This window comes from Ornithodoros turicata, chromosome 2 (assembly GCF_037126465.1).
Source record: "Ornithodoros turicata isolate Travis chromosome 2, ASM3712646v1, whole genome shotgun sequence".
NCBI classification, from domain to species: Eukaryota; Metazoa; Arthropoda; class Arachnida; order Ixodida; family Argasidae; genus Ornithodoros; species Ornithodoros turicata.
Genome location: NC_088202.1, coordinates 119,730,498 through 119,996,518, shown reverse-complemented (window position 1 = coordinate 119,996,518; position 266,021 = coordinate 119,730,498). Strand labels below are relative to the sequence as shown.

Below are 266,021 nucleotides of genomic sequence, written 5' to 3'. Positions count from 1 at the left end.
CTCGTTACCAACATACAAAAGTAACGAGTTCTTGTTACTCACAGGTAACGAGTTACTTTTACGTTACCGCAGCATAGTTAAAGGAGCCAACGAACATGCCGTCACTTTCCTTCAACTCTTTATTAATGAGGAATTGCACTTCAGAAGAAGCTGATACTCGAAATTCGTCGTCCGTCCTTCGTGTTCCGTGTCTCTCGGCCCGTTACCATGAGTCTATATCAGCCCAAGCAGCGAAATGTACTGAAAGTCGGGTGCAATAGGGGTGGACGGGTAGGTGGAAGGCCTTGAACAGACTCGTGAAACTAAGGAACATCGATAAGACACATACCGTCCACCCCTATTGCACTCGACTTTCAGTACATTGTGCTGCTTGGGCTTGCATCGACCTTCTCCCTTGTTTCCAAAGTGGGGGTGATCGGAGATTACGAAAACACAAGAAAAAACACTTGTTTTCGTGCCACCGATCACCAACGGTTCCCAAAAACAGACGAGGGGCTGCGTCATAATTTAGAGCGCTCAGAAGCTTAGCAAAGACAAGAAAAGGCTAGAAGTCGAAACGCGTTTTTTGTAGCCATAGCACAATTGATGGCTATTCTTGAGTAGGAGTGATGGTCGGCGAGATTATAGAAACAAGAGAAATGACACCAACACATCCAGCGAGGGACCTGCAAGGCTGCAATAATACTTTGAGTCACACGTCACGCAGGTCAAATCTTCATGCATTGCGCCACACAGAGTGCCGAAATGTGCTTCCCCGCGCTGAAGAAAAGTAACGAGTAACGTCAGTAATAGTAATGGAATCAGTAACAAAAATTTGTAACTCGTTACTGACGTTACTCGTTCCCAATTTTTGTTACTGATTCCATTACTATTACCATTTTTTTAAAGTAACTGAATCGTTACTTCGTTACCAAAAAAAAGTAACCGTTACCAAGTAATGAGTTACTTGTAACGAGTTAGGCACAACTCTGCAGAAAAGTGTTCTTTATTCTTTTTGGTAAACTAGCGTTACGAAAATGAACTCGAGCTATATGAGACACGGACGAAGATAGACGTCGACACACAAACGCTCTACTGGTAGTAGTCAGACGTCTTTATCGCTGACTCAGACAGAGATCTCGTTCCTGGACCTCTATCATACAATGGACGGCTAACTGTTATCCACTACACGTTGTTGACAAAGCGCCTCTGTTATTCTCTCTTCTATAGGCCCCGTGCGTTAAAATCATGGGCGCGGCGAAAATTTGACACGCGCGCCACTTGTGCAGAAAATTGGTATGACTGGACTGAGCGCTGGCTGCTGTCGTGTGTGGCGCAATGGCGAACGCAGCAGCTAGCATCAAACTCGGTTGCGGCTTGCGACTTCCTAAAGAAGCAGGGTTCTTCTTTTTTTTGACGTACAACTGTAGACCAAGGAAGGCTTTGAGTCCGGACACGTTTTTGAAGTGCAAGATGTCTTCGAACACCCGCTGACAGTGCGGTGATAGCAACATGCCTTTTCTCAACTAGTCTTCCCGTTTCAGCTACATGCATATCTCAGACGTAGGTTTTGTGGTTTTCGACATTTTCCGAAAAATGTCGAAAAACAGCCCAGAATGATTTTTTTCAAGTTCGGCATATTCCGAAAAAGCGGACCGCTATGCGGATGTGAGTATGGTCATATACACTTGCATTTATTACAACAAAAGACAGACTTTCCTTGTTTGCCTGGTTTGTACGATAAACGGCATTGTTCATTTAGTATTTTACGGGTAGTAGTACAGTTAGTATTACAGTATTTTACGAGCGGCCGGCAAATGTAAACACGGTGCTGCACTGGCAATATTCTTCAATCGGCACGAATTTGCGGCTGTCACCGATTTGCCACAGTGGCGTGGATAAATCCCAATTTCGAAAGGAAGGGAAGACTAAGAGAAGCCTTATTGTTTTCAACGCCAGTTATTTTCTGCTACGATGAAACTAGTGTGCAAACATTATGCACAGCAGGTGACGTTTGTACAGATGTTTTACCTCGATGCTATTGATGCAACGGAGTAAAATAAATGATATGCAGATTGCAGAAATGAAGACGTTCACATTTACTGTAAAACAGGACGCATGTATCACGTGAGTAGAACTTGCAGGATAGATCATGCTTCGTTGTCGCGCCAAATAACTTGCATCCAGCGTTGCTTGCGGCCGCGCTTGTACAGCGGGGCAGGGAAACGATAAAACCTCATACTTCCCTCGGTTCTCGGAGCTGCCAAGAGCATGGCCAACCTCTCTTCTCCTCATAAACAAACAAACAAACAAGACGCAGCAATATGATGTCATGCGGATTTGGGTTACCCGAAACGTGCTGGTCATTGCAATATGAAGATCGTGCCGAATTCACTCAAATTCATGATAATTCACAGTGATATTCATGAGCTATCCCATCGGAAAAAATAGTCGAATATCATGCGTTTCGGAGCACCGGACCATAACGCGCGATGTCTTTTTGAGCGCAATCGCTCGCAGTCCGACGAAAGGAGGTTCCGAAGCCAGCCCACAGAGTGATAGTAGAAAAAGCAACAGTTCCTAAAATTGGGAGAGGGAAAGCATTATCCCAGCGAAAGTCGGACGTGATAAGCCATGCCTGCGTTATCTCTTTCTGCGATGCCGGGGTGGGCTGGGTTTCCAACCTCCTTGTGTCGGACTGACAAAGATTGCGGTGAAAAATTCATCGTGCGCTATTCTGTGCGACCTCCGTAGAGCATGATGTTCGGCTATTTTTTCCGATGGGATAGCTCCTGAATATCCCTCTCAATTATCATTAATTTGAGTGAATTAGACACGCTCTTCACATTGGTGGGGTAAAAAAGTGACCTTTACTAGGCAAATTTCCGACTTAAGCTCACAAAAATTTACATAATTAAACTTACGTTACACGACATTCACGTGAGGAGGTGGCAAAGACCCAGTAAGAACAAATGCCATTGGCCGCATGACTCTAGGAGGCGTAGTTTTTTTTTATTATAATTCAATGACATGTTTTCTGGGACACCCTGTATATGTGTACACTCTGTCAAGTAAAAACTGTTGTTAGTGGAGCGTTTATGTATCTACGTCTATCTTCGTCCGTGTCTCATAGCTGAACTTCATTTTGATAAAGTTAGGCAGTATTCCAACACACATCGGTTATACACGCGTTCGAAGCTTTACGACCAATGGGGTAATAGAGGCGTAACAAATCGGCACCGCGAATGCCGACACTCATCTGGCCCTGTCATCATAGTATAGGCAACTCCGCCAGGGATGCGGCACTGAGAGTTCACGCACTTAGGAAGACAAGAGAAATGGCTGAAACTATTCTTCTATCCATCACCCCCTGGCATAGAGTTCGATGTCACAGTTTGTTCCAGGGCATTTGTGTCGTCGACTACGGCACATACAACACCTTTCTTTCCTGTCGTGCAGTACCACGCGTGAAAGATGTAACGAACCACAAATATAGAACTGAGAATCCTGCGATCAGGTAATGGTCTTCCAGTCCCTGTTCGAAATCTCGGTAGCTCCCGACCTGAGGATTTTGCTTCAATCCACAAATGCAAAAGTGGAGAACCCAGCGACCAGGTATATCTAGACTGAAACGGATTCCTCAAATCAGGAGCTGCTGATATTTCGAATACAGACTGCTCTTTTATCGGTACCGGTTCGAAATGTCGGTGGCTCCTGACCTGAAGCTTCTGCTTCAATCCACAAAATGCAAAAGCCACGCAATCTTATAGTATATGCGGATTGAAACAAATTCCTCAAGTCGGGAACCGCCGATATTTCGAACCGAGACTGTTCTTTTATCGGTCCCTGTTCTATGGACTTGAGTCTTTTGCTTCAATCCACAAATGCAAAAGCCCAGCGGCTGGTGTATGCGGACTGAAGAAAACTTCACAAGTCGGGAGCTGCCGATATTTCGAACAGGGACCGATGAAAGAACAGTCCCTGTTCGAGACGTCGGCGGCTCCCGACCTCAAGCTTTTCAATCCACAAATATCCCACTTCAATATAAGTGTCGCACACCCTTAAAACAAGCATAGCTTCAACCTGCGAGTTAGGGTTTAAGAACTTTCTGAACTTTCGTCAGGTGACGAATTCAATATCTTCCGTTTTTTCTATAATCAAACTCAACTCAAACTCAAGACTCTCCGAAGATGAAAGGAGTTTTATGAGAAATTCTTCAAGTGGCAATCTATCACATTTCAGACAAAAGGGTAGGGATTTGTCTGCAATATGGTTCCTTTAGTGGGAAAACGTGTCAAAATGTGTCGCCCTTCAGCAAAAGCCCCAGTATGTAGAGATAGGGTTAGAAAGGTCATGTGCTAATAATAATAATAATAACAATAATAATAAACACAGATAGCCGCCTCTGCGCTAAGCTTTTACAAAGGCACACTAGGACAATTCTCTTTCTAGGACACTAATTCCCAATTCTAGGACACTTCCCGTTCAAGCCGAGACTACCCTTCTTGCTTTTGTCGGCTTCCGGCATAGTACCACTCAAAGTGTCATTTTCGAGTGTTCTTCACTTCCGAGGAATAGTTGTTTAAGGACAATTTATTTAGTACGTGAAAACTAAGTGAAACTATGGAGTACGGTAGTTTGCTCGTACATAGCACACCAAACAAGTAGTCGTGGATCACATTTTCCTTTCGCGAGTTGCGGTGCTGATATTCAGAACCCTACAGTGACATCTCAGTCGGAAATGAGCAAGTGGAGAAAAACAGATCAGTCCCCATTCTTGTAATTTAGTTTATCCAATGCCACTATGCTTTTGTCATTGGACAGTTCAATTGCTTCTTTTATGTGTGTTACGCTATAATGTCTAATGAAGATGCGATCAATTCAGTCACGATTAAACTCATATCATTCGCATTTGTAGCCAGTCCCGAGTAGTTTGTGACTAACATCTCCATTTTTTTTGTTTTACCGATCAATGAATCAATCAATCAATCAACCAATCGCATTTTTAATGCCTTAACACGCGCGACATGAACTGCATTGTGGACATTTGAGTATACCTCTCGCTACAGCAACAACGTTGCATAATTGGTGTGGCAAGCACATGTTTAGCGCAACTCATTGCTTTTCCATGTGCCAAGTTAAATTGAGGGAAGGCTGCCTTTGTCATACCGGACAAGTCAATATCACGTGTGACCCTACAGTGGGTCCCTGGCCACACTGGCGTTCAGGGACAGCAACAAGGAGGCAGATTTGGCGGCGGCTGCGGCCCACCGTATCTCCAGAGCCGTGCCGATTATCCTCTCCAGCGGAGATAGACGCTTCTACTTGTAGTATGCGTTGGTTTCACCCTTGGGCCGCCGGCAATGGCGCCATGACATCACTCAATGGTCACTCCTCCATGCAGTGGACCCGTCATTATCATTTAAGATGTCAAGTGGCTTTCCCCGCAGCTTTACATCACTTCTGCTGCGTCAACGTCTCAACGTCGCCTTCACCACTGTGTTCAGGGTTAAGCTGGCTTACAGTAACATGGCGCTGTGCCCAGCTTGCCACACCCCAGCTACGATCCTCCATATCATCGAGGACTGTGACCGGTACACGTGTGAACGCCGGGTGTTTCGACGCCAACTTGAGCTCCTTGACCATAGACTATTCAGCTTGTCCAAGTCCTTGGCATATGGAGCACCCCTGCGCTCAGTGCCGGGCTCTTCGCTGTCTTTTTGCTTTCATGGAAGCCGCTGGACTCCTCAAGAACTCGAACTCTGACCTGTCGTCGCTTCACGTTCACCATAATTCATCTTCTCATATATTAACCTCCGTGAAATGGCGTAGGGTCCTGTAGCTATAGCATCGGGAAACTAACCAATCCTATCTGCAGCTAGTTAGTTACGGATGTACTGGTGTTTTTCTACGCTTCGTAATTCTATTTTCAAGTTCTTGTTCAATACTTATCCTTCATAACGGGTCCAGCGTTAATACAAAAACTCACTTTTTCCCGATACGGGCGTCTAGACGTACGGCCATCCAAATACCTCTATCCATTGTTACGTTATTTCAAGAACTGTAGCACCCAATCAGACGCCAACGCGGAGGTACACATAACGTCGTCTGCTCCGTCGAAGAGCAGTGTAGAAGCAGCAAGAAAAAGTGACGAACTTATGCGAGTTGGTAATATGGCTGTTGGAAAGGAGCAGGAATCGAGCTTTAGGTAACCTTTAATGGCGGATGACTAAGACCGACTGTGCGGATGACGATGGCTAGAACAACTGCGGGTGAAACGCGCACACGTCACGAGCGCCAAGGGACTTATCTTCAGCTTCCTTTTTCTTACACTCCGGGCAGTGCATGGATAAGATGGAGCGCCTGTGGTTGGCCAGATGGTACAGTTTCTTCAGACAGTAGCAACAATACTGACGACGATCTGGTTTGTGGTCGCGAGATCCAAAGCCACCACCACCACTAATGCCACCACCAGTAATGCTGTGATAGCTGCAAGGAGCGGCGTACCGGTCTTTATCTTGCCGCGAAATATGTGGCGCTGCAATATCCGTCTCCGTGGGTGGTGGCGAAGATGTAGCAGCGGAGGTCAATGGTGGTCGTATGTCCTGTAGCCGCAAGCGAAGAGGTACGGGACAATCTAGTGGGGTTGTAGACTTGTCAGTCGAGAGGTTCATATACGGATCTGATTCAAGGGTCAACGGTGAAGGACAGACCGTGAGGTTCGGTGGTAGTTCCTGGAATCAAGATTGTTGAAGAGAGCCGAATCTGTCGGACTTGTCGAAAAGTTGTTCAAGTTCGGGTTCGGCATAATCATTTCCTTCGCGTTTGTTGAGGAAGTCGATGCATTTTGTTCTGTCATATCAGTCTTCATACCAGTACATTCAAGATGGTCTCTGTTATCATACATGGCGTCACGAACATACGATGTTAGTGGCTGTGAGTGCTTTGGCGTTGGTGCTTCGATGCACGATGGTGTCCAGAGGCTTGCATGCTGCGATGTTGTCAAGAGGTAGCGCTTGGCGTTCAGTTATTTGTGTGATAAGTTCCAGGTAGTAGTCGCATGTCTCTGCCTCACTTTCAATTTGGTCATCGTCTATGAGTGTTGCAATGTTATGATCCAGATCAGCGAGCAGGGATGACTTCTTCGTAAGTGAGGCGAGTTTCAACCGGACTTGGATCGTGGTGTTTCTCGAAGCGATGTCATGATGTCATCCACCAGTTTCTGAACACAGGAAAGAAGAGGGGCACGTAGCGTCTGGAGCTGTTCCATGTGTCGTCCTATTCCTGCAGTCCTTGCGTCGTAGATAAGGAAGGCGATGCCTCCGTCCCTGGTTTCGGCACCAAAATGTTGGAAAGGAGCAGGAATCAAGCCTTAGGTAACCTTTAATGGCGGATGTCTAAGACCGACTGTGCTGATGACGATGGCTAGAACAACTGCGGGTGAAGTGCGCACACGTCACGAGCGTCAAGGGACGAATCTTCAGCTTCCTTTTTCTGATAAAATGCTCGTCAAAAATGTGGGACCGTGCAATATACTTCTGCGCGTCATTCGTTTGACGCGCCTTGTTTTCTATGATGTGGTGCAATTCACTTTGTTTCTGCCTCTGACGACGACAGCACGCAGCGTAGGCATTTCGTCCACAAAGCACGGAGGCACCTTTCTTCCTTTCTGCACATGCTTTCTGCGATAAAGCCTAAAATATGGAGACTAAGAAATGCGCGCTCACGTAGAAAAACAGTGGCGGACCGACCGCAGAACTGAGCCGATCTAACCGTGATTGCATTGGTTGGATACGGACCTGTCGGATTCATCTATACAAAAGGTGTCACAGCCAACAAGTTGAAATGGCCGTTTGGTGCTCCTTTCAGTTATTGTTGTTGTTATTATTGAGGGTAGGCAATCATGTTATGAAGCTTTCGCTTGAACCCCATCATGTCGTATTGTTTTGTTTCTTTATTCCTCCGACTGGTATACATACCTGTTCTTCTCAAACAACCAGCACGGCGTGAAGATTTTTTACGTAACCATATTTGCGTGTTCCGAAAGGGAACTGAACTAGCAATAAAGAAACAACGAGTTAGAATTGGGCTAATCACCGCCGCTAAAATAGACTGCAGCGGCGCGGCCTTCAATTGGTCATCGTCGTTGCGAACAATGTCAATGCAACGTTGTCCGTATACCGTAGATACCTGGGGATGAAACTTCCCCATCCATTATATCGAAACAAAGTTGTTGTTGTTGTTGTCGTCGTCGTCGTCCCAAAGCGTACTCACAGGGTGCACCGTTGCATGAGAGCGAGGATCCGGCTGTGATTTCGCTCCTTCGCTTTGTCAAGGGCCGGCGAAAAATGGGCCACGGCGGTCTTGCTAAATGTTTAGAGCCTGAGGAACTACTTCATAATAGACATACTGCAAGTGGTTGTAAGGAAGCTGTATGCCTGGCATACAAACTGTTCAGCTCACTTCGCACAGAAGGAAAAGTCATTCTGCAGGAGCTCGTGGTTTCAGGGTCGACGCAGCGAAATGATTGTGCAACGGCAGAGATTGTTGCAGAGATTGTTGCAGAGGTTATTGATCTTCTTACCGTGGTGAGACACTTTACAGTGCGATGAAGAAAGCGTGGACCTGACCCAGCGTGGACATGATAGTGATTGTCCATGAAGTGTACCTTAACGACGTTTAGACGTTTTTCTGTGTATTTATATAATTTAATGTCATTCTCTGCAAAAATTACTACACACGAGATTTATTGCCGCAAGCACTGTAAATGCGTTTCTGAAAATATTTATGGAGAGTTATTAGGCTGGTTAAAGTGTTGAACAGCGATTTTTCATGTACATTATGCGCACCCTTCCAGGCATCGGTGGAGGGAAACGTTATTTATTTATTTATTTTATTTTATTTTTTTAATGTGCCAAGTGAATGCTTCTGAACACATGTACTGCGTTACGTGACAAAGCTGGCCTCCCATATAGGCCTATAACAGCGAAACAACGACAAGAAAAATATATTAATAAAATGCACGAAGACGAAGCCAAGCTTGTACCCTCAGGCTCTGGCCGTTGATACGCAAGAGCAATTGCCCAGGGCTTCACAACTCAGCTACAATGTGGGCACGTATGCAGCTGCCTTTTCATCACGAAAATGAAATTTTGTGAAACATAGTGAAGTACTGCGAAAGAGAGTGAAAGTGAAAAATGATAAAAATGTGTTGTATCTACACGCAAATAATCGCGGTTCAAGAGCACTTGGCTTTTCAAAAGATTTATAATGTCTTTTGCAAGGCTTTTCATTTACAGCGATTGCTCGAAGCGCCATTAATGAAAAGACGACCGGTACAGTATTTGTAAATTAGCGTACCCATCTTTCTGAGACTTGCGTATTATCCACAATAGAGTTGGCGTCAGTAGGATTCTTCGACAAAAGTCTTAAAGGGAGACTCCGCACCAAAAACGTGTTGAACTAGCTGTGCGACAGCCGTCCATACGTGTGATGTTTCAGTGGACACTATTTCTCGTGCCCACATGGCGCAGATAATTAGAAAACGAATTTCTCCTTTGAGTGATTCGGCGCTCCTCCACGGAAGACAGGTCATACAACACTGGGCTTTCACCTCACCAGTATTCTTCGCGTCCGTCTTTCTGTAGGTTCTCTTCTACCGGTGGCGAGTACCTTACAACCAAATCGAGGAAGGAGACGACTGGACATCCATGCCGCATGAAGAATTTAAAAGCGGATGCTCGAAACACAGCCGACGGCCCGCGCGAGACCATACCTGTGACGTCCCGCAGGGTACAGTGGACTGGAGAGAGCGCCTTCAGGAGTTTCGATTTCGATGTTGCTTCCCAGCGCTTTGTACAACGAAAGCGTGACCTTTGTTTTCATTTCTGAAGAATGTACGGCACTTATGTACACAGTCGCTATGAGGATTTCGAGTTTTCTACGAGTCTCCCTTTCAGGTCATGACGGAATTTCGTTGTCTACATAGCGAAAGGGCGTAACTTGTTTTTTCTTTTTTTGTTATCTCGCCTGACGTAATGTTGTGATACATAATGGCAAGATTGTCATCATGTACCACACAGTCTAAGGACTGGAACCCTGAAAGACCATGTTGGGTGACTATTTGATGCGCTTCAGTGTGTGGTCAACTTGGGGATACGCGGCTCCCTCGGTCCTGTCGTCTCTGACATCCAACAAGTTTACAAGATGGCGGCAGCTGCAGGTCACACTGTCTCATTGCAGTCGATCGTCGGACATATCGGCATCAGCGGTAACGAGGAAGCAGACAGAGCAGCCAGCTGCCTTGAGTGCCCATCAGAAGCCGCTCTTCTTCCGGTAATGTTTTGTTCGTGCGACCGTAGATACCGCGTTTCGACCCTCACCGGCCCCAAGATGCAGGCCCAATGGCAACACGACGTAGCCCACTCTCTTCTCCCTGTTGTAGACACTACGCTTTCTCCTCCGCGACTGCCGCGCCTTTAGCACGCTTCCACCGCATGAGGCTGAACCCCACCTGTGGAGTGCACGGCGACCTCCACCACATCATCCTGCCTTGTGGGCAGGACAATGAAGAGCGTACGCTAATGGTAATTGTCTGCAACATATCGACCAAGGACTGTTCGACCTCGCCAAGATTCTCGGATCGTGGTCGAATGCTATACCCACCAGATGCAAGGCTTTCGTGTTCTAGCACGAAGGGGCAGTGTACCGCCACAACGGCGGTGAATCGTCCCCCTCATCATCATCATCATCATCTGCATGTGTGCGTGTGTTTGTGTGTGTGCATGTGATGGAATTTAACCTGGCAGAGTAATTCGCTGCACCGCTGGCAGTATCCGTCGGCCCGTCGGCGAAAGTCTGTAGATTTATTGCAACAAAATTATGTCATAGGAAGACCAGAATACAGCCAGTCGCCCTCACCCATCGGGAAAGCGGTGTACCTGCCATTGTGTAAGACGTCTCGACGTAAGCCAATTTTACATCGACCAGCGGACCATTTTTCCTGTCAGCAGAAATGAGGAAAGACGTAGTTGTGGTATCTGATGGTCACTCATTCAGAACAGCAGTTCGTGTGCGGCCTGTATGTGACGGGACGGTGTTAAGGACGACGATGGGGGGAGGGAGGGCAACTTAGGACTCCCCGTGCTTAGGATCATTCTTTGTTAGGTTTTTGGAACAGTAAACACTGAGAACGACGCCTTTCTCTGGCTCCTTCCTCTACTCTAACAGACGGATTTATTCTTATTTTCCCTCTAATTCACTGCAGAGGTGAGGAAATCACTCTTGTTTTGTAATGCATTACTCATTACAGTTTTCGAAGGTAATGCATTACACTACACATTACTACCTGTCAGCGTCGTCAGCATCACCATCCTCTCATTTTTCCCCAATAGCAATGGGGTAGCATTCTGCTCAATGAGCGGAAGTCATCCCCATATCATCGTCATCATGTATTTCTCTCTCTCTCTCTCTCTCTCTACACACATTACTTTTTCATGCTTAGTGATGCCTTACTAATACCATTAGTTTCACCAAATAATTAGGCACTTTGGCATTACATTTTACGCCAGAAGTCTCTAACGCAGCTTTCCGCGGCGTTTGAGGAGACATGATTCGACCTTTACGTCGTTACACATTATCGGTGCAATGTGGTAGAGTATCGCCCCTGGCGATGAAACTCCCCGATCATCATCATCATAAAATAAAGTTGTTGTTGTTCTGCAGACTCGCTGTGTATGAATGGCTTTGTCGGGCGATGAGAGGAGTATGCGTAACCTGAACGAGCAATGATAGACAAAATTTCTTGCAGGATAGAAGGAGTTGGTGTTCAAATTCAAAGACTCCACATGTACTGTGTCTTCCTTCTGGATTGTCAGTGACAATGGTTGCTTGTGAAAAGCCAGGTTTGGAGTTTTCCTTGCTTCTATCGCAGGCGCTATGCGTACTTGGTGGCTTTAGACAATGCGTAAATTTTCAACTCTATTAATAAGTAATGCCACTACGCATCACTCGACCAAAATACAGTCTGTCTATAGTCTTTACTCTATCTCATCATTCTTTCACCTTTTGCTAGTGTACCCTTTGTTTCCTAGTTATTTCCTTTTCTTTTCTTTTTATTTCCTCGCGGAATAGCAAACCGACACATCGTTTGGCTGACCTTTCCTCCTTTCTCCCCCCCCTTTTTTTTTCTTATTTCTAATAAATATATCCCGCCCCGACCAAAATGTAAATGGCATTCCATTGCTCATTGCGAGGCAGCGGAGATGATGAGCGGCAAAGAGAAAATACCCTGTTATCTCGTGATGTTAGTAGCAAATTCAAATTTGTGTGTATGGTCTCGGGTTTTGTGCTCGTTTTTGCCGTGCTTCGGGAGGTCTCAAAAAGTAGAATCGCCGAAAACGAGGAACCTTACTCATTCCTCCTACACAAAATGTAATGTGTATCATAGTGTCGTTTGCTATAATCATCATGATCATCACCATCATCATCGTCATGATCACTGTCGTCACGATTCCACGAGTTTTTCACCAATATCTAACTGGTGCAAGTGATCTCCACTATGTGTTTTCTTTAAATCAATTAATCAAAATGTAATGTGATGCATTACTCATTACCGAGCTGTAATCCATTACTCCCCATCTCTGGTTCACATTCGTGCTTCTCCTATGGCATTCTCTCTCCTTACACGCCCAATACGACTATACCCGTGAGACATATATCCATAGCGCAATTAAATTTGCGCTTTTGTGTGCACGTCGCTCTGTTCAGCGGGTGAGTCAAATGCACATATCACATCGCTGATAACGAATTGAGGCTTAACTTTGCACAGTTACGCAAAAATATTGAAATGGTACGATGAATACATGTACTGCATACACTTACGAGGCGGGGCAAATAATAAACGAATTTTATTGTCTCCTATGCCGACATTGCATTTACTTGAGTATATCAAAATGTGTAAGCTGCTAGCAATATTCGTTTCGATGTCAGACCAGCATGTGCTCCAGGTGCGGTGTGCCAGCAACGTAATAGCACTGTAACTATACCGGCTCAGCTGCTTGAGAATCTTATGCGGTGTGCATTCCCTGCGCATGTTCCGTCTTTAAGACGCATTTGTAAACATACCTCTGGTATAAAGAAATTCGGGGAGTGGTTAAACGTGAAAAGAAGGGAATAAACGTGTGATCTAGCTGGTTTCTAATGCCGAGGAAGAATGTCCACGTGCTTGATGTTACGTGCACACCTTGGAAGCAGCGTAGTTGAGAACTGAAATTCGTCCCGGCATTAGCTGTGTACCCGGTAGCTGTGCTGTGTGCACGATCTTGGCAGGCAGCTCGACATCAACGACACGCCACAACAATTATGTGTCTCAGAACTTGAAGCGATATTGGTTTTGGGACAAAAACGGTTCAGTAATCGATATCAACATCAACGTCCATTGTTCACATATCCCATTAGCTCGTTGCTAGCTCATGACTCCCCGTTTTTAAATAACAACAGAGAAAACACCCGATCCTGGACTTTTAGGGCTCTCGACCAAACGGAATTTGATATTTCTCAGCAAAGGCTGTGGAGCTTACCTGTTGATCATCCGTTAATCCGTTAGTACCTATAATCCTACGCAACTGGGCAGGCACAGAGTGACACACCACCTCGTGCCTCATCCATTGACGGGGGGATCGGGTTGGCGGCGTTCGTCAGGAGGCGCTACAGGGGGGCAACTTCTCGCGCCATGCTTGTGGCTGTCTCGTTTTAGACGGCAGAGCGAACGAACTTTGCCGCCGTTACTGAACTCCCTCTCCTGACCGCCTTACCTGTAACGCTGACCTGGATTCGGCTCCTCTCCTATGATGCGAACAGCTTTGAAGAAATCGACTTTTCTCCATCCGAGCTGCCTCCTCTCTATCTGGCTTCTGCTCAGCCTATGTGGGCCAGGGACGTTCTCTTGGCTTCTAAGGAAAGTCGGCCTTCAACTTGAAGACGAAAGCGCCGGTGTCGCTGACCGTCCGAGACATTCACCGCGCTCCACTGTGTCTTCCCGACAAGGTCGATTGGCCTTTACTCCGAGCAGACTGAAAAACGAAGAGGAAAAACTTGAAGAGTAAAAGAAAGTGGCTCAAAGTACCGTTTTGTGCATAACGACTTTGGGTGAAATGACATAAAGGTTTTCGGTGTCTCACTGCAGTAACGTCTCTTCCAGGGGAAGCTCTTCCGATGGCGGCTTTTCTCTGAGCAGCGGAAGCATTGTCTGAACGTTATGTTGTGCCGATTTTGCTCGTTCATTCTCATTTACTGTCACCATACTCCACTTTTGCGCAAGTCGTCGCGTTGTCTAGCAAAACGAGGCTAGCTGATGGCAAGTGACAGCAGTGCCACCACCACCAGTATCATCACCGCGTGAAATAAAAATAACAGAAGAAAACATGGATGGAGGGTAGAAATCCAGCGAACCGGTAGAGATGTAGGAAGAGAGTTGTCTCAGGTCAGGCCGCCGATATTTCGAACAGAGACTGTTCTGCTTCAAGAAGAAAACAAGAAGAAAACATAGTTTTCCTAAAAGTGCGCTGCCCTGGCACCAAGTAAAATGACGAGTAAAAAAACCTCTCCATATTTTTCTTTCTTTCTTTTCCAATCCAATCCAAAATGACGAGCGCGCGCCGCGTCAACTGCAGTTAGTACAATGTGTTTCCTATGGTGACTTTACAAATGCACGGATAAAATCGCGACGTCGTACCAGGAAGGTTGGGGAAGGGGATACGTAGAAAAGGTTATGCAGAGCGGTTGGTCGCGAAAAATTAGGACTTGCTACTCTGCAAAGCAGCACAGTATGGTTCATATATGCTGTACTTGTATAAAACTACGGGGGGGGGGGTATTTATTAGACGAAAGAAAAAGAAAACGCGGGAAAGGACAGCCAAACGGGACGTCGGCTTGCTATTCCGCAAAGAACGAAAATAAATGAAAGAAGAATGAGATAAATAAAAATGAAAATATAAAAAGGAAATAAAGGGTAAACCAACAAATGGTGAAAGAAGGATGAGACAGATTAAAGACAAAGATGACAAAAAAAAAAAGGAGAAAAAGATTACTAACAAACGGTGAGAGAATGATGAGATGGATTACAGAAGATGACTTTAAAAGAAAGCATGAGGTTAATGCGTTTCACTTTTGTACACTCATTGTATCAATCTTACATTATCTAGATGTTTAATATATCTCGCCCTTATACGACTGTTATAGTATGTTGTGTTGTTATAGTACTTGTAAGACGGGCTCCGATAAAATCGCCCGTTCAAATACGCGTGCTCAATAAAAGCAAAAAGAAGAAAAATATATCGAGATGGAGACAAAAAAGTAAATCTTTGAACGCTCAGCAGCCATTAAAGGCGCGCTACTTGTTCCACTGCAAGGGATGCGTAATCGCAACATCCGGGATGACATATCAAAAATGTGTAAGAGATCGTCAATGCGATGTTGAAGATGGTATTATGGGCAGTTCACGGTTAAAAGGAATCAATGCGTAAATTGTTGTTTGTCGAGCCTGAACTTGGAACGTAATTCGAGCTTCTTGTTTCAAAATAATAGGAACATTCAAAACACCTTAATTGACTCGTGCAGATTTTATCACGCGAGGAGCACATCAGAAAACCTGGGTGGTTCTTTTCAACAGAAATTTGCATATACGGTCTGAGAAAGCATCTCAACCTATAGGCAAAGTTCACTACTACATTCCGGGGTCTTCGCTCCACTGATTTCCAAGTTTAACGCACCGCTGGCTCTCATGAGATGTTTTCTCCGAGCGAAGCATTGTACATGTCTGTCTAGGTCACAGCGCACACGATTCGAGGACAATTCAATGATGGTGGTATTCTTCACGTGCAGTTGATTTTAGTGAAATTATATTTCAACTTCAGATTATGGGGGAGGGGAGTGATAACGATTAATTATTAAATGATTCAATAATGATTAAAAAAATAGAAGTGAGGTCTGCCTGCTCAGCCAAGACGGCAAGTTGGTTTTGTACCTTCCGAAGAGTATTTGTCCAGAGAGCAATCAGGCACTGTACAGCCTCAATGGCGGTGAATCGCCCAGCTCATCATATGTGTGTGCGCGCGCGTGCGCAGGGCAATGCTAGATGCGGTTTTCGCAGATGGGTTATGCGGACAGGTGGACATCCTGTCGGAAAGCATATGGAACTACTGGATGACTAATTGCCTAAAATTCATTAATTAACTTATTAATTAATGTTTTCGGTCGGGGAAATGCGAGACAGCAGAATCGGAGCCAGTCATTATTTAAATTCCTCGCTCTTTTTTAAATGTCCTGAAATGAGCATGAACGGAATTGCCTCAAGACGAGGGCCGCCGATATTTCGAACAGAAACTGTTCTGTTTCTGGGAAGAAAAAGAACAGTCTGTGTTCGGAATATCGGCGGCTCTCGTCTTGCGGCAATTCTTTTCATACTTCCTCGCCGGATTTCTACCTGAAATGAGCATATACTTTGAGATGCAGATCGCTAAATTTTGCTATGCAATGAGCCGAAACTGAAACCACGCAGTTCTCGAGTGCTAGAAGAGTGACGGGTCTTCGCCTAGGAGGGCCACGGCCACGTGTTTTGTAACGATGGAGCGGGTAGAAGTAAAGGCTGACTTGTTGTTCAGATAGACCACTTCCCTCCCCCGGTAAGGCGAAAGTCATGGCATTTGTGCGCTCGTATTAGTGCGTAGTTCTGGTTTCGCCTCATTTGCATAGAAAAGTTTAGCGATGTATGAGAGAGAACTAGCAAAAAACAACTTTCCGTATTGTATGAAGTCACGTAGCATAGCCGAAAATCGACAGTTATCAAACAGTTGCCAGACAAATATCAGCGATAATGTGTTTACAATCGAATCGGGTAATAGGGAGTTTTAAAGAACCGTTTTCATTCAAAAACGTTTCGCGTACGGTTTCGCCGCTGCACATCCAGACGCTTCCATTCCGAGCCAGAACCTCTTCCCACTAATAATCGATTTGTACACGGTAAGCACGCTTCAAAAGTGCTTCTGTTTTCCTTCGTTACCCGCACGACGTCTCTATCTGCACCGAAGGCTGAGGAAAAGAACTAGAGAAAAAAAATGATAACGCAGCTGTTTTTAAATGCTGACATCGTTACACCTTCTGAGCTTTGAGTATCCTCTCGTGATCCGAGACGAGAACGATGCATTCGAAAGTCGTTCCTTTCCACGTTTTTGCTGTAGAACATGTACGTGCATGCTCCGCTTCTTCCCTTCCCGAAGATGCATCACAAGAGGTGGAGTAGCGCATGTTGAGGGCATCGGCCTTCCGAGCAATGTGGCACTCTCGCCTTCGTTATGGAAAGTGAGCTTCTTTAACGTATCCCTCTAGATACAGCCGTGGCAGGCTTGGTGCGGTCGGTTTGTTAAGGTAAGGCATCTAGGCGGTGAATCTCAGCTGTTGCTCGCGGCAATGGGCTGCGGACACGCACGTGTGCGATGTCTTCCTTCACTGTTGTCACGCGACGGCGTGTCTCTTTGCACTGCTGACTCAAGGGAGGTCGAAACTATGCTTAGCTGTCGAATAGCTCATTGGGCTATTACCGTTACTGTTCCACTGCTGTTACTGGGCTACAGTTCCACTTAATAATTCTATGACCAGCGCAATAATAAACATATGTTATGTTCTTCGTAGATGATAAACACATCCAGATTTCGCACGTAGTGGTCAATAGCGTGTTTTAGTAGCACTATGAAAAGCACTCTATGAAAACAAAACTGGAAACTGTAGCTGGCAAAACCAATTGACCAATATAATGTGAGCCACTTTCGAAGGAATAACGCGATTGGCTTGTCGTGTATTCTGAGCCGTTATCGTGGACGTAGTCAACGGCAAGCCGTCAGCACCTCCACCACTGTGGATCTACTAAATTATCCTCATACAACTTTCGCTGGCAATTGTCAACAGCACACGTAGGCGAAACGTTCAGTGGACCTCAAGAAACCTGAATTCAGTGTGGATTGAAGCCTATGCGCTCAGCAACGTCTGTTGCCGTTGTTTCCTGCGGACGGGAGTAAAGCCGCGTGGCCCACAGAGACTCCAGCGCCGCCACGCGTTGAAGCTGGGTTCGAGACATTGGGTCCCTGCACCTAGTGTCTCGCAGCCAGCGACAACACTTGGCGGCGCTGACGCCTCTACGGGCACGCGATCGCGCGTTACAGAACAGTTAAGTGTGACGACGGCTTTACGTATCAACGGCATATCCCGCAAACATGCGTTGATGCGATGGCTCTCGTTATTTGGCATAAGTGATGTCCAAGTACGGATGATGATGAATGAAAGATGATGATTTTGGAAGATGATGATTTTGGGATCGGGCAATGGTTGAGACCAAAGTCATTTTGGAATGGAACGACGACGACCCGGGGCAGGTTGTCTCTGAGGTAGGGCGCACCACAACTAGTATCTCATCCCATATCTCCCTCCGAGCGAATTCGCGTTAATACTAAAATGGAACTGTACCGGATCGCAAGTGCAAGGCTCTATTCTGTTGTAGTTGATACTCTCTATGCATTTATTGCTTATGTAAACAAGCAATTTAACCAAATGAATGCCTTTTTTGTTTCTTTCTCTCTCTCTCTCTCTCCCTGTCTAAATACATATGTGTAAGTCTGACTTCAGTAAAACGTTCGGTGTATAAGGAAACACAACGTATGGGTTTACTGAACCTAAGTTGCTTGAATAAAATAAAAGCAAGATTAAATTCTTTTTCTTCAGACATCAGAGCGAATAAACAGAACACCAGCGAAGAAATCAAGGCACAAAGCTGCTAGGGATCCCACGATAGTGAAACAGGCGTAACCCGCTCTTGAATGTTCCTGTATGTCACAGCCCCGCAAAAACCCACTTATAACGGGCCAACGCGCTGTGAATCCCGCATACAGAGAATGGCGACGTGCTCGCATTTCCGGATTTGTCTTAATTTGACGACCATTTGAGACTTGTTGCATTCCTCCATTCTCTGACGTCTTCGCCCATTGTGCGTGGATGAAAGGTAATTCTTTCGCAGAAGTGAAAGTAGGCTGATGAGGGCGCTTTCTCTCTGGTTTTTGGCGAAGGGGTGCAGATGTCGTTGCGCTTCACACTCGACTGGCACGGGAGCGTCTCCGCGCATATTCACTTCCCGAAAGGTGATGGGCGCTCCTTCAAAGTAGAGCATCACGAATGCGATACGCCACTCCCATTGCGATAGGGCGCACTGCCTCATTGTTTGAGAAGCGATGGTAATGCCGTTGGCTTCGCTGATCTTCGAGGCTGCGATAAGGTCACGAACTATACGAGACTGTCCTGGGTCTTGAAAATGCCCCCTTACCGCACACTGACCAATCATTTTCTTTCGTTTACTGATTTACAAAAAAGCGTCTCGGACTCTGCACTGACGGTGCACTGGTGGCGTAAAACAGTACTGCATGCACAAACACAATAGTTGTACGATACGAACGAACTGGTAGACACAGAGCAGAAAATATGAGATAAGATTCAATTTCATTAGAAAATATCCAATAAACTATGCTTGATTGTAATGAGTAAAGAATCAATGATACGCAACTATTACTTCGGGTGAAAGTGAAGTACTCTAGGGTACACGGTTGTCTAATATCAGCACTCCACGGTTTATCGCATTTCAAATCTCCAGGTGTTGCAATACTATTTCTTTGGAGTAATAAACACGTGTTGCACACAGCCCACCTTCAAATACAATATTGGAACACCACTTTCAACCGAGGTAATATAGGACGGCAAAGTACTGACAGGCGATTTTAGGTAACCGTGTCCCCAACAGTACGTAAATACTAGGAAAATAAATGAATATTAGTACCTATTAATTCCGCACGAGTGTGTATAAAAGCACTGTGGCAAACTATGGAGACCAGTGAAGGAGGATGACTGTTCTACTCGATAACTACAAAATTGTGTTCAACGACACAGGACGCGTTCTACTTCAAAAACGGTAACATAGTCGTGGAGAAACGGAGCAACAGATGCGAGAGAGTGAGGTGAAATACCTGGACTGCGCAAAAAGATAAAAATAGAGTAGAAGATGCGAGATATAGATAGAAGTACCCACGTATACGATTTGCACATTCAGTAATTGTGTTCTAACGTATTCTTACGGCCTTACTACTGACGTAAATAGGTTGCTCAAAATCTGTAGATGAAGCAGCAATCAGAAGCGTATGAACAAATTTGGAAGCTTTGAAAGCTCCCATGTGGGACATAACGAGCCGGCGAGGCCAAGGTTGTGTTGAAAGAAAGCTGCATATGATGTAGATTTGGACGGAAAGGTATCATACGCGAAAGTTATCGTATAAGTGGCATCGACTTCAAAAGTACGCTGTTTCACACACCTCGGAACGCGCAGTCGTATGATGCAGTCAGGATGCCTGATGAATAACTTACGTACTGAGAAATGAAAACCGGGTGGAAGAAGAAGAAGCTCGAAATGTTGACGTGTTTCTTTCGGCTCTGAATTTTTTGTATCAAATCTATACTTGGTTTCACGTTTCTTTGTTGGGACAGCGTGACCCATAACCTAGTTGGGTAACCTAGAACGCATCATGGACGAGCCGCTTGCGGGCTCCAAGGTCCGCGCTGCGACTGAAGTCCCGAAAGCGACCAGTGCCCTTGCAGGACGTGGTGAGGAATCAGCTGAGATAGAGGGGCATCCTGCTAAGCATCGTAGGGAGGAGGGCAGCTTCACTTATATCATGGAGGATTTTGAATTGGAGTTAGGCGGAGGTACTACGAAGGTTTGACAGAGTCGTTCTGGAGGTGATTGTGGTGATGAAGGCGGTCGCTTTCAAGCCGTGACGCGCAAAAAGAACAGAAGATCAGGAATTCCCATGTACTTTCGGACGGTGGATCCGCTACAGTCGCTTTGAACAGTTAACCCCTACTGTATTGCGAAAGGCATCGTCAAGAAGACGCAGCAGAAGATTTTACGTCATCGCATAACCAGATATAGCAATTTGGTAATCGTAGTTGCCTCTGAGGAATCTGCAAACAGTTTTCTTCTCATGAAATCCGTGGCAGGTGTGGAGGTAGGTGTGTGTGTATACCGGCTATCTTCAGACAAAGGAAAGAAGAACCGAGGTTCCGAAGTGGTACACAAAGATCAAGCTGCTAGAGTATCTCCTTCCTTGCGGAGTAATAGCGGTAAAGAGGGAGTTCGCTTTTTTTCGACAGGAGGATGGCTCCCCCACGCCTTACGCCAAAAAGAGTGTCATACTTACCTTTCGTGCGGGTCAACATCTACCTCGAGAAGTAAAGCTCGGTTTCGGCTGCCACCCAGCGACAGACGGCGTTCCCCCATCGGTACGCTGCTTTAAATGTCAAGGGTTTGGGCATATTGCGCAGGGCTGCAGGTGTGTGTGTGTGTGTTGGGGGGGGGGGGGGGACAAAAGGTGCAAAATTTGTTCGGGGCGCATGGCTTTAAGTCGTGCACAGCACGTCGAGAGCCGCCGTGTGCGCATTGTGGAGGTCAGTATGTGCCACCCTAACTGTGTATTCAAACGAGCGACATCCTTACGGAAGATTCTAGTGGAAGAAAAGGCGAAAACACTGCTAACAGGAACGAAGTCTCGTCCTGCGTTATGTTGAGCATTTACACGGTACGGAATATCGGGCGTGGCATACTGGGCACTTTGAAGACGACATCGTCAGCGTCTTTTCCTGTCGTCTGCTACAAAATATCTTGTGGCTGTGTCGCAGGATATTCCCCATTGTTAGCGGTGTACGTGAACACTGGACGTTGAGCGCTCGCACTCAGAAACCTATGACGGTATTCACGTCTTGCGCTTCTGCGGGGGACGTCGCTCGTGTGAGTACACCGTAAAGGGCATGTAAAACGCATCTACGCATCTACGCAGCCCATCTACGCATACTAAAAGCCATAGAAAAAAAAAAAACAGCGCAGAGGGTACGAGAAGGGACGACACAGATGAAGCACAGAACTGACAAACATCTTATTGACAGCAAAATAGCTTAAGTATATACTCAGGGTAAAACCCTGAGGTAACCCCCGGTACCCCCAGGTAAAACCCCGAGACTAGGGACACGAAGTGACAGACACAACACGAAGTCTCAAACACAGCTCATAATGTCAAACCCCGAAACTGGGGAACACGAAGGGACAGACACAACACGAAGTCTCAAACACAGCTCATAGTGTAAAACCCGGAAACTGGGGAACACGAAGGGACATACACAACACGAAGTCTCAAACACCAGCTCGCTTGCTTCTTAGCCAATTTTTTTTCATCGTTATATACTCAGGTCTGGCCATATGCCACACTCCGACTGGTGAACCTTTATCACTTTTAGTGGGCCTCACCAAAAGCCCTGTTTTTAACCTTATTCATCAACGCATGGTTGTTGAAGTTGGAGAACGCTCCCGACTAGAGCCCTGCGCGGATGACATTTTTGGCATCCGCATCCGACCCGCATCCGCGCAACCGTTACCGCATCCGCAGCACACACAACAGTTTACATCCGCATCCGATCCGCAAAATCCGCACGTTTCGAAGGACGCGTAAAGACCGCCGGAAGCATATGTTGGTATAATTTCGGATGCCTCCATGCTGTCACGGAACGACTCACGACGACCAGCAAAGGTAAACATTTCAACAAACGCGTTGCGGAGAGCCTTCTGTAACGCGTGCAACGCTACCTCGTCGGTGCTAGCGCGGTTCGAGACGCCAGAATGCCTTCTCTCCCGTCTTGGCCGTGCATGGTCAAAGGCGAACCCGAGCGTTCGCTCGCTGTCGCAGCGCAATACAAATAAATTGCTGGTGGAAAAATTACAGCACGCTGTATATCCGCATCCGATCCGCTACCGATCCGCTGCCTTCGTATCCGCATCCGATCCGCATCCGATCTCGCGCCACCGCATCCGATCCGCACACCGCAGAAAGTTCGGAATTTTCATCCGAATCCGCAAGTATCTTGCGGATATCCGCTTCCATCCGCGGATGGTGCAGGGCTCTACTCCCGACCCTCGATCTACGAGACCTAATCCAGATTTTTTCAACGAGCATCCGAGCTTCCCTGTTCACCGCAGAGGCACAACGACCAGCAGATGAGCATAGGGTATCGGATGCAGATACTGTCAAGGCAACGCCTAAGCTAGTCACACGGCGACGTGAAGACAAGCAGATTTCCCGTCCTGCGTCGCCGGAAAACCCGGACCAAATCAGTGGAAACATGCATTTGGGTGTCTCCCGTTGCCCTCAAAGGACCCTCCACTGCACTAGCTGGGTGAGGAAATTCGCCACTTAATTTGTGTCTTACTGTCCAAGAGGACAAATCAACATAGGCACTCGACCAGAGGAAAAAGCGACAAAGGTCGCGCACTGCATAGTTTCGCGGTTCTCAGCACACTTTTCCGTATAGCTTATTCCATACAATGAAGCAACATAGAAGAAAGTGAAAAATGTGTCGTCTATGCGGTAACAATGACAAGAGAGTTATCACGCCGTTTCCCTTGTTGTTCTGCCGTGAGGACTTCGTGACTGCATACAGACATTACACGGGGGGCCTTATGTCAAGACACGCTCTTCTTAATGATGAGAACAAGCCTCGAGTGACGCATGGCCCCGAAATAGCCCTCTGGGAATGCGGTACGTGCACAACAATTGTGTCATGCCAGAATCGGACGGTTTGACCTCTGCAGTAAAGGAGCAAGGCGTTCGCCGCTGTCCATGTCGTTTGCAATGAAGCGTGTGTGGCTGTGCCCGATACAAGACGGCTCTGCCAGAAAAACACCCCCATCACCGATTGGAAACGGCGCGCGCTTTTTTAGTCGTCTTGCAGGTATACGTTTCTTGAAGACGAGACGTGGCTGCGTCATTTCAACTATCAGACATGCATATGGTATATGTATAGACTATTTTGATGGGCAGCAGCGTTGACTTACAGTAATATTGGCGGTGAAAATCTCGCGTCGCATTTTCACCGATATACGATAGCCAAACGGCGGAGAGACGCTTTGAGAGAGCAGTACATTCCTTGAGGTGTTCTCGCAGTGTTACGCTGATTGAAAATATAGTCATGGTGGGGCTCCACGGAGAAATCGCTGCAAAACACCGTTCGAACACACTAGTGCACGTTGCTTCACTGGTGCAAAAGCACCTGTCCTCTTTTTGTCCGGTTAGCCTTACCAGTTGTGTTGGTGAGGTGATGGAGCGGATAGTTTTGCACAGGCTGGAATGGTGGCTCGAGATAACACGTAACACGTTTTCTTTGATGAAATGGCGGGCCGCCATTGTCACTGTAGCTCAGTAGACGCCCTTAAAGGTACTATAAAGCTGTCGCGGTGCAACCACATGTTTTGTGTGCCTTGAATTGTGTACGTCATCAGGAGTAAAATGCCGCAAAATGTTCTCACATAGACGTTATAGCTCCTGAAAAAAATGCTAATTTAAATCTACTGGCAACACTGTGGCGAAGCAGACCGACGAAACGCCAACTCCGCCAAGTACAGCGGCGAAAATGTCTCATGCGCACGACTCTGGGTCAAACAGAGCGACGTACGATAGCAGCGCCACGGTGCTGAAACAAGGCCCAGGTATAGGCGTTTCGCTACTGGGTGCAAGATTCGGCTTTTGTTTATTTTATTTCACACAAATTACATTTTCTCAAAAGGTAGTATTTGCAAATCCCAACAGGAAAGCCATCTGTTTATCGGTCTCCTTGTGTACAGGGTTGCTTGACAAATTGAAGACTTCTTCCCACCAGGCGTCGCCCCGACATTTTTGACTGCGTTTTTATTTACCAATTAAAAATACTTAGAGTAAACTCCTGCGCATATTACTTGTTGTGCTGAACCTTTGAGTCTAGCACTCTCACGTCATGTTGATTGCATAGGTTCGACCTCGACTGCTTTATAGTACCTTTAAGTACCTTGTGATTCCTCTTGAAGAGGCCAAGAGCTGCAAGAGGATTGTCGAGGCTGTTTTTCTCGATGTCAAACGTGCCTATGGTGCGGTCAGTCATATTTATGTATTGCACACCCTGCTCCGTGCCTGAGTTTCTCGCGGTCTTTTTGCCTGGTTGGTTAACTTTTTGTCCAACAAAAACTTTTTCGTCTGCACTCGGGACGGTGACACACAAAAATCGGTTTTGACTCAAGGTGTTCCTCAGGGAAGTGTATTAAGTCCCATCCTCTTTAATTTCATTAGGGCGGATCTCGAACGTTGTGTTCATCGCAAAAGTTCAACTCTCTATATATGCAGACGGTGTGTGCGTTTGGACCACTGGATAAGATCGGGGATTCAACGCCGCCTTCAAAACTCGTTGGATGCGATTCGGCGTTACTTGACGAAGGCCAGCATGCACATCTTGGCTGAGAAGACAGTTGTGCTACCATTCACGCGGAAACGCATGAGCGCCTTCCCCTTTCGCTTGGCAATAATACACTCAGTTAAGTGAAGTGTCATAAATCCCTTGGTGTTAGACACCAATCTTTCGTGGAACGCCCATATCAGGTACCTGGAATCGAAAGTTCAACGCTGGACCAACGTCATTTCCCACTTCGCTGGCGCTGCATGGGGCATTGAGCAGAAATCGCTCCCATCCATTCATGGAGCATTGGTTCGCGGAACCCTTCTCTACAGCCTACCGATTTTACACGGCATTTCAAGAACTTCTGAACAGAGACTTCGGCGTCTGTTGGGCAGAAACTTGAGGGCCTGCCTCAGAGTACCCTGCGCCGCTGAAACACGCGTGATGGTGGCAGAGACGCCAAGGGAGGTCCTACGTCTCAGGAAAACCGTTCGCCATTATCTGCGCCTCCTCGCTGAACAACGCCGGCACTTGTTGGTCTCGAAGCTGAAAAGGCTGAGGCTGTGAAACATTTCTCCCAGCATCTGTGCTGTAAAGTCGTTGCTACCGGTTGTTGTTGGCAGATCCATGGTCCCCAGGACCCCTCCGTGGATATTTTCGAATTCTTTGGCTCAAGAACAAGAAGGATCAAGTTACAGCACTCGTGTTGAGACAACTTGCGCTGGAGACGATGCAGTGCCAATACCATGCGCACACTGCAATATTCACTGATGGGTCCACTAACATTTAATGCTCCACTGCTGCCTTTACTATTCTGGCCGCGTCATCGTGCCACGCACACCGTCTCTCGCACGGCACATCCTCCACGGCTGCAGAGTTGCATGCCATTTTGTTCTCCCTCAAGCATATTCCATGCGCTGACATCGCGCTGACGGGTGCGGCATCCGCGACAATGAAGAGGCTGACGGGGCTGCGGCAGCTGCGTACCATTCCCGATCAAGCAAGCGGATTATTCTCCCCAAAAGCGACAGGCGAACCTTCCTCAATGTTGAGGCCTCTTGCGCATGCGCAATGGTCTCGTGACGTTCCCCCAAGAACTTTGATGCGAGAAGTGGATCCCGAAGTATATATTTCACTATGCCCTTCCCCCCGTGTGCCTCGCTATTTGTCATCGCTTATGCATAGGCTTCGTCTCGGGGTTGCGTACAGCCCCCATTTCAAGCATCCGCTCTGCCGCTCTGACTCAAAGCTCTGCTCCCGATGTGCAGTTTCGACAGATATCAAGCATGTGCTACTCGACTGCTATCCTTACAACACCCAAAGACGCGGCACTACAGTGTTTCCTGCAATGAATCGCTGCCGCACCACTCACATTACTAACCATCCTCAGCCCCTGGTTTAACATGATCAAACATCGTCGTGCTCTACGTATTTCCTGGTCTTTCTTCGTGACACCGGTCTACAGTGTATCCCATGATGTGCCTGCTTTTTTGTGTGTTGTTTTTGCCTAGCGTTTTGTTGATGCTTTTCGCCGCCCCTAATGCTGACCCACCGACTCTGCTGACCGTCAACCAGTCACTTCAGCGTCTTTCATCGTCTCATCATCATGTCACATCTCATTCCGTCCATTGTGCCTTGCGGTAGTAAGCTGCACCTCATGTGACGTTCCCTATTCACCATCATCAATTTATCCTGTGGTGGTGGTGGTGGTGGGCGAAAAAGCAAGATTTGACTTCCTCTAAATTAGTTATATGTAGGGAGTGACTTTTTCGGGTTAAATGCCTTTCTCAGATTCGGGGGGTAGAAATCGGGTGCTATTTTTAAGCCTGTAATTCCTTGAGAAATCGGGCGATAATTGTGCCTTCGAGTGTTATCGGGTGTTTTGTTTCTCATTAAGACCTTTCCTAATCTTTTTTCTTCTTTTTTTTTTGTATGTGTGTGTGTGTGTGGGGGGGGGGTACCCTACCGGCACTAATCCCCGAAGGCATAGACAGCACTTTGGCCCAATATTGCGCCGACATTGCCAATATCAGTCCAATATTGGGCCAAGATGTTGTTCTGCTTGGGAGTGCTAACACACATGGGTATATTGCTGGGAACGTAAGTGACCCATTCTTACATGTGTTACCTTTGTTTGTCTCCAGTGGAAACGTCACTTGAGGGTTTCATAGTGGCTGGAATTCGGGGAGAAATCGGGTTTAACCCGAATTGGTCGGAGGTCAGTTCGTGGGGGGGAGTGGGGGAATAACCGGGCGGAATCGGGTTTAACCCGAAATAGTCACTCCCTAGTTATATGCAATGCTTGAAATTCGTCGGTTGTATTATTCGAACCTTCGTTCCTTTTACCTTATTTTTCATTCCGTATTATCGCCGCGAAGCAACTGCGACTATGAGTGGCGTACAGATGTGGACAGATAAGAGAGGACAGCAGGAAGGAGTTAGTATGCGTCCTGGGCCGACTTCAGAGGAACCGTGCCGAGATTCGTTTGGAAAGTCTTCAGGAAACCCAGGGAAAACCTCAGACAGTAGAGCAGGTGGTAGGATTTGAAACCACAATCTCCCAGTCTTCAGAACGACCTTGGCTATAACCAACGAGCGGGACGCCTGAACCCGCTCGGCCATGCCGCTGGTCGCCTTCTGCATTAATAATAATAATAATTCAGTTCCAATAATTTCAAAATTTATTCACCACATTTAAGGGAACAGAACAGTACTGGCCCGCCTATGGCCCAGGGCTGGGCCCGCTAAAGAGCGTGACAAGATTGTGGAGCAAAGAAGAAATATTCTAAGAATGCGTATGATAAAATTAAAAACAGCATCAAAACTCAGTCATAGAAGATACAATGAAGTTTATATTTCAAACTAGCAGAATAGGATAGAATAGAAGTAGAAAGACAAAAAGGGAAGCTACGTCGCACTGGCGCAACCAGCTGTTCTATGACGCTTGATGTGTGAAAGCAGGGAGGCAATTGACAATAAGTAAAGGGAATTTGGCGGCAAAGAGTTAAAGACAGTGGAACAGATTCCGCGCCACTACATCCAACGTGCCATTACATCCAACGTGCCCTTCCTCCCCGAACATTTCTGTCTCCCGTTCAGCGAGGATTTCATTTCCATCCACCTCATCAAGTTCTACCTCTTCTGAGCGCTCTGCTGCAGCACTTCATATCCTGCTTCCGTAATTTTGGCTGACGTACGTTTCCGTCCGTGACATATAGGACCACTTTGGCGACTCCGGAGCACGCACCACGAATGTGGTTGAGGGTTGGCACAATGTACTCCATGACCAACTCCCGAACCAGCTCCCGAGCCTCGCGGAACTGCTTGCATTTTTTCCAGAAGGTGCAGCATGCCGCAAAGTACCAGCTGCGGCTTCTGCTGTGCCACCCTGCAGCGCTGCCCAAGCCACAAACGCCACGAGTCTGCGAGAGGATCGCCCGACATGCCGAAGAGATGGAACTAATTCGCCACTATTTTTTGTGTGCCCCCGTTCAATATGAAGACGTCGCAACGTACCTGAAATTTGTGATAGACGTTGGGATTTGCCATGTACATAATGTCCGCGAATAAAGCACTGTTTGTAACTGATGTACCGACTTAAATGCACTTTGCTGTTATCAATTATGGCCGCGCTGCTCAAGAAACTGTGATCTTTTGCTGTTAAGTCACTGCTATGCCTTTGGTAACTGCCACTGACCAGCAACCGCCCGCGGGTGGTACTCGTCTTGAACACAGGCAGGTCACCGGTTCACTCCTGCTAATCCTTAATCTGGGCTTCGTCTCCCGTCGAATTCTTACATCCCATCGTCCCCACGGCGACCCAGATTTTTTGGCCGTTACATCCATCGTGTCATTGCATCCATCATGCTGTTACGTCCAACACGTCGTTACATCCCTACCGTGCTATTACATCCAACGAGCTGTTACATCCATTGTGCCAGTACGTCCATCGATGAATGTAACGACACGATGGATGAAATGACCCCGTACCAGTGTGACATAGTAACTACGTTGTTCTTTACCATACTGTATACAGGTTCTAGGTAGCTCATGAACCAAAGAGTGTTATGAGTGTACAGGGAAGAACCTAATGATCGTAGTCCTTCCATGCATAAGGACTGTACAGTCTCAACAAAGAAAAATAAGAATGATCCGGTCTGTGACCAGGCGGACACCTGGTCTTGCCAGCAGCAACACGCCCTATACGAGAACCAATACTACCTCTGTACGTGCTGCACCCCATGTCTCTTCGACTCATTCGTGCACATTGCCGGCACAGTACATTGCGGGCTTTTGATGTCCTCTTCTCCCTTGCTGTACTCCTGTACCACACACTGAATGCACTCCTCCCCGGCATCAGTAAGATCGAGAGCACTTTCTTCGACTAAGATGGTGAACATGTTTTGATGTGCTTCTATTACACGGAAATTCACTGGTCTTACAGCATCACATGCATGGAAGATGAAAGCGAAGAAATAAGGCTAATCCTAAGAGCGGCGAGATCTACGTTTACATTTTCGTTAAAGTGCCACGTTGCTCCATTTCGAAGCTCGCTTGGTCGCGGGTGGTCGCTTTCGTTTTGTGGTAAGGTAATTATAGAGGATTTAAAAATGAGTACGACAATAAATAGACATTAGCACACTTTGAAGCTCATAAGGATGCAATTCAACGAGCTCAAATATAATCATATTGTCAGCACTACCGCGTATTACATTGTTTCAAAGGTTGAAAAGTTTGAAAGGTTGAAAAGTGAAGGCAGTTTTCTGCTTCGTCCGCTGTTGTTAACGTACATTCTATAGTATTACGTTGAGATGTTATAAATATACTGAATATATTTTGGCACGCTTACGCAAGTTGTAGGTCAGGGGCGCCGAAGTGGCAGCCCGCGTGGCCCCCGAGCAGAAATAAAAATAAAATAAATAAATGAAATCGTTCCAAGCTTCATGAACGGTCGTGGCGTTGTTCTGGGCGTTTTCTGGGCTCTGTACTCGAGCAGCTTGTCTTGCATTGGTTAGTGATGGAAAACTGTTGCCATTTATCTGTTACAGCCGATGACTCTCTAAATAAGAGCCTGCCGGGACCGTTTGGTACATAACAGCGAAGACGACGAAAGTAACACACAGACTGACAGGGAACGTCGAACGTTCAACTTTGAATCATAATCAAGCTTTAATCATATGATTAAAGCTTGAAAGTTCCCTGTCTGGGTTCCCTGTCTGAACGTTCCCTGTCTGGGTCTCTGTGTTACTTTCGTTGTCTTCGCTGATGACTCTCTAAACCTGCCCCTGCGTAATAAGTTGTTGTTTCTGCCTCTGCGTGGCTGGTTTTTACTTCATTGATATTACCAAACTTCCTACCAAAATTTCTGAGCAAATCTTATACATGGCTGATTTGTAATATTGGCCTTCAATGCTACCAGAAACGGACGGGTTCAGCAGGCTTGGCGATGTCTTGAGTGAATACGAGCAAAGATTCTTCGAGTTCGGGATACTTGAAACGGAGCTGTTTTGGTCGCCGTTTTCTATAGCTGTGGACAAAGTTCCCGATGACTTAGAAATAGAACTGATTGACCTGCAGTGCGACGTACCGATATAGAACAAATTCGGTGAAGTGCGACTTCGTTTTATTCTTACGTTAAACGAAAGTATCCGAAGGTACGTATGTTGTCGCAGAGAAACCTATCCATGTTCGGTACGACAGTCGTTTAATAATAATGATAATAATCCAGGGCTTTACGTCGCAAGACAGCTGTATCAACACAGGTCTGCGAGCAGGCGTTTTCTGTGAACCTCAATATGTGAAAGTTACGCTCACAACTCACAAACAACTGCGCAATCACTTTCACCTGATGTTGACGGAAAAGTTAAAAACAAGAGGTGCCAAGTTTCCTCAGCACACAACAAATAAAAAGGATTGCTGACCATGTGATTCAACAATGCAAATATATACGTTTTATGTCACCGTAAATTCTGTGTTGCGTCATCGATATCAGAAACAGGCTACCGCAAACCCGTGGTATGCGGCCCACGTAGCTCCTCCGTGGCTGAATGCGGCCCGCGGGCACGAATGGGTTCTGCACCCCTGTTATAGGTGATAAGACTGGGTACCAGGAAGGCTTTCCAGAAACAGAAATACGATCTTGAGTTGTCCTTATGCAGGCACACAAACGACTAACAGCAAGTTGCACAAGTATTAAATACAGAGGGGATTTGGGTGCATCCCCTTCAGGCATCCCATTTGCACCGGACTTTGTATATACCTCAGGGGGCGTCGTCAGGCCAGGCAAGGAAAGGGCTGTGGCCAGGCGTTCGCTCATGGTCTAAATGTCTGCAAATGTCTACACGATATGCCCCGATACTTGTGACAGCTACCGGATCTCCGGTAATTTCCACTTTTGTGCCCGTCTTCTTTGCCTGGCATTTAGGTACAAGAAACGTCCATTTTGGGGTGTTACTCGTGGATGTCTGCGCTGAAAAAGTGCACAGATGTCCTCTTAGAAACGTGCCCACAGACTAGAGACAACAGCCGTCACAACGTTTAGCGCCTGAAAGACCTCCGTTTATGAATATGTCGGTCTGGGAACACCCAATCACTCTACACGCCACTAACTAAGCAACCTTTCATGCTTCCCATGCTTCTAGTGAATGCTCGAATCACTCGAGATTTATAGGACTCTGGCCCGTAGGAAACCAAGCACGAAGAAGGGTGGAAACCTCATCTTCATATTTGTCTTTTTTTTTCTCCCATTTCCACAATGCAGCACTGTCGGCGAAAATGCAACTCCTGACTGGTCTATAATATAAGAATCCCAACACCTTCCTATACGCCACTTGACCAACGCTGCCAACTCTACACAGAACGATGGTCACGTTCCTCAGCTCCCGCCATGGGATGAAATAGTGCCCGATGTTTAGCTACACATTCCAGGGCTAAGGAACAGGGGTGAATCCATCCCGGCGGACGTCAAAACGACCCCAGGTGGTAGAAATTATCCGCAGTCCTACCCTGGCGGCATGTGCAGCACGTCGCCACACAAATAGGCTGACACACCTTACGTGGAAATCTACTTCAGTTACCTTACTAGTGGAAGCAAAAGCAGCTACAGGGAACTGATCTGCGACATTTTCCACGCGCACACGCTCGTTATTACAGATGGCCCCATCGGCGACCATACCAGGACTGCTACTGGCACCTTCTACGTACCGTAAACGTGGAGTGGCAATTCTACATACAGCAGCTGCGATGTAAGCCAAAAGGATAACTAATGCAGTCATCCTCACGGACCCGCGCAGGACGCTCCAAAGTTTGATGACCGTCATGTGTAATGATCTTCCAGCGCTCTCTACCAAAAGATCATGTGTCAATATAAGTTAATCGACGGAGACACCTGCAGTGGACGAATTCTCCTCGTGGACGAATCGTCAGCCTGAGACACTTACACACTTTCCATTTAGAAGGTCTAGGACGTACGCTGACTAGCGCTCCCGTGTCCACTAGGAGTCGGCGGTTCCCAATGCTGTCCAGGACCTGCAGAAGGTGGACAGGCCGAGGGCGCCCCAGCATAATGGAACCCTACTAATCAAGGCGCCGACCCATCCACTGTTCCGCTTTAAACCCGCCATGTGAATATGATTACAACAAAGGCTACTGCCTCTGTTCACATATTCAGACGTATCGCTGGTGCATCCTGGGGCGCGTCCTCTTCTGATCTTCATCGCGTCCACCAGGCCCTCGTGTTGGGGACACTACGTTACAGCCTCCCTGTCTTGCATTCCCTCAGCCATACCCAGGAGCGCGGCCTCCGCGTTTGTCTGCGAGTACCATCAACACTTATTGTACACTTGCTGAAGCACGCGAGACGCCTGTTCCCCTTCTGCGGAACGCTGATAGCCTTCGAGTATACACTCGCTATCTCACCTGTCACTCTCACCACTATCTCTGCCACATTGACGACGACTACCGAGGCTCCGCTTTCGGCAAGGCCATCGCCCGCGTGAAGGATAATCTTCCTTCATCCTCACCCGCTCCCTCTCACACTCACAAGTTGACACCTACCCAGGCAGCACAATGTACTGAAAGTCGAGTGCAATAGGGGTGGACGGTATGTGTCTTATCGATGTTCCTTAGTTTCACGAGTCTGTTCAAGGCCTTCCACCTACCCGTCCACCCCTATTGCACCCGACTTTCAGTACATTTTGCTGCTTGGGTAACTACGCCAAGTCCAACTATGTGGTTTTCCGCCCCATCCAAAGGCTCTTAAACCTCGAAAACCTAAACGTATGTTTATCACACCACGTACTGCTTGCGACATACTTGTTTGATATCTCCAGCCCCCGTAAAAGCGGGTTACTGAACCAAGTTGCTGTGCTACCGTCGCCTTCGCCTCACTTCCGTTCCCCTGGTGGCGGCGGTGCTGCGCGGCGCCACCAGACGGGAGAGATGGCGATCCGATAACGACGCATTTGGAGCTAGCAGACGATGCGCGGTTATCGGATCGCCATCTCTCCCGTCTGGTGGCGCTGCGCAGCCCCACCGCCACCAGGGGAACGGAAGTGGGGCGAAGGCGACGGTAGCACAGCAACTTGGTTCGGTAACCCGCTTTTACGGGGGCTGGAGATATCAAACAAGTATGTCGCAAGCAGTACTTACGCGACCCACGACGGCTAAATTTCTTGGGCTAACGCTTAATGAACATCTTAGTTGGTAGCCACATGTTCGCGACATTAGGCAAAAAATGTGTGTTGGTTTACAGGCACTGTCAAAAGCGAGTACCATTCTTTCTGTTCGTACTCTCGTAAAGATCTGCTACGCACTGGTCCACTCGCATCTTAATTATGCATTAGAGGTGTTTGGGCTAACTCACAGAAGCGTACGCCTTCCCCTCCTCATTATGCAAAAGCGTGCACTTAGAATAATTCCAAGAGTACGACCCGGGGAGACAATTTCGTATGCTTTTCCTTTGCTTTCGATAATGAATATCTTCGTTCTACTTAAATGAAAACTAATGCTCCTGATGCACCGTATGGTATACTCACCACCTGTAGCCAATGCCGGTAATATAGTTAGATTCAGATCTCCCTATACCCTACGACGAGATGAAATGTACTTTCGGCTTTACCAGCCGCAAACAGATTTTGGCACACACAAACTGAACTTCGTAGGCCCAGGCATTTGGAACACACTTCCCGTAGGACTCAGACATACAACCAGTTTCTTTTCATTCAAACGGCGACTATACGAGCTTTTCTCTGCTTAGATTTATGAACAAGTGTATTCATTCCCGTGATCTGTTGTTGAAAAAGGAAAAAAAGAAAAAGAAAGCGCATTTGTCCAACTTATTTTATGTGTACGTCATGTTTCGTATTAATAACGTGTAAATCTGGGACTGCATCACAGGCCTGACCTCGCAGTCCCACATCTAATTTGTGTATATGATGCAAAATAAAAAATTCTTGAATCTAATCTCTTATGCTTCAGAAATGTGGACCTTTGCCCGTCCTGATATCTGCCCTCCAACCCCGGTTTTCAGCGCAAGCGTGGCACTCCTGCACTTGTAGCCCTACAACTCGCTCTCTCCTTTCTGCAATCCACGTACCAGCACCATCGCCACGTCTACACGGACGGCTCAGTCACGGCAGACAGCTCGGGTGCTGCATTTTATATCTCCGACAGTCACCTTCAACAAGCCTTTGCCCTCGATTTATCCAAGCTATGGAGGCAGAACTCCTCGGCATCCTGTCGGCTTTAAAGCACTAGCTTGTTCGCCCTACCGGCTGCATAGTGGGTTTTTCTAACTGACAGCAATGCTTCTCTGGATCTGCTGCGCTCTTTTTGCCCCATGCACTGTCCACGCTCTCATGCTTCAAGCTCTAACCCACCTCGCGGCCACTGGCCACTCTGTGACGCTTCAGTGGATCTCTGGACACGTAGGCCTTCCTTGTAACACCTTCGCGGACACAATGGCGAGACGCGCAACATCTACGAGATCTCTCCCTGTTACCCCTAACGGCCTCTGCCTGTTCCCTGCACATTCGCCGTCGGCGCTCACATGACCATATCTAACGTCCCATTGACCCCTTGCAGGACTTTACTATTGCCTGTCGTTGCAATGGAGCTGAAGAGTCACTCCTCCATAGTCTTCGAATGAATGTTGCACGCATACCCTACCCCCCCCCCCCCCCAACAGTGGCAAGCTTCCCTCCGCCCCCACCACCACCGCCTACGTTACATTTGATGTGACCGAGGTAAACACGTTGTGAAGTCTATAGGTAAGCTATTACGCTGTGTGTTTATGTGTAATATGCTGTGTGTATGAGGTTGTGTGATTCGTTTCTATGTAGACTCGAATTCATGTCTAGATCTTGGCCATGTGCAGATTCGTGTCTATTTACACGAATCACACAGTACATCCTATGGACGCATTTGCGTAGACAAATGTGCGTTATGTGTGGGTTATGGTAGGAGCAGCAGAACAAGTCGGGAGACGAGGTCAATTTCTTCTCATTTTTTCCTTACAAACAAACAAACAAATGTGCACGCACGTGGCCATCAGTGTCGTTGTTTATTCTTGAGCTTAGCGATATGCTATCACCTTCATATTTTCCTTTTGTCAGTGGTACCTACCGAACGTCGCTACAAAGTTTCATGAAAACCGAACCGCTAGAAGGATTCAAACCCTGAAGAACTTCGCAAGTTTTGAGCTCCATCGCATTTCGGCAAACCATGCTTACATTACAGCATGCTGACAACTCTGATTTCTAGTGTATGTGACAACATATTTTCTTCTTTTTTATGTCTTCACGTCGACGTTTCGGTGCGTTGTGATAATTCTGCTATTCGAGATGTACTAGACGAATATCGGCCGTATTTCTCAAATCGGCCCATGGCGGAGGTACGAGCACTGATGCTCAAAATGCAGGTTACTATATTTTAAAGAAAAACCACGTAATATTATGAAATTTTATAGTTCCATCCGCGACATAGACGCGGATGGAAGATGCGGGAGACCAGATGGTGTTGCCTGTGAAATAGTGCAACGTTTGAACTTGAACAAACAAACAAGCGCACGAGCACACATAGAACGTTCAATGCTTTTTTTAGGTCATTTTTTTCTGGAGACTCCCCGTCACAACAGAGCCCCATTTTTTCAATAGCTAAAACCCCATTTTCTTGAGTTCAAACTCAAGAAAATGGGGGTTGAACTATACTTCAAGTTACGAAGGTTGTCATAATTGAAAATCAAAACATGAACACCAAGCACGAAAGGGGTCAGCGAGTGGATGATCACACCTCGCAGGACCATTGATCGATATCACGCGTAACAGACATCCAGCTTTATTGCCTAGATAATGCCATGAATCTGTTCAGAAAATTGAACGGTGCTTCGTAATATTCCGTTCCATTACCACCTCCTTGAAAGCTACGTGTTCTGGGATATTATTATGAACATTTTTGAAGCGTTCGACACGCCATTGTATTTTCAGCACAAGGGATTATTGGGTGGATCCGTGCAACCCGGAAAAGTCGCAGAAAATGTTCCTGCCCACAATTGCCGGCGCGTTCATCAAAATATGCACAGTGAGTGACCCGGAAGTAGCTGCGTGTGTGGGATAGGTATGTATATACAGTAACATACACATATACAACTAGTAAACATACTACGCGCATGAGTATACAGGATTGCTTCGGGCGCTCTGACTTGCATTGAAAGGAATTGGTTCTTTCTTCACCGTGCCTCTTTCATAATGGATACGATTTGGAACTTCGAATTCGTTGTAGAAAATACATTGTGGATTCCATAAAAACTGTTGGTTAGACTGCACGCTAAGCCCTCCAGACAACAGCTACGCGGCTCATTGGTAGGCAGAGGAGCCATGAAAAAAAACAAGATCGAGTTTGTCGTTAGAGGTATCGTAGTCTCTTTCTTAAAGTGTAAGTTAATAGTGGAATAGACGCGGATTTATAAGTTAGTATATACAGGGTGTTTGCTCTAACGTGTCCAGAAATTATATTTAAAGCGAACGATAAAAGAAAAGCAAGTGGTACTTTCTGCTACTTGAGTAACAAACAGGTACTGCTTCACTAGTAGCACCTGTTTCTTAGTCAAGTAGCTCAAAAGTAGCGCTCGTTTCTCTTTTTATCGCTCGCTTTAAACAAACTTTCTGCACACGTTAGAGCAAACACCCTGTATAGCTGCACGAACATCGCTTACGTGTTATGTGAACGCCAAGTCGCGACGGAAATAATTGTTTTATTTGTTCACGCTATTCCTTTTTGGTGCAGCCTAAACTAACAAAGCAGTGAGGCGTAGTGTGATAGAGGAGTTATGTCGCAAGGAACCATGGATTGCAACTTTAGACCGATGGGCGGCTTTATATAATACGGCTACGAACGATAAACGGATCGAAAAGACGGCGATATTTTTCGCGATGAAAGACAACCATCTGGAGAACCGAGTTAAGAAACGTTAAATTAGCACAAAACGCAACTTCTGGGATGACAATGCCTCGCTGCGCATACCGCTGCTGTCAAATGTGCGCTGCGGCCTCACAAGGCAGAGGGGTGTGCATGTTTGCACATCCACCACGAACTACGAACACGCGAAAAGGTAAATGCACTTGGAGCAAATATACTGGCTAATAATTCTGAGTTGACAGGCCGGCAGGGCAACATCAGGAAAATCAATAGAAGTTGGCCGAGTGTATTTTGAAACTGGGGCGGCTTGTATAAATTGTAACGTAGTGGGTAGTTTAGGTGACACAAAACAAAGTGTGCTGTTCATACAGAAGTCAGTAGTGCTCCATTTTTACCACGTGAGCGCGGTTTCTTCGGAATCAGTTTTAAATATTACCATCAATAATTCTCTAAAATGCGATGGGAAACCGCAACTCTTTTAGGAGGAAAACGTACCGTAATTTCACGCGTATATGCCGCACCGCAGACAAGCCGCAGGACGCGTTTTTAGAAACGTTTTGAAAATTTTCTGGCAGGTAAGCCGCACTGGCAGATAAGCCGCGGGCAATACCAGACGACTGATTTGTGCGACGAAGGAGACCATAGAGAAGGCCATAAACCCTGTGGTCCATACTCCGGGGTCGGCATATTGTACAACAAAGGATGTCGGCTAGAGTTCTACCAATATCGGACTGTGCCCGTGTTGGTCGTCTTTCATGGATTGATGGGTCAGTGGTCTTCCAGAAGACGTAAATCACTGTCACCACTTTCGTTAAATCTACATGGGGAAATGCACCGGGAAGATCAATCTACTGGAATGTGGAGCCGTCCATGTTACGCACTGTTCGTGCATCGGCAGGGCAGTGCTGTTCCAGAGACACTGCCGGCCCTTTCGTTAAAACCGGCGTATGGGGAAAATACCAGGAAAAAATAGTAATCAGATAAGCCGCAGAGCGCCCATGAGAAAAACAAATCGCGCATAAGTCGCGGCTAATACGCGTGAAATTACGGTACTTATTCCATCGTAACCTATGTGCGCGTGCTCTGAGATCAAAAAGTGTGTTGCTATTGTGCGTGTGCACACTACTACTGCAATACTTCAATTGTCATTGATTTAAATAAATTTTCAATGTCCTAACTGGAAGCAATATTGGGCCTTATTCGGCGACATTCCTAACCACTGCCCCAAGGTCTACTTTAGTGTCACGTGGACAGCACTTGTCCCAAGTGAATGTCGCTTTTACCACATTCTTTCTACACTGCTTAAGAAAGTGTCAATAGCCTGTGATGGCAATGACGATATAGATGAGAATGAACAGCGGCAACATTTTAGGTGTGCACCACAATCCCGCCGTAAGAATGTTTTTCTCTGATTTCGAAATTTGATTCTGCGCCTTTGGAATACGACATGCGTGACAGAAATGCGTATACTGCGTACCAACTTTGCTCCGTTTCTTGTACTCCGCGTTTTCAACAGCAAATATGGGCGCGGACAGATCGCCAGACTGCGAAGTTTTCACGGGCTGTTAACAAGAGTAATTATATGTTCTTTTGGTACAATGTTATACTGTATACTTAAATCATATAAGCACGCCGTTGAAAATACAGGTTTAAAAATATTGTGGTGGCCGGAACCGTTTTGCTTTTCTTCAATGTCTTACCTATACCTCGAAGCCTGCTGTCGAGGCTACGCACTAGGTAAGCCGAAGTGACGTGAGTTTGGGGAACTCACTAAATGGATAGTGCACTTTCTGCCGAGTGTCACTCAAAGATGCCGTGTGACAGCACACGAATGACACTAAGTGCAAGTGTCACTCGTTGAAGGTGCCACTACGTCTGACAGGGGTATTAGATATCCCTACAACTTGAGGTCGGCGAGCTGCAATAGAATGGACGTGACAGAGTTTGACTTTCACCTATCTTGAACTCTTGTTACTTGGCATAACACATTCGCAATGGAATTAGCAGGAACGCTTTGCTTAACAGTTATGCCCACACACTGCGCACACGGGCTGCCCACGGAGCACAGCGGACACATAACACCGATGATCGAACAGCAGCTGAGCCTACAATAAGGACGACCTCGGTGCAGTCGCTGGAGTTCAACGACATAGACACGTCAGAGGTGAAGAGCGTTCTAATGTTTACAGACTGACGCAACAAGTCCTTCCATAATTGCGCACAGCTTCCCGCCTACATGTGGTAACGAGAGAGAAATGTCATTTCGTTAGGTACAACGTCCTTTATCTGGAAGACCTAATTTTGATCACGTTTAGAACGAGGCCAAGTTGACAGTACTAGTCGTCTTCAGCGCTATTGTTCTACATTGTGAAAAACGTCTAGTGCGTGTACTTCGCATTGTTAGCAAAGGAAGACCCATAAACCCAATGATGGCAATGACTTTCGCGTGTTTAGCTCGCGTGCTCCAGTCGTGAACCGATAAATATGGCACGAAGCGTGCGATAGAATTGTAAGAAAGCGAGTGAATACAAGGTGCTTTGCAGACGCACGCGAGAAGATGTAAGGGCACTTTCTAAGCGCTTTCGTTGAAGGAAAGGTCGTCACCGATAACCCTTTGCTACTGTTTTCCTAGTTCCCTTTGATGTTCCCACCGTGCACTGTTGATTGTGTCCGCACGCACAAGAAGGAAAGCTGCATGTGTTTATCAATCAGGAATGCTTGCACAAAAGCTATATGTAGTACATCCAACCACCACATGTCTACAATAAAACATCACGCAAACTTAACTTACCGTTCCTTGTAGTTCTCGGCGAGCTATATGCCCAGAAAGCGCACGTCGCACAAGAGCGTTGATCTGATAACCGTCATTCCCTGTTGACCTTCCTCGAGTGACTTTCTGGGTTGATCACGAGCGGACATGGATGACAATACAAGAAAGTGTTTACTTCCTTAGCAATTTCGACCTCGCGTAGTTACCCAACGGATGTACTGCTGATGCCTTGAAAAGATAATTGACTGGTAGATTTGTTATTTGTGAACGGTTTTTGTGTCCCTGTTGGCCTTTAGCCCTTACGGGGGTATCCTCCCCCACCACTTTATTTTTAATTTTTTTTCCGGAGGCCTGAGTGCTCATGGAGCCGGGACGAGAGAGTAGAATGCTGCACTCGGACCGCCGAGACGTACCACACAGTTACGTACCACCTGGCACTAGGTGACAGTTGCCGCTCCCCATTGGGTAGAGGGCCTCCCAGTACCAGTGAAAGTAAACCAAGAAGCGTGGCCTCAGCTTTTCATCACGACATGACTGGTCCGCGCCATGTGATATTTGAAATTTGCGCTAGCGGCATAGCTGTTCATGAGATTATGAGAATGACATTGAACAGGATCAGACGTGCAGATATGCAGAGCGCATTGCAGCTTTCGCTGAATGCCCGAAATGCTCACCGGCCGTTGTTGCTATTCCAAAGGACTCAGCTTCCCGTGGATACCGTGTATAACAGAGTACGTCATCAATGTCGGCAGAGCACTACCTTGTTTCTGTGAATGCATCGCATCGGTGGTACACACGGACTCAAGGACCGCTCTGCTATATGTAACAATGCCTGGACTTTCGTGACTCGCTTTAGCCTCAATCGTAGGAGGTATTGCTCATGAAGTTCAGCGTCTGAGCGAGGGACGCCGCTTCATATCCCTGCAGTGGGTCTCGCGCCACTGTGGTTCAAGCGAAAATGAAGAGGTAGATGGAGTAGCTGCGATTGCACTTCAGCGCTGGACGGGCGTAACCATTCCATACACTAACTAAAGGTGACAGGAGCACACTTTTGTCTGGGTCGATCCAAACACTGGCTCCGCAGCAATGCTGCCTTTTGCAATGCTATATTCTTTTGATTTTAGTTGTTGTTTTTTTTTTCTATTCTAGACCATACTACACTATGGCAGCGACGGCGTCGTTGTGAAAGGCGTCTGTGAAAAAGCGTCCAAAGCCATGGCATGAGAGTGGGCTTGGTTCTTCTTTCATCATGAGCACCTGGAGAGGCCGTGACATCTGGGTCTATCGTGTGCTCCATGAGTGGAGAACGCTGGCAAGAGAGAGAGAGAGCATGCGTCACCGACAGCAAATATGAGGGAGGGGTAGCCGGTTTACGAAATTATAATCAAGGTTTCAGTACAGCACTGAATGCTGTGCAACAGTAGGTACGAGGGATGCAGAAACGTAAACTTGAAGACCGCGTCATAGCAGCAACTCGGAGAAACTTGTGAATATGGAAGTAAGTCCGTCGAGTGCCTCACACATGCAGAAGTGCATATCGTGTGCGCTTCGCAGCGAACATCTTTCCTAGCTTGCTGAACAACAATAACATACCTGTCATATGTTGGCATTTATCACAAAGAATGTATACGAATTACGCCTACGAAGCCTCGGCACAGATTGAAGAATTAAACGGAGCACTTTTTGAAGCGCAGAACGGTGCCGAAAGTGACGTTCACATTCATGGCGTTCGGAGCACAGTGTGTACGAAAGGGCCGCGAAAGTCGTATTGATTGACTCGCAGATTTCGCACGCTCGTTTCTTGTCAGGGCTGTGGGCATCTGGCCATGTAGGGTCATCTTGGGTCTGATAGGTCAGTCGGCAGGTCGGTGATGGGGTGTCGATGGCCACGGCAGCAGCAGTTCCGTCGAGGCGAGCCAGAACCTCCACTAAATGATACGAGCAGCACAGCGTCATGACGGCAATGATTTAATGACGTGATAATAATAATGGAACCATGATCTTACATGTGAGGTTTGTCTGACTATATAGAATGGCGACATGTTGCACGTGCCACAGGGTAGGACTGCGGATAATCTGGACCACCTGGGGTTCTTTTGACAAGCACCGGAAATCTCCGACACACGGTGCTGGAAGCAATGTTTACCTCCCCCACATTGCTACCGTCCTCGGCAGTGATCGAGGACGATAGAATGCCGTGACATGTCTGTGGTCGTCGTCGTCGTTACAGTATAACCCTTTAAAAAAAATCCCGGCTTTGTGTCGTAGTGTAAGTGTAGTATGGTGCAAGTATTACCCCACAATTCAGACCCAGGGTTATGCTGTAACTGCGGCGTGGTGGCGAAGACTGTGGACGTCCTTACAGACTACGACTAAGGCCAGATTCACGCAAACTTTTTTTCTTCTGTTTTCTTTTAACGGTCAGCATATGGGCCCATTAAAGTCTGCGAGATGTTCCCACATATTTTTTTTTTTTTTTACTGACTGTATGTTCGTCCAGAGAAACTCAGCGCATGACCCGTTTCCGAGGAAAAGACATGCTGATCGGGTACAAACGGTTCGCGCACGTTCGTTGACACGAATGTTACGGTTTTCACGTCCGATTTGCGCGGACGGAAAAAACATCACGTTCGTGTGAGTCCGGCCGTATTGAAATCGTAGAGGCAAATATTTTGGACTCAACTGGATAACATCAATGGGAAGTCATTCAGCCTTGCTGTATTCTAGGCCTTTCCGCCCTAGAATACGTTACTGACTTGCCACCTGGGAAATGGGTCATCCTCACCGACAGCAAGGCGTCCCTCCTCCGCTTGATGTCGGCCCGCCCCAACCCCATACAGGATATACCCAGCATGATCATTCAGATGTATAACAGACTCCGTGCCAATAGTCATGCTTTGTACCTTCAGTGGGTGCCCGCGCGGTCATGTAGGCCTGACAGGTAACACACGCGCAGACGCGGCTGCAAGACGAGCCGCCGCAGCTGCTACTCCTGCCACTGCACGTCCACCACTTACACTTTCGGCTTGCCATTTAGCTATTCGCCGCCGGTGTGCAGCCTGTGCCCAAGCATTTAGATCTCAGGCCGTCGCCTACAACAGTCACGTGCAGTCCATCGACCCCTCGGTTACCTTTTTCACTGCGTGTCGCTGCAGTCGTCAGGAGGAATCATTGCTGCACCACCTCCGTCTCAACGTTGCCCGCACCCCATTGCTTCTGTACAAAATGGGCCAATCCAGCTCCCCCTTGTGTTTCAGCTGTGGCGAGGTGGGCGACATTCCTCATTTACTTCTGTACTGCCAGCACCACATTCCCCAACTGCAAGCCCTCCATCGCCGTCTTATACAGCTGGGCTGCAACACATTGTCCATGACCACCCTCCTTGGTCCCGTCCCTCGGCCTACTCAGTGGGTCATCACCACAGCCCAGCTCCGCTTCTTAAATGACTCTGGACTTGCGTCTGCCCTCTGGCTGGACATTCTTGGAACTTTCCTTCGTGCCTGTACTGCACTGCACTGCGTGCCTGTTTACCTTTCATCTTTTCCTTTCCATTATTTCTCTTGTTCTCAGTTCCTTTCTTCATCTTTCTATTTGTTTATTTTTCAGTTCCTTTCCCTTTCTTTCCTTTTATTTATTTTCAGTTTCTTTTTCGGAATAGCAAGCTGGCAATAGCCTGGCTGGCATTTCCGGTTTCTTTTTTTTTCACTCTATTAAACATACCCCCCCCCCCTTGGCCTTTCTCATAACCATGTGCAACACCTTTAGGGTATTCAATTATTTATGGAGCTCTTGCCACCACTGGCTTGCTCCAGATGGTCTAGAGCCAGTGATATCGTGAAGTATAGCGGTATTTTGAGCCTTTCGCTAGGAAGTCAAGGGGAAGTTACCGTTCGTCGGCTGAAGGGAACAGCGGTTGTCGGCAGCCATTATGCATGTGTATAGCGCGTTTCCTGTCGGCTGGGCGGTGAGTGCTAGCAGTGTATGCCTCACCTGTCGTTTGTGCTTGCGTGTTTAATTCCCATTTCACTTGTGTAACCCACACTGTTAAGGGGAGGGCGAAATAGCTCGCCGTTGCTGGCCACACACGAGTGGGCATCGTCACGACAATAGCAAAAAAAAAAAAAAAAAAAAGGAGGGGGATATGCGAGTTGAAGGGTGTATAGGCAGGATGAACGGTACTGATGAGACGTAGGTGCACTGTGCATGAGAGGTGCACTAGAGGAGTCTTTGCAGAGAGGCCCGTTTCTTGGACAACAACAACAATAATAAATGAAGGAGAAGTGATGATGACATGGGATGTTTCCCCGTGGTGGCCACAGGACCCTACCCCACTTCACAGAGGTTAATATGAGAGGATGAATTATGGCGAACGCGAAGCGACGACAGGTCGGAGTTCTGTTCAGAGCTCCTCGAGGAGTCCAGTGGCTTGCGTGAAAGCAAAAAGTGAGCCCGGCACTGATGCGCAGGGGAGCTCCATGGACAAAGTACCTTGGACAAGCTGAATGGTCTACAGTCAAGGAGCTCAAGTTGGCGTCGAAACAACCGTCGTTCACACGTGTACCGGTCACAGTCCTTGATGATATGGAGGATCGTAGCTGGGATGTGGCAAGCTGGGCACATCAGCGCCGTGTTACTGTAAACCAGCTTAACCCGGAACACAGGGGTGAAGGCGACGTTGAGTCGTAGGCGCCGCAGAAGTGACGTAAAGGTGCGAGGTAAGCCACGTGGCGTTTTGAACGATAATGACGGGTCCACTGCATGGAGGAGCGACCATTGTGTAATGTCATGACGCCATTGCTGGCGGGTCAAGTGTGACACCAACGCAGACAAGCAGAAGCGTCTATCTCCGTTGGAGAGGATAATGCGCACGGCTCTGGAGATACCGTGGGCCGCAGCCGCCGCCAAGTCTGCCTCCTCGTTGGCCTGAATGCCAGTGTGGCCGGGGACCCATTATAAAGTCAACCGGTGTCCCTGTTCCCCAAGAACCTTGAGCACCGTCAGGATACTCACTACCACCGGGGCCAAAGCACCGCGGATGCCCATGCTTTCTACACACGGCAGGGCTGATTTTGAGTCGGTGTATATCACCCAGGAGCGAGGAGGGTAGTTCACGACAGACTTTAGAGATAGCAAGATGGCATGTAGCTCCGCAGAGGTCGACGAAGTGCGATGTGACAGGCGAAACCCACATGATATTGACTCGTCCGGTATGACAAAGTCAGCAGAGAAGCCATCCGACGTAGACGGAACCATCTGTGAACACAGCCGTGCGGCCTCTGTACTTTGTATCTATAATTTCCAAAGTAGATTGCTTGAGAACAGGAACGGGGATCTGGCACTTTGGAGTTGGACCCAAGAGCTCGGGGATGTGTGTCGAGAGGGATGGGCTCGGCAGTGTCCATGGTGCCACTGAAGGGGCGATCGGGGCAACAGTACGGCCAGGGATGTTGCCAGATGCTGCTGTAACGCATAGCGAGAGTTTATTGTTCTTCCGCCTACGTAGCTTTTGAACCGGAGGGTGGCGCCGATGTTGAGCGAGCAACCGTAAATAGTGTCGTATGGTTTCTCTTCGGCGGAGGACATCGATAGGTATTTCTCCGGCGTCGGCGATCACCATACACGTCTCAGCGGTGCGCGGGACACCAAGGCACGTCCGCAGGCTGCGTGCCAGTGTACACCGAAGCCTGTGTTCAGACGTGGCTGATATTCCGTGCAATACGGGCAAGCTGTATAGCAGGGAGCCGCGAACCAGAGGTTTGTGGAGCACAAGAAGATCCCGCTCAGTGCAGCCCCAGCGCACACCGACAAAGTGGCGAATCACATCCCCCCAGAGCTGAGCCTTTGAGGTGATGAAGTCAACTGCCTTCTCCACGAGAGGTTGCGGTCCAGGATAACGCACACGAACCTGTGAAACTTGACTTGTAGGTGGGGGCAGTCGCCAATCCGAAGTTGGAATCTCTGCATCTCTCTTCGAGTAAGTTTTTTTCTCTTTTTTTTTTTTTTGTGGAGATATTCATCCCGCCTTCAAGAAGTTGTTGGTGGCGTCCAGTGCTCTTTGCAACCGATGTTGAATTGCCGGCCAGGACTTTCCGACAGTCCGAATACACACATCGTCCGCATATATGGAGATATTTACTCTCCTCGGTAGACATTCCTTGAGGTCAACAATGAAATATTAAATAATAACGGGCTTAAGACACTTCCTGGGGGATACCCTGCGGTACAGGAGTCTTCTTTGTGTCACCCTCGCCTGTTCTGACAAAATTTTTCCTTTGTCTCAGGAAGTCGGGCAGTCATGCAAGCGCATTCACGGGCACTTGAGACCGGAGCAGCGCATGAAGAACACCGGGGTGACTTTCGGTGTCATGCGCCTGCTTGACGTCCAAGAAGACAGCCATCACAATTTGTCTCCGGGCTTTCGCTTCCTTAACAGAAGAGACCAAATCCATCACTGAATCCATGGAACTACGGAAGCCTGACATTTCCTGGCGAAAAACAGATCAGAACAGAAACAGAAACGCCAGTAATCATGTCTGCTGGTGTCAATAGCGTGGGCTCTGTGTGTTCGTTATAGACGTACGTGTTCGGCCTTTAGTTAATCATAGTCTCCACTTCAGTGAGCAATGTGTTCATCTCAGCGAATACAATTGTCCTTGATAGGGTCTTTCGAATGGCGGATTTTACCGAGCGTATTGACCGTTCATAGAAGCCACCCCACCACGGAGCCTGCTCTACTATAAAACGTCATTGGATTGCTCTGATGGAGCATAGCCTTGAGTTATGGGAGCTCTCATTACATTCCATAGCGCGCGAAGTTCTTTAGCTGCTCTCTTGAAAGCCTTTGCGTTATCGCTATAAACTGTATGGCAAGTTCCTCTACGAGCTGTGAATCTCCGTAACGCCTGTATAAACTTGTTCGCTGACATGTCCTCACACAGTTCTATATGCACGGCTCTGATGACGGCACATGTAAACAGGAAAATGTATCCCTTTTGGTACGACTAGGTCCCGTAGGTCCAGCGAAGTCGACGCCGACGACTTCAAAAGGGTGACACATTGTAATACGTTGAGCTGGTAGTGAGCAACTTCTCTCAAGCCACCACTCGAGCCTGTGCAGCACCATGCGCTCTAGTACTTTGCCTAGGCAGCTGGTAAGGCTGACAGGCCGAAAAGACGCCAGATCCAAGGGGTGTTTTCCCAGTTTCAGTATGGGGACCACTAGGGCCTCCTTCCACCGAGCAGGGACTTGGCCATCCCTCCATGATTGGTTGTAGATCTCTAAGAGGACCAAAAGGAAGGTGTCACCCATTCAGATTACGGAGCGCTGCGTAGGTGACCAAGTCACAGGGGCGGATTTAAGGGTCTGTCATGGGGAGGGGGGGGGGAGGGGTCGGTCTTAAGAAATTTCGTGCTTTGCGGCACAGCATCATCCAGGAGATAAGGATTTTACATAGGGAACACAACCGTGTAAAGGGCGGTCTCCCCCGCCCCCCCGCCCCATTAAATCCGCCCCTGCCAAGTCATAGGTTTTCTTAGTCATAGTTTAGCTTAGTCATAGTTAGTCATAGTTAGTCATAGTTTAGCTTAGTCACAGGTTTTCTGCCAAGTCATAGGCGTTTCTTGGAGGAAACGCGCGAGATTGCGAGTTTTGGTAGTTAGTTCTGCAGAAGAACCGTAGGGGAATAAGGGGGGGGGGTTAATGGCTCAGGATCGGCTCGCCGTTGTTGGCCACACAGAAGTGGTCGTCGTCACGCCTATAAAAAAAAGAAGAAAAAAAAGAAGCCGGTTGGATGATACAAGATGAAGGTTGGAGATGTGTAGAGGCTGCATGAGTTCGTCGGGAGAGCAAATAAGTGTTAGACGCGTCGTCGACCAAGACCCGCCTTCTGCAGAATAGGACTTCACCACGTAGCACGCTGAAGGCCGACCATTGCGCAGAATGATACCGTGATCACTCCTGATTTGTGGAGAGCGCGGGACGTACGCCTTTTTATGACAATTAACATAACTGCATAAGTGTCACAAAAAACGTCTGCCTCTCGTTTTCAACCAATCAGGGGGCAGAACGACGTCATTTGGGATGGCGGTTGGCTAAGAGCGTGCTATGCCTTGTAGTTCTGTCTGAACTCACAACCTCGTGCGTTCTTCAAGAAACGAGCCTCGCGGAAAGACTGCTCTAGTGCACCTCTCATCCACAATGCACCTCCGCCCCATCAGTATCGTTCATCCTGCCTCATCATGAAGTCATCAACTCTCTTGTCCCCCCGTTTTCTTTTTCTTTTTTTTTGCTATATAGTCGTGATGATGCCCACTCGTGTGCGGCCAACAACGGCAAGTTACTTCGACCCCCCCCCCCCCCCCAATTTGAAGAGGTGACGTGTCCCACAGAAGTGACGCCAACAATGGGAAGCCAATCTCGCCACCACGACCACCTCTCTTTTGAGAGTAGGCAGTAATTCGGTAGCGTACCACAACTCCTACGGTCGGTGAAACACCTCTTGTTTCATCATCATCATGGTCATCGTCCTTGCTAGTATGCACTCCCAAGCTCAACTGATGAGTGGCATGTACTGCACAGGTGGGAAACAGAGCAGGACCTCTCAGTTCAGTATCGAGTGTCATGAAAGATCAGCGCACGGGTCACCGTGAGAACGATGTCGCGACACCGGCATGAGGAAAATGCGAAGGTAATTGAGAAGCCTAATTACAGGGAATCATCTTTTCTGGCACTCCGCACGTGGACAAAAAGTTTGCTCGTCGACAGCTTTGCCTTTGAAGCACCAAGCAAGAAATCAACGTCAGCACAAGGGCCGCCGCGTTGGAATGTCCGCCAGGGGAGGGGGACAACACACTTGAACCTGCTCTGGGATTTTGGGTGATTTGAGTAATATTTTGTAAGCGCGATGTGGTCAAGCACTGCGCTTGTCTCATCCTTCAACAACAGATGAATCGTGACTATGACATGAGGTCCTTCAGTCTTGTCTAGAAGTCAAAATAAGATTACACATACATGTAGCTCTAAATTTGGCTAAATCAACCACCGTTAGCATTATTTAAGTTATGCTTCGTATCACGCTATCTTTAGAAACTATATTGATTTTTTGTGTTTCTGAGCAATAAAAAGAAAGTCATTTTTCGAATACGGTTGGATAACCGGAATGGAGCGCTCCAATCAGAAATTAAATACAGCTAGTTGACGCGAACCGAAAGAAGTGTGAGGTTTCGCCAGTGAGCTGACGTCTCCTGCTACTTGAATTATCATTACCATACTTTATTCCCTTTTGCTGATCCATCTTCGCGCCATCCATCCATCGCCTCAGCGGCGAAACGTCCCACTACATTGTATTCCATTCATTATTTATTTGTTGTTGTCGTTGTTGCTGATATATGTATATTCACAAGGAATGCGAAAACACTCTATTGCCCCATAGCATAAGGCTAGTTTCGTAATACAAGAGGCATTTCTGTGAAAAATATTGCACGTATACAGTTGAGAAAAGTACATCAAATTATCAAAACAATTGACGCAGCTACAAATACGCGAGTGACATATGCACAAAAAAGTCTAGGTTAAATTTTCATAAAAAGAAAATGTGTTGCTCTTAAATTGTACATTGCACTCTTACCAAACGAACAACAACAACAACAATAGATGATGACGATGAGATGGGGTGTTTCACCATGGTGGTGCGGTACCCTGCCCCACTGCACGTGGAACATTATACAAAGATGATGAAGGACGCTGAAAATACGAGAGCGAATCAAAGCGTCTGGAGCAATCCAGTGGACGACAGGAAGTCCATGACAACGACCAAAATATGTAGACGCAAATGCTGTATATATATATAAAACAGAAAGAAGGAAAAAGAAACGTCGAAGATGGTACAGTGTTGTCATTGCAATGTTATCGTATGGCAATGTTATCACTGGTGGCGAACAAAGGTTTGTTTTAGAACAAGGGAAAATCGCCATGATTGTTTCACCGAAGTAGATGTGTGCATTCCATTCTCTGACACCGTAATATTGCCGCAAACGCTCGCGTTATATATTACATATGGGTGGAAGAATTAAATTTCCGTGAAAAAGTGCCTATCTGTGCAGTACGAAGGGTAAAATAATGACAGGTTGAATGGATGATTTGAATTTATCCCATTGTACACACATAGTAATATTTTACAACTACATAAGGCATCAAAGGATGGGCCCTTTCCTTTTTCTGGTTTGCGTTAACGACCACCCTGACCATCTCTCTAGCACTTGTTTTTTGAATGCTGACGATACCCATATTTTTGTCGAGGCGGAAGACATGCATACTCTTTATCATAAAGCAACGTCAGTGTTACAAAAATTGTACACCTGGCTTCTTTCTAACAAACTTGTTGACGACAGACTAACAGACTTGTTGCTGACGTGAAAAAAGAAAGCATCTTACGTTTTGTTCCCAGAAATTTCTTGACTTCACTGATAAATTACTTTATCTTGGTAACAAAGCTATCACTCGCAACTCAGTTGTTCGATGAAAGATGGAAGTCACTGAAAAGGTTAGCCAGCGGTAACCCAGAAGATGTGGGTTCGAGTCCTACAGCTGGCTAACCTTTTCAGTGACTTCCATCTTTCATCGTTAATTTCTTAGGCAACTTGAGGCCTTGTATGTGATTGTCCCTTCTATGTTGTTCCAGCCTCAGAACATCAGTTCTCTCTTGTTCAGTTGTTCGGTTCTTGGGCATTATCTTACACGAAAACCTTTGCTGGCGGCCACATATCAATTATGTTAGAAGTAAAATTATACTTACGACCTCAACCGAATAAGACTCCTTTTTTTCCTGTTAACACGTTACGCACTGCATACTATGCCCTCATCCACTCACATGTTGCTTATGCTTTAGAGATGTATGGACTGTCATATCTCGGTAACCAGCATGCATCCTCTACTTGTGATTCAGAAGCGGGCACCGCGGTTAATTTTTTCCTTGAGTCCCCGTGAGTCTGTTTCATTTGCTTTCCCCCTGTTGCGTATTCTTGATATTCACGACCTTTCGAGGTGCAAAATCGCCTGTATCAAGCACACTTTCTTGCACCCATATCATCGTCGTCATGTATCTCTCTCTCTGTCTTCTATACACCATCGCACAGGCTTTAGATTCCTCTACAGACTTTTATCACCCCTTCTTCGTTAAGGCATTCGGCGAACACTTTCCACTATCTGACTTTTTCGCACTAACTTTGCTTTCCGCTGTCTTTTTTTCTTCCGGTGGTCAAATATGAAACCTCCTACCTTTACAGCTACGCTCAAATCCCAATCCTTTTTAATTTCAAAAAGCCGATGAGGCACATTTCCTCACTGGTGCATAGATATCCTCTGTTTGTGTTTAATTCTTCCCTGCTAGATCCTCCAGGTATTTCTTTTCCGTATGTGTATTTTGCTATCCTTCACGAGGCGTATGTATAGTGTCAAGTGTATAAGTGTGTGTCTCTGGACTGTTCGACAGGGCTTGCCCTTTCAGTCCTGTTTCCTTGTATGAATTTTTTATTGTATTGAAATAAAAAGAAAGAAAAAGAAAAGGATAAAATCCGTAAATCTCGAAGCAGCTTGCGGTTTACTGGGATGGGTACAGCTTGAGTGAGTCATGGTGCTTCAGTGCTTGTTTTTGTGGTTCCCTCACAGGATCGAGATAATTTTTTTAAGTGCCAGCCCACGACTCCATCCAATACGAAAGATGGTTATGGAAAAGAGCAAAATGTAACATACGGAATGCTGACACATCAAAGTATGTTGCGAGCTCGCAGTAAGGCGTACAGTACGCAGGAATTATGTTTCACTAATAAGTGATTGTTCCTTTCCTACATCCTGCTTTTCTGCACTCGTACTGGGGTGCACACTCTTCCGGCGTCTATACTCTCTTATTGCTGGAGCGTATTGGCCTGCATATTTTCGACAGGCGTTTTCATGGGTCGGCGTACACTGTGACAAGGGGGAGAACTGTTCTAGTGAGAGCCGATCGCACGACGCAATTACCGATCGTGCGTGTCAGTCGCAGGAAGTACCGCCTTACTCTGTCAACTCTGGCTTCTCATTGAAAGTCGTTGACGTGGATTCGCTTCCGGGGAATCGCTACAGACGTCCTTCAAACGAATGAGGTTACAATCGGTCTTGTAATCGGTTCAGGCTCAACATATCGTTATTCCACCAGCTCCCATGGCATACTGATTTAGATGATTGCTATCCACGCCGAGACTGGGAGGTGACACGGGTTCGAATTCCTGTCACCGGCTGTGCTGTCTGAGGTTTTCCCTGGGTTTTCCGTAGACTTTCCAGACGAATGTCACCTCCGGGACAACTCGCACTGGCTCAATATTTCGCACTGGCACAAAGCACGATATCAAGCTTCGACTTAAAAGGGAAGTGGATGCCCTCGGATGCTTAACGTTGAAGAAAGGCTGTCTATCCAAAACTCATCACGCTAGTTGAATCGCCTGAGATCTCTGGGATGTCACTTGGTTTGTCTGGTCATCGTAGAAATTATATCGACCCATCCGATCACCAGCCTTTCTTTTTGTTTCTCTCTCTGCTGTTGTCCACACACACCACAGTAGATCTGGAGCACATCCTTCTTCATTGTCCCCACTACCTACCTTCCCCGAACCGCACTCTCCGAGTTTCTTAGTCAGCTGGAGTCTCGCCACTTCTCCCTATCGAAATTGCTTGGTCCCTGGCCCAATCCAGCCCAGCAACGATCTGCGCTCAAAGCTCTTTTGACATTTCTGGACACGATCGGTCTTCGATCCTTATTGTGAAGGGGCTCATTATTTTGTTCCCCACGTCCCCACCAGCAATGGGGGTAGAGTATCGCCTCCGGCGATGAACCTCCCCACTCTTCCTCTCTCAAATAAAGCTGTTGTTGTCACCACAGTTCACTCTGAAGTCGGCCCAAGACGCATACTAGCCCCCCTGTCCCCCACTCCTTCCTGCTGTCCTCTCTCCATCTGTCCACGTCTGTACGCCGTTCATAGCCACAGTTGCCTCGCGACGCTAACACGGAATTAAAAAATTAAAACAATAATAATAATAATAGTTATTCCGTAACACCAGAATGCATCACATCCGGGGCCCGCGTCTACTTTTCACCTTCGGGGAGACAAGTTGGAAATTTGCGCCCCCCCCCCCCCCTTCTGTATTCTTGATTTTCTTTCTCTCTTCTGTCTTCCTAAAGCAGATTCTTCCTTCAGCAGATTCTTCAGTTCCGGGATGTCAGGATTTTCCCCAACGAATCCCAGGATCCCGGAATTGAGATCAAACCGGGACAACTCGCATCAACGGCTTTTGAGCAATAACTCTGACGTTTCCTGCCTTTGTTATGTCATCTTGTTCACAGTCGTCACGTTTGGCGCCCATCGAGCTATATTTCGCACTGGCACAAAGCTCGATATCAAGCTCCGACTTAAAAGGGAAGTGGACGCCCTCGGATGCTTAATGTTGAGGAAGGCTGTCTATTGAATCTCCTCACGCTAGTTGAATCGTCTGAGATCTCTGGGATCTCACTTGGTTTGTCTGCTCATCGTAGAAATTATATCGACCCATCCGATCACCAGCCTTTCTTTTTGTTTCTCTCTCTGCTGTTGTTCACGCACACGACATCATGCAGTCAGTTCAACACCGTCGATAACCCTCGAAAGCGCGTGTAGCAATTCGGAGATCAAACGCCACATCGTGTAAAATTAGCTATATATAACAATCTACGACAGTGCTGTCAGCTGCTGTATTTGTGAATCACAGTGAACGTCTCTCTCCTGTGGCCTCCCGAGCCTTCGACATCGCGAAACTGTTGTCTGACAGGGCGCTGAGGGCACTTGAAGATTTTCTACATAGAATCGGGCCTATGGATATTCTATGACTCGCTGAATGTGTACTGTATGTGCTCTCAGCGATTCCGACATTTTACACTCACTTCGTCGAAACGTTTGAACTACATGTTGAACACCATCATCTCTCTTCAGCTCTGTTCATCATCTATCATCTGTGTGTATACTTTCTGTGTGTAACCGTACTGGGGTAGCGAGTTCGACTTCGTCGAAACTCACATCCCCATTTTTTCTTTCTTTATCACGTCACCATCACCATCACAGTGAACGTGCTACCGTGTAAACACAGAATAAAGCGAAACAGTGAAATTTTATTGAGCGGGCCAGCATGAGAATTATCATAATCATAATCTTATATTGCTGAAAATCAGTCAGGTTGAAGGCAACTTGGGGCATGTTCACACAACTAGAGTATGGTACGGTAACCATTATACTGGGCCATATACTGGGTGTTGACCAGTGGCGGAACCAGAAAAATATTTCGGGAGGGGTTCTATGCGGACTTTACATGGGTGAGGAGGATTTCGCCTATGTTTCCCTCTCCCAAATACACTACCAAAGGTACGATTTCCGGGAAGTCTGAACCCCCCCCCCCCCCCCCCCCCCCCTCTCTCTAGCTACGCCACTGGTGTTGACTTGACTGTGCTTGCTGACAGTATTTTGTTCACCTGCAAAAAGCAGCATTCCCAATAACATGATGCGAGACATTTTGCTTCAGACGCCCTTTTCGTAGGGATCTTAATGAATGTTTTTCCTTCCTCCCGTAGACTTTTCCCACGAAGTTCAGCAGGTACAAAGGCCGCTCTACAGGCCATTTTTCAAATTACAGGCTTTCGTTCAAGTAGATTCAGATTCGATGCACAGCTTATCTGTAGCACGCCTTCTTGTTAGGCATTCATATCTATCCTTCCAATACTTGCTTGGTTTCCTTAGCTGGACTCGGAGCTTTGGAATACTGCCATCAGCTGCTTCCTAACTTTGTAACGACATCCTGGGATGCATTTGTCGACGTGGTATTTTTTATCCATGGTACGTAAGTGCTGATTTTGGTAAAAACACCAGGCAGTCCTCGTCTTCCACAGCCAATTCCCCAGGACACTATTCCTACTAGACGCCACCTGCCGTCGTTGCCTTGTGCCACCAAAGGGCCACCAGAATCGCCCTGCCAAGACGACGAAAACAACTTTATTTTGATGATGACAGTTAGCGTGTTTTATATTCACTCTACATCATTTCGCGCGGCAATTTGATGAAAATATAATAACGATGACCAACAGTGAGGACCACACACACACACGCACACACACACACACACACACACACACACACACACACACACACACACACACACGCACGCACGCACACACACACACAGCAAGTAATTTTCCAAGTAATCTGATTGCAATTTTTGAGATTTGCGCCGAAGAAAGCACAGAAACATTTTGCAGAAGGGGACTGGATATATTTTCAATCCGAGTTCGTTTACCAGCAGCCTGCAACCGCTGCCAATAGAAAGCCCTTTTAGCGAACCATTTGGCTGAGCTTGAGTGTGTCATTGGACGGCCAGTGTTGCCAACGAAGCTCTCAGCTTTTAAAGAGTGCTTTGCCGCGTAAGCGATTTTGTGGGACTTTGTGACGTCACTCCGAAATTTGCGATTAGATGTGCACACATGACTTTGAGCAGAATGCATTGAACCCCAATCACAACTTGAGGACGTCGAGAAAGAATATTGAAGGACCATTCTTTCTTTGGGTGAGGGTATATCGGGAGCCGTTTTATGCATCCACGCCGGGCTTAATTTTTAGAAGAGAAGTAATAGTAATGCAGGACTTTTTTTTTTCTCTAGAAAGCGAAGTCGTTGAGCAACTGCCCTCTAGCCCTATTATATAACATCACTGTCCCACTTGTGATTCATGAATTAACAAGTTCCGTTCGATTTTTCTGCATCTTTTCTTTTTCTTTATTTTTTCTGTATTTGCTTTCCGGAATGAGTGTGGAACAGAGCTGTACGTAACGCGTTACTGTTTTTGGTAACTATAAGTAACGACTTAGTTACGTCCTAAAAATGTAACTAATAACGTACTTAGTTACAAAAATTGGTAACGCGTTAGTGCAAGTTACTTGTTCCATTTTTCTTTTTGCTCACTGTCACCAACCACGACCGCCATTTCTGGTTGTCCTCGCGCACATGGCGGTATTCCACGAGGCTGAAGCACGCGGAAAAATCCTCAGCGAAGAGAAAAGCCTTTCGAAGCAGCGAAGAGAAAAGCAGAGAGCAACGCCTTTCTCATTGCTCTGGTGTCCAAAGTGTTTCAGCACACTCAAGGTGTTCCTCCTTTCAAGTATTCACTGCGCGGGCGTTTAGTGCTTTGTTTCTCTTCTCGGGAACTCATGTCAATGATCATGTGAAGGCCTCCTTGTTAATGAATTCCGTTTTTTCCTGAAAATCCCTATTGTGGATCACCGCCTTCAACCCTGTTCTTTGGTGTACATTTAGTCTAGGGCTTAATGGAAACGCGAGTTGACAGTGTACATGAGACAGTTATATATGTAAGTGATATAGATTGGTCATGCTTTCGTATTTCTGCTGTCTGGTATGCAAATGTAACGTATAGGAGTAGCTCGTTACTTCCGAGTAACGAGAACGCGTTCCTTTTATTTGTAAGTAACGGTCACGTGCTTAGTTACTATTTTTCCGAAGAAACAAGTAACGGATTTAGTTCCTTTTTTGGGGTAACGTGTACAGCTCTGGTGTGGAGAAATCCACCGGGACCGCATCGACAAGCGTTTGACAGCGGCGCTGCTGCAAGCTACAATAATTTCGAAGATACCAAGTTCCTTATGACCTAGTTTAAACGACGCTCATCTCTGTGTTGCTTGATTAAGCACTTTGAATGTCGCAGGGGAACGGCGTATTAGCGAACATGCACCGCTCTGATAGAACGAGTTCGTGGTATTCGCGTACGGTTTAGAGAATTTCTCTTGTTTCAAAGGCGAGCGAGCTGTGAAAATTTGCAGCCTTCGAAGGAGATATCTTTTATGTGAATGCTGTGCTGCAGTTTAACGCACACCTGAAGTTGTTCCAGCTTCGGGCAGTTTTTGACCAAGACTCCTTTGAAACATAACAATGCACTGGTGGCTTGTATTGTTACATCAATGGCGTTCAATGGGTAAATGACCTATACACTCTTATGAACTGCAACACTCTTGGACGCCTAAGCCTGCGTTTTACGAAGCGTATCGTTCGCAATAGGCCACACTGCCTACGTCAATGGTACAGGTTGGGAAAATGGCACCGCCGTTCTTCTATAAAAGGAGGTATTGCAGAGCGGTCATATTTATCCGTGCATCTGAACATATTGTAGACTCTGTGAAGGTCACCTGTGCGTAGCGAATAACGAATAGAGTAATTTTTTACGAGTTTGATTTGCCTAAGAAGACCACATATTATTGTGTGTGTGTGTGTGTTTTTCACTCACGCCCCTGTGCAGGGCGCAGCAGGGGCGGCGGAAGGGTCTTTACAGGGGTCACTGTAGACCCCCGGAATTTGTGAAGGGGGCGTAAAATTCCCATGGAGGTGAGGCGCCAAACGGTTATCTCAGGTGCCGCAAGCGAATAAAATGCCATAAACCATCTTCCTGAACCGATACCTGAATTTTTGGGATCCGGGCATGAATTGGTGGCGGCAGTGGGGCATGAAAGTGGGGCATGAACTTCTGAATGAAAGGGCTGCGATTAGGGGGTCCAACTCGGCTTGTATCTGCGGCCTTGCCGAATTGCCCTGTCCCCCGTCATTCTTGTCATCGCATCAAGCAGGTGCGATTGACACTCGATAGTGATGCGGCAACTTCTACAAAGGCCTATCCGCGTAGCGGAGTGCATACACAGTTGATGGACGATCCAGGCTTACAAGGAACTGGAATCACGGCACGCCTGCATTCGCGCGGGATTCGTACGTGGACGCTGGACTACTGTCTCCAGTTGCAGCGGCGAACTGAACACTTTGCGAGGCAATGCAGTCAAATAGCGTAAGCAACCCCGTGTACATAAGTTGCCTAAGCGTCCTGGCTAAAATTTCTTACATATTTCGTTCTCGTATTTTTCTGTCATTGTTTCGAATATTTCGCGGGACTTTAAATTCGCGAAAAAAAGGGCGTTCGCGAATTTCGCGTAAAATAGGTCCTCGCGGAAATTACTACCTATACAGTACACGCGTTTATTACAGATTTATAGACGCATTTAAAGCAACATCGGAACATCCTATTGGTTTTGTTACTATTGTTATGTTCAGCCCGCACAATTTATCAATAGCGTCACTTATTTTACTGTTGCGTTGCACCTATTTTACCAGTTGGTCACGGTTGCAAGAGATTATCATGGGACACGTGTGGACCAGAGACGGTCGTCGCAGTGGCCTCTGCGTCATTGCTTCAGTCGATCTCGTGGTGGAACAGAAGAACAGATTGGCTTGCTGAAAACGGTTGCCATTGTTGACAGAAGGTTAAAAATGTAATCGATTACTCAGTAATTGATTGCCGAAATTTGTAATCAGATTACCTGGAAAATTCCTTGCTCACAAAATTAATTGATTACGTTAAAAAATTACTAAATAAAGTAATTGATTACTAGTAACGCGTTAAGTACAACTCTGAGCGACACACATACAGCGGATAAAATAACCAATAGCCGGTTGTTGGTTTCTTAGTCGATCTCCTGCTAATAGCTAGTAGGGGCCACTCACGTGAAGAAATACGCCACTGCTTCGCGAGGTTTTGTTTATTGAACGTAATTGCACGATGAGTAATAGAATATCCGCCGTGCACGACAGATGCGCATCGTGGAGGACATTGCCATGTTCTCCTATTCGTTTATGGCATACCATTCTAATTACCGTGTGCTTCTTTTGCAGCATGCTGAGACCACCTAGGGTGTGGTCTCTTATATTCCTGCAGAATTTTACCTGGCAGGCATCTTTGCCTCCCCTGAGGTATCCCGCGCAGAAGACCCGCTCTGTGAGCGACTCCTTGTGTCCGGCGTTGTGGAACCGGCGACTGCACTCTCGATGACCTATGAGGGGCACGGACACTTCCTGCAGTACGGAGGCGCTGCTGCCATCTGTCAACGAAATGAGCAAATTCATCGTTCTCATTCTTCATACAACCTGACGCCAGAAAGCGGGAGGATCGTTCGCAATACACGGAGGAGCTATTCTTGAGCAAGTACACGCCGTGTTTTATAGCTTGCTTCGAAAACACCTTGGATTTCCATAAAGTTATTCTCAATGACGATGCTCTAGCACCCACCGTTACACACTGGCCGCTCCGCTAATTATCGAAATTGATTTTAAAAAAATTCTTAAAGAAGCTATAAAAAAAGAAAAAGCACATTTGTTTTTAGATATTCCTGCGTAATGAAATATGACTCTGCAATCTTGAGTAGATCTTCATTCATACCAACCATAAGAACTGCGATGGGGTGGTCAAATTATTAACAACAACAACAGCAACAACATTATTTTGTGATTATGATTGAGGAGTATCATCATCGGAGAGATGTGGTGCTAAGGTATTCAAATTAATAAAGTCAAAATATTAATGCTGCTTTCGTTATTTATAATTCATTTCGCTTCACCACGAAACCGTGATGCGGACGTCGATTTCTAGTTGGAATTGATAAAATAGCATAAATGCAGACAAGCTGGTGGATGAAATGCATTGTAGAAAAAGCCTGTGAGGTGCAAACACTAAAGGGGCATTCAACCGATGGAAGAACAACGATGTATCTCTTTCTGAATGTTCATTTAACTTTGAAAAATGTTCTCTGAGATAAGAAGGTCGACAACGACACAGAAGCACGGCAACGTATATGTAAACATTGTAGCGATTGAAGCGCCACCGTGGTGGGTGCCGGTCACTCTTGGAACTATTCGCGTGTCCTGGCGTCTCTCAGTCGGGAAATACCGGATTCTGATACGTCGGTCCCGATTGACGTAGCTCAGTGACGTTTACTGTCGCGTTAAAGGAAGGGGAGAGGTGCCCTGATTTCGCTCTTTGATCTGCTTTGTAAATAATTAAAGCGCTTGGGTTGCACAAAGCCTTACACATGTTTTGGTGTACAGTGAAACCCCTCTTTCACTGTGTGATGGTCTTTAGATAACGTCTTGACAGGAGTTTAGTGATCTTTATAGTACTTATATTGAACTTACTTTCCTTTGTCTGTCCCCACCCAGTGAGAATCCCCTTTCCAGGAAGGGGTTGGTACTCGTAAAGACAGACTGCTTGTACGTTTAGAGCCATCTTGAAAGGCGTCTTCGTCTTCAGCAGCGCAATATCATTATCGTAGGTCTGTCGCTGGTAATCTGGGTGGAGCACGAGTTTTTCCACGTGTCTGTCTTGGTGATTCAATGGCTCTGAGGTAGAGTTCTGGTCGTGGTCACCTGCTCGTACAATCAGGCGCTCCCGTGGATAGCTAAAAAAAGTTCACTCGTTGTAGGCTGGGCGCATGTGAGATTTCTACATGACCTAACCACCTAGTAGCATTTCTAGCACCTAATAACGCCAGTGACTTACGGGGTGATCGAGTGTGCCGTCGTTACAACCCAACTCTCAGTGAGCAGAACGCCTCCACATTTGTGTTCGCCATCGTCACTTCCTTTGCCCCTTGTCGTTCTGATGGATATCTAAGTGGAGACAAAGTTGTACATGTACAGTCCTTTCAATGCAAAGACATTTCTCGACGTGCAGCTCAAAGGAGCAGTGCATTAAGGAAAGGGAAAGTGCGAGTCCAACTTGATCTGAACGCCAATAGCGTCGCCTCCTTCTATACAATGAATCGATGGACTACCAAGGGCTGTATTACGAATGCATCCAATATGTAGTGCAATTTGCAGTAACTGTATTTACCTGCCATGGCCAGTGTCCGAAGTTTGAGTCGTCTCCACCTACGACTCTTCCTTGGACAGCTAACGGTGCTTCACCACAAACTGTCTTGGAGTGCGTACCGTCTACTCTTAGGTTTTTATGGGAGCCCCCAGTGTCTACTGTCCACAGACTTTCGTCCTCTCTGAAGGTCGGACTCGGCGTTGTCGCCCTCACAGCTGATTTGGTGGTCGTCGGCAATTCCTGCTTCGTCACAAGAACTTCGGTAACGACCTCTGTAATGCTAACTGGAACTTTCGTTGTTTTTAACTTGGGTCTGCTCGTACTCCTCATGGGAAGTAAAGCGATAGGTGACTGTCTTCTTGGTGCCGATGGTACTGTTGGGTACCTTTGCTGCGCAACATGACGGACGCAGCACTGAACCTCAGGTGTTCCCCATGCGTAGGGACAGTCGCTGCCGTAAAACAAGGAGCCACCCATTCGTGTGCAAGTCCACACGTCCATGCATCTTCCTCTCGCGTACGATCTGTACGGCGATGAGAAACATCCCTGGTGAGAATAAGGGTTTTCTGGAAAGGATGATAGCATGCAAATATACTTACGAGACCTGAAGAATAAATTTTATTCCTGCAGGGCAACTTATCAGTGAAACTACAGAATGTTACAAAAAATAAACAAGCTATATCAGCTCTGATAGCTTTTTTAGTTGAGAGTATAGTCTGACTGAACTTAACCCCCAAAAAGTATGCATTTTCTCTTCACCATCACAACCTCTCTGGTGAGGCCATGTAGCGATAAAATTTTACACGTCTCATGAGTCATGATGATTTACTCCCTATAGTTGGCACATTATGATCAATATTTCCATGAATTTGTGACTTTGCGTGTTGGAAGGTATACTTACGATAATGTTGGTAAAACTGGGGAGAACCAGGTGTGGAGCTGACCATGATGACAATGGAGCTGATGATGATGGTCGGATTACACATCTGCTGCAGGTAAAGCCAGACACACAACATTCGACTCATTGTCCTCCGTTTGTTAATTTGAACAGCTCACTTTTATAAATATATGCCCATTTATTTTGTAATAGTTTGAGTCTTTTAAACTTTTTACAGATCACTATTTTCCTGAGACAAGCTGAGAATATTACCCTTGTAATAACAATTAACGCTATCATAACATGTATTGATGCCTAGAAAGCATTGGAATATGACATGGACCACGAGTGAAGCCGCTCACACTGCTGTAAAATGACAGCACACTAAACTATCTCAAATACAAAGCTGTTCTTCGCAAACACCTCATCCTGTAGTTGCGTATCTGAGTCACAGTGACCTAATTCTTGACGCTTTACTCGGAATATTTGGGAGGCCGGCGCAGGCTGCCGTAGGTTGCTCCGCCGCGAGACGTTCATACTCTACCTACACGATGACACGCGAAAGAAAGCTTACAGAACCGGATGAGCCCAGTCGAATCCCGGCTGTCCGGGCTTAGTTATTTCCCCTTTACCTGTACAAAATTCCAGTCGGGCCACCGGGAAGTGAACAACTTGAGCCGGGCACTTGAATCGCGTTTTCGACTTCCTCACTTTGCTCGCTCACTCACCTCGCCTTCTCTCTCAAAGATCTGGTATTGGAGAGCACGTGATGACCTCTCGATGCCGTGGGGGGAATCCCGTTAGAAGAAACCTGCCGCTGTGGGACCGACTTTTGTTAAGGGGCCATGATGTGGCTTGACGTCAACGAATGGAGAATCTGTAACTTCGATCATCGCACTCTCAGTGCATGTGCACCGGATCTTTGTGTGCTCCACAACTTCACCGGTTCACTCGATACTGTTGAGGCGCTCATTACAGGGTCGTTCATCACAGGCGATATTCCCATGCCTTTTCTCTCAGTCAATCAATCAATCAATAATGTCCGAATTATTCATCAATTCTTGCGTTTATTGCTTCGAATAAGCTAGGAAGAACATCCGCGCCAACGTAGAAATCGTGCTCGAATTTGCACTCCGGATACAGTACATTCGACTGCATCCTACCTGCATTAAAATATTCGGACACAAGCTCAGCCCTACCGCATGATAGATCTGAGGCATCAGTTTGGAATTACAGCTACAGCTTTAACAAATGTTGAATACCAGTAATATCGAACTCTATGGGAAATGAGGGATACGCGCCAGCTCCTTGATGAATATTTATTGTGGACATCGAATCACACGGTGAAGATAGGAATAAATAAAAATAGATGTGTGTCTATGTACAACACCCGTCAAAATTCGCTTTAGGAAGCACCGAGAAGGTCCAGCTTGTGCCCCCACAACACGTCACTGTCTTTGCACCGTAGCATTGATCCTGTAGTCTTCGGAGGGAATATGAGTGGTTCGTCTTCGGATGACATACTCATTTAGGGTTGATCACACTGTCTATCCAAGGTCTGTACGCAGATGTTCGCATGTACACTCCGGGCATATTCGGTTCCGCACACCGGATGCCATGTGATACCGTGCCAACCAATACCCATCGTCCATCATCACGTAGTAGCGTCAAGGGTCCTCCGGAATCACCCTAATCGGAAGGGTAAAACAAGAATATGTGATCCAAGTATAAACAACTTTTGTTTGCATCTTTCCGGCGATATTTGCAACATACCTCGCAAGAATCTCTGTTCCCGTGATCATACCCTGCACAAACAAAGTTTTCCCGAATGGACTTGACGTGTCCAGCAATCTTGAACATCTTTTGGCATTTGTTGTTGCTTAAAATAGGAACCTGGACGTATTGTAGAACGTTGGGTACTGAGCCACCTAAAGCGAAACAAACAACGAGAATGTCAGTCTCCCCTCAAGCAATGGGATACGGTGCCGCATCAGCGGCGAAACATCCCACTACATCATCATTACATATTTGTTGTTGCTGCTGGCAAGTATCGAACAAAGAGTTAGCTAGAAAAGCCACCTTGGTTTAGTAAGATTACCGCACGCCTAGGGAATCAACTCTGCGTCTGAAGATAGTGTTGGGAAATGTGTTATAGAAAGTCGACCTTACACAATTAGAATAAAGCGTAAAAAGGTGGTGGTGGTGGTGGTGGTGATGGTGAAAGGGCTTGCCGTTGTCGGCCTCACGTATGTGGGCAACGTCACGACTGACGCCCTGGGGAAATGTGCGTCCTGGGCCGACTTCTAGGGGAACTGTGCCGACATATGTCTGAAAGCGTCTGAGGAAAACCCAGGAAAAACCCCAGACAGCACAGCCGGCACCGGGATTCGAACCCAGGTACCGTAAAAATAAGTCACTCGTGATAAGTACTCGACCTATAGTGCGCAGCAGTTTGGTGATATTGCACGAGCTAGAGTCTCACTAAATAAGCTTCGCTTCAGAGTATCGACACTGAGTTCCAAGAGCGAGCATGCGCCATCTTGTTTCCGCGCCACGGTAGCCACGCACAGGCGCACTTTAGCGCACGATGCCATCTATCGTGTGCGAGTGAAATGTTCCTTTCTCTTGCAAGTTCACGTTGACACCTTCGGGACAGTCTGGTGGACAATAGATGGATTATCGCACAACAATTATACACGCTTCTCTATCCCACAGCGAGCGTTATGTTAGCCGTCTTTGATCCTCAACTGAGGATGGTACCGGTGTGGTGCGGAAACAAGATGGCGCTCATGCTCTCCCCTGGACCTCAGCGTCGATACTCTGAAGCGAAACTTATATAGTGGCTCTAGCACGAGTTAATCACACACAAACCGTCTGTTAGGGCCGGCTGCAGATCTCAGGAGGCATTAATGGCGTTCAGGAGGGGTACATCCGCCCTTGAACCACTTGCCGTAGAATATATCGTGAAAATAACAAATTTTGGGACGAAGGACCCGAATTAGAAGTCGGTAAGTGTCACTGTAACTTAAGTGAGTGTCACAAAAGCACTGGAAGAAGAACACAGAGCATGAAAAATCGTACATCATGATCTTTCAGATCATTGGCCAGGCGTTGGTGAGGCTTAAATTGTGTTTGTCCTAATTGTTCGTCCAGCCTCTTCGATTTACGGTTGTACATGATGCTACAGCATCAACACGGAGATGACCTGGCTGGGTGCTGTGCAACCATATCACTAGTCATTTTGATTTGATTTGATTTTAAGGAAAAATAAAATGGAGATTTTGGCTTCACTAATGTGAGGCCAACACCTCCTCATCAATTGCACCAGTTACATTGGTGAAAATCTCTTGGAACGATGATGATGATGATCACTAGACATGTTTCGTGCATAAAACATAATTTCATGTATCTGTTGCATAAGGGGTCCTTCAGGCGTCACGTGAAAAATAGTGCGCAGTGAGGAAAATCATCTCCTCGCTCTGGTGTCTTTCTTAGACGTTTATGATAATGCAGTAAACAGATGCTCTTCTCTGTAACTCGTGTTTTCGAAATCTGTAACGCGCATTCGGGGGCTGTTACTGAAACGGTAAGCACTTGGCCTGAGTGACGCTTCCAGTTAAGTGCGTCACAAAGGAACAGTTCAACCATACAGGGCTACATTTGCTGTATACAGGTCACTGCGGTCATGAAGTTTGGTGACACTCGAAATTTACCACGCATACTGGCTGAAGTGTGCATCCCTGTTGTCTGCAAATGAGCACTGCCGTCGAGACGAGAAACGACATGTGAAAGGAGAAACGAGGATAAAAGAAAATTGGCTGCATCTTAGTGCACTCTGTCAAACACATTTAAATGACGTAGCTTCGTAGGACTATTTTCCGATCCCGATCCTCGGAAGCCTGACTGCTCTGGGACACACATCACTGTAAACTTTTTCACATCTTTAAAGGTGTGCGCTATGAACATTCAACCTGGTTGCGTAACATTGCATCTCCAGGGTGATATTTTACAAAATTTGGAAAGCATTACTAAAGATCAAGTGTCAGTGCAAATCTTGCTTTCATTATGTCTTGGATATCGTAGGTACGAGCTAATGCATATATGCATCGCTATCGATAATCGAGCACGTGCAAGTGTCTACAATACTGTTGAACAATGTTGAGATGTTGCAAGACTGAATTTTTGGAGGACAGACAACACTCGAGTAAAGAAAATTTGTGCGAAACCGTGCTCCATTATGGTGTTAAGAAAATTACACATAAAAAGGCGTGCGCCATGCACGCTATTACACCTTTAAAGGTGTGAAAAGATTTAGAGTGCACATAGACCTTCCTGTATTACTTGGCCGTGTGCGACGCTCCCGTCAGTGGTGCGTCACTCGAGCGTTCCTCGACTTCCTCCACACGACAGACCTCATGAACAAATTATGAGTTGACCTTTCATGTCATCTACACATCACGCCACCCTCATCATCTTATATTTGGCTTTACTTTTTTCGTGTGTGATATATTTTGATTGAGGAATAGCAAGCCGACCTTCGGTCAGGCTGGCCTTTCCGAAATAAACGTATATCCCCCCCCCTCCCCGATCCTTGGGCACCCACACTTGTTTCGATGCCTATTATAATTTCTTCCCCCTCCGTTTTCTCTCTCCATAACCGTTACGGACGGACCTATGTAACTGTCGATGTTGGTGGGAACTGGGTAATCAACGCTTGACAAAATATTCATACGTCGAAAACAACGGGAGTTTAATTTCATTGATGTTTACGTAGAAAACGTTTATTTTTTATTTTTTGCCTGAAATATTGTCGGTGCGTTTTTAATTTGCAATATGATGGCGCCAGCAATTATTGTAGAGGCTCGCTCGCAGCGGTTAGAGCCACTAAATAAGCGTGGATTCAGAGTAGCGACACGGAATGTCGGCATTGGGGGACCCTACAAAGCGATTTCTTTAAGACCTATTCTAGGTTAGTAACTCAATACGCGTATACTGTCATTCGGAGTGGGAATGGGATTGGGGAGGCGATCGGAAGGGGAAGAGAAATCGAAGGAACAGAACATTTACACTATGCTAAAATTGATATTAATATTAAGACAACTACGCCACAGTGGTCGGTCTTTGGACTAATTTTACCCACTTGACGGTCGCCGAAAACTCAGCACACGGCACAGCGTATTTAAAGGGACTGCCGCATCCGTTCCAGTCGATTTCGAATCTATAGTGTTATTTATTCCTTCTGGACTACTGACCACGGTATCGAAAATCCCACGTGAAATAATGGCGTATTTTAACTGTTATTCGATGCGATACATGACAAGAGCAGACGTCGGATGTTGTGAGTATGCCGGAATTCCCTCTCTGGAAAAAAGAGAAAACGTCACTCCCTAATAACTAATGAGGATGCGACTTCGAGAAAAGGAATGCCTTGGCCGTGCGGGCGTCTCATAGAGTTACGGGGCGTCTGGACGGCACCATTCCTCCTGTGAGCGCCGCGCTCTCACTCCTCCTCTTAGAGAGTGACGTCACGCCGCCGAAGCTTCTGCAGCCCCGGAAGCAGCGCCGATCTTTAAAATTCGTCTATGTAATATCTAAGCATTTTTCAGACGAAAACATTAACCGGGTAGATTGTCGGCCGATGCTGAACATAGTGGTATCGGTTTCATAGATGGGTTTCCGGGTGCGACCGTCCCTTTAACGCCCCTCGCGAAAGACGGCGTGCCTAAGTGACTTGTACCCTGCCACCAAGTAGCTGGCGTCCTCGACCGGGATCGAACCTGCAACCTTGGGATTCACACAATGCAAGGTGATGCCTCCAACATTTGGAAGCAATAAGTATTACCGACCTTTGGGACTTCCAGTGTACACGTATCACGCGTGATCATGTCAACCACGCCGCGGCAACAGAAGCGCATAATGTGCCCTCATGATAGTACGACCAGCGGGTTACCCGTTCGTGGTATTCAAGGTCGTGCTGAAGACTGCAAGGTAATGGGTTCGAATCCTACCACTGGCTATGCTGTATGTGGTCTTCCCTCCGTTTTTTCGGCACACTTTATAGACTAATATCAGCGCAATTCCCCTTGAAGTCGGCCCAGTACGCAGACTGACCCCACCTGTCTCCCGCTCATTTTTGCTGTCCTCTCTCCATCTTTCCACGTCTTTACGCCGCTCATAGCCTCAATTGCTTCGCGGCGCTAACACGGAATAAAAAAATGATAGCACGTCCTTTGCAGACATTCCTGTGCGACATTGGTGGCACCGCCCACGATCTCGAGTAATTGTAGGATGGATTCGTCACGAATGAGCGGAAGATTACATGTTGACACATGAGTAAGCACAAACAAACAAAACAATTAAAAGATCACATGTACCATGCGAGAGTTTGCCCCATCCAGTGACATAAGATGTGCGGCCAGTGAAATCTTCGTTCCTCTCCGGCAAACATATGGGTACAATGTGAGGCTTAAATTCGACGGGTCTCTCAAGTTCTAGAAGAGCCAGGTCATTCTCGAACGTCGCAGGGTTGTAGTTTCGGTGAACGACCATCCGTTTCACCGGGATGGACACTGGCTTCAAGGACTCGTAGTCTCCAGACAGGTCGTGCTCCCCAAGAACAACCAGGAGCGAGGACAGGAACCTGAGAGGATAATTCGGCATACGTCTTGAAAACCTGCGCCTGTTTGGTTTCTTCCGTTATGCTAGCCTATTTCACGTCCATAATATTGACTTCTTACCCTGGTTGACAATGAGCTGCCGTGAGGGCATATTTTCTGTTGATAAGAACGCCTCCACATTTGTTCTTGATGAACAGGCCCAACCAGGTTGCTTCTTTCACCAGCACCTGCAACAGCAGATTTAGGTCTTCAATGCCGTTGATCAATACTGTAGCCGTTATAATTCTACTTTCGTCTACTTGGTGCTTTGCTGCACTGCTACAGAAAGGACAGCTCGTATACAGGAAAAGAGCCAAGTGCCCATGCACTACCCTCAATATGCTTCAACAACAACGTTGTGACTTGACCGGAGATGCCTATGACTTTCTGGGAAAAGATATCACCATATGTCACCATGTAACAAGCTTTTTAGGCGCATAATGCTAGACTACATGCACTCAATGAAAACTGTTTTTCAATGCTCAGACCCGATTTAAATGAAATATCACTGTTTAATGTGTTTATATGCACCATTTACTCATTGTGGCATATTTAATGTGTCATCTATGTGTATATTTTACTGAATATAAGTGCGAAACTAAACATGCTGTGCAGTTTGCTTGGTAGTTTAGGCAGAGCACGAAAGCCTTTCCTGTCAAAGAACAGAATCTGCCACAGGATGAATGCATGCTGTTAGCATTCATGGACTGGACAAGCTTCTGTTCCCTCCTTATCCTCTTAGAGTTTCCTCTTATATGTACTTATCTAAGAACCCGTGCATTCACGGACCCGCAGTATAATTGTGTCACGTTTTAACGCCGCGAAACATTAGTGCCCTCTTCTATATCACGAACCTTTCAATGGCCGTCACTACGTGCAACACTTACCTGCCAGGGCCATTCACCGAAAAATGAGTTCCGCCCTCCAACAATTCTCCCTTGAGGTCGCAGAGGACGCACGCCGCAGTCTAAGAAAAGATACGGCCCCATTAGTTGTCATAAAGGCTCCAGAGTGCCTTATTCAACATCTTTTCAACGAATAAGGAGAAGCGTTAAAAGGATTGTGACAGTTCGTTGACAGTTATGCGGGATAAACGAAGAAGACGAACATGACGAAAAGAGCGCTGTTTACGAAACACAAGAGACGTTAGAGACACACCGATGGGTCTGGCAGCGCTATTTTCATCATGTTCGTGTACCAACAAGCCCAGATTTATTCACTGTCATTGCAGAAGACGAGTGTTTGCATAGATTTGAACCTGCATTTTATGTTTCATAGCAAGAGGAGTAATGGACACGTTGTAATCCCCTGGTTGTGGTGGTGGCGCGCTATTTTGCGAACGATTTGTCTGTCGGTGTGGCGGCATTGAAATCTGGCACCGTGGATGCCAAAACTCGTCCACATGTAGTACAACGGCAGGCACTCTCTGCTCGTGAGGTAGCTGGGCGCGGATAATGCTTACTCTTTCCCCCTTGCTACGGGACAGTCGAGACCCAGCCAATTGCGGCTGACGATTTCACATACAGGATTTCTCTGGCTACAAGTGGCTGCCCATGCCGCCTTAGCACGGCCGTAATTGGCGTACTCTAAGTTGCTATCAGGTCGTTTAAATGGGTTTCGACACGACACTCCAGGTTATCCCAGATGAACCTAAAAAACGGTTCTTTGCACTGATGTGAGCCTGCATTCCAAATTACACATCGAAGAGGGTAACTAAAGCGCAGAAAATTGGAACCGCAAATACGGCGTCGCCGCCAGGGGGACGGCGCTAGGTAGGCCACGTGCTTATGGCTAACAATGGGCACTCTGAGATCTGTGTCATCTGTGCTTTACTCGGGCGGGTGTTCGAGGTTTTGCATCTCACTAAGTACGACACGTAGAAGGACAATTCTTTTTTCTCAGTACTCTGGGGTGTAGTACAATGCGTGTATGATGTAGTGAAGCACGTCTATCAAAGTGTCACAACCCCTTTAAGCGATCAGACATTGTTTCTAGATGGTGGTGGATGGACGCGGTAGAAGTCACGTGCTTACGAGAACCAACAGGAATAAACAGAGGTCCTCGCTCTCTGACGTCGGAACTAGACGCCGAAGTTCCTTAAGGGTTTGTATATCGCTAACTACGATACGTAAAAAAAAGAAAAAACTGAGTGAGTAGTAAATATTCAATCTTGAAAACTTTTAAGATAGAGTATTAGATACTCTTAAAAGTAACTGGTTACTTTGTTGGAATCTGGTGTGTTGCTGGCCAAAGGGCCGATAGAGGGCGATGGGCTCAGGAAGCGGGTTGAGATAAACCCTTGGGGGCGTGGCAGCAAGGCATTTAAAACAATTGGCCTTGTGGGGAGAGTTGTTCTGTTTGGGAGATTGCAGGCTGTTGGATCCTAAGGTGAATAAACACTCTTCCGATGTTTCATTGATTTAACCACGTGCTGCTTGTTCCTTTGCTCGCGGAACGGACGGGCTGACGCCACGGGTTGTGGAGACTCACGTTTCCACAACTGGCGCCCAACGTGGGGCCAGACAGTGGCCTATCACAAGGCCGTCAGACTTGGCAGTTGTCACGGTTGCTTTGTAGGGAGGGCTGTCGTGGTATAGCGAATCTGACTGGAAAACAGAACAGCCATCCCCACAAGGCCCCTTGCCTTAAATGCCGTACTGCCACGCCCCCCCCCCCATTTCTTAACTCGCTTTATGAGCTCATCGCCCTCTATCGGCTCTTTGGCCAACGACACACCAGTTCCCAATATCTTTCAAGATACTTTGACGTCGCAGTTAGAATTCGCTATCGAGAAAAATAAAAAGCACACAGACACACACACTCTGGCTGGCGGGATAAAGAACGAATACTCTGCAGAAATAACAAATTACTGTCGTTCTCCTCCTTATCGTTGCTTTAACCTCATATAGAGTTTAAAAATATTTTACGTACCCTCTCTCACTGCAGCTTTCGGCACGGGTCTTCTATCCCGCCTGATAGGGGTCTCAATGGTTTACCCGCGTACCCTCCATGACCACATCGCCTCATGCATGTTCCCAAACATAAAGCGCTTTCCGCCAAGAGGGACGTGGATGCACCGAATATCTCAGACGCTAAAACGTGTACAGCGCAAAGCGCATTGCCAAGCCACAAGACAAGCTTTCGCTTGATCTCCGTGTCACGTACAGAGGAGTATATTCAAAGTACCGCGACTTGGAAAATGAGTAGAAGTTATTGAAAAAAGTATTGAAGTTATATTTCAATATACTGCCATTTGAAAGTATTTGCACCATACCAAGTTACTCGCAAAAGTATATAAGGTACGAAATACCCTACTCAAGTTCCTGTACAAGCCTGGTCTACGCATGCGCAGCCACATGCAGGCGGCCGCCACGTTAGCTGGGAGGGGGGAATCATAGGCTTTGAAGTCGTTTGAGGGGGAGATTTGACGACACTTCGTTCACTCTTTCCCCATGTCTTCCCTGTTATTCACACGACACGCCAGTCCGTATGAGCGTCGCCATTATTACAGGGGGCACCGCGTTCAACATTTCGCCACTAGGGGCGACTCGAATGTGGACATGGTCCATTGTAGACTTAACTAGTTTAATTTATTTTCTTCTCTCCTTTTTTTAAGAACAATTACTGATCCGAATCGCCTACCAGACGGTGTTGTATTGGCAAGGACTGCCGACGAGTTCATATCAACAGTTCCGAGTCAATCTGAGATGTTTGTGAATCGTGATAGTTCATGTCGTGCAACTCCAGATTCATACTCACGTTTCCTGTAGTCCCAACGCGGTGTATTTGGTGCAGTTGTCGTGTTCACGCTGCTTGTTGACGATGGCTGCGTAGAAGAAAGTTTCGGACTCTGAAGGTCACTAGTTGTCACCTTGGTCACGATCGGCTTCGAAGTAGATTTCTTCGTGGGAGACTTTGATGTCATGACTGCTTTCGTTGGCTTGACTGCGTGGGAAAGCCCAGAAATCGTTGGCTTCGCAGGCTTGGATGAGGCCTTGAGCTTTGATGAGGACGTCCCTGTGAAGGACGTCGAGGTGGTGGTGCTTGCCGCCTTTGTTGGCTTTGCTGTGGTTAGTCCTAGTATTATAGGTGTCGTAGGTCGATATGCTAAGGATGACGTTAGTGATGGTGGATGATGTGAATTATGCAGTGTCATCGTTGGCCACCCTGATGGAGACGTTGTCATGAGAGGGAATTTGAAGAGCGTTGACGGTCTAAAAGTTATTCTTGCTGGGTATGTGTAAGTCAGAGGTCTGGTTTCATGCGTAGTTAGCTTCGGTTTCTTTGTTGTTGTTAAGACTTCCGTCGGCATTGGTGTTGTCGTTGACGGTTTCCGGGTTGTTGCAGTGTCACTCGAAGATTCATCTACAGCTTTTGTCGTCAACGCATTGTGCATGTCTATCGTTTTCGTCGTCGTCGTTGTCGTGTGGAACACATTAATTGGTTTCATGCCCGAAGAAAGCAAAGGTGTTCCCTTTGTAGGCTCCTTCTCTATTTTTGAATCAAGATGTGTAACGGACACGTCGTTAACTTCACCAAACGGCGGTCGCCCAGTCGATTCGGCTACAATGGAATGTGTTACGGTTTGCTGATTTTCCTGGTCAAAGTCGAGCGTATATTCCATTGGCCTCGTAGATGGTTTCTGCGTGGTCCGCACTTCGGTCAGGTCTACGAATTCGGGAGGTGACGACCAATCAGTGGAGCCGTCGGTGAACCCTCCTGCTGTGGTTAGCCGGACCTGAGAAGGTTTTGCTCCATAGGTAAGGTCCTCGATTGTGTTCAGCGTTAAAGACGGCAGCCTGCTTACAGAATGTGAGCTGAGCTGGCTAACTATAGAAGACAGTGCCGTTGATACGGTTGGTTCGTGAATGTCAGGAAGGTTGGTAGTGACCCTCGGGGCGTCCGACTGCATCTGTGTCATCAGGACATCTTTTTCTGGCCAAGGCTGTTTTCCTGTGGCGGAAGCCTGAGCCGCTGAAGGTGTTGTCGGACGGAGGAACGGCCTGGAAAGCATGGTTCCTAGGACGCCTAGTGGAGTGGAGGCGAATAAGTTTTGAAGCGGAGGTCGTCGCACGTAAGTTGTTGGTATTAGTGGACCAGTCTGAGTTGATGGGACAACAGTCGGTCTCATAAAATAGCGTGTGGGAGTAAATAATATGCCTGGTCTCGTCGTCGCCCATGAGGTCATGTACGTCGGAGCCATTGGTAATTGTGATCCCGGTTGAATTTTTTCAGTCGTCAACCCTGTATTGGTGGCATGGGCACTTGTCGGCAGACGAAGAAACGGCCACATTGAAGACTGCGACGAAGGCACAGTGAGATGTCCTGGTGCATCAGTCGTAGACGTTGCTGGAGGTAATGTAGGTCTTCTCGTGGTTGTGGGTTGGTGTTCATCGGACTCTTCTGTCGGTGTCGCTTCGTAGGCTGTGGTGTTTTCAATGTGTGCCACTGGTCGCTGCGTGTTATCGTAGGTCGCTTCCGACCAGGAAGAGGGGCTGGTCAGTGTGTCTTCTTCCGGTAGTTTGCAACAAGCACCCAAGAGGAAGCCGTCCATGCATGTAGAGAGTACAATGCCATCTTTCCGAATGCAGTCCCAATTGAACATGCAGATGCCCGTCTCGCCCTGCACTCCCTCGCATCGGCTCTTTGAAATGGTCCACCTGCGCCCTGAACAAAGGAAGACATACTTGTATAAGCAACCGACCGCTACGTTCATATGCACGCGTTGAGTGATTGCATTAGTAAGTACAGTCGTAGAATGTGAAAAGGGCATCCCGTGAACTGTCCGAATGCAACAAACACTACGAGATACGTATCAATCGCCGTCTTTGTACAGTTCCAGTCCTGACCATGAAGTCTCTTGCCTTAGAAGTCGGCGCAGGCAAGACCTACATGCTTTACGCTGCATTCTCACAAAATATTGCTTCTCTATCTCCCTCCTACCTAGTTGCTCCACGATGGCCATCGCCCCTACTAACTTCAAATCAGAACTGATGACCACTCCGTAACGCGGACAGGAAAGACACGAACCGGAAGGATAGCGGCGCCGTTGCTATAGGAACGGCGCCCTTCACCAAAGAAAGATATCATAAAGAAAGGTTGGCGTATATTTTGCAGCTCACTGAGTTAAGTGTTACAATCAAGGTTGTGCCAAAAATATTTCTAATCGATATTTAATATATTTTATTTCGTTTCTTTTTATTGCCTCAGTGAATGGATGTCTTGATAAACAAAACAGGTCCTCTTGGTCCCTTCATATTCCGTTTAAAGATATAATAGCAAGTGCCAAACATAATACCAAATAACATCAGTTTACAAAAAAGGTGTGTGAGAAATTATTATACACACATGATGCTGTTGAAGGAGGCGTGTAATAGTTGCTTGTCGGTGGCCAGGTGCACACACTCAACCTACACGTCCAGGTAGCTATAGCAATTAGAGATGTCCATCTGATTCCCATTACGTTTCTGGAAGAAAATGAGACTGCGTTAAAACCAACATATCAATAAGGAATATCCATTGAAAGTGGGAATATGTTTAATGCAAAGTAAGAAAAAAGAAAGAACGAAGGGAAAGGTTAGCCACGGTGTGGGTTTGATATGGGTTCGTTGGTGGCTCCCGTCTAAAGTTGTATCCACACAATGTATATCATTTTCGCACTGCCAATGGGGCAAAGGTGTGGTGGAGGACTGCACTCTTAGAATATGTCATTTGAGTGCAAGGGTCACAGCCCTTTCAAATATCATGTTTCAGAGTGATCTCCCGGGTCCCTGCTGTCCAACGGTATGGCTGAACACCGACGACGTCACAACCGCTTTTCGATTACTGATTCGATCGCAATTGCGATCCCTGCTCGCTTTTGAAACATTCGTAGCACGACAGCCACCTGCCAGACCTTGGGGGCAATCCCTAAATCCCTCTTCTTGGGAATGAAAATTAAATCTTTAAGATGAGAGCTGCACCCACCTGTACACACGATACGATACACGATATTAATAGAGGGTTTTAGTATGTTCGTAGCACGGCAGCGCCACCTACCAAACTTTGGGGACAGTTCCTAAATCCCCAAATCCCTTTTATTGGGAATGAAAATTAAATCTTTTACGATGAGAGCTGCACCCACCTATACACACACGATACGGTACACGATGTTAATAGGGAGTTTTAGGGGACGTTAGAGATAGCGCTGGTGGTTCTGCGCACGCGCAAAACATAAAGCAAACTTCGCGCATTGCGCAGAACCACCAGGCTGTCGCTTACGTACGCAAAGGCGATAACGAACGGTGCACTAAAGCTCTGTAATATGTAGCGATGCGCTGTATTTGGACCGTGTATGCCCATTAATATTCTACAATTATGCAAGTTCCAAAGGCGCGCTAGACATTATATACTGCTAGTTAGCTTCCAGCTCTTTATTGGTAAAATCAATAAATTAGTCAATATCCTTAATTTACTACTATGCAGCCACCCAGCAAAAAAGTATGAGAAGAGAAACCAATTTCAGGCTCGCACACTACTCGACAAAGTCTCCAACGCCTAAGGACATTGATAGGTTGAAATTGTACATGAAAAAGAAATTACAGGAAGCAACCCAAGGAAAAACACCTTTTCGTTTGAAAGGTTCGAATGAAGTTAGTCATCGAAAAAGCCAGGCAGCGGCCGTTCTCGATCCACTCAGGGCTCGTGACTGCCGGTCAAGTGCTCTGGCTCTACTCCTGGCTTTTCTTTTTTTCTTTTTGTTTTGTTTGTTTTTGCAGCACTTGAGTTTGTTTAATAAACAGAATGTTTGCCTGCTTCTTGTCGTTCGTAAGGAAGGAAGTTGCTGTTTCACCAGCTGCTTCTTATTTATTTCTAATTTTTTATGTGTCCATGCGTGGTCACATAAGGTACCCAGTGAACCCCCGTTCACCGTCATGCTCATGTGATCTTCATCGGTCCTCTTAGTCAAACCGTGCACTTACATAACTTTACCCAAGGCAGGGCAAGACGAGGAATGTGACGGTCGCCCGAAGAGGCTGCCGTAAGTAGAGCTTGAACTTGAGTACGAGAGGCATGTCAACGACACGCGCCTCGCAAAATGTGGCGTGCTTTTGTCAATGGATCGCCGGCTCGCTCGGCTGCTTTCCAAGGCGTCGCCGTACTATTCCACACACGTAATATCCTCGTGCATGGCAGCTTCTGCGTTACCGCCCACTTACACGGTGACAGCTTTATTCCTTAAAGACTTTGACAGCGTACTTTTCAATCCTTACACGTGTCACTGTCGTCCTTGTCTAGGGTAGCAAACTCCGTCATGGCAATTGGCGGTGTCGGTGTTGTACACTTTTTACACGCTAAGCTGCCCAGTGTCCTTTCTGCCGTTCAGCAGCCCTGCTCCACACTGTTTTCACTGTAGCCATCACCCTCCAGGTGGAGACAATCACTATACCAGTCACGCCACCGATACTTTCCTGTACAAGTATCCAATTATGAAAATACTACGTTTTGCCACATTTACAGCTCGTTTGGTCGCAGTCGTGACATTATCATTTAATTGTTGTTGGTCACTATCTGGCTCCCGTTACCATAAACATCCTTCCTCTATGGGAGACCCAATGGATCCAGTGCCAGTTTTTCGCGTAGTCAAACGATCTCGTCACGATAAAAGCGTGATCCCGCAGAACTGTCACTCTTGACCTGCTACTAACAAGTAAACGCGAGAAACTTTGTGCACTGAATGGAAGTGACCCCCGTAATATTGTGTAGTTACTTTGAAGGCCATGTCGCGTTATGTAACTCTCGCACAATCACTATAGTGCACCCAGAGACGTAGCCACGGAACTCTGAAACAATAGCTAATTCCCTTCTTTATCAACCATTATACCGCAAATCTCTGTGCAGCATGTGGCACGCGTTTTCCACCTAAGCGGAACATATCGCACACATCGTTCCCACGTCGATGAAGTCTTACACCAGAGTAATAAAAAAATTTGATACTTCTATAATGAAGACTTATTAATATTTAATTACTTATACTATACTTACTAATACTAATTACTAATACTACTAATTACTAATAATTACTAAATTACTAAATAATACTAATTACTAATACTTATTAGTACGCGTACAAATGCCCATGAACGAAAGCACCGTAAAACCAGCTCCCGTGGCATAGTGACTAAGACGACCACTTTCCACGCAGAGACTGGGAGGTGACACGGGTGCGAATCCTGTCACCGGCTGTGCTGTCTGAGGATTTCCCTGGGTTTTCCGAAGGCTTTCCAGACGAATGTCGGCACAGTTCCCCCTGAAGTCGGCCCAGGACGCAGACTGACCCCACCTGTCTCCCGCTCATTTTTGCTGTACTCTCTCCATCTTTCCACGTCTTCACGCCGCTCATAGCCTTAATTGCTTCGCGGCGCTAACACGGAACTTAGAAAAAAAAATAAAAGAATGAAAGCACTGTAACTGACCTATCATACGAACGCCACTGCCAGTGTAAGCAAACCGTATCGAGAACACAAGCTAAATCAGATATTGCAGTGAACCAATCATAAGTATCACGGAGTCCCAGGTCGAACCAATCACATCGTCGGATTGTCATTTACTTACCCAATAGAGTTTTAGTACACCGGAAGGTATCTACCCAAGCAGCACAATGTACTGAAAGTAGAGTGCAACACGGGTGGACGGGTCGGTGAAAGGCCTTGAACAGACACGTAAATCTACAGAACATTGATAAGGCACATACCGCCAACCCCTATTGCACTCGGCTTTCAGTACATTGTGCTGCTTGGGAACAATAAAGGCTCGAAAGCTTGATAAGCCAATCACGCTTATCCCTTCAAGCGACTGACATCACGTTGCTGAACTTGGATTTGGCAGCTTCCTTGATCGTATCGTTTTTGTAGACTGCGCTCGACCTGAAATTTCTGTGATAGCAGAACGTCTGTCTCTCCCACGTCATTTTTTTCTGTTTTCTTTTTGTAAAGAAAAATGTAGTATAAATAATTGAGTGGGTCCTTTATTCACATCAGCGATGATGTGGGAAGCTCAGAGCAAAAAGCTGTGAATTGCAGCTTGACACAGAATTGTGCGATGAATCACGATCCAAATTTGATGATAACATTGCCTTGAGTTTGAGGGAAAACACAGGACGATCACAGGACGAGACGAACACAAAGACTGGCGTGAAACATAGACTTACTTTCGTGAGTCCGTGTTCGTCCTGCGTTCTCCCTAAAAATCAAGGCAATGTTAACGTCATGTTAACACCAGCTAGCTGGCCTGCTCCTCCTGTGTTAGGTCCAAATCTCTTCGCCGCTTATCAGGACTATGATGATGCGCTTTTTCACTCAAGAAAACAAGCCCGAGGGTACTCCAGATGACCTCCAGTTGTGACAATGGATGATATGAAAGTAAGCACAGCAAGTGACTCCACTTACGCTAAAGAAGGGCGTTGAAAACTTTTGCACTCTTCGCTTTATGATGTGCACAAAACGCCACATCTGATTCCCGATGGTACAACCACTCCACATCGTGCACACATCCCTGCAGCACTCCTTTGACGACGCCTGAGCAAACACGACCTCTGCTCGTGCAGTGGATTCCACGAAACGACGCTGGTAGCAACATGAAAACGGCGCACCTGCGAGCCTCCTTCTGCGCGGGACAGGACACTAATCCTTTGCAGCGGTGCCGGGCACGCTTATGTGGAGATGATTGGCGTTGTTATCATACACGGAAGGACGACTGCATGGTGTGCAGACACCGGCACATTTAAGATTTTTCTTCTGGCGCTGGCATCGCTAGCTTTGAATAGTGGGACCACTGGAGCGTCTCTGGCGCCTCTCTACGGCCCTTCTGGGTTAACCAGGAAGACAAACGACCGCAGCGAAGGCTGACCCGTCTCGCTGATAAAGGTGTTGTGAAGCTTCAGGGTTTGGAGAGAGGAGGGCACTCCGTTCGGGGAGAGGCGTCGACTTGTCCCATTGTAAGGGTATGTGGGTCCCCATTCTTCGACTATTGACTGTCAATTCCATGCGTCAAGGTTATGGAAGCCAAAAGATTCCGCTTACCTTCAGGTGCTGTTTACGGGGTCTCATGCAGCACACTGCACGTTAGGCGCTGATGGTAGCAATTTGGGGTAGTTGGTACGTGCTTGAAACACATAAGCCAAAGACGGACAATACGCAGAACCATCGCTGATTTTATCAGTGCCCAGTGGTCCTGTGTATTATCTGTATTTTTCTCTGTTTCCCTGATGTATTTGAGTCTAGGTGCATGAGTCATAATGGCTCATACCAGCACTGCCTCGAGTTTTCACAATGATTGAAAGCTCCTGAAATTATTTTGCCTATAACGTACTTCGCAGGTTGCTGACATGTTTCATACCATTCAGTAAGTAATGGTCGTCTTGATAGACCTTCGTAAAACAAACACTCGATGCACAGTGACACTGCTAATAATTCCTCCACGTGCAGTATAGTCCAAAGAGAGCGATAAAAAATAAAATAAGATAAGAAATGCGAGAAACGAAGCTAGTATGGACACTGGTCCGTGAACCTGGCTTGTGGCCTGAACGCTGTAGCTCTACTTTATGTGAAGGTCGAGAATCGAGACATCAGAACACTGAAAGCATTATGTTTCAAGTACGGCAACCACACTTTATGCGCAATTTGTATCAAGTCATATCATTATAGATCTATGCCATCCCATCTCCATATTTTTTTATATCTTAGTTAATGAAACCTACGCCATCATCATCTTTACATCTGTGTAGGTAGGTATAGGTAGGTAGCAAAAAAAAAAAAAAAAGAAAGAACAATATGGAGACGTTGGCCCAGCTCTACGTTAGGCCGGCTACACCATCTGTGCGTGCGTATCAGCCAGTCTTGTTACTTCTAAATGATGCATGCGCGTGATACTCTGCACACGCATCTCCCTCATTTTCACCACTCATTCATACCTCTTGAGGACTCACCGCTGTAGTCTTAAACTCAACGTTATCATGGTACCCAGGCAACTGTTCCCCATAGTAACAGTAAGAGCGCGAAACGATATGCGCCATGCGCGATAAACTGCACTTTGACCCGTTTACGTAGGTCAATGTGGATTTTCTTAGTCCAGCAAAATTTTGCTCAATGCTTCCTTCTAAAACAGAAACTTATTTAAAAGTAACGAGGGAAAGAGGTCCCGGACAAATAAGCGGCATCGAATCACGTATCAAAATGTTATTCCGTTATGCTTTTATGCACAGTTCCATCTCAATTCGCATCTATGTGTTCTGCATGTATATTTCTTCTTATTGTCTTTCTTTCACAGTTGGCGCACACTACCCATGCATTGATCATGAACACTTTCTAGTAGAGGCTTACGGGAGTTCCCATTAGGTTACATTCGGTTGTTCTCCCGCTGGTCGAACGACATATAGATATGATAGCTAAATGGAAAGAAAGACGAGTCGAACATCACGCGCAGATTTTATGGAACGACTCAATCACCACTGATTTCGCGGCAAGTTATAATTTCTGATTCACTTCACTACTTTTTCCGGCTCATCTTTTTGTTTGCTCTGTGGTGACAGGCATTGTCCATACTGCCAGAAATACTACAAACATGTTGAGTACATCACTGGTTTATAGCTATCACCGCTCTTTCTTTCTTCTTTTTTTTTGGGGGGGGGAATATGTTTATTGAAAAAAAAAAAAAAAGGAAAGGTTAGTCAGGCAAAGGCCGACTTGCTATTCCTTTTTTGGGGGGAAGGTGAGCTAGCCAAGCACGATCCAGGACACGCATATCTTTCCTGCGACACCACTTCGAAATGCGCGTATGCCTCCTCCCCCTTTTTCGTCGTTGTCCGTGCTTCTTTGTACAAGGGACTGCTATCAGGTGAGCCTACCACATCAAAACAAGATTACTCACCCGATAAAGTCATCAAATTCTGAATCATATCCACAGAAGACTCGATAGTTGACCACGTAACCACAGTGCTGACATGATGATGACGGTGGTGACACTCGAAAGGGTTGGACCCGGGTTACGACAGCATGGTCGTGGGTAAAGAGTGGGTTGCCTGGTGAGGTGGTAGCGGTGGTACCTGGAACAGGTCGACCCGGTAGCGACAGAGCCTGGGCTCCCTGGAGCTGTCTCGTCGGGGGACCGGTTTCGTCGCCGGCAATGTGCGTTCTCTCGGTTACCAAGGCACGCTGGGTGTAGACGGGCGAGGGGGACCGAGACCTGACCCAGCATGTAGTGCGTGAAAGAGACGCACGACGCCCATGCGCGATCAAGGGACGGACTCATCGTGTTGTCATTGTCGAGACATAGGAGACTTTTTTTTAACACTAGAAAGTGTCCTTTTGATCTAGTTTTGCTTCAGCGGGTGTGTCGCCCCTGAAGGTTGACGTCTTCTGTGTCTGCTTAATGTATCGTGTACGTTCGGGTGCGACTGAGCCAGTTGAAATGGATAGTAGAAGATCGGGAAGCTCTGTGAATGTCGTGCATGTCTGCTTTGTATAAAAGTTATACCCGCTGTTTTTATAGAAAGGTCATCTGTGAATGTTACTAAAAGTCAGTGGAAAGTAACATACAGTCAAACTCCTTTACAACGAAACTCAGGGGACAGCAAAAAAAAATTCGCAGTAAAAGTATTTTCGTTAAAAAGGATTCCATTATTGGACCTATAGGGCTCCAGCGGGACCGCAAAAAAAGTTGCTGTAGTGGTATTTTCGTTAAAAAGGTGTTCGCTATAAAGGAGTTTGACTGTATATATAAAAAAGAAAATACAGAAATAGCACTTACGCTTACATTTGTCTTCTGTTACCCAGCTCTGTTTCCGAACGGCTTATTTTATTGCAGCCGAAGTTTCTTTCGCGGTTTCGTCACTGTAAATTCGATTTTCACGTTTGGATTCAATAATTATTTGTGAATTTCATGACAACCAGCAATTCCAGTTCTTATTTGTCTTTAACGGATAAATCAATAATATAGGGGGATATGTTCAATGCCAAGTAACAAAAAAGATAGGGTTTAGCCACGGTGTAGGCTCAATAATATAGGTTACCTGGTGTGCCTTTGAATGTGGCGCCTTAACTATGTTTCACTGTGTTGCTACGTTAGGTATTTTGGCGGAAATGCTGTTGTAACAATCAGGTTGGACATTTCACCATTTTATCTAATGGTAACCACCCAGGCAGCACAAAGTGCTGAAAGTCGAGTGCAATAGGGGTGGACGGTATGTGTCTTATCAATGTTCTTGTGTTACGAGTCTGTTCAAGGCCTTCCACCTACCCGTCCACCCCTATTGCACCCGACTTTCAGTACGTTGTGCTGCTTGGGCAGAGTAGAGTGTTCTCACGAGGGCAGATAAAGGTGAAGACGTCGTCGCCCTCACCTCGCCTCACGGACGCTGGAGGTGAGGTGCCTAATTTCCAGAAGAAAGATAGTGAGGTGAGGGGAATTTGCTGCAAAAAGACCTTGTAAAATACGGTGGCTCACTGCTGATTTGCATTATTTTGTCGAAGCTTTTCCTCTCCTACGCATTGATACGTAGTCATGTGGTTCCCTGCAATGAAAAGTAAAAAATAAAAAAATGAAAATAAACAAACAGGAAAAAGAGTGAGGGAAAATGAGGTGAGGAACGACAAGCCTGTGTTCGAAAATATTGAGGTGAAGGTATTTGCCGCCCCTGATGGTAGCTACGCGTCCAAAATACGTTGCGTTTGTCTGCCGTAACCACGGCATCTAGGGCTCCACATGGGCTCGGTAGAAAAACAACAACAACAAGTTCATGTTTTTTTATGTTATTGATGGTCATTGTGGAGTTTCATCGTGCTCTACTCCATTGCTTGCGGTAATGTGATGCAATATAATAATGAATCGCCTGCGATCACGATCAAGACCGAAGTGCTTCGCTCCCCAGATTCAATCCTCGTAAGTCCTTGTTGATGATAACGTGAAACGTCTTCATGATGAAAACATTTTAGATATAAAATATTCTTATATATTCTTATATAAGAGTATAAAATACTCTTTAAAGTAATTCGTTACTTTCAGGATACCTTGACGTCACAGTTGGAATCGGCAATCAAAGAAATACCAAGCTTTATTAGCTCGCAAGAATAACTGTTTTTCAAAATTACAATCCAATAGACTACCCCGTTTTTTCAAAACAGATTGCACCCATTATTGAACAGACGCTGTACCGATGCGAATGTATGCTTCGTTTTTTGTGTTTTTTTTTTTTTTTTTTTGTTGTTGTTGTTGTTGTTGACGAGTAGCAAGCCAGATATTGGCTGACCTCTCTCAACACTTAAAAAGAAGAAGAATGCTCTACAGAAGCATAATTTACTGCCGTTTTTCTCATCATCGTTGCTTTAGCCTCATAAAGTGTTATTAATAATTTATGTGCCCTCTTTCGCTACGGGTTTCGGCACGGGCTTCTATCCTGCCCGATAGGGGTCTCAATGGTTTACCCGCATACCCTTCAGGACAAAAGATCGCCTCATGCGTGCTCCCAAATCATAAGGCGCTGCACGCTACCCCTTTTCAAGAGAGACGTGGATATCCCCAATATCTCAGACGCTAAAGCACATGTACAGCACAAGCAGGCAATGCCGAAACAAAAGAGAATCTTTCGCTCGATCTCCGTGTCACGCACAGAGAAGTATCTAAGTAACTTGGAAACTGAGTAGAAGTTATCGAAAAAGTATTTAAGTTAGATTACTAAATGCTACTAAATCGTAGTAAGCGAAGCGAAGAAATGAATTCGTGAAGAAGTGAAATGAAGCCACGACCTTTGAAGGTGCTTGAAATACATCGAGTTACTTCCAAAAGTAATCTACTGAAGTTACTGCACAAGTCGGCTGGGAGCTGACGGGGGTTCGAATCCCGGCACTCGCTGTCGTGCTGTCTGAGGTTTTCCCTTGTATTTCCCGGTAGACTTTCCAGATGAATGTCGGCCACATTTGCTTCGCAGCGCTAACACGGAATTTAAAAAGAATTGCGCCAGTGATACTCATTATGCAGTCTTACCAACGAGCCCAATGTCACAGTTTCATTGTCCACACATTTCGCATAATATATTGGGGCAGTTCAGTGCTGTAACTGTTGCGCGTGTGCCTATAGGTTAGGATGCCTATGGTTAGGTGCCTATATAGTTAGGATGTTTGCCTCATTGCTCTCCCACACGTAGCAGAAGACAAAAATGTAGAAGAAACCGCACCTTTCGCCTGTCAATGACACCAGCAGCAACTAGAAGGTGAACTGGGTTCGAGTCCCCAACATCACAAACAGGCTGTGCGCATTTTCCTGATTTTATTTGTCCCGGCGTCGGTTTGACGTTGGTGCAGTTTCCTACGACGTCGGCACGGGAAGCTAGCCATCTCGCGAGTTGACTCGTTCTGACGGGGAGAGGAGAAGTGCGCCGCTAGCCACACCAATCCAAACCACTTCGCGAGCACATTCAAGCGATACCGAAAGTACCGCGATACCGACGGTACGCCCACACCTCTGAACGAGTGCACGAGCCCGCTCCCGCCCGCCGCTAGTAGAGGAGGATTTCCCCCTTATTACCCTCTGCTGAATGCACTACCAAAGGTACCATTTTTTTTTGGGGGGGGGGGGGGATTACCCGCCCGGGCACTGCACGACGGCACGTGCCAAGCCCAAGCCTAACGAATTTCAAGGTTTTCCAGCCTAGGCACGGCCCGAGAGCTTTATACCCGCACAATTGTGTTAAAATGGGGTAGTTGGTATCGGGTAGTCATAATGAAGTTCAAGCAGCCGAACACACGACGACAGATACCCCGCCCAGCAATAAACCTCTACCCGACAAACGATATCATGACGTTGGTAGACAGACCGAAACCAGAACAGATCGGAAGGGGAAAGCAGGGTTCCACGAATGAGCAAGTGTTCGCTGAAACAAAGTGGGACCGAAGGTCGCGTCCCATTCAGAGACCATCGTAATCCCCTCAAGAGCGTGGCTTTCAGGCGCGACCTTGTTGGCCACTAGCTTTGAACGTAGTTCAACTCTACCAAACTCGTGGCGCTGTCGAACATTATGACGTCATTTGTTTACAAACAGGTAGAGGTCTATACTACCCGGCAGGGCACAGTGTAGAGGGCTGTAAAAGTTGACCGTGGCTAACAGCGGGGTAACACAGGCTCGAGCCCGACCTAGGCCCAGCAATGTACGGACCGTGCCCCGGTCGGGCCCATAATGGCCAGACCCGAGCCAGCCCAGGTCGACAAAAAAGAAGGCTATACCCCGCCCACGGGACAGATCGGACTCGGGTAAGTCCGAGCCCCGTGCAGTGTTTTAGTGTGCAATTATATTAGGTCTGTTTCTTTTATTCGTTACATAATTTTTATAAAAGAAACTAACAGAGCAAAATAGATGCCGTTTTTGCAGTTGAGTTATATGCCAGGCGAACATTCTCTCGAAGAAGGTACGTAACTACAAGGTGACTGGTTACCTAAAATTCATCAAGTCTTTAATTAAGGGATTTCGCGCAAAAGCGATATAGCAGAACGGGAGATATTCCTCGTTCAAAGCCATTCCATGTTCAAAAAACGCTCATACGCGCATGTGTGTTAAAATATCCATGGCTGAATTTCGCTATGCAAATGAGCCGAAACAAGAACTACGCACTTTTCGAGTGCAGAAATGACGCGACCTTCTTCGTATCTGGGTCGGAGAGCGGTCTATCTGAACAACAGATTAGCTCCTACAGGAATCAGCTCCATCGCTCCAAAGCACGTGGCCCTCTAACATGGATTGCCTGTCGCCCATCTTCTTCATCTTCGCTCGAAAAGTATGTAGTTCTTCTTTCGGCCCATTTCCAGAGCGAAATTCAGCGATGGATAAGAATTGTGCCATAAGAATTGTGTCGCACATACTCTGGAAGTTCCGATGTCGTGCTATAACTCAGAATCGCCGTATTCGAGCAATGCATCCGGTTATGCGTTTGCTCCGTGACTACCTTGAGAACAGCCTCTTTTCGCTAGGGGAGCAGGAATTCCTGCGTCAGTGGTCTAATCGGTACATACGCGTGAAGTATGGGCGCGTTACTCCGAGGAACCTCGTTTTCTTACAATGGATTCAGACTACGTAAATAGTGTAAATAATCACAACTAATTTTTCAGTCGAATTTTGCGTAATATGTGTACATACGAATGGTAGATTGTACATATTTTTAGCAGTTTGACATACTTGTAACGATAGTTTGCACGTGGAACATCCCACCACATCATCATGACTTATTTGCTCCTGCTGTTGTTGTTGCACGTAGAACACTTACGTGTTAGTTAAAAGCGAAGTGTAATCTGGGCAGTTTCTTGTATAACTAGACAGTAATAGATAGTTATGTTAATAAAATATTTTGAACAGGAAAGTAATAATTGGGTGTTTACGTCGCGAGACAACTGAAAGACAACCGCGGCATGAGGCGCCGTCACAAAGTACAGCCAGGGAAAACAGCCCGAGGTTATTGTTGCGGCTCTTCTTCTGAGCTCGTTCAACGAACATTGTATGCTGGAACAACAACAACATAGATGAATGGATGGTGATGATGTGGGATGTTTCCCTGCATTGAGTGCAGGACCCAACCCCATTCCAAAACGGTTCCCATGAAAGGATCACGAGGGAAGGAAATCCCTACAGTTCGTGAAGGAGGCCGGTGGCCCTCAGAAAGGAAAGAAAAGTGCCAAGTGCACGGCACTGATGTCCAGGGTTACTCCATGGGCCGAGAACTTTGCAGATGTTGAATGGCCTCAGATCCAGCATTTCAAGTTGACATTTAAAGGCCCGTCGCTCGCATACGTACTGGCTACAGTCTTCTATAATGTGCCGGATTGTTGCCGGGAAACCACAAGTTGTACACAGCGCCGTGTTGCTGTGGCCCAGCCTATACCGGAGTGCAGGGGTGAATGCGACGTTAAGTCGTAAACGACGCACGAGAGACGTAAAGAGGCGAGGGAAACCGCATGGCATTTCAAATAATAGAGTTGGGTCAACAGCATACAGAAGCGACCACCGGGTGATGTCATGACACCATTCCTGATGGGCCCAAGGAGACGTCAACGCGGACAAGAGGGAGCGTCTATCCCCGTTCGAAAGTATGATGGGGACTGCTGAGCGGCGATGGTGAGCCGCAGCAGCTGCCCGATCCGCTACTTCATTGCTTCGTATTCCAATTTGGCTAGGGACCCATTGGAGGGTGAGCCGGTGGCCCCTGTCTTCTAAAACCTTGAGCATCGTCAAGATGTTCACTACCACCGGAGCCAAGGAGCCACGGATGGCCATGTTGTCTATGCACTGCAGCGCTGCCCGCGAATCTGTGTAAATCACCCAGAGGCGGGGGTGGTGATCCAAAGTAGACTTGAGGAATAACAGGATGGCATACAACTCCGCAGAGGTGGCCGAGGTGCGGTGTGATAGGCGAAACCCACGTGAAATTGACTTCTTTGGAATTACAAATGCCGCAGATGAGCCGCCAGTAGTGGAGGAACCGTCCGTATATACGGCGATTTGGTTTCCGTATGCAATGTTCGTATGCCGTGTGTATGCAGAGTAGCCTGCTTGAGGACTGGAGCAGGGGTTTGGCTCTTCGGCCCCTTGACCACCGGGATGTAAGACGAGATGGATGGTTTCGGCAGTGTCCATGGTGCTACTGATGAAACGGTTGGGGCAACAGTGAAGGCAGGTATATGGCCCGTTAGTTCTTGCGCACACTGCGCGTTTTTGCTGTGGTTCCGCTTACGAAGCTTCTGTACCAGTGGGTGACAGCGTTGGTGAGCGCGCAATCCCAAATAGTGGCGGAAAGTTTCTCTATGAGGGAGGACGCCAATTGGGAGTTCCCTGGCTTTGGCCACCACCATCCTCGTCTCAGCGCAACGCGGAACGCCAGGACAGGTCCGCAAGCTGCGCGCCAAGACGCAACGGAGCTTGTGTTCGTGTTGTGATAGTCCGTGCAACGCAGGAAGGCTGTAGACTACTGAGCCACGAACAAGCGCTTTGTGGAGTGCAAGAAGGTCCCGCTCAGTACATCCCCAGCGCAAGCCGGCGAAGTGACGTATCACATTTCCCCAACGTTGCGCCTTTGAAATGAGATAGTCAATGTGTCCTGCGCACGACAGGTTGCAGTCCAACACAACACCGAGGAACCTGTGGTGCCTGACCTGCCTTAAGGGGGATCCTCCAATGTGTAATTGGAACCGGCGCATCTCTTTCCGGGTAAACGGAAGGGTAGCGCTTTCCTCAGTGCAGATGTCCATCCCTGCTTTCAGGAAGTAGGCATGTATGGCATCAAGTGAGCTCTGGAGCCGACGCTGAATTGCAGGGCGGGACTTGCCAACCGTCCAGACGCAGATATCATCAGCATAGATGGACAGATGCACCCCCCGAGGAAGGCAACCCTTGAGGCCCATCAAGACAATGTTAAATAACAGGGGGCTAAGGACACTTCCCTGAGGAACTCCCTGTGGCACAGTGATCTTTTCCGTGTCCCCCTCGCCTGTAGTGACGAAAATATTCCGTTGACGGAGGAAGTCGGAAGTATGCTGGAAGAAGACATAAAAACCTTTTTTTTTAACACTAGTGACATAGCAGCTGCCATGGGTCGAGAGTCCGAACATACCAGCTGTATCTAGCTTTGTCTGTGCAACACGCCTTTCTTTACAGTCATCGCTAAGGAATCACTCCACAACAAGCTTTCTCTTGTAGTTCATTATAAAGAATACTTTAATAAATATCTACTTACAGCATAAAACAGTGAAAATAATGTACAATGTCTGATGACGTTGATGTGCGCAACGTGCCGCATATTACGATGCGACAGTCACTGCATACTAGAAGATGCGAACTTGCTCCCGACCATTTTGTTGTTTCTTCTTGAGATCACACGCGATATAAATATAATAAAATGTAGGTTTGGCTTCAGAACATCCTTGCCCGCACTCCGAGACTGAAGAATTCCAGGAATATCAGGGCATAGCTCACGTGACGTATAAAACGTAAAAGTCGCGAAGAAAATGTCAGAGCACAGACTGCACAGCTCATCATATCACAAAAAGTTGAAGGCGCAGCTCAAGCACCTAACACTATGCAGAACGACGCCTTGTCAATGGCGTGACATTAGAGAGTTTTAGCGCATCGTACCTTTCGTCTGTGCGTGCGTGAGGAATAGCTCTCTGCATGTCTTGCGTGTGTGCAGAAGCACCAACGCCGTCCTATACGTACCCAAAGGCGATAACGTACGTAACAGATATCGTTGCTGGTTCTGCGCACTGCTGCCAAGCTCTCCTTCTGTTATGGGCATGCGCAGAACCATCAACCCTATCCTTTACGTACGCAAAGGCGATAGCGTACGATGGACTAAAAGTCTGTATTGTCTCTCCCGTGTCGCCTTTCGTCTTGGTCGGTATGACAACGGAACGGTCACGTGGCGCGTTTCGTCACCCGTGCTCAGAGTTGAGTTATTAGCGATTTTATACCACGGTCATGTCGTTGCAAGGGAAAGACGCAAGAATTCCCAGGACGCGTATTAAACTCCCTGTCCCCCCCCCCACTATTTCCTGATGTCCTCTCTCCATCTGTCCACGTCTGTACACCGGTCATAGCACAATTGCTTCGCGGCGCTAACACGGGACAAAAAAAATCCTGTCTTTCGGCTCCGACTTGGTCACTGCGAGCAAACATATAGCAGATACCCATGCTTTCTTTGCTGTCGTAGGAATAAGTGATCGCCCAGTATCCAGTGAATTTCGTGAAATTCGCGATGCGATGCGTTCAGTAGTGCAGTGAAGAAAGATATTTTAGAAAAACGTGTCACAAGGTTCTGAACGTGATTAAAGTGATATGTGTTCGTTGAGTTCGAGCAACAGTTATGTGAGAAGAAAGGCACAGTGATCAAATACTGAATTTCAGTACCCAGTATGTACGACAAACTTTGTTCCTCCCCACTGAAAATAAAGACGGATGAGAACATGGGTGAGTGATCAATTATAGTTATCTATATAGAAGGGGCGTTGTAACCGCATCATTATATCGTAGTCTCCAATACGTGAAGTTGTAGACCTGAGTCTGTGCCTCGGGATAATTTTGTCATGTTTGCAATGTGTTAAATTTATTAAGTGATCAGGTGCATAAGAATGTTTTCGCGTTGTATTCCAAAATTTGCGTGGCATATGTGCATGCTTAGTTTGCTTCTGCAAGCATGAAGAAGCAAATGCAGAAATGTATACAACATATATGTGCCTGCGACTATGTATCTGCGTCTATGTATCTGCGTCAAGCTCGAAGAAGTAAATAGGGCGAGCATACTGGGCGTAAAAGGCCAACTTAGCGTTTGAGAGACGTGTTTTCAGTTGACTGTTGTACTCTGACTTACAATCTGATTTACAATCTGAGTTACAATTGACTCTGTTTGTAGTGAATGGCAAAAAAACACGCGGGTCTTCAAAGATTATGGCGTTCTCCTCAATGACAAGGCAGGCTTTCCCCAAGGCTCTGGAAAGCACGCTAACTTCTACAGGCGAGCAGACGACTAGAAGGGACAAGGCGTGAACAATACTTTCGAAACGCACAACAGTCTCTGTGCCTGATAATATTTACTGTATTGTGTCATTCAACACTAAGCATAAACTAATATACCCGATAACAGGCGTTTTATTGCATTACTATATAAAAGAAATATGCGTGTGCGTCTGCTGTAGAGAGCAGCGTCTCTGAGTCACTAACGTGGGAAAAAGAAAAAAAATGCGCCAAAAACCCGTTGTTTGTCATCCCTCGTCTTTTTTCGCACGGGAGAGGCGGTGACGACCACGACTCAAGACGACACGGAGCACCATGCGACCACTTCGCGGACAACGCGCCCCATATTGTCTCTGGCATCCGACAGGTAGTCATTCCCGAAGTGCCATCGTGCCACCACCGAATGTTTCGACGTACCAGGACATTCGTAGTCTCAAGAGTATCAGCAGACCGCAATTTGATAACGCTACCGGATGAGTGTTCATCAAAAGATGATTATCTGCCTGACCCATTCCGCGAAATGCGTGATCCTAGTATAAACTCCGGGCTGGTTTGGAAGGGCACAACCGATGCCCCAAGAGATGATGCCGATCAGTGACCACTGACCAGTGCTGTTATCCTTCATGACAAGCGGTCCTCCAGAGTCACCCTGCAAAAGAGCACGAGATGCACTATGACGTGGGGGTCAAAGAAAGCGCACACTTGACGTAATGCTACAGGAGTAGTTATTGGGAACGACAAGTTACAATAGTGCAATCCCAAAACAGCCATCCCACAAAATATGTTTGAAGAGAAGAGAGATCATTCCCTCGTTTCCTTTCCTCTGCCTGTTCACGGCGGTGTTTTTGGCTTGCTTTCACACGCACATATTTTCTCGTAACTAACTAAGTCGACTCAAATTGTTTCGAATTGGCCACGAAGCGTAAACCCAGTAAAGTTGGTCAAATGTGGTTGTGCCCCCAGCCGATACGTGATAATAATAACAAAAATCGCAATAGCGCCGTTCATGTCAAAGTTTATCCGCACCTTGAACATATGTATATTTCTGCAATGTGCTGGAAAAGTAAAATTTTATAATATGTATTTGCACGCTGCTCTTGAGCAAATTCAAGCACAGCTTGACAGTTGATCGTCTTTATACCGACGGAGCAGACTCAAAGAGATGACGCAGCAAGGCGTGGAATCGCTTTCTCCATGTGACGTCTACTTGAACTCGAATGTATGGTCGCCCTTCTAGGTGCTATTTTCAGTTGAGGGAACGGATAGTAGACGAATAAAATATTGTGACAGAAAACTTGCTCGCGTTTACAAAGTCGTATAACTCTGTTGAACATAACGACTTTGACCTTGCCCGCGAAGAGCAAGTTTCATTTACTATAAGTGTTCCCCATCCGTGCTACCTTTAGCACAGTGCGGAAAGGCGGGCACATCGTGAACCAATTGCACGGACTGCATACAGTCATATAGGTCATGTTACGCACATTTTGTAAACAAGTGAAATAAATACTCTATTCAGCATGTAAAAAGATAACCTGTTTTGTCGCACTTTTCGGCATGTAAAAAATGTTTCCTTATCCTCTGTACATGGCAATTTATTTAGATCTACTGGGCGCATTAGATGCAAAGGTTGTAAGCATAAAGGGGCTGCTCTAGTAAAATAATCAAAACATCCAAAGGAAGGCAAATCAACAGGTCCTGTTACGGCGTCCACCCTTAATTGCCTTGTCGCGAATGGTCGCTTTTCTCAGTTGCCGTCACAAATGTGCGTTCGACTTGGTCACGTTGATCACGTGGTGTGGAATGAGTCAAAAAACAATATTGTACCTCGCATGAGTCTTTTCCGCCCTTCGCTATTCCTGCACATATGAATATGTTTGGGATGTCCTCGATGAATCCAGCTTTTCGGTACATCGTCTCACATTCCTTGTTGGTGATTATTGGCACGGAGACCTTCTGCAACAAACTCGGCAGTGGACCATCTGTAAAACGCACAACTCTTCTTAACGACTTGAATAACAGTGACATAGCTACATGAACCCAAACAAGCGAAGAATCACATCAATTGCAAGCCATAAAAACCAATGCCATTTGCGAAGCGTTGGGCACAAATTTCATGCATACCGCTTTTTTTTAACGTCACGTCACGTCAAAACCAGTAACAGACAGTTTATCGCACAATAATCACCACCATCATTCTGCACCTCGCTGAATATCAAATGGAGGGGGTTGCGGTCTTGAGAGTTATTATTCATGACAGTTCTGGCCTACCAGTACTCCTCAACGGATCGAGCTCTCTTCGTGGTGTCATGGTGGTGGAAGTATTTTCTGCTCAACTCAGGCTCTCATTCATCACGGTGGAGTTTATCCTCGTTTTCTCGAGAGCCATATGAACAGGATCTCGCCTGCGTTTTCATGCAGCGTTTCTCGCATGCTGTTTCATCTGACATGTTCTAAACACTGGCATACCTTCATACAGTCGTCCCCAGCCCGTGACAACCGCAGTGCGGCCCACGAAAGTGTCATTCGTTTCTGGGATGCAGATGGGGACAATGTTGTCGGTGAATGTCACTGGTTCGTAGAAGCGCAACAGGGCCAAGTCATATTCGAAAGTGCTGGCATCGAAGCGTGGATGCGTGGCCACGATTTGGATGCGTCTCTCCAAGTGGGGATGTCTTTCTTTGTCGTTCTTCAGGTCGTACTCGCCAAGTCGAAGCAGAATATCGTTCGGCGAAACGCTGCATCGAGAAGAACACTAGTTTATCTTCTTGGGCTATCATCGAGGAATAGCAAATGTTGCTGTCCGCCTAGGTTGTCATGGGTTATGTCGAACTCCCAGGACAACGTACTGCTTGGGACACGGTTGTCTAAAATCTTCAGCCCATGGCGGAGAGACCCCCTATCGGTGATGTCGCGCACAAAGGAACTATACCAATACAGTCTCCGAGGGAAGGTCACGCACCGCCACCTGTATAGGGAGAGAACCGCCCGATACTCGGCGTCCTCTGCTAAGAAGAGCAGAGTTAGTGGTGTGTTACAGCAATTTCACTGTGGAGGGAAAGGGTTGTCGTTCACGTCCGAGCTACAGGCGAATGGGCGTATACAGTTCCTGGACCTTAATATCCGTGCTGGGGAGAAGCGCTTGTGTTGGGCCTTCCACCCGAGGGCAAAGAAGGACCTGATGCCTTTTGACTCAGCCCAATCTAAGACTGTGAAGCGCGCTATTGCTTTGCTCTGCTTGGAATCCGCTCTAAAGAAGTCTTGTGAGCACGTTTTGTTGGAGAGTTTCACGGCCCAGGTTGACAGGTTGGGTGCTGCTGGATTCCCCACAAGGCTGTTGGCGAGTGTAGCCGAAGGCCTTCTCCAAAAGGTTAAAGGAAAGGTGCGGAAACCTAGGGGGGAAGTGGCGAGGGGTTCTACTAGATGTATGGTTGTTCCGTACGTGCACAGAGTATCGCACAATTTGAAAAGAGTGGCTAATAGGTACGGTGTACCTATGGTATTTTCGGCACCTTGCAAGCTCTCGGGCCTTTGTTCGAAAGTTGATCGTAGTAAGCCTAAAGTCTCTTGTGGCAAGAGCCATCAGCACCAGTACGTTAGCTGTGCGGTGGGGGTAGTTTATGAGATCCCACTCACATGCGATAGGGTGTACATTGGCCAGACTGGCCGGTGTGTTAACGACAGGGCCCGAGAGCATGAAAGGTCTTTGTCTAGTGCGGACACGCGTCATTTGCCTATGCATGTTACCAAATGTAAGTGTACTCCGCTATTTAGTCAGATTGTCGTGCTATCTAGGAGCAGAGATAAGGGTGCGCGGGAGTTATCTGAAGCGTTTTTTATCGGGGATAGAGGCGGTAGGTGTGTGAGCCAAACTTCTGTGTCTTTGTTATCGGGGGAGAGGAGGATGTTGTCGAGGCGGTAGTGATTGTGTCTGTCTGAGCGTCTGCGCTTTTGGACCAAGGTGGGGTTACTGGGTTGGCGGCTGTGCGCCTGCGTACTGGTTTTTGTGTTATTAAACTGTTCGTTGGAGTCAGCGCCTGTCCTGTCCTCTCTTCTTCCGTCGTGTCTTCTCGCGCTGTGTTTTTGGATCTTCATGTAAGAAGAGCAGTTGAGTGCGGCCTCCCCTCGGGGAGGGTATTGGTATAGTTCCTTTGTGAGCGACATCACCGATAGGGGGATCGCTCCGTCATGGGCTGGAGATATTAGACAACAGTGTCCCAAACGGTACTCTGATATACCGTATCGCCGTCGCGTCCAGAAGCATACACAGACGGAACAATCAAGAAATCTAGGGAAAATTCCCCCAATCCCTCACAAACGCGTTTTTGCACTCTCCGTCATCTCCTTTTGTAGACAGAAAGACGACGTCCACGATCTATGACAGTCGACTACGTTTCTGCATGGAACATGTACCGCTACTCGAATGTAACTTACATGTGCCTTTGTGGCGGAAGCATATTTATTCGTACAGTTACTTTGTGAACTCCGTGGTTCCTCTACGTCTTGGTGAATTACGTTCCACCGAAAATCGAAAATATGTGTGCGGCCACTCCCGTTCAGCTTGGACACACAGGGAGTCTGAAAAAGATGGAGAGCCAAGGCGCGCGGTGCGTCTGAGACGTTGTTAGCCTGACCTATTTAAATTTCCCAGTTTGTTTGCCTGGCTCTGTTCAAAATCATCTGCATAAAGCACATCACAATCTACCGACATGGCAGACGACGCCACGTGATGTCGGTACACGCACCCCGTAAAGTCACTCCTGGACGCGTATGACCCACACCAAGTGTCTCGCACTCTTCTTGCTATCCACATCTCAATACCGCTCAGAACTAGAGCTGCTCGGTTAAGAGTTCGATAGTGAACGATCTTCATGCAAGCGCTGCCTGGCAGGAGCCACGTGACTCACTTGTGAACGCAATGCGCGGCGCTGATTGCCCAGTACTCGTTCAGGAGCGCCGCTCCACATTTATGAAGGAATGTGTTCCTCTTGAACTGCCGCAGCGATATCTGCAAAGAATATTTGAGAAAAGCGTGTTAAGAATGGCATGTTGCTAGCATCTCCCGAATGGTGTGCTCACCATCCATGGCCACTGTCCATACTTGGTCTGCTCACCGCCCACGATTCGCGCTCTTGGAACAATCCTAGGTCGACCACACACTGTTAGAATGAAAAAGAAAACAACAAGCTGTCAGTGATCTATGCTATACACAGCATAAGTACAGAAATACATTACTCATTCCGATGTTTATTGCTTCAGTGGTGGTAGTTGTAGGCACTGTTGTGGTCGGTTCTGTCGTAGTAGTAGTAGCAGTAGTAGTTGTTGTTGTTGGAGGTGGCGTTGTGAAAGTGGTTGTAGGCGTTGACTCTGTCGTTGTATTTCTTGGAGGTTTTGTCATTTTAGCCGTGGTTGTCGTTGTAGAAGATGGCACAAGCTTTTCTGTTGGCACTGGCTTTGCAGAGGTGGCTTTTCTACTAGCCACTGTGGTCGATGCTGTTGGAGCATCAGCTGACGTTGTTTGAATTGGCACGTTCGTTGTTTCTTCATTCGTAGAAGTCAATACCTCTGTTGGCACCGAGCCTGATGCTAATGTCGGTTTAGCTGTTACCCGCAATGTGGAATCGGTGGTAAGGACACTGGGCAAAAACGTAGGCTTCTGTGGCGATCGCTGTGTCGTTGTTTGTACCTTTGCAGTTGTCGGGTCATAATGAGGGACAGTCGTTAATTCCATCGTGGTCAGTTCAACAGTTGGCACACTTTCAGTAGACAGCGTCGTTGATTCGACGTTTGGTTCGGGCTGTGCGGTTTCGTTCACTTCATCTGTAGAGGAGCCGTTACCCGGTGAGTCCGTGGTTGTGGGCATCAGTGTCATATCAACCCAACTGATAGAAGTCACCATTTCTGTCATAGTTGGCCACGCTGGTATCGAAGGCGTCGTGCCCTCTTTGGTTGATTGCGACGCCTTCGTTGACGTTGTCGGGTTTCCATTTGGGTCGGCCTCGTCGATAACCATCCACGTGTGGTCGGTGGCAACAGACGTTGGTATTGCCATGGTAGTGTCCTCTTCCCTGACTATCCAGGTGTGACTGGACCCGGAGGAAGTGCTCGGTGGTTTCCTCGTCGTGGTCTGCGGAAACGGTGTAAACCGGACGGGAGTAGTCGTCTTTCTCGTCGTCGAATCCGATACGCCCGATGTCACCCCTAACTTTGGTGGTGTCGGTTTACGTGTCGGTGCTACAGTCGTAGTGGTCAAAAGAGTTGTCAGAACTCTATCGGCTTGGGTTGCGTGTTCCTCCTCTGTACCCACCGATGGCTCAGTTGTTGTGTACGCCACAGTTGAGGGCGACGGTGTCTTAGAAGGGAGGAATGTGCTAGCCATAATAGGCACCCTCGATGTTGTTGCTACAGGAGGCTTGGTGCTGGCAGGAGGTGGCTGGTCATGGTGGAGTGGTTTACTCGATTCCGTTGTAATGCCGGAAACGTCATCCGTGCTTTGTGTCGTCGTCGTCTCGTGTGGTCTCCACGTGATCAGTCCTGGCGTGAAGGTGGAGAGCCCAACAAAACCGGGCGTGACATGTTCCGCACTCTGAGAAGATATAGTTTGTACAGTGCTTTGATAAGATGGCGGCGTCCTTGTAAGAGGTGTTGGCTTTAACGTTGGCGGCACTTTTGGCACGGTGGGTTTTAACGTTACTGGCACGGGTCTCGTTGTCTTTTTCGTGTAATCTTGGTCCTTCTCATGCGGAGAAGAATCGATGCTATTACTTTGTTCAGATGGAACTTCGTGCTTCTGCACTTGAACCCCGGGAGGCAGCTTGCAACAGCTGCCAGTATAGAAAGAATCCGTGCAATACGTTAAGTGAGTGCCTCCTGCAGAGAAACAATCCCAGGCAAACATGCAGGTGCCCTCTTGTCCGGAGGCTCTGTTGTAGCAGGGCTTCTGCTGTATTGTTCGCATGGCACCTGGAAGCAGAAAGGAATATCGTTGTATAGGTATGCATCGTTGTGCGTGTTTTCACCCGTCGCACATGGGCTGCACCCCTGACATTGCTCTGGAAGGAAATAATTCAGTGCACGATCGGATTATATTGTGGTCTGCCTCACAGCACGCGCGAACAGAGGAATACTGTTTTTAAATAAAGTATCTAATGAAAACAGCGTTCAATTGTTCTATCATTTTCGGGTCACCTCGTCAAACGTTGAAACGGAACAAAAGTTAGGAAAATTCTTGTGCTGAAAGGAGGCTGTTGAGAGGAAACGAGTGAACTGGGAAGGTCATTATTTCGAAATTCGAAGACATCCATCTTCTCCAAATGACGCTCAGTAGGGGGAAAAACAAGAGCTTTAACCCTGTGATTTATAGAAAGATTCTCCAGTCAGTTTATCCATATTACTAACGGCACATGCCGGACACGTGTCATTCAGACAATACTCTCTTACTCGCATGGCAACGATGTGGGGGCATACTTTTTATACCTTATCCTGAAAGGGTCATTAAAGGTACTGTAAAGCAGCACCGATCAAATGTCATTTAGTGTGGCTATTCGATAGTCCAAGCCACCAGGACAAAAACTGTGCAAGTTTCATTCCAATCAACGGTGCAGTTAATTAGAAAATTACAATTAAAGATTACGGGCAACACTGTACTAGGTATTCGAAATGAATCCGTACTTCTGACACATACGGCGGCAACCACATTGCATGCGTATAACACTGGGCCCGACATAACAATCCACCACAATCCACCATAAAATCCGCCCCTGCAATCCACACAACGATCCACATCTGAGGATAAACGGATAAGCGAACTGAAATGAAATGCTGAGCCGTTGAAAAAAATGTGTCAGACGTTCAAGAAGCCAGACAGCGTCGAGACTTGTTTGTTCACAGAGGTTCACAGAGAGAGTTTGTTCGTTCGAAAGAGGCCGCGAACAAAAGGAGCGCGCAGGCGCAGCAGAGAAGTAGGGAGAGCCCCCATCGAACAGCGGCCAGCACTGGGTTCTTTCTTTCTTTCTTTCTTTCTTTCTTTCTTTATTTATTTATTATAGACACATGTTACATCAGTTGATTAGAGGCGGCCAAAAAGCGGCAATACTGCAGCTTGACGAGGGCACGCCCCTTTAATAACGTACAGCAGCATCACAACAATTGTGCAACTATATAAAGCAAACTATAATAAAGCAAATCGCAAAACAAATCACTAGCACTGCATCAATGTGAATTCACAATAACAGACATAACAAAACAAAAACTAGATAAATGTAACGAAAGTAATCAGAAATAGAAGTTACAGAGATGACTCTGATGCAAGGCGTAGTAACAAAATATTAGTCGCAAGAGAAATTGCAAGTTGTCAGAATTCAAACATGGCTCTTAGAGTTGTAAATGATGTATTCGCAAGATCGGTACCGTTCTTGATGTACTTATTAAGAATTGTTGCAATATTATACTGTATCAATTGAGTACCGAAATTAGTACGCAAGCGGGGTACATTCCAGTAGACTGCCTGGCGTGTCCTTTGGGTGAATTGTGACTGCAGGTTGAAAAGTGACAGTATTACTAAGTTGTTATTTTTTACGGCCGATATGTAGAACTTCAAAAGGAGGTATTCATAGTATTGATGAACTTTCATGATACGAAGTTGTGTAAATAATTCCGCAGTGTGATAGCCAGGTGGCACACCGGCAATCACCCTCACTGTGCGCTTTTGTTGAAGATACAGGTCTTTGATATTATTTTGAGAGGTGGTGCCCCACACAAGATGGCAATAGGATAGGTGCGACCTTATCAATGAATTGTAAATAGAAATCATAACATCTTTTGGTAAATTATGGCGATGTCTACAGAGTATACCCGCTGCCTTTCCTATTTTAGATTTGATATAACCGATATGAGCATCACATGTGAGGTTGTCCGAAAAATGCACACCAAGTATTTTGACAGTCTTTACGATCTCAATGAGTTGATGGTCTAAGACAATGTTTAGTGACAGAGGTGCGGGTTTATTTTTGGGCCTATATAATATGCCTTTAGTTTTGACAACATTTATGGCAAGGCGGTTTCTCTTGCAAAAACTTGCTTTCTCTCTGGGTTACTTCGCAAAAACAGGGGTTAACCGGTTAAACTGTTAACAGTTGTTTCAGAATGCATAGGTAAACAGGAAAACTAATAATATGGTTACTAAAATAACGAAGTTCCGATGTCATAGTGTGTAATACCAATTTTCAGTGTTGCTCGCTGTACAGGGGGTTGTTTGACACCAGGCGTCGCACCGCTCCGCTACGCCGCATCTTTCATGGCAAATTAAAAATATTTATAGCGCGTTGTCGGTCGTATGGCTCCGCATATGGTATTTAGAAGCAACAAAGTCTCTAGTCACATCACCGGCATATCATGCTTGTCTACTGCTTTACAGTACCTTTAATGTACCGCCACGGACAAAATCTCGTGTTCTCAGAACCTTACACAACGTATGTCATTGCAATATACTACTATGCGTCTCCCATTGTATTCTGCCAAAATATTTTGTATAAATAGTATGACGTCACAATGTGCTTGTGCGCTACCTTCTATCCGTCTGGCAACATTGCTTCTGCAATGTCTTTTTCCGTCTCCTAACCAGAGCGGCTGGGGGTCTTCCAACGTGGAGCGCAGGCAACACGAAGGTTTACGCTCATGTTAAAGGAGGTGACATTTAACGTGGCTTGAAACCCTGCCTCATCTGACAAGCTGTCCATCAGGAGCCGCCATGCAAAATATTTTTGCTCTGCGGTGTATCATAGCAGCGCAATCAAATTTCCAAAAACACTCGGAGAAAGCAGTCGCTGACGACCGACACGATACTCGCGTGACGTGGAAAAGTCCCCATGCTTTTTTTTTTGCTTTGTTTCTTTTTTTTCAGCTCATGCGGTGCTTCTACCGGCTTGAGCTGTGCCGCTCTACGTCACGAGCCATGTGCGAGGGATTACGTCATGTCACGACGCTCCCTCGTTCTCTGAAGAGCTTTTTTCACGAGTGGCGGGTTGTTTAAAGGTGTGCGGAAGCGAGACCTCGCGCGCGCCCTGTAGGTCACCTGCACTTGTCGTTCTTTCGCAGAAACCCATTTTATTCGTTGCAGAACACGTCGCAGCGAAAAAAATTGGGGAGGGGGGGGGGGGGTCACCTCAGTGATCCCTTAAACCAATGAGAAACGGGTCTCACCAAGAGAAGTAAAGTGCTGAGAAAACTACAACAACATAAACCTGGCCACAACGTCCTTAGATCAACTCCATTCATCACGAAATAAAATAGTGTGCACGTTATCTACGTGTTACATACGTATGTACTACGCACACCCACAAGTTCCGTAAATATATTCCATAAACGGCAGAGTAACAGCGGACTGGTCTAGCTGTGTTTCCGGCATACATTAAAAAACAGAATGTGGTGAAAATTATCCGCAGTCCTACCCTGCAGCACGTGCAGCATGTAGCCACATAACTATAAATCTACTCCCAATCATTATTATTATTATTATTATTGGGCTAGGTTGCTCTTTTCGCTGCAGTTGCTTTCTTCAACTGTTAGCGTGTTGCCTCTGCACCACTCGGCTGTGATTGCGTGAAGTGCATGCAAAACGAAGGTACCACGTGTTGGTGTCCCTCTGACCGGGCTCGACCTTGTTTCCTTAACCGGTTTCCTCTTTGTGTTAGTAACTACACGCCACATCGCTACCTGATGTCGTTGCAGATCCCTCGGGAATGAAGGAAAAATAATATTGCCACAACTTCTACCGGCACGCACTCCATCATTCAGAGTGATCCCAGTGCGAGATACAAGAGGACATCGTGTGCAGGACGATGCTTACGGAACTTCCTGTCCGTCCATAAAACGTGTGTAACGCTACGTCCGTGCTCATGGAGGTGACTGACATCTTGTGTGCCGTTACTTGGTGGTGGAAAGAAATCACGTGGCGCTGCACTGTTGACATTTAGTGAGGTGGTGTCTGTCTACAGCTTAGAAAGATGCTCTACAAGATGGATCTCGCGATTTCCATCACATCTACCACTGTATGTACGTAGGATGCATATTCTGTGCTAGAGAGCTCAGCATGCTCCCTGTCAACTTTTCATGCCTGGCGAACGACATTGCCTTCTCTGCACACAAACTGAAATAATAACGACCGGTTATTAAATATGTTATGAACATAATAATAATTAAATGGGAGCGTACAATACACGGAGATAATGTGAGGACGAGAGATGCCTTTCTAGCTGGCTGCTAGACTTTGTTGCATTGAAGCTAGGCCTCCGTGTATGACACTAGGGCCGGGTTTCACCAACGCTGGTTAACTTTAAACCGAGATCAAGCGTTGCTAAAACTTGAAGTTACCATGCTCAATTCTTTCTTGCAAACGCTAGTTGGTGACGTGATAAATGTTTCAGTAATAATAACTGCCTTCTGTGAAGCACAGTTAAGTGTTAAATTCAAGTTGAGGGACTGTTGATCTCGGTTCAAGTGTTAATCGGCGTTGGTGAAACCGGGCCTAGGTCGGACGCTTCACGATGCTCCAATAGAAATCTTGTGCGGAACTTGGTGTGGTACTTACCGCAATGGCGCTCGCTACTGGCCCCCGGAATGGCGGCGATGTCATGCCGTTTGGTAATAAGTGTGAAATGGGATACTAAAATACCGATTTATAGCACATTAATTTCCATAGTGGTAGGTAAACTCTCAACCACAGTCGATGTCAGTTACATGGAGCTCAGTTGAAGTGACCTCAGTTGAAGACAGCGTCACTTGACGCCTCAGACAGCAAACCGTTAACGCTCAAAAATATAGACGACGCTAAAATCAATCGAGATTGTACATGAACTTCGCAATGAACACGCAATGAATGAGCGGCGCTTCGAAGGATGCGGCCATCTTGACTGTCAGTCCGCTCGACTCCGGTTGGGGATCTCGGTCGAAAGTCAACCGCGGTTGAAGAGTCAACCACAGTTGGCGCTGCCATGTAATTAACACTCCCAATCACAGTTGGGAATTTGCAAACCACATATACGAAGCTTAGCAGGCAGTGTATAGAACATTGAAGATGTTAAGAGGGGGCGGTTTTTGTTTCCATTTTCACGACATATCCGTAATGAACTCTACGAAGTGGCAAACTGCATGTAAAATTTTACCTCATAGTACGTCCTTTAACGTCTAGTCAGCTACAGTATAGTTCAAACACTCTTTTTATTCATTTTCGTTACAAGCTCCGTACTCTATTCTGATTATATCTGTGTATTCCTCATGGAATTAAATACAAAGATTATCTTAGTATTAGACTCATTTTCGCGATTGCTAACTTTCGCAACACTGAAATCTCGTACAGAAAAGCACGTGCACTGGAATTTGCAACGAATGAGTCTCAAAGTCGAAGTGATATACGATTGCAATTTACTGTAGCGCTCTTACTATTTTAGCGTACATTCCACACACTTCTCAACATTTTCATACACTGGAGATCGTACAGTGATTTCACGCTCATTACAATAATGTCGGTGGCAATCAGAAGGCAACCTCTCCGTATTATTTTTAGTCCGTCCAACTCCAACTCCAGAGGGCTGAAACACCAGAACGACGAAGAGTCAGAAGGTTGAAAAGTCAGGTGACCGATCTATCGAACGACCGAACAATCAGAAGTCCCAAGAAAGGAAACGTATTAAAATTTACAGACTGTGATATAAAATAGCCCCACAATGTTGAGTTTAAAACACTTGGTGTGAATTAATGTAACAAATAAATTTAAAAAGAATTATCGGGTCCTGTGCTATTGGTTATACAGGGTGTCCCACGTGTATACACGTGTCATTGAATTATAATTAAAAAAAAAAAACTACGCCACCTAGAATCATGCGGTCAAGAGCATTTGTTCTTATTAGGTTTTTGCCACCTCCTAATGTGAATGTCATGTACTTCAAGTTTACTTATGTAAATATTTGCGAACTCAACTCGGAAATTTGCCAAGTAAAGGTCACTTTTTTGCCCTACCAATATGAAGAGCGTGCCGAGTTCACTCAAATTCATGATAATTCACAGTGATATTCACGAGCTATCCCATCGGAAAAAAATAGCCGAATATCATGCTTTTCGGAGCACCGGACCATAGCGCGCGATGGCTTTTTGAGCGCAATCGCTCTCAGTGCGACGAAAGGAGGTTCCGAAGCCAGCCCACAGAGTGATAGTAGAAAAAGTAACAGTTCCTAAAATTAGGAGAGGGAAAGCATTATCCCAGCGAAAGTCGGACGTCATAAGCCGTGCATGTTTTATCTCTTTCTGCGATGTCGGGGAGGGCTGGGTTTCCAACCTCCCTTCGTCGGACTGACAAAGATTGCGCTGAAAAATTCATCGTGCACTATTCTGTGCGACCTCCGTAGAGCATGATGTTCGGCTATTTTTTCCGATGGGATAGCTACTGAATATCCCTGTCAATTATCATTAATTTGACTAAATTAGACACGCTCTTCACATTGGTGGAGTAAAAAAGTGACCTTTACTTGGCAAATTTCCGACTTAAGCTCGCAAAAATTTACATAATTAAGCTTACGTTACACGACATTCACATGAGGAGGTGGCAAAAACCCATTAAGAACAAATGCCATTGACCGCGTGACTCTAGGTGGTGTAGTTTTTTTATTATAATTCAATGACACGTTTTCTGGGACACCCTGTATAGGTCTATTGAACACGTTGGCACTCCAATCAATTCCAAAGAAAAATTATAAGCAGCCAAGGCAAATGTGTTACACTCCATTTTCTTTTTCCTTTCATAAATTTTCTTTTCTTTATCAATCACTCAATCCACTTTGTACAGGTAATTTCTATCTAGTTGGACTAATGTTCTTGGAGCTTCTGATTGGTCGGCCTCCTATTTTATTCTGCCTCTCGCTAGTTCGGCCTTCTGACTTTTAGGTATTTTGGCCCTTGTCCTTCCGATTTTTCGTCCTTTTGAGTATCGGCCTTCCGATAATCCGGCCTTACAATTTTCAGCCTTCGGACAGTATTTATTCCAATATCATTTCGATATTATACATGCATTATCAAACTCTTATGAGAACGTCGATGATAAGTTCACCTGGAAAAAGTTTTGCTCCACGTGTGTGTGTGTGTGTGTGGGGGGATATATTTATTAGAACAAAGGGAAAAATGGAGGAAAGGTCAGCCAAACGCGACGTCGGCTTGCTATTCCGCAAAAAAAAGGAAAGTAAATAAAATTAAAATAAAATAAATAAAAACAACATAATTAGTAAATAAAGGAGGAACTAACGAATGGTGAAAGAAGGATGGGATAGGTGAAAGACAAACATGACTTTAAAAAAAGAAAGATCAGGTTAATGTGTTGAGGGTGAGAGGTAAGGGTGAGGCACTGAAGAATGAAATGGCACGACTTGAGTTCACAATGAAAGATGAAAGTCACTGAAAAGGTTACCAAGCTGTAGGATCCGAACCCACATCTTCTGGATTACCGGTCCAGGGCTCTACCGATTGAGCCAAGCTAACATGCCTTCTCAGCGATTTCCAGGGTGCGTCAACTGAAGGGAGAAACCAGTCACTCTCTCTCACTCATCCTCCTTTCACTCTTACATTTTTGCCCACTCATACACACATTCACACGACAGGGATCGACGCAAGCGGCAAATGTTGAACATGAGAGCAGGGTGTCGGAGCGAACCGAAAACCGGAACCGAAAAGAACCGCTATTTTGGTGCGAACCGGAACGGAATCGAAACCGTATACGTTTTTTTTCGCTCAGGAGGGAAACCGAAAAATATATTTAACGGTTTTCGGTCCAACAAAAAACTTCGACGGTTTGGACTACGGATAGGCGAATGAAACATACGTCGTGTGCTCTGAAGTCATGTCATGGATACTGTACGAGGGTTACGGATGTCGGTATACAATGACCCTTAGGATGCCTTTGTAATGGTTTATCGTTCGCGCACGCACACAGACTTAGAGGTACATGTGACTCTCTAGCAATGTGCCGTAGTGTTCGTTTTAATTTGACCCCCCAAACTCTCCTCAACTAAACAGCGACCCAAGGGGGCTGCATAACGGCTTCTCTATCGGTAATGTCGTGCAACGCGTCCCTTGTTTGAGAGCAGCTAAGTTGAATACATTTACGTATACGCGAGGGCAAGCTCGTGCGAAGTGGCAACTCTTTTGTGGACAGGACACGAAGAAAATAAAACTGAGTCGTCGAGCGCGTTTGTGAGTGAAGGTGTTCCTCGATTTGTGTCGTACTCGTGCGGTGGTGCTTGCTGGCTAGACAGTAGCAACAGACATTCGGGTGGGACGTGATCGCTCCAACCCAACAAGAAAGTACTTTACGTATGACATCACGACAAACAAGTCCGTTTGTAGCATGTGCTTCAAGAAAGGAAAAAGCCTATTTGAACAGACAGTGACCTACAGGAACCAGGAGCTACGAATTTCACAGCTGTCTATTAATATTAAATACCATGTATGCGGAATAAACGGGTCTACATTTTGTAACATTGATTTTTTTTCTGGGGATGAATATTCCCGTCAGAAGCGGAACCGGTTAAAACCGGTATGAACCGTTATTTTTTTGCTCCGGAGCAGAACCGGTACCGGATCGTTTATGATGTAACCGGAACGAAAACCGGAACGAAAAACGTTTCGCTTCGACACCCTGCATGAGAGAACTGGTGTTCTGAGGCTGGAACAACATAGAAGGGACAATTCACAGGCTGTCTATGAGACCTGCTCCACGGATGTGTCGCAGGAGCACCGATAATGCACGCTATCCTGGCAAAGCTTGGGATTTTTAGCACTGTGACCCGCGTGGGCTCCGTGGTGCAACGGCAAAGTAAACGCAACGTGATATGTTCCTCAAGCGTGCCGCCATAAGAATTCGCCAATTATTAAGACACACACAGTACTCCCCGTTGTGGTCGCATAAACTTTACACACAATGATATTCAACAGTCTGGTTTCGGTACAGTGAACCCTCGTTAATATGACCCCCGATAATCTGACATACGCGTTTTACGACAATACTGCTGGGGAATAATGCAGTCAAACCTCTGCAAATTCCCCCCGTTAATATGACAATTCCGCATTATGACCAAAATTTTCGGGAACGACCATGGTCATAATAACGAGGGTTCACTGTATACGCACTCACTTTTCACAAATAATTAATCCGCTGAACGAAACCAAAGCAAACGATTTTCCACGCTGTCTCCCGTATCAGTTTGTGTGCGTGTACTACCATTGTCTACAGTTTGGTTCAGTCCAACAAGAACGTCGTCCGACAGTTCCATGACGAAAACCCGAGACTGGGAAAAAGACGAAAAACAGACGACACAACACAAAGTCTCAATTGATTGAGACTTTGTGTTGTGTCGTCTGTTTTTCGTCTTTTTCCCAGTCTCGGGTTTTCGTCATGGATCTTAGCCACCAGCTCGCTTGCTTTTTAACCATTTTATCTGTCCGACAGTTGGCATTTCTATTTTAAAAAGCTCCCCCGTGTCCGCGTCCCCCCTGTTCCCTTGAGAGAGGGATGTGATGTGATAGAAAAAGAAGAAAAAAAAAGGAGGGGTAGGTTAAGTCACGACAGAGACGGGGTCAGTACCGCAACCTATCATGTTTCGTGTATTTCCGCGTTCTCGCTTTTTTAGTGCGGATTTTGCTAATCGCTTGGGACTCCACGGTAAGCCACCGAATAATAAATCACTCACAATGCGGCCAGCCATGAGGTCAAGTTACTAGGGGGCAGAACAAAGACGTAGCGACCCGTGTCAATCGGCTTCATGCTTCCTAGAAGCTTGTCCTTGGAGTTTCCCGGGATAACGAGTATACTGTACGTGTAGGAGGTTCACGGCCACGTCCCCAGACACCAGAAACCGAAAAGAGGGCATTGGAGAAAAAAAAAATCGTAAAAGGAAAGAAAGGTGAGGTAGCCAAAGAAAAATGAAGGAAAATATACGGGCACCGCAAACACATTGACCTTCAACCTGGTATTTAAGTGCCATTTGAGTGCCCCACCCGCACCGTGACCTTGCTGGACGAAATGTCGGTTACAAGAGGAAACGGGTTGTGGGAGGCAACTGACGAGAAAATCCCACCAATGGCGGAACCGGAATAAACGCGGAAGCCCGACCGACGAGTCGTCCAAACTGCGAGGGGAACGAGAAGAAAAATAAAATAAAGATAAGTAAACAAATAAAGGAACTACGTAAAAAAGAAAAAAGAAAACGGCGACACTGATTCCTTAGCTGTGTATATATTTGTTTCCGTTTTTTTCTATTTCTTCGTCGGCGTATGTACACAGGTTGCTGCGAGATCAGGACGGCCGGTCATTCACCTCGCCTTATTTCAGAATTGCCAAGGTCAGTTTCTTTCTTTGGCGCCCGTACATGTGATGTGCCTTGTTTTTATGGAAGGGACAGCCAGGGATCATCCATCCTGTTAGCATGGGCAATGAGGGTGCTGATGAAGTACTGTAGTTTAAATTGGGTCAATGGGAGCGATTCGCGTTTCTTTTTCTTTTAGCTTTGTGCCGGGTTGTTCCGGTTTTTGTGGGAGTGACTGATTAGCTAGCTAGTCGGCCTCAGGCACCAACGCCATACCTGTTTGCTGGGTAGTTGTAAGGAGAACGCGAGTTATTGCACGTTGTGCCGTAACATGCTGTGACCCGATGACGGAGTGGACTGCTGCTCCCTTTCGTGGGTGTACCCCAACGTGACTATTTGTGTGTCGTGAGTTCGTAGATTTTTCCCCGAAACCCGCTTATTGTTGCCTTTTAACATCACCATGCTGCATTGTATCCAATGCGGGTCACTGAAGAACGTAAATGGTTCCTAGCTGTCAAGCGGGGATGTACAGTACGAATTTGTTCGACGAGCCTCTTTCTTTTCTCTTTTTTTTTTTTTTTTCTGTTCTGCAGTTGACCGTCACGTAAGTCATATTAGAGAGGCCACTCGTTTTATATTTGTAAGCTGGAGTAGTCAATCTAATATACGTGCTACTCGCTTCGTTCTCTTTTTTCTTTTGCCTATCACCCAGTAAGCGTATTGCGGTAGAAATGAATTCTGAGAACATCGCGTGCGATTTGTGTAGCGATGGACGTTCTCGCTGCAAATTGCCTCAAAATGTAATGTGAGAGTTCATATGTTGAGGAAACGTTGCAAACGCGTGTAACGTGCACTGTTCAAATATAGGGACTCGTTTCAGCCGCAAACAGAAAAGAGAGGGAGAAGAAAAAAGAGGAACGGCTGCGTATTGGAACAATCGTGCGTAGGTGCATTCATAATGACTCCGTAAATATAAGGAATCTAGCTGAATAAACTGTAGAAGCAGAGTCGTAAACTACAAAACAATGGTGAGATGGCCAGGCAACTCGCTCACCGGCTCTTTTTGAAGCTGAGATGCAATGCAACAGATCTCACAAAATCGATACCTGTCTAGATAAAACCTAGAAGTCATGCCGGGTAGATGCACGTGTGTAATTCACCGGTATCCTTATCAGGGATCCAGGATCCCGAACTAAGGAATGATAACGGCGTTATCGTTATGGGGCGCCACATTTCCCACCAGTCCGCATTGAATTCGTGCTCCTTCCCGGCACCGGACCTCAATTGTGCTTTTGTGACAGAAGATCGACAAACAACTGCTGGGTACTTTTACAGGTACGAAAAAATGAAATCTTAAGCATGTTACGATAGTTCCCTTTCCATGGTGCTCGTAGTGGGAAAATCACACATTGCAACTATCACAAACCTCTGTTCACCATGGCAACTGTAATAACTTCAAACATCTGAGTGCTCACCCACGTAAGCAGGTAGCGAGACGACACTACTCATTTAAAAAACGTCAGTCCCTTCTATTAGCACAATGATCGCTTTTAATGATAAACGTGACTTTACCTGTAACAAAAAGGGTATCCAGAGCTAAAACGATCACAAGGGTTTGCACCCAATAGTGCAGCAACCACCGCAGAAAAGGCATGACGGGACAGGCCGTGAACAGTGTCAAGGACGCGGGAACAAAAGGACAGGTGCAACGGTGCACGACAGACATAAAGGGGATAGGCTCACCAAATATTCTGTGGTCAAGTGTCTTGAGCGCATGGGCAGTCCACGTGTGTAGCACTGTGAGGACGAGCAGCGTCGAGACGCTGCTGCACTTCATGGCCGCTGCTTAGGAGCAACTCCGCCGTTGAGGCATCCTACAGGTCGCGCATCTCTCCTCACCGGTCTGGTTGACCGCTAGGGGCGAGGGGGGGGATCTGCATTTCGTCGCTACAACCCTCGTCAAGAAACCTACATTTTCTGCACGCTCCTTAGAAGTCCAGCCACCCCGGCGGCCTCTTAGGTGACATTGGATGCACTGTTTTTTCGGAGGCGTGAAGCGCGTGACGTAGTGACTGATGGATTTGAAGGTAGTGTTTAGTTAGACGTGATGGAGCGCATTATAGCATTCCGGGTGCTTTTTCGTGCAGATCTGGTGAAGACGGCTGTGTTTTGGTGTCTAGGGGGGTGTCTAGGGGACCGTGCTGTGCGTGGCACGCGAATTGAAGGATCAATGTAACGTGGATTAGATGACTGCACGATAAGATATCTACTACAAACAGTTATCAGTGTGCTGCACAATGCATCGAGGAAGTAGTACCAGCTTGTTGATATGTGATATTTCTGGAAACGTGACTTATTGTTCCCATGGTTGAAATTTATGTATTAGTAGCGAGTCTCGTGCAACAAGTTGCGTTCGGAAGATTTGCCGGGAGGCGCATCATTTGATGAGGTTTAATAACCCGCTGTGGATTAATTTTGCCCACGTGAAGGTTCTTTAATGTGCATCAAAATCTCGGCGCACGGGACACCGTGTCTAACGTGCGTGCCTCGTGAACGTCCACCTGTCTTAGCAACTTGTACAGTTGTACCACGTTGCGGGCGTCCTCCGCTGAGGTTGAGCAGATTGGAATCGGAAAATAGCTCTAAGAAATGGTAAACATGTAGCTGTGGCACCAAACTTGGATTATTTCTGTTTGGTTCTTTTTTCTTATGTGTGTGAAGCTATACTTTGCTACCCAGTCGCAACCAACTCATTCTGTTATTCAGAATGTTATATTGACTGTGAAGTGGCTACAGTACAGAGCAGGTGGGAAGCTGCACGTGCACTCGGCTTCCGGACTCATCGTCATATCATCACGATGTGTATTTGTTCTTCATAAATATGCCTCATTCTTCTTTGTGACAGTACTTCACATGAACACTGACCGGAATATACCGAAGTTTCTCATTCCTGTCTTTTTGCGTAGCTGGGGTATCTACCATAGACAATCCATCTGCGGAAGGGGAAGTGCATTCTTGCTGTATTCAGCTGTGGCCATCGCCGTTACGTCCCACGAACTCTCTCCACACGAAAGAATGGCCCTCTTTGTACCGCTATTCTTTCCATTGCCCATGGTGACATAATAGCTAATAGGAGTACTGCATGTGGGAAGTTGACCCCTTCTGGTTCTGGGAACGCAAACTCTCCGTGACGGAGAAACCGTAATGCTTGAAAAGTAAATTTGTTACGTGTTTCGACGTGCGGAAGTCCCGATTGTGATCGGCGGCATCTTCTGTTGAATGACGATGGCTGGTGCTTTGCTCCAGCCGTGACGGTTTATAGTGAAAGCACAATGTTGGAGCGCGCATTTTATACAGTGATTACCTGAGAACCCGGTCTCCAGTATTTGTGTGGTCCAGTTGGCGTTTTAGAGGGGGGGGGGGGGGATTCGAATGGTCTGCCTGCCTAGATTGGCGTTCTAGGCGTATGAGACTTTCCTGCCAAGGCGTCATTGGAGTTTGCTTAGTGTGTTCAAATATAGAAATATAGCAGAGGTACAAGTGCATGTCATAGAACTGCATATACAGGTTGTTCATTTTTATCCGTTACAAATTCTTAATAACAACAACAACAAAAAAAAATCTATGAGACCAGCATGGATGTCGTTTTTGCAGCTGAGTTATACGAGTAGGCGGACATCCTCTCGAAGAAAGTATGTAATACAATATGACTATAAATGCCTAAAAATCATTAGCTTTTCCATTAGGGGACTCTCTGATGTTATTGCGCCAAAAAAAAAAAAAAATATCATTAGGGGATTCCGAGCAAAAAGGGGATTTTTTAAGTCCTGAAACGCGCACGTGCGCTGAAATACTCGTCTACCGTCGTGTGGGTTCGAAGCCTACCACCGACTGAGCTGTCTGAGGTTTTCCGAAGACTTTCCAGACGAATGTCGGCACAGTTACCCTTGAAGTCGGCCCAGGACGCATACTAGTCCCCCGTCCCCCACTCCTTCCTACTGTCCTCTCTCCATTTGTCCCCATCTGTACGCCGCCCATCGTCGCCCCCTCATAGCCACAGTTGCTTCACGGCTAATACGGAATAAAAAAAAGAAATACTCATCGCTGGATTTTGATATGCAAGTGAGCCGAAACCGTGCCGATCGGATGCGTATGGAGGACAGAGCTCTTCGATTTCTACTGCGACGCTCAGCTTCACCTCCGTCCAGAAGGCCCTGCTTACAAGAGCCACTTTCGCTAAAGAAATACTGCGTCGCTCCAAACAATTATACTAAATCAACAACTAAAACATTCAACGAAATGTGAAAGCCGTAAGCATCAACCGGCTCCCGTTGTCTTTATTGGCTAAGATGATTACAACACGTCGGAACTGGGAGGTGACTCGTATGGAATCCCAACACCGGTTGCGCTCTCTGGGTTAAGTTCGCAATGGACTTATGATTGCCTCCGAAGTAACGCCGGCAACTGCTTCGGAAGAAAACGCCACCTATTAGAGCCCTCCATGGGCCCGGCCCGTGGGCCGGGACAACAAAATACACAAAAACACCGGGCCCGGGTCCGGGCCGACAAACATGTTTCCGAGAGTCAGGCTCGACCGGGTCACACAGGTAATTCCAGGCAATGAAGGGCTATTAGTTCATATCATCACGTGCTTGCGTCATTCCTGCGCATAGTATTTGCAAAAACAAGCAAGGCACGCTGCATCATGCGTATGATTCGACCCTCTATAACATTCTCAAAGCCACTTTACATTGCTCCTGATTCCTCAAGTATTTCACAAACACGTTCGCAAAGCTTAGTGAAAGGGCTAAGGATTGGGAGGAGTTTGTCGACAGCATCCTTTACATCCACAAAAGCTTGGTAGCGTAACAATAACGCGCTTGCCCAATTGCTTGCGTCCTTGATTTAATTTGATCTCGTGCTGTTGTGGTGTTAAAGTTCTTGTATGTGTGTAGCCGCGTTTTCTTATAAATTTACATAAAAATTTGTGTGATAAGCGCTAGAAACGCGTACGTCACGGCTGGAAATACTAGGCCGGGATCTACGCGCTGAGTCACCGCGCCGGGCTCTATTCACCGGGTCATCGGGCCGGGCCCGGAAAAGTCGGCCCGTGCGGGGCTCTACCACCTATCAACCATGGATGTTTGTGTTACTGGCGGGGTGTGGTGTGATTGGTTAGGTTAGGCCGACACTGCGCTTACAAACGACCGTATCTTCATAGTGACAAAATCCATCTTCGTACGATGTCAAATAGCGTTTTTTTTTCTTTCTTGTGAACAACAGCAACAATAGACGGTGACGATGAGATGGGGTGTTTCATCGCGGCGGTGCGGTACCCTACCCCATTGGACGTGGAACATTATATGAAGATGATGAAGGAAGGATGAAAACACGAGAACAAACTAAAACGTCCGGAGCAACCTAGTGGACAGCAGGAAGTTCATGAACAGGTGAAGAACCCGACGATGGGGGGGGGGGGGGGGGGGAGGGGGGGTAATGGCAGGATCGGCTCGTCGTTGTTGGCCACACAGAAGTGGGCGACGTCACGACTATAGCAAAAAAAAAAAAAAAAAAGAAAGGCGGAAGAAAGAAGGACGGACGGGGGCCCTACGATGGAGCACAGGAAGGATCTTCGTAGGCGCCAATGAGTGTAGCTAAGTTGAGTGGTCTCTTGCTGATACGAGCACCTCGTCACACAGTACATGAGAGAACTGATGTTCTGAGGCTGGAACAACATATAGAAGGGACAATACATACAAGGCCTCAAGTTGCCTAAGGACCGGTAATCCAGAAGACGTGGGCTCGAGTCCTACAGCTGGCTAACGTTTTCAGTGACTTTCATCTTTCATCGTTTACTGTGTATCCACCTTTGAGGGCCGTAGAGTGCATATTCCATAAGAATGTGCTGGGTGTTCTCCACCACACCACAGGTGGAACAGACGCTTCTGTCACAGCATCTGATCATGCACTTGAATTGTAAGGTGAAAGCCACATTGAGGCGGAGTCTACGCAGGAGAAAGGTAAAATGGCGTAATTAACGGGCAGGGAATTCATATGAAGAAATGTACGCAGCATTATGTTTACTGATATCTAAACCTGTACAGCGCGCAGAGAATACATATGCAAATGTGACAGCAACGACAGGTCAAGAGGACGAAATGAACCACAAATGGAGAGCGCGTTTTCTAGCTTACCAGCATGTTCAATATGGCCCTAATATTCAAGTTTCGTTGTTTATGCGGCGCTCATTTACTCACATTCTGTTGTACAAGATAGAAAAGTAATAGCCAGGAAAAAAATAATTACGCGTCCCTTTAGCAGCATGACCAGTTTCTGAACCTGGTTTATCGCTGCAGTGATCACGATAAAACACACAACTATCATACGTCTTTTCTTCTTTTTCCTTTTTTTTTTTCTTCTTCTCCTCGATACTCCTTATCTGTAATGGATGTGTTGGAACAGTTTGGAAAAGGTTTGGGTGTAGAATTTAGTTTGGCAACTTTTAGTTTAATATAACTAATTTCTGTCATCTTGCTCTATAATTGAAATTAAATAAGTTGCATTCATGTAATTGAATCCTACACCAAACCGCAACGCCCAGAGGCTGCATGGAATGTACGACGGAAAGGCATAAATTCTGCGCCTAAAAGGAAAATAAGAGTAAAACGTGGCAATTATGTTTCAGAAAAAGAAAAAGAAAAGAAACCTACAGTTGAATTATATGTTTGAAAAAGAAAAAGAAGAGATGCAGACTCTCTTTTCATGGTAGTTTTAGCGAATGACCTCTGTGACGTGTTTTCCTAGGTAGTTTGTTCTCTCACATACCTTGGTGGTGGTGGTAGAGGAACTGCTTGCTGTAGTCGGCCCTCAGGCAGGCATCGTCACGACTACCGCAGTGGGGGATCGTTCGTCGTGGGCAGACTTCACTGGGAACTGTGCCGACATTGCCGGCTGTGCGGACACTGTGCCTGAGGAAAACCCAGGGAAAACACCTGGATAGCACTGCCGGCGCCCGGATTCGCACCCGGGTCACCTCCCAGTCTCGGGGTGCAATGCCATCATTGTAGCCACTAGGCCACGGGAGTTCCCCCCCCCCCCCACTCCGCCAAACTTGTATTGTATTTTATTGCACGGGGGCTGGTAAAATACAGCTTGGACTTGGCTCATATCGTGTGTCGGTCATATTTTGCACGAAACCACCAATCTCTGTCGGCTACATCCCTATTCTCATGAGAGTAAAAAATCGTATTTATTTTATTTAAAAAAAATAAAAACCTCGCTGAAAGACCCAATGCACAAAATATAAATACCGTCGGTGAACATTCCGCGCTTCCACAAATTTTTGAGAGAAATGGCAAAACTCCATAGTTTCAGGTTCCCCAATAAGAGATGACGTCATCGAGAGTAAGCGTTTATCTCCTGGCAACCCCCCCCCCCCCCAGCGCGAGCGTCTCTGCTCTCCCTTCATGGCAATGAGACCGTTGTGACGTAATGCGGAGAGGAGTGGGAAATTCTTCCGTCGCCATTTCTTACATGCAGGCAAGCTCTTCTACGAAGCCTCACCCGCATAACATTGCTGCTGCAAGTATTTGCGCAATGTTGTGTAAACTTCGCTGCCGGACCCCCTCGTTTTCCGGTAACAAATGGCGGTGCCCAGCGTCTGTGAGTTTACATTGCTTTAGCGAGCAGAATGACATGTAACGTCTCACGTCACTTCTCCCACGTTTCTCTGCAGTAGGGAAGCGCGGTGCGCGATCTCCTTAGCGGAGGCAGGTGTCCCAAGCTGAAGCCGCCATATTGCGTACCATAGTTGCCCTGCAGAGTTTGTCCAGTGTTTATCTTGAAATGTGCGCGGGTGCGGTTATCCGCGCTACATAGTGATTTGCAGATATAGAAGTATAAAATTGAGACATCCGCGCGTATAAAGTGCAGACAAAACGGCGCACTTCTGCAGTTGGAGCAGATATCCGCATTTTATCCGCAAATATCCCTGACTGGGAATCAGGAGAGTCTAGGTTCGAGTCCAAGCGTCAGCACCTTTTTCCTGAGTTATTTCAATTCATTCGGGTCAGTCTTGGGCGTTGGAGGCTTACGTGTTTGTGACGTTCATGTTTATATAACTGCCTCGGTTAATTCTCGAAGCAAGCAGTAGTGCCCCTGTCGACGTCCCCCCAGTGGAGCCACAATTGGCATGTATACAGTCTCGACCCTCGTTAACATGACGCTCGTTAATTTGACATCCTCGCTTTATGACCATTTTGCTCTGCAACCGTTCCTTCTCTATGTAAATCCTCCTCGTTAATATGATAATTCGCTTATACGACAATAACAGTTTTTTCTTCTTTTTTTTTTTTTTTTTTCACGAATGGGGAGGCGAACACGTGTATTCTTCCCTCGATGTTATGAACGTCGTCGGTTCAACGAGTGATCCTCTTTGGTCGAACGAGCAATATCATTGGAAAAACTACAGATAGAAACTCTAACTAAGCAGGCACTTTTATTGGATTTCATCCGCACATGAACTCTAAGATCTTCTTCACAATGTCTCTTGTTTGGCACACAAAATCACCACAAAGGCTGTGGTGTATCTGTAGCCTTTCAGCCGCTGGAACATGTGTATGAAATAACTCCCTCCGGAACTGCGCAAATTTTATTCCAAGGAATTTATTATGAAGCCGGCGCGCCGCCTCGTGAATCGAGAGGTCACTGAAAACCACCCTGACATTACTCGGCGCATTTTCCCAGCACTGCTTCTTTAGTCTTTCTTGTGTTTTGGAAGACGCCGGTGACGTCACGGTATCCTCCTCCGGACGAACCGCAATTCGGTTTCGGTTTGCTACTGTCACCATTTACGAATTAATTACTCGCGCAAAATGAACGCGAAGACTGTATTCTGTATCGAGGGGATGGTTCGGTGTGAGGTTCACCTGTTTTTTTTTTTTTTTTAATTTTTGCGAAGTTTCCCTTTATTATTGACGTTACTACTATTTGAAGTCGTGATTTTGTGTCATTACAACTTGAACTCTTCCCCTCGTGTCTGCTCTATAAGGAGTGTACGAGCCAGTGGCGGATTTAGGAGAGGGCAGACGGGGCCCCCACCACAAAGGGGCCCCCACCAGTAAAGGTCTTGTCCAAGGGAAATCTGTTTTGCATGCCTGAAACGCATCCCTGAAACGGAAACTTGGTAAAAATCTGTCCTCCGTCCACGCATATCGACCCCAAATAACACATTGGATAGACATAGGATACACGAGGGAGCCCCCACAGCACAGTGCCCCGGGGCCCCCACCACTGTAAATCCGGCCCTGGTACGAGCAAACGTGCGTCATCGTGGTGCATTACTAAACGCCATGTGGCTTGGTGACATTGCCTAGGTATCTTCCCGGGGATGGCTTTATTCATTCACTTTGTGTGTGCGCATTCGGAATATACCCGGAAGGAAAGAGCAGAATGCATGTCTACAAAACAATTCGTACATTGCACGAAGTGTCCATCATTGTTGGGGTGGGACCGGTTATTTGTCTTTCTTTGGACAAGCACCAGGTCACCCGTGGCAGAATATTTTTCCTGGCCGCCTCTATGATGCGAATGAGTTGATGTATTCAACAATCTGCAGTGATCTTTTTTATCAACAGCCTTTTTCTCTTGGAAAAGCAGCGTCATAAGTTCTCCTATTGCCGTTGTCCTGACCGTACCGCTCCACGTACAAGGCTCAGAAACAGGGAGCGCAAAGCGCCGTAGCTGAGAACGTTAGGTGACCGGCCGGGGGTCCGGCACTGCAATATATCCGCTTCATTTCAGAGTGTTATAGCATGTTCGACAAAATATGGGACTGTAGCAGCTGCGCCGCAGCCACATCGTCATTGCCGCGACATCCAGCCATGTCTTCACCATCGTGTTCCGAGGCACGCTCTCCCGTCCGTGCACCGAGGTTTCATTATTCGTGCACGTACTTTCATCTGGCATTAAACATCGTTCCATTGTAGAGTACGGTTGTCGTGGTCCCTTGCTCTACAAGACTAATCAGGCTGGTTGATTAAGAAAGAAATGGAAACGTTGACATTACTGGGTAATCTGGACCTGTTGGAGTAGGCGACAACGATGACACCTGAAGTGCATGCGCACCCGTGCATGTACAACTCGTTCATTAAACCTGTTCCACCGTACGGTAGCCTTTACTACATCACAACAGGTTATGGGTCAAATAGCTCCTCAAAGCTGCGCACCTGAACTAGCTGGCTCGTTCGACATTGCCTATAGGACAGCGGATGGGAGACGCAGGGAAGTTTACGGTGGCCAAGTTGACTGATGGGGATTATAAAACCTGGGAGTTTAGGATGACGACGCTCCTGATTCAGGAGGAAAGAAACACTGTCGTTCATTGCGGTATTACGCCGGGAAGCACTTCCGTGTCTCGAACTCGATCGCAAAGCACAGAGCGCCATCTATCTGAGTATAGACGACAGTCAAATATAGTTCATGTCTACAATTGTGCAACGCCAAGGTAGATGTAAGAAGAGCTCCGAATGCACAAAGGAGCCAATCTCGGCAACAAACTCTACCTGATAAGGAAACTACCAGTCAGTTGAATGTGGCCCAGGATATGCAGGGCTACATCAGACGCACTATTGGAATTGGTCGAGCGCGTAGGCGGAAAGCAAGAAATAACAGCCTTTTACGTCGGTGCTCTTCTCCTCAGTTGGCTTTCAGAAAGTTATGACGCACTGGCCACAGGCCTTGATGCACGCTCAGATGATGCCCTCACTTTGGAGCACGTGAAAGGAAATCTTGTGGACGGGTATAGCAGGAAGCAGGAGATGACAACAGGTGCAATGAGCGACCTAGAGTCAGCGCTTCGTACTAAGGCCACGATGATGCAAAGTGTGTGACCGACACCTCGGACACCGAAAGCTGGTCACCTGAAGAAAGACTGTCCTCCTCGAAGCGGGTAAAGGAGGTACTCTCCAAAGGGCACCCTAGGCAGCGGGAAAGAGCGGCTTCGCCCCATGGCTCAACTGCCTCAGATTTTGCGTTTCTTCTGGCTGTCGCATCTTCGACAGACCATTGTTACACAGACTCTGGCACTACGAGATATATGTGCGATGACCGGAACTTCTTTACCGGGAACACTAGGCCCAATGATGAAGTTGTTACCGCGGCGAATGGGTAAAGCACCGCTGCTGAAGGAATAGGAGACGACATTCTTAGCAAGGACATAGCGGCTACTGCGAGAATTCAGAATGATCTCTACCGTATCATAAAAAGCAAGACGGTTCTGAAGCCGTTAACATCGCTTGAGTCTCGAACCACAGGAATGGCATTCATGTATGGCATCATAGCGTAGGGCATGGTGACCCGGATGCAGTAAAAAGGTTGCAGACGAAAGGTTTAGCGGGTGAGATATTCAGGTAGACAAGTGCAATCATCTTCTAGGATGCACCGGCTCTATAAATCGGAAAGATGAGAAAGGCGTCGTTTCCTGAAGACGCAGATCATTACGTGCTGAACGCATCCTTGACCTTGTGCTCACCACACGTTTTTTTTTTTTTTTTGTGGGCCTCCAACAGTTCTGACACCAAGGAAGGATAGGTACTTGCCACTTGCTGACGTTTATCTGATTCTCCAGATAATATGTCAGAAGGTGACAGAAAAAAACGCATTCCAACACAACGACTATATTCCAGCCCACTGAGAATACTCAACGTTATGACACACGACTGAACTTCTGTCCCGTGGGCAGATTTTGGGGTTTTCTTCCGTGGAGATGTCGCTCGTGCTGACAAGGTGATTGACTGAGAAGCGCGCACTGTATTGCTATTTGCAGTGTCGTGAACGCCCAGGTGCTTACACCCCAATTCGACCTTTTGTTTGTCTTTGCTTTTGGGAATAACAAACCTCCATCGTGGCTAACCTTTCCCTTCCTTCTTTTATCATCATTAAACATATTTCCCCTCCCTCCGATCCCGTCTCGGGATAGCGGGATTCACAGTTAGAAGTACCGGAATTGTAAAAATAGCTCTGGATTCCAAACCTTACTACAGACGTCCGTCCCGTACAGCCTGGGACAAAATGGTGTAGCGGAAAGGTAGAAGTAGAACCATACACTTCGCGAGAGCACTAGAAGGGTACTGTTCGGTGCAGGCTTCACAGACTCAGCCCATTGTGGGACGAGGCAATTGTGACTGTTTGCTATATTCAGAATCGGTTGCCGAGCAAAAGCAGTGGACAGGACGCCCTATGAACTGTGGCACAACAAGAAACCTAACTTGGACAGCATTATAGGATGTTCGGTAACTACGCTCACAAGCACGTTCCAAAAGAAAATCCATAAATGCAATCATGCAATCGAAGACATGCTGGCTGGTTTTAGTGTCAAAAGTCTCTCAAGTCAAAAGGGCACGGAGTTCTTGGCAAAGGAAACTCTAAGGTGATGGTAACCCAAAGCGTAGTGATAGAAGAACCTCCTATCATGGAAGTTTTGTGGTGAAGCCAGAGAAGTAGCGTTGTCAGAATAGACCTCTCCCTGTTTGTAAACAAATGACGTCATAGTGTTCGATAGCGCCACCAATTTGGTAGAGTAAGGTCGCGCCCGAAAGCCACGGTCTTGAGGGGATTACGATGGTCCCTGAAAGGGACGCGACATTCGGTCCTACTTTTCTTTCAATATAGGAGGCAGCGAACACGTGCGCACCCGTCGAACCCAGCCCTGTATACCCTTCTGATTTGTTTCGGTTTCAGTCTGTTTACCAACGTCATGATGACGTTTCTCGGGTAGAGGTCCATTGGAAGAACAGCTACATCACACAGGAGCAGAAGATCCTTGTTTCCACCACGTAACTAGTTCAGGTTCAGCTGACTTTGAAGTGAATATACTGTGGCTTACACACACACAACTGGCAGTAGGTTCGCCGATCAGCGAGGACTAAAAATGAGTACCACCAGATCGTCCGGCATATGTGTCACGAGCAGCATGGGCCCCTGACGGCGTGAGTTGATGTTGATGGAGGCAAAATAAAAAAATTAAAAATACTATGGAGAGATTGAATTCGCGTGAGTTGGAAAGAGATGCAGCAGTTACCTCCTTCAGAAAAGGCTAAGTGGATAGATGCTGCGCCAAGGTATAGAAATATATTCGCTGCATCAGCTGCACATCTGGGATCTTATGGAGTTCCCGTAATGAAAGCGTTCGTTTGGATGTAAGTGAACATTTAAGACCAAAAGAGACAAGGGTGGGATGGTTGAATGGTACAAAGCCAGGTTTGTTGTTCAAGGACATTCGCAAAAGTATGGAGGGGACTATGACGCTACGTTTGCTCCTGTGGCAAAACCGTGAACAATGCGATTATTTCTAACTATACCAGCCACACAGATATTCAGCGTTTTTGTCATTATGATGTCGAAACACCATGTCTAAATGGTGACATTAACGAAGGTATACATATCAATTAGGGACCGGGTTGCAGGAGACTATATCTTGTTTGCAAGTTGGAGAAATCGCTCTACGGACTGAAACAGGCAGCCAGAGCTTGGAATGTTAAAACAAACAAATCCTCCGGCGTAGTCAGGCGGATCCCTGTCTGCATTTCAGGTATGAAGGTACGAAGTGTTTTCACATTCCGCTGTATAATGTGAACGACATGCTAAGCGACTCTGCCAGTACCAAAGTTTAGAGGGAATTAAACCGACACTGTGTGGTTAAGGATCTTGGTTCCGTCAGCCGGTACCTTGGGATTGAAATGAAGAAGTCGCAAGACGGTTGTTTCCTTCTTCACCAGAGAAATAAGATCAATGCGCTGCTGGAGAAGTATGTACAATCTCGCAGACGCTAAAGGGAGTTTCATGCCCATGGACGTCGATTACCTGAAACTCATTGGGGCCATGACGCCTGCCTAGCAAGGAACAGCTGCGGCCATGAGGCAGTTGGGGTTACCCTATTGGGGTAGTTACTCTATTTAAGTACGACAACACGTCCAGAAATTGCTTGTGATATGGGGATGCTCTATCGGCGTGTCAGCAAGCCGCGTCAGCGTGATTGGAGCGCTGTCAAGAAGCTGATTCATTGCCTGAAATTTACCCGGGATCTGAAGCTGAAACTTTCATCAGACTCAAGCTTGAAGTTGGTTTGCTACGTGGTCTCGGACTGGGCGAGAGACTTTACGAATCGCAGGTCAGCCAGTGCCTACTTCATCCAGCTTGGAGGCAGTCCCGTCTCCTGGTCTACTAGGAAGCAGTTGTCTGTAAGCCGAGTTCGTCTCAGCGCCACACGTATCACAGGAAGTTCTCGATTGCGACAACTGTTGACAGATTGCAAGAGCCGACGTGTGTCTTCGAGGATAATCAGGGGTGCGTCAAGATCGCACTTGGTGAGGTCATCAACGCTATAGGACGAAGCATACCGGCGTACGCCATCATCATCTGAGAGACTTGATTGTTCGCAGTGTCGTCGATCTACAGTATTGCCGAACTGCTGACATGATGACAGACGCCTTAACCAAGCCTCTCCCACGAACCAGGACTCAAAGCATTGAGATACAGATGGCTATCTTGACGGGTAGTTGTCGAGGAGGTTGGAGTAGGCGACAACGACACCTAGAGCGCGCTCGTACCGCTCGTTCATTAAACATGTTCTTGTTCCCCCGTACGGTGGGCTTTCTTACAGGTACACCACAACAGGGCCACTGGCCCAATAGACCTCTACCCGAGAAACGTTATCATGACGTTGGTAGACAGACTGAAACCGAAACAAATCGGAAGGGGAGGGCTGGTTGGACGAATGGGCAGTTGTTCGCTGCCTCCTACTGAAAGAAAAGTAGGACCGAAGGTCACGTCCCTTTCAGAGACCATCATAATCCCCTCAAGACCGTGAGTTTCGGGCGCGACCTTGTTCGCCCCTAGCTTCGAGCGTAGTTCAACTCTACCAAATTGGTGGCGCTGTCGAACACTATGACGTCATTTGTTTACAAACAGGGAGAGGTCTATTGTGCTGTCTTAGGTCTATTGGAGGTCTGTTGAGTACGCTTAGGGTGGGTGACGAGGTGTACCAGATTTCTAAAAAGCTGTGCGTGCCGCGAGAGTCCTGGGGAAGGAAATGACAGAGTGGAACACAACTTGCCCATAGACAGCTGGCCATAGTGTCACCGAGTACTTTCCTGACGGACTTTTCAAGAGGTCGATTGACGTCTCTGCCCAGAAACGTATCAGGCGTGAACCTCAGTGGCGTAGCCAGAGGGGGTTTTGGGGGTTCAATCCCGCCAAAATCGTACCTCTGGCAGTGCATTTGGGAGAGGGAAAACGAGGGCAAGTTCTCTACCCAATGTAAAGTTTCCGTGGATTGATGATGATTGATTGATTGAAAGAAAGAAAAAAAATGGGGATTGGAACCTGGAACCTGGAACCTCTCCGTAACAGAATATTTTTCTTGCTACGCTACAGGAACCTACGTCTCATGATCTGGTCTCTGTGAACATACCTCCAGCAGAACGACCACAAGCATGGTGGTATCAACGCAAAACCACAGAAAATACTTTTACGATTTAATGACGCCGAACGAGAGCTCCTGAAAGACGTAGCTTTTGTCTGCAGCTGGTCAACGCTCAGCGTTACTTGACCGAAGATATAGGGTGTTCAAAGTATGTGCCAAGCGCAATTAGAAGAATTTGGAAACTGCAGGCTTAAGTCACCTTCAGAAATGCGTGTATGAAACAAGTACCACAATGTTTGACATCGTTCGGCAGCGTAAGTGGCCAATTTTCTTAACGAAAAAATGTTCTTCAATCTTAATTAACCGTTCATAAAACAGCACTACCTCTGCAGCGGAGGAAGCTCTAGCGGTCAAACGGTGGTGGTGGTGGTGATGGCGAGGGGGCTCGCCGTTGCCTGCCTCACAGAGGTGAGCAACGTCACGACTGACGCCCTGGGGATTGGGGAATGTGCGGCCTGGTCCGCGGCAAAACATTATGGCAACGTACATTTAAAGGGCGAATCAGAGTGCAGCGCGCAGACGATTGGCATTGTTTCCAAGTTCGGCTGCTTCGCTTACTGGGCGCCATGCAGACGCTCACCGCTCAGGCGGTTTTGGGTCGTCAAGGACGTTCTCTCGTTGCTCGGTCCTATTCTGGCGTTTTCTCATATTTGTGGAGAGGGGCTTCCGTCATACTCTCAACATCCGGCGTCTGCTCTTGCGGTGCATTGCATCAAGTTGCGGAAAACAAACAAACACAGTCATTAGCGTGACATTTTCGGTATCGTATTGATCAACGAGAAATAAACTGCCTCTAGAGTTTCGGAATGGATGGGCGTGAAGGCAACCGTCACTACGATAAATCTATCATAAAGCCCCGGGGCGGACATGTTCCACCGCTCGCAGAACAGAATGTAATCGAGCACAGCACGTAAGTTTAGGCGGTTTTGGGCCACATCCATGACGAAAACCCGAGACTGGGAAAAAGACGAAAACAGACGACACAACACAAAGTCTTTTTCCCAGTCTCGGGTTTTCGTCATGGATCTTAGCCACCAGCTCGCTTGCTTTTTAACCATTTTATCTGTATCATTGGGCCACATGTTTCTTGTGATTTACCCCAAGCAGCCAAGTACATGCAAGGTGGCACGAGTATATGCCTGCGTTGTACGTACTAACCCGCTGCTGCACACGTAGAGCATCTGCTAACATATTTTCATCCCAGTACCTCTGCCAGGGCACAGTACCCAGTGAGAAAACAGTGTAAATTATGATTACGCATCAGACTATTTTTTTTAAGGGAATAACAAGCCGACTTATGTAATGGCGCAGTTTGTTCCTTTACAATAAACATATTGCCCTTCCCCCACTCTGCAACCATCTTCCTCAATTGCTATACTTACGGTTCTCAGGGCTCTCCTGGACCCAGATCAGCGCCGCCAGGACTATACACACTTTCCCTCGTGCTGCACTTGAGAGAGCCACAACGTAAACAATACGGAGGCCCTTACTTACTCCACACCACTTGCACATTGATGCTGCTCAGGTAACTAATATTTTCTTATGCGAATATGACATCGATAATCTCTTCACTGGTTTTGGGACCAGCTGTACTAGAAAGTGTCGTTTGTAAACTGCAATGCCACTGTCTTTCAAAACATCACCATAGTCAATCACCTTCAGTCTTCTGCACACTTGGTCTTGAAGCCACGGAAAGAGAGGAAGAAATGTATTGCTTCAAAGTCCTTTATATATTATTGTAACACAGGGCTTCATGAATGGTACCTATAGGTTGCACTGGTTCGAGCCTTTGAAAACGCTGCCATGCAGACTGTCCACGGCTTGCTGTGTATCACAAAATGTCCATGGTGATTGCGCCGTCGTGAACTCGACACGAATCTTTCATGTGAGTCGATGCAAGGCCGGTAATAAATATGCGACATGAATCCTCCTGGGATGCCCTTAGGGGGAGCTATCATTCAGAGCACAGATGTGGGCGGTAACTTCTACGTCGTGCTCTTGATGATCCATTCTTTAAATCTGGATATCCGCGTGCAGACTCCAGGAAGATTGGGTTCGGCACAGCCGATTCCCCAGGAGATAATACCTGCCAAGAACCAGCGGCCGTCTTTGCCTTGCAACTGAAGTGGTCCGCCTGAGTCACCCTACAAGAAGTAAAATCATAGGTTGCAGGCATTGCGTGCAATGTAGATAGTTGCAAGTGTTCATCTCTTGTGCAATGTTACGCGAAACACGCTTTTGTATGCTCCGTGTACCGGAGCTGTTCTCTCCCTCTCCCCCTCCCTCTCTCTCTTTTACTAATAGGGACCGTACACAACAAAAACGCTCCGTAGTTATCTCCGCACGCCATAAGGAAGAACAAAGAATATGTTCTTTGGTCGTGTCATCAGCTGACACCGTGCCGTTGTCTTTTATGCTGAATTGATCTCTGTACTAAACAGCTGAATGCCGGACCTTTTCGGTCAACAGTTGTCATCTTGCAGAGTTCAAAACACGCCCGGTGAAAGCTCTGTGTGACAAGTGAATACGCGTTTGCTTATGCATTTTCCAGGATGTCGCCACCCGGCACTGACTAAGGCTGCACACTGTTGCGTGGCGCGTCGTGCGATGCGCAGTGCATTTCAAAATTTTGTTCCAAGGAAAATTAAGAGTAATTCAGTACCAAATAACTTATCTCTACCGCGGGGCTGTCTTCTCAATATTCCAACTTCTTACAAGTGCATAATCATACTGTTTCTGTGAATTTAATAATATTTTTCATGTTTCTTTTTATCATGAAGATGAAAGTTATGGGGGAACTCGCTAAACTGTACACTGGTGGCCGATCTCGTGCTTCGATTATCACAGGGATGGATAATTACGCTTTAATAGATAATAATATCTGTATACGAACTACATATATATACAGACTAGGAATCGCTATTCGTTATCAGGAGACCGTTGGCGTAACCGCGAACATTTCTGCAGAGTGAGGTCTCGGACACGGCGGGGGCAATAAGTTCCTCAGGAAACGTGACGAAGGCCAACATTAATTGGCCGTGACCACAATGGGGTCGTCCACACTGTTAGAAGAAAAAAAAAAGGTATAAATAAGGTATAATAATGGGCTATCATACCTCTTTTATACCTTCTGCATCAGTTGTATACCTTTGGAGGGTATAGAAGAGATACAAATTTCCGACTTGTACTTCCATCCCTTCTCAAGAGTATAAAAGACGTATAAAGGAGGGCAAACGTAAGATATTTATACCTCATCATCACGCGTTTATACCCGGTACCAGGCATGCACACATTTGCCTCGGGACGTTAAATATTGCCGTTATCGTAGGCTAGCAACACTTTGTTCTTCGGTGTATAGTGCTATACATGATCAGCATTATATGCACATGTGACGACAAGGACTAAGGTGCTAACCAGAGTTGTGCCTAACTCGTTACTTGGTAACGGTTACTTTTTTTGGTAACGAAGTAACGATTCAGTTACTTTTTAAAAAATTGTAATAGTAACGGAATCAGTTACAAAAATTGGTAACTCGTTACTGACGTTACTCGTTCCTTTTCTTGAGCACGGGGAGCACATTTCGGCATTCCGTGTGGCGCAATGCCTGCAGATTTGACCTGCGTGACGTGTGACTCAAAGTATTATTGCAGTCCCTCACTGGATGTGTTGTTGTCCTTTCTCTTGTTTCCGTAATCTCTGACCATCACTCCTTCCCAAGAATGGCCACCAATTGTGCTATGGCTACAAAAAACGCGTTTCGACTTTTCTTATCTTTGCTAAGCTTCTGAGCGCTCTAAATTATGACGCAGCCCCTCGTCTGTTTTGGGGAACCGTTGGTGATCTGTGGCACGAAAACCAGTGTTTTTTTCTTGTTTTTTCGTAATCTCCGATCACCCCCACTTCGGAAACAAGGGAGAAGGTCCAGGCAAACTGATATAGATTCATGGTAACGGGCCGAGAGACACGGAACACGAAGGACGGACGACCAATTTCGAGTATCAGCTCCTCCTGAAGTGCAATTCCTCATTAATAAAGAGTTGAAGGCAAGTGACGGCGTGTTTGTTGGCTCCTTTAAATATGCTGCGGTAACGTAAAAGTAACTCGTTACCTGTGAGTAACGAGAACTCGTTACTTTTGTATGTTGGTAACGAGTAACGTATTTAGTTACTTTTTTCTGAAGTAACGGGTAACGGTATTTAGTTCCTTTTTTTCGGTAACGGGCACAAGTCTGGTGCTAACCTTATTAGCGGATTCCGCATGATGAAGAGTAATGCGCCCCATAAAGCTACCAAACTAATCATAATCATCGGAACATTTACCATTCCTCATCTACTTTACGTTTCCCTTCATGTGGGTACTTAGCTACCACAGGGTTCTGAGCCGGGGATCTGTGCAGGACTTGAGGGTGGGACGTTGGAATTCCGTAAGGGGGGATGTGACACCCACCGGCTGACCTGGTCGTAATGTGACGTAATATCTCTAGGGAGAATGTGCGGGGATTTATGCAACCCCTGGTTATAGTCGAGACGAGAAAGGTGACCGGGAGTACGTAAAACTCCCGATACCCGCACGTTGAGGAACAAGTTCCATACGCACCTGACAGGAATCTCGTCCACCTTCTTCGAATCCCGCACACATGAAGATATTCGGTATATATTCGTGCCTTCCTGCGGCGAGGAACATGTTCTTGCACTTCTCGTTGCTTACGATAGGAACTTTCACCTGCTGCAGCACCGACGGCAACACCCCACCTACGATATAAATGGAAAGGAGAACAGTAATTTGTACGGTCAATAAACGCTAAACATTCGGAGCCGTCCATTGGACATGAAATAGGGGCTGCTTACGACGTTAGGTTTTTGTAGATCATATGCGTTCCAAATTATGAGCAACCGAAGCCCTGAAGATCATGAGAAGAGACGTGTGAACGCATGTGGTTACAGTTGGTCGGTAAATGTTAAAATGAAGCGGCTGCCACGGGGCGACTGAGCGCAGGCTGAGTATTTTGTGAATTGCTAAAACGTAATAATTTCTTGTATCCGATTTGTACACCATGCACATGGTTCCTAGAACTGTCCCGAGCTAAGCGATAAGAATCATAATAATCATGCGGCACTATGCCTTACTGCACTGTTAGTTTAGATTGAAGCCTGACCCTAGAAAGAATGGATTTCCCCCCCTTTTGTAGACATCGCCTCCCACAGCTAAAGAATGTATTCAACAATTAAACCCATTTGTTGCCCTTTGGCAGGTCTCGAAACCCGAACGCAAATAATTTCGTACCTCTGCGCAAACACTTACTATAATATTTAACTTCCTTCTGAGACAAAACCTTTCTCTGGTCTGCTCATTAACTCAGTTTTGATAATCTCTCTTGTTCACAACTAGTTTCGCTTTGGGGTATGAAATAGGCCCAGTTTATACATGAAACCCTTTATCCCTTTTCAATAAACACATCCCGCCTCCCCTTATTTGGTTTATCGACAGCCCTTCGGAAGGTGGTGCTGTGGTCAGCCTTTGTTGTGAAAACAAAATAAATAAATAAATCCAGTGCGTTTTGTTGAGTGCAGCATATTTCACCTATTTCATACAATCATTTCACTGTGTGCCGACGTGTCATTCAGTCACCACATGTACGCTCACTGCACAATACAATACACAATAAATACACAACGTCATATGTCGCAAAACAGTTTCGGCAACAAATCAACCTTATCGTATGGGATGGATTCTTGTATGTTGGCGATGTTGCTTCTGGTAAGGTCAGTGATCGAGCTTTCAGGTGCCCGAGAGTGTGACATTGTTATTTCCACGTCCCCCCCCCCTCCTTTCCACTCCCGAACTACATTAAGATTTACATTTACCACTAACCCCCACCAGCGCCACCTGTCACTCAAGCAGAGTAAGTGATAGTCGGCTGACAGGGTTTCGCACACCGTTCGACAGATGGCATCAACTGCGGTAGATCATGAGCATCATGATAACTGAGAAGGCGGAGAAGGCCAATCCGGTGCATTGCACCTGCAACTATGGGCACCGTGCGCTAGAGTTTTCTATCGACGGCAGCGGCACCTCGAGGGGAAACGCGACGTAATGCCCTGGTACCAGCCAGCAGCGTCTAGCAGTGCTGTGCTCGTTTCGCCGTTCGAAAAGAGCGATTTGAAGCTGCCTGCATAGAAAGTCAAAGGAGAAGACAAAATGGAAACTAAGTCTATGTGGTAATCTGCCACGACAACCAAGTTACTGTGAAAGAGAGGCAACTTGCCGTAAAGTTTTCGTCCTTCTCGCTGTATCGTCCCGCCGATCACGTATTTGAGAGAGCGCTTTTACGGCAATCCACCCAACGTGCCGCTCAAATCCGTTGTTTCAAACTTAGAACTGATTCCTTGCATTTAGTATATTTGTCAATGACCAGTTCAGCATCACGATGCGGACTTATAGCACAGCAACTGACGTGAAAAAGTTGCGAAATACACCAATGAATGACCAATGAACATCGTGGAGCTTGGCTAAAATTAGTGTCTGCCATATGTCGTACAGTATTTATCTCTTTTACTCGGACCCTAATTTTGCGACGTGTCGGGGAAGACTGGATTTGGACCTCGTCTTCCTTCAATATAAAGCTTGCATGCGAACACAGGGAGTTCTTTGTCCTCCCCGAGCTGCGTTTCGCAAGACGTCATCATTTTATGTAGGTGCATTCTGTCCCTATGATCTTATTATCGTTGCCAAATCGATCTCTGTTTACAAGTGGTTCTTTGCTCCTTCGTATTCGTCCGCGCGCACACACGCAAACACACACAAAAGTAATCATGCGTTTGTCGAACAGCAACCTCACTGTTTCTTCTTAATTATTGTCATTTTTTTTATTTTTTAGCATAGTTTATGTTTTATGTTTCTTTTGCGTGATATTTCTGGCTACTTCTATGTTGCAATTTGCGACAATGTGTCTGCAGCACTAATAAAACATTATTATCATTACGTATCCAGTTTCAAACAAAAACACGCCTTATTTATATCCTGAAACAATCTTGATTGACTGATCGATTTTTATTACTATGACTGTGCATCAAGTGCAGGCACAAAGGGCTAAAAGGGAATCCCCCGACTTGAGCGATGCAAGATTGGGAATAATTTGACTAAGGAACTTATCCTTACGGTGCATCATCACGTTAAGGGATTATGCATAAGAATGAAACGAGAACGTTTTTTTCCGCTATCTTCGTAATGTATATTCCAATTTGTTGTTGACTGTATTATTGTGAATTCTTCAGTGCGAGATTTCCGTCCTCATAGCACAGGTACTGGACGTAGCTAGTTTCTGATGTGTAGTCTAAAATTGGTAGTTCCTTGCGGAAAAATATGCACTTAACTTCACGTAAATACGGGCCACGAATACTACACGCTTGTCTGCGCTACACACTGTGTCACACATTGTGCATAGACACATAATGTTCCACGTGCAAAAGGCTTCCCCATCGCATACCCCCCCCCCCCCCATTTTACGTGACAAACCACTTCCACACAAGTAGTCTCACTGGTTAATGAGTCCAAAGCCCCAAAGCCGATATATAAAATTCGGGAAAACACCCGTACGCACCAAAGCTACATACGCGAAGGCGCCGATACGGCGTCAGTACCAGACCGTTACGCGCGAAATCGCCACGGGTGGCGCTGTCGATCAAGCGACCGCAGCGTCCTCTCGCTAGTGCAACACCCTCACTTCTTTTCCTAGGGACGGACGCAGCGGACTGCGCGGGTATCCAGAGGTTCATATTGGTACGACATCTCAGGAAAATCATGACGACCTATGTATCAACAGTGTACAATTTTCACAAGTGCCCTTGAAGCTCCAAGGTGGGGCACGCCACCCGCCCCCAACCCCCAACTCGGTACGCCCATGGATGTCGTATGTGTTGGAGGAACTTACCTAGGTCGCTTCTCGTGGAGTGTGCCCGATTGCTAAGCCTAAATCGAGGAAATATTGCTGTTCGTCTGTCATGCCTTACGTTTTACGCCAGAACTGTCACGGGTGCATCCTGTTTTACCTTAGAAAGGAATGCTTCAAAAGGGGAACTTTGGAATGAGGAAGACGGGGAGCCAGAGGCGGAGAGCTTTCATTTTCCCGGGGGGGGGGGGGGGGGGCAAGGGCGCACCGCGAAGTAAGTACTCTGGCGGGGGGGGGGATATGTTTATTAAGAAAAAAAAAAGAAAGGAAAGGTAAGCCAGATGGATGTTGCTTGTTATTCAAAAAAAAAGTGAAAGGGGAAGACAAAAAAGGCAAAGAAAAGAAGAACGCAAAAGAAAACAAAAAGAAGGAAAGAAAAGGAAAAGAAAAATGAAGAACACAAAACTAAAGCTGAAGAATCACACACTCTGGCGAGATCCTATGATGTATGCAGAACTGGTATAGAAATAAGAGGAAGGAAGAACAGAAAAAAAAAACAAAAAAAAAACAGAGAGAACGTTAACAGTGAGCATGTGCACAACTGAAGGCATTACGCCTTTGAAAACTGAGTGCAAAAGGAACAAAATGCATTGAATCCTCGGTGTTTGACCCGAAATGCGCGCAATATATGAATATGGTCAATGAAAATGGAGCAGCGGGAGTTGAACCCGCTCCCAACGGATATACGTTCCGAAGATCCTACCGTTACACCTCACTGGCAGCTGCTGGTACCTTTTCGACTGCTTCGTTTCAGTGATCTGATTGCTTTGTGCGAAATTCAGGCTATGTGTTGTGCCATCCTCTGTGTTTCTTCGCTTCACCTTCTACTGTGATAATGAGTATGGTGGGCGGATACATATTTTACAAATTGCAAGGTGCATTTTTGGGGTTGGTGCCTCTTCGCTCTTTTGACCAGGGCGCGCCGTGCCCCAAAGGTTGGTGTCAGTCTCTTAGCGGGACTTCCCGGGGGAGGCGCCCCCCCCCCCCCCCGCAGTCGGCGCCTATGCGGGGAGCTGTTTAAAAGTACGAAAGGGGATTTCATGGCGCAAAATTTGCAGCACCGTGCTGTTAGTAGTGTCTACCAAAACCCGATAAAAGCGAACTGATAATAAATTTACGAGCGGGTGTTTCCTGGGTAAACCCGGAAAGAACGAAACGCTGCACGCAAGGTAGTTGGTTGTGTGTCACGGTGAGGAGACGAAAGTACGCGGTCCTGTGTGAATGAGTGCGTGGCTTCGGGCGCTAAGTTTCCATCACAGTGCGGGAGCCATCTTTCAAGGAGAGTATATTTGTTTGTACCCACCTTCACTGAGCCGACCCCATCCTGTGACGGTTGCGTTCTGTCCAATGAGGTCGTCCGTCTCGTTGTCTGGCGGAAGGCAAATTGGAGCGATGTGCGGTTTGAACTCCAAGGGCTCGCTCATCTTGACGAGGGCCAGGTCGTTCTCGTAGGTGAAGAAATTATACTTTGGGTGTACCAACTTCTTCTTGGCTCCCCGCTCCACGAACGGGAGGGGCTCCAGTTCGCTGGAGAAGTCGTATTCCCCGACCCGTATTCGAATTTGCGACAGCAACAGGCTGCAAAGGAATCGCAAACTTATGTAAGTCCTCCGAATCCTCGTGAGACGTATTATGAAGAAAATAATAATTGGTCTGCGTCTCAAAGCCCTCGAAATAAATTTGAGGTGTGTAAGTTTCCTTCTGTTGTTTCAAGACCCTCAGCCTTTTAACGACACTATGGACCAGTTGTAGAACGTGCCTACAGTGGATCGGCACGCCACATGTCGTGTGTAGCCTACTACTGCAGCAAAATATGACAGTAAAAATATACAGTCAGCCCTCAGTTTGTGAACGGCTGACGTTCCTGGAAAAATCGTTAAGAAATTGGGGCATTCATAAATCGAGGTTCGGAGTGAGGAAGGGAAAGTGTCTTAGCAATGTCTGCAGCACCTCAAACGGAACATGTCGTCCCGATAACACCATGCATATCAACAACAATTCAACAGCATAGAAAAATAAATAAATAAAGTGCAAGAATGGCGACCGCCAAGACACACCAGGAAATGGTTGTCACGTCTAAAGCGAATCCATAACGCTATAGCTTATTGCGACTTCCCGGGTAAGACAAGTAGCCCGTCTTGCACGCATGGTAGCGTCTGTTCAGGAATAGAGAAGTCTTGATGACGTTTGTAGACAAGCCCCGCCGTCTGGAGCGTAGCAGGAGCACGAACAGGTCGTGAAGTTGAGAATGTGTTTTTCGTGTACGTCGCCAGGTCGCGCGAAAGCAAAGGGTGAGAGCATAGGTAAGAGGGTAAGAGTAACAGGGCTAGTCTCCTTATTACTTCATAGATTGCGCTACGATCGACGAAGCTTTTTGTCCCGCCTCCTCCACTTTGTGGAAATAAGTAAATAAATAAATACCAACTCGAATCATGTGTATGTGGATAAGTGGATGCACCGGCAATGCGAACGTTACATTTGATATTTGTTGAAGCGACAGTCGATCCAGACCAGTGTCGGATTTAAGGGGGTGAGGGGCGTACGTCCAGGGACCTCACCTTTGAAAAGTCTCCTCAGAAGTCACCCATACGCGGTATCCAACCACGGAAATTACCTTTGTCAAACGTATGCATGTCAAACGAAGAAATTACATGCATAACCTTTCACACACTATGTTGTGATTCGAGTGATGTATATGTGTATGTTATACCGTAAAACGGCTAGGTCAAACTGTAGCTAAAATACTGTAGAAACTTGACACACATGCATGGGCATGTACATGTGAATCATGCATGGTACTGGCAATGCAGATGGGTTCCCGCAATGCAGTGCCTCGGGGTTGTAAATCCGAAACTGGTGCAGATCCAGGGGAGAGCTACAGAAACATCTGCCGTATGATCCCTTATGGTATTACAAAATACGAAACGAAATGAAAAAGACAGAACACAAAAATACAAAATATTCTTGTAAAATTCGCAGCCAATTGCGTATCACTGAATCTTATTCCTCGAGGTCCCCTTCCCGCGACGTCACCGTCAGCTGCTTCCGGTTTTTGTCTAGCCTAGGAGCCACAACATTTCAGACAAATTTCATCCAGTACTACGATGCCCACAAAAGATTGCCTGCTAATGCTTACGCCACTCCAAAAACGAAACAGGTTGTGGATAAGCGGTTCACTTCTGTTTTTTATGTGGTACTCTATCCAGTCACTGGTGAATGAAATTTTTGTGTGTGCAGTGCCTGCACAAGCCTCTCAGTCGGGTAGGAATGTAGTAGCACAAGTGAGGGGGCTCAGCTATAGTCGTGTTCAAATTAAAAAAGAAAAAAAATCTAGTCCGTCAACTACACACGCCGTTGGAGATAAGAAGAAGCAATAGCGCGATAGGACAAATTCTGCAGCGCAACCATGAGCCATCAGTAGGGGAACGCACTTTCTGCTGCAGTCAAGTGCCAGTTTTAACAGCCAATACGGAAGCAGAGAGAGTATGGTGAATTACATTCTCTGGAGCAAAGAGGGAGGGCGACCTCACTGTGTCCAGCCATCATATCCCCGGCGCAGTAATATTTTGAGAGTTGACTGACCAGATTTCTTTTCCTTCTTAAGTTGAACACGACTATACCGCGCAAAATAGAAATGCCGCCAGTGATCACTACACGCTTCCACGAATCTTTCGAAAGATCCCGCCAAAATTTCATAGTTTCGAATCCTCGGAGAGTAGGTGACATCACCAGGAGCTCTCGCCACACACATCTGTTAGCAACTGCACGCCCCTTCGCTGTCCGCTTCACTTTCGGGACGGATATCGACCTTCGAGGATCAATGTTGCCAAGTGTTGTTGGTAGATTGGGAACCTCATGACGTTATACTACTCAAAACTAGAAATTTTATCATACTTCCACGACACATAAAGAAGCAGTATTTTGCGAGAATTATATGTTGGGAGAATGCAGTGATGGCGAATTCCATTAGAGAACAATTTTTGCCCCGCGCTGGGTGGGGTTTCGTGCACGATTCCGGCGGGGCCGCACGGGTTTGCTTTGTCAATGGAATGCTAGCATTCAAGGTACGATGCGCGCTCTGTGCATAGCGGGTGACCCGCGTGCTTTCTCGGGGTTGCTTTGGCCACGTGGGGTTCAGCAAGCTGCTTCAGAATCGTATAATTACACACAGCGGGACGCGCAGTGTTTACACTGTGCAAGGGACGCAAGACTACCTGCGCGACACACGAGAAAAAAAAAAAAAAGAAAGCTTGAACATCAAGGGCCCCACTTGGGCCCGTGCGTGCCTCCTCTTGTCTGTCATGTTCCGCTGAGGTAACCGCTTGATCAAAAAGTATTGCTCCTTGGAGAAACTTTTGTTGCCCTGCTCCTCCAATGGAACATTCAACCCATGCACCGCTCTGCCAATGGAACAGATTTTGTATGATGCGATGACTTAAAGGGACCATGAAAGGATATTTGACAAGCCTACGATCATTTTCAATTTGTTCCTCTGCACTAAAGCATTCACCCTGTGAAATATGAAGTTGATAATCGTTCAAATAGCGAAAATATGCGATATTACCCGTGAACGGCGGCTGCTACGACCCGCCTGCGAGGCTAACTGGCCGTGACATCATACACAGGGGATGTTGCCGATTCAAAGACGGTCTTTTGCGAGCAAATTGCAGAATTTCCAAGCAAGGTTGCAAACTTCGCCACGAAATACTGGTTTAATTTGACCTGGAGCTAAGATCGTGTCTAATCGTTGACACAGAATCCTACCAGAAGTGTAATGTAGCCGTTGATTGTCAGCATGGTTACCGATGCACGTTTTCCGCTTAGAGCTGCTGCTGCTTCAGAAAATGTCTCTGTCGGTGGCGTTTTGGGAGCTGCTGCGTACGGAACGATTCCTAGACGCTGTGGGCGTCGCATAATATCTTCCTCAATCGCTGACAATTTGCGTTTCGCTATATTTCTACTGATTTCGACGGCAGATATACGACGTCGTTATTGTCCAAACCGACACCATGCACCCACGTGGTCCCGCGGGGTGTGTGCTTCAAGTCGTCCGCAATTGGCTGAGAGGACTGGACGCTGATGACGTAAGCCCGCTTCGTAGGGATGTGTCCGGCGGTCACGCCCCGCTATTTTTGCTGGTAACTGCGCCCCCGGTGCACTGAATACGGTTAAAAGTTGATGTATGTATGATAGTGAGGGATCATGAGAACCGTTTCCGGTAGAGTACCCGGAATTCGCGAAAATCATTTCATGGTCCCAGTGGGCCCCTGTGGACCAGTAGAGCTGCCATCTCAGAGAATGTATCTATTCGATAGTCTGAGCCCTCAGTACTCTTACGTCACATTTTTTGTCCCAAATGCGTTCAGTTTTTTTTAGAAAATTAAAATTGAAAATTACGGGCAACACTGTGTCTAATTTCCCAAACTGCGCATAGCCCGTCAAGTACGGCGATAAAACTGCATTGCACGCGCATAACACTGTGTCAAAAACAAAAAGTCGGCTGCGTGATGCCTACATAGCCGTCAGGAGGAGCAAGCCTGTCGTGAACATAGATCACCGTTGCTTGACAAATTGGGGACTATTTCCCACCAGCCGTTGTCCCGAGCCGTTTTGCTGCATTTTAGTAGCAAATAAAAAATATTTACACACAAAAACAAGAAATACACAGTATTTCGCGTTCTTTGTGACGTGTATAACTTGTTGTGCTGGGTTTGCTGGGGTTCAACTACGCTGCCAACATAACCTGTCTGTGTGCTGTTTTACGGCACCTGTAAATCCTGTAAACTTAGTGCGTAGTGGCAGTTTAATGTTTCGAAAATGATCGCGCGTACTCCTGTACACTGTCAGAATATATGCAGTCATGAATTCTTGTGCAGTTGAATTATTGAATTTATGGCCACGCCATTGTTTTGATGTATGAAGCGCCGTCAGAGGGCACATCACACGGTACTTCCGGTGTAAGATAACCGAGGGGTGGGGCACTTATCAGATATTTAAGCGAGGTGCTTGGGAAGTGCGGGCTCTCTTTTCTTGAGTTGGTTCGCTGGATGCAGCGCAAGGTACCAAAGTGCAAAGTTGGGGTAGTTGGTTAGCAGCCTAAACTAGTAATGCAGCGCAAGCTCTGTTGCTCTCGTTTGTGAATAAACCTGGTATGTTGGTTTGAATCTCTGTTGTGCTGCTTGTTCCTTCGCGCGCGGAACGGACGGGCTGACGCCCCGAGGTCGTGGGAACGTAGGTTTCCACAAATTTCAACCACACGTCACTAAATGGGTCAAAACTTATGTCACATTCCAAACTTTGTTATTGCCATAATATTCAGTCGCTGGAGGAACGGCTTCTGTCACCAAGTGTGATAGATCTGCTGCGGCATACGGGACATCCACCGGCGACCTTAACCAATGTGACTCGTAACTGCGTGCTTCTGCTCTCAGATAAAGTTCGGGTGTGCCCTGGAGCGGTGAGACATAGCACTGCAGCGACGAAGAAATTTTATTTTAAATTAATTCTCGGCCAGTGACTGGTTAACAAATAATCGCGCGCGGTGAAGGTATGAAAGAGGCATTCGACGGTGTATTCATGAAGGTATCCGACGCCGCACGTGAGGAAAATGCATGCTATATTGTATGTGACGTTAGTCATCGTGTAAATTGCAGCAGTAAAAGTGTCTGTACTCATCCACACAATGCCCAGCCGTGGCTATCCAGTAGCGATTCAGGATGGCGCCTCCGCACCGGTGTGTGCTTGACAGTCCAAAGAACGATGTTCGTCGCACGGATACCTGAAAATTGATCAATTTTAACGCATTGTTGCGAAATGTCCTCGGCTAAACCAAAGCTCAGCATAAGAGAAGTCATCGGGAACGAGGTTAGCAGGAAGTGACACCATACCGTTGCAAGCTTACACGAACCTAACCTGGACTAACCTCACTTGATATAGCTAGGCAAACCAAGGAGTTACATTCATAGCTGACGCGTATAGATACCCGCCTGGAACTAGCGGCTTCCGCTTGTCTCACCGCTAATCTCGTTCCCGATGGCTATTCTTATGTTGAACTTGTGTAATTTTCTTTATCTTCTGCCGGCAAGACGTTGCCTGACATTTAGACATTTAATCAATTATGAATCAACATTTATATGCGCCGAAGCGAGACTTACTTGCCATGGCCATGCTCCAAATGCTGCACTCTTTCCTCCCACGACTTTGGTCTGAGGCAGCAATGTTGGCATGCCACAGTCAGCTGCAAGTGAAATGAACGAAAGAAGAAGGGTTACAGGAAAAGTCACGTTCAGGTGGCGAGAAATGAATGCAGATGAACAAAGTACGAGGATGCTATATACCTTCGTCAATACAGATTCGTTTCAAAAGCAATAACACACTATCCATTGTAGGATGCATGCAAGAGCAACCTTACTGTTCCCGATGTATGTAGTTGCAGCCGTCGTGGGCTGATCAAACTCGAGGGGATTTCAAACACGGTGGGCACTTCTTTTTCGTCTCTTTCCCGTTTGGAAAATAAGTGCGAATGAAAGAATTCAGAGCAACTAAAATTCAATCAATAGGTGTGTCGTTATCAATTAGAAGAACTACTTATGGGGGGTTTTCCCGTTTACACCGACGGAAACTCGGATGCCACACCTCTGAAGGAGAGATTGATTTGTGTACATGCCACACCATGCAAGGAAAGCCTATCAATATATAGGGCGCTTCTTTGGAGAGGGGTCGCTTCGTCGTTGAGCTGTTGGGAGACCAGGACCTGCTGGTATGCACCCTCAATAGTTGCTGATATCTAATGGGGTGTGTCCCGTCTTTTCCTAAGGCACGTATAAATGTCTTCCTTTGTATAATGGTGGTACTGATTCAACCGAATGAAAATTGAACTGTGAAATTGCTTTGTGCTCTTTTATAAATAGGCTGACCTGTATTTGTCCCTTCTTCTTGCACCGCCAAGATTATTTGAAGGCGTAGAAGGTGGCTCCTTGTTTGCATCGACAGTAAGCTCACTAAATATCGTACGTTGCAGACGTAACAGAGAGCCTTTGAGAAAGGAATCGCGAACACTAGGTGGACATTAATAGAACATTTCTTGAAGTTGTTTCTTTTTTTGTTCTTATCATCAGCATGAAATTCTTGCAGAGCCTCTAGTTACCCAACACCTTTGATTCGTCTGATCTATGTTATGTGAGACGTTGCTACAAGTTCTCAAGTTCCAGATCTGCCAGCTGTACGTGACATACCCTTCGGATTCTTGACTGCCTGTGAGGATTCTGCTTGCAAAGGCGGAGGAGGTGGCTTCACCGTAGTCGCCACCGGCGTTGCAGATGTTGCCACCGAGGTCGATGGCTTATACTGGACCGTCTGGGCCGTCAGCTGAGACGTAGATTGCAACGCAGGTTTAACTGTCGACGTCACAGTCGGCTTGCGCGTTGGCAGGAATGTAATGAGGGGCATCAACGTAGGCCTAGGTCTAAACAGCGACCAGAAACTTGTGATGCCTGGAGGACGAAGTGTAGGTGGCCACCGGGTGTTGGACGTCGTTGTCTGCGAAGAAGCAACGCTCGATGGCTTTTTGGTTGTTGTGGTTGCTTTCGTTGTCTGGATACTCGTTGACATCACCTGCGTCGTAGGCCTAACTCCAACAATGGACGTCGGTCGGGAAACTGTTTGGGAAGACGTCGGCGTTAAGTATATGAGGGTAAAGTTACGGGGAGGGTACGTGTTGGAATTAGAAGTCGCGGAGTTGAAGCCCGTCGTTGGCGGCTTCGTTAATGGGTGCGGAGGCTTGTGTGGCTTATGGTAAGATGCCGGTGACGCAGTGGAAGACGAGTCTGTGACGTGTGGGGCGTCCACGACGCTGTTGATACTGTCGTCGTAGCGGCAGCACGAACCATACAGGAAACCGTCCCTGCATGTCCCGAGATGTTGTCCTTCTAGCTTGATACATTCCCAAACAAACATGCACGTTCCTTTTTCGTTCATTGCATTTTCGCATGATGTTGGATTGATTTTGAGACCTGCAACAGAAAGCACGCAGTCAAAGACGAACGAAGGCGGCTCAGGAGAATTGCAGTGGTGTCTACTCTGACCGCCACATGACGTGCCGAACTCATGGTTCATGTGCCATCTTGGCTTAATATGTACGATACGCTTCAAGGAAATTTCAGTTTTTGAAAATAATTTTCTTACCCAGAGTTCAGATCATTATGTTATTGTGTCAAATTGCAAGGCCAAAAAAATATTTCGATGAACAAAGCTCGAAAGTTCCGGAATGCGATAGCTCCAGGGATTTCATAAGAAGATAGAGTATAATATCACAGTGTTTTCCCATGTTCTTTAAAGGGACTGTCACACCCGTCCCGGTCGATTCCGAATTCATAAGGCCGTTTCACTCGTTATCATCAGCGACAACAACACTGAAAATCTGACACGAATTAGTTGAGTAGTTTCTGTGCAATTTGATGCAGTGCACGACTAGAGCAGACGCTAGTTGTTGAGAGTGTGGCGGAATTCTCTCTCTGGATATAGGAGAAGACGTCACACGGACAAGTCTAGTCAGGGAGCCTGCTTTGACCACCGGCGTGGCGGGCGGGCGTCTATTCGTCGCGGAGATATGTGATCGGTTTTTGGAATGCTGGAATGTCGTTTGTGAGTGATTGCAGGACGTGTTTACACAGCCAAGAATGTAACACTGTGTTCCACGCGACATCGTCGCGTCAGAACTCACACTCATCGAAAATGGGCGTATCTACAGGGAACTTTTCACTCAGTGTATTGCGATGCGAACGGGAAACAGTCGAGATCGGATCATCGTCTGCGCTGGTGGTGGTGGCGGTGCGCTCCCATTGTTGTGCCTGCTGGCTTACGTCATCACGATGTTACTATCGCTGGGGCTTCCTTAGGTGCCGAGGCAGTGCAAACCTTTAAGACTCTGTTATTTAATATGGAAGTTGTTTTCAGTAGAAAAAAATGACTAAATGGGCTGTGAAGCGGTGTCAGTCATTTTAACACATCGGTTACAATTCAAAGAGTTGAGCATGAAATGCCTGGGTCTAGCTGCTGGGTCATTCCATGCCAAACGTCCCAGACATTGCGCTCGACCATCCCCGATTTCTTGCGGTCTTCTTTCCCGGTTGATTGTTACCATGTAGCCAATGCTCTCCCGGCCTATTTTTGACGGAAATTTTTTTTTCGCGCCGTGGCCGCTTCTTGAAGATTACCTTTTGACATGTAACCTACCTGGCGAAAAAAAAAAAAAAAATCGAACAAAATACCGTTTGCGCCAATTCCAACCAAATCTCTTCTGAGTGAAGGCAACACATAATACTTTCGTGCCAAGACAGGTGAAGGTGGATCGACACATTTTATCGTGAGTTTATGCCCCGAGAAAACTGTAAAATTTCGGGAACTTTTGGACTTTTTTACTCCACATTGCAATTCCTTCGTAGCTATTGAAACTGTTTAGCACTGTTGCGTAGGAGGCATAGAACGTCTTAAAAATATCTTGAGGCGAGCAGACTTGGAAGAGCACGCAGAAAAAAATCATGAATTTCGGAAAAATTGCTTTTTACCACATATTCAGTCATTAATTGCACACTGAGGTGGTCCTGATAAAAATATGAGACAAATTGCATTTGATAGTATGCCCCTTGAACATTTATGTTACAAAGTTTCATCGAAACACTTTGTTTTAGCAGCGAAAAAAAATTTTGAGCTTGACCACCCCCGCACTCATCTGGCATTGCCCCGCAAGGCTGCTTCACCCCAAGACGCATTGCCGTCGCTGCCGGCAGACACACATATGAGCTGTCCACACATCTGTCCATGCGTCTTGGGGTGAAGCAGCATTGCGGGGCAATGCCGGATGAGCACGGCGGTGGTAAAGTTCAATTTTTTTTTCACGGTTAAAACAAAGTGTTTCGACGAAACTTTGTAAAATAAATGTTCAAGGGGCCTACTATCAAATGCAATTTGTCTCATATTTTTATCAGGACCGCCTCAGTGTGCAATTGATGGCTGAGTATGTGGTAAAAAGCAATATTTCCGAAGTTCATGATATTTTTCTGTGAATTCTTCCAAGTTTGCGCGCCTCAAAATATTTTTAACACGTTCTATGCCTCCTGCGCAACAGCGCTAAACAGTTTAAACAGATATGAAGAAATTGCGGAGTTCCGTGAAAAATTCTAAAAGTTCCCGAAATTTTACAGTTTTCTCGGGGCATAAACTCTCAATAAAATGTGTCGATCAAGTTTCAACGTGCTTGGCACGAAAGTATTATGCGTTGCCTTCACCCAGAAGAGATTTGGTTAGAGCTGGCGCAAACGGTATTTTGTTAGAATTTTTTTTTCGCCAGGTAGGATACATGTCAAATCGCAATCTTCGAGAAACGGCCACGGCGCGAAAAAATGCTTTGCGGCAAAAATAAGCCGGGGAGAGCATTGGCTGCATGGGAACAATCAACCACAATTTATTTGAAAGAAATCGGGGATGGTCGAGTACAATGTCAGGTATGTTTGTCATTGAATGACCCCTCTCCTGTACTGTGTGTTTAACAACAGCAAACAGGTAATTGACCTGTACAATGAATGAAAGTAACCCAAAAACGCTACGCAGGGAAACATTGTTACGGCACATCGTTACCGGCATAGTTTCCCGAAATTCCAGAAATTCGCGATGCTAAATCCCAGGGGTTCGGGATAATAAATTTAGGCTTTCATGACAACGAATGGTTGGTGCTACATGTCAAAAGCAGAGAACCGAATTTTACTGACCTTCGTTTTCAGGCGTCCGTTCCGCGAGAAATATGCATTACAATCCTAAATAATGGAATCAACTGCATCGTCCATGACAAACTCGTTACCGACTCACTCCACATAGCACATAGTCGGAAACAGCCATCAGGCACTCCAACAAAATCACAAGGATACTTCCGCTGTGTGAGGCTACACAAAATATTGCAGAAGTGCGTGTCTCTCTTTCTCTTTTTTGATCGTCATTGATATATATATATACAGGTAGATTTGAAAGTGAGAAAAAAAAATGAGACTGCCTTTCCAATAAACTAGACCAGGCCACCAGCACACAATTCAATTTACTATGATGAAACAAAACCAGAGAAGAGCAAAACGCATCAATTGGCAGGAAACGCGTGCGCCATTGGTATTTGTAATATCCTGGATTGGCAAATGGTTACAGTCGTATTCGACTTCGTGGGGAGAGTTGCACAAAGATCCCAATCCCGTCTCAGGATCCCGAGATTCCCAGTTAGAGATCCCGAAATCTCGGGATTGTAAAAACAGCTCGGGATTCCGAACCCTATATGAGTTCCAACATGAAACTGACCTACCTTTGGCTATGGATATGACTGGTAATGCAAAAACTAGCGCTATCAGTGTCGACGGTACTCGTGCCATGGGTCGCCGCCGTTGTCGATGCCTCTGGGAAAGAAAAGAAAAACAGTCTCAAGCTGCGCGATCTCCAAACATCAGTTCGAATATGAGGTCAATTTATAAAACAGTTATCGCTCGAGTTACCAAGTAGAAATAGCCTAGTTCACCTGACGTCTCCTATTGGCTTTAGAGAGAAAAAAAAAAACACAGAAAAAAGTGTGTTGTTCTTGTATACAGTTTCAGCGACAGTGCTAGTACAGCTGGGGACAAAAGTTCACGGAACACCGGGGTGTCACATTTCTCTATTGGGGCGACACCTTAGCAGCAAACAGGAGCGGACACACAAACTGACAGAATATCCAGTCACCCGTTTCTTATTCGATCTCTTCCTAATATCTAGGAGGGGGCTGCTCCGATGAAGAAATATGCCAGTGCCGTGCTCCGTGAACTTTTGTCGTAAGCTGTACGTACTGATATGACTCAAAAACACTAAGTTTTGATATAAAAATGTTCGTCATGGTACGAATACGATGGTAATACGGTGAAATACGAAGTAGCTTGGAGTGGGCGGAATTTGTTGGCAGAAAGAAAGAAGAAAAGGGAAAGAAAAAGGGGAAAGGTCAGCCAGGCAGCACACAGACTTGCTATTCCCCGCCCTCCCCCCCCCCCCCAAAAAAACTGCATTCAGACGGCTCACAGGGCTGCCCAGGAGGCCGAATCACGCAGAAAGCGTGAGGGGTCGTGTGAGGGGTCGATGGACGAGGGTTTGCTTCAGTGATGGGGAGTACTTGAAGTAACCAGTACTCACGTAGTATTTTAAGTACATTTCGTACTGCGTACTTTGTACTGTACTTAAAGGGGCTATCGCATCCGTCAGGGGCGATTCCGAAGCTATAGTGGCGTTTTACTCCCCGTTTGTCACCGACAATAGCGCGAATTAGTGGAATAGTTTCTGTGCAATTTGATGTAATGCATGGCTAGAGCAGACGACGTACGTTGAGGTATTCCGCGATTCCCTCTCTGGAAATCTGACAAAACGTCACTTGGACAAGGCTCACAGGGCCAATCAGGGAGCGCCCTTTGGCGCGGACAAGTCCAATGAGGAGCGATCGGAGAGCCTTTGGCGACCAACCGGCGGGCGGTTGAGACGGCGTCTGCAGGTCGCGGAGTCGCGTACTTTCTGTGGTCGGTTGTGGAAATGTGTCATTTCTGGGTTAGCGTCGGACGTGTCCGTGCAGCCAGGAGCGTAAAATCGTGCTGCGGGCAACATTCGTGGTCGCGTCAGAGCTCCCGTGTAAAGCCCGAATCCCATAACAAGCGACACGCGGCAGATACACGCGAGAAGCGACAAAATCGACGTCACTGCCGCCACACGAGCGTCAAAAAAGCTTTGTCGCGGCTCAATATTTCTGCATCTACTCCCAGTAGATATTTGTAGCATGTCGCTGAGTTCGTTGCCTGTTGTTTGACAAAACCAGCTAGATTTGGCGGCGTGAAACAAGAACTGAACGCGTGGGCAAGGGAGAGGGTGGAGAGGGCAACCAACAAAACTAGCAGACGAAGAAGTGGGCAGGGCGTTGGGTACTTCAACCGCAGCGCCACTGCGTTATGCGTGGTTCACACTACAACTTCTTTCCGTTGCGGTTACGGTGCGGATCCAGTGCGGAGGCGGCTGTCGTACGACACGCTGTTCAGACATATGCGTTCTTGATACGTCAAACGCTTGTGGTTGACCAATCACGTCTCCACTCCACCACGCCTCCATTCCACAGGCAGCCATGAACGGGCAACGTGATGTGGTCGGCGAAACTTTGAGGTGTATTGAAGCGTATCTGCGTCATACAGAGCGCGTAAACTGGCCACTTGTTGTTCAAATGGCAGCAGCAGCGCTTCTGCTGAAAAGAAGGAAAAAAACGACGACGACAGTGGGTTTGCCAAATACTACAGGAACGTGCCGTGCACGGGGAGCTTGTGCGGAGCGCGTTCGCTCATTGGTCAGCTGCATCTCCGCAGGTAGCCCGTACCGCATGGAGTTCGGTCGAGCTCAACTCTTGCGGTGCGTGTGCTTTTCGGAGTGTCGTGCTTCGTTGTCATGACAACCGTGTCGCGCCGCATCCGTAACGCGTGAAAATGCAACAGTGTGAACCAAGCATTACGGCGAATATTACATAGCAACTTCATTACAATTTCTCCTCGTTTTGACGAATGAAATACTATTTTTGGTATATTTATGTCAATTTACAACTTAGCTCGAATAAAATAAGCATTGCTTCTCCAAAAACATCATTTCTCGGTGACGAAATGTCGCTGCTCAAATGGACCAGGAAGTCGCGCCATGACCAGACGCGACAGCGACAAATTCTGCAGCGCGTCGCGTGTCGCTTGTTATGGGGTCCGCGCTTAAGCGAAAGTCGGCGTATTTAATTACTGAGGGCTTTTCACTTACTATATTGCGGTGCGAACGCAAAGCAGACGAGCCCGGAGACAAACGCCTGCGCTACGCTCCCATTCGTGTGCCTTGCTTATGTCATCACGATGTTACTGTTGATGGGACATCCATAACTACAGAGGGTGGGCGAATCATGGAGGAAAGAAGAAAAGGAGGCGCCCCAACGGCTCTTCGACAGAAGAGAGAAGCGTGGAGCAAGTGACGTGAGGATAGGAGGTGAGCTGTAGCTTCTTTGGAGCCATGCGAGGGTCACGTTACCTGAATAGCCCAATGTGGTCGCTTTGCACACGCCACTTTGGAGGCCACTTGGGCGCGCTACCACCGCACCTCTCCAAGTGTTCCGAAACTATGCGTTGGGGGCTCCCATAGAGATGTATGTAACCGAAACCGGGGGAAGGCGAGCGGTGATGTCACTGGAGTGGCCCCTAATCTCGGCTTCACTTCTTAGAGCAATAAGACTCCTCCTGTCTTTCCATCCTCCATGGTGCGAATCTTCGAAACTCGTTTATTTTTTATGTAAGCTGTTTTCGGGGGGAAAAAAAACTTTGTCAAGAAAAATGTGAAGTGGTGCCGAACGTTACCGTACGGTCCTGTCAAGTGCTCAAGTACCTAACTGGGACTATTCTTGACTGTGGCTTGGGCTTCGTGATTGGTTCTTTTTTTTTCTGAAATTATGCCTTCTTGCATATTATACCCAGAGATTATCATCGGCGTGCACTCTGGACTGGTCACCAGTCTGTGGTCCAGTCAGTATATAATAATATATTGCATTAACGCAGCACAGCTGATCACCTGTGGCATGTAAATGCAAATTATGGTATTTGGTTCAGTTCACATTGACGAGTAAGCAATTAACTAGCAGGGCTTCATAGCTAGCACTTGCAAGAAATACTTACGGCTAAACCCTACTGCTAAGGTCTACTTTAAGTATAATTATGAAGTACTTTGCACGTAATTGACTTGAACCGAGGTAAATGTTGCGTTGATGTAGTAAAAGTGTCCGAGCACGTGATTTGGATCCTCTTTAAAAGTATAAATGACCGTACACGTGGTAGGCTAAGGTGGGACAAAATGGGACAACAATTTGCAATTCAGCGCCATTTTTATGTGTACTTCCATTTCGAAACAAATAACCATAGGAGAGTTCTTAGGGGTCAAGAGCTTCCGGCCAATAAATATGAAATCAGTAGACTAAGCCTGACACAAAAATGTTCTGCGGAATTCAAAACTCACAATCTTCTCATATTGCCGACTGTCGGGGCAAAATGAGACAGCCTACCAAAAGGAACCGTATTATTTCTTGAAATGGAAACAAAGCAAAGTGAACGACTTGATCCCCAGCGCAATCTTGGTGAGCCCACACTTCGCATGCGGTAAACTGCCAATCTGTCGTGGCGCTTTTCACCACTCATCATCATCAGGGCATTTGTTGTTGTTGTTGCCGTCGTTGTTTGCTTATCTGCGCGCTCTTGTTTTGCTTGATCGTCAGAATTCGCGTTATAAAAGCGGTTTGTTTCACGTAAGTTCGAAACATCCCAGGCATGCAATTATAGCGAAAAAGAACTTCTATGGTGCAAAAGCCGGAGTCTGGGCACAAATAGAAGGACGACACCAACACAAGACTCATTGAGACACTGATCCTTGTGTTGATGTCGTCCTTCTGTTTGCGCCCAGGCTCAGGCTTTTACACCGCGGAATTTGTATGCCCACTGACCTGCATCTACGCCATACTGTCAGTAGTGAAAAAGAAATACACCAGGAACAATAACGCTCTCTAATTGTTGGCCTATGCCTTTCTGAATGAAACACGGTCTAGCTATGCCCGGCGGCATGCCCTTACCTAAATATTTTTTTTTATCGTCAAATCCAGCAACCCTATATAGAGAGCTCATATTTATTACAAACCTAGCTAGGTAAATAACGAAATAGAATGCGACCTTACTTTGACACAGTAGGCCTGTAGACAGACTTGTGCGTTTGCGTTACTAGTAATTGCGTCACTTGTAATCAATTAGTCTTTTGAGTAATTGTTCGAGTAGTCAGTTACTTTACTGTCAAAGTAATTTTTGGAGTAATCAATTACTTTTCTGAGTACTGGATTACTCAGTAGTTCTTTCCCAGCAGAGATTAAATTTTCTCTCAGATGTTCTGCCCCAAGTCAGGCCCCTCGTGCGGTCAGCCTTTGTTGGACTGTTCTACTATAGCAAGCGGAGGTCATTGTAATAACGTTATGGAATTTCAGGGTCTCTCGCCCTAATCTCTTCCTCAACACCAGTATTCTGGTACCTGAAGCTTTGGAGGTTTTAGTGAGTCATGTGGAAGTTCCACGCAATGTTCTTCCACAATCGGACCAACGTCTTCCCGGGCGATACAGTCGACGTACAGATCTACTTGTCCTACGTGTGTTGGTTCTTCGTGTTATTTCAGCTGTTCCGCTGTTGAACCTTTTTTTTTTTTCTTCTTCTTCTTTTCTGAGGCACACAAAGACGGGTAAAATTTGCGTGAAGCAGAGTAACGACCGGAGTAACGCATTACTTTTCTACTCGTTACTCAATTACATTTGGAGTAGAGTAATTAGTAACGGTAGTCAATTACTTTTTCCATAGAAGTAACGGTAATCAATTAGTACTTTTTTCGAGTAACGGGTACAAATCTGCTTGTAGAGAACTGCTAGACAGATGGAAAAAATAAGAACTCCCGCCACAGGATGCCCCAATTGGATTTCGCAGCATTCTGAATACATGATACATGCCGTGTACATACTCTTCTTAAGCCTATTCTTTTGTTTTACAATTTTCGCTAGCTAGAAATTTGTTTTGCGCAGCTCAAGTTTTCAGCTCTGCGTTGTGAGCCATGTTGTGGGCACTTCCTCGCAAACTGAAATGCTAAAGAGTGAGCAAGTACAGTCTCAAAACGTTATGCTCAGTATGCTACGGTTTGTCTCATAGCATAAGTTACGTAGAACCAGGGAAGGATAACGGACGGACGTATTTTCGTTACCGTTTCCATTTTCGCTACTGCTATATTTTCGTTTCCGTCATCCGTTTCTGATACCAGCTTTTAATTTCGCTTCCGTTACGTTTCCGTTACTGTTTCCGGTAATGGAACAGCTGTTACAGTGCTGCGGGAGGACATCCCGTCCGGCTCTGTCAGCACCCTGTTTTGCCCAAGTGCTACTTCGGTGTCCCGCGCACACACTACACAAGTAATTTTAGGTCGTTGGGTTGCGCACATCTTGCAAGATTTTTAAAGAAGTGTAGGAGTGTAGTGTGCGCTTTGTTTTCATGCTGTCGTGTAGTATTTAGATCATTACAGGGAATGGAGTCATCAAAATACAAAAATAAAATGAAAAGACACTGAAATGTCATCGCACAACAGTAATAGCCATTACCCGAATTCAATGCCGGACGATAATTTTCGTTTCCGTTTCTGTTTCCGGTAATGGAGGACAGCGGTATGCGTTTCCGTTATCGTTACCATCTCCAATTTCGGTAATATATCGTTCCTGTTTCCGTTACCCTTCCCTGCATAGAACAGAACTCCTAACCCTTTCCGGAATTCGTTCGGGCTGCTGAGAAATCCCCTAACGAGCGGCGGCGACAATTCCTGGCCCCATTACGAGACTGAGCAAGAGCCCATCCTCCACCCTTTCAACGTGGGGAGTTCATACCTGGAAATATGGGGAAGCCGAGACGAAGGTGTTTACCTACACCATGCAAGACACTTTCCCGTTGGAGGTGTTCCGGCAGTGAGATTTTCTTATTTTTTCTTCCCGATTTTGCATATTTCCGAACTTGGTAATGCAGGCAGGCGTGGGGATTGAAATGGCCCGGACCGTGGTCCGATGTCACGGCCAGGGACGGGATTGGACCTCTCACATGTCTTGACACCGAACCAGGGGCAAGCCTGGACTCTGCTTCACGAGCGTCCCTTTGCTACACCCAAGAAAAGAGAAGAAATGGAGATTAAAAAAATGTCCTCCATAGCTCGCTAAGTCCCGTAAGCTCGGCCAGCTCCGTATACACCGCGAAAACGGCAGACGTCTTTTTTCTCTTCTATCTGTCAACACCACCACCACCACCACAATCATCGCCATCACCACCATCGAGAGAGAGAGCGAGAGACGGTAGAGACGGTCCGTGCATGCTCCTTTGTAACGAGCACTCATTAACCAGTACGGTTGATGACAATGATATTTTGGAACTAGAGAAAAGCAACTTCGTAGTGTAGGAAGGGAGTTGCCTCAGGACAGAAGCCGCCGATATTTCGAAGAGAGACTGTTCTTCTTCTGGGCCCAGAAGAAGAACAGCATCTCTTCGAAATATCGGCGGCTTCTGTCCTGAGGCAGCTCCCTTCCTACATCTCTACCGGTTCGCTGGATTTCTACCCATCTACTTCGTAGTGTGTATGTCGTGGGAATAGCAAAAGCAGCGAAAGGAGCTCCAGCGCTTATGTATACATGCAGAACGATGAATCACGTTCCATGTAGCATACTGTCCTTCCACAGTATCTTTTGCAGAGTATAGAGAGCGCTGAGTGTCACGGCCGGCGATAGGGGGTAGGGCGAGCAAGCCAACGGCCTTAGGTCCCACGCACAAAGCCGTCCACTATAAGAACGACTAATTTTTATTTTTTTTGTTTGTTTATCAGGCGTACACTCAATCGCATGCAAAAGAGAAGTAAAAAGAGTATGGTCCCATCGTGTGACGAGGAAAGAATCATCCCTGATCGCTTCCAAGGCCTTCATGTTCACACATAGGTATTGCGCATCACTTCTTTATGTATCAGCTCGTGAAGCCAAATTCGGGAACTCAAGATGTGGGGAGGTTTGTGAGCTCCTTCTAGTACTTTCATCAATGATAATTCCTTAGCTTATTTATTATTTTCCCATTAGTTAGTTGCGGCGCGTTTACTTTCTCACCTGTCTTTGTTGTCATTGCGCCATTAAACTCCCAATCATCATAATCATCATCTCTAACCTGTGCAATCTGAAGTTGAGAGAATCTCAATAAGGAAACCAAGTAGCGAGCTAATTAATGTATGATTAGCGGCTTTTTCATGCAGCTATATTTTTGTGCGGTGCTTCGCTGCAAGATTCGTTTCTGCTTCGAACGAAAAACCTGTCAGCGTTATTAGTTACATGTTGACAGCAAAAAAGGCGCGAAGCAGTAATAGTTCTGTCACATATGTCCCCAGAGGGGGATGGTGACGCAAAGCGCATCTAGATAAAATAGGCTTCCAATAAAGGTTTCACTCTCGCTCCCTTTGCGTTCTACTGCCGAAACTTTAGATCTCTTCGATATGGCTGCACTCCCTGAACTGGTTCAGGCGGTGCAGCACCTTCGTATTCGATTTGTGACTGCTTTGCGAGTGTCGTGCTCCTCTGCGCTCTCGTTTTCTTTTTGTAATGGTGCAGCACTAGTTCTGCACGAGTTCATGGCCGGCCTACACTTGCTGGATAGCAAGTGCAGTACGAGCTCACGCGGAGCAGACGCCACCGGTCCGCGTCGGCGGCATGGATGATGGTATGCTGACGGACTGACGGTTCCTTCTTACAGCGAGTCAGTGCACATGTGTGCGATGCAGCACTGAGTGAAGTTGCATGATCGCGATAAACACATGGGATAATGCGGTTATATTTTGAGACCTAATCGAATGGATTACTCCAGTTCTTGGCCGCACGGGGAGCATTATTTATTACACTTGTCTTCACTGCGCCGGCAAATGACGTAAGGCTTGGAGCGGCCGAGAATGGTTTTTTAATAAAATATACAGAGATGAAGGACCAAGTATAGTATCTGCCACAATGTTCTCGTGATAGCCAGAAACACGATTACGATCTTCCCTTTCTTTCGTGCTTGCAAGTGTAATGCATACGTCGTTCACTCGCTGCTTACAGGTACAGAGCCATAACAAACACTTATTCGAATGACTAGTAAAGCGAATGAAGCACAACACACACAAACAGTATACATGAACGGAAAGGAAAGCATAAAGAATATGAGAGTGGCCGCGGTGCGGAAAGCAGACGACCAGCCTGCACCTGCACTCGCTTGTTCGTTTTGGGCGCTATAGCGTTGAACATACAATACGGCGGCGCACACTCTTGACACCACAGCGGAACTCCCCTGAACTAGTGCCGGAAGTGCAGGTCGAATCGAGGAGACCTTTTATTCTGCAGTCTCCAACACGACCGTTCCGAAAAGGTGGTTAGGCGAGATAAGAATGAGCATGTTGGCCCCATGACGAGCGGTGTCGTGCGGAAAAGTTGCCACCAAAATAAAAGCTTCTACTTGTTTTTGTCTAGAAATTCGAAATGTGACATTAGGTAGGGACACACGCACACAGGGCCGGCGAAATGGGGGGTGGGGGGTCAGGCAAGGCCTCTTCGGGGGTCCGCCCGAGCTATGTTCTCGTGACGTGAGGAGAGTGGCCCGGGCAGGGTTCATCCCCGGGGTCCGTAATTTCCTCGCCTCCTGTTACGAGCCCTCAGTGGACTCACAAGTTGTGCCGTAGCACCCCTGACTGCTGTCTGCAATGGGTTTTGTGGTGGTAGTGAGGTGGGCCGAATTGATGCCTAATGGTGGTGTCGCTGTCGAAATTTCGGATGGTAAGAGGCCGAATTACTACGAACATGTTGTTCTTCGTCCGGGTCACCAAATGTGGAGGACGATGGTCTTCTTCTGCACGAGTCCTGACCGGCGATGATGCAATGTCCCAGCGAGCAGATGTGCGTGGCCTCACGCAAGGACAGCGCCGGTAGAACTGACCAGCCAGCGCAGTAGCGCGTGCCAGTCCCATTGTCGTCATCACCGGTGGCCACCACAGCTCTTAGAAGTGGGTGGTGGTGGTGGTGTTTAGTTTTCGCGACATCTCGCACCGAAAGCTTTCACGGGGCACATCCTTTTGGTTTCCTCAACTGTGCTGTAATTTTATACATCAAATACTGTGTTCCCGCCTCGTGGTTTATCCAGAATCGCGGGCGCACGGGGGTGCTGAAAAATATTTGGGGTGGGGCGAATGGGGGAACCATGGGAAGACACAGGGGATCCTTGTGGGGAGGGGAGAGGACTGGGAGACAAGAGTATGTCACCAAAAATTCGATGGGAGGGTGTGTGCAGGAGGGCAGGATAAATTTGTGTTCCCGCCTCTCTTTATTCCACGCACTCATACATTCGTTGCATCAGATTACGCGGTTTTGGATAGGTAAATCTTCGCTATTTCACGTATCTCATCTGACTGTATATTTTTAACGTGATTTTTTAACCTGGCCCACCGTAGCATCATTCCCAAGCACAAACCTCTGCCGTGGCACCCTGTCCCACTCTGGGTCCTGCCCACACACCCTGTGCCTGTCGACGTTCATGGAGTGTGCTCGAAGAAATCTGCATCAACGGTTGCTCTACGGCAGCTCACTTTGGCCGTACTTGACAGCGATAGAGGGAGGATTCAGGTTTTCACCGACGCATCAACGACGCGTTCCGGCTCTGCATGTGCCTATGTGATCCCGCAGCTGTCAGCTGAAGAGAGTGCAAGACTGTCACACCGCACGTCGGCGGCGGCGGAACTGCACGCGATTTGTATGGCGCTTGTCTTCATTGCGTCCTCTCCATCCCCAGCTCACTGGTCCATCTACACCGACTCCAAAGCCGCCCGCCCTACGGCGGACCATTCTCTACTCAGCAGGATCGAGCTGTCTGTCTCCAATGGTGCATGACTTCCTTGAAGTGTACTTCTCTGCCGTATCACGGGGACATGGCATCCAGTTGCAGTGGGTCCCTGGCCATTGCGGTGTTCCCCGAAATTAGGTTGCGGATGCAGCTGCCAGGTGAGCCCATCTAGCGCATGGCGTTCGCACGCACCCCGTCTATTTCACAAGAGGGGACACAAAGAGCACGATAAACGCAGTAGTGAAGCGTCTGAGCAGGGAACACTGGTGTCGATGCGTCCCATTTTCCTCACTACTGCACAAAGTGGATCCGGACCTGCAGTTTTTAATGCACCCAGCGCTCCCCCGGGCAGTTACCTCCATCATTTACCGGCTCCGTCTCAATGTGCCATATACCGGCTGCCTCCTCTTCAAACTTGGGAAGGCTTCCTCACCGAATTGTTCTGAGTGTGGGGTATTGGAGGACACAGAGCATGTCATCGAGGCCTGCCCTCGATACAGAGCTCCTCGTCGTTCCCTTGCGGCGGCACTAGCCCACCTCGACAATCGCCCTTTCTCCGTTGGGAAGGATCTCGGCTGCTGGCGTGCCCATCAATAGGTGACGGCATTGCGCGCTCTTGTCGACTTCTTCACCGCTTCGAAGCTGCTTGACACTCTGTGACTACTTCTGTGACACTGTGTTCGCGCGGTATCTGACATTATGAACCAGTGAGTGTTTCTCTGTGCCTAACGTCTCTCCCTTTCCTTTCCCACGGTTTTTCCTTTATGCTTTCTCCTGCTTGACCAACTCTACCTCTTTCCCGTTTGTTCGTTTTTCCATTTTTTCTGGCTCTATTTTTCCACTAACAAACGCGTTTTGGAGTAGCCAGTCCTGACTGGGTCGGGACTAACATCTCCATATTTTTCTTGCACTTCCAATTCCAACATGATCTGTGTCTTCTACTATTCTGATCTCGTTAAAGTTATAGGTAGCTGCACCGCCTGCGCGTGGATAAGCTAAATAGGTGGCGTTGCAGAAACCGCAGGAATGCATGGTGTTGTGGCAGGACCGTCTACTTCACAGCAGTCAGGATCTATAACATACCACGAGCCGCAAACTGCAATGGAACACCTGACAGACCTGTGCAAGGAACTACCGAATAAGAGTGCAATGCAACGCACTTTTCGGCTGCGGTCTGTTGTGCTCACTTGTGTTTGCATATCATGGTCCATTACATTTACTGAAATCCGAGTTCTGTACGCATAGCACCTGTGTTGCGCTTCGAGAAAAATGCTATGTCGTGTCAGCCACCCAGGTGGAAAACGAATGGAGGAATTTAGAGAAAAAAAAATGCCAAGGAATTGTTGATCAGGACAAAAAGAGTAGCAATCACTGGTAAGTATACTTGCCTGGACCACATCAAGAGGCAAGAATCGCTAGAATGATTATCAGATTTGTTACTGTTGGGGTAGTGTACGAAGTTGGGGTAGTTGGTATCTAGACATATTGTTGAATGCAGCAATAAACAACACAAGGAAGACACGAAGTTGACGCCACGGCTGCTTACTCACAACTGACAGAATATTTATTTCAGGACGGACAAGGAAAACAATGGCATCTACAATGAACAGCGTCAACTTCGTGTCTTCCTTGTGTTGTTTATTGCTGCATTCAACAATATGTTGTTACTGTTAGTCTAACACGGCTGCCGTGATGCAGATCCGCCTTGGCGCACCCTGATGGCATATATGAGATTTTCTCCGAAAAGCCCCAGAGCTGCTGGTTGACGTAGTCTCGCTGCAGACAAACAAACAAAACATCAGCAGCCGTAGCCGCCTCGCCACAAGCTGGAACATAAGTGGTAGCTGGATTGGCCCATTTTGTATAGCAGCAACGAAGTGCATGCAACGTTGAGACGGGGGCAGTGCTGAAGTGATTCCACGTGACAACTGCAGTGACACACCATGAAGAAGTCAACCGGGGGGTCGATGAACTGCATGCGACTGTTGTACTGGGAGCCTCAGATCTGAACGCTCGGGCACGGGCAGCACACCGGCGACGAATAGATAGACGGCAAATCGAAACTGTAAGGCAGACGTGCAGTGGCAGGAGTCGCAGCGCGTCTTGCAGCTGCTTCGGCGCGTGTGTTGCCGGTTGGGCCCACGCGATCGGACACTCATTGGAGGGACATAGCATGACCATTGCCGCTGAGCCTGTTGTACGTCTGTATGATCAGGCTGGGTATGTTCTGTATGAAGGTTGAGTCAGGCAGCGGGAGTCACGCAGAATGGGGATATGCTGTTCCTGGGATATTCCTGGTTCCAGGTATTCCTGGTATTCCATGTATATTCCAGGTTGCTGGCTTTTTTTTGGGGGGGGGGATTGTGTATTGTGGCCTTAAGCTGAATTATCGGATTCATTCAATTCGATTTGAATTAATTTTTTTTAATTTTAAATTAAAATTTTCATGAAAAAAACTCTACCTTGACATGGCTAATTTTCGAATTCAATTAGCAAAATGAACTTAATTAATGCGTGGCGTGTGTCCTAACTACCACAACGTGTGGCAGAAACCTAGCAGGACTAAATGCTGTTGACTCCATATGCACACGCTGCATACTTTTTCAACCATTTTTTTTAACATGGTTCGTGAAACACCCTGTATATTTTGTTAACGCGAATATTTTACGTCTTTGCTTTAAAACCACGTGCTCTAGTACGCAGTGTCCCATGGGTGTTTTCGCAACACGATCTGTGTATGCAAACTACTGTTTGAACCATACGGAAGCACAACGTCGTGCGCGCGCCTGATCTGATCACAGACGTCTTTAGAGGACACAGGTGACCTGTAGAACCTGTAACTTGTGTCGAAGACTTAGGACTCGTATGATAAGCCTCGTCGAGAACATCACCGTCGGGGAGGGGGGATGTATTTATTAGACGAAAGAGGGGTAAAACGGGGGAAAGGTGGCTTCTTCACCGTCTGGGTTGCTCTCCTTTTGGCATTACATGGGAGCTTCTGTCACGTGAATAACGCCGTGTAGCAGCAAAACCGGTATTGACACCCTCATACGGGTCTTGATTACCGAACCAACCGCCATCACTGCTCCGACAACCGATAGCTGCTTTCCCTACATCCTCCGAGCCAGACCCTCTCACGTATAGCATACTGCTTACATTCTTATTTACCGGTCACACATTTCTAATTCTTTGTCAAAATACGAAGGTATGTGCGTAACTGAAAAAGCGAAAAATGACAGGTCAACAGAGAGCAATCGTTCATCGCTTTTCTTTTCCGACTGGCAGCAGACTACACTGTAGGATTGACTGATGGCTGTGAAAGGAAAAAAAATCTGGAGAATAATTACTTTCAGTCGTGTTGCATAGTTCTCTCTGAAACAGGAGTTATGACTCCCAGGAAACGTTGTCTGTACTATTACTACTATATACCAGAAGCTATATCCTGACAGGAGCTGTACATGGCGTTATCCAAGAGATGATTTTTACTTTTGAGGACCAGATTACTGCAGTTGTTTTATGGAGTTCCTGTGTTTTCCCCCCGTGGTTCCTTCCTGTATTTTGTAGTGATACACACATACGTATGCACTTCGTCCTGGAGACGCAGCATCACAGGGCTCGCTGCTTTGCTCCTACTCTCCCGATCAAAATTTAACAACTCTGGGCTACAAATTTTCTCTTGACAATAACGCGAAACTGCATATTACTGTAACTGAAATATGCGAAACTGAAATACTATTGCTCTAGGTTCGTTCTAGGTTATATTCGGATGCCACAAACGTCTCCGCATGCTTCCATTAACATCCCCCCCTCCCCCGGGTGGTTAGACCGTTGGCTAATGGAGAAATGTATTATTATTACATTAAATAATAACCACAATACATTTCTCCGTTAGCCAACGGTCGAAGAACCTGCTGGATTGGGGTAGAGGCTTAAGGAAGCATGCAGAGATGTTGGTGGCACCTACGAGAACCTCGCGATTGCTACGATATAAGCGAGCTATCGTATTGTAGAAAAAGCTGGCTTCGTCCCACTACCCTACAGCTAACCTGAACAATAATATTTCGGCGTACAAGCCCCTTGGAAGTCACAGGCGTCGATTTCGCAGGGCCCTTAAATTACCACGACGGCTCCAGCGCGGATCGTAAGTTCGAGGTATGTGGGCCTTATTATTGTGCAAGTAAACAAAACGATATAGGACTTGCGATCCGCGCTAGAGCTATCGTGGTAATCCCGCAAAGTCAACGCCTTTGACTTCGAAGGGGTCCGTACGCAATAAGCAGTCATGTGGAAGAGGCGCAGTTTTCTGTTTGCATGGACTACTGCTGTACATCCTGTTAAGGGAATTGCCTCAGGACGAGAGCCGCCGATATTTTGAACAGAGACTGTTCTTCTTCTGGGCGCCGTCCTCATCATTGGTGCGGCATTTATCTCATGCACGATACACAGGAATATATCACTGTTTTGACGGCTTGTATCCCCTCTGATGACCCAGTAATGTTCTCGCAGCTGTGCTAGCATGTCTCTAACCCTTGCATGAAGCTGTGAAGAATGTGCATAACGATATTTGCCCGGAAGAATTGCTGGATGCTTGGTCCCCTCTCGCATGCTGCCGAACTGAAGACGCGTTTGCAGCCGAAGTATGCCTTCTTCGTCGCGCTGTACTACCAAATTACGCATATCTGGACGGCGATCGACAAACAAGCCAAAACTCTTTCGCGGCACGACTTCAACCCAATAGTTTTCCGCTTGCGGAAGTTCTTGTTTCGACATGTTCGAGAACTTGGTTATTGAACGTTGTGTAAAAATCGAAGTATCCAATCGGTAATCGCTAAAACACGACCAAGACTGCTGCAATCGTCCAAGTCTAATATAGCGGTGAGTGGCATCCGGTTCTTTCTCACGGGAGCTGTACTGCGTGTCGCTTCTCCTCCTGTACCGCTGACGTGCCGCTTAAATTCAGACCCAGTTTTTTTATTTTTTCGTGTTGAAGCCACGCAGAACTCGACCGCCAGAACGTATTCTTCAAAAGCTATGTGTTGATTGTGCCGCGTGTGAGTAGATAAGTCGGGTTTTCGTCCCCCCCCCCCCCCCACACACATTCATAGGCATTTATAATTCTATGAATTCCGCTCACTCTTTGCGAAACGAACAGTGCATCTGCTGGGGGACGACTTTATCCAGTCAAGTGTGATCATGGGATCCGGCTAAGCACGGCAGGGAGCAGCTTTTAAAGAGAGAACTCTCTTGACATACTTTACAAAGACGCGATGCCACAAATGCTGCTAACAACTCGAGTCTAGGCAGCGTTTATCTCTTCTAGGGGGCTATGCGAGCCTTTGGCAGTACAAATTTTAGGGCCGTAGTGCATCCTGTGTTTATTCCACGGTAGACGATGGCCCCGACGCTTGCTAGCACTAAAGATGATTTCGGCTTGTAAACTTGCGTCACAAAAAACGTACAATGATAACCTGCCGAGATCGGGACGGGTACCTACATGCAGTACACCAGGCAGTGCAATGCTGACGAAGGCTGGTACACCATCGCACCGGCCATTTAGAAGCACGTGCAGGCTGAAGTGCCTTATCCCATGCAAAGCGACCTGCCCACAGTCGTTGAAGCAACACAGGGAGATATGAGTGCAAATGGATCGTATACGCGTGCGACTCCTTGCAGGACGCCGCGTTTGGTGTTCTTGTGATCCTTGAAAGCCCAGTAGTGCAGGAAGCGAGCAAGCCATTGTGTCGTTTTCTCTTGGCCAATTAACTCGCACCAAGAACCTTCTTTATAAGTACACAGTAAACTTTTTTACACTTTTTTGGTGTAAATGGCTTGTCCCATGGCGCACACCTTTTTGGTGTTGCCTTTACACTCAAATGATGGGTGTTTTCGAATACACCCTTTAGTTAAGTGTATTCATAATAAAACACTGTTATAATAGGTGTCTAAAAACAAAAACACCCTTAAAATGGGAGTATTCTATTGAAAACACCTTTTATGATGGAGTTATTTGCTAGCAAATATTCCCTCGCAAATAGTGTAATAGAAGCTTCCGCGGCAGCATACCGAGACCACAGGCCGAGACATACAGTTCGACGTTCTTGCTTCTATGGCAAGCAGCCCCGCGAACACGGTAGACTTCCAGCCGTGGTTCCATCGTACAACCTAAACCGGAGTGCAATGCGTCGCAGGCACGCCTCGTTAGCTGGGTAACACTCTGGGACCAACGTGAGTGCAGAGGCATAAAGAGACCTCGGGCACCCTCAGTAGCCTATATTGGCGTGTCGGATGGATCATATACTGAAATAAAATTTGTTGGGGCACGTTCGTTACATGTTGTGGGGCGGGAAACGTTTGTAACGGTGGCGGGAATGTGTTTTTGCAATTAACACCCACGCTTGCAACGAGTCAAAGATATAAGCTAAACTTCCAACATCCCTCTCTGTCAAATACTGCGTTTTTAACTCAGGCTATCGTCTATAATGTGATTACTTGCTGAGCGGAGCTATGAAACCAGCATAATTTTTCTCTCACGAAATAAAACACCATTTTTAACACCATATTCCCAATTCAAATGGGGTGTAAAAAAGGTGTATTCGACGGTAAACACCTGTTTCAACACCCCACTTTACACCCTTAATGATCGACATTGGATAAAACGTGGTGTATGTCGATATTACACCTTTAGTAATGCTCTTTTTGCACCCTTGGCGGAATAGAAAAGGGTGTTTTTATAAGAATACACCTTTTTTGAGCAAATAAAGGTGTAAAATGATTTACTGTGTAGCGTGATAGATTCAGCGCAGAAAACACAACCGAGAAGAAATATTTGTTTCATCTCGTTCAGATTGGATGACCACTTCCATACCTTAATGCTATGCGTTAAAAATGAGCAGCGTCTCCTGATAGCGAGTCATACCATCGTCAGTGTTGTTTGCACCTGTCTTGAGATCATCGATATAAAATTGATTTGGTAGTGGACGAGCAGTTTCCGGATAAAGCATTTGTTGATCGTGCAGGTGATACCGTATAGTGGCCGCAAACAAGAATGGGCTCGATGTGAACCCGAAAGGTACCCGCATCATGCGCCACGTCTGTATGGGAGGCAGGTCACCGATGCTAGTGGTTGTGGGCATATACCACAAAAAACGGAGACTGAATCTCTGTGCTGAAGGTCTATGAGTTCTGCCAAAATGCCTTTTCAATATCGGTTGTCAATGCGAGCAATTCGGAATCTTCCATGTCCGAAAACTCAACAAAAGTTTCAGAACGTCGTGGGTACTGCTCTCAAGCGGTGAATCACCCCAGGCCATAGTCATGATTTAGTTGTTGTTGTTGTCGTGGGTTGAGGTTGAGGTTGGATCCAGATTATAAGGTCATTCAATGATTTCCGAGTTCCTTGGAAGACATGTCAAAAACGATGCGGAACTTTGTAGTTTCCCTGTCTTGGACATATTACAGTCGAGTGGCTGGTGATTCGTCTTCGTGCACTATCTCAGCATGATCATTCCGGAGATATTGCCCAAATGTTTAGTCATATTCTTTTAGGAGAATGTTGTCCTTGCGAAGAGTGCGAGTCAGTTTGTCGATCCGCTGCATTGCAGGATTCCGATTGTCCCCGAGATTAAATGGGGCGGACAATTTTCAAGGAAGCCGTGAACTATCTTTGTCCCTTCATCAAGATGGTTTGATGAAATTGTTCTAGATGAAAAACGTGAAATTGTTCTAGCACTCGGTTTTCACTTTTCAGTGAACTCGTCATTATTTGGCCGTCTGGGCATCAACTATCCCCACGGGTTCAAAATCCCAGAATTCTTGCAACTTCCTTGTAAGACTAGGGTTGTCTGTATGTATACGTGCATGACCCCGACACTTGAACAACGTTGATCGCTTGTGCAGGATCTCTGGAACGCCGACCCGAGCACCGTTTCTACGGCTGCAAAGTTGTTATCGACCTTCTTTACTCTTCCAGTTGCGATCTCCCAGTAGTGATCTACTCCCACAAGTATTGATTGATATTCCAGAGACGTCTAAGTGTTTGCTCGGATCATCGGCGATGGGCATTTGGTGACAGCAATTTCGTACAACAGCAGTTGTACAAAAGAGTCAGCTGGCATGGGAAGGTTCCCTGAGCATCATTGGTCGAATTCAGGCGCTTCAATTTCCACTCCGTTAACGGAACAATGCGAAGAAAGACGCACCCTAACCCGCCTTCTGGGAACCTGCGTGTTCGCTTTGTTGCCGAAAGTGGAAATGGCATGCTCTGCTCGTTGGCTCCTGCCATCCAGATGGGATATGTAACGCTTTCTAGGAAGCTCCTGGAAGGCCTCTCGCTGTTTGAAACATCACTACGGCGTTGCTCGTAACTATTGAGTGGTATGGACTGTAACAAAATGCTTCCAGTGCTTCAGATGCTTCAATCTCCAGGCGCTTCGCTTGTCGATACGTTTCTTGATGTAGGAGCCTTGCACCATAACGTTGTAACGTTGTCCAGATACTTCGCAAGCTAGTCTGGACGCCAACCGGCGCGTTTTCGCGCGCTGCATGATATTTCTCTCCGCAATAGAAACAGCAACCCAACAACCATAGAATCTTCTTCGAAGGCCTGATAAACCTGTAGTGGATACAGTCACTGAATGTTAACTAGAACAGCACAGGACACAGCTGAATGTTCTCATTTCATTGTCGGCAGACAGAATGACCGCGAAGGGCGTTCGTACCGAATATTCTTGTAGTTGTGAAGAGTTCTTCCCAAATCGTTTGGGCGAGCGCTCTCTGAACTCAATGTCTCTCTGTAGGAGGGTGAGTAACAAGCTAAGTTCCTGAAAATCAGTTTCCGATGCTGGAACCGCATGCCCCTCTATGGACGCTCTGCGCTGGCTTGCGATTACAATGTCGACAAAACTCAACTTCAAGAATGTGGGGATATGCTTCTGCAACAGTGCAGTCTTGAGTACAATGGCGTGAGAACCCTCCGGTACCGCAAAGCTCTTCACATTCCGCATGCTCACTGTCAGGGGGGGATTTATTGGCAGGAAAAAAGAAAAAGAAACATAAATAAGAAAGAAAAAGAAATAACAAAAAGACAAATAAATAAATAAAAACAATAAAAAATGGAAGGAAACTCGGCTCACAGGGAGCCCAAGAGGCCCGTATCACTGTCAGGGTTTAATACAACAGCCTCAAGTTGCCAATCGTCTGCTGTCAGGACCGTTGGGAACTCTAACAAATGGCAGATGTCTTCCGAAACTAATCGTTTCCGATTTCCAAACTGCTTCTTCAGGACCTTTTTCTGCCGGATAGTTTTCGTCGGTGAGATCGAGATCTTTAATAGCCAATTCGGTCTTGCCCTTGACTGGAGAACATATATATCGGAGTCTCACGACCTTGGACAATGGTGGATTCTTGTAGACAGCAGCCGCGAATTGGTCCCAGAAGGACATCAAATAGACAATTCGCCATTGAAGGCTCCTGTACGTAGTTTTGGTAAACTGACTGGATGTAGTGTAACTCGTCCAGCAGCATCAGGAATAGCCAACAAAATCATCATCAGCAACAGCACTAGCAGCAGAAGCATTCCAGGAGCTTTCTACCAATGTACAACAACAACAACAACAACAAATAAGTGATGATGACGTAGTGGGATGTTTGGCCGCTGAGGCGGCACCCTATCCCATTGCTTGAGGGAGAGCAGATGGTGAATGATGATGAATGTTCAGAGGCACGCAGGAGCCCTGTTGATGCTAAAAAGATTATGGGGGCTTGGAGAGCGCGTAGCTGATGCGCTGGGTGGGTTGGGATGCAGGAGTGGTTGGGTCAGATGCTGTAACCGCTAAGACGGAAGTCAGGTTGCATATATGTTTCACTGATAGCGAAAAGGAGAGTTGGGTGCTTGAGTAGACACAATTCCACCAACGCATCTGATGCAAGTGATGTGGAGCTGCCGGCCTGTCACTAGTGAAGCCAAACCATCCATTCCATTATTATTCATCAATCAATCAATCAATGGTCCAGCAGATCCATGAGTTGTCGCTGCAGTCGTTTCATCTTATGTCCCGGAAAGGTAACGTTTGGCTGCCAGCTTAGCCGTATAACTTCGAAGTACCTGTCGCAGTGTTCCACCTCGGCCTCTATCTCAGCTTCGTCGATGATGGCTGCTACTTCCCGGTTACGTCTTCAAGAACCGAAGCTTAGGCAGTGATTCCATGATAGGCATGCCTGAGCGATGGGCAAGACACAAGCTAGCTAGCCTGCATTTACGCCATTCTGTCAATCAGGCAGTAATGATCTCGAGTTTAACTTCTAGTTCTCCTCTTGATGGAGAATATCGTTGGAGAAGTAGTCCTTTGTGCTCTGTAAGCTTCGTGATCCTTGCACAAACCGGTGCTCGTTGTTTCCGAAGCCGCTTCCCTCAGTCAGCTTCGGGCCTCTCGATAATCGAGATCTGGAATCGTTCAGAGTCCGCCTTCGCGGGTTTCGGCACCGAAAACTGTAACAAGAGGAACTCAGAGTCCAGTCAAAGATACCGTTTATTGCGGTGATGATGAATGAAATGGGACCGAAGTATATCACATGCAGATAATGTCACACAGATAATCCTTGCGCCCGCTTCACCCTCGTTTTACCCAGTTTTTCAGCAATTATTATTATTATTATTATTGCTGTGGTTGTTGTTATTTCTGTATCCGCGATTCCTAACAAGTACTTGTTCGGAAAGCAGTTATTTCCCCAATAACCCTGCTCCTTTTGCGCATATCAACAAGCAAAGAGACAGCCGGTTACATCAGGGTTGCCATATCGCTAATGCGAAACATAGCCACCTGTCTGCCGAAAAGTAGCCAAAAGCAGTCATAGGTAAGAGATAGTAGCCGACAATGCCACGGGCGTGATGCTTTTTTTTAGAAATAACTAATAATAACAATTGGGAGTAGGTTTACACGTGACGTAAGTCCGCTACACTTGTGTGATTACATGCTGCACGTGCCGCAGGGTAGGACTGCGGATAGTTTCGGTCACCTGGGATACTTTAAAGTGCGGAAGCAACTGCATAGCACGGGAACAAGCACGAGTGAAAGGTGCAAACAAATAACACAGCAAAATGCGCACACAGTAATCAAGAATTCTTGCTGACTGGATAATGGGAAAACATCTAAGTGGCATTGAGTACGGAGGAAATAATTTGTAGCAGACCCTAATTATCGTTCCTGAATATTTCATCATCGACCTAAGAGCTCGAATTTTTATGTTATGTTTTTATGTCGGTCTTGTACATGTCCGTGTGTTAGGCTTCCTGCAAGTCTGAACCGAAGATCGAACTTTACGAAGACCGGACGTGAATAAAGAAAGAAAGACTTAGATAAGTTTATTGTTGTGAGAACACCCTCTCTACACCGAATTTTTATAGACACCCGACTTTGAGAGCCAGGAACTTGGTTTTCGGGCAGACTTAGCCAAATAGTAGCCAAGTAGCCAAACAAAACATTTAGTAGCCAGAAGGACGATAAAGTGGCCATTTTGGCGGCAAGTGGCAACATGTGCAATACGGCCACATGCGCTCTCACGACACGTGAAAGTAAGGACAATTTTAAGATGGCTCACGCACCTTCCAAACACCAGGGCCCGTTTGCATAAAAGTTGAGTACGAGTCTCATTCTCATTCTCAATAACCTCATGCTCATCATCATCCTCTTCATTGGCATTATCGTTGCAGGAGCTTTCCACCAAAGTAACTGGTGCAAGTGATGTGGAGTTGCGGGTCTAACACTAGTGAAGCCAAAATCTTCATTTTATTTTTTCTTAAAATCAGTCTATAAATCAATAGCCTTGGCAGTGCTTCCTGCACGCACACCTAGCGTGGGTTCTCCGCGCTGCGAAGCCTATTGAGAATGAGTCTCAGACTCATACTCAACTTTTATGCGAACGGGACAGCTTTCTGCTTGAGCGGAAAACCCGTAATTTTGAACAGTTAGAACTCTGCCATTCCTTGGAACCCCGAGACGGGCGGGACTTCCCCATGAGAGTATTGTACTTATACTAGATAGACCCCCCCTCCTCTCCTCTAAGAATTGCGGATTCAGCTATCTTTATATCGTTCAGGATAAAATGGTTCAGCAGTGCGTCATCGTCTGAGGCATCTTTCTCGGTAATACAAAGGTTCATGAATGAAAAACCATAGCGAGTAAGGCAAGGGTGACCCCGTTTCTTCTCCTAGCGAAGGTCCGTCTGCTGTGGACGATGCTGGAGGCTCGTGACAACGACCTACATTTGGTAGAAAACGCACTGCCCCGAGGAAGACGACCCGCACAAAACAGGAAGCTACGTTTTCTTGTAATATGGATCGGTAAATGATGATCTCCGCCTGGACCGTGATGACTCTGCAGCCGTTATGCAGCTGCATAGCTGCCGGAGGCAAGACGTCAGCCATATATGGCGTCTGATGTAACCTCATTTTGTCGTGAAAGGGGTGACTGGTATTTCTGCCTCGCGGGTGAACACTACATGCAGAGAGCGAGTGTCAGAATTAATTGTGAGAACCAGCATTCTTGATTGGGATGCGCGGTGATACACGCGACAAAGAGATCTCCCGTTCAGCAGGAAGTTATAGAGATAGGATGGGATGTTGGAGTTCGATGTGCCCTCGGTATACTTTGAGGTTGTTCATGACGTATCATACTGCGGCGCAAGGAAGCCGGCACGGTCTGTGCAGCTTGTCCATATAGCGAGGGCTGAGAATGACGTGTCAAAAATTTCACAGATGAGTAACGGACCGGCAGTCCAGAAGATGTGGGTTCGAGTCCTACAGCTGGCTAACCTTTTCAGTGACTTTCGTCTTTCATCGTTAATTTCTTAGGCAAATTGAGGCTTTGTATGTATTTGTCCCTTTTATGTTGTTCCAGCCTCAGAACATCAGTTCTTTCATGAGTAACGCTAGTTGTCCGTTCTACGAAATCTTTTTCGGGAGCTACCTGTAGTAGCCGCGAAGAAGAAGAGGTGCGTGCGTGCACGTAGTTCTGTATTTGCTTTTGGTTTTCCTCGGAAGCGGCTGCTTCTGTTCATCTCTGTTTGCTGCTATTTGTCATTAAATCTTTTATCACTCTTGCTACTGGCAAGTCTTGGGTCATCTCAACTGGCGACGAGGATGGCGATTCTACCGGCGCAAACCCAACAAACAGTGGCTGTTGAAGACAGCACTCGGAGGTTTCGCTGCCCAGGAATGTTCGTTCCTTCGAAAGAAGAGTGGAATATGTACCAAGTAAGGTTTGAAGCAGCTCTTCGGATGGCTAGGGTCACCGAAGGCGCGGACAAATGCAGCCTGCTAATAACGTGTCTGACGAGGTTTTCAAACATTTGTACAACCACCTTCAACCTCACGACGTTTTGACCGTTGCGTATTCAGAGCTGACCAGAAGACTTGCCGTTCACTATACTCCCAAAAGGTATAAGGAGTTTGAACGCCTCAAGCTTTTCTCGACAAAGCAAGGCGATACGGAGTCGGTAAAGGATTTCGTGCAACGCCTTTCGACCATCATAGCACACTGTGCATATGAAACTGAAACGGATGTTCGTACTTGTTCATTGCTGACAGCATGCATTGTGGGTTTGCGAGACCAACGCGTTCGTGCAAGATTGGTGCTGGAAAAGGAGCTGACGCTGGACAAAGCTGTCACCTTTGCCGAGAATGTCTTGACGCAACAAATGCTGAACATCTCGACAATCTCCGCAGTGTTTTGGCTCGGCTTGGAGATTTTGGCTTCACGCTGAAACGAGAAAAGTGCGCTTTTGTCCAACCCGAAGTGGAGTACCTAGGGCACGTGGTCAGTGCAAGTGGTTTTCGTCCGTCTCCAGAGAACCTCCACCTCTCCACCACCGACGAATGTCTCTCAGCTACGTTCCTTTCTGGGTATGGTGCAACATTATGGCAAGTATTTGAAGTCACTCTCCGACGTCATTTCACCACTGAACGATTTGTTGAAGAAAGAAGCATCTTGGGAGTGGACCGGTTCATGTGTAGAAGCGTTTGAGAAGGTCAAGGAAATGCTGGTTTCCACGGACACATTGACACATTTTGACCCTGCAAAGGCCATTTTCTTAGCCGCCGACGCATCATCTACAGGACTCGGAGCAGTCATATGCCACAAAATCGACGGCAAAGAAAGGCCAATAGCACGAGCATCGAAAACTCTCACGGATGCTGAACGAAATTATGCCCAGATCGAGAGGGAGGCCCTCGCTATAATTTTTGGAGTTAGAAAGTTCCATCAGTACTTATGGGGCCGGAAATTTACGTTATACACTGATCACAAGCCGCTTACTATGATTTTTGGCTCGAAGAAGGGAGTTCCTGTGACATCGGCAAGCCGAATGCAACGTTGGGCGTTGATTTTCATGAATTACACGTTTGATATAGAGTACGTACCGACCGCCAAGTTTGGAAACGCAGACGGTCTCTCCAGACTTCCGGAAGGCCCAGACAAGTTTTTCGACACAGATATGGAGAAGGGCGTGTTTGACGTCTTTCTCACAGAAGTGAATGCTGTCCTGGATCATACTGTTTCCACCTTGCCCATCACGGTAGAAGATATTGCTGAGGCTACACGTCAAAACTCCTTGCTGGCCAGGGTGGCCGAAGCCGTTAGCGAGGGCTGGTCAACAAACGTCGACGCATACGTCAAGCCATACCACGTACGCCGCACGGAGTTGACATTGCACAAAGGGTGCCTGCTTTTGGGACTGCGAACAGTGATTCCGCCGAAGTTCCAGAATTCTCTTTTGAGCATCCTGCATGAGGGCCATGTAGGTCAGACGAAAATGAAGATGCTAGCCAGGTCTTATCTATGGTGGCCCGGCCTAGATCGGGACATTGAAGAGCAAGTGAAGTCCTGTGGACCATGTGCTGCTCTTGCGGCACAGGAAGTCCCGGTTCCGCTTCATCTATGGGAACCTGCCGAAAAGCCTTGGACGCGTCTGCTTGCTGATTTTGCAGATCTGAACGGGAAGCTTTACCTGATCGTGATCGACGCTTTTAGCAAGTGGCCGGAGATATCGCATCTAACGAGCACCACGGCTGCGCACACCTCCACTGCCTTCAGTGAAATGTTTCTCCGAAATGGCTTGCCGGAAGTGTTGGTCACCGATAATGGCCCGCCTTCCAGCAGCAAAGATTTCAGCCGGTTTCTTCAAGCGAATGGAATCAATCATATACTTACTCCGCCTTACCACCCCTAGTCCAACGGGTTAGCAGAGAACTTTGTTCGCACTTTCACAACAGCTCTTCGCTGCTCCACAGAGGAGGGGAGGAAGGACACTGTTCGCGACTTCTTGTTCTAGTATCGAGTAACACCGCACGTCACAACAGGACGTCCGCCGTGCGAAACGTTGAACGGTCGACATTACCGCCACACGTTAGATCTGTCCGGGTGAGCCGTTCGTGTCTGCGAAAGTTCGCGCGTCACGGGACCGCAGGAGGACGAACCTTAATAGGAAAACGCGGGACAGGAGTTTTCAGATAAATCAAAAGGTTTGGATGTTGGACCCTTGCAAGAAGGCGCATTGGAGAATCGGTATCATTGTGGCTAAGCAGGGATCGGTCATTTATGTAGTCGAAGATGAGCACTAGCTTCGGCAACGGGTGCACAAGGACCACATCAGGGGCGAAACTCGGTGGAGTCTTGGGAGGACCAGGCAATTCCCATTGGCGTTCCTCGACTGCGTGAACGGTTCCCTCCGCCGTTACCTTCTCCGGAGGCACACGCATCGTTGGCGCCCGAGAACGAGAACCACCCGAGGGATGATGGTGCCATCGGTATCGGCATCGATCACCACCGCATGTAACTGGATCCGGAGACAATGCTGTCCGGCGTATCCCACCCGCATACGGAAGAGCCCGGAACGCTATGGCTACAACTGAAGAGGGAGGGATGTAGTAGCTGCGAAGAAGAGGTGCGTGCGTGCACGTAGTTCTGTATTTGCTTTTGGTTTTCCTCAGAAGCGGCTGCTTCTGTTCATCTCTGTTTGCTGCTATGTTGCATTAAATCTTTTATCACTCTTGCTACTGGCAAGTCTTGGGTCATCTCACTACCGAGCGACATAACGAGTGGAGCGATGCGTTTGGTTGTGACATGGGACACATGGTAGCATGGTGCTCGTGCACGCATTAGAGAGTATTATATTAGACAATGGATAACGTGGCCTTCGAACTACTGCGTCTACCGTACCCAATCAACGAATAGGTTCTCAGGCACGCAAGCTATCATTAGGTCGCGTGGGCAAGATAACCTCACGGTAACGTTATCGACTATCAAAACTGGCAATGATCTCTGCTATCACAACACACAGGCAAAGTAGGCTCGATTGCTTGTGCGATCCCGTACTTTTCTTTCTTTCTTTCTTTCTTTTTTTAAATGTCGTCCTTACTCTCAAGCGCGGAGGGGTCTTGCAAGAAGTGGATGGAGGAGGTATCATTGTGATGGTGGGTAAAAGCTTTATGTAGCATTGCTCCCATATGTCTAAATCTATATATTTAGCCCTTTTTGGCCTATTCACTCTCGTATTGTTATTGTTGCTGAACGGGTATTCACGACGATTTTGGAATCGTCGACGTTGTTCTGTGTACTATGGGATAAGCATTTGAGCCTCGAAATTACCGCATATCGAGCTAGACAGAACTTGTATCAAAAGCTATTTCCTGCAAGTTACGATTAGCGATATGGCCGAGCGGGTAAAGGCCCAACCGAATGAGACGTTACCACCAGCGGTGGGCCGTCGCGATTGTCGAGCGGCGAGCCACAACTGTGGAGGACAATAGAGACTCGCCGCCGTCCTTGAAGTCCGAGACGAGCTGATCTCGACGGCAAGCGACGGAAGCGGCTCCCACAAGTGAAGTGGGGGGGGGGGGGGGGGCGGTTATGGCAGGATCGGCTCGCCGTTGTTGGCCACAAAGAGTAGTGGGCGTCGTCACGACTATAGCAAAAAAAAAAAAAGGACGGACGGATAGAGGATGAAGGGCGGAGATGCGTAGAGGGTGCATGGGTTCGTCGGGAGAGCAGAGTATTAGATGGGCTGTTGAGCAAGACCTGCCTTCTGCAGAAAGAGAATAAGGTTTCTTGCTTTAGCGGAACGTTCGGCTGAAGAACCAGCGGGGTAGAGGATGTCCGCTAGCGTGCCTGAGGTGGAGCGAGGGAGATGGGCTTCGCGCGCAGAATGGTACGCTCGGCAGTCTCGCAGGATGTGTGGCCACAACTGGCCAATCACAGATCAGTCTCAGGTTAGGCCCATACAGACGCGCCAGTTTTCGGGAGACCCCATAGATGGCGACACGTGGAATTGCCCAGATTGCTGCGGTGGACCGCGTTCGGCAGAAGATCAGAAGATTGTTGCGGATGTAAAAAACGTAATTTAGTGTAGGCGTCCAACATGCAAAACGAAAAAGAGAAGTATGCAACAGATTGATGAAGACGACAACAACTAGAATATAGCGTTCGCTTCTTGCATTCACCATCACGATCAGGATCGCCATCGCCACTCCGATCATCATCGTCATCACTCATATTAGCCCCCCTACCTATGGGGTAGCATACCACCCCTAGAGTGGAAAACCTACCCACTTCATCGTCAAAATATAATTGTTGTTGTTGCATTCGGCTGCTTTGTGAATAGCGGGACCAGCATTGACAACAAATGCGTGCGTGCGTGCGCACTGCTGCAGTATCTTGTTCGTTATAATATGTTATCGCTCAAAAGCATCTGTGTTTGAGACTTCTTCACTTGTAATAAAAGTGCTTATGAAGTCATGTGGCGTTTCTTTCCTTGAGAAAGTACGGAAACGCTGCACGCGGTTACCTCAGGGCGTTTCCCGACAGCGTCGCTGGCCGCTGAGAAAAGCTCGGCGTTCCGCCGCTCGAATAACGCCTCATGCGGTGGTCCGCTCGTTGATGGTGACCAAGGTCGTGCTGAAGACTGGGAGGTGGTGGATTCGAATCCTACCACTGCTGTCTGCTGTCTAAGGTGTTTCTTTCTCTAACTGTCGGCACAGCCGGTTCCCCGTGAAGTCAGCCCAAGACGCATGCTAACCCCCCTCTCCTCCACTCCTTCCCGCTATCCTCTCTCCATGTGTCCACGTCTGTACGCTGCTCATAGCCATAGTTGCTTTGCGTCCCTCTAACACGGAATTAAAAAAAAACAAAAAACTATTAATTGCCAGCTAGATATGTACTGTAGGGGACACGGTTGTCTAAATTCAGCACTGTGCATATTTCATCTCAAATTTCCTGGTGTTGCAAGACTATTTCTTTGGAGTAATAAACACGTGCAGCACACGGTCCACCTTCAAACACAATATTGGCGCAACACTTTCAAGCGCAACAGAGGTAATATGAGACGGCGAAGTACTGACAGGCGATATTAGCCCCTACCGTGTCCCCAACAGTACGTCTCTTGAAAACTTGTACCAAAAATAAAAAAGAAGACAAATAAGAACAAAATGATTGAAGGATACGGAATGTAACCTACCAGGCTTATCCGGCTTATCGCAAGTTCAGCTTCTCATTTCTCACAGATTCAGGTACAATTATCTCAAAGAGACCGACAACAACAAATCGTGCTCCAAATGTTTAAACTTGCGTAACAGCTGGCTTCCAAGTACTACAAACTTCCGCACCAGAACACTAGACGCGTATTTTTATTTACCGCGGCAGAAATAAAGCATATTGGGAATTAGAACAGGCAAGCGGCGCGTTATCTTGCTTGCGTTATCTGCGTCTCTTCTTGCGTTATCTTGCTCTTCTTGCTTCTGTACATATTAGTGTGGGCTATGATGCAACTTAATTGTGCATTGAGGGTCCGACTGGTTCTTACTTCGTCTTCAAGAACTGTATAGGGAGCAAGTTCAGCGTCCGAGTTGATTATCATGCGCTGCTTTTATTTCCTCCGCGACATGCATGCGACAGGGCAGGTGAATGGGGTTATTATGCTAATGAGCTCCAATAGGGGTAAAAGTAGTCTAAGTGCAGTGTACGTGTTATGTTATGGCAGTTATAGAGCTTGGGGCGGGGTATATCATATTGCTTATTTGCAATATGCAGTAATGTCATGCTGATGAGTTTGCGCACCTGCATAACATCTTGGAGTGCGAGACACAGTTGCGTGTGGAGTCGGTACTCTTCACTGAGATTACGTATATACGGATGTAATGTGTCGTATCATTGCGTTGTCTTGCCCTGAGGAGGCTTCTCTAGAAAGTATTTTGACTCAGCTATTGAATATTCGGATAAGCACGTAAATTATATTTAGGACACTTGGGTATCTTTCGTAAATGCGTCTATTTTCTATTGTACGAGGTGGGAACTGACCAGTACGCAATGTCCGGTGTATGTTTTAACTTCATGTATGGGCATTAGAGTGCAAATTTAGTTTCTGCGAGTCGTGTGTGACAGGTGACGCATTTTCATATTTGTGAATGATAGCTTTCCATTCCCACTGTGAGATCCACGTGCGATAAGAAAATGTCATTTCTGTCACAACATGACTTTCATCTAGCGCGCGTCACAAGTGTCTTATGTCCTGCAGGTAATGTATTGAGCCTTAATTGCAGTAAATACATTTCTCTAAAGACATCATCACAAGCTCAAATTTACGGGGCACAACGTGACAGATTTCGTTCAGATGATGCTAGGATTCTTGAAGGCCTCAAAGCATGGTTTGTTGTTCCCCTTAAACAGAGCGAGCTGTTACTCAATTGTTTTAACTTTCCGCAGAAGTGGAAGAATATTCGTTTTCGTTACTTGAATACTTGACTTCCTAGTGGTATCGTAATTTCCGCAGTGAAACGCCTCATCCCATCGTCATGCACAGAGTTTTGTTGTTTCCTGGCCATTCTGAACGTGGGCTTTTTCTCGTATAACATTTTCATTCCTGGACTTCCAAGAATAAAATAGGACAACGATGCGCGGCTGCTGGGAAAATACTGATCGTGGGTGGCATTATTTTCCACTTTTCCGAGCGGCCCGAAACGAGTTTAGCGAATGTGTGTATTTCACAAGCTTGAGAAACGAAAATCGGCAGTTGTGCTGTGTCACGCCGATGATGTCATCGCGGGGAAAAAAAAGTAGCCGAAGCCAAAACGGTTTGTAATGAACGTGTAACAAAATTAAATTAAACGCTTAATTTTAATTAATTAATTAATTTTAATTAATTAATTTAATTAATTTAATTAATGCTCCAGGTCTTGAAGATAGCAGCGTGCGAGAAATACATGTCGTTCTCAAACCAAATTCACAACTGCAGAAACAATATCGCCAATATGCAAACTATCACGCTGATATAACAGTCATCCACCATAGTCCATTCGCTACATTCATGCGCGAGCGATTTAGAGCACCCATCTCTTCGGTTGTACGAGACAACATATCCATATTCTTCTTCCTTCGCCTAATAACCCGTAGTACATAAGTATAGGGATACTTCTGCGGGAGTTTGTAGTCTCCAGGATTTCGACGTACTCCATGTATTTCTGTTTTCAAGTCAAAAGCCTGTTATGGGTGATGAGACGAGTAGTGGTCTACGCATACTTTCACCCTCTGCTTGCCCCGTGCCATTGACTGTCGAGCCCTGTTCAGCGTCGTTCATCGTCTCATCATCAGGACACATCTGATTCCATCCATTGTGCCTTGGGGTAGTGGGCCGCCCCTCATGTGGCGAATTTTCCCCATTCATCATCGTTAAGTTATCTGTTGTTGTTGCCCAGTGCTTTCAAGTGAACATAGTGAACTGATGGCATTGTTCATATCCTTTTCCCATTCAACCAATAATACCTTTGTGTCTTGTAGTTTTCACATCTGAAAGAGATACTCAGAAAAAAAAAAGAAGAACAATAGCGTGTTCTTTGGAAGTTCTGGTGCCGACTTAGGACCAAATTTCCTGTAAATACCGTGAAGTCACTGAAATGTCACTGAACATCACAATACTGGGCAAATCGATAGACACGTACGTGTGTTCCCGAAAACTACTGTCTCGAAAGTTTCCGAAATGCTGTTGTTTGACTGGTCATTAAGGTGTATCCCAGTCATACATGACTGTCATCTTGACTATACTTCAAAACTCATGCTGTAGCATCGCATTATTTGTGACATACAAAATTATCTAGATAAATAAGAAAACAAAACGTTGAATTGTGGGTCTGCACTAATACTTCCTGTACTCCAGCAGGCCTATCCAAATGCTACTCACGATCTGGCTACCTCATCAGTTTTCGAAAATGGTCGCAGCGGCCCTCCACAAGAAAGTGCACCGGTATGCAGAACGCGGGTATACCCTCTAAAGTTTTCGCCAGTCGCGCAACAACTTCCTCGTGAGCCTCAGAGGTCGGCATATGGAACTGTGGCGTCTATACACCTACACCAGTAGGTGGTCAGCGTCCCCCACCACACAACGCGTGTGATAAATGTACCTATTTTTTTTTTTCCGTCTGCAAGGAACCTGCAACATTATCGTGTGCACAAGAACGAGTATCATCTACCGCAGTGCTATAGCCGGAACCGTCCGTGCGAGGAGGAAGCACTTGATTGCAGAGTAACAGTAATTTGTTTATGTACCACGCCATCCCGTTGCCGTATCACTATACTGGATCGTCTCGTGTTGGGTCACAAAAAAGAAAACATAATGGTAACGAGTTTTCGCAACGAAGGATTCTGATTCCACGTGCAAGTCACGTTGCTCCGCAGCATGAGGTCTTTACGCGTCATCCCTTGGGTTTGTATAGCGCTCTCAGAGCCTTGCATACTTTGCCGTGTCGACGGAGAATGCGTCACTTAGTTACCTGCTAGTGTATTAGCAACATAAAAAATAAAAAAAAACTCCACCAGTAGTAAGTTGAGGCTACAGAGTGATGTTGATCACAGAAAGGCCGAGAAGAATAGTCAAATTTAGTTTTTGTGTTGATGCCAGTCATTTTCGAGAGGGTGATAAAGAGCAGCGAAAATCCCAATTGTTCCAACCAACCAATCAATTAATTCCCCTCTCTCTAGAATAGAAGTAGAAAACAATATGGAAACGTAGGTCATACTGGTGCGACCAGCTGTTCCATGATGCTTGATGTGTGAAAGCTCTGAATGATTTAAAAGATTATTTCAGCACGTATGCCCTTGCCAGGGCACGCTAGTTCGCCAGGGCACGCAGCGCAGGTTGTTGGTGCTGCTTTGGCCAGCTACCCAGTACCTTCTCAATACTAAAAGGTCATTTGTCAAGTTTAGCAAGGGCTTTCATCAAGTGTTCGCAGACTAGAGTCGAAGCGTCGGCAGGTGACCAGCACGTGCTCCGTGTTCCCCACGGTTGTGCAAGTTGAACATCCCCTCTCTCTAATCTTCAACTTCTCTGTATTCTGATTTGCCATTCTTATATTCTCTGTATTCTTGAACCATCTGACAAATGCTTTGTTACCAGTAGCATGGCCGAGCGGGATTAAGGCGCTCTGCTCGTTGGTGGTAACCAAGGTCGTGCTGAAGACTGGGAGGTGGTGGGTTCGAATCCTACCACAGTGTGTGCTGTCTGAGGTTTTCCCTGGGTTCTCCGAAGACATTCCAGACAAATGCCGGCACTGTTCACCTCTGAAGTCGGCCCAGGACGCATACTAACCTCCTGTCCCCCACTTCTCCTGCTCTCCTCCTCCATCTGTCTACATCTGTACGCCGCCGTTGCTTCGCGGCGCTAACACGGACTTTTTTTAAATCTGTTGTATTTCTTTTTTTCTTTGTGTTTTTCGCTACATCATCAGCCAATTCTTTTTCCAAAATGAATGCAAAATACCTGGAAGGAGTCCCTTAACAAAAGTACTCCGTGAAAGTATACTACGATTTCCGTCCATTTCACAAAACACTTTCAAAATGATCATTTCCCATCCTCAAAATACAGATTCTTCACACATTCAAATTATCCATATCCATAGTCCCTTGTGAAGCTGAAGCAAGGCGATTCACACAACGGGTGTGGTCAGCCTCAAGGTTTAGGCCATCCACGCGAAGGGCCTGATTCTACGTAATACCCTCATTCTTAGGATCACGCAGGACTTCTAACCGTTGAACAAGAGAGAACTGATGTTCTGAGGCTGGAACAACATAGAAAGGACAAACACATACAAAGCCTCAAATTACCTAAGAAATGAACGATGAAAGATGAAAGTCACTGAAAAGGTTAGCCAGCTGTAGAACCTTTTCAGTGACTTTCATCTTTCACTTCTATAACCGTGTTCATAATCATCATTCATAATTTAATTGTTGTTGTTGTTTTTAAGTATTGAGAGAGGTCAGCCAATATTTGGCTTGCTACTGTTCAAAAAAAAAGAAAAGAAAAAATTACACACAAAAAAATTGTTGTTGTTTGTAAAGTAGTCGTAAGCTTCCTTCTTTAGTACTCTAGTTCATAATAGTTTCTCTTTAAACAACATCATATGTGCACGACACGTTGTTTTGCGTTGGGAGCTAAAGTTAACGGAGGGTGAGATACGTGACCGAAGTAGGAGGACGTCGTGTTCCTCTGTCCGCTCGCGTGTTTCGCATCGGTCGTGCATCGGATGCGATCACGCGATTTTCTCGGTCACTTGGACAGAGGCCACCGCATATTTGGCCGACCCTGTGTAATGCTCTATTGAAGTTGAGGAAATAACATACGGAGGATTCGCTTCGTGATTGTGCGCGTCGACGTGTTCCTTCGAAGGTTGCTCGAAAATAGCCCAGTGTATTATGCAACGAAAATATTTGAATACATCTTGTACACGCAGCTCTTGATACTTTCTCATTCTCTCTGATGTTCTGTTCATGCGTCGGTATTCTATTTCCACTACTATAGTAACCTGAAGCCGGAGTTGATTTATTTGATTTGATTTCGGGGGGGGGGGGGGGGGAAGATCGCAGAGTGGAACACAACATGCCGGTACGCGGCTTGATGTCAGAGGCCCTTTGACGTATCTGGCGTAGTTAGGCCATTTGAAAAAGTTCCAGGGATCAGCGCTCGCCCTGGCAGGGCGTGCTGGGAAATGCTGTGCAAAACGACAATGATTTGCTATCGTCTCCGGTCGTCGTCGTCGTCGTACCGGTGTATGCACTGTCGCTGTCGTTTTGCACAGCATTTCCCGGCATGTCTTCTCAGGGCGCGCGCTGGTCCCTGGAACTTTTGCAAATGGCTGCGTGGCTGCGAATTTTTGTAAAACTGTCAAAAACAATAATTGCTGAAGGTGAGATAACTCTATTACAGTTCGATAATTCCGCGAATGTTGCCGTACGGGCACTGGACAGTTGTTTCGGACTTATATGTTTTTGAGAAAATATACTGAACGGTCTGTCAACACTACTTACAACTCATAGCGGACACTAGGCGGCTTTATTAAGACCCCATCAGCGGCACATAAGTGAACACGTTTGGACAAGTTATCGGATATGTGGATACGTCTAGTGTGTGTGGAGGGGGGGGGGGGGGGTGACGTCTGGGTTTCAATTGGTGGCCTTACGTTGCGAGACAAATGTCAATGTTAGGTAATTAGATTTTAGGTAATTAGTGAATTTTATGTAATTACTCGTCTTGTCCGCCTAGCCGCATAACTCAAGTGAGAAAACGGCATCCATGCTGCTCTTATATAGCTTTTTTAAAACGTAAAGGCTGTTGCGCACAAAAAAAAAAAAAACAAAAAAAAAACGGTATGTATATTGTCTGTCAGGATCGTCCTCATCCTGCCATGGTTGCCTTCGTCTTCTTGATGACAGCCTGTAGTTCCTCTATGGCTTCTTATTTGACTAAAAATCACTCTCTTAATCATTCTGCTGCGGGTATATTTCCTTTATCCTTCGAAATTCCACTTTCGAGCGCAGACTACAAAATAAATTGTGAAGTAGAAGTGTTTGTCACAACAACAACAATAAATGAAGAAGTGATGATGACATGGGATGTTTCCCCGATATTTGTCACAATACTGATGTTTTCCTCCAGTTTTATGGTAATTTAGATACTGACATTCGAATGGCTTTTCTGTAGTCGCGTGGCACCCGCATGTCCTTGTTTGCTTGTAGATGCATATTCTAAGCGATATTCGCAATTGTATTCCCATCTGAATGCATTTGCCCTGTTAGCATTTGCATGTCAAGTACCACACTAGTCGTCAGGTATTCTGTCTTAACCTGGACACTCAATAACAAAAGGCATATAGTACTGATTCCGTAGAAACGACCTGTCAGCGAAACCACAGATTCGCGACATGGACGTAACGTTCAACTCAGCGGGATTCATTCTTAAAAAGCACCACTCCTGTAAGACGCAAGCGTGCAGATGAAAACAAACGAAAATGACCACGACAACCGGTGACGGCTCCTGCTGTGTTGGATAAAGTACTTAGGAGTGTATCGGTGGACATGTTGTTTCCGTAATGCCCGCTTTCATAGAGGAAGCGGCCTTCGATGTGTTCGCTTGTCGACACTTCTTAAATGCAGAAGAGCGTTATCCAGTACTCGAAATTTGATTCCTAGGCATAAGTTCGCAGCAAAACTATTTTTCCTTTTCTTCCTTTCTTCTTCTTCTTCTTTTTTTCTTTTTTTTTTTTACGGGTTCGGTCCAGGTTCAGGTCCATGGATTTTGGTTCGGTACTACACAGAAACACGACTCACAAAGACACAAAACGGTTGACTGAAATGATTATGAGCATCGTGTACCACATTCGAGTGAATGAAGTTTCCAATGACATTTGCAGATAGGAGTCACTTGTACTCCTCGACTACGCTTTCCTTCGAACCTTTCATGACATCGCTGTCGAAGCGATGTCATGAATATATATAAATAAATTCTATTTATAAATAAATAAAAAGTAACGCCGAACCGTTTGTCGAACCGGTTCCGAACAGTACTTTCCATTAGTAGTTTTGGTTCAGGTTCAGTTCCAAAGTGGCAAAAAGAAAACAAAAAAAAACAGTGGTTCGGTTCGGTTCCGGTTCGGGAAAAAATAGCGGTCTAGTTTCGGTTCGGTTCGGTCTAAACAGCTGCATCTGTCGTATTTTACTTGTCTGCAGTCCCCGAAATTAAACATAAGTAGCAAAGTGCAGAACGCTAAAGTGCCTGCAGAAGTAGTCTTCTCTTTTTGCTTTTGTGGTAACAATAAGGCAACGTAAATATAAATGTGACAATAACTTCACTGCCAATGCACTTTATTAGACCTTAGGGTACGAGTGCGGTTGAAAGTGATCCCAGAAGGAATGAAACCGAACGAAGCAAAAGTGAACCCGCAATGAATGAAAGGGGGGGGGGGGGGGTAACGTCGGGTAGACGAGCGGTCTGCTTGCCTAGCTGGCGGCATGTTGCTCGGGGAATGAATGAAACTAAACCAGAATCTGGCTGTCGAATGTTTGGTTTTGGTATATAGCTATTGCATCGTATGGTATAGTATTATCGAAAGTACTGTTTGAAGGGTATGGTACTTGCCTGCCAACCCTACCGTCGGGCTAATTCACTTTTAATTATTTTTTTTAATTATAATCTATACATCCGCGAGTTCGACACATACAGATGATTATATCCGTATCCAGCGAAGAATCTCGCTCAGAAAACCAAATCGTGGTGACGAGAGGGGACAGCGTAGTTCTCATAGTTCGCAACGGTACTTACATTTAGGATTCTCTCAGCTGTTTCAACGCAAATTTGCTTCCCGAAGTCCAGGAGAATAGGATTGCCACGAATGCGTTGACAAATAGGGCACCGTCAGGTACACGTGAACAGCCAAGCGTGCTGCAGGCGGACGCCAAGGAGGATGCTGGTGACGCTCCTGTCGACATCCGCGAGGCACGTCTCGCGGGACCATCAGTCGGTCGCATTGCTATAATTTGTTTTGTTCACTTTCAGTGTTGACAGGAGCACACGCTTTGTTCGAGCGAAAAGTATGTCGACATTTCAGTGACATGTCGGTGCCGGCCGCTTTCTCGTAGAGTTTGACAAGAAATTAATTAAATTGTAATTAAATGGCTCGTTCCTATAAGCGACCGTAAGTCACAGAATAATCATTGTTATTGATCATTGACATCCTCTGTGATGAGGCTTTCCCTCTTCATTTTTCGTCCCAAAGTTTCAGAGGAAAAGGAGCATGAAAATGACTCGCACGTCAATACAATGTGCACTAACTATAACTACGCTTCACTTGTTGCATGATATGGGGCTTTGTAGCACAATGCGTCTCGTAAGTCGTTACTACAGATAGTTTCGAAGTCCAACTATAACGACGGAGGAATTCAAGGTCCACTTGGTGGGAACAATTTGGTGTCTGTTCTCATGAGTTGGTGCACGGTGAGTCTATACATCGGTGAGTCCGACACATACAGATGATTATATGTTGAATGTCGGCACAGTTCCCCCTGAAGTCGGCACAGGACACATACTATTCCCCCCTGTCGCCCATTCCTTCCTGCTATCCTCTCTCCATTTGTCCAGCTCATAGCCACAGTTGCTTCGCGCAGAATTGAAAAAGAAAACATTCGTACAGACACATTGTCAATATGTTCTTATGCACGAAGCAAGAAAGAAAACATTCTCCGAGAAAGACAAGTTCATTGCTTGTCTATAGCGACAACCAGCATTCAGTCAATCACCGCAATGTTGCATGACTGGTTGTGACTGAAAGAAACGAGTCTGAAAACGAAACGAAAGATGCCATTCTGGACGATCTTTCATCGCCATCCTGAAGGGGGTTCAACTACGTTCACGTTGGATCGCTTCTTTATGCTATAAGCCATCCAGTATGAAGAGGTAGTTTATAGGCGACGTGGAAGAGAAGGAACAGTGTAGAAATCAGTAACATAGTCAGCAGGTCTCGCGCCTTCTTTATTTAAAAAAAAAAAAAGAAGCATAGTGAGGAAACTCCCTAAGACTCTGATTATGTTTTAATTTTGTTTAATTAGACAACTACTGCGCGAAGGGTAACAGGACAGCACGGTTATCAGATTTCTAATAAATATGTATTAAGTGATTAACAAGTTGACGCTAGCGAATTGTTCGTGATAGTACTAACGACGACAGTTCCCCCCTTTTTCAGAATAGACATTTGAAGTTCATGTGCGCTCACTTCTGTGGATACGTATTTTAAGTTAAGTATCGGGGGCCGTACGCTCTCCCGGATACATGCGACCTCATACGATCAATGCACGTCATGTCAACGGGAATGATATTCTCAATATCATCCTTAAGAGGATGTGCTCTTCTTCGTCGATTGCAGTTGTATCAAGTCCGTGAGATAAAAATATATTTGCCTGCGTTTTTCCTTCTGTGAAAACAAGTGGGATCGTTCTTTCAGGTGCGTCTGCTTATGCACATATTCCGTGCATGAATTCTAACGAGCGAAAAACGTCGCGAGTGCACAGTCGCTCCGCAGTGAACTTTGAGTTTATCGACCCGAAACCAACCTAGACGACGATTTCTGTTACGAAGGGAGAGGAAACGTTATCAACATGGCCGGTTCGTCTTCATGGCATCGGAAGTGCACGCCAAGGATGGGCCGATTTTCCTCATTTCTGTCTCGATCAGGAAGAGTGGATGAAGCATTTGTTTTTCTTTTTTGTTTTGTAGTGAAGTGCGCGCTGTACAATGTGCACATCACGATTTTTTTTTCTTTTTTCATGTATTGACTCGAAATTTACTGTGGTACAAGCAGGAAATCCCATACAAATCAATTTCCTATCTGTTTGGCATCAATACGCGACATACTTATCGGTTGCTCTGAACTGTCAAGTGCGCCTGTTAGTTTCCAGGAAGTTCTTGAACTCTCCAAACTTGAGCAATGCTGCCACTGCTTCCAGCTTCTATTTGTGTGGCACGCTAGCGGTGCTGTGCTTGTGCTGTGACGAATTCCAGTTTCAGGGGGCATAGATTGGCTCTGTGTCTTTTATGGGGTTTCGTGGTCGCTATTGGTGCACCTCTATTGGCTTATATAAATGCACTTGTTATTTTTCTCTCCCGTTTTCTTTGTTTACTCATACGGAGAGAAAAATACGTGGATGGCTCTCAGGCGTTCAGATTCAGAGCTCCCCTATCTCAAATGAAAAGAGAATACTATTTCTGCATTGTACTGGGAAAGTGACAAAAAAAATTCGCGATTTTCAGCGCCAGCTGTGTGTGAATCAATGTTTGATGGTTGTTATCATGCAATGGCGATTACAGGATGCGATCAGTCACACACTGAGTATAACTGTAGAGGAGATGGTCTTCCTCTCATCAGGAGACCTGACCGGCGGTGATGGAATGTCCCAGCGGGCAGATGTTCGTGGATGGATGGATGGTACTGTGACGTTACACGTAAGGGGTTTGTCTGCCCAGTGTGGTGACATGTTGCGCGTGCCGCAGGGTAGGACTGCGGATAATTTGGACCACCTGGGGTTCTTCTTGACGTGCGCCGGAAATCTCCGACACACGGTGCTGGAAGCAGTGTTTACCTCCCTCACGTTGCTACCGCCCTCGGCTGGGATCGAACCTGCGATCTTGAGCTCAGCAAGCCAGCACGTTACAGACTGAGCTACCGAGGACGGCAGATGCTCGTGACCTCACGCTAAGACTACGGTGAGCTCACCAGACTAGGACTACTACGATGATGTCGGTAGAACTACAGAACGGACTGGCTGGCACGTCGTCGTCGTCGTCGTCTGTGGCGGCCTATCTGCTACTGGCGCAGACGACGACGACGATATCTTCGCATGTCATCTTTTCGCATGACGGGTCATGTACACCCGTGTGTTTTCTGCGAACGACCACGAGATCTCGGGTGGTCTGCCCTTAATAGTTGACGCTCTAAAGAGAAAAAAAATTAGACGACGGTCATCTGAAAAAGCAAGAGGCGAAATTTCAATGTAGAGCTTATATTCAGGTCGCTGAAAATTGTACGGACATAATTTATGGTTGTGACGAACCGGTTTCGTGCATCAAATGCCATTTCCACTTAGCGAATAAGCTGTTCTATTTTGTTTTTCTGTGGGCACCTGTCAGCGGTCTTCCTCGAAATAAATAAATCGCTACCGATGTAACCTATATAAAATATGATACATTTTAACACAGTGTGTTGTACGTCTCCAGCAGTACTAACCCACACCCTTCCTTTTCCATTGGTTCGTTGCAGCGAACCAATACTTAGACGCAACACTTTTCGAGTACATGCACCTTGAAGTTTGGAGCTGATTGTCCGACTCGAAATTGTAACAGATTACCTAGTCTCTGTGGCGCAAACATGCTCGAATAGAATCACGCACGTAAGCGAATGCGCGCAGTCAGGTCATCGTGCAAAGTTTATGTTACAGCTGGTTCCGGATCTAAAAGGCGGCCCTTTGAATCGTGCAATCGTTAACCACCTTTGAAAAACTGTTTCGTATCTAGGAGGACGGTGGACAACAGTTTATCTCTCAGAAGGGTTCCAAAAAGAAACACGGGAAGGAACGAAACGGGTCGTGACGAGATGGACCGTGCTTTGAATACTTTGAGGTACTTCCTTTTAGTTTTGTTTCTGAGTTTTGACTACGCTTTCCTAGGCTAGATTGGAAGATAAAATAAAAGTCTGATGTGGACCAGCGTGCAATTCAAGAGCATCAGCCACTCAGGGCGCGCGGCATTGCCCTTCCAACGGTGTCTGACCTTGCGATCGTCGAGCTAGACGTTATTGGCACGTGCACAGCACTTGTCTGATGAAGCATCCCGAAGATATGTCTCGTACTACGCCTATACTTCACAAGCCGAAGCTATCAATGTCAAGTTCAATGTTGTCTCCGAAGCCATTCTTTGCTTCGAAATACGACTGGCAACGAGTTATTATCATTACGTGTGGCTCTCTTTTTTTGGCCCTGGCTTCTGGAAATGGCAGTAATAGATGCAGTCGTCTATTGTTAGCGAACCATGTCTCTTATGTATGCCAAGTACAAAAAAAAAAAAAACGGTTGGCAGGAATTTCGTTTGGCAGGTTCGTCCTTCATGCTGGCCCCTCAAGAAGATGTCCCGACGAAGGTGATGCGTTAGATATATTGGAATGTTTTCCAGCGAGTGTGATGACACGAGCGCGTTTCGTCATCGCTATCTGGAAGACCAAAACGAAACAGTTCATTTCAGCGTTGACGTCGATGGCGATTTTTCCCCAGAAGGAGTCATTTATTTCCGACGGCATCGTGCGAGCCTTCCGCTTTGACGCGTGCGCCAACAAGATAGGCGTGGCTCACATATATATACTCGGTTCCAAACTTGTCGAGCGCTTACATATCACTTCACGAAAAGAAACGCCGACCAGCATAAAAAATCTCCTTCCGCGAATCTTTGATCATTCCCAGCGGCTCCTCCGTACATGATGGAGCTCCTGCGGGCGGACTTCGCAGAATCGTTGATAGTTATCATTAGAGAGGCAGGAAAGGTCGATGGCATTTCGATAGGTTCACTTATGTTTATTTATCTTATTGTTTTTATGATATTCGGCACGAGGCGTCGATATTAGGCAAGGTCGAATTGAGGGCAATGGGTTGACGCGGGGATAAAAGAGGTGATGCTGCATTGGAAGAAGACGATGTTCCACCGTCTGACCTCTGAAAACCCGGTTTCGTTTGCTTTACGGTGCCGCTATCGTGTCTCATTGGAAGTTGCTCGCCGTGTTCGTATTACTCTATCAGGTTGCTGCCTTCTTTAGATAGGATTGGTCCAGCATTGGCGATGGTTGAACTATTGCGAACACGGAGATGCTACGTTTATTTGCGCCTATGTCTGGCTGATTTACGCTTTTTTCTTCGACATTGAACGCAATTCGTACGATGTCATTTAATTACGAAAATTCAAGACAACTCTCGGTTTCTACACTCCTGCCATTATCCAGGGGTGGTGCAAAATGATCAGGAAATGCAAGGTGATTTCCTGGTTGGTCGGACTAGAAGGCTCACTCTGTTTAGTTTTCGTCCCGTGTAAGAAGGGTGGGTACGCGTGTTGGGCGATGAAAGAAAACGTAATTATGGAAAAGGGTTGTCTCGCTTTTTTTTCCGAGTGGGCGAGTGAACTGTTTGGCTAATGCGTTCTTCGTTTGGGTCATGGTATCCTCCCCCAAGTCGTATGCAAAGGAATCCGCTTCTGACAGAGCTGGTCCCAAGGTCTGTACTGCCTCCCTTATTATAATGTCTTTCGTTTTGTTTTTCCTCTCTGGAAATGTGCGGGTCTTATTTGTATACAAATGTTTTTCTTACTTTCATGATACGCCCACAATCTGAAAGCTCTGTTTGCCTTTACTTTTTTCTTCTTCTTCTAACTGTCGGACCTGTCAAGGTCCACGAAGAAAAAAATAAAATAAAGAACGTACTCGTCACATTCTTTCTCTTTGTGATGCACTTCCAGTTCAATGTTTTTCCTGGCACTTTGTACCATCGTACTACACGCGTGTGGGCAAATATGCTTTACCGCTGCAGCGGAAAGTGGTCAACGTACTGCAAATGCATAATGCAACCTTCACAGAGCTAAGAGTGCTCGGCACAAGAATTTCATGGTACTCGCAACAACAATGGGAATATCTAAAACTTTAGTGAAGACGTATCGATGAATACAGTTGCTAACGACATCCTGTTGGACGAACGAGTTGCGATGACTGACGAACGAACGAACGGACGTCGAGTTGCTTTCGCTAACTACTTTCGCGTTTCTCCATTAGAACATCATTGATCCGTGTTGTCTTAGGGGCTTACAGATCGTTCGAAATTCTGCAGCAGAAAAGTGCTCCTATTGTTTAGTGCAAAACATATGAATTCAGTGGAGTTTTGAAACTGAGCAGTTATACTGGGGCCTCTGTCTAGAAATAAGAGAACACCCTCGACGTTAGCTTCGCACGATGCATCTTTTACGTTAGTCAACAAATAGAAAAGAGGACGCGACACATTGCACGAAGAAAGAAAGCACCAACTTCTAAGTGCGCACAATTCCGCGAACCAAGGTACAACCAGTACAATGTTGCGACCACGCGCGCGCGCGCGCGCGCGTGCGTGCGTGCTCTTCACATCCCATTTATTCCAAGAGCGCGCATCTCCGGAACTCACCTTCTCAACCGCAGTACGGTCCCCCGACGTGTATCCAAATCGTCTGCCATCCCACATGTTCCAACACTGTTCCGTACCCTTCACTGGAACGCTCCTGCACTTGTCTGGTTCCACTCACAATTTTCACGGCGAGCGGAGAAACTGAAGCACAAGACAGATGCAGATGCTGAAGGACCTCCCTATACTCCAAGACCAGCACTGCATCGCATTCAGAGAGGCAACACCAGACTATCGGTTGCCGTCGCACAACATAAAACAGTAAAATGTAGGTCACTTAAAACTAGCAAAGTGAGGATGGATTGTGTCTGAAGTGTGCTGTCCCGTTAGACTGGAACGGGACTGCCGCGAAGACAGCCGTCGAGCATTTTGAGTCGCCCTGAGGATGTGGTTCAGTTACTTAGTTCGCCCTTTGCGGCGGCGCTACTATCGTTACACCGTCTCTCTCTGTGCACCCTCTCCCTTGGCTTCACGGTTTCTCACTCCTGACACAGAGCATTGCGTTGAGTGAGGCGGCTCGTGTGTCAGTTGTGCAGAATGGGAGACGTCAGGTCTATTCCGGTTTTCGCCTTTGGTGGTTAAGTGTGCTCTGATGTTTGCCTTTTCGAAGTCTGATGGGAAGCTGTCACTGCTTCGAAGGTTAAAGACATGTCTTTCTGGGATGGTTATCTTCGAAAAATGGAAATGTACGTCAATGCGAGAATTTTTTGTAGACGATTTGGTTCAGTGTGAGACGGCACTCACGTGGTTGGTCGAAGAATTCGGCGCTGTAAGTGTATGTGTATATTTTAACGAAGAATCTGGTTTTCCTGTAGCATTCCGGGTAAGGAAGGTCCCATAGAGGGAATCCTGTCCGGGAATTTTGCATTCCTTCCATCTCCATTTCGTCTTCTCTAATCAATATGAGGATGGGATACTATGTTTCAATATTACAATATTTGGCGCCAAGGAAACCCCCGATCCAATAAAAAGATGGCTAAGAAGCAAGACAGTTGGTGAAGTTGATGCATAATGTAAAACCCAGAGACTAGGGAACACGAAGGTGTCTGCCCCCTTCGTGTTCCTAGTCTCGGGAGGTTTTACATTATGCTTCGAACCAAGTTACATACCCCTGAATAAAAAGAAAAGAAACCCTTCATTCAAATACATCAAATTCACTCGTTTTGCATGGTCATCGTTTCTACGAAAAGAAAAAAAAAGAGAAGAGGAAAGTTTCGTTGTGAAAAAAGAATTTCACGGAAGTCTACCTTCGGCAGTGTGATATAAAGTAACTGCTCAAACAGCACACATGGAGCACGAGTCCAGAAATCCTGGAGGTCCAGAAGGGTTTAAAGGGCAGCGTTCTTACAGAGTAAAACTGTGGAGTTTAACTGTCTTGGTCGCTGTGGGTCACTGTTATGGGTCGCTTTCACTTCACTGTTATTGGCGCGAGTCACTTCACTGTTATAATCTTCAATGGTTTATAGAACCCTAGCGATAGAACTACCGTTCACCGTAGGCCTACAGTAATATAATAAGCAACCTGAACCTTGCAAAAACTCATCTAGCGCACAATTTCGTCCAAACCATGGCACTGTCGGCAACTGAACGAGACATAATTGCTATAGGAATAACTGAGAAAACAGCGTGCAAGGCCTTTGCCGCAGTATTTTATTGCAGTGCTTCTACGTTGTCGCACCAAACGCCGCGATATTTCCAACAGAGACTGTTATTCTTCTGGGCACCGAAGAAGAACAGTCTCGGTTCGAAATGCTTGTCGGCTCTCGTCTTTACCGCTTCGCTTCCTATATACATTCTCACAGAATGATGTCCTTCCACTAACGTGGATGCTGAGCTTTATATTTAATGCCGCACTCGCAGCGGTAAGCTATTTCAGCGAGCACCACAGAAAAGACTTGTTTTTTTGCAGCAATCAAAACTGATCGACCATACAAGAAAAAAAAAGGGCATTTCCAGACGATTTTTTCCTACACTATAGCAGATATCGTGTCATTCAGGTTCCCGGAGAAAATTAAACAAGCGTCAATGTTTTACGCGGCTCTTTATTCAACGAGCGACAGCAATGAGAAGGAACTGGGTCAAAGCGTCTGTCGACAGGTAAAGGCAGAGAAAGAAAACCGGACCCCGAAACAGCGCAAGATGGAGCAAAAAATCGGTAGAGTGGCAGCAGCGCCTTCTTTTATCTCTTTTCTGATGACTGTATACTACGCCTATATAGAAGGTCTAGGAATATAGGCTAAAGGCCCTTGAAAAAATAAGTAGAACCTCGAAAGATCGATGGATGCGCTGTGTGAACCAGCACACATACGCACAAACAAAAACTTCAGAAAGAATAATAATAAAAAGATACACTTTAACATCTCCTTGAAACGTTTGACGTAGGAGGATGGATGCGTACAGCCGCAAACCGCATCAACTGCGTAAGCGAGCACACGACTGGGTGCGGATGCGGTCTATATACTTTGTGCCTGTGTAGAAACGTTAAGAAAGCGAGAACGCGATATCTAATGTAGCACGTTGAAAGTACATGTCTTGCCTGGTTGCGTGACTGCGTGTGGTGCAGTGACTTCTCTAGAGATACCCTATTTGTCGATCTAGGTTCGTCTACACCCAATTTCTCTTTTGTTTTTCGGGTTGGAGTAGCGGCGCTTTGGATTAAGAAAGAAAAAAAGTAATGGTTTGGGACGGAAGCAAATAAAGAAAAATATAGAGATGGTAGCTAAATATAGCCGTCGACTGGTCCATAGAACCTATATAGCCCCTCTGCATGCTAATGAAAAGTAATAAGGTTAAAAAAAAATAAGTGTAGAAAGATGTAACGTGACTCGATCTTAACACAGACTGGTCGACTGGCAGAAGACCGAGAAAAAGTCACTTAGGGCCCGTTTCACACTACCGTGTTTCTCGTCCTCGTGCTTCAGAAATAGAACCGGGAGGCAATCGAGCTCGGCATTCCAATGCGTTCGATTTGCATCCGTGGAAAACACGGACGACAAAAACGGTAGAGTGAAATGGGCCTTGAGGAAGAGAAAACCCAAAGAGTCACTGAAATACATTGATCCGCCTCGATATCTTGAAGAAAGGATATCGGAGCATTCGGAACACGCCGCCTGCCTACAGGGTGAGGAGATAATGCTAAAGAAGTTGCTAGGAGGGAGGGAGGGCATCATTTCTCTCTTACAGCTTCTTATTGATATTTTTTTTCATTTTCTTGTTTTCTTTCCTCAGAGATTTGACAACAACAACAGTTACATGCATGACGATGGGACGAAGTGCTTCACCTCAGGAATTAGTAAGTTAACTTGCGAATTTACGTAGGAATATGTCTGCTGTTGACGTTTGCTGATGAACTCTCAACATTCATTATAATTCACCATCTTCTCCCCCTCAAGCAATGGGATAGGGTGCCGCCTCAGCGGCGAAACATCCCACTACATCATCATTACTTATTTGTTTAGTCCGTCCAACTCCAACTCCAACTTATTTGTTGTTGACGATTTGACGGTTGGAGCTGACAGTAAAGAAATGGTGAGTGTGAATAAGCCGTCTTAACGAAGTCCCACACTACGATTAATGCTGCGAAATGTCATTTTATACGTGCCTTGTCGTCATTTTCGCTGACATTTTCCTCAGTGCTTCTATTTCGATTTCTTTGTCGCTTTTTCTTCTAAGCTGGAATGAACCCCAACATCATACGTAATTATCCGCTTCAGCTGCTTATACATACTACGCGTTTCAGTTTCATCAGTGACCTAGATATCGACAGGTCTACCAATTAGGCGAACATATATGCCCCTCGTAGAAAGGTTGCTACGCTCCCACGACTGAACCACCTTACTGTTTCATATCTGACGAGTTAGGCGAGACGACACGATTCCGCCCACCGAAGACAGTCTCGTTGTGAAGGCCCATGGCCTTTGGCGCGCGTGAGACCAGGAGCTTGTTAGCGGGTGCCTGCGAATCTTTGCCCGAGGCCTCGAGGACCGGTCCGACATGATCAAAATCTCAGTGGACCACTCTGGCTTCTCGGTTCAAGCGACGCCTGTGCCAGTGGAATCGCATCGTCACCGTCGATGCGCGTTTTCCGAACGACGGGGTTTGATGGAGTTGTTCGCTGTATCTCACACACGTTTCGTGTCAGCGACCTGTGAGTGTTGTCTCGGCGCGTTCCGCGAATCGATACCTGCACACAAACGCGTTTCGGTGAATGCCTGTGTTTTTGTTTTCTGTTTGATCGAGTGTACTTCGACACGTACACAGAAGTCGTTAAGATGGATGACGCTACGCAACTTGAACTTGTGGATTCATGATATGTGACACTCGGATAACAAGCGGCGCAGTGACGTTTGAGCGGAATACTTCTTGATGTCTCTTCCACGTTTTTTTTTTCTTTTTTTTTTTTTTTGCCCTTGGAAGCGCAACACGCTCATTCTTGGTCCCTATTCTATCTTTATGTTGATGATGGTCATGTTCGGTTGCCACGAAGTATGTCTGCATTAATTCATCACATGCACTTAGCTCGGTGGCACTGCTGCTTGCGAAACTCGTGGCTTGGACAAGTGCGCCTCTCCAGAATGAGCTCCAGGATGCTGTCACTGTGGTTACTTGGAAAATCTGGAACGCATCCTTCTCCTTTGCGCGAACTAGCAACCTTTCAGGAGCACGCTTAGTACTTTTGAATCGGCTATACTCTCGCCTTCTCACTGTGGTGAAATTACTTGATCCATGGTCGAAATCCAGCCCACCAACGCTGTTCTCCACTGCTAACTTCTCTCGACAATGTAGGACATCGGTGCTCACTTTGAGGCTCATCATTATATCTTTACTATCAGGACTACTGTCACGTGGAATGCCATTACGAGCAAACTTATGATAACATATCGGGAAATCTGCCCCATCTTAACGTTACCGTGTCATGGGACATCGTGCGTCAATTCGATGTACTTCTGAGTCTTGGACTCGCATTGGAGGCGTCGATGAGACACACCTGTGAGGCGTCTTTTGTTTGCGCCCAACTTTGATCCTTTTTTGCCGGAGCTATTCATCCTTCTGTATGTGACCTTGGAAATGAGTTCAATCGATGTACCGACGCAACCGGTCCCTCCGACAGGCAACGACCCACTTCCGCTGTCTTTGCGGCTGTTCTCAGCCATCTCCCGCCATGCCCATGGAGGCGCACTTTCTGGACTCTATGGATATAACGTGCAGCCACAACTGCACCACTCTGTATAATGTCCACCGGGAAATGAGCTTTAGAATGCGCGTTCTTCCATTCATATTTCAATTTGACTAAGCACAAAGGGGTGATCATACGGCGCTGAATGCGATGCGAGAAGTGACGAACACCCAGCGACACCTGATGACAAACAGCTTTTGTTGTCGTCGTATTTTGGTGCCAGTGGTGTTCTTGACTCAGAATTTCCTTGCTCCCATGTATGACCCCTGGTTCCTCTTTCCTTTCACTGTAACTGTTATACTGTGGCCCGAAGAACGCCGTTTCGAACTGGCGCTGTGCGTAATCTCACGTTGCTCCGCTATTCTGGAGTGACCGCAGGAGAGTGCTGGGACGGAATCGCGCGGTCTGCTGTGCTGACCGCAGTTTTCCCCAGGGTTTTTATGAGACACTTTCAGGCAGATGTCAACAGGGTATACCCTAAAAAGTCGACCCACTTTGTATCGGCCTCCCGAGCTACAAGAGTATAGACAGAGTTTCGTATTTCCATGACATACCCCGCCAGCACGTCAACCTACCGGGCTATACCAACTACGGCAAGTCAGTAGACGAACCACCACCACCACCACCACCACTACTGCCGTCAACCAAAGTCAAGTTCCGGCTCAAGCACATTTGCTACATCATATGCAAAATATTCTTGAGAAACAAACGATTCGCACTGTTCATTGCTCACATTTGGGAAACCTACGAATATATACCGATGTGGATCTTCCACGTTGCTCCTGTTCGCGAGCCGCACTTCCTCAAAAGACTACAAAAATTTCAGACGTTCTGCACTGTTATTAGCTCACCGAGTCATTAAACGTATATCTTTACTATAAATGAACTACATAATGCTTACTATATAATTTATTTATGCTCCCCTCGAACTCGATGTGCGCGAGGGAGCATGAATATATGGGAAATTGCGGTAGATTATACCACAGGGTACATTACATAACCCACCATTGTGTTCGCGACATACCTAAACACCTTACAAAAGCTGCTTCGTACCCAACAACTATACTTATCGCACGATCGCGCGCGAGTGGCTGTTGTACTGTGAAATAGTTATAAAGCGAGCACGACGTCGTAAAAACTTAACTGGGGGAAAAAAATATGAAACTGTTTTGCCAGGCGCTGTTCGAAGACGATAGGAACGATCTTGTATGTTCCTGGACTAAAAGGGGCTGCTAAAAATGTACATATACATCGCTCCAGGTCAAACGGTTAGCGGCAATTGATGCGCGAATATATGAGGAAAGAAGATATATGGTCACTTATGCTCATTATCTTTGGAACAGTTTTATTCGAAGTCCAGTCATGTTCCTGAGTGGTGAACACGAGCGAAGCTAAAATGTCTCACGGGGAGCTTCATAATACATCCGATTATTTTGAGCGCACCATTAATCGTGGCTTCGGGACTGGATCATGATGCTTTGGTTACGCCCCTTGTGGTGATAGGAACATGAGAATCGTGGGGGGAAACGTTGGAAATCGGCGAGTCCTTTCAGTAAAATACTTGTGTGTCCTCAACGATTGACGCTGCTTTGGTTTGAAGTTCGTAGCACAGGTGATGGTGATGATGATGTGATAAAGAAAAAAATGGGGACTGCGACGTGAATACTGTGAAAGTTAAGCGTAACGGTTGCCTAAATTTGAAGCTCCAGTGGAAAGAAAGAGGCAAAGTACAAGTGTTCGTCTCTCCCAGGAATCTATCTAGAGCGATACGATCGACCATCACGTGGGTTAACAATGGGTGGCGTGATGTGTCGTTTTCGACTGCAACAAACGAAATCTGTACCTTTCAACAGGCGTGGTGTCTAACGACTGGCGAAAAGACATCCTGAACGGGAGCTGAGCATTCTGCTTCACATCATTCAAGCAATGCTGCTTAAGCACCGTGAAAACTTACCTTAGTGTTGTGAAGTTTACGTTCTTTAGGTAACTGGGTAAGATTCGATAGCTGCACCAGCACACTTTTGCACACAATAGTGGTGAAACGTATATACGCGGTCGAGTGGGTTTCTCACGGAGAACGTTATACTCACTTGGGCTTGCATTTGTTTGCTTCGAGAAAAGTGAGCAATGGGGACATTCCTGAGCAGGGAATGTCTGCCATATACAGACCGTGATTTTTGCATTACCCTTGATTGTTGCGGCCACAAGTTCGGCATTCTGGAATATATCGCCTGGAGCTAAGAGAGATCGCATGCGTGTAAAATGGCTCTGCTTTCTCGTTCGACTTCTCGTAGCAGTCAGAGTCCACATTTAATGCTTGCACTGTTTTGATGGCAGCGGAAAGAGAAACGGACAGAAATGTACTAGTTCGAATGTACAACGAATGTTATCGTCGTTGCGATACCGAAGAAGAAGCACAACAACTACGTGGATGATGAAAAATCGTGGTGGTTGTGGTGCAGGTGAAAGGGCTTGCCGTTGTCGGCCTCACAGAGGTGGGCAGCGTCACGACTGACGCCCTAGGGGAATGTGCGTCCTGGGCCGACTTCTAAGGGAACCGTGCCGACATATGTCTGAAAGCGTCTGAGGAAAACCCAGGAAAACGCCAGACAGCACAGCCGGCACCGGGATTCGAACCCGGGTACCTCCCAGTCTCGACGTGACACGGCCAGCACGCTAACAACTGAGTCACGCGTGCAGTTCGTGTCGTACAGCAACTGTAATCACGCGATGCAACCTATAGCATCTTCTATCTTAGCATTAACCTAATTACAAAGCTAGCATCTCGTATCGTTTGGAAGGGTCACGTAGCATCTGCGAACTGAGGGTGCACAGCATATTTTGCAGACTATTCTGCCTCGCAGCATAGCTGTTCTAGGAGGATGAAAGGGGATGTGTTTAACGAGATGGACACTGGAACGTTATAACTTCTTTTTTTACGATCCAAGATAGACTGTGATCACCAGTCTCGGCGCTGAATGATTAGAATCGATCTCTCAAATAAACCTCGTCAAAGTCCGTGCGCGTGACTGTCTTCACGATGTTCCCGTCTTCCACGTCGAGGCTGGAAGGTGAGGTGACCCAGCCCAGAAGTTCGACACCGGCTGCGCTGTCTCGATGTTTCCCCTGTTTCAGTTCCTTTCTTTTTTTCTCTCTTGGACGACTGACTCTTCTGAAGTTGGCCCAGGGCGTGTAATGGCCCCCCACCCCCCACCCCCCACCGGCAAGCACTCCTCTCGGTAATAACACGCCTCGGCCAACCAAATTCCTAGTGCCTTTGTCGGGACTGAACATTTTGCCGGAACACGCCTAGACAACGGGACAGTTGCTTGGCAATTCCCATAAAAGCTCTCTTGTGGCTGTTCATATAGGAACCAGTAAACTATAATATCGTATCATTTCTTTCTCATAGGGTGCATGTTATGCCCCAAGCAGCACAACATCTTGGCCCAATATTGGACCAATACTGGGCCAGTACTGCCAATATTAGTCCAATATTCGACCAAGATTGGATCAATACTGGGCCAGTATTGCCAATATCGCCAATATCAGTCCAATATTGGACCAAGATTGGACCAATACTGGGCCAGTGTTGCCATTATTAGTCCAATATTGGGCCAACATGTTGTGCGGCTTGGGGCAGCCCAATGCTGTGTACAGCTAATGGGCTAACTCCGGCAGGTACAAAACCGTACTCGGTGAAACGCATTGGCCATTGACCCGCACTAACTTGCACGCTCTCATGCTCACTATACTCCTCACGTTGCGTAACGGCACGCGCCATCCATAGCGCGGCGAAACCCACGCAACACTCCCGCTATTCATTCAAGCGATCCTCAAGGCGTCACCGGAGAACGTAACACAAAACCGCAACAATCGATCAACTGATCAATCTCATCGTAGCACGTAACGAACGCGAGACCCGACGTCAATGATAAGCAAACTGATCAGCATTGCTACTGTTCCTCTCGGCGTCTTCAAGCGATGGACATTGTCGATGTTCCCTGGCCTCATTCGTATTGTTTCCCGGCGCATTTGGAGCATAAAGACATATCTGGCCGTTTACGATCGCGTGGCGCACTGTTCCATTTCGTGCATTGTTTACCACGAACAATGATACTCGTGGCAGACACGCGATCTATGCTTTCACGGTCAGGACTCCTTCTGTAGAACGGTCTGACGGTCATGGTCGGCTTGCGGGGAGGCCTTTACCACAGAAAGGGACAACTTCTCCCTCTCTTCTTACATAGGCGGGTTCCTTTACCTTACGCATCCGCGTTTTTTGTAGTCATATACAATGTCTATAGGCGCGATTCTTAGTGCTGCATGGTGTACATATGTGATACATCAGTGACATTTTCTTTCGCTTCCTCGTAAGACGAGCTTTCTTCGACACGGAAATCCCGCATTTGACTTGCATGTGACGAAAGGGAAGTCCTGCTACTCGTTTAGCAATCCCGTGGCTAAGGGTGAGGCTATGACCTCTGGAGGTACATGAGGGAGGCGCTTATTGTGGATCTGAATATAGAAGCACGCTTTTTGTAAGTAGTGTACTGTCAATGTACTGTACTGCGCTGTTTCCTGCATGAACCTTCGTCCATCGTTCGTTCCTTTTATTTATTTATTTTCATCTTTTTTAAGCATCCGCAAAGTAGGAAGAAACTTTAGCGTTAGAATCCAAATCAAGAATTTCAGTCCTGTAAGAATGACTGTAAAAACGGCCGGTAAAACGACTTGGGAAACACTCCTCAAAGTGGGTAGTCGTTATTTTCTGCTGTCAGCACTGACGGCGTTTAATTGAGCTTCGTGTTTGATGCCACGTTGCTAAAGCAGCTTGACTAAACCTACCATTACGTCATGATATCTGACGCTCGATCTCTTTTGTCTCTTTCGAAGAAGTCTTTTTAGTATCGTGAATGGATACGATGATCTTTGTGTTGACGACAAGGGCGTACGTCGTACATCATTGGGCGTACGTGCAGCTGTGGGCTGCCACTGCGTTGCGGCGCAAGTCAACCATCTTGTGGGGGACGGTTATGTGCACCCGCCAAAAAGTTCCTGGCCGTCGGGCCAGGCATGCAGGGCTTGCGCGCTCACTCCGGAGTCATATGCAGCTCTGCGTCAGTGTCATGCCTTTGGCATGAATCTGATGCAAAACATGCTGTTCTGCTTCGGTGAAAAACCGTAAGTTGCGTTCAATCCCTTTCACGGCTAAAAACGAGCAGGTGGAGATGACAGAGAACATTGTGGTCAGTAATTCAACAGTTAATATGATCGATAATATCAGAACCTGGGGTGTGATTTTCACTCTCCACTCTTCACTCTTACTTGGATGCTGCAGGTAACCCCATGTTAGAAAGTTGCACTGAAAACATGACCCGCGCGCACATTCCACTATACACGATCCTCAATGTATTCTTAACTTTATCGTAATTTTGTATGATTGATCGAATAACAAATGTTGCAGTTTCTGCACGAAGAAGACATCACAATCCAGATGGCGTCTGGTACACAAGCCATGGCACACCCTATATTTAGTGAACCGTCACGGAGCAGTCGGAATTTCCAACGCATCATTCTATGTCATTACATGCGTTATGCGTTTGTAGTGTCGAAACCATTCATTTTGATCAATCATCTTGGGTGAATCATTACCAAATATCGTGATATAATAGCGCGGCCATTGGCCCAGTTTGGAACGTGGTCCCTCGTCACAACCTCTTTAAAGTATAATCTGTCTGGACGAGTGTGGTTTTCCAGGGAGGTCATTTCGTCTCTGCAGCCTGTTGTTGTTGATAACGTGTACTACGCACTTCAGCGTGCGAGTCAGTCATTTTATCATATCATGGTAACACGTTTGGATGAGGCATGCGTTTCAGCAAACCAGGGACGGGCAGTATTTAAATACATTGTAAGTAAAATACTATTTAAAATATAAATACATGTATTTATATTTTCTATTTAAATACAAACTTGAAAAATGCGTTTATAATTATATTTAATAACCAATTTTCGGGCATTTATTCTTGTAAATACTTTATAAATAGTCCTAAATGCAGTATATACTGACCTGTATCTTAAAGTTGTCTTGCATTTGACCTTTCGGGAAGAAGGGAGAGTTTGGGGCGCAGTTATGCCGTGTTTGCGCTAGCATGCGCATGCGACAAACTATTTTAGAGGCAAGTTTCTCACTGTTGTTGCGGACAACGGTCGCGACTACCCAATTACCTTGTTGTACAAAGCATCCTCGTCAAATTTAATATAAGCGTTTGTTCATCGGCACCTGTGGAGAAGCTGTTCTCCTTTGTAAATCTGATTGTATGGCCGAACAGAAGACGCCTAAAACTTGCAGACTTCGAGAAACTTCTAATATTAAAAGCGCCATGATAATCTAACAAATAAATGCTATTGTTCGTTGCTGATTTGTTGTTATGATCATCGTTATTTCTGTAATTCCAGATGACATTTTCCTCACCGTATTTATGGTAGTAGTTACGGTATTTAAATACTGCATTTATATTTTGTATTTAAATACTCATGTTGAAAAATATTTATGAAGGATATTTAAATACTCGGTTCAACAAAGTATTTTGTATTTATATTTAAATACTCAAAAAATGTATTTATGCCCATCCCTGCAGCAAACACAGGCACATGGAGTTTTCCTGAATTGGAAGCACTCTGCAAAAACGATATACGATGAAGGAAGCTGTCAAACCAGAGGCCTGCAACGCGATGTCAGCCATTTCATTTCATAATTCACATAAAGGGAGGGGGTATACGTTTATTTGCAAAGAAAAAGAAAAGAGAAGGAAGGAAAGATTAGCTTAAGCTACGGTGGCTTGCTATTCCCAGAAAAAAATAAATAAAATAAAACAAAGAAAAACAAAGAAGTTCACATAATCGCTCATATGTATGCAATAGAGTATGGTACAGCAATTCCAGCAGTGAAACGCCCGATGTCTTGCATGATGAACTAGCACTGGGAACGGCACAGAGAGAAGAGACGACAGGACAGGTGCTAGACTTCCAACAATAATACTGTCTTTAAATACCACACTCAGACGGCTAATACGTCATCCACACACTCATCATCCTTCGCCTTCTCCCACATTTTTAGCAATTTTACTTCGTTATCAAACAAAGTGGTAGAAGCATGACTGTTGCTCGTTTTTTTCTTATTTCGACTTGCCTCTATTATTTCTCTGGTACGCTGATCACAAGAACGACCTTTTATCATCGTCTCCGGGAACCTTGAAGAACTGCCACACGTGCTACAATGCACAGACAAGTGACCAGACGGGGTACCCCTCAGGGTAGCAGCATGCTTCCTTAGCCTAATGTCTAAACACCGCCCCGTCTGGCCAATGTATGATTTACCACAGGTCAGCGGTATTTCATAGACCACATTTGCCTTACATGGAACAAACTTCTTGAGGTGTTTTATGTTACATTGACCGATGTTCTTTCTATAACAGGTCATATTGCACAATTTCCCTAATTTTTCAGACCAGAGAGTGCCACAGGAACAGAATGCCTGTTTGCAAGTCTTTAAATTACGGGACAATTTATGCAAATAAGGTATGACAACCAGGTCAACAAGAACATCGGTCAATGTGACATAAAACATCTCAAGAAGTTTGTTCCATGTAAGGTAAATGTGGTCTATGAAATACCGCTGACCTGTGGTAAATCACACATTTGCCAGATCCCAGACCAGCCAATGGGGCGATGTTTAAACATTAGGCTAAGGGAGCATGCTGCTACCCTGAGGGGTACCCCGTCTGGTCAGTTGTCTGTGCATTGTAGCACGTGTGGCAGTTCTTCAAGATTCCCGGAGACGATGATAAAAGGTCGTTCTTGTGATCAGCGTACCAGAGAAATAATAGAGGCAAGTCGAAATAAGAAAAAAAAACGAGCAACAGTGTGTAAGTCATGCTTCTACCACTTTGTTTGATAACGAAGTAAAATTCCTAAAAATGTGGGAGAAGGCGAAGGATGATGAGTGTGTGGATGACGTATTAGCCGTCTGAGTGTGGTATTTAAAGACAGTATTATGTTGCCAAAAAATTATTTTGTTGGAAGTCTACCACCTGTCCTGTCGTCTCTTCTCTCTGTGCTGTTCCCAGTGCTAGTTCATCGTGCAAGATCAAGACCAACATGCCCGGCTTTTTACTTTGACGCCCCATGTCATCGAGTAGAGAGGTCACTGTTCATCTTCCTCACGCTTCTGTTGTTGTTCAAAGTAACACCATGATCGGCGAACTGTTACCGTGAACACCTTCCTATCTATTAAAACGGTGATGTTGGCTCTGTGCCTGGAAATGTGTCTGTGCGTTCGGAATGAGTGCGTTATGTACGTCATGTTTTAAGAAAGCTTCAAGAAGCAACTTCAATGCTTCATGTGAGGTTAAACCAAAATTAAGCTGTTCGTCCAGTGCATACAGAGCAGTAGGCAACATACTCCAGCTTGGGTATGAGGAGCAATGGAAAAGGTGCACACAACGTGTGACCCTTCTACGATTGCCCCCTCATACTCGAGGAATATTTGCTTTAGTCCGGTGTTAGCGCCGCGAAGCAACCGCGGCTATAAGCGTCTTACAGACGTGGACAGATGGAGAGAGAACCGCAAGAAGGAGTGGGGGACAGGGAGGTTAGTATACGTCCTGGGCTTCATACTCAAGGAATATGTTGCCTACAAGTTCGTTATATGAGCTTGCTTACCTCTTCTTCCGTGTTCAACACATACAGGATGAGTAACCATGTAACGAATTAATAAGAAAAGCACTCTACGGGGGGCATCATTTATCGAAAGAAAGAAAAAGCGGTGCATCTTGCATGTGTATTTGAAAGTGGCGCCGTCGTCAGCTAAACTACCGCGCGTTGCATATTTTGGGGCGCGAACGTTGCTGCTCACTTGCTCCAACTGGCCCACAGAAACAGATCCATAGGTTCTCGTTACGACAGCTTAAGGGCGCACTTGGTCAATCAATCAAAAGCTATGGCCGAATGGCCTAACCACGTAACAGCAATGTCGAGCACGTAGAAAAGGAAACCCATATCAGAGTAGCATTTGCTACCTTATTCATACTTCATTTTACGTTCTCAACATCTTTAAATGCATTTTAGTTAGACACAGGGACACAGCTGTCGATCCCATCGACAGCGTCTGTTTGTTCTAATGCACTTCCGGAAACAAGTTGAAGAATCGTACTCTTTTGTAGCTGTCTGAATCAACGAGCGTTCTGTATCGTTCGATGGAATACATTGAACCAAAGTCGTAAATGGGTGGTACGAACTTAACATTGAAAGCGTCAACGCAGTTTGTGCATTCTTCTGGTCATCAAACGAACGCGATTAAGCGTGAAGAACTGGTCAATTTCTTTTCCTGTTTACAAGCTCCGATGAAGCAGGAATAATCCACGACAAACGCACCTGGAGCGCACAAGAGGTGAACAAAGAGTTCAGTGGTGAGGAACGCGTCGAACGTATTGCTGGCAAACAGTGAAGATTACTGTTTGCAGTGACGGTTATGACGGGCCGAGCGCACTGACTGATGATGTGAGGCGATCAACGCCCCAAGCCTTATGGGCGAACTCGACGATTCCTACAGCGCCATTGTGGCTGGGGAAGGTAGGCAAATGTTAGGCAGATTTTGGTGTAGCGAGTAGCGCAACTATTTTCGGTGAGTCAAAGAAGGAGTACCTAATCGAAATGGTCACTCACCGCCATTTGCTTTCGCTTTACTGGTCGATAGATAGCATACAATGGCCAACGCATTAGAAAGTCGTGTACTTGAAACGTCCTTCGTGATTCAGGCCAGACGTCAAAAACCCACGCATTTTAAGCGTTATCAAAGCTATTGCTTGCCAGTATCCGAGGGGATAACTCGATACATTCTTTTTTAATTACTCTTATCTCGTTGCATTTGAATTCCAGTAACTTCTTGAGGATCTCGATCCTGTCTTAAGTAGCTTTGTAATTTGGGTTAAGTTACCAGTTCCTTTTGTTCAATTCTGGTGCACAAATAACGCGACCTGTATCTCTGAGGAGACGACAATCATGCGCGCGCCGATTGCCCGCTCCCTTGTTGTTGCCCAGTGAACGCTACAAGTTTCGGCTGTGCACTCAAAGGTGGCGCTCACCATAGCGGAAAGCAGTGTATTTCTAATGGTGGATGGCACAGTGTAGCTAGAAAGTCACACGTTATACACTACACTACACTACAGTCGTGGTGCTGCCCACATAAGTGAGGCCAACAACGGCAAGTCGGTTTTCGTCACCACCACATCACCACCACGTTCTACAAAATATGCACAGAAGCTTATTACGACGTTAAAATTATGAAACGTCAACCCGAGGAAGCACACAAGGGAACGGCTTCTTTCATCTCATAGAATATTGGCATAATTAATTTTATTGTATTAAAAGTATTATCAAACTTCTTGCACCTCCCATTCTGACATCAAGGTCTGAACTAACTCGGGAACTTCAAGTTCATTTTCAACTTTTGACTTCGTAAGTGGCTCGCAAGATAAGTGATTCTTTCTATAGTACCTTAACTTCTTCTAGTTCCTCTTGTGGAGTAACTTACTCGTCACTGGGACTAATCACTGTTAGGTCAGTCTGTGGCTTCATAGGATCTCCTGACCAGTGCGAAAAAGCATACGCTTTCACAAAACGTAAAAGGGCTTCAAGTAGAAAATGCAGTTTCATTGCAAAAGGATTGCAGCAAGAACGTTTTGGTGAGCGTTTGCCGAATGTCCAATTGCGCTGCTTCCTGATGTCCACCGCAAGATAATCATGTTTCTAGTGTGACACGACACATCCGCTAATGGGTGCATGGTCGTTGGCCTGTTAAATAGCATGCTGATAAATGTAGTCGAGAAACTGTGTGACCCTAGTGTAAACGCCTGGTACTCCCGGCCTTCCACACCCTACACCCCAGGACACTACACCGACAAGGAACCACTGCTTCTTATGATGTGATCTCACTGTCAGGGGTCCTCCAGAGTCTCCCTGGAATAGATAACACGCAGTACATGAATGCGATCCTAGTACAACGTAAAGCACAAAAACGCAACGAGTTATTCGTTTGCCGCTTTCCATTTGCCATGACACTCAAAGCGACTCGAAACTAGCTCGGAAGGCTTATTGTTCAGATATGGTCTTCCCTCTGCAGGTATCTTCTCCTGTAATCCGTGAGCCGTAAGGCGTATATGAACTGCGCAAGAACTGCTCGGTAGGGATTACAGTAATAACTTTAAATGTCTACTGTGCGTAGATAAGTGAGGTGCCATACTTATTTTTGGGGAGCTAAAGCTACGTTAGGTTTATGATTTTACCTATTCCTTATCTTGAGATGTACCCGCATGCTCTCAGCACCTCTAGCACCCCTTGTCTCGCCCAGTACAGGAGCAGGCTTTCTTAAACTTACCTGGCAGGAATCACCTCCTCCCTCTCTGTTTCCCGCGCACAGGAAGGCGTTAGTTATTGGCTGAGGAAACGCTTCTTGGCACTCCGTATTGTTCCAGATTCTTAATTCAGCTTCCAGTAACGTTGGACTCGAAGGTCCTCCTGCAACGATAATGTAACCCAGGCTCGGAAAAAAGCTGCAAATTGAAGCTAGGAAGGGCATTTACTGCCCTTTTCCCGCTAAGCACAACGTTTGTCGCAACAACAGAAAATCTAAACGAAGTGACGATGACTGAGGAAAACCAGCATGGCCGTGTCAGAGGTGTGCAGTAATACTCATATTTTGTATTATATAATACAAATTTATACATAATACTTCCTAGAAATCAGTATTGTAATACTAATACATATTACTTCGATTTCGAGATATTATAGTACATAATAGTAATACTTACATGTATTACACGGAGTAATACTAGTAATACATTGATACATAACTCCGGGATTCTCAAGAATGAAAAATAATGAAATATACCAATTTGTGTAGTAGTTGAGACAGTCATTCTCCTATCACGTTTTACTTTAGGAGGTTACATTTTACCATCTTCTCAAAGGAACGGTCTTGCAGTGCATGTCTATTCGGCAATTAAATAATGAGAAATGAGCTGCTCAAAATTGTGTGCCCGTCGTCGTGCAACTAGATATGTAATGACAGAAGAATGAAAACGGAAATATTCACAAAAAAGTTTTTTCTTTTTTTCAACCGCTCAAAGGATTTAAAAAAAAAAACTAAAAAATTCCAGATGGCGTTTCTCGTGCGCCAGCATATTGTGAGGCGCCCGAGTTTTGGTTTCACATTCAGCCTACAAATTACTTCGATGAGCAGCGAGGAAAGATGGCCATCGTCATTCATCGCTTTCGCTTTGACCGCAGTGTTCATGGCACTTTTGTAAAATAGTTCGTCCGCTGTCGGACATTTGACGCTTTTCTCCTTGTGCAAATCGCAAACCCCAGGGAAAAGGATAGATAACAACATGGAGACGTCTCTGCTGGTAGGGAGCCTCCATGGGTTGCTGCGGCTTCTCCGCTTTTCAAAGGGGACGCACATATAGGCTCCCTATATCTGCTGAAGCGACACGTCATCGTCTGGGGAGCAATCATTCAACTGCACTTCGCTCCACCGCCTTCTTGATCGTTTTGAACACGGGATTCGTGTACTTTGCCCCATAGCTTTGCACTGCGATGCTCAATCCTTTTGAAATATACTACGATTAAATGTCTGTAGGGGTCTCCAGAGCTATGTATGTAAACGACACAATGTTCCACTTGGACTGAGTAATACTATAGAAGCACGGCACACACGCGCGGGGGGACATTCATAGGGTGAAACCCTATGTATAGACGTCAATAAACAAGTTACAGGCTGTAGTAGCAGTATCCTCGTTATTTTCATTTTTTCCCCAACCTTGTTGGGGTGCAACAGCCTACAAGAGTGACCTCACTGGGCGCTCTCTTTCAGGCGACAAATACCTTGTAAATGTGATGAACTAGGAAGAATGCAGGAGAGTGCCCAGTAACCTCTGGCACAGATAACACTCTCATTTGGATAATTTGGGACTAGAGAATAATAGGGGGCGGTGTTTGTATCAAGACATATGGGACCAGAGCTTCGAACCGAAACGTTTTTCGGTTTGTTTGGGCTTCGGGTTCGGGTTCAGTTCAGCTCCAAAGTTCACATATATCGGTTCGACTAACCTAACTAACTAACCTCGAATCCTAGGCAGGGATTCGAGATTCGCGAATCCGAATCCCACTGCCCAAAATCGCGAATCCTCGAATCCTAGGCAGGGATTCGAGATTCGCGAATCCGAATCCCACTGCCCAAAACCGCGAATCGAATCTTTCGAATCCACCAACCAAGTATGCTTGTTTCTGTTTAAAATCGGCACCTCCGAGACTGCTTGGCCGGCGGTTCCCGCGGCGCTACAAAACCACATCATAAAGCTGCGATATTAGAAGTTTAAAAGTAACACGGTTTTGCTTTGATTGTTTCTTAGTTTTATGGAGGGAATTCAGACTCCTCAGTTTATGTATCTTCTGTAGTCGATGAACAACATGTTAAATAAGTTACACTTCAGAAGATGTATATGCCCAGACAGCACAAGATGTGTTGCATCAATGTTACCTCAACGCTGAAGTGTTGCAGCGATGTTTCATGCCCACGTTCGTCGTTGTAGCAATATACTTACTTCAATGTTCATGCTATGGCTCAAAGCTCGCGTAAAGCTAACATTGCGATATTACTGAAGCGATGATGAATATGTTACACTCAGGTAATGTGGCGTTTACATTGTTCACGCATGTCAATGCAACGTTGCAATTGCGTTTCTTCCAAAACGCTTAATCAGCAACGTAACTTCGACGTTTGTGCAGTATCTTTATTTCAATGTTTTCGCCGTACTTCAAAAGATGCGTAGAGGTAACAGTGTGATTGTGTCTCCGAAGCAATTTGCGTGTGTGCTACACTGAAGAAATGTCGCAGTTACATTGCTGATCTGTTTTTTTTTTTTTTGTCAATCAATTCTAATGCAATGTTGCAATAGCATTACTCACAAAACAGTGCATCAGCGACCTAATCTTAGCGTTGCAGCACTATCAATGTGTCTGCTGTATTTGGAAGGCTGCGTAGAGCTAACAGTGTGATTCTCTTGCGAGAACAATGTTGTACATGGTACATTGAGGAAACGTCACAGCTTATATATAGTTACTTCTAGGCAACGTCTGAAACATTGTAGCAACATCGAAACAAACATATTGCTGCAATGCTGCACGTTTTGCGTGCAGCATTTCCGAGGCACTTGCTCCGAGTGCTCCAGTAACACAATGCTTGCACGATCTTGTTCTATCTGTAATTCCCACCAATAAACAATGAATGAAATCTTCGGAACTTCCCGTGACGTTCACCCGTAATTTGTCAGTTTGTTTTTGACGATGTGTTCAAACTTTGCGGCATCGTTTCATGCACAAAAGGAATGTTACCACAATGCCTCTAGTTCAATGTTGGTGCAGCATTTTGAGATGATGAATTTTAGAAACATTACGATTGTGTTGCTCAGGCAATGTTTCACGTGCCGCAGCGAGGTAACATTACAGTTAGTGTGACCATTATGGGGAGAATTAATTCAGACTGTGAGAGGCATATTCTGGGACAACACTGCGGACGTACCATGGGAGATGACTATGGACAAAAGAATCGAGACGAGGACAACATAATCTTAAAGAAAATTAATCCGACCGAGAACTTGAAATTAATTACAATCCATTCTTACGCACGTGTAAATGCGCGCTGACCCTCGATATGGCGTTCTTCCATAGCATCAGTGCTACCACAGCCCTTGAGCCCTCGCGTGGCGTAGTGGTTAAAATGATCGCCTTCCGTGCAAAGACAGGGAGGTAACACTGGTTCGAATCCTGTCTGTGCTGTCTGCGGTTTTCCCAGAGCTTCTCGGTAGACTTTCATGACGAATGTCGGCACCATTCCCCTGGAGTCTGCCCAGGAGCAGGACGATTACTGAATATGTAAGCATACTGTGTTCACTTGCACATATATCACCAAGACTGTAGTGCTCCTCGGGAGTTGCTTTTGTAACGGTGCTACACTGTAAAGTCACAGTGTACTTGTAACATGTAACTTGTTACACAGGTCATTGGCAGTGTTGCATCAACATTACAATATTACATTTTTGCAATATTGTTGCTGTAATATTGCTGCAAAATAACGAAGCCGGTCTTTAACAATGTCACACCAGCATTGCAGTGTCACATTTCTGCAATGTTGTTTCGATAACATTGTTGCAGCATAACGAAAGCGGTCATTAGCAACATAACATCAATATTTCATGGCGATATTGGTGCAATGTCACTGCAACCATTGCGCTGACTGGGTGGATATGTCTTGTCCCAAAATTTGTTTTTTTATTAAACAAAGATATCAAATTCTGCTTCAAAACACTTTTCAGTAGAAGATTTTTTTCCCTGACTTTTTCAGCTCTTTTTAAAGAAAGGATTCAAAAGATTCGAGACTCGTAAGATTCGTGGATTCGCAGAACCTTCGTTGGATTCGGATTCTTATTCGAGAAATTCTGGATTCGTCCAATCTCTAATTATAATACATGTAACACTAGATACAAATACTGTCGTAGAATGAGTATTATAACACATATACTCAGAAGTATTACAATAACAGTATTATAATACAAAGTATTACTATTGCTGCCCAGCCCTGGGTCGAGTACATAAAAGCGTCCACAAGTTGGTGGCAGCCAAAGTCATGCTGAAGACCGACAGATGGTGGGTTCTAATCCTACTACCAGCTGTGCCGTCTGAGGTTTTCCGTAGGTTTTCCAGAAGACTTTCCAGACCAGTGTTGGACCCAGACGCATAATGTCTTGAATGTCTCTTGTCTCTCTCTCCAATGTCTTGAATGTCTGAATGCTGTTAGCAGCCGCGTATCGTAGGCGCTGTTTCTTTTCTTTTCATTTTTTCATCATGACTGAATAATTACGCCTCGGTCTGGTGTTTTTCAAGGAAACTTTCCAATTAACACTTTTGCTTACAGTAGGCCAATACTTTAAAAGTTAGCAAATTAATTGATTAGGCACAATGAGAAAAATACTGGCGTCTGTGTCATTTGTAAATCCCGCTACAGGTTAGTTGGAGCCACGAATTTTTCCAGCACCCATACCCCCTAACAGCCCCCAAAATATGGGCCAGAAAGGCCAAAAACGCCACGAAAGCAGCAGATATGGGCGTCGACACCCACCCCTACGAGACACCAATATATCCGGGAATATCCGCGGAGCACCCTGCATAAGTGTGCTGGTAATTAGAGGTCTGTGGAGGTACGTAATTCCTGTCCCGCACCGGCACCGCAGACACAATCTTCCAATCTGCACCCGCATCCGCACGGGGTTTGGTGGAGCTTACCCGCACCTGCAGCTCGTTCGGATATGTCCGCAGACCTGCACCACAGAAGCGTGCAGCCAGTTGCACAAGTTAGAGTATACTGCAGCACAAAAAGGGAAAACCTGACATTTGGTACGTTAAACGCACGATACACAATTGCTGAAAGAACGGCCATCAAATTATCATACAACGCATTGGAATTCCGGCCTTTTGCGCGTTTATTTCGCGAGAAAGCATGAATGCGCATATTGCGCGGGTACCCGCGCGGCCAGCAGCGGCAACTTGATCGCACCCGCACTTTATCCGCGACCCGTATCAACTCATATCTTCATTGTCCGAGATTAGTGCAGGTATCCGCGTGGATCCGCGGGTATACCCGCAAACGCGCGGACCTCTACTGCAATTATACCGAAGAGTAAGGCGAAGAGTAAGTGGGGGCCACACAATATCGGAGTAGTTGTAAGTACACCCGTAATAGTATTCGTTCAGAGCATTTTGTGAGTGGTACCCATACCGCTAAACTTTCATTGAAACACGTTCTTACCGTGAAAGAGATGTCCCCATCCAGCTACATAGGCCTTTTTGCCAAAGAATGTTTCGTCTCTGCTGGTTGGCAGGCAAATAGGACGAATATTCTCGTTAAACTTGGCCGGCCACTTCAGTCGTAAAATAGCAATGTCGTTCTCCAGGGTGTCCCTTTTGTAGCCCTTGTGTTGTCGTAACCGCGAGACGTTAAAAATTTGACCCTTAGTGCTGTTGAGGTCGCCGTCACCCAGTAAAACTTTCATGTCGAAGATCGTCATCCTGCGATTGAGAAAATGGTACATGTCATTCTGACAGCATCCACATGGAATTAGGGAGAATATTTTGTTGCAACACAAAGGAAATGAGCACCAATAACGTCTTTCAGGTGTTATCCTAGTATCCATATGCGAGGAGTTAATCACTAAGGGCTGAGATTACAAAGGGTACGTGAGAGGGCAAAAATCACACGACAGTTACGGTTGTCTAACGCGAATTTCAGCGACAGCTGTTGTGGGTGAATGTTGACACTTTTATTGCTGATGTAATGGAGTGACGAGTACTGCCTTGTGATCTGTGAAGTGAGTGGTGATGTGGTCGATATTCTTAACTAGGTCTCGGATTTGGAAAACCAAATCAATGCAGGTCTTTCTCGAGGTTGCTACGTCCCGTGCTCTGGTGGCGAGTTGCAACATCAGGGCTTCTTGTAACCGGTGATGACGTTGGTGGTCTTAGCGTCGATGTTAGTGTCCCCCAGCAGCAGATGACATGTGGACTGTTAAGGCGTTGGTGAGGTATGTTATAAATCGCGAAACTGTTGCGTTGGGGGCAAAGTAGGTGACCACGACGATGACTCCAGTCCCAAACTGCACCGCACACTACTCACCCACGTCTTCGCAGTCACCAAAGAGGTCTAGGGGTGAAGTGTTAACCCGATCTCGCATGTAGATGGCCACTCCAGCCGCGCGGTGGCATAGCTGGAGAGGCACAGCTATCTGCTGAAAGCCCATCACCTGCAACGGTGCGGACCAACTGGGAGACATGCACTCAAGCGCAGGTCGGCACTTGGAAATTGTAGTCGAAGCAGCGCATGGCAAGGCAATGCAGCGCTGTGAGATCATTCTTGAACCACAAGCAATCGCACACCAAGCAACTGTATCCAAATGAGTTCTCCCTGAATTGTCTAGTGAAGCCCTTGTGGCTCCTTCGGCTTTCGCTTGCCTCTGACACCTATTTGCTTCCGCCTAGGTGGCATGTACTGCAGGGTCTTGCCGCTGAGTCCGCCTTGCCTCAGCTTCGCCGGCACACACGTTGTCATCCTGACGTCGCACTCTCTTGTTTTCGGCCTCGGCTGTACGACGAGCTGGGTCTTCGCAAGCTCTGCGCTTCCGTTCGCGTTCTCGTGCCGGCCGCAAAGCATCAGTAGGACTCGGTATCTCCATGGCGTCTGAAGCAGAAGGGCAAAGGTAAACTTTTTCGTCGTCGTGCTAACACTGTCCTTCTCCTCGTCGTCAGTAATACTGTGTTTCCCTCTAAATAATGATGTAATGCTGGCAGCGGCCGTGCAACGCTCTGAATTCAGGGGTACCCCAGATCCCAACTGGCGCCACCTTTCATTCCCCACAGCCACCACCAACCTCTGACTCTTTCTTGGGTCTCTTGCATGGGCGTTTGTCCTCACTAGCCTCGCCCTCACCTCAATTTTCTGGGAGAAAAATTTTCCTCACCTCACCTCAAAAGATTCTTGAAAATTTTTCCTCACCTCACCTCACCTCAAAGGAATTTTTGAGACTTTTCATCACCTCACCTCACCTCAAAAATTTGTTTCGAAATTTTCCTCACCTCACCTCAGCTCAATTTTTTTTCGAAATTTTCCTCACATCACCTCACCTCAATTTTTTAAAGCTATTTGTGTATTCGATGTGAAGATTGTGTATTCGATGCGCGTTGACTTTGAGTGACTGCCAATGTAACTGCATATATCTCAAGCGTGAGTGCATACAGGGTGCGGCACGAAACGTGTCATTTGACCATTATAAGAAAATGGCTTAACAGAAAAATATGGGGTAAACGAATTTCTTCTGGACATTTAGTTTGTCACCAAATACAAAAAGTTTCATCAATTTGCCATTGAAATACATTTTCGAAATTGAACTCATGAAATTGCTTAGTCAATGTAACGTTTTTTTTTTTCTTCTTGCTGGAGGATTTGGCCTAGTCAATCATAGAAAACGCTTCGTGGAACGATTGTTATACCCGTAAAAGTTGCGCGGAAATTGAGGTTCAATTGCGGGTATGCGAATGACGCGTAAAGTCGGGCAGCGGCGAGAGGAAGGCAGTCCCCGCCCAGATGAGAGACAGAAGCTGCGGAAAGAAGGAAAGATATCCCGTATACGCGCGGGAAAAGTTTTCATAAAGTGCGCGTTCATAAATTTTTCCTCGCCTCACCTCAAAAAATTTTCCCATGGTTTTCCTCACCTCACCTCACCCCCCCAAAAATTTGAAGATTTTCCTCACCTCACCTCAAATATCGTGAGGTGAGGGTGAGGAAACCCTCATGGTATCGACGCGAACCTCAACCGCATGCAGCGCTCGGCGTCTGAGGGGGGGGGGTGATGTGGCGGCCCGTGGACGACGATGACAACGACGTGCCTCTGCTGGCGCGCGCCACTGCGCCTGCCAGCCAGTTCTACCGGCACCGTCCTAGCGTGAGGCTACGCACATCTGCCCGCTGGGACATTCCATCATCGCCGGTCAGGACTCGTGTAGAGGAACACCATCTCCTCTACACACCTCTATAACATTAACCTTTCATTTACGTAGTGATTGGTCCTGAGCGTAACTAAACGGTGATGCTCAGCTCATGAACCAACCAATGGCGAAGACCACCACCATCACCTGTGAATTAAGAGAATGAGGAAGAACTAAAAAAAAGGAGTATTTTATCCGGAATCGGGAATATTTTATCTTACTCGATATATCGCCGTTTAGTTCAATGTTTTCGTTCATGCACATGGATTATGTACACAGGGACTGTGAGGACAAAATTGAAATGCAGTACTCTCTGTAGCTCTGACATCTAGTTAGCCCCATGCATTTAGTCCATGCAGAAAGGGATCAGTGGTTGCGGCTCATTTAGTCCCCCTTCGTGATGAAGCGTGGTCCCCGACGCGAAAGCTTGTATGTATTAAACTAAGGAAGCTTCAGTGTTGCTTTTTGATTGTGCTACATTTCATATCGGACTTGACTTCCCCTTTCTCACCGAGATTCTGCTATCCCCCAAAAGAGCTAAATTTGCTCACACCGAGTAAATTTAGTCACTTGTACATTGTCCTTTGTAATGCAGCTCCTTCTTTCTTAAAGTGTGACGCTGACATACATCAGTCAGCCTCACTTTATGTAGCGTGATTTAAATTTCTCCCGAAGTCAGTAATTCAGATAGGTATGGACCGTTATTTGAACCGGTTTACCTAAATTTTTTAATGATTGAGTTCCAGTTCAGCTTCAAGATGGCGCCAGTAGTTTCGGTTCAGATCAGTTCGGGTTCAGCTAAAAATAACGTTTAATAACGGGCTTAATCGCTTCATCGTCGTTACGGTCATTACGAGCTAACGGGAGGCGGGTTCAAAAAGATGTGCACGTGACATATTACGCGTGGCGTACACCGCGCCCTTCACGTATCGCGCGAAGAAAGCCGTGCACGTGTTTAATCACGTGCCCTTCTCGGCGAGTGCCCCGCCCCTCGTTAGGTCGTAATGCGTGCAAGCGATTCAGCCCCAGTTCGGTTCGACACTCTGGACTCCTAGGCACAATCAAACCCGTTCCTGACCCTAAGCTGGCTCACGCGTGCCATGTCGCCCTCAGTCAAGAACAACGCGCTGCATAGAAAGGTCACTAGCCCCGTGTCCTTCATTGCCCGAGGGCAGCCTCCTCATAGTATCATAACGATTGCTGCATTGGAACTCGCGGGAGGCTATTGAGTTCACAGGTTGCACGGCATCCTCCCGGAAAAACGCTCCCAGTGCGTTTTCGCAACATAACGCGCGCGTTATCCACCAGAAGATACGGTACATCATTTCTGTGTCTACCGATTAGTCTGTCAGCCACGTGGCTGCTCGAGGGGAGCGTGCATCATTGGCAGACTTCAAAAAGAACCCTACAGTGCTTACATTTGTCTAGTGACGACTGAGAAAAATCCAGAGGAAAATGCCCAGATATTGCACAGCAGGCGTCGGGAACTCGTGTCCCATCCCAGTCCTATAGCGTGAACAGTTCTACAAAGCCGACATTGCGGAACGACCAATAACTAGTGTTACTTCGTATGTGTCATGAGCAATACTTAGGTTGACGACAGCTTTATCATTGACCAGAACCACGGAAATGGAAATTGACGGCCAAATGTCCTAAACGGTAAACGGCACTGTGGTGTAGACTTCTGTAATATTGTCCCTTTAACTCGACCCTTCAGACTGCAAAGAACCAACCCAGCAGCGCGACACCCAGTTTTTACTGACGGCATCATTGCGTCAGCATGAATAATCTCACCCGTCAGTGCAGTGTGCAGCTGTAACAACGTATCGGTTACTGATGAGGGCTCCACCGCAGTACTGCTTGTGTGTGTCGCTGTAAAGGATGCCCGCCTGCGTAGAAATAAAAGGAGAGAAAATTGAGAGGAGTTTGTATTGCTTGTAGTTGTAGTGACATGAACAATTAATGGCACGAGGAGCTTTCGTTCGCTTACGATCCAGCCCCAGTAGGTCAAGTTGGCTTCTCGTCCTCCTGCAATCCGTCTTTGGGATTCGATACCGCAAGCTGCGAAGGGATTCAGTAAAGACAGCAAATGTTAATGAAGACGCCTGAAAGCACGTGGAAGCGTGTGAGAATCGAGAACATGCAAAAAAAAAAAAAAAAAAAAGAAGAAGAAGAAAACCCGGAAGATGCAGTTTTTTTAGTTATCGTTTTAATTTGTCTTTCATCATATTCGTCTGTGAGCATTGTATCTATACGTGTCATTCAGACGAATGAGACAGAAGAGCGCTCGCAACGCTCAAGCCCCGAGGTGCGGGCTGTGCGCCAGGTCGGGAGTCGCCTGCATGTCGGTCACATGGTAAAATTCGCACTGGGGTAGGGTTCGGCAGCCTATAAGTGGGGAAGCGCCTCATAACATCATGAGTCAGAATCTAATTGTTACTTAGCCACGTACTCGGGATGTGGCCTGCAAAGTAACCTGCCTGCTGGTCTATTAAACTAAAGTTTCCTGTCCTTTGATGATGCCCTGACGATGATCATTAGGCATTAACGTCGCGTCAAAGCAGGTGTACGTCCTACGTCCTGCTAGTATGCTCGAGACGCCGTTTCTTCAACAGCTGCGTTACCGCGGAGTGTGCACCGTGATTATTATGTACCAACTACACCGCTCCAGACGCTGCTTCGTTACCAGAAATGCTAGAATCACTGAGCATCTACTGTAAGACAACATCGTGTCCTTCCACAGCACGTCGTCAGGTTAGGTAGATCATATTGGCGTCGCGTACGGAAAGTCCTCCCAGAGTTTATTTGAATAGCGCAAGACGTCACTGACGGCAAAATGACAACACTACGGTGTGACAAAACGAAAAAAATGACAGTGCTCTGGATGATGCAGTGAAGCTCCTTCGCAGCAGTGGAAGCCGTGCAGGCGGACAGACATTTCTAAACCGTGATCGCAGGAAACACATAGACGCGTCAGTATCCTTCTGCTGTCGTAGATGCATCAGTGGATGTCCTTTTCTTTTTCTTTTTTTTGTGCTGCGTATGTTGCGAAGGTAATGATAATGATACTTCGTGGCTCTGTGTCGCGCGACAATTATACTGGGCGCGTAATTGTCATAAGTGCAGAATGCCGATATGGGTCAGATGTACGAGCAGAAATGCAATGGGTTATGATTTAATGCTAGTGTGGATAACGCGCTGTGGGGTTTGGCGTAAAGAAAACTTTCTTTTTGACGCACAATAAGTACCTCATGTAGCACACATCTAGCAACGTAGTTACCCAATGTGAAAGTGCAGGAACCGCGAGCCCGCAGTTGGTCCCTGAATGATAGGCCTTCAAATCACTAGTCCTTCCAAAGTTGGAATATGCATCCTCCATGTGGGATACTGATTACAGCACAGTCTCGAACTCAGTAGAAACACCACAAAACAGGGCAACCCGGTTCATATTCGGTAATTACAACCGCACCGCCAGTGTCACTGTGCTGCTATGAAACGCAACCTCAACCTGCCTCTGCTTTCCGCTCGCCGGACAACTGTTTTGGTTTACTGCTTGGTTTTGGTTAATTTATTGTCATAATAATTAGCTTAGGGAACCCAGCAGCCTACATATATCTCAGTTCGTACCGATCACCCACAGAAAGTAAGCAATCACTCATGCTCAACAAGGTCATTTCACGATTAATTTCTGCCTCTTATATCGCTGGAGTGGAACAGCCTTCCCGGTGCCATTACTTCCATCACCGACGCCAAGCAAATTAAGAAATGTTTATGCGAACATTTCGCCGCATAGCCATTTTTCAATCTCCATGTTGTGCACTTATGCTGTCATTGTTTGCCATAATCGACCCAAATGTTACATTTTCTTTTTCATTTACCTCCACGTATCTGTGCAATTTGTTCATGTGGACCTCATAAATCTTCCTATATGCTGAACCTGTTAACATTACATTATTAAATGTTAACCACTACTCTCTGCATTGCCTCACGTTCCTGAGGGTAAATAAATTAGTTCAACAGGTCACACAACACGGCAGCCGTCCTCCTTTCGCCTGTAAATAATTTTAGCATCAAACTTTAAAGCAGCTTCTTGCACGGGACCCGTGGATGCCGTGCGAATATGGCGACTACTGAAGCTTCTTGGTGGTGGTGGTGGTGGTGGTACGATGTTCAAAGGAAGAGGAGTGAGGTCTGCCTGCTCAGACAAGGCGGCAAGTTTCACTCCTTTGTGAAAGGGGAGAGTAAAAGAGAAAGGATAGAGAGGATCAGAAATTAAAAGAAATGAGAAATTAGAAACGTAAAGAGAAAGAAATTTGTAAGAAGGGCCTTGCACTGTCACGCTTCTTGAGGAGGAGAGATGCGTAAAAAGTTTTGCACATTTCCTTACAGTGGCCATAAACTTTTCTGCGCCCACGGTTCCCGTGGCGCCATCTATCGTGCGAGTTGAGTTTTTCTTTCTTTCTTTTTTTTCGACGCAGAGACACAGGAGTTTCTGTTCTCAACGGGTGTGAGACTATGGCAACGGGCAACGGGTGTGAGACTATGTTTTCACTATGGTAACGATGACGAAAATCTGCAATCGCACCAATAATAGTCGTCCCGTTAGAAGAAGAAGCCTCATTGAGGCTTGTGCAGTGACGTCACGTTTAGTCATGTGACTCGGGAAAACATATTGCCGCACCGGAGTTACAGTAGGAGGGCATGTCGTGAGTTGTTGCGGTATGCGTGATATTGGAAAAACACATGCTGTTACCTCATTCGGCCCGCAGTAGGACGCATGTTACGCATCCACATTTTTTCCCGAGTCACGTGGCTCAAAGGCGCTCAAAGGCTGCGCGTGACATCATGTGCACGAGCCTCGTGCTCTCGGTCTTTCGGTAGCCATAATGGATGCCACGCAATCACAGGCGAAACGCGTTCGACGACCCAGCAGGGATATTCCCAGTATGTTCGTCTCTTGGAGGGGGGGGGGGTTGTAAGGGGTGTGTGGCACCCATATTTGCAGCCTTTATGGCTTTTTTTGCCTTTCTTCCAGACAATTTGGAGGGGTGTTGGGGGTGTCTTAGCGGGGTGTAGGGGATGCTTGAAAAATCCCTGCGACCCGATTTTACGGAGCACAAAATTGATGCATTTGTTGAGCATTGATTGAAGCATTGGTTATCAAGCAAAAAAGTGCGTCATTGACACTTCGGGGATGGTCTCGAAGGTTCTGTGGGAAAGTGCAATGCGTGGGCGCGTATTACGGAGTCTTTGTTTTCCGTCTCCAAATCCACCGCTGCCAAATACGCCGCCATCTTTCCTCGTAAGACCGCTCGGGAGCTCTCGCAGGATTCCGCCGTAAACTGCGAATATTTTGCGACGCGCGCCCTTCGTGAATCTGTAGCAGCATCGTCATCATCATCCCCCGCGCACCAATGATCAAGGTGCGCGGTTAATAAAGCACGACTGCACGGCCAGCTCGGGCAGTTGTTCGGCTGGCCGGTCTTCCCTCACGTCTGTGTACTGTCTTGTGCCTCTAGCACTTCATTGGTGAACCGAACAATTTCTCGAACAATCCCAACCCTCTCCGACGATGTCTCAAGGCGACAACGTAGCACACATCGCGTCGCGTTGTAACTTTCCCGTACGACGGAGATACGACAGATTCCGTCGCACGAGCTCTTTGTGAATGCGACCCCAGGAGGGCCTAAGATCGATACCTGGCGCTAGCACCTTTTTTCTGAGTTATTTAAATATCATTGTTTCTCTGGCGTTGGAGGCTTATGTGTTTGTGTTGTCTGTGTTTGCAGCTTGCATTGGCTAATGCTGTAGAAGCAAGCAGTTTTGTCTACGTTTCAATACATGAAATTTGATTGACATAACTGTACTTTGCGAAGCATTGTCTTCATAAGTGGAATAGTGCTTACTGCTTCTCAGTTTGACGAGGTCAGGCGGCATGGGATACTCCGAGGAGGAACTTCCACTCGTGCCCGGCGTGCTTTTGTTTGCATGCCTTTTAGACCTTCCACTGTCCGTTGCAATCTAATAACACAAGAAAAGAACTAATAAGCAGGTCATATGACATACAGTGCTGTACTGGACGTCACATTAATTCTCCACCCACCACAGTCCTCTAGGCGACAGCACACCCCATATGATTTTGTACGCACATTGAACAGTCAATGCAGAGTTTTGGAAGCAATCTCCAACATTGCTTCCAGCACCGTGAAAGGACGCCAGGTGGCCGAAATTACCCGCAGTCCTACCCTGCAGCACATGTAGCATGCAGCCACACAAGTGTGGGCGCACTCACCGCATGTGTAAATCTACTAGGCACAACTTTCTTTTGCTTCTTCTTCTTCTTCTTTTTACCTCCAGACGCTATTGCGTTCCGCATGGAAGATCACCGTGAATTTTATACCTATTAATACGATACAGCCGTTAGTCAACCGACTGCATATTCGTCAACCCACGAACCCGTTTCTAAAGACGACTACCGTGCCTACAAATTCCAGTGGCTTAATGCAGGCAGTTCCATTTCCACCACCCAGATCTTCAACTTGTAACAAAGGTAGCTGGAGAGAAACAACTTTTTTTTTTCCTTGCTTGTAACACAGGCTCAATTCGCAACTGCTGGCTCTATAGAATGCCTCAATTTTCAACCGAAGAAATGAGTAATGTCATTATGCATTATCCAGCCCATGATGGCATATTGCATTACCACACCACAAAATGTAATGCATCACCATCGCTCATTACCGAAATGGAATGCATTACTTATTTCTCATCTCTGCAGTGGAAGACATGTTTAATTCGCGGGACAATTCGCATGACAATTCGCGTTCACGCCGTTGGAAGCCTGTACATTAAAGTAGGGGAGAGCAGCAATGCTTGTAGAACCAGACTGCATTCAGTGGAGTCTCCATTGAATAATACGATCATGCCGAGTACTGGAAGTACGATATGAATCCCGTTTCGCATAAATATATGTTGCTCGTGCTTTGGTTTTTCGTGCGCCAGTAAAGCGGGACTGTGCAACCACAGCAGGTTTAGACTTTACGTGCAATTCTCATCGACATTTGAAAGTTGAAACGAAGGCAGAGATGACGTCTCCGACGTAGTCTTGCCTCGTGGTATCACAATTTAATACCCCTATCACATGGACAATCATGAATGGTCAGTGAAGGCAATGGCCACTGAACATTCGTAGCGCCATCAATCGTGCAACGTGACAACTTCTCAGGACCCAATGCTCCCTGACAGGTTGACGCGTTACACGCTTGGTGGCGCTGCGCGAATGTTCAATAATTGGTTTTAATCATCATTGAAGATTTCCCGTGTGATAGTTGAAGAATGTTTTAATAAAATACTGTGTCCTTACATACCTGATGGTTCCAGCTGTCATATCTGGTGAGATCTTCCGTGTTTGCATGGTTGACAAGTTTCTCGTTTCCATCATCGATATGACCGCTTTTCCACGTGCCTTTGATAATGTTTGAAAATATTTTACTCGAGAGCGTGCACATAATAAAAGGTATTTGCTTTATTATTATTATGTGTACATGTGTGTAAGAGAATTGATTTAAATGGGTTGTGAATCCAGTCCCGAATATTACACGAAATCATGGTCGAAATGTAGATTTGTGGGTGCAAAACATCTCCGTCGAAAGCCCTTCACGCTGCGACGAACTGAAATCAGCGGAAGCGCTATGACGTAGGGCCATACAGCAACCGGTCAAAGCGTCACTTCCCGCTTATTTGATGGAGCTGCTCGGCACCGCTTGGCGCCACGGTCGGCTGGGGCCCTCGAAAGTGGGAGATTTTTAAAACTCGGTAGCCTAAAAAATATAGGAGGTAGGACGTTGCGTACGAAGTGCGTGGAGTGAGGCGTACAGACCCTATTCTGTTCAAAGTTCTATCCGTGTGGATCCCCTGTTCTGCCCATTGCTCTCCTCTTCTTCTTCACCTCCCTCCAGGCGGATACGTACTTCCCGGGGCAGATCCATCCCTCCTGGGATGATACCTGAACATGTTACCGATAGTTGCTAGCTAGAGTAAATTGACCGCTGGGGTGCTGATATCCTACGGTTTTCAGCACATCCTGTTTGTGTGGGGCTTGTTGTACCTGTACAGGACGGAGTAAGTTTTGCCGCTAGATCCTGGAATGTCCGTGCGTATTGTGACGAGATCGCAGACTTGAACCTTTGGTAATTTGGAGCTATGACGACGGTCAGATATTTCTTTAGTGCAGTCCTGTATTTTGTCCGCATATTTTCTTGTCATACTTTTAACGTGTACTGTTTCAGAATAGATTTCGCCAGTTGTAAGTTCGCAGTCCTGGTGTATATATACTTGTCGTTCGTCGAAGTCCTTTGGCTGCTTGTTTTTTGTGGTCCTGTACTGCTTCTCTTCTGTTGGAGCACTCCGGCTTTCTTGTAGACGCTGTACATTGTTCGAACCCGCGTGGAGGGAGGAGAAAAAAAAAGAGCAACGGGTAGAACAGCGGACGGAGCCCCTTAAAACAGTTTTCTTACATTGGCGCAGCCGACTTCCCGAATCATGGGTTGAATTCTGCATAGAGGCCAGCAAGCCCGCTCGACGTCAGCTGCTCCGCCGACGGTGGGAACACTGATTTATCGCATCTCAAGGAACAGGAGCCTCTTGTTCACTATACCTGCTGACGGAAACAGAGGTGGCAGACTTAGCGAGCCTTGCTGTGAAGGGACACGTCAAAGTCAACATGAAGATAGATTACTTTCGTCGCCTTGTACCGCGGCCTCCTGAGGACGGTGGCCAATCTTCTACCGAATCATCTGACTCTCTGGATGCATGGGCTGCAAGCTTTTCTTGAGAAGCGCGCTCTAGTGGCGAGGCAGCAGCAACAACTGGTGGATCTCCTGGGCACGTCTCTGAACTTCCAGTGTCCCCGCTATGATCTGTTTCAGCCAGTTCGCTTCGATGGTACTTCACAAAATCCTGAAACGTGGCTGTCTCTGTACGAACGTACGTGTCGCCGCAACGACTGGGCCACCGACACTGTCAAAATTGAAAATATGTGCCAATCCCTGACTGCTGCTGCGCGCAAATGGTATACGACTGTTGGCCACTCACAATGATTCCTGGGGCTTCACGTCTGGTATCGATCCGGACCAATTACAGACTGCCACTTTGAGAAGGTCCAACTCCTTCAACGTGCAGAGTCTCGTCTACCAGATGAAAGTGTAATGGCGCATATTACACGGACTTCCTGTCGACTGCGCCAATGTAAGAGAACTGCTCCGTTCGCTGTTCTACCCGTTGCTCTCCTCCTCTTCTTCTCACTCCAGATGGGTGGGTAACGGGAAGAAAAAAAAAACACTGTGGGTATGATATACAGTGTTTTTTTTTTCTTCCCGTTCAATAACATCTTTACATAATGGGTACACTGTAATCCCTGGGTACCATAAATACACTTGCGTTCACATCTATGTGGCTACTATATGTGTGTACGAGGGAAAGATATACTGTGATTTCTGCATGCAGGCCTCTACAGATAACAGTTTATCTGGGAAAACGTTTATTATGCATCTCCACAAAGGAAACATTTCGCAGTTATCTGTAAAAAAAATGAGATTTTACTTACCAAAATCACGAGAACGACGCAGACTTCCGTTTCCACAGCTTAGGAAGGTCCATAGCACCGCGCACACTAACTTTTTCCACATTGTCACTCGCGAACTGCGTGAGGGCTCTTTGAAGATATCAAGGCAGTCAACGCTTTAGCTTGCAGTTCGTCAGTTTACGACACAGTCATACACAATACACGCACGTCAGTTTACGCGGTACATGCGAGGCTATTTGACTCAAGGCCAACAGTTTTCATTTGCATTTCCGAGGAGAATTTTATGCCATCCACGTGTCGCCGGCGTATTGCCCCCTAGCGGCGGTAGGAAACCATTGCGACTCCTTCTGAAGAGACCGGCATCCGTTGCTCTTCGGAGCCTCCCACTCCGTACACCCAAGGAAATGATATGTTGGAAAAGTTCAGAGGGAAGAACAGAAATAATTCCGGTTTGCTCCTCGGTTTGGACTTCCTCACAGGAGACGTCGGCGGTGCACGATACCGTTTCTTGGCGACCATTTATTTCTCTATGAAATGTTTATTTTATGCTGCCTTCAAACCAGGGAAGGGTAACGGACGTATTTTCGTTACCGTTTCCATTTTCATTACTGCTATATTTTCGTTCCTGTTGCTGTTTTCGATTATGGAAAGGATGTTACAGAGCTGCGGGATGCTGTTCGGCTCTGTCAACATCCTGTTTTGCCCAAGTGCTGCTTCAGTGTCGCGCGTACACAATGCACAAGTAAGTTTACGTCGTTGGGATGCGCACATCTTGCAAGAGTTTTTAAAAACCATGTAGGAACGTGTCTTCAGTCTTCAGTCACTCTGAGTCCAGCAACTCAAGATGAGCGTAACCTTGATCCAAGGTCGCATTCATAAGCGGACGCTGTCAGTAGTAAATAATACTGCCTTACCTACGGTGAAATGAAAAAAGAAGTAAAAAAAAATAAACAACTGAAAATCGTAGGCTATCATCCTCGTGCTATGGTGGAGTATAGTCATGTGTTGATATGTCATGGAGTTAGGAGGGCTGGGACGATGTAAGCGAGGAATTCACCCTCGAGATCCAATATTGCGCTTTGTTTCCATGCTCACATGTAATATTTAGAGCATTACAGGCAATGGAGTCATCAAAATACAAAAATAAGGTGAAAAGTCACTCAAATGTCATCGCACAACAGGAATAGCCATTACCCGAATTCAATACCGGACGATAATTTTCGTCTCCGTTTCTGTTTCCGGTAATCGAGGAGCGTGGCACGCGTTTCCGTTTACGTTACCATCTCCAATTTCGGTAATATACCGTTTCTGTTTCCGTTACCATTACCGTTACCTTTCCGTGCTTCAAACTTCAGAAGAGTCGTTCGAAGAAGGGGGATATGAAAAACTGTTAGATATCTGGCAACAATGGACATTGTCGGCCATGTTGGTTATGTCAAGTGGGCGATGCAACACACATGTGAAATCGGAGTCGCATAGAAGGGGTAGGTTTTCCCGCTTTAGACCAGGACATGTGGAGAAATGATTTGAGCGTGTTACCACTGCTATCGGATAGCACATTTGAAACCTATGTGCGTCAACGACGCCTTCCTCTCGCGGTGTACACTGCCCGCACACTCTGTCTTCATCAGTCTACGCTTTACCAGTGTCGCAGTGATTTCGAAATACGTGAATCGTATTGCAACTGAGAAGATGGTGAATGGCACGTTTACATTAAAAAAAAAATATATATATATATATTCAGCATGCACGAAGAGGTGCTACAAACGAAGTTGGACGCGTCTAAGTAAAACCCAGGCCTGAGTCTGAGGAAAACCCATGAAAAACCCCAAACAGCACATCCGGATCCGGGATTCGAACCTGGGTACCTCCCAGTCTCGACCCGTGCCCCACAAACGAAGTTGAACGGGACGGGTCGAGTCTGGGAGGTACCCGGGTTCGAATCCCGGTGCCAGCTGTGCTGTCTGGGGTCTTTCCTGGGTTTTCCTCAGACACTGTCATACATATGTTGTCTGAGTTTCCTTAGAAGTTGGCCCTGGACGCACATTCCCCCCGGAGCGTTAGCCGTGACGTTGCCCACCTCTGTGAGGCTGACAACGGCGAGCTCTTTCAGCACTAGAGCGTAGCTTATTTAGTGACTCTATTCAGCACTGCCACCACCAACTAGACAGGCGCGGTGCTTGTGCTTCTCGTGTGTTTTTGCAGACACGCGATGTGTATTGCTGGTTGTTGCTCCATACTTGAACGTCACGTTGTTTGGTGAGAAACCGTATGATCATTATGCTCCGTTAAGCATGCGAAGGACATTTCTTTTGTACCGCAGTGCGTATGTTTTGAATGCTTCATGGCTTGAACCCCCCTTCACGGTTCTCGACATAACCAAGATGGCCGGCGTAGTCGCTTGTGTGTACGGGAGATGGCGCCTTACATTTTGCATTTCCCGAACAGGGGATATGCAAAATGTTGGAAAAATTTGACCTACATTCCCTGATGTAGAAAAATCTCTTAACAAAAATTGATGATTGTGCACCACCTACCGTTCATACACCTGACCTTCCCCTTTCTCTACTTTTCTTTCTTCCAGTACCATCCCCCCGTTCCTTACAGGGACGTCGGAAGTTCCTCGCCATAGGGTAGGGGGGGACCGGGCTGAAGTCCGAAGAACTGGTTCATAAAGAATGCTCCGTATAAAAACAAACCCGAACGTCGCAAAGCGTATAAACAACAAACCATTATAAAACGTCTTGCATCACCCACTGTGACATCCAGATCTGAACCAGTTATGCAAAGTGCAAGAACTTGAAGTAACTTATATGTAACTCGTTAGTTTCACAACGTAACTTGAGAACTTCAAGTTCATTTTCAACTTGGAACTTCGTTAGTACCTGACAGATTACATTTTTACAGTTCCATTTGTAAATGCGATAGCATTTCATTAAAGGGACGGTCTCGTACCCCCTGTCCCTCTCATAAAGTCTACCATTCGATTGCCCTTTGTTGAAAATGGACTACTGCGAATTTACCAGACAAAGCACGTCACGGTTATTAAATAATCGAATTAATTTGATAAAGATTGTAGGGCATGCAGCGATCTGTGTTGGCAACAATAAGAACGGCTACATCGCCCTGCGGGAAAGTCAGTGATAGGATACAGAAATCGTCTACTTTTGCGCGCGCTAGTGCACTGGCGTGAGCAGGCGCCTTCCAGAAGTGACTGGGGACCGTGGCAACTCTCGTACATTTTCTTTCAGTTCTCATGCGAAAAACGCACATTCTAAGAAGTGGCCCACATGACGGTTTAGAACAACTATGTTAATCCTCAGAGACAAGTTGAAAGTCGCAGGACAACCCCACCCACAATCACAAATCTGAAGTCGCCGGCCATCGGCGCGCGCGGTCGCATTACAGCGACGGCCAAATATATAATACGCGCGCTTCCATGGCACTCCCCGATGCACACTCATCATGTTTCGAAATGAAGTCTCGCTGACGACGTTCATGGAGAAGGAATGTTTATTTAAAACCCGCATTAAATACTCGCGGAAAGAAAACAGGTGACTTAGCTTCCACGTATCCGATTACGTGCCACATTATGGGAGACCCCACAGTCAATGCACGGACTACGTTCTCCGCTCGCGGAGATATGTGTCTGAGTGTCCGCATTTTGAAGAAAGGGGAAGACTCAACCCAAGGTCCTTCTGCATTTACCGTGACAACGGCGACGTACTCGCAGACCGATGTCATGCGTGACGTTGCATGAGAGTGAAGCGCAGGTTTCGTCGTCTGCTGTTACGGCACGTTTCAACAAATTCCTCGAAAACGACTTGGTTATTCTGAATGAAATTTTGACGGTTGTATGTGTACCGTACTCGTGAAGATAGTTTTGGCTAAGTTTCGGAATCGCCCCGGCTGTACTTTTGGGGCTTCGGTGTCCGCGTCGCGTCACGCTGCTCCCCCTCGTTTGAGCGGCGTACAGACGTGGACATATGTAGAAAGGACAGCAGGAAGGAGTGGGGGATGGGGATGGTGTGTGTCCTGGGCCGACTTCAGGGGGAACTGTGCAACATTCGCCTAGAAAGTCTGCGGGAAAACCCATGAAAAGATTCAGTGTACTCTTCACTTCATTGTACTCTAACGCGTACGAAATGTGATACCGGAGAAGGGCGGTCCCTGCTCTGTGACCTACACCATTTGCGTGCGGCGTAACGGCAAACCCAACCCCAGTATGCCATGAGCCTCATACAGAAACACGGATTTCACTAGCAAACGCGTCCACTTCATGTTGTGAAGTCATTATACTCTTTGGTGCCGCATTTCTGAATGTTTGGCCTAGTGTAATGGTGGCAAGCTTTGTCGCACGTAGCTTGCTGGCATTATAAACTTCTACCCGAGAAACGTCATCATGACGTTGGTAGACACACCGAAACCAAAACAGATCGGAAGGGAAGGGCTGGGTTCCACGAATGTGCAATTGTTCGCTGCCACCTATTGAAAGAAAAGTAGGACCGAAGGTCGCGTCCTTTTCAGAGACCATCGTAATCCCCTCAAGACTGTGACTTTCGGGCGCCACCTTGTTCGCCACTAGCTTCCCAAGCAGCACAATGTACTGAAAGTCGAGTGCAATAGGGGTGGACGGGTAGGTGGAAGGCCTTGAACATACTCGTGAAACTTCCCAGTAAACCACGAATATCCCTAGGATATCCCTACAAGGTTGTGAACGTCCTGAATATCTGGACATCCATGCGATATCTGTGGGATATCCCAGAACAACATTCGCGTTTCAATTTTGCCCAGTAAATAGCTTATGTCCCAGGGACGTCTGTAGGATATCGCGCTTTGGATGTTTGAAAAAAGCAGCCTGCATCCCCGAGGTATCCATGCAAGATCTCGTATATACCAATTTTGGGCACTGAACTCATTTGAACCATTAAACGTCAGTGGGATGTCGCCAGGACGTCGCCTGGAGATATACGGATAAATATGTGATGTTTCACATGTTATTTGGACAGCAACTTTTTTTTGCGCTGAGAGCAAGCAAAAACTTCTCTGAACCTAGATATAGGGGAACAAGTAAAACCGTTATGTATCTATATCGTTCGCGTGCAGCTAGCCATGCAACGTATCTATCTGTGCATGACACTAGTCGAGCAACAGAATTTTACCAGACCACTTTACAGCTCCACTCGGGCAGGTAATCACATTATAGACAATAGCCTGAATTAAAAACACAATACTCGATAGGAAAGAATGTCAGAAACGTCATTGGTTATACCTTGAACCTGCATATACACGAATTAACTGCAAAGACGCACCCCCTCACCGTTACATATGTCTTAGCCGCAATACTCTTGTAATGAACGTGCCACAATAACTTTTATTTCAGTATACGCTCCAGCCATTTCGGCAGCACACTATTGTGGATGCTATGGTATCCCTCCGCGTACGCGGTGGGGTAGAAGGGGGCGCACAATGAGGGACCGCTCTTATTTTTAGGGTGAGAGCACCTTTAAACACGCTTACGTTCGTTATTTACCATATGTATATGTTTTGTAGATATGTAGGCTACTTTCCGTTAATATCACCGTGGCGTCGTCACTTCTGATGCGTCAAGTGAAAGAAGTGTACATTATATTAAATTTTAACAGTCAGAGCAACGGTTCATAAATGTCCCACATTTGTCCAATATCCCGTGGTGACATCGCATGGAGATACCTGCGACGTCGTAACAGTGTCCATATCCTGCTCGTCTTCTGTATGTCGCATGGATATCTATGGGATATTCAGGCTGCTCCCAGGGATATCCCATTGTCCAAAATGGGATATCCTACAGACATCGTCTGGACATATGTTGTTTGTTAAGACATTGGCATGGAAGATTGCTTTCAACATAAAAAAAACTAGAGGCACAACGGAGGAACACTGGAGGTCCTATTCCGACACAAAAGTCGAGAATGGATATTTTTGGGACTTCCTCAGGATCGCGAAATGAGGAAGAAACCCTAATCCCCTGGATATCCCACGTATGTAAACGGGACGTTTCCAGATATCCCTGAGACATTGCAACGTCAGATACAGTATATCCGCAGGATATCCTTTGGACATATCTGGTTTACTGGGTTAAGAACATTGATCTCACACATACCGTCCACCCCTATTGCACTCGACTTTCAGTACATTGTGCTGCTTGGGCTTGAACGTAGTTCAACTCTACCAAACTCGTGGCGCTGTCGAACATTATGACGTAATTTGTTTACAACCAGGTAGAGGTCTATTGGTCGCACGCTGCTCCTCATTTTCGGTCGCCGCTACATGCATCTCCGCGCAGCTGCATCTCCGGCATATTTGCGAACTCTATACTTGCGCGAATGCTCCGCAGCGCACCGCCTACGTTGTAACTCCGCGGCGTTCGTGTTGCCAGTCGACGTGGACGACACCATGTGATACGCGATGTGCAGTCACTGAGCGACCAGCGGACACAAATCAGTAGTATGCACCGTGCTTTTGCTACTTTCCTTTTGAAGTCCTCCTACGAGCGCTCTCGACAAACCAGTCTTTTTCACTGTTATGGGAATGGTGGTCTACCCCCTACCCACATGTTTGCGAGGCAATTGGTGTGACGGGTCGGTTTCCTGAAACATGTTGGATAGCCCGTTTCTCACGCATCGCATCGCCACTTTGATGGAAGGAGGGGGGGGATTGAAAGCTATTAAAAGCTATTAAAAGAGGAAAGGTCAGTCAGACAAAGGTCGGTTTGCTATTCAAAAAATAATAATCATAAAAAATAAAGAAACTGATAATGCACAGTCAAGGAGACCTCACAGGGCATTCTCGCAATCACGGGGCGTTCATAAGGCTCGAAGCTTGGAGAAAGCGGCAGAGGACAATGGTGACGGCCCACTGGGTAAGTCGAGGAACGGGACCAGTGGGGTAGCCAATGTGAGAGTGCTGTGGCCAAGTTGGAATACACGATGACAGAGGGCGGTGGAGAAGGTGTTGCCGGCAGTGTACGATGCGTTGAGGGTTATCAGCCCCCACGCCACAACTGGTGCGGAGGGGAGTGCTGGATTGACCCATTTTGAAGAGAAGCAGTGGTGTGCAGGCGACGTTGAGACGGTGAAGGAGCGATTTCTGGTGACGAGTGCAGCGACACGCAATAAAGAAGTACACTGAGGGGTCAATTGACTGCATGTGACTGTTCTAGGAGGCAGCCCCAGCTCTGAACGCTCGGGCACGAGCAGCACACCGGTGGTAGATAGACAGACGGCGGGCCGAAACAGTAAGTGGCGGACATGCAGTGGCAGGAGCCACAGCCGCGACAGCACATCGTGCAGCCGCATCTGGGCGGGAGTTTCCGGATAGGTTCACATAACCGGGGATCCATTGGAGAGTAAGAACATGACTATTGGCGCCGAGCCGATTGTATGTCTGTATGATCATGCTGTGTAGATCATGTATAAGGTTGGGGCGGGAAGACAGCAGAAGGAGGGACGTCCTGCTGCAGTGAGGGCGAGCCAGGGGCCCTATTCCGAGCCGCTGTCGAGCGCCAGCGACGGTGTCGATAGAGTATCTGTAGAAGGCGATTACGAGCACTGGGAGCGACATCTGACAGTTTGGGATTCCCATGTCGCTTTTAGCGATAGTGCGCTTGGTTTGTTGACTGTCGTTAGAGGTTAAGACGTCTCCGAACGAGACGCCGCACTCTCAGCCAATGGCGCAACAGGAGGAGAATCACGTGGAATGCCCGTTGTTTTGGAAGCAGACGACTACGATGACGCGTTGACGATGGAGAAGTCTCGCGCTTCTCGCTCAACGCACGAAATGATGCATGCATGAAATGATGTTGCAGTTCATGATCGAGCACCGTAATTTATTCACGGCCATTATACTGGCGGCATACACGCAATTAGACAGACAAAAGAAGTGGGCAGAATTAGTCGCGTTATTAAATTCCCGGCGAAGGAGTGGTCAGGACAGCTGACGTTAGTATCCGCTAATGGATGCATGGACGTTGGCCTATTAAATAGCATGCTCATAAATGTAGTCGAGAAACTCTGTGACCCTAGTTAACAAGTGGAAAAACATAAGCTTTGGGCAGACCTTTATGTATTGTGCTGATAATCTGGACGTGGACGATAGTGAGGTATAGCCTCCGCGATGAAGCAGTTTCATGGAAGATGTCTCATTTGGCACACCGGTGCCAACCGTGGCGGTGTTCATAAGAGCCACGCGAAGTAACTTGCAGCCATCTTGACAGCTCTCGCTCCGCTTAACGACAGTATGGCCACCATAACTGCTGTCACGAGGCTGTCATTTCCGTGAGCGACAGCGTCGTTTACGGGCGACACGTTTTTGGAGCGCAGCAGGGGTTTCCCCAGAAATTCACTGCTGGTGGGGGGGGGGAGGGGGAGCTTTCAAGGGGGGGGGATGCTTGGTGAAGGTTCCACTTACGGAATTTTTGCAATTACGGAAAGAATCGTGGCACAATGGTGACATATCTGCACAGCTTTCCCGTTTTATTTGTACATGTTATTACGTTAGGACACAGTACATTAGAATACAGATTCACTATGAACTCACGAAGCTCAATGAATACCTTGCAACCAACGGTGAAAACCTTAAACGAAAAAAGCAGAATACCTCGCTTGATTGAGTTTGGCGCAAATGGTTCTTGATGATGCAAACTGAGCTTACGTGCCCGCACGCATTTTTGCTCGCATGTGCGCGCAATATATGCATTGAACAGTCACTTTCATATGATTTTGGATAAATGCATGGTACGATCATCTGCATGGCTGTGGTCCTACAGCCCAAGTTTGACAGTACAGGATGTAATTCGCTGCGCCGGACTCACTACCAGAACGTGTTGGTGGCCGAGCTGGGTGGGGTCGCCTGAGAAATTTCGGGGGGGGGGGGGGGGTTGCAAAAATGCAGGGAGGGTGTACACACCCCCTGGGGGGGGTAGGGTGGGGGGGGGTAGGGAAATCCCTGGAGCGCAGTGAATACCAAATTCTCATCGCCTGCGTTACGTTGCGTCACATACCACGCGCGCTCGCGCCCGAACGACACGTTCGCGCTATCGACATAAATCGGAATAGGGCCCTGGGACTTCTCAGGTGGCAAGCCAGCACTGTATTCTAGGACTGCGAGGAAGGCATACAGTTCCGCCTCAGTAGAAGACACGAAGTATGGGGCAACATGTAGGCTTGTTCGTGATCTGTACCTGTGACGTAAAAGGCTGTCCCTGGCGTGTCAGACATGACAACAGAAAGAAGACGGTTGAGAGCATCTAAATTTTAGTAAGACGAGACTTTCGTGCAGAATGCTGCACTTGTTCGTGTCTAACATCAAGTTACAAGCATCCGGAATATATGAGACACGTTGTAGGGAGAGCGAGTGTGGATACAAACATAAAATATATAATAAAAGGGGGCACAGACATCACAGAGGCATCGGTGAATATCTGACGACGGTGGGGTTGTGTAGGGTTTAGATATGCCAAGGCGAGCTGAGATGTGTCAAGGGCGGGACACACAGCGGGTGTAAACGCGAAGGGCTAGCTTGCTAACACTGTGGTCTCCACAGTGTACGAACTCTGGTGTTCATCTGGGGTTCTACAAAGAAGTAGCTACTACTGCCTTTCATTTTCTGCTATCCTTGTTCTCCCTTGAGTATATTATTGCCACAAAACAATAACAGTTCGGGGCTTTACGCCGCGACGCAACTGTGAGCATGAGCGGTACATCTTTAGTTCTTCCCGCGTTTGTCTGTACTGGGATACGGTGGATATGATGTTCCCATTGCCTATGTACAGAAGCCTGTTCTCTGTGGATCCAGGGAGAGACGTCCTTGTTCGCGTTATGCGAATGACCTAAGAATGTAATGGTAAGGATTTCTTCTTTCGCCTGCAAACTGGCGCTCTCCCGCTTCGAACGGCTGCGTGAACGTGGGTTTTGGGTCCCGTTTCACAATTTTATTTGGAAGATGAGGAGACCCTAGAGCGCTCCTTTCTTTACTGTCTGAACGCAGTCTTCTTCTGAGATGTCTTGAGAAAGAAGCAAAGGTGAAAAGGTTTCGGCAAAACTTTCTGGTGAACATTTGCCGAACGTTCAAGTGTGCTGTCTTCTGCTGTCCACCGCAAGATAAACATGCTTCTAGTGTGACACGACACATCCGCTTATGGATGCATGGACGTTGGCCTGTTAAACAGCATGCTCATAAATGTAGTCGAGAAACTCTGTGACCCTAGTGTAGACGCCAGGTATTCCGGGACTTCCGCACCCTACACCCCAGGACACTACACCAACAAGAAACCACTGATTCTTACGATGATATTTCACTGTCAATGGTCCTCCAGAGTCTCCCTGGAATAGAACATGCAGTGCATGAAGGCGTATATGTATAACAAAAAACACAGAAACACAACCAGTTTTTCGTTTACCGCTTTCCATTTGCCATAACACTCAAAGCATTTCAAAACTCGTTCGGAAGGCCATTATTCAGATATGGTCTTCCCTCTGCAGTTATCGTTTCCTGTAATCCGTGGGCCGTATGGCGTGTATGAACTACGCAAGAACTACAAGGTACGGATTACAATAACGCCTTTAAAATCTCCATATTTTTCTTTTTATTCCAACTCCAACTCCCCAACTCCAACGCGTTTAAACACGCACAGAAATGCGCTTCAGTCACTACTTTTTAATTTTTTTATCCAAACTGTTAACGTGCCAATTAAAATGCACCATGCGAAGTGATTCATTCGACAGATGCACAAATATCACAGAATTCGAATTCATAAATGGCGACGTGCGCAACGGTGGCAAATGCGCAACCAGCCGCCCGAATCGCTTTGACGTCATCACGGTATAGCCCGCTGATTGGATTTAGGGAAATGTCTGCTGCTACACACAGAGAATCACCAGGACAGAGCAAGAAACGAAAAGAAAAAAAAAGATGAAAAGCAAAGAGCGCCGGGCCCGATTGGAGCGCGGTCACTATTATAACCGTAATGAAATCAGTGATGACGTTCCTCCTCTTCCTCCACATTTTACCTGCAGAGCGGGAAATGCGTGCGTCGATGTTCGGTGTACGTCGATGTTCGTGCGCGTCTTTTTCTAAGAAAAATATTGCGTACAGAGAATTTTTTTGTGTGTTTTACTTGTTAAGTCAAGTCACATCCTTTCATAATTCGCCAGAAACAAAAAAAGAAGAAAGAAACATTGAACTGGCTTTCTGGGCTCCTTCAAATGTCTACTGTGCGATGCTAAGTGAGGTGCCATACTTATTTTGGGGGAACGAAAACTATGTACGTCAGGTGTATGGGTTTACCTATTTTGAACTTAAAATCTACCTGCACGCCCTCTCTCACACACATGCATATAAAAAAAACGATGATGGCAGCCGCCAGGCTGGACGCTGGCCTAGTGTCAATCCACCTTTTCAGAGAGAGCTGTCGCCACCGCGCGGCTAACTGGCGAAATAGAATGGTTGTCAATCATGGCGCGAACTAAAACCATGTTCGTGCTGTCTCCGTTTGTCATAAAGGGTTATAATTGGACATAATCTGAAGTTCTTGGAGCGTCCGGGATGCAACATCGTACTTAGGAGGTAGTTACAGGCTGGAACAAGGTTATTACCGATGTTCTGTGCCCGAGCAGCGAGAAAATACTGTACTTCTGCTGTGGGTTGAGTCGTTCGCACGGAAACCGAAGAAAGCCAAAATTCTCCCCCTTGTCGTACTTTGCTTTGCCAACTGCTGAACGAACATGCTACTACCGTCTTTATCAAAAAGCTTTCCGCTCCGTAGGTTCCCGAAATGTTGCCTCGCACCGCAAAAATGTGCAACCCGATACCGTGCGCATACGTGATGGCAGACGACGAATGACAACCAAAGTGTTTCGCCAAGTGCCGATAGGATACGCCTCCGTCTTGCGCATGCTTCGTTAACGTTTTATGAAATGGCAGATTCTGCATGCGCTCATCCCGTATATTGCTTGGTAGAAGAAGAGATTTTCTTTAACTTCTGAGCTTTTGCTTCAACTTACCTGACAGGAATCAACCCCTCCTTTTCTGTTTGCCGCACACAGGAAGACGTTAGTTATTGGCTGAGGAAAAATGCCTTGGCATTCCGTATTGTTCCAAATTCTAAATTCGGCTTCTCGTAACGTTGGACTCGAGGGTCCTCCTGTAATGATAATGTAACATAGTTTCAGGGGGGGGGGGGGAGCTGACAAATTGAAAGCTAACAATAGCATTTGCTGCCCTTTTCCCGCCAAACACAACGTTTGTCACAACAACAACAAATAAATGAAGGGGGCGATGAATGGGGAAAACCAACGGCATGGGCGAGTGGATGAAAGCGTCCTCATGCTGGTGGCAGCGAAAGTCATCCTGAAGACTTAGATGTGATGGGTTGGAATCCTATTACCGTCTGTGCTGTCTGAGGCTTTCCTTGGGCAGACTTTCCAGACGGATGTCGGCGCGGTTCCCCCTGAAGTCAGCCCACGACGCATAATAAACCCCTTTCCCCCACTCCTTCCTGCTAAAACTATCTCCATCTGTGCACATCTGACGCCGCCCATAGCCACAGTTGCATCGCTAACCCAGGGTAGAACAGAATAAAGAAACTTGCCACTTAATTTGTGACTGACCACCCGAGGGTTCACTGTCGTTTGTCTCAACAAACGACTCATTGCAGGAATTTCTGCATTTGTTGTAACAATTGATAACAACGGCGGAACAACTCTTAATGGAGCAGTGAAGGTCCCCCTCCATATATTATTCGTTTTTGTGTGGGGCGTTTTGTGCTTAGGTAACATGCGCTCTTGCACAAGAAAAATGATAATCATTGACCCGCACGCGCGCATGGTCTTTGATATGCCACCCCCAACTCCTTCAGGGAATCGAAGTGATGCTCAAGTAACTCCGTGACGTGCTCGTAGCGCCACGCCGTGCTCGGAACAGACGAATTTTCAGTGAGGAATGAGACCTGGTACCTGCTACCCGCAGGCTGATGCTACGCAGAGCAAACCTGATTACGTCACGCCAGAGGATCGGGCACGGACTCCACGAATGCGCCGCGTGTCCGTATCGCTCATGGCTGCTTCAGAGCCGCTTTTTATCTGCCGGTTTCGTTTTTTGTTGATGTGGTTTGGTGAATGGAAAAATAAAATGGAAATGGTGGCACTCATGATGAGTCCCGGCAGAGCGGTGTATTAACGAGGAGTCTGGCCATTAGTGGGACATGCCTATTCTTGAAGCTCCACCCACTTACCCACTTTTTGAGCTGTCTGACCAATGACGTTTTGAAAGACGGGGCATTATCAAACAGCCTATATACTTTCTATCTGTCTCCCATAGCCTGCAAGGGTAGCGCCATTCTTGGTGGCAAGTGGATCCGATAGGATTGAAATGGATATTTTTTGCGAATTTGATGAACGCCACCTAGACGACGCATGGCACGTCGGGAATTGCCGTCTTCGGTTGTTCCTCTGCCGGCGGGACCACCTGCTAGAAAACATCCTGTCGCATCCTGTCGTCGGTAAGATTTGTTTTCAAATTAAACAACTTGACTAGTTGTAATATATATAGCGAGACTGTTTACATAAAGTTCAGTAATTCAATTACAAATTTACAGCACACTGCCGTATTTCATGATATCGTCGTGACCGCCGTATTCACTACAGGCCTAACAACGACGACGAAACATATTATTTTCGCTTAGATACAGATAGCCGAGCATAAGTTGAAACTGATTTTCGAGAAACGTATGAGATGATGTACATCTGCAGCGTAAAATCAGAGGAGTTTGTGAAATAAAATTTGTCCCAAAATTCCCGCTTCACCGTGTTTGCCTCGGTCGCCATCTTGGGTGGCAGTCAGGTTTCATGGCGGCCCCCGTGTAAAAAATGCAAGCCAATGAGAGGCGCACAACTGTGATTGACAGGTCGGCTCTCCTTTTTAGGTTCCTCCCAATGGTCAGACTACTTTTTTATTCACGACTCTGGAGCCAGCTTCTCTAAAGGTGAAATAAAGGAAGTAAAAGGATAATGAAGAAAATGGATGAATAAAAAACTACGGCAAACGTTTGCATGTCACATGGAAAGTCACAGTCACAGTACATCCACCAGCTTGATGTCGGCACAAAATTATTTTTAAAAAATTTTTCATGGTCACAAGTAGAAACGGTGTATTACAACGGTATATCTCAACTGTTGTTGAAGTATTTGCTATTCGGGGATCCCCCGTTATCATGCACCAATATTTAAAAAGAGCGTTCTACGTAAATCAAACCAACTGAAAGCTGTTAGCAGTCGCGTAAATGAAACCAACTTAATGCTGTTAGCAGTCGTTTCGTGGGCGTTTGTTTTTTTATCACTATGCCTCATTAGTAATTGCACTTCGGTCGGGTGCTTCTCAAGGCACTCTATACAACTCTCCAGTTGACACCACGGGCCTTAGAGCAATATTGTGAACTTTAGCTATCTAATTAATTAGTCATAATGAGAAAAATACTGGCGACATGTATACAGTTCGCGACTGCTAACAACATTCAGTTGTTTTCATCCCCGTAGTGCACTCGGTCTTTTTAAAAAATCTTGGTACACGATAGTTGGAGCACCTCGTATACGTATATATGTATTGTTACAAGGTCCCGATCCCTTGACCTCAGTCAGCTCCATCTTGAAGAAGTTGAAGTGTCCGTGCTTAGGGCCCCTGCCTCATTCTCGTACATTGCCCCCCCCCCCCCCCCCTTCTTGAGAATGCCAGGATGATCCGACGAGAGTTGATGTAGGTTTGTAATTGACGTGGACAACAATGGGCGACGATTATATGCTGATAATAATACCAAAGAGTGAGCCACACAATGCCGAAGTAGTTGTAAGCCGGAGTGTTCCACATACCGTGAAACTTGTATTAAAGGGACAATAAGCTGACATATAACATGACTCGAAGCCCTGTTTCATTCGTGAAGCTGTCGATCAGGAAAACCATGCAAAATATTTTCGCTCTGCTGTGTATTATAAATCTGCGGAATCGAATTTACAAAAACTGTCGGAGAAAGCAGCTGCGGACGGATACTCGCGTGACGTAGGAATTTCCCCGTGACTTCTCTTTCTTCTTTTCTTTTTTCTTTTTCTCAGCTCAAGCGCCTGTTAATTTGGCGTTCAGCGCTGTTCTTAGCGCTCAGCCTGTCCAGCGTTGTTGTCGCGCTCAGCTGTTGCACTCCAGTTTGCACCGTGACGCCAGCGCCAATCGGGGCCCAAGCGGTAGCGGGCGCAGTTATTTTTCCGCACAACCAGGCAGCCGCGCTTGTGGGTAAACATACACTTCAGCGTCTGCCCCGTGCATGTTGCTTCTTCCTTGTTTATCTAGCAGCAGACTGCTGCCGCGTGCTTACACTTTCCTTGCCTTCGCGCTCCTTTCCTTTCCTTTCCTTGCACGCGCCTTGTAGGCGCATGTCGCACCTTGCACTCTCCGCGGGTACTTGGACACCTGTGATGGAGAGACATCAGAGTCGTGAAAGAAGGGTTAAGAAGCAAACGAGCTTGAGACTTGGGGTGTGCTGCAATTTTTCTTGTTCCTAGTCTCGGGGTTATCATGATGCAACAGAGTCGTATTACTCACAACTTGCAGTGTGAGTAAAATGTGCAATGTTTTTGTGACCAGATACATCATCTTGATATACAGTTTACATATTAAATACAAAATGAACGGGACCGGTTAGTACATGACTGAGCTTTGTTCCGTGTGTGTATATGCGTCGCCGTTGTCAGTCAGTGAACATATTGTCGCACAGCGAAACTGGCGAAATCGAAACGCTCTGGAGGGCGAACCAATGTTTTAATTTGCTTCTGCAAGCGGCGCTGTCGCCCGCTGATCAGAACGCCGCCTGGGCGAGAGCTACAGGCCTATGCCTCCTTGAGCTCGCTCTACGTCACGGGTCACATGCAGGGGACCGCGTTACGTCACGACCTTCCCTCTTTCTCCGATGCACTCTTTTCAGCGAGCGGAGGATTATTCTAAAGGTGTGCAGAAGAGAGGCCACGCGCGCACTCTGCAGGTCACCTGCACTCGTTGTTCTTGCGCATGAGGTAATTTTATTTGTTGCAGAACACGCCGCAGCGAAGAAAAAAGGGGGGGGAGGGTAGGCTGTGTTGGGGCCGCAAGTTTTTAACGTGAATATGTGGTGTGAATGGAAACAGTTCAGATAAAGATGGTAGTTTGAATGAAGTGTGTATGATTTCAATATGACAATATTACTTTTGCCCGAGTTTAGTACATATTTATTACAGTAAATGACAGAAATTCAGAAGTTTTTATGATAGTGTTGTTCCTGAAACAAAGTCAGTGAGGGAACGTTGCAGCTACAGTCGATCGTCTTGGTTGGGCGAAGAAGGTATGTGGGCGGCAGGGCCGATAGAGTCGTCTCACCACTCTGCTCAACACCGGACGATGGTACTAGAAGTAGATGTAATTGAGGCATTCGACGCCGATGTTGCACGTAAAAGTGAGATCTAGACAAGTATTGCTCAGTGTCGTACTCCTTCATGAAACCGACGAAGTGCGTGTTCTGCGTTATGTCCACATTGAAGTCGCCACGTAGGACTATCGATACGTCGGCGTCCACTGGAGAAACGGATGAGCGCTGTCGTTGGTGATGGAAGGGGCTAATGATTGAAACAAGAGCATACCATATGCGAAGCTATTTATGTTGTAGGAATTAAAAAATCTGATGCAAAGTTCCTAACTTTATTCGAGAGTGTAACATGACTGCATGGTACATCAAATGAAGAGCATACTTATGTTGGGAATGCAAGAGACTTGCATTGGGACTTGGGAATGCAGGTGGTGTCACCTTCTGAGACTTCAGCCACACGTTGTGTTTTGTTCTTAATGAGTAAGTGTAAAGTGGGAATGGTTGTTCTTAATTATTGGCCTTTGCAAGGAGTTTGAGCTGGAGGGAGCGAACTTCCCTTGTAAACGGAAGCGAGAATAGACGGAATGTACGAAGTACTTCTTGGATTATTTCACTTAGCACCGTCGGCAAAATGGTGATTACATACGGCTGTGTTATTGGTGGGCATCTACAGCGAGCCATCTTTACTAGAAGAAACTAGATGAACAAAGTTCGCTTAGCTCCCCGACAGTGGGCCCGAGTGCCCAAACGAACACGTTCGACTGCACCGTTTTACCGCACGCGTTTAAAGGAGCATGGGAAGTGGGGAGAATTTTTTTTTCCTTTGACCGCGTTCAAATATGTCACCACTGTATTTGTATGTGTTTACACCGTAAATACTGTCTTAGCGAACATACTACACCCACGGCAGCCGTTTTAATCCCTCTCTCGCCTGATACTCTCCGCTTTTCTGTGGAGGTCACATGACAAGCCAGAGAACGTGCGTCACGATGTGACGAAGCGCCTGCATCCACTCAGAGGAGGGATCGCGGTGTGACGTCAGCCGGGATCGGTCATCGACACGGCAGAAGTGGCGGAGGTCGCGGAGCGTCGTCTGCTGCGTACGTTTCTCGCAGTTTCTTCTGACAGGCGCTTGTGCTCAGCAGCTCGGGTTGCGGTGCAGGTGCTTATTCTTCCTTCTTCTTCGTGGGGGTTAAGTGAGGTCAGCGAATGTCCATGGCTTACTTTGCAGTTTGCATTGCTCGCTCGCGTCAGGTAGATTTAGCGACGGAGCAAGACATCGCTTCAGATAGATTCAGAGGTCGGCGCCAACGGATTTCACGACGCTCGGTGGTGACTCGTAATCAGTCTCACTGAAATGTAGACTACATATTTGGAATTCAGTGCCAGGTTGAACATCCTCGCGTTGAATCAAGGCAAGCCACATACTTCTTGCTAGCTCATTTGCCGGAACCTGATGCATCTGAAAGCCGCGCGTCCTTTTTGTTTTCGTTTGCGCAGCTTCGAACTCCACGCGGCATCACTGCAGGCCTCCTCAATGAAGCACACACTTGTGTAACACACGTGCATGGCCAATTATACATATTCTATGCTCTACCTTGATTAGATGGAACGAAAACGAGAGACGCATCAAAACGCAAAGGGCCACATTGAATACCGGCACATATGAGACGGCGATGCCGACGTACATACGGTACGTACTCTCTTCTCGTAGACGCACGCAATGATGATAAAAGAACCACTGTAATGTGCCACCTGTAAACAGATACATACCATTTTCAGAACGTTTATTTTCCTGTTTGATATCTTAGAATGAATAGCAGTGAACAAGTATAGCACGTCGCTCTGCCGAGAGCAGACGAATTTTTCGCAGCGAATGAGGCGCACCGCCGGTGTGACGTCACAGGACTGGAGGAGTAGCCTGGAGGTGGTGTCCGGAAACCTCCCGCTGCAATTAAATTGCGTTGTAGTGGGACCTTATTGAGCCGAAATATTTTTTGCGTATGCTTTTCATGGACCATTTTACGAAATACGAGTGGTTTTTATACAGCTTGAACCTTTCCATGCTCCTTTAACTGCGGCGATCCACTTCAGCCTTCTCTCCTTTTCATGAGGTCACCAGGAAACTAGTAAAACTACGTTCCAGGCGGTGCACTTTTGTAGGTCAACGCACATTTCACCACTCAACAATTGAACCTCTGTATGCAATAAGGGGATAAGTCGAAAAATACCAAACCGAGGAAAGGGGCCTGATCTGATTGTCCGTCGCACTGACACACCGTTTCTTACCCTCTTTCTTTCCCGTTTCTTACCCTCCTGTAGCGGGCCAATAAATTGCAATACGGTCCAAAATTTTCTTTGGCAGGTACATATTGGTATGCAGATGTCACTGCAGCAAAAATAGTAAAAAGGGGATAAGTCGACTTATCCCCTTATTGCATACAGAGGTTCAATTGTTTTTCGACTTCTTGGGCGCCATACGACGTGCAGCAAACACACAACATCAACATACTGGGCGCTATAGACCTTCTCGCGTTACCCTCAAAACACCAGTCTCCGTGCGCTCCTTGTTCCCAGCGACGACACAACAGGGGTGGACTGCCAAAATCTCTCTTCCCATTGAGATAAATACTGGTGGCCGGCGTCTTTAAAGGGAGCGAAAAGTGAATATAAACCTATGGAAACTTCATGTTCAGCGAAAAGCTTGAACCTTCAAAAGTTCAAATATCAAAGAACTCCGCTGAAATCGCTGTAGTTTTTCTTTAATCGAATTTTCCATGATTGCATGTCCAGGGACCTAGTAGGAAACCAAGCAGTCTGTCAACAATTGCATCACCCCGCGCCATGCACCTGTCGAGGACGCATGTAATACCCGCGCTTCCGCTCGCTAATTCGGCGAAAACGAAAATGGCAGTGGGCATTTGTGACCACTTTCTACGTCGAGAATGTCGAACCTCTTGAACATGAGTGCGCTAGAATTCCGCGTTCGAGAACTATCGCTCCCACAGAACTTCTGTTCATGCGATAGCGTGCTGGAAAGTGTGTGCTTCGCAGCAGAAGATTCCTCGTCCAGAGATTTACCGGAGTCACCTTCGTCCTCACCAGTAGCTGATCGTGCCGTGAACACGGACTGGTTTGTGAAATTTACATGTATCGGGGAGAAGCACTTGTGTAAGCTGAAACAAGCGCTGTGTTGTCGTCGTGCAGGTGTTCATGTGGGACATGCAAACCGATACGGACCAGTGTTTTTGCTGCCGAGAGGTAGAGAATGCGTGTGAAAAGCAGACAGACAATTGCATTACAACTAACGAATATTTCAAAATACTGTGCCTTGACACCGAAGTCCTGGAAGTGTCTTTTACATACATCCGAGAAACCGAAGAGCATGGCAACATAAGCGGCAGCGCCGTGTGGTCTGTACGCGCTACTTGAACGGCAAACTGGACGGAAAACCATTATTTCTGGAGGAAATTCCGTTATATCACCTGTCGGCTATTTACAAGAAGGATATGGGGTGCTCTGAGAAAGTAGAATGGAAAGTATTCTTCCTGCCTGCGTCGTGCATGCTATTAGGGATGCTTTCCCAATCAGTGTGTATATTGATCAATGTATATATTGATGTCAGCAAATTTTCATTTCTTGCTTGTTGCAAGTTTTCTGCCCTCTGATGTTTTGACATACTTGACAGAGTTATAAAACCTGCAACAAAATAAACAAGAGAAGTATAAACAGTTTTGTCTTTCCCTTTTGAGTTTAACAAGCAAGTTATATTTTACCATTTGTGCACTTTTGTATTCTCTGTTGGTGAAAAGAGTACAGGAACAATAATGCTGCAGACAGGGTGTCGGAGCGAACCGAAAACCGGAACCGAAAACCGAAAAAAAAAACGCTATTTTGGTGCGAACCGGAACGGAATCGAAACCGTATACATTTTTTTCGCTCAGGAGGGAAACCGAAAAATAATTTAACGGTTTTCGGTCCAAGAAAAAACTTCGCCGGTTTGGACTACGGACAGGCGAATGAGACGTCGTGTGCTCTGAAGTCATGTCATGGATACTATACGAGGGTTACGGTTACGATGGAATGTATGTCGGTATAGTATGACCCTTAGGCTCCCTTTCTAATGGTTTATCGTTCGCGCACGCACACAGACTTCGAGGTACATGTGACTCTCTAGCAATGTGCCGTAGTGTTCATTTTAATTTGATCAAACTCCAACCAAACCAACCAAACTCTCCTCAACTAAACAACAAGGGGGCTGCATAACAGCTTCTTTATCGGTAATGTCGCGCAACGCGTCCCTTGTTTGAGAGCAGCTAAGTTGAATACATTTACGTATACGCGAGGGCAAGCCCGTGCAAAGTGGCAACTCTTTTGTGAACAGGACACCAAGAAAATAAAACGGAGCCGTCGAGCGCGTTTGTGAGTGAAGGTGTTCCTCGATTTGCGTCGTACTCGTGCGGTGGTGCTTGCTGGCTAGACAGTAGCAACAGACGTTGTGATGGGACGCAATCGCTCAAACACAGCAAGAAAGTACTTTATGTATGACATCACGACAAACAAGTCAGTTTGTAGCATGCGCTTCAAGAAATGAGAAAGCCCATTTGAACAGACAGTAACCTACAGGAACCAGGAGCTACCAATTTCACAGCTGTCTATTAATATTAAATATCATGTATGCTGAATAAACGGGTTTACATTTTGCAACATTGATTTTTTTGTGTGGGGATGAGTATTCCCAGCAGAAGCGGAACCGGTTAAAAACCGGTATGAACCGTTATTTCTTTGCTCCGGAGCAGAACCGATACCGGATCGTTTATGATGTAACCGGAACGAAAACCGGAACGAAAAACGTTTCGGTTCGACACCCTGGCTGCAGATAGATCCAACAATGACCTGTCATCTTGATGAAGATGAGAACTTTTCTTCGCGTGTGCTAAGTGAGACAAACGAAATGTACAATGAAGGTTGTACAAAAACAGCAAATCTCCGTCGACTAAAATTTTACATATGTGGATGTTACCACATCGTGTAGTTTCCATCCAAAAGTAGGACTACCCTACACTTTTCACTCGTGGTAGGATGCAGAGGAAGACTCTTTCAATTTATGATCTGCGGCAAGAAAAAGATTTGGCATGTTGATAAGGCAAGGCAAGGTTGTTTGGTTGTCGTTCGTAGGTTGTTGGCATGTTGATGTACTATACCGTTATAGAACATCAATATAGATGAGGGGCAAACACAGTAGATAGCGTGCTGGCTGCAAACTCTCACTTGAAGATTTATTCAACAGAACAAGAAATTGAAAGCATGAGTAGAAAAAGGCAGTGCCCATGCAACGCATGGAGAACCACATTATTATCTGAGAAGGTATAGGATCGGGAGAGCAATAAAGAGAAATGATCGTTGTGTCCGAGATACGGGAGCTCTGCAAATTTAGGACCAATATGACGTGGTAACCTTGCATGTCTCACTGTAGCTGCGACACACTTTGAACAATTCCAGTAGTGGGGCTCCAAACACAATCAACTTTCGCTGTTTCACTGGGCATTCAAGTGTAGAGGATGCATCTCTAGAAAATTAATTAGCATTCCTTAGTCATAGCTATACCTCAACAGGAAGTATTCCTCTACCCTTCAAAGAAGCTAGTAGTTCCCATCGGTTTCTTCTTCTACTGTTGACGTCATACTAATGTTCTGCACCTGCCCGAAGACTCCAAAAATGTCACAAAGTCTGCAACACATAACAGATCTAGTGCTTCCATCTGTGGACTTTGCATACCTGCTTCCAGCTATTTCTGTCATGTCAACTTGAGTGCCTGGATCACACACACACGAAGCAGTCTGGCGACACTTCAACACTGTAAGGCCCCTAAAATTAAATTTGTTGATGTTGACAATGTTCAGTACGGGACAAGTAGGATAACATAAGTTAAAGGGAATTGCTATATTATAATGTATACATGTGTGACACCTGTACATACCTGAGCCGTTGTGTTGAACTCGTTACCTCCGTGAAGCAAAATCACTGGTTACTGAACGGCAGTTTGCTTCGTACGTCTTCGCAGTTCGCCTTCTACGGCATCTTCGTAGTCATCGACAGCAAAATGAGCTCAGCACACACGACACGACTGCTGTATCTAGTAGCCGAGTGCTTCGAACCACATTCGTTTTCGCGCACTCTCCTGTGGAATCTTGTGGTAGAAAACGCCCGTCGTCGAAGATGAACGAATATTATTTTTGCATCCCCGACCACCAAAACTACACCAGGCATATGTAGGTCTCTCGAATACGTGACACAGCAGCCACAGACATGTCATTCACTTCCAATTTCTGCTTCGCGCGACCAACATGACCACCCACGACGTAGACAATAAACTCGATAACACAGACGGCCTTGCAGATGGCGCGGCGGATCGTAGCTCGTAGCGGCGAAGTAGCTGAATGCTTTATTAATGTAGAAACTGTGGAAGTGAGCGTCATTTTTAAAATGGCGTTTAGCTGTAAGATAATGTGCGTTAACTTCGTTCTCTACAAAATTAACTCTCACGTCGTAAGGTTTGACCAATCCCTGGGAGCCCTGGACCCGAAACCCAAGTTGCTCAGCACCGTTCATGTTCGGGAAATATTCAAAATATTTATACGTAAAAAATATGCCGAATTGAGAACTAATGCTTTCTGTGTGGTATCAAACAATGATGTTGTGCACGACAGTGGGCAAAAATATGGGGGTTATTTTTCACTTTACAGTCCCTTTAATAAGTATTACTGATGATAACGTAACGATTGCATCCGGTAAACATCTGGGAAGCGTATCAATGTTGGAAAGATCAAGGAAAAAGAAGACTGCTTGCTTCCGCGTGCGATACGCACAGTTGTTCACGTGAGGAGTGTTGGCCGATGCGATATCTTTTCTACACCGGTCTCAGAGCGGAAGAAAATGAGCGGGCACGAAATGAACACGAACGGACACGAAAATGAAGAAAAACACACGCCGGTAAATGAAGGAACTCTGCAAACTGCAGTCCACACGTGCACAGTTCCTGTGACTACCACGGGATGTCAGCACTAATGGGGGCGCCCATTCCTTGAATCGCGTTTCTGTGTATACTATAGGGACCGTGCGACACCTAAAGGGGGCGCGCTGCTCCGTCGCGACAGCGCCGCCAATGGCGGTCTTGGAAGTGTCCGACGTGATACCACGCCGCCCGTTCTATGCATTCTCAAGTGGAACCGTAGCTTGCGTGGCGACCGCCGTAATTAGAAGGGCTAGTTTTCGATGTGCAAATAATGTGGAACCTTTCTGGGGCGCGAACGAAGAGAATGGAGACAAACTGCACAGAAGCAACCACCGTGTTTATAATGTATCTAACAGTGCGGAAGGAGAACAGCCACTCGCGTCTGTCTGGTCAAAACACCTGTAAGTGATACGTCGAGAGGATGGTTATTTGACGCCTCATATCCTGGCTCGCTAGCGAAGGCTATATACGCGTATTTCTCTGATTCCAGCCACTTGTAATATGTTTTTGACTGAGTCTTCTATTCGTCCTCTTTGCACACACATAGCTTCGTCACTGAAATCTACATCGTTCTATCCATACAAATAAACATGTGAGGTCACAACTTCTTGCCTAAAGTTGTACTGGAGTTTTTCCAGTATCTTCAGATACAATAACGCTAAAGAGATCCTCAAGGAAGAAATTATATGAGTCCTTACCTCGGCTACCGCCGTAGTAGGCTTGCGGCACGACAGCTGTGAAATGGTTGGTGCGTAAATACTAAAACTAAACCTTTTGGACAACGTAGAACTTCCGTTCTCACTGTGACACTCGTTAACCAGATTACCGGGAGCAATATCGGCTCGTGGCACTGGAGATGAAACACCTCAATCAGTATCACGATCCAGCGGCGTTTCACCGTCACGAAAGTAGCAACTGTAAATCATTGATCATTTTGCAGGTCCTCATTCAGTTTCGCTGAAACTAGAACAAAAGAAATAGAATATGTTGTGCACACCTCATGCAATGGCCGAACGCGCGTCACAAACGCTATTCGCTGCCAGTCTAGTGCCCTCGGTGGTATTGGAAGCATAGAATCACGAGAAATGAAACATCAGGTCCCTAACGAAGAGTTCCTTTAGGTGCTGGTACAGTTAGCGATGCAACAGTTCCAGTGTGGCAAAAAAAGACGCCCGCACTTCGCATGTAAACAAAGCTGGCTACCCGGCGGCTATCACGCAAGGTACTTTCTCCGGAGGCCGCATCGCGGCGCCACCAGGTTGTCGCACACTCCCTATACGCTACGACTGCACGTCTCTGCACATGACTGAAAGGAAAAGTTGGAGAAAGCACGTGACAAAGCTGCGGGGGCTATTCGCAGACGGGCCACATCACTGAAAAAGATGAAGCAACGTGGTGGTGATACTGCTGAAAGAGCTTTCCGTCTGAAGAAAAACACCAGACAGCACAGCCGGCACCGGGATTCGAACCCGGGTACCTCTCAGTCTCGCCATGACATGGCCAGCACGCTAACTACTAAGCCACGTGAGCTGGACCTCGCGTGTAGTTGTTGTAGTACCTTATTTAAGAGCGATCCAATGAGACCGTTCTACGTGCACGGGGGAAAGGGAAAATATGAGGGGCTCCGCGAAAGGCTGACCTACTTGCATAGCGTGTACGGAGCCCCAGAAAAACTTTCCGTACTTGACGCAGGGTTGCGCGAGAAGCGCTCCTCACGTCCGTGCGCGGCGGACCATTTCTCCGCTACCGCTACCGCTGCTTTTGATAATGTGGAACGTGTAGAGCACAGAGAAAAACAGCCGGATAAAGACGGAGCAGAATTTCTTCTTCTTGTTCCTTGTAGTCACTCCTTAATCAGGCAGACTGGTGTGGCGATATTCTTCAATTTCACTAACACTTATAAGCTAAGCACAATAGAATATTTAGGAATATAATTTGCGTTATTCTGTGCATTTCTTAACACTTTTTAAATCACATTCGCGAAACAGAAACTCGTAGGTGGGCTACGAAGATAGTTCCCGTCATACAACCAGTTGCAAAACTATAGTATGAGCGTGTTGACAGCAGCACATTTCAAACAGTGTTTGCAACGTTATCGTTCGGAGTAGATAAACAAAAGCCTCGTGTCTTTTGCAACAGGAATGCAAAAATTTATCGAAAGCCCAATGAGATATCGCCATAGTCATTGAGCTGCAAACAAACTATCGATATCGCATTAAGTGTTTTAAGTGTTAAAGGAACAGTAAAGTGAAAAATAACCACCATGTCTTAAAGTAGCACAGAGGTAATTTTTAACACAGTTTTCTTCCTATAAAACTTAAGTATGCCAGTAAGATACACCATGAGAAGTAATTTGCACCACAGAGTCATAATTATCGCAGAAACTGAATTTAAAAGAACGGTCCCGTACCCCTTTCCCCTCTCATAAAGTGTACCATTCGATTGCCCTTTGTTGAAAATGGAATACTGCAAATGTACCCGACAAAGCACGGCACGGTTATTAAATAACCGAATTAAATTGATAAAGATTCCAGAGCATGCCGCGATCTGTGTTGGCAACAATAAGAACGGCTACGTCGCCCTGCGGGAAAGTCCGTGATAGCATACAAAAATCGTCTGCTTTTGCGCGCGCTAGTGCACCGGCGTGAGCAGACGCTTTCAGAAGTGACTGGGGACCGTGGCAACTCTCGTACATTTTCTTTCAGTTCTCATGCGAAAAACGCACATTCTAAGAAGTGGCCCACATGACGGTTTAGAATAACTATGTTAATCCTCAGAGACAAGTTAAAAGTCGCAGGACAACCGCACCCGTAATCACAAATCTGAAGTCGCCGGCCAGCGGCGCGCGGTCGCATTACAGTTCCGACCAAAAATATATTACGCGCGCTTCCATTACACTCCCCGTTGCACACTGATCATGTTTCGAAATGAAGTGTTGCTGATGACGTACATGGAGAAGGAGTGCGTGTTTATTTAAAAACCGCATTAAATACTCGCGAAAAGAAAACACGTGACTTAGCTTCCACGTATCCGATTATGCGCCACATTATCGGAGACCCCACAGTCCATGCACGGGCTACATTCTCCGCTCGCGGAGATATATGCCTGAGTGTCCCCATTTCGAGAGTAAAGTGGATGACTCAACCCAAGCTCCTTCTGCAGGTTCCAATTGCATTGACAACGGTGACGTACCGCAGGCCGACGTCGTGGGTGACGTTGCACGAGCGACCGTGCACAACGGTGGTGGAGAGCAGTACCACCCTGTGATCTGCCTGCACCCTCGGGCTGACGCTACAGGGTCCGCGCTCGCTGATTGGTTCAGAGAAATGTCTGCTACTTCGCTGTCGTCTGCTACTCGGCTGTTCGGGGCTCTGAATCGCTGGCTTCGGGGCATTGCTCTTCCTCGGTAATGATTCGTCCGCTCCTTCTATCCCCAATTCTCTTGGGGAACTGGCAGAACCGGGTTACGGCGGCAAAGGGACAGGGCACTGACCCCCACTGACCAGCGAACCAAAACACGTAGGCCCTATAACGTCTTCGGTGACGTGCCATCATGCTCCTCCTCCCCGTTATACCCGGAGTGGCGAATTAAGGGTGAACGCGCCGGGCTATGTTTATGTGAGTTTTTTTTCTTTTTTTCTTCTTGGAAACAAATTGCATGCATCAAAACGTTTTGTGCTGTTCGGTAAATTGACACACACACACTTTCATCAGACATCTGAATCTGAAAATGTTTTGGATGGCCTTCTGTACTCCTTTAGGAAATACCATCACGTAAAACTTGGCTGTGTGATGGATGACACACACAAGTCATCAGCTCTCATATCTTCGTAATTTTCGCACAAATTAATTTTGAACACTAAACGAAACTGAACGGTGACGACGACTTTCTACGTTCTCCAACGACAAAATGGGGAGTCGGCCCCGGCTTGGCGGACAGATATCAGGTGATCTTAATGTACTAAGTGCCGCATTCGAGACAGGTTACTAATTAATATTAGACCTGTTTTGAACAACAACAGCATCTTTTGAGAAGTTCGGTGTAAACTGTTGTAACGGTTGTATCCCTGTGAGAAAGGTAATGCGAGCTGTTGGCATTCCTCTCTCTCCGCGTGTCTGTATTGTCTACTGCTCCGTCATTACCCACGGTCTTGGCGGCAGTAGAGTGACCTGAGGATGAAAGCTGTGACAGTCGCTTGGTATCGCTTTTGTGTGCAAAAGCTCGCATCCACACGGTGTCTGGTTTTCGTTCTAGTATTCCGGGATACACCAACCATGCACTTTGGACGACGAACCGCCGCAACCTACCAAATGACTCGTGTAGTTGCTACGTTTTAAATGGATGGCGCGCGAGTCGCCTCAGGGTCAGAGCCGTTTGGCTTCTCTGCTGCTCAGGGTTGCCGCGTCTTGGTGGTCCGCAAGTTTTGCTTGGCGCAGCGATCTTTGGAAACTGATTTCTGAAAAAATGCTCAATGTACAACAGGGCTATTACGTATATGAAGCGTCCAAGTCGCAAGCTTAGTTCCTACAGGTATGCCATTAGCTTTACAGTACCTTTAAGTGTAAGTAATGCTGCTTGCACACTTTCCAGGTACCCTTAACACTCTTCACACAGGCGATTTACTTTGAAGCAATTGACTGTTTACAGCGTTCGACATGTATAGGGGAAAATTGCGTTTAGGGGAAAATTGCGAATTTAGTTTTGTCAAACGATTTGTAAGAGAAGCCGTTGTGCTGCTGGAAGAATGGAAGCAGGGGGTACGCAACAGCAACCCCTAATTTCTGTGAGACCTAAGCTTTAGTACACTAAGAAGGCTGTTCCATTCTTCTTGGAGGCGTTGGGCCTGGCGAGAGCTTGAACAAACATTATGCCATTCGTTTGATCTTTTTACCATGTGGTGGCTACTCACTGATGACTCGGTGAGTGGTCGCTGATGACGGAATTTGCGCCACCTGACCACAGGGAAAACTAATCAATCCGTCAGAGAACAGACGGAAAAGTTTGAGGTTGGGATTCGCGGATATCTCGAACAAAATACTGTTATTGCAGAAAGAAATACAAAATTGCTGTCTTGTGTTAAAATATTCTAACGAGAAAATTATTAAATTCTGTAATCTGTGTTCATCATCATCATCTTAAATGCGCATTATCTCAAGATCGATGCGAAATAGTATGTCCTAGCGGTAAGTATATAGTGATATAGTCCATCCCAGGGGTGCCGAAGTGGCCCAACGTGGCCCCCGAGCAAAAGAAAAAAGAAAAAAAAACTCGTTCCAAGCTTCATGGACGGTCGTGGCGTTGTACTGGGCGTTGTACTGGGTGTTGTCTGGGCGTTGTCTGGGCTCTTGCAGTGATAGAAAACTGTTGCCATTTATCTGCAACAGCCGATGACTCTCTAAATAAGAGACGACCGGGGCGGTTGGCACATGACAACAGCAAAGATGACGAGAGTAACACAGAGACAGACAAGGAACGTCGAACTAGTCGAACGTTCAACTTTTAATCAATCAACCTTTAATCATATGATTAAAGGTTGAAAGTTCGACGTTCCCTGTCTGGGTGTGTTACTTTCGTCGTCTTCGCTGATGACTCTCTAAAGTTGCCCCTGCGTGGCTGATTTTTACTTGATTGACATTACTAGTACATTCCTACCAAACTCTCTGAGCAAACCCATACATGACCGATTTGCAATAGTGCCTTCAATGCCACCAGAAACGGACCGATTCAGTCGCAGGCTTGGTGATCTCCCGAGTGGATCCGAGCAAAGATTCTTGGAGTTCAGGATACTTGAAACGGGGCTTTTTTTGGTCGCCGTTTTCTGCAGCTGTGGACAACGTTGCTGGTGACTTTCAAATAGAACTGATTGACCTGCAGTGCGACGTACCGGTATAGAACAAAGTCGCTGAAGTTGGTGCGGCTTCGTTTTATTCTTACGGTGGACGAAAGTATCCGTACGTATGTTGTCGCAGAGAAACCTGTCCATGATCAGTACAACTGACATCTAATAATAATAATTCGTGGCTTTTTGTCGCAAGAGAATTGTGTCAACATAGGTCCGCGAGCAGGTGCTTTCTGTGATGAATCTGAATAAGTGAAAGTTACACTCACAATTCACAAACCACTGCGCAATCACTTTCACCCTATGTTGACCCAATAGTTAAAAACAAGAGGTGATAAGTTTCCTCAGCACACAGCAAATAAAACGGATTGCTGACCATGCGATTCAACAATGCAAATATATACGTTTTATGTCGCCGTAAGTTCTGTGTTGCGTCCCCTATATCAGGAACAGGCTACCCCAAACCCGTGGTATGCGAGCCGCGTAGTTCCTCCATGGCTCAATGCGGCCCGCGGGCAGGAATGAGTTCGGCACTCCTGGTGTATCCTGTATGCTGGTTATAGGTAAGGGAGCAGAAATATTGCGCCGTCTTGAGACACATTCGGCAACGAGATGCCTTCGGTAAGGGTGTTGCCTAGGGAATGATACAGCAGCAGAAAAGTAGCGGCACACTATTTGCGTTACTTTTATTGAGTAGGGGCAGCGGTATATGCATATTTTCGAAATTCGTAGCGACGCTAGTATTGCGCTACTCTTTTGTAGAGTAGCGGGTAGCGCTATTCAGTTACTTCGTTTTTGTAGCGAGTACAACACTACTCTACTCAGAGCGACGTAAACGAGCTCATGCTGTTGACCGTGTCGTATTTGAAGACGATTTGATCAAGCGTGACGCACTGGGATTTGTGTGTGGTGGATGCGCAAGCCGAAACAACAGGAAACTGCTGCCGCTTTCACTTCACCGTTTTACTGAGACCGATGTTGTTGACAGAGGTGCCCTCTTGCCCTGCGTATGTGTATATGCAACTCGATTGTACTGTGCGCGAATTATATTTTATAACGTTTCAAAATCTTTCGTGACGCTCAACTTTTCGAACTGGCATCCCGATTTATAAAACGTATTCATGTCAAAAAAGTTTGGGGACCCCCTCAGTGCTCCTATAAAGCACGTCCTTACCGTAATAGAGACTTCCCCATCCAGCCGCATAGGCCCTTTTGCCGAAAAATGTCTCGTGTCTGTTGGTTGGCAGGCAAATGGGACGAATATTGTCGTTGAATCTGGCCGGCCATTTCAGTCGTACAATAGCAATGTCGTTCTCCAGGGTGTCCCTTCTGTAGCCCTTGTGTTGTCGTAGCCGCGAAACATTAAAAATTTGACCCTTTGTGCTGTTGAGGTCGTCGTCGCCCAGGAAAAACTTCATGTCGAAGATCGTCATCCTACGATTGAAAAAAACGGTATACATGTGATGTCCTGACAGCATTGCGATACAAATAAAATGAGCATCAATAACGCCCTTTAGCTGTTATCCTAGTATCTATATGGAGTGATTAATCGGTGAGGGCTGGATTTATCAAGGATGCGTGAGAGTGGGGGAAAAAAGAGTGTCATGCCACGTCATGACGAAGGGTACTGTGCACTGCGAGTAGCCCGCTCTTCTGCCAGCCACGTGGCTGCGCTCGGACAGCGTGCGTCCCTGGCCGACTTGACAGGGAACTGTGCCGGCATTTGTCTTGAAGCTGAGAACCCAGGGAAAACGCCCAGACACTGCACAACTGGTGTCGCGATTCGAACCCATGTCACCTCCCACCCTGTCCTGGCGTGAACAATTCCATACAACCAACATTGCAGAACGACAAATAACCAGTTTTATTTCATAGGTATGTGCTTTCGAACAATACTTAAGTTGACGACAGCTTCATCGTTGATCAGGGCGACGAAAATTAGAATTGTCCGCAACGTGTCCTAAACTGTGATCTGCACTGTGATGTAGACCTCTGCAATATTGTACCTTTAACTCGGCCATTCAGATCGCGGAGAAATTTTGAACAACCTCGAAGCCCAGCTCTGTCATTACGGTGCCATTACGTCTCACGCTCCGCATGAATAATCTCACCTGTCAGTGCAGTGTGCAGCTGTAATAACGTATCGGTTACTGATGAGGGCTCCACCACAGTACTGCTTGTGTGTGTCGCTGTGAAGGATGCCCGCCTGCGTAGAAACAGAAGAAGAGAAAGTAGAGAGGGTTTACACTTTTTTGCAGTTGCGGTGATATGGACAACTAACTATGATGGGCATAAATTAACGGTAACGGGAGCTTTCGAATTGGCATTTGGTGAACGATATTTGCTTACGATCCAGCACCAGCGCCTCAAGGTGGCGTCTCGTCCCCCGGCAATCCGAGTTTGGGATTCCATACCGCACGCTGCATACGAAGGGATTCAGTAAAGACAACAAACGTTATTGAATACGTTTGAAAGCACGGTGGGAACACATCAGAACATGTAAAGTTCTTTTTAGTTATCGTTTTAAGTTGCATCTTATCATATCTGCCTGTGCGCATTATATCCATACGTGTCATCTACACGAATAGCACAAAGGAGCTACCAGCACCTACGCCCCGAGGTACGGGCTGTGGGCCGGGACGGGGATTGCCTGTATCTCGGTCACATGGTAAACTATGCACACATGCAGGGGTACGGTTCCGCAGCTTAAGTGGGAAAGCATCTCATGACATCATCAGTCATAATTTCATTGTTACTTAGCCGCGTACTGGGAACTTGGCCTGCGAAGTAACCTGCTTGCTGTTCCATTAAACTAAAGTTTCCTGTCATTTGCTATCGCTCACTACGATGGCCATTAGGCATTCACTCCGCGTCAAAGCAGGTGTACGCCCCATATAGTGCATACTAGAGTACTAAACGAGCCGCATTCTTAGGCCCAGGCCCGGCACGAGGCCGGCCTCCCTTTGATTAAACCAGCCGAGCCCGACCCGACGACTTCAGACCGGGAGCGGCCCAAGCCCGAATAATTTGTACGTTTTACATCCTGGACACGGTCCGAGCCCAAGTAATTTCGAGGCCACCCGGCCCAGTTAAGCGGGCTGTAAAAGTTTACTGTCGCTATAGCAAAAACAGGAGTTACACAAGTTCGAGCCCGATCTAGGACCCGCGATGTATGTACCTGGGGGCCGGGCCCAACCTGGGCCGGGCTTTCGGGAAAGCCCGGGCTCGTGCAGTGCTCTATTGCGTTCTGCGTCCTTATGGTATGCTCGGGATGCCGTTTCTTCAACAGCTCGTCGTAACCGCGGAGTCTGCACGGTGATTATTATGTACCAACTACCCCGCCTCCATACTTTGGTTCGTTACCGGAGATGCTAGAACCACTGGGTACCTACTGTATGACAACAACGTGTCCTTCCATTGCACAACTTCCTAGATTAGATAGATTCTAATTGGCGTCGCCTGCGCTAAGTCTTCCCACACTAATTGGGAGTTTATTTGAATAGTGCAAGACGTCACTGCTGCAAGTGACAAAAATTAACTGCGGGGCTCTGGATGATGCAATAGAGCTTCGCACCAGTGGAAGCCACGCTTGCGGGCATATATACAGGGTGTCCTAGCTAAATGCGAACAGTTTTGTTTAGAAAATATATATCACTTTTTTCGAGATGAAGTCAGTTGCAATATAGCATATGCTGAAGGGCACTCCTTAAGAAGGCACCAACACACTCCTAAGGCACACACACACACACACACGTAGAAATACGATGATGAGATGGGGCTGATGCCGGCCAGCAGGCAGGGCGCTGCCCCAGTGCCACTTGTACGTGATAAGAGATGATGATGGAGATGATAAGGGGTCCGGTAATCAAAGCAGGGTGGAGAGGCCTGTTGATGACGGGAAATCCCAAAGGTGACGCAGACCTTGGCGTGTATGAGCGGGACTGGACCATGGGCCCAGCACCTTGCCTATGGTAAATGGGCGATGATCGATCGCATGCAGTTCGTGCTGCAAGATCTCCCGCTCCCGCTGGTAGTCCGGGCAGTCCATAAGTAGGTGGTGCAGGTCTGCACGCACACTGCATGCTGCACAAAGGTCCGAGGGCGCACGGCCAAGACGCTGCCTCATAACTGGTGTAAATGCAACATTCAGCCGCATGCGGTGAAGAAGGGATGCGTAGTGTCGCGGAAGGCGATGAGGAAGCGACAGTGAAAGAGAAGGATCCACTGCGTGGAGCAGAGAGTAGGGTGTAATGTTATACAGCCACTGTGATCTTGTCTTGTCTGCAGAGAGAGCACGGACGAGGGCCTGACGATCACCTTTGGGCAAGATGATAGAGTGGGCTGAAGCTATATGATGACCCGCAGGACTGCCCGGTCGGCCTCTTCATTGCCGGGTACGCCGACGTGATCAGGTACCCACTGTAATACTATGCAGTGGCCCAGGTCCAGCAGCTCCGTGTAAGTTTCAAGCACGTCGGCAACAATGGACATGAGAGGGCCTCAAATGCCCATTGTTGCGAGGCATTGGATAGCAGCTTTCGAGTCTGTGTAGAAGACCTATGTCCGAGCTGAACACTGCAGGATCTTGCGCATGGCAAAGAGCAAAGCATGTAGCTCAACACATGTTGACGACGTCAGATGCGAGAGACGGAAGATACCAGCTATGTCTTCGGACGGAATAATATAGGCGAATGCAGAGCTGGCTTTTGTGGACAAGCCATCCGTAAAAACAGGAGTAAAGCCTGCATACAGCTCGCTCATCATATCCAGTGGGAGCGCCTTGGACACACCTGCAGCGACATCATCCTTTCTCTGCAGCCTGGGAACGGATAGTGAAGCAGATGGCAGAGGGAGGGTCCAAGGGGGAGTTGAACGCGCCTGGGGTTCAACTTGAAAACGTGGCAGGTGAGGCTTTAGCTGTTGAATGCAGGACCTGAACTTGTTATTCCTGCGACAGGAAAGCTTCAGCAGTAAAGGGTGTCGCCGGTGATGGGCCAACAAACGGATATAGTGACGGCTCGTCTCATTAAAGCGCTGGATAGCAAGCGGATTATCTCTCGCTTCTGCCATGACTAAACAAGTATCCGTTGTTCTTGGCACGCACAGACACACACGAAGAAGGCTACGTGCCAAAAGACACTGAAGCTTGGACTCGGAGGATGGCGAAATCCCGTGTAATACTGGAAGGCTGTATAGGAGCGGACCACGCACCAAGGCTCGATGAATGGCCAAAAGAGATCGCGCATCGCAGCCCCACCTAAGACCAGCAATGTGTCGCATTAGGGCGATCCCTTTGGAGAGTTTCGCCTCTAGGCCCGCTATATGTCTTCTCCACAAGAGTCGGGAGTCCAGCGTTACACCCAAGAACTTACATGAGGTGGAGTACTGGAGCTGCTGTCCAGCCACAGATAAGACGATATGGAAGCATGTTCCTTCGCGTGAAGGCGATGACGTCTGTCTTCTCTCACGAGATATCTAAGCCTGCCGTCAACAGGTATTGGTGTATGGAGTTAAGGGTTGACTGCAGTCGCCGCTGAATGGCAGGGCGAGATTTTCCGATAGTCCAGATGCAGATGTCGTCAATATAAAGAGAGAAATATACTTTCCTCCCTACGCAGTCCTTAAGACCGGCCATAACTACGTTGAAGAGAAGCGGGCTAAGCACACTTCCGTGTGGCACCCCGTAGTCTGATGGAACAGGCGCACTATGTCCCTCAGCTGTGCGGATAAACAGGGACCTACCGCGAAGGAAATCCGTGATCCAACGCATGGCCCTTAATGGCAAAGAAGCACAAGTAAGCATGTATAGGATGAAAATGCGACAGACTGTATCATACGCCCGTTTCACATTGAGGAATACAGCCACCATTATCCTTTTGCGGACCATTGCTTCCTGTGCTGCGGACTCTAAGTCCATGATGGAATCCAGCGCTGAGCGGTACTGACGGAAACCCGACATTTCTTAGGGAAAGAAGGATCTGTTTTCGAGCCACCATTCAAGTCTGTGAAGTATCATGCGCTCCAACAGCTTCCCGACACAACTGGTTAGGCTTACCGGCCTAAATGAGGACAATTGTGAAGGGATCTTGCCTAGTTTCAGCAAGGGAACAACGCGTGCGCGTTTCCAGGCTTCGTGCAATTTACCTTCCCTCCAGGATGCATTCAAAGCTGACAGAAGACACCCCCGTGGCTGCTCATCCAGGTTACGGAGCGCCAGATATGATATGTCGTCCGGACCAGGAGAAGACCAGGCTCGAGAGAGATGAAGAGCGTTCATAAGTTCAGCCAGCGAGAAGTCCATATCCATGGCGGGATGCCTGACTGGAGCGGCATCTGCAACTTTCGCAGTTGTAGAGGATGCGTAGCACCGGAACGCCGTAGTCGACATTGCTTGTGATCCAGCTATTATAAGGTGGCAAAAAGAGAGAGAAACTTCTTTTTCGCTTTTGTGCTGCGCCAAAGCAAGGGCGCCCAATGGGTTACGCGAGGGAGGTGCATCCTTGAGGGACCGCAGCACACGCCACACTTTTACAGGACTGACAAGCGGCGTAAGCGTTGCACAAAATTCCCTCCATCGCTGCCGATCCAGCACCGCTAAGGCCTTGGAGACAAGCGTTGCGGCACGACGGACCTCTTGTATATCTTCGAGGATGCCAGATCTACGAGCTTTGCGCTCTGCGCGTCGCCTATACGCCCTCAGCTTCTCAACTCGGGGGCTCGTTCCATGGTGGCCAGGGATCACTTTCACGCGTGAGCTGCACCGCTGCAGGGCGTCCAGAAGGAGAGAAGTTACGCCCTCCGAGGACATGTCCTCGCCCATGCGGGTGGCACATTCATTGCGGAAGGATTTCCAATTGATGAGAGTGGCCCACCGCCTGCGAGCACGGCCTGCAAACCGCCGAACGAAATGAAGATGGGAAGGTGATCGCTGCCTCGGCCAGCAGGACCAGGAGACCATGTGAGACGTGGAAAAACATCGCTGGAGCAGACGGCAACGTCCAGGGTATCGGTTTGAAAAGTTCGGGTGAGGAAAGTGGGCGATCCATCATTAAGCAGATGCAAATGTAGGTCCTCCAAAACGTTTGCCCAGATTTTCACCCGACTGTCTGTTTTCCTGCTGCCCCACAGTGAGTGATGCGCATCTATATCGCCCAGAACAAGAAATGGGGCCGGGAGGCCTGTGAAGATCGCTCGGATCTGCGATGGCGTCACCGCAATGGAAGGGGGATGTATACACTCACCACTGTGAAGTCCGTGCTTCCTAAACGTATCTTGCACTGAATGTAATCGAAGGGGTCATGATATGATAACACCAAGGCGGCAGTAAAGTCATCTCGGACGCACAAGAGAGTACGACTTCCAGAGGGTTTGCGCAGCGTAGAAATAGGCAATGGCCTAATTTACTTCCAATAATTAACTTTTTAATTATAAAAACTACGAAGTTGTCCCAATGAGAACATCTGGTCCCTTCGGTCACCTGATACCGTAGCCATTTTCAGAACAAAAATCAGTTCGATAGATCGTCGGCAAAAAATTCGGCATATGCATATTGCAACTGACTTCATCTCGAAAAAAAGTGATATATATATATATATATATATATTTTTTAAAATCTGTTCGCATTTAGCTGGGACACCCTGTATAATTTTAAACTTATATCACAGGAAACACATAAGCGCGTCAGGATCTCTCTGCTGGGATAGTGGGCCGCACCCTCACGTGGCGAATTTTCCCATTCATCATCAATTTATCTCTTGTTGTTGTTCTCTGCTGTTGTAGATGCATAAGTGGAAGTGTGTGTGGGGGGGGGGGGGGGTCTGCCTTACTGGCATATGATGTGATGGGTAATGATAATAATAATTCGTGGCTTTACGTCGCCAGACATTATGATCATCGTCTGACAGAGAGTCTATGGATTAATTTTGCCAACCTAAGGGTTGGCAAAATCTCCGCCGAAGTCTCAGTCGAAATCTCAGTACACGGCGCAGCATAATTAACGTCCCTCGCTGAAGACAACGTGTGTAAGCAACTTGTACCCTGATGTGAAGTCGTCGGGGTACTGCTTTGGGCATGTTGGTAGCTATCAGGACACATTTGAGCGCTAGGCAAAAAGACGCAAGACAACGCAAACCCGAGATCGCACTGCCATTTTGTGTTGTCTGGCGTCTTTTTGCTTAGCGCTCAAATGTATTCTGATGTGAAGGCTTGCCGCCGAACCACGTAACGAAACAACTTCTTTGCAAAACGGTAAGCAATCACATGGAAAGTCGAAGGAGGTTCATCAGTCGAAAGTATAGGATTCGGAGAGCTAGCAGTGGCATCTGCTGGTGGAAGCAATGACTTTAAGCGACGATAGCTTGGTGAGACATTGAGAAACTTCGCTGGAGGACAGAGCCCGATACGAGGGGCGCCGACCGCAGTTGTGTTGCGATTCGAATATAAGGGCTCAGCGATTGTTATGTGTATTCGCAATGCAGGTAGTGCGGGGTGCCTAGATTATTATAGCAGTTCATTAACTATTGGTTGAAGAACTGGAAACCAGAGCTTAACGTTCTCGACCAACATAACTTCCACTGCTCCTTGCGATCACGCAGCCACTTTGTGTAATAATGGAATGTGACGTGAGTAACTAGAGGGTGTTAGTGGATCGTCGATCGCGTCAGACTGAGGATACGATGCCTACCGAAACCAATGGCAGGATGCATGGCTCACAATCTTATCGGTTGACTGGCTGCGGTCCACAAGGTACTTCGGAAGCTACGACATCAACAGTTTACTAACACTCACTAATAATGTTCTTTAGCGTAAAGCTTCAGGTTCCCATGGAAGGGAGAGATCGGGGATGACACTACGCTCCTGGAAGCCAGCAAAGAAATTCAAATAGCCCAGGAAGAAAAGGTACTGGGGCCAGGAACCGAATATAGAGCATCTGATTCCCGGATCCGTGATAGGCTACCGTTACACCACGCCAGAAGGGTTCTCTCCAGAGCTCATCCCTGAGGAGAAATCAGGAGGGTCGACGTTCCATTGCTAGCTTCAGCACCTTTTTCCCGAGTTATTTGAATTTCATTGTCTCTTGTGCGTTGGTGGCTTATGTGCTCGTAGCTTGCCTCAGCTGATACTCCAGAAGCAAGCTGTTTTTTCTACGTACGTTTTGGTAAACCAAATTTGATTGCCATAACTGTGCTTTGTGAAATATTAATTACGTAAGTGTAATAGTGCTTACTCCTTCTCAGTTTGACGAGATCGGGCGGCATGGGATTCCCCGAGGAGGAACTTCCACTCGTACCTGACATGCTATTGTTTGCATGCCTTCTGGCCCTTCCGCTGTCCGTTGCAATCTAATCACACAAGAGCAGAACTAATAAGTAGGTTAAAGCTGTACTGGACGTCATACTAATTTTCCACCCACCGCACTCGTCTGCGCGGTCATGCAACAGCACACCCTATATCATTTTGTATGCACATTGAACAGCCAATGCAAAGTTTTGGAGACAATCTCCAGCATTGCTTCCAGCACCGTGAAAGGACGCCAGGTGGCCGAAATTGCCCGGAGTCATACCCTGCGGCACGTGCGGCATGTATAGACACATAAGTGTGGGCGCACTCACCATACGTGTAAATCTACTTCTAATTATTATTGGAAACAAACTACCTTTTCTCTTTTTTCTTTTTATCTCCGGACTCTATCGCGTTCCCTATCAATCAATCAATCAAAATATTTTATTTAATATAATGAACACACATAGTCATATGTGGAACTGCGAGGACGTGCCTGACGGGTCTATGCAAGCTCCCAGAGCATTTCACCTATTAATGCGATACAGCCTTTAGTCAACCGACTGCGTATTCCTCAAGCCACAAACCTGAAACCTGCTCTTTGCAGCTACTATTCGCTGGAGATCGACCTATAGGGTAGCGACACTGTCACCTTTCTAATGTGGATAACACGCCGGCCGATGTTCGGAGTTGATGGTTCTTTTCCGTAATTCTTGTGTGTACTCACCGAATGATCACTTGTGCCGCGATGGTACGATACTGTTCGGTTCACCAATGCTCCACCTACTGCACTGAACGCGGAATAAACCTGTAAAAGCAGACGACCCGTCCACACTACGGTAGTTAACCGCTTCTCCGCAGCGCGGCTACACCGTTCGATCTCGGAGCGACACTTTTGTTTACAAAGACGTGACGTCGTGGGAAGGCCGGTTCGAGGTTATATTTTGCTGTGGTGAGCAAGAAGCGGGAACGCCTCGGCTCATTGGCTGACAAGGCTGATAGGTGCCCACCAGCATGCTTTACTCGGCGGCGTTACGTAACGTTAGTGCAACAGGCCCTATGGGCCTGTCGGAAAAACCTCCGGCTACACGACCACAAATGGCCCTGCAGGATACGGTCCAGAGCGTCCCCCAAACGTCGTGAAACAGGTCCCCGTGGTTTAGGGTTCTTCGTTTCCGGGTTTTATTATTTTTGAAATTCGGGGGTAAAAATCGGGTGATTTTTTCAAAGGGAAATTCGGGAAAGAATCGAGCGTTTTTTGTCACGTACTTTACGTTATCGGGGGTTTCCGGGTGAAGCTAAAATTGTGTGAATCAAGCTGCCAAGATGATCGCACTTCGCAAACAAACTTCTTGTATTATGTCTCGATTGCAACGCGCTGACCATGATGGAGTACAAAAGATAAGGCACGACACATTTACGAGTGTTTCACCCTGTTGTTTATATGCATAATCGCTGGCACGCGAAGCACATCGTCATTTATTCGGCACCTGTCCGACCTCTGAACGCAGCGCTGCTGAGGGAACATTCTTACGAAGTCACGGCTGCTGGAAGGCAAGCTCCATACATTTTGCACAACGGGGGCTAAAACCGGAAAGCGATCCACAGCGTCATTCCAAAATGAACGGTGTTTTCTCGGGTGCTTACGGACTGAGGCTGATAGCGTGATTAATCCCTTTCATGTTACTGGGCGATCTCTCAGGTGGATAGCCAACTATCTTCGTGGTAGAACTGTCTTTGTGATGACTTCGGATGGTGAAACGTTTCATCGCGCCACAACAGCAGGTGTCCCACAGGGCGGGGTCCTCAGCCCACTCCTCTTCAATGTCGTTATGGCTGCTCTACCATCTCTCCTGCCACGGGGCGTCAACATCAGCTTGTATGCTGATGATATATGCATATGAACTTCCGGCAAGCAGTGGCCAGCGCTACAGCGCCGCCTGCAGTGTGCCCTTGATGTGGTTGCCGCTTTCCTGGAAAACAGAGGCATGGACCTCTCTCATGAGAAGACTATTTTTGTCGTTCACTCGGGGGGAGTCATTTGAAGAACTTACAGCTTCCTATAACTGGGCATGTTGTGCGGCGTGTTACGCACCATAAGTTTATTGGTGTGGTTCTTGACCGCTGTCTATCCTGGAGAGCGGAGGTTTCAGAGAGGAGCCAGAGAGGTAGAGCTGAGTCTCGGCTGAATGTCCTGCGATACCTCTGTGGAGCCCGCTGGGGACTTCCTACAAGGGCATTGCTTGGTCTACACCGGTCACTCATACGACAGATATTGATGTTCTTGATGTTGATGATCTTCCAGTGTTGCATAACCTTTGTCCCTCGTCCGAACAAGTGTTGGAAACCGTCCTTCCAAAGATAATGAAAAAGTGCCTTGGTGTCCACAAATCAACGCCAACTGCCCCTGTCATGGCTGAAGCCAAGGGGCCTTCGCTGGTCTTCATGCGGACGGCACAATCTCTTGGGCACTACATGAGGCTCTCCACTCGCTATTCCCGCCACACATTTGGCGCGACATTCTTCGGTGACCAGCGTCCAGCTACTGCCAAGCTGATTTAGCTCACCGGAGCCCCATTCCCAAGCATAAAAAACTGACTCTACCCGTAGTCCCACCATGGGTCCTTCAGGCGCCACCTGTGCATGTCAATGTCCCTGGCTTGGCTTCCAAAAAATTAGCTACAACAATTGTTCTTCGCCAACTCAGTCTGAGCATGCTTCATCGCGATGAAGGCAGAATTAAAATCTTTACTGACGGCTCATCGACCCAGACCGGCTCTGCTTGCGCATTCGTAATTCCCGAGCTGTCGATCGAAAGAAGTGCAAGGCTGTCGCACCCCACGTCGGCTGCTGTGGCCGAGGTACATTCCATTCTTATGGCGCTTTCTTTCATTGTGTCCCGTCCACCCCCGATTCACTGGACCATATACAGCGACTCCAAAACCGCCCTCCAAGCTCTGCACTGCACCATGAGCTCGAGCTCCCTCGCACCACCGGCGTGTGACGTCCTCAGGGAGTATTCGTCTGCTGTCACATTCCTGTCATTCCTGTCATTCGTGCGCAAGGTGGACCCAGTACTCCGTTTTTACACGCCGTCAACGCTTCTTTGACCCATCACGTCGCTCATCTACAGGCTCCGCCTCAACGTGCCATACAAAGGCCGACTATTGTTTAAGCCCGGCAAGGTTTCGTCCCCGAACTACGACCTGTGTGATGTAGTTGAAGACGTGGATCATATACTCCAAGACTGCCAGAGGTACAGTGCACACCGTTGTACCCTTGTGTCATCGCTGGCACGCCTGGATAATCGTCCATACTCCACCGAAGAGGTTCTTGGGTGCTGGCCCAGAAATCAGCTTATACCTGCCGTACGCGCCCTTGTGCAATTCCTCGTCTCGACGGACCTCTTTGACACTGTGTGACGCTCTCTGTTTTTTGTGCATTGAGATTTTCACACATGAACTCTCCTGCACTGTTGCCTTTGGTGCCAAGTCTTGTGGTGATGTTTTCATCTATTCAAAGTGTATAGAGTTGCGTAGTTTCCCACCTCCCCCTCCCACCTCCCAGTTCTTCATGATCTAGCGCCGTCGTCGGAAATGATTCTAGAACGTGCGTTGGCAAAGAGCATCAAGATCTGCCTTGGAGTTCCCAGAGCAGCGTCCAATGCGGCTGTTGTAGCCGAGGCGAGACAGCCCCCACTTCCTGTGCTACGGATGGTAGAATCGCTTCGCCATTACGTTCGACTAACAACGAGATTTCGCCGGCACCCGCTCCCAAGAGCTATTTCGACACGAAGTTTTTCGAGGTTCCATCAAGCTATTATGCCGTGCCGCACTTATGTTCCCCGGCATAAGCCTTTGCCATTGCACACCAGCCCTCCCTGGACTTTGCTACAGCCTCGGGTGTTCGCGAAAGTACCGGGTCTCACGGGAAGAAAGTTCGTGCCGTCAAGTGTTGTGCGTCAGCAAACTCTTCAGGTAATGCACAGTCAAAGGGACAGAGTGTGCATTTTCACGGATGCGTCTACAAATGAGTCAGGATCCACGTGTGCATATGTCGTCCCTGAGCTCTGCATTGAGCGCTGCGCACGATTGTCTCATCGCACTTCGTCCATGGCCGCAGAGCTCCATGGGATGATCATGGCGATGCAATTTATAGAGGCACATGAAGACCCCAAATCATGGGTTGTTTACAGTGATTCACAGACCGGATTGCGAGCATTACAATCACCGGGCGGATCATCAGGTCTTGCTTGAATCGTAAACGACGCCATTAAGACTTACAACGCGTGTGTAGTACAAGGACACGACATCATCCTTCAGTGGATCCTTGGCCATTCCTGCATACCTGGGAATGACGCGGCGGATGCAGCGGCTTCCCGGGCACATCAGTCTGGTCCGGTTCGTAAGGTGTATTTTACTCTCTCTGACACCCGCTTAATGTTGTCTACTTTGACGAAGAGACTAAGCAGAGACCTGTGGCACAGTGATTCTGGAAGGCCGCCACTGACCAACATAGACCCAGACTTTTCGTTCGTGGACCCACCCTCGCTTCCTCGGTCCATGGAGACCCTAATCCACCGGTTTCGTCTGAAGGTCCCATACAGCCGTAGCTTTCTACACATGATCGGGAAAGCAGCCTCCCCAAACTGCTCCATGTGCGGTGTTGTGGAAGATGTAGAGCACATTTTGATGTCCTGCGTACGATACACTGAAGCTCGCCGTCTTCTACAGTCTGAGCTGGCAGCAGTGGACGGCCGTCCGCTCAGCGTTTCAAAAGTACTTGCGCCCTGGAATCACAGTGTCAGACACCGGGCGTTCTCCGCCATAGTGAAATTTTTCCGGGATATTGATGCAGACAACAAGTTTTGAGCCTATATGTGTTTTGTGGGTTTTGCTGTTCGACTGTTTGCGTGTTGCCTGTTTGCGCGCTCTGTGACATCTCAGTGTGTGTGTACTATCTTTCTGTCGCAATCACCCCCACCCCACCACTAATCATCAGCAGCAGCAGCATCATCACCATCTTCCTGCTCACCTTCATTGGCATCATCATTCAAGGAGCTTTCCACCAAAGTAACAGGTGCAAATGATGTGGAGTTGCGGGCCTCACATGAGTGAGGCCAAAATTTCCATTTTATTTTTTCCTTAAAACCAAACCACACCAAACCAACCCTTTCCTTCTTCTTTTCTGAATAACGCGTCCTGGGGTAGCCAGTCCCGAGTGGTTCGGGACTAACATGTCCACTTGTCTCTTTTACAAATCAAATCATCCCTTTCGTGCCTTACTGTGGCGGTACCTGAAGTTGAAAGGTCTCGTGGAATGCGGAGATACATCTGTTGACGCCCGAATTTCAGAAAGTTGGTTGGGGGTGCAAATATGTATCGTGCAAAACCGGGTTTAACTCGAAACGAAGAACCCTGCAGTGGCCTATTTGCTACGATGATGGCATTCCGCACAG

At 46.7% G+C, this 266,021-nt stretch overlaps 5 protein-coding genes and 1 long non-coding RNA gene across 9 annotated transcripts; 1 reads left to right on the top strand and 5 right to left on the bottom strand.

The window, feature by feature from the left end:
- Positions 1–54,973: 54,973 nt before the first annotated feature.
- Positions 54,974–62,265, bottom strand: LOC135385000 (serine proteinase stubble-like). The gene is made up of 6 exons (XM_064614177.1): positions 62,142–62,265; positions 61,262–61,806; positions 60,929–61,038; positions 60,565–60,827; positions 59,320–59,474; positions 54,974–55,520 (listed from the first exon to the last, which is right to left on the bottom strand). The coding sequence occupies exons 1-6, from the start codon at positions 62,263–62,265 to the stop codon at positions 55,320–55,322; spliced, it is 1,398 nt and encodes a 465-aa protein (XP_064470247.1). The 3' UTR covers positions 54,974–55,319.
- Positions 62,266–63,422: 1,157 nt separating this feature from the next.
- LOC135385987 (serine protease filzig-like) lies at positions 63,423–81,918 on the bottom strand. Of its 3 annotated transcripts, none has more exons than XM_064615660.1 (8): positions 81,680–81,918; positions 75,122–75,240; positions 72,533–74,440; positions 69,661–69,740; positions 68,855–68,961; positions 68,492–68,796; positions 63,891–64,045; positions 63,423–63,806 (listed from the first exon to the last, which is right to left on the bottom strand). In XM_064615660.1, the coding sequence occupies exons 2-8, from the start codon at positions 75,231–75,233 to the stop codon at positions 63,642–63,644; spliced, it is 2,832 nt and encodes a 943-aa protein (XP_064471730.1). In that variant the 5' UTR covers positions 75,234–75,240; positions 81,680–81,918; the 3' UTR covers positions 63,423–63,641. The 3 variants fall into 3 exon arrangements, with proteins under 3 accessions (XP_064471730.1, XP_064471728.1, XP_064471729.1); XM_064615658.1 differs by lacking the exon at positions 81,680–81,918 and adding an exon at positions 79,201–79,576; XM_064615659.1 differs by lacking the exon at positions 81,680–81,918 and adding an exon at positions 79,201–79,576 and having other exon boundaries at positions 68,492–68,757.
- An 8,566-nt stretch (positions 81,919–90,484) lies between these two features.
- On the bottom strand, positions 90,485–110,485 carry LOC135385991 (serine proteinase stubble-like). Its single transcript, XM_064615663.1, has 7 exons — positions 110,378–110,485; positions 96,525–98,252; positions 96,369–96,448; positions 96,197–96,297; positions 93,759–94,027; positions 93,117–93,271; positions 90,485–91,941 (listed from the first exon to the last, which is right to left on the bottom strand). Exons 1-7 carry the CDS (start codon positions 110,469–110,471, stop codon positions 91,777–91,779), a joined length of 2,592 nt encoding a protein of 863 aa, XP_064471733.1. The 5' UTR covers positions 110,472–110,485; the 3' UTR covers positions 90,485–91,776.
- LOC135386002 (uncharacterized) lies at positions 109,883–211,018 on the top strand. Of its 2 annotated transcripts, none has more exons than XR_010420551.1 (3): positions 109,883–109,969; positions 125,507–125,640; positions 210,930–211,018. It is a non-coding gene; the product is annotated as an uncharacterized LOC135386002 (long non-coding RNA). The 2 variants fall into 2 exon arrangements; XR_010420552.1 differs by lacking the exon at positions 210,930–211,018 and adding an exon at positions 190,832–190,895.
- On the bottom strand, positions 125,631–187,976 carry LOC135385994 (serine proteinase stubble-like). The gene is made up of 8 exons (XM_064615678.1): positions 187,607–187,976; positions 144,404–144,494; positions 140,298–141,074; positions 139,218–139,300; positions 138,735–138,841; positions 133,367–133,641; positions 128,712–128,866; positions 125,631–126,259 (listed from the first exon to the last, which is right to left on the bottom strand). Exons 1-8 carry the CDS (start codon positions 187,661–187,663, stop codon positions 126,101–126,103), a joined length of 1,704 nt encoding a protein of 567 aa, XP_064471748.1. The 5' UTR covers positions 187,664–187,976; the 3' UTR covers positions 125,631–126,100.
- Positions 203,177–222,290, bottom strand: LOC135385997 (trypsin-7-like). Its single transcript, XM_064615686.1, has 8 exons — positions 222,034–222,290; positions 219,797–219,894; positions 218,339–218,453; positions 214,423–214,493; positions 214,227–214,321; positions 209,704–209,963; positions 204,217–204,356; positions 203,177–203,798 (listed from the first exon to the last, which is right to left on the bottom strand). Exons 1-8 carry the CDS (start codon positions 222,113–222,115, stop codon positions 203,637–203,639), a joined length of 1,023 nt encoding a protein of 340 aa, XP_064471756.1. The 5' UTR covers positions 222,116–222,290; the 3' UTR covers positions 203,177–203,636.
- Positions 222,291–266,021: the final 43,731 nt, after the last annotated feature.

Bases quoted from the DNA above. Each gene is read 5' to 3' on its own strand.
- LOC135385000 (XM_064614177.1), bottom strand. From the start codon at position 62,265: ATGAGTCGAATGTTGTGTGTCTGGCTTTACCTGCAGCAGATGTGTAAT. The intron at 60,828-60,928 runs GTAAGTCACTGG...AACTTTTTTTAG, and splicing joins ACGGCACACTCGATCACCCC to CTATCCACGGGAGCGCCTGA. The intron at 59,475-60,564 runs GTAAGTTCAATA...TTTCGTTGACAG, and splicing joins GTGGGGACAGACAAAGGAAA to ATGGCAGCAGCGCCTCCGTA.
- LOC135385987 (XM_064615660.1), bottom strand. From the start codon at position 75,233: ATGGGAATCAGATGGACATCTCTAATTGCTATAGCTACCTGGACGTGT. The intron at 74,441-75,121 runs GTGTGTATAATA...TCCTTTGTTCAG, and splicing joins GCCTCCTTCAACAGCATCAT to GGCGCAGGTGGACCATTTCA. The intron at 68,962-69,660 runs GTAAGTGTTGCA...CTGCTGTTGCAG, and splicing joins TCGGTGAATGGCCCTGGCAG to GTGCTGGTGAAAGAAGCAAC.
- LOC135385991 (XM_064615663.1), bottom strand. From the start codon at position 110,471: ATGAAGTGCAGCAGCGTCTCGACGCTGCTCGTCCTCACAGTGCTACAC. The intron at 96,449-96,524 runs GTAATGTATTTC...TCATTCTAACAG, and splicing joins AGCAATAAACATCGGAATGA to TGTGTGGTCGACCTAGGATT. The intron at 94,028-96,196 runs GTGAGTCACGTG...TTCTCGATGCAG, and splicing joins GCCGCGCATTGCGTTCACAA to CGTTTCGCCGAACGATATTC.
- LOC135385994 (XM_064615678.1), bottom strand. From the start codon at position 187,663: ATGTGGGATGGCAGACGATTTGGATACACGTCGGGGGACCGTACTGCG. The intron at 139,301-140,297 runs GTATGTCACGTA...TTTCACTTGCAG, and splicing joins GGCAGTCAAGAATCCGAAGG to CTGACTGTGGCATGCCAACA. The intron at 126,260-128,711 runs GTGCGTATGGAA...TACTTCTTGTAG, and splicing joins GTGGACGAGATTCCTGTCAG to GGTGACTCAGGCGGACCACT.
- LOC135385997 (XM_064615686.1), bottom strand. From the start codon at position 222,115: ATGTGGAAAAAGTTAGTGTGCGCGGTGCTATGGACCTTCCTAAGCTGT. The intron at 219,895-222,033 runs GTAAGTAAAATC...ACATTATCAAAG, and splicing joins GCGTCGTTCTCGTGATTTTG to GCACGTGGAAAAGCGGTCAT. The intron at 209,964-214,226 runs GTGAGATTATTC...TCTCAATCGCAG, and splicing joins GCTGCACACTGCACTGACGG to GATGACGATCTTCGACATGA.